The 228193-nt window shown below is 29.2% G+C and overlaps 12 protein-coding genes, 1 long non-coding RNA gene and 4 other non-coding genes across 25 annotated transcripts; 6 read left to right on the forward strand and 11 right to left on the reverse strand.

Moving 5' to 3' along the window:
* Positions 1-594: 594 nt before the first annotated feature.
* LOC109601869 (homeobox protein Mohawk-like) lies at positions 595-3038 on the forward strand. Of its 4 annotated transcripts, none has more exons than XM_020018159.2 (4): positions 595-763; positions 1133-1210; positions 1652-1811; positions 1862-3038. In XM_020018159.2, the coding sequence occupies exons 2-4, from the start codon at positions 1140-1142 to the stop codon at positions 2519-2521; spliced, it is 891 nt and encodes a 296-aa protein (XP_019873718.1). In that variant the 5' UTR covers positions 595-763; positions 1133-1139; the 3' UTR covers positions 2522-3038. The 4 variants fall into 4 exon arrangements, with proteins under 4 accessions (XP_019873718.1, XP_049822064.1, XP_049822062.1 ...); XM_049966107.1 differs by having other exon boundaries at positions 1655-1811; XM_049966105.1 differs by lacking the exon at positions 595-763 and having other exon boundaries at positions 772-1210.
* A 1031-nt stretch (positions 3039-4069) lies between these two features.
* On the reverse strand, positions 4070-5293 carry LOC109601870 (WD repeat domain-containing protein 83). Its single transcript, XM_020018161.2, has 3 exons — positions 5117-5293; positions 4485-5064; positions 4070-4425 (listed from the first exon to the last, which is right to left on the reverse strand). The coding sequence occupies exons 1-3, from the start codon at positions 5181-5183 to the stop codon at positions 4161-4163; spliced, it is 912 nt and encodes a 303-aa protein (XP_019873720.2). The 5' UTR covers positions 5184-5293; the 3' UTR covers positions 4070-4160.
* Positions 5294-5526: 233 nt separating this feature from the next.
* LOC109601876 (putative leucine-rich repeat-containing protein DDB_G0290503) lies at positions 5527-18523 on the reverse strand. Its single transcript, XM_049966738.1, has 34 exons — positions 17821-18523; positions 16054-16206; positions 15587-15804; positions 15487-15532; positions 15260-15309; positions 15101-15206; positions 14979-14996; positions 14745-14927; positions 13826-14356; positions 13466-13726; positions 12869-13153; positions 12374-12523; positions 12238-12318; positions 12125-12184; positions 11987-12073; positions 11848-11934; positions 11713-11799; positions 11562-11648; positions 11376-11471; positions 11242-11325; positions 11105-11152; positions 10754-10798; positions 10562-10702; positions 10420-10482; positions 10196-10363; positions 9727-9810; positions 9533-9673; positions 9314-9448; positions 8159-9262; positions 7217-8107; positions 6631-7167; positions 6165-6577; positions 5853-6006; positions 5527-5799 (listed from the first exon to the last, which is right to left on the reverse strand). The coding sequence occupies exons 1-34, from the start codon at positions 17998-18000 to the stop codon at positions 5653-5655; spliced, it is 6921 nt and encodes a 2306-aa protein (XP_049822695.1). The 5' UTR covers positions 18001-18523; the 3' UTR covers positions 5527-5652.
* LOC109601877 (uncharacterized) lies at positions 12795-13776 on the reverse strand. Of its 2 annotated transcripts, none has more exons than XM_049965931.1 (2): positions 13466-13776; positions 12795-13153 (listed from the first exon to the last, which is right to left on the reverse strand). In XM_049965931.1, exons 1-2 carry the CDS (start codon positions 13709-13711, stop codon positions 12854-12856), a joined length of 546 nt encoding a protein of 181 aa, XP_049821888.1. In that variant the 5' UTR covers positions 13712-13776; the 3' UTR covers positions 12795-12853. The 2 variants fall into 2 exon arrangements, with proteins under 2 accessions (XP_049821888.1, XP_019873732.2); XM_020018173.2 differs by lacking the exon at positions 13466-13776 and adding an exon at positions 13206-13459.
* A 1964-nt stretch (positions 18524-20487) lies between the features above and the next one.
* LOC109601879 (ras-related protein Rab-5B) lies at positions 20488-35955 on the reverse strand. 2 transcript variants are annotated; one of them, XM_020018174.2, is made up of 4 exons: positions 35777-35955; positions 26528-26781; positions 24263-24552; positions 20488-21994 (listed from the first exon to the last, which is right to left on the reverse strand). In XM_020018174.2, exons 2-4 carry the CDS (start codon positions 26770-26772, stop codon positions 21882-21884), a joined length of 648 nt encoding a protein of 215 aa, XP_019873733.1. In that variant the 5' UTR covers positions 26773-26781; positions 35777-35955; the 3' UTR covers positions 20488-21881. The 2 variants fall into 2 exon arrangements, with proteins under 2 accessions (XP_019873733.1, XP_019873734.1); XM_020018175.2 differs by lacking the exon at positions 35777-35955 and adding an exon at positions 35097-35490.
* Positions 35956-36064: 109 nt separating this feature from the next.
* LOC109601862 (EF-hand domain-containing family member B) lies at positions 36065-39343 on the forward strand. The gene is made up of 10 exons (XM_020018153.2): positions 36065-36287; positions 36341-36517; positions 37552-37732; positions 37783-37912; positions 37969-38148; positions 38199-38436; positions 38486-38681; positions 38733-38813; positions 38868-39040; positions 39097-39343. Exons 1-10 carry the CDS (start codon positions 36222-36224, stop codon positions 39292-39294), a joined length of 1620 nt encoding a protein of 539 aa, XP_019873712.2. The 5' UTR covers positions 36065-36221; the 3' UTR covers positions 39295-39343.
* Positions 39292-41996, reverse strand: LOC109601861 (pre-mRNA-splicing factor CWC22 homolog). Its single transcript, XM_020018152.2, has 3 exons — positions 40916-41996; positions 39734-40858; positions 39292-39676 (listed from the first exon to the last, which is right to left on the reverse strand). Exons 1-3 carry the CDS (start codon positions 41877-41879, stop codon positions 39354-39356), a joined length of 2412 nt encoding a protein of 803 aa, XP_019873711.2. The 5' UTR covers positions 41880-41996; the 3' UTR covers positions 39292-39353.
* A 1124-nt stretch (positions 41997-43120) lies between these two features.
* On the reverse strand, positions 43121-44228 carry LOC109601871 (uncharacterized). Its single transcript, XR_002191691.2, has 3 exons — positions 44070-44228; positions 43524-43600; positions 43121-43275 (listed from the first exon to the last, which is right to left on the reverse strand). It is a non-coding gene; the product is annotated as an uncharacterized LOC109601871 (long non-coding RNA).
* Positions 44229-44615: 387 nt separating this feature from the next.
* Positions 44616-46883, forward strand: LOC109601867 (cell division control protein 6 homolog). Its single transcript, XM_020018157.2, has 3 exons — positions 44616-45392; positions 45448-45614; positions 45912-46883. Exons 1-3 carry the CDS (start codon positions 44766-44768, stop codon positions 46786-46788), a joined length of 1671 nt encoding a protein of 556 aa, XP_019873716.1. The 5' UTR covers positions 44616-44765; the 3' UTR covers positions 46789-46883.
* A 679-nt stretch (positions 46884-47562) lies between these two features.
* On the reverse strand, positions 47563-127876 carry LOC109601872 (zinc finger protein 91). Of its 4 annotated transcripts, XM_049966213.1 has the most exons (6): positions 127798-127876; positions 105434-105455; positions 63508-64484; positions 58520-60210; positions 52841-53066; positions 47563-50283 (listed from the first exon to the last, which is right to left on the reverse strand). In XM_049966213.1, the coding sequence occupies exons 3-6, from the start codon at positions 64468-64470 to the stop codon at positions 47860-47862; spliced, it is 5304 nt and encodes a 1767-aa protein (XP_049822170.1). In that variant the 5' UTR covers positions 64471-64484; positions 105434-105455; positions 127798-127876; the 3' UTR covers positions 47563-47859. The 4 variants fall into 4 exon arrangements, with proteins under 4 accessions (XP_049822170.1, XP_019873724.1, XP_019873723.1 ...); XM_020018165.2 differs by lacking the exons at positions 105434-105455; positions 127798-127876 and adding an exon at positions 89411-90244 and having other exon boundaries at positions 52964-53066; XM_020018164.2 differs by lacking the exons at positions 105434-105455; positions 127798-127876 and adding an exon at positions 89411-90244 and having other exon boundaries at positions 52937-53066.
* A 3798-nt stretch (positions 127877-131674) lies between these two features.
* Positions 131675-132230, reverse strand: LOC109605999 (small nuclear ribonucleoprotein Sm D2). Its single transcript, XM_020022589.2, has one exon. The coding sequence runs from the start codon at positions 132131-132133 to the stop codon at positions 131783-131785; it is 351 nt and encodes a 116-aa protein (XP_019878148.1). The 5' UTR covers positions 132134-132230; the 3' UTR covers positions 131675-131782.
* Positions 132231-132415: 185 nt separating this feature from the next.
* Positions 132416-135120, forward strand: LOC109605998 (probable ATP-dependent RNA helicase DDX23). Its single transcript, XM_020022588.2, has 4 exons — positions 132416-132969; positions 133024-133395; positions 133449-134799; positions 134853-135120. The coding sequence occupies exons 1-4, from the start codon at positions 132556-132558 to the stop codon at positions 135068-135070; spliced, it is 2355 nt and encodes a 784-aa protein (XP_019878147.2). The 5' UTR covers positions 132416-132555; the 3' UTR covers positions 135071-135120.
* Positions 135121-135575: 455 nt separating this feature from the next.
* Positions 135576-137565, reverse strand: LOC126265303 (uncharacterized). Its single transcript, XM_049966278.1, has 7 exons — positions 137191-137565; positions 137002-137139; positions 136723-136949; positions 136607-136672; positions 136075-136552; positions 135994-136023; positions 135576-135943 (listed from the first exon to the last, which is right to left on the reverse strand). Exons 1-7 carry the CDS (start codon positions 137345-137347, stop codon positions 135825-135827), a joined length of 1215 nt encoding a protein of 404 aa, XP_049822235.1. The 5' UTR covers positions 137348-137565; the 3' UTR covers positions 135576-135824.
* Positions 137566-198941: 61376 nt separating this feature from the next.
* Trnat-agu (transfer RNA threonine (anticodon AGU)) lies at positions 198942-199015 on the forward strand. Its single transcript has one exon. It is a non-coding gene; the product is annotated as a tRNA-Thr (tRNA).
* A 484-nt stretch (positions 199016-199499) lies between these two features.
* On the forward strand, positions 199500-199573 carry Trnat-agu (transfer RNA threonine (anticodon AGU)). The gene has a single exon. It is a non-coding gene; the product is annotated as a tRNA-Thr (tRNA).
* Positions 199574-201136: 1563 nt separating this feature from the next.
* Trnat-agu (transfer RNA threonine (anticodon AGU)) lies at positions 201137-201210 on the reverse strand. Its single transcript has one exon. It is a non-coding gene; the product is annotated as a tRNA-Thr (tRNA).
* A 6401-nt stretch (positions 201211-207611) lies between these two features.
* Trnat-agu (transfer RNA threonine (anticodon AGU)) lies at positions 207612-207685 on the reverse strand. Its single transcript has one exon. It is a non-coding gene; the product is annotated as a tRNA-Thr (tRNA).
* Between the last annotated feature and the right edge of the window lie 20508 nt (positions 207686-228193).

Genomic DNA, 228193 nt, shown 5'->3' on the forward strand with positions numbered 1-228193 from the left:
TTAATCATTAAAAATCCCTTTCAAAATTAAAGTTGACACATTTATGTCTAGCTCAATCCAGAAAAATATATGTAACATTTTATAGAGTTATAAAATAGTAGTTTTTACAATACTGTATAAAACAACAAAAGTAAATTAATATTATTTAAACAGTTCAAATTATATCAAAGAGTTATGGCTAATGTGTTTAACATTTTAAAAAGTTGCTATAATAATAACCATTACTGGTGTAAATTGAAATTAATATCAATCTGATTCACACGTTCATTTAACCTTAGTTAATTATGATATATTATTATTGTTATTATTATTTAAATTAAAATAATTGTGATTTATTATACAATATAATACCTCATTATAACGGAGCCATTTTCTATTAGTAGGTAGTGAAAATATTCACCTTCACTATAATAAAGATGCCTCCCAAATAAGTGCGTTTTTTATCTGATCTTGTCCCAAATAACGTGGATTCACAAACAAAAAACAAAAGCAAATAAAGCGGTGCGCACCCGTTTAAAAATACACCGCATGTGCCGATTCATAAAAGCATTTAACACAAAATAGTTTCGTGTTTGACCGTATAATATGGAACAATTATAAAAAATACAACGCGGGAGACAAGATCTCAAAATAAAACAGCATTTCGATGTCCCCGGATTGTGTAAGACCTGTATTCAGTTTCCATCAAACATTTATAGTGTTTACATAGGTGCGTTTTTGTTGCAACTCTTGTGCACAGGTCGACCGGGACAAATTCAGGAAGGTATGGATAACAACAGTTGTTCACCAGATCGTTTCGTACGAACGTAATTGGCCTCGTGAACATTTTTTTAGAGAAACATTTGTGCGTGTTAGTCATGTTTTCGTGATTCACACACTGTTTTACGGTGAAATCACTCATAATCCACCGAAAAACCGGTCACATTCGATTTACCCCCTCATTACCGTGCCCGGTGGTCGGTATAGCCGAAAGGGTTCGGTCCTTTTTCCAATTTCTACCCCACAAAATCGAACTTACAAGCTATTAAACATGGCAGGCACCATTTTGTTTTTGAGTGTTATCCAACATGTATTCTATTTTTACACAAACTTTTCTAATGGTATACAGTGACATTCATGTATTTTTAATCAGAGAAAACATGGACACACGATTAGGGGAGAATATTAGGGAACGATCACGAAGGCCGATTAGAAATAAAAAGTACAACAGGTTAGAGATTTTTTTGGAAAACCTAGTCTGAAAATTGTGTTCCTTACTAACGAGTTTGCCACTAACGTGTAGTATTGAGAAACTAACACCAGGATGTTTCCTGGTATTTTATGAGTTCACATAAAATGCGAGATTTACTAAAAAATATGGAGTTGAGCCACTGTTTTCTTAGTTTATGAGACTTTTACGGCGGTTCGTGAGTGTTTAAGAGTGATGGCCAATAAATGGTGTGCTATTAGATGAAATGTGGACTTCAATTTAGTAAAACAATTAATTTTATGTTTGTTGTTTAACAGTAGCAGATCCATTAACAGCATTAAAAGACGATCAAATATTAATGCCCACTTATTGAACGTCCAATCGAATTGAATTAACTGTAAACTATTGAGTCGATTTTAATTTGTGAAGGATTGAGTTGTATTTATGACCCATTTTGCCTAGAAGAGTTTACGGTGAAGACAAGAGGCCGCCCAAGCGTCTGTTCACGCCGGAAATCAAGAGGTTCCTCAAAGACTGGCTGGTAAGGCGACGAGAAAACCCATACCCCAACAGAGATGAGAAGAAAATGCTGGCCGTGCAAACCGGCCTAACTTACATACAGGTAAACGATTCACCTGTTACCACCTCAACTTATCTATCGAATTTTTCTAGGTGTGCAACTGGTTCGCCAATTGGAGGCGAAAATTGAAAAACGCCGGGAAAGAACCGCAAAGGAAAACCTGGGGGGACCTCATAAAGACGTACAACAGTCAGGTGCAGGGCAACGTGGAACACTTCAGCATTTGTTCCGACGACAGTATATGGGAAGAACCGGAAGACGGATACGAAGACGAGTACCACAACGAAGGCTACTCCAACAGTTCGCCGCACTACAAGGAGATAGCCAACCCGGCCGACCACAGCTACACCTACCGTGATAACATATACAACAACAACAATCAGGAGCAACAAAACCAATGCTATTACGTCAGTTCGACAACTGAGCCCGAACTGGAAGCAGCCAATCCGTTTTCCCAGTCGACTAAGTATAAGAATCACATAATGGAGAAGTACCTGAGGGACTGTCAAAAGCCGGAGTTCACTGATGCTAACAAGACGGACGATAAACCGTCGATGATTTCGAAGTGGTTAGAGAGTGCGGCTAACTTTAAGCCCAGTGAGAACAGCTACCTAGACTGGACCTTTCAGCAGAAGCAAAAGAAGAAGCCGAAGAAGGTGGCGCAAGAGGTGAATACTTGGCAAGTGCACGGCAGGGAGGAACTGGATGCAGCTGAAGCGTTAACCACCTTGGCTAATTCTAGAAAACAGTAATAATTTTTGGAGATGATTTAAGACTTTATTGGTTATCGAGTTGTGTAACCATTCGAATAACGTTTTTCCATTTTGCTATAGCAATTTAATGTTAATTCGAATGGTTAACTTCTTTTAGAAATAATCATATTTGTACCCTAGTGATATACCATAGTTAGGAATTGTTTCAATACATTAAAATTATTATTAAGGTACAAATATAACTGCATTTATGAATAGCATATCATATTGTTTGAAAATTATATAATTAGGGGCAATTTTCTGTGGATTGAACTGTGCGAGTATTTATTAATGAGTAAGTTGCAAGAAATTATTGTTATTCCTATTGTTTGATTCCTATTTATACTTTGTAAATAATTCATTTCAATACTGTGATGATTGATTACACTAACAATCAATTTATACTTTAGAATGTTACAAGTTGATCTAACTGGGACGATTTTGTTATGTAGATTATAGACTGATTTAAAATTTGTTATTGCTTGATTTTTTGAAAATAAAGGGTTTAAAAGACAAATGTTTTCCTACCAAATTATTCAAAACTTAAAATAAATTAATAACTACACAAATTGACAATATTGCAAATAAATTAATTATTGGAGCCAATTCTTCTTGGTGTCCCCACATTTTAACAATCTGTACAAATGAAGTCAATAAAATGTCTTTCTTTGTATGTATACTCAAAAAATTTAGAATTGTTCCAGGATTACGGACAAACTTATTGATCAGTTTGGCACTAATCAAATCCCACCACCAAAGATCTCCAGTGATAGATCCGGAAATTATAAAATTATCTACACCTTCTGTGATAACGTACACAACAACAATCAGGAGCAACAAAACCAATGCTACTATGTCAGTTCGACAACTGAGCCCGAAGTGGAAGCAGCCAATCCGTTCTCCCAATCAAACAAGTACAAGAATCACATAATGGAGAAATACCAGAGGGACTGCCAGAAGCCGGAGCTTACCGATGCGGACAAGACGGATGACAATCCGTCCATGACTTCGAAATGGTTGGAGAGTGCGGCCAACTTTAAGCCCAGCGAGAACAGCTTCCTGGATTGGACCTTTCAGCAGAAGCAAAAGAAGAAGGTGGCGCAAGAGATGAACACTTGGCGGGTACATCGCAAGGAGGAACTGGAGGCAGCTGAAGCATTAGCCGCCTTGGCTAATTACAGAGAACAATAAGAATTTTTGGAGATGATTTAAGACTTTGTTATGGAGTTGCGTAACCATTCGAATAGCGTTTTTCCATTTTGTTATAGCAATTTAATGTTAATTCGAATGGTTAACTTCTTTTAGAACTCATAACATATTTATACTCTAATGATATAGTTAATAATTGTTTCAATTCATTACAATTATTATTAAAGTACAAATATAACTGCATTTATGAATATCATATCATATTGTTATTATCTGCGGATTAAACTGGAATGTTGATTATAGACTGATTTAAAATTTGTTACTTAATTTTTTGAAAATAAATGGTTTAAAAAAGAAATGTTTTCCTACCAAATTGTTCATACATAAAATAAATTAATATTCGATTTTGTTAGTTATATTTTTCATAATTTATTACATATAAAACTATAAAATTTTACAATTGATACTGACAGTATAACAAATAAAATAATTATTCTGTAGTTGAAGCCAAATCTTCTTGGTGTCCCCACACTTTAACAGTCTGTACAGATGAAGTCAATAAAATGTCTTTCTTTGGATGTATACTCAAGGAATTTAGAACTTTTCCAGGATTGTGGACGAACTTATTGACCACTTTAGCACTTATCAAATCCCAACACCAAAGATCTCCAGTGGCAGACCCGGAAAATATAAAATTATCGTTTGCAATAACACCACTTTCTATTTGCATTTCATTAGTTTTATGTCCCAAATACCTAAAAATCAAACATTAATTGAAAACAAATATTATATAATAGCCACTGTAAGTACTAACTCTCCCAACATCTCCCCAGTGTTTTTATCCAAAAGCCTAACAGTGTTATCTGAAGAACTGACCAAAGTACATTGTCCATCATGGGTAAAACTGACAGATGTGATGGCTGCTCCAACAAAATCAGCATGACAAGAAGCATTCCTCATATCATACCTCCTGACAGAGCAATCAACTGACCCAGTTAAAATTTCATGGTCAGTCACTTGTATTGAATTAATACAATCTTTGGCGTCATTCAAGGTTTGAATGGGGTTCTCACTTCTCGACCTGGCATCCCAACACATCACAGTGTTGTCCAAACTGCCCGATATTGCCATGGTTGACTCCTCGTTGTATTTAACACACGTAACCGTGGAAGCGTGCTTACGAAACCTCCTCAGTGGTTGCCCAGTTGGTACATCCCAGATAATTACAGATTTATCTGATGAGCAGGAGGCAATCTGGCTACTGTCGCAAGAGCCAGCGGCATCCAGTACTTCATTTCCGTGACCGCCATACGTCTTCAACAAGAGGCTTTTGAAGGGATTCCACAGTTTCAGTTTTCTGTCTGAGCCACAAGTTAAACAGTAGGAACCGTCCACTGAAAACGTTCATTAAATTATTTGTTACGTGAATGTTCAACGATGAATTACCGTTAAATCGGACAGCTCGGACTGCTCCTTGGTTGCAGTCTATCGTATTTAAACAGTCTAAATGCATTTTCTAGTGTTTTGTTTACATTTTTCGGTTTAAAAACTTAGGTTATGTTAGCCGATTGAACTACTAGTACTACTTGCCTGTAGATAAAATTTAACAGGGGCATTTTATAAACTGTGCCTCAAACAAAACTTAAAATGTACGATTGACTACAAAAGCTTTTACATAATGTAAAAACGAAAAAAACGCAATATAAAAATTTATTTAACTAAATCATAAAAAAAATTATTTAAGTTAATTCAAAAATCGAATTCTGGGGGGTTCCCCATTCTTATCCTAAATTTTTACCACCTATTTTAGAAACACCTTATATTTTTCTTAGTTATGTGAATAAAAATTGTATATATATATATGTATATGCTATAACAAACTTTATTAAAAATTAGTTTCGACAGTACTTTTATAAAAGTCATAAATATAATATATTATATATAATAAAATGTTATTTGTATATATGTTTCTTATTATTATATTATTTTTTATCGTCCTTTGAAACATCTCTATCTCCTGGAGGGCATCTTTTCATTTTATTTTGCCAAATAGTATTTGTTTGTCTGACTTGAGCTGCCAAAGTTTCAACTTTGGCGGCCCAATCCTCCTCAGAATCTTCAGATGTGTTCTACAACCGGAAAAATTAATATTTAAATAAAAAACGATGAGAAATAATTCAACCTGATAATTAGCGGCGAACCACTCCGACTCTTGAGTAGGACTACGTGCATCATCCTCATATCCTGAACAAGTTCCTTGCGATCCTAAACTCCACGGAGACTGAGGAGCTGGAGGACGCACTATCCTTTCAGGTCTTCTAACCATGGCTCCACACCTTGAAAAACGTATTGTGATAATTTAAAACAAACACCAACGGTCACACATGCAACAGTTCATTCTAAAAGTATAATAAACAACTTAAAGTTAATTGGTTAACTGCTAAAACCCCCGAACGTTAGTGGACGTGTTAGTCGACTCGAAACACTAACATACTCGTTCTCCTGCAACCTCTCGATGATTTCGCAGTAGTTTCTTTCCTTCCTATCCACGAACTCGTTGATTCTCTTCTGCTCCTCCAACCACGACTTAACGTACCCAATCACGTTCTTACTTTCGTAACAAATCTCGTCGCGGTTTGTTTTAAGCACGTCAATTTCTGCTTCCAAATTCTTAACGGAATCGCTCGCATACCTTTGCTGTCGCTTCAGCTGTCCGAAGGAATTTTGAATGGCGCGCAGCTCGGAGGCCAAATTCTTGTTCCTCTGCAATAGGTCATCTTTCTCCTGTTGCACGTTGGCCAACTCCTGTATGTACTGCTCCAGCTGCTTCTTGAGTATGTCGTTCTTTTCTTGGATGTCAGCAATTGTGGCGGTTAAACGGGTTGTGTGACAAATTAGTTTTTCGTTCTGGAAATGAAATTGTTTAAAGTTTTAAGACTTGAATGGTTTATGCGTGGAACCTCAGCATTGAGTTGATTGTGCCTCTTCATCAGTCTGGAGACTTCGTTCTTGAGTAGCAGTATTTCGTCTTGGGCGCAAGAGAGTTGAATGCACTTGGAACTGGTCATATCTTTAACGTTTTTCTTCAGCTCATTTAATTTCGTTGTTTTAGCTTCGAGTTCTTTTTTTAACTGTAACAGCTCGCACTCCAGTTTACAAGACTGTTCCTTGTACTTTTCTTCCTGCAGCTGACACTTTTGAAGTTTTTCTGTAAGTTTGTTCTTTAAGTCGTTCATTTCCTTGTCTTTTTTAATACACGTTTCTTTGAGCTCTTCTATTTTTAAATCCTTTTGTTTCGCAATTGCCTCCACAGCTTTGTACTTAACTTGGGCTTCGTTTAGCCTCGATTTCAATTCCACTACATGGGTGCCAAGTGTTTCCACGACGTTCTTGTAAAATTCGACTTCACAGGGGCAAGGTATTTCACTGGTGTTGCACTCATTACAGGAGGCATTCTCCGTTTGCGTCAGACCTACACTTTTATTAATTTCATCAATCTAAAACAGTACAATTACTATCGTATCATAATTATTAAAAATAATTTACCGCAGTTCGGATTTCCTTAATCACTCTTTGGCACCTCATCATTTCGTGTTCCTTCTTCAACAAACTATCCATCTGGACTTTGCTGTTTTTGATTTCCAGCGCCATTTTCTTATTGCAATCAGCGTAATTTTTAATCTCTGTGGTTAATCTTTTAATTGTCTCTTGCAGTTCTAAAATCTCTTCGTCTTTGAACTTCACCACGTCCGCTTTCTGTTTGAGCTCGCCCATAATTTTCTGCATGCTTGATATGAGGTCTTCTTTCGCCCTCACTTCGTCCAATTTGCACTGTAGTTCTTTAATGATTTGCTGCTGTTCTTCCATTTCGTCTTGCTTTTTCAACCAACTCTCCGATTCCTTTTCTAGAGTGTCGATGGTCTTTTGTTTATTTACCATCTCACATTTGGCCTTATCCAGCTCGTTCACCATGTCTATTAATTTGTTATTTAATGTGTCCAATGAAGATGTCAAAACACAGATTTCCGATTCTTTGTTCTTTATTATCTCCTTCAATTCCTTTTCCTTTCGACAGTTACAAACCGAATGCTTTAGTCGTTCCAACTCACATTTGGTGTTAGCATGATTGGCTCTTTCCTGTTCCAAGCAAGCTTTCAGTTCTTTGCAACCTTCCTTACGAGGTTCGTCAAATTGCTGTGTAACTTGACAACCTCTACTTTCAGTTGTTCTGCTGGTTATTATTGAAAGTTTTGAATTGACGGTCCCAAGCAATTGACGCAAATTGTTGATCTCTTCGTCCTTGATCTCTAACATTTGTTTCATTTTCTTTAAATGTTCATCACAGCATGCTGTAGGTGCATCTTTCATCTCCAACATTTGTGTTACCTTCTTTGAACCTTCGTCACAGCATGGGGTAGGTGTGTCGTAGGGGAGTTGCTAGAACAAATTAATTAAATTCTAGTTAATAATTGTTTGATTAACACTTACTTCTATGCAATCCGCGGAACTGTTATTTTCAAAATTGTCATCCACCTCTCGCATCGTTGCTTTATCCGAGGACTTCTTGATTTCATTCTGGAGCTGCTCTAGCTGTTCCTGCATCCTCGCCACCTCCAAATCCTTTTGCTGAAGGGCGCGTCTCAACTTGTCCAGGTCTTGCTGATAACAAGTATTTGACGGTATTTGCTTGTTGGATATAGTATAATCCAATTCCTTGTACAACCCTTTCAAACATTCCTGGAGGTTGCTTATCTGGCTATCCTTGGCCTCCAGCGCCAGCCTCAGCTCGTTCATGCTCTCCTCGCAAGACAAATTCTGACACTCGTCATTGCTGACGCCCTTTTCCTCGAAGCATTTCGGCTCCGTTCTGGACTCAATCATTAAAATTTCGTACTTTTGTAGCAGCTCGTTAAAATTGCCTTGCAAAAATTCGAGTTCTTGTTGTTTCACGTATAAATCATCGTGCGACTTCTGTATCTCGTATATGGCGTCTTGATGGTTCTCGTAGAACTTCTCGAGATTTTCGTGGGCACTACGCAGACCTCTTTCTTTCTCCCGCACTTCCACGTTCGCCTTCTCCAAATCGGCCAACGCGTTCTGATGGTTGCGGTACAGAAGCTGGAATTGTTGTTCCAGTTGTTTAATTTTGCAGTTCTTGTTGCAAATTATCGTTTTCAGTTCGGTCAGATTCTTGGACCAACGCATCACCTTTTCGCCGCACTTCCTTGTGGCCTTTTTGTGTTCTTCGTTTGCCATTTCGGTCTTTTTGGCCGTCACTGACAGTTCGGCGATGTTCTTGTTTAGATCTTTGATGGTGTTTTTTAAGTCGGTGTTTTGTTGGATCATCTCTTTTAAGTTACACTTGATTTCCGAAACAATTTCTTGGTAGTGTTTTTTGCACGTCTCTTGTTTGGTTATGAGTTTCTGGAGGTCTTGGATTCTGGACTCATTGATTTGATTCATTTGATTTTCCAGTTTCATTTGTTGCTCTAGAGCTAACAATTTACAACTTAATTGTTTATTGGTTTCGTTTACTTCGTTTAACGTTTCGTTCAGCTGCTTATTGTTTAGATCTGCAGTTTCTTCTTTGTCCTTAAAACACATAGTTATTTCCCCCAAGATTCTTGTGACTTAGTAACTTACTAGAAGCTTCTGTAGATTTAATAATTGCTCAGAGGTGTTCGCCATTTCAATCCTGAAATACTCAATGACTTTTTCATAGTGATCTCTTTGTTTGCACAAGTTGTTCAGCAGTTTGCTGTTCTCTGAATTTTCTCCCTGAAAGGCTCGTTTGTAACTGAGACTTAACAATTTAAATCAACAAGCAAAAGCATAAAGGTAAGAAAGCAGTACAAGTTTTACCTCTCTAATCTTTAATAATGATTGATACTTATATAGTTGACCTTCAAGCTCCTCTATGTTCTGTAACGTTTCGCAATGCTCTAACTCTAATTCCAGATTTAGCTCTTGCAGACTTTTATAACTGTGTGTAATTGCTGCGTGCTAAAATTAATTTACACGTTTATTTAATCATTTCAGGAGTTGTTCAGGATTACCTCCTTCGTAATTGTATCTCTTTTCTCTTCGGCATCTAATAAAAATGCGTATAAAATATTGAAGATACCTTTCTGTTCGTGGATCTAAAATAACTGTAATTATCTTCTGGGAGTCTTAGTTTTTTTAAACTTACATTCCTGACTAAGCCAAATCAAACAGCTTCATGCTGGGGATGGGTAAAATAATTGTGGTTATGTGTGTGTGTAAAAAATTTATTATTTATTTAAAAATAAACTGGTATTTTGTCACTGGGAACGTATAAATAAATAAAATAAATAAATTCATTTAGGAGACATGCCACAGGTTAATATCCCTTAATTCTAACACTAAAATATACTGTTAGTGTTGTTTTAGCAACCTAATCTAAAGGGCAAGGTTTAGTTTTACATCTAAATACAAAATACAAAAAATTGTAAACCGTTAAGTAGCAAGGCAAGACGAGTTTTGTACCAAAAGTAAACATCAAACATCATGCACAGATTTATTTGGTGGTTTTGGTTCGGAACCTCCAAACCAACGAGCTGCCCATCCTACACTTACAGTTTCTTCGGATTTATGTTTTAGCTCATCCAGGTCGTGTTTGGTCGCAATTAATGCCTCTTGGAGGTTGGAAATTGTAATTTTTTGTTGGTCAATCTGCAAAATTAACTTTTATCAGTGTTAATCCGCGGAAAATTGTGTTCAGTACTCACCTCAATTTTGTGTTTTTCTTCGGTGGCCTCAAGAACGTTTATGGTGTTTAAGTACAGGTCCACCTAGTTGCATTAAGAACAGGAAAAACAAGCATAGGGGGCGAAGCAAGAATAAGAATATAAAATTATGAAGAAAACTTACGGCTGTTTCCAAATTTTTGGCTCGTTGTTTGGCATCTTCCAAAGCAGCTTCCAGTTGACAGATTTTGTCTTTGTAGTCGACAGATTCTTTTCGTCTGGCCTCCTTTTCCGCATTTAACTTCTCCTCCATCTCTTTAATATCCTGCAATAGTTCTCAATAATCTCCACTTCAAGCATCTCCAACGTTACTTACTGTCGCAAGTTGCTCTGCTGGGGAGTCGTCTGCGTTTGAGGGTGACTGAAAACATACGTCGTTAATTAATTTTAAACTATGCCGAGAGCCAGGCACGTCGTGAGGAATATGATATCTATTTTAAGATCGTATGCCGTTTGGCATTCAAAATAAACCGGGAAGAAATCATTGCAATGTATAATCGGTACGAATTATTTAGTTAAAATGACTCCCTTTTCTAATTTAGATCTATTTTGGGACATGCTTGTTTTTGTTTTGGTTTCTATTTTTTACGGTCGAGAGTTATTTTTAACTAGAGCATCCGGTATAGACAGGAGAAGTAATAATTGTCTTGTGAATAAATCGACTTACGCATTCGGGATCGCAAAATGATACTCTACGCTTTCTTTTTCTTCTTTTCTAAAAATAATTTATTGTTTTGAATGTTTGGTTTTGATATAAGATTAACAGAACACGGGTTCTCGATAGAAGCTTTGAAAGATGCTTACGTTGTAGTTGGTGTGGCAAGAGGTAAGTTTCTCCTTCAAGTCTCCGATTATGCTGTTTAGGTGATCTATGTCCTTTTGGTACGCCTGAAAAGTACTTAAATAATACAACATCACAGCATTTAACCAAAACTTACTTTATCTTTTTCCTCTTGAATCTCCAAGGCTCTCTTCAGGTTGTTTCTTATTTCAATAACCGTGGCATTCAACTCGTTGACTTCGTCATTGTTTACCTGTGAAACAAATTAAAAAATATTAATATTTAAATGAACAATTTTTCTGTATGGTAGGACAAGATAAAATGGGGAAGGGTGGGAACTTACTTCTTTTGGACTACCCTTTGCTTGCTGACAATTATATAACTGTTCTTCCAATGATTTAACAATGCATTGATACCTATCTTCCAGAATCTAGATAAGAGGTTGTTAAAGTAATTTTAAACCGTTTATAAATTGCAATAATCGATGAACTCACATCCCTTTGAGTATTCGAATAGAGCTGTGATTTGGCCAACTCTATTTCCAACTCTTTGATTTTGCACAAGTAAGGTTCGGCGGAAATCTGAGAGCAAAATTAAAATACAACTCATTACACCTATAAAAACCTTACAGGCACTTGACCAGGTGAAGAAATCACTTGTTTTAGATTCAGCTCATATTCCAGCTGCGCCACTTTTTCAATGTAGCTCTCATGTATCTACAAACGATTTAAGATGAAGACGCAACAGTTGAACGAAACCTGGAGTTACTTGTAACAATTTGGCCTCGTTCTGCCTGGCCAGCTTCAACTCGTTCTCGAGTCCGGTAACTTTACATGAAACTTTGTCTTCCTGGTTCTGAAACGGAGGCCTTAAGAAAAAATATCGGGCTTAATTGTTGCAGCTTACGCAAAGTATCTGCCTTATTCTGCACTTCAGACAGTCCTTTATTTTGGCAAGCTGATCAACCTATAATTTACTTTGATGATTGAATTTTGTAACAAGGAGATGTGGATGAATACCTCGCGTCTTAGCACGTTTATCTCGCAGGCCTTTCGTCTGTTGTCGCAAAGTATTTCGCACAGTTTTTTCTTGCATTCATCCTGAAATATCGTCAGTGGTACTCGAGCAATCGATTGAATCTGGATTCGATCTTACTCTTTCCTCATCCAGCTTCCTGTTGCGTCCTTTGAGAATGTCTCTGACTTTGCAGAAGTCCTGAAACTTTTTCTCGAGTGTCTCCAATTCCGATTGGACTTGCTCGTAATTTCTTTCATTTCTCTCTTTTTCTAATTTTAGTTTTGCTGCCTGTAATTTGTGGTAATAGGTTGAGGTGTTGAGTGTCATTAGTGTTGAAAATTGTAGTGGTTACCTCTGAATTATAATTATCTCGTTCAGATATAAGAGAATTAATCTAAAATTGTTCTGAATGAAACTTTTACCTCTAAATATCTAAATCCTGACAAACCTTGATGTTTAATTCTGCACAAATACAATCTCTGTCCTAAATTAATGTAAAAATGGTTAATGAAGAAACAAATTAAAGAGAACCGATGATCTCAATTAGGCAACAAACGAGTACGCTCACAATCGATTTATTTTATAACCACGTACGCAAATTTTAATAGTTACATCGTATTAATTGTGAGTCACAATAGTGTCCATGCTCTCCTTCAAATATTTCATTTTGACTCTCATGTCGCCCATTTCCCCCAACATTTTTTTAATGATGTCCATCAACAGCCATAACTGCTCGTCCCGCACCGACAAGCCTTGTTTCAAGACGTCCACCTCGTACACCAGAACCTTCCAATAATCCAGACTGTTGTTCGGGATCTTAGGCTTCTGCTCCAGGTCGTGCATTTGCTTGTACGAGTAGGATTTCATCGTGTTGATGGAGTCTTTCAGTTTCCTCGTTATTTCGTTAACCCCTTTATCCTGCAACACGATGGGTTCAAAACTCTGAAGAAGGATTTCAACAGAAGCCTACAAGTTTTGCTTCAGTTGCAGAACACACCGCCTCAATTATCCCGATTGTTTTTTTCATGTATAATTTTTTACATATTATTAAGACGATAAGCTCAGACAAATTTTGTAGATACGCATTCTTAATTAGATATCTGTTTTCCAACTTGGTCAAAGTGGCGTCTGATTTATCGTCACACTCCTCGCACATGGTAATTTTTAAAGACCGTTTAACAAAAACTGACACGGAAACTGACAACTGTTGTCAATAATCATAAAACTCACGTAGTCTGCAATAATTTTATCGGCAAAGTTTAGAAGAAGCTTCACGCATTTGGTCATGGAATACACTTTGGTCGTAACCTTCGAGAAAACCTCCAACCCGTCATGCGTGTGATCGTTCAGCTCTTTAATCTTCTTCCTCATCCGGACTATTTCGTCGGTCTCGTAGCATTTGCACGTCTCGTCGTGAGCACCGATCAGCTTGCATCTGCAAACGTTTCGCCTGACCGGCGCAGCTTCTTCCTCCATTATAATAATTTGCCGCTGACTCAAAAAACAGTAAAAATCATAATAATATATTAAAACATCATAAAAACAATTGTATAATGAGTGTATAACGTGTAAAACAATCGGCAATTATGTTTTGTTCTCGAAATTGTTCACGTACGTCTTGACCGGCGTACGACTGGGTACGACCACACGTTCATCTTGCTCCAAAACATCGTCGTGAGTCGAAAAGTCGGCAAACGTGTAGTGCCTGCTCAAACCGCCAGCCGTGTACTTGGATTTCTCCCTGACGGGTTTCAGCAGGTGTCTGAAGCTGGAGAACTCGCTGAGGTCGCCCTCCGATTTGCACGAGTGCAACTTGTCGATGGATTTGTCCAGCTCCTTGCTCGTTAAGGGACACTTAACCGGCCCTTTTTGCAGGGTGCTGCAACGGCATTCGGTCCCTTTGACTTCCACACATTCCGTGGTTCTCCTGGAGGAGCGGCTCGACTCTTTGTGGATGTAAATCACCGTGGACTTGCCGGACTCCACCGTTCTTCTGTTGTGATTTATCGTGATCAAGGGCATTTCTTGGTCGCCCATCGCATAGGATTGTATTTCGGAAGGGTTTTTGGGAGCAAAGAATAGGTTTTGTTTTTGGATTCGGGTATCGCCAGCTTCGGGACTCTGGATAACACTGGCGTCATTATTTGAACTAAAACTTTCGAGAACAACATTGAACCAACCAAACTACAGAAACAAACGTTAAGTAATTGTGTTTTTATTATTGACGTGCACAACACAGGTTTAGTGAATAGAGCCATAGTGAAATTTAGAGACTTTTTTTGCGTTCGGCTTTCGTAATTTCTCGGCATCAGCGTTATCGGTAAACATTACTTTCTTCGGACAAAGCCTTTTTAGGCAACCACGCTTTCGGGTATGTAATTTAGGCTCTAACTTTGGGTGTTCTATCTCTTCCCAAATCTCCTGTAAAATCAATTCGATAAATAGCCGCCCCAGTTTACTTCTTTGATTGGTTCAATGTCTTTCGACGCCTTAGTTCTGCCCACATTACCTGTTGCTTAAGCTGCTTTATTTCCTTCCTCAGTTCCTTGATGATGTCATCCTTGAAAGCAGTCTGTTTGTCGGCCTGAAGACATCTCTCCTCCAACTGTTGGATGTCTCGTTTCAGCAGGATGATCATGTCGTGTTTAGCTGCCACCTCTTCAGTTAAAGCCCTTCTCATCTCCTCCATTTGCTAAAAACCAAACAGGTTAAGTTAATGGAATTATGAAACATCAACCATTACCTGTGGAAAATTTAAACGCTAAAGCGAATGTTATTATAATTAAGCACTAATAAAAGCTATTATCGCGACAATGCCTAATTAGAGATCATCAAGTTTTGAGTATTAGTAAAATTTGAACGTACCCGTTTTACGTTCTCGTAATCAATACGTAAACACTCCAACTCCTCCTTTAAAGACTTGTCTTTGTTTGGTTCCAACTGAATCTTTAGTTCTAGATTCTTCACATTTCTGAAAAGTGAAAATAGTGAATAGAATTAAAAGTGGACTAGATGGAAACTTACTTGTCGGATTCTTCTAGTTCAATCTCTTTCTTGGTCAGTTTATCTTGAATCTGTAAAAGTGGATGAAAATGGAAGTAATTGTTTTGATCTTTATTCAAAGTTAACCTTATATTAAACTTAATACGTACATAGAACAACAGTAAAAGTCATAAATATATGGAAACGTGTATTTGTCAACAAGCACATGAATGGGAATCTTTTTTAATGGAACGTTTCGGTCGTTTTACCTGTTTACATTTAGTTTCTTCGGTCCTGTCAGTTTCTGCCTCAGCCCTAAAATCCCAAAACACTTAAATAACATAGATGGCAACTCAAGACTCTTCTTACTTTAGCTCTGCAAACTTATCAATGGCCCTGCTATCGAAAATATCTTTCTTTTCGATGGTGAAAAACCTCAGACCTTTCAAATTCCAATTGTTCGTTTGGATGCCTCTGTTCAACAGTTCGATCAGACTCTTTTGATCGTTCTCGAGCTGAAAAATCCGCTGCAAAGGTTCCGATAATAAGTCGTTGGTCACGTCGTGTTCCCGATATTTTTTCATCACCTGCAGGAAAATCTCGTTTAAAATCACAATTTTAACTCGGCCAATTAACTTACACGCATCACAATCAGGACGGGATATTCACTGGATTAGTTTTTTTAGGGTTTTTTTGGGATTTCACTGGAGGCGAGGAAAATCGTTTCGTTTCGGGATTTACGCGTTTTTTTAATAGGTAAATTAGTTACGGATTTTGGCGGTTTATATTATATAATATAACACATATAAATAGATGTTAATTTTCGGTAAATTTACCTCGCAAATGCATTTTGCACTCTGCTTCAATTTTTCTTCAAGATTCTGCACTCTTTCGGACGCTTCATACTCCAATTCTTGGACGGCGGATATGAGCAACTCGTTTTGCTCCTGCAAGTCGTCTATCCATTCTCTCTGAAGTTTCATCTTTTCCTGAAATATGATGTCTAATTGAACATTTATGGACAGTGGGAAGCAACTTTTAAAGAATTAATTATTTAGAAGAAAAATTATAATTATTAAATTGCGAATTACAATTCAATTCGATAAATGAAATTGATGAAACCAAAACCAACACAAAAAAGATTTTGATAGTAAATTACTAATATAGAGAAATCTAATTTTATTTAGCAATTGCTAAATTACGAATTATAGTATTTGTAAGTCTTGATAGATTTTTGTAGTCCAGCTTCAATTCGATAAATGATATTAAACAAAAACCAACACATAAAAAAGATTTCGATGGTAAATTACTGATAAAGGGAAATCTAATTTTATTTAGCAATTGCTAAATTACCAATTACAATATTTGTAAATCTTTATAGATCTTTGAAGTCCAGCTTCAATTCGATAAATGATATTAAACAAAAATCAACACATAAAAAAGATTCTGGTGGTTAATTGCTTATAAAGGAAAATCTAATTTTATTTAGCAATTGCTAAATTACGAATTAAAACATTTGTAGGTCTTTAAAGATCTTTGTGGAACAGCTTCAATTCTAAAAAATGATATTAAACAAAAACCAACACAAAAAAGATTCTGACGATTAATTACTGATAAAGGAAAATCTAATTTTATTTAGCAATTGCTAAATTATGAATTATAATATTTGTAGGTCTTTAAAAAACTTTGTAGTCCAGCTTCAATTCGATAAATAATATTAAAAAAAAAAACAACACAAAAAAGATTCTGACGGTTAATTACTGATAAAGGAAAATCTAATTTTTTAGCAATTGCTAAATTACGAATTACAATATTTATAGGTCTTTAAAGAACTTTGTAGTCCAGCTTCAATTCGAAAAATGATATTAAACATAAACCAACACATAAAAAAGATTCTAATGGTTAATTATTGATAAACGAAAATCTAATTTTATTTAGCAATTGCTAAATTACGAGTTACAATATTTGTAGGTCTTTATAGATCTTTGTAGTCCAGCTTCAATTCGATAAATGATATTAAACAAAAACAAATACATAAAAAAGATTCTGATGGTTAATTACTGATAAAGGAAAATCTAATTTTATTTAGCAATTTCTAAATTATAAATTATAATATTTGTAGGTCTTTATAGAATTTTGTATTCCAGCTTCAATTCGATAAATGATATTTTTAATTATTTTATATTATTATATAATATTTAATATTTTGATAGTTTATTCAAGAAAAAAGAAAAATTTAATTTTATTTAACAATTGTTAAAATTTGCAGTCTTTGTTAAATTTTCTTGTACAATTTCCATAATTTGAACAGTTAAAAAAAATTATAATTCACTATAATGAAGAAATGTATTATACATCTATAAAAATTATTAAATTAAATAGTAATATACTAATATTTCATTATTCTTCTAAAATGTAAATTATCAAATGAATATCAACAAGTTACACGTAAATTAAGATAATTTTGTGATGTGGATTTGAAGTTGGCGGTACCGCGCTCCATCGGTAAATGACGTGAGTTCGTGTACAAAGCCACACCCACCCGATCATTTATTTATTTTTTTCTGCTGCGAATTTCGCGTAGGGTCGTCCGTGTGAATTACCTGAACCGCTTCGGGTCTCTGGTCCGCCTCGATGATCCTCATCTTCTCCTCGTAGCATCTCTTGAACTGTTTGGCGATGTCCAGCGTGTCGGTCTCGGCGCACGGCTCGCCCTTCTCCATCACCTGGCATCCTTCGGGCCTGAAGCCCTTGTGTTTGCATTCCGGCCCCTTCGTGCACATCGTGGTTCGTCGTTGTTCTAACAAAAACACGGTCCGGACGTGAAATTTCAACGTGTTGTATAATAATATGTCTAGTGTGTTTGGAACGTCATATTTTTTTGACGTTGCTAACCATCAGCCTTCTACAATTTTCCCCACTTAACACGAATTCGTAAAACTCGGCCAAGTTTGTTCTGTTTACCTCGCCAAAAATAAACTCCTGCTGCACCCAAAAACCCTTCCCTGCTCGGACATGTGCGTATCCGCACGTTTCGATTTGATGCTGTTTGGCCGTGGCAGACACCGTGGAGAACGCGGTCTTGTTTGTACTGATATGGTGTCCTAATTGAAATTTTCTCAACTATTTAATTAGCCATATCTATGGTCGTGACTAGGTTCTAATGTATATTTGTTGTACCCATGTTATTTATTAATAATCAAGGTCTACGTATGATTCCTAATCAAATTAGATGCACGCATTCTAAATGTAGACTTACGTAGAAATTTATTATTTGATTTTGTTACTTTATTTTAAAAAAGCATCATCATAATTACCTATATTTACTCTATAAATCTCCAGTAAGGTTCATGATGTAAAGATTAAAGAAATAAAACACTAAATAATAATAATAAATACTGATAAACACATTATAAACAAGAATTAAATAAAATAATAACTTCAATAATTAATATATTCAAATATAATATGATCCTAATATATATATATATATATATATATATATATATATATTAATTAATTTATGTTTGTAAAATGTATTTACAAGTTCAAATTGGCGTCCTAATAACACTGCGCATGTCTAAAAATCAAATTGGCATACTGATAATAAACACTGCGCATGTGCAACTGGATCTCTCCTCAGTACAACCACATTTCTTTAGATAAAATTACTTATTAAGGTTTCTTGAATTGATAACCCAGTTAAGCACTACAAATTTCAAATACAATACGATTACATTTATTAATATGATTGTAAAATATTTATTTCAAAGACCAAATTGGCATCCTGATAATAAACACAGCGCATGTGCCACTGTAACTGTACTCGGTACAACTACATTTCTTTAGATAAAAGTAGTCCAGAGAAGTATTACAAAATATTTCACTAAATACAGGGCCAGTCAAATAGCACAAAATTTAAAATTAAAAATTTTTTAGTATTTGTTTTAAAGATTTTAGTTCAAATTTTGTCCAGTCAGAATAAAAAAAATTGGTAGTTATAGAGACCGCCGATAGAAGTCGTAATGTTTGAATTATGTCTATAGATACATACATATTGCTATAAGTACGTCGGTGACGCGAACGAGGAGATTTCACCCATTCAAAAAGTGTCTAAGGCGCACACTGCGCATGCGCCTGCCATGAGCATGTCGCTGATGCGAACCATAAGATTTTCCCCTACCAAAAAGTGCCTAACGCGTCTAAAGAAGTTGAGCTTCTCGATTGGCCATAGTCCAGATCCAAATCCAATTGAAAACTTATGGAACGACATGAATAAAACACCAAAAACCATTAAATTTAGATGAATTGTTGTTAGTAATTGAAGAATCTGTTATTTCTGCACATTGAACATTTATTTTGTTTATTTTGGCGAAGAATCAATTCAATAGAATAGGATTAGATTGCAAACAATACGCTAGTGATCCCCCAGACAAAAGATTGGACTCTAGATATACTACAAAAACTTTGAAACACAGTGGAAGAAACGTTATGGTTAGGGGTCCTTTTCTTGGCATGATATAGGACCATTACAGAAAATTATAAGTAAAATGAACCGTTCCTGTATAGTGATATCATGAGAGATGTAATGGAATCATTTACCAACAATCAATTACAAGTTATATGAATTTTAATACATGATAATGATCCGAAGCATGAGTCAAAGTTGTTTAAAAGATAATCATTTTGAGATTCTCGATTGGCCAGCACAAAGTCCAGATCTAAATTCAACTGAAAATATGCGAAACGACTTAAAGTCTTGATTAAAACATCAAAAAATCAAATTTAAATGAATTCTAGTTATTAATGGAAGAGTCATGGCATTAAATTTTAAATTATTTTGATTTAGGTACAAAATGAATAATTTTAGAAAGAATATAGTGTAATAATTTATATAAAATATTTTGATTGTGTTTAGATGTGTACATTTCCTAATTAACATTACATGGTAACATGATGCTTTTCTACCAGAAAAGGACCTGAATGTCCAAAAAATCTTGCACACTTATTTTTAAAGAATGATTTATATCTAATTTTCTTAATACTTTATTCAAACAGATTTTTTTTATCTGACCACTTATTTTTAAAAGGTTCTAGTATTTCTTTTCTTATGTAATAATTTTATACAAATCATCTATAGTAACCGGTTTATAATTTAAAATCGTAATGGACAGATTCTAGATGCAATTACTGTAATACATACAATAGTGTACTCTAATAAAATCTTCAATAACATTCATGACATAAGGATGAAAGAAATAAAAAAACAATTAAGTTTAAATTTAATAACTTTATTGGTATGGTTCCTGTACAATCCTATTCTGTGCATACAGAATACTGATAACCATATTATAAGCAAGAAGCAAATAAAATAATAATAAATTTAATAATAATTATATTCAAATATAATACATGATTTCATTCTTATGATGTTAGTATCCTCAATTAAAATTCTGTACAACCACCTTACTACATTGTACATCTATTAAATAATATATACGATTGTAAAATGTATTACATAGACCAATTTGGCACCCTGATAATAAACACTGCACGTGCCCAATTGGAACCGAACTGAGTATTAGCATTCCCTTATATAAAAATTACTTAGTAAGCTTACTTGATTTGATAGCCTAGTTAAAAAGTCTCTAAACCATAAACTTTCAATCAATATGTCCAAAAATTAATATAATACAATAATTAATCAAAGATGCCAAATCAGTCTTGCGCACACTTTATATTTTAAAAATATTTTATGGTTCTGTGTGTGAGAACAGCACTTAAATTACATTACACTTCAGACAACTATCGATAGTTGCATTGAATTGGGACCAGCAAAAGACACTAAGTTGTTGTCGTAAGTATATATAAATTTAAGTAGATGCATGACAATTGATCAATCAATGAGCATATCAATTCAATATAAAAAGAAACGTGTTCTTTCTAAAAATTATACATCAGTCATGCACCTGTTTTGATAAAAGTAAGTTTCAAAACAGAATGAAACAGGACTATCTTCTATATGTATATATATTATTAAAATAACTTAATATAGTTTTTTTGTTATGAAACATACCTTTCCTGGAAACGACACTAATAAAATACACATATATTTTCCTTTCAATTTACACTTTTGGTAGAATTTTTTTTGGATAAGTATACATTGAAAGTGCTACATTTTAAGATTGATGACGTTCATACAAAATAGTGGACTAAATAACAATAATTGCACTTTAAAGTGAATAAAAGATTGAAAATTAAAAACGTATAGTGCACTATCATCAATCCAAATGTGTTTATTACTTTACCCACACTGTCAGTTGTGAACGAAGGCTAATTTAAAAATAGGTACATTTATCACAAATTTCCATACGGATAAAAACAAAATAAAATCATCGGGAGGGGGACGAAGGAGTTTATTTTTTTTTGTTTTGTTTTCGGGACAGCGTTTACTAATGCAATAATAACCGCTGGTGCCTCGCTGGAGGAGGGATGGTGGCAAACGTATTATACTAACGTACCAAAACGCGTGACAGTGTTTCTTTAGTTATTAAATGGTTAGGTAAAGAGAGATGGCTCTTATTACACGTAGATATCACTAGAGTGTCATAGCACAGTCCAATTCATTGTTAATATTAACACCGGCCCAGATACTTGTGGGCCATCACTTGCAACAGTTACCCGCGGCTTTGGCGCCCGTGTCGCCCTCCGCCAGCCGTCTGCCCTGGCCGCTGTTGCCCTGGCCCGTGGTTTGTTCGTTTTTCGGTAGTTTGTTTGCTGAAAACATATTTTAATTAATTATTATATACCACATTACAATTTTTAATATTACAAAATTTGGGCAAACATTTTTATGACACTTTTTATATAACTTTTATAAGTTCACACTGAGTCCGACAATGAGAAAACCTTTTTGTTCCCACGTATTGCATTATAAATAAGTGGTACTTGAAGAACAATTGTTTATATTCACGTTGCGTTACATTTTCTTCCAGGTTTACTTCTTTTAAATCGACTGAACCTCAAATGTAATGTGTTTAAATTAAATATTATAAATCAGATATAAAAATTTCAGGAAATGAATAAAGGATAACAAAGAGTTCTTCTAGATTTACACTTTTGAAATCGACTGATTTTAATAAAAATATTCAAATTAAATAATATTACAAAACATTATAATAATATTATAGAACAAGGCACTGAACAACGTATTAAATAAATGATACTTAAAAGATAATTATTTAAATTCAACCTGCCCAACAGGTTTTTCTAGTTTTACTTCTTTAAAATCGACTGAACTTCGATTTTAATAAAAATATTCCAGCTAAATATTATTATAAAACTGATATAAAAAGACAAGAAACTGAATGATGTTATAAATAAATGGTACTTAAAGGATAATTCTTTAAATTTAAGCTGCCCAATAAGTTCTTTTAGTTTTACTTTTTTGAAATCGACTGAACTTCAATTTTACTAAAATATTCAAACTAAATATTATCATAAAACTGATATAGAAAGACAATGAGCTGAATGATGTTATAAATAAATGGTACTTCAAGGATAATTATTTAAATTCAAGCTGTCTAACAAGTTCTTCCAGTTTTACTTCTTTAAAATCATCTGAACTTCGATTTTAACAAAAACATTCAAGTTAAATAATATTGTAAAACTGAAAAAAAAGGCCAAGGAACTGAATGATGTTATAAGTAAATGGTACTTCAAGGATAATTATTTAAATTCAAGTTGTCCAACAAATTCTTCTAGTTTTACTTTTTTAAAATCGTCTGAACTTCGATTTTAATAAATACATTCAAGTTAAATAAAATTGTAAATCTGATATAAAATGACAAGGAACTGAATGATGTTATAAATAAATGGTACTTCAAGGATATTTATTTAAATTTAAGTTGTTCAACAAGTTCTTCTGGTTTTACTTTTTTAAAATCGTCTGGACTTCGATTTTAACAAAAATATTTAAGTTAAATAATATTGTAAAATTGATATAAGTTAAATAATATTGTAAAACTGATATAAAATAACAAGGAACTGAATGATGTTATAAATAAATGGTACTTCAAGGATAATTATTTAAATTCAAGTTGTCCAACAAGTTCTTCTAGTTTTACTTCTTTAAAATCGTCTGGAATTCGATTTTAACAAAAATATTCAAGTTAAATAATATTGTAAAATTGATATATAAAATGACATGAAACTGAATGATGTTATAAATAATGGTGCTTAAAGGATAATTATTTAAATTCAAGTTGCTCAACAAGTTCTTCTAGTTTTGCTTCTTTAAATCAACTGGAATTCGATGGTAATAAAAATTGTCAAGATAAGTAATATTATAAAACAGATATAACATAAGTACATCGTATTTAATGATATAATAATTCAAATTACACATTTTTTATAGTTTTACTTGTCTATAATCAATTGTTATAATATGCAAGATATAAATATCTAAAAAACAAGGAAAAACCTCTAAAATTTGTATAAAAAAATAATATTATCTCGAGCCGTCTACTCCTCGCGATAAACAGAGATCGCCAGTGTCAAACAAACACCAGTACAGTACTAATCAATTGATCTTGACCCATTCTAACAAATCATTACTTGACTTTGTCAAAGTGATCACAATGTATTTTCGTTAAATGCACTAGACAGTTTTCAGTCGTGCGTTTCTTATTGCATTATAAACTACGTAAATTGTATAATCTTGTTACTATCTAAAAATACACTGTCGTCTTTTGACGTAAATTCTTACGAATCATTTCTTATTTTTGAGTCAATATAAAAGGGTCGGAAAACTTCTTTGTTTGACAACATTTAGATAAAGATACTTGTCTGAATGCATAAAATAAACACTAATAAAACGCATTCAAGTAGAGAAAAATATACGTTTCACTCGTTAAAATGAAATTTCTCGCAGGTCAATAGCTGCGACTCATTTGCGCCTCCGCCCAAGTGGAATCTTTATGCAAAAAACACCCTTCAATTAAATTAATTCAATTCTAACGTGGGAGCTTCTCCGACGAAACTCACCTATCGCCTGGAAAATGTCGTTGACGTTCATCGCCGTTTTGGCGGACGTCTCCATGAACAACAGTCCGTTTTCTTCGGCGTAGGTCTGAGCCTCCTCGTACTCGACCATCCGCTTGTTCGCCAGGTCCTGCTTGTTGCCAGCCAAGGCGATGACGATCGCCGGGCTCGCCTGACGCTGCAGCTCCTTCACCCACGACTTCGCTCTGCCGAACGTGTCCTGGTTCGTGATGTCGTAGACGACGATGGCCGCCTGGGCGCCGCGGTAGTACATCGGCGCCAAACTATGATACCTGGACACACCAATTCAAAATTACAATTCACGAAATTGCAACGTTCAACAAACGGAACAATGAACAATTAAATTATTGGCGGGTCAAAAACTGACCGATGCGATATTGCGGGATTTATGGGTTTGTTGAATCTTTGGCCGCCGTATCGGTCTTCGACAAAACAAAGCTTGTTTATTCGTGTGGAATATTTCGTGAAGGTTTTTTTCTCTGTGACAGTTTATGGATTATTTACAGTTCCTTAAACGAGACAGAAATAGGAAGTAACGTTTGGAACCAGGAAATGGACAATGACAAATGACATTGGGGACACTATTTTGTTCGTCTTAATAGTTGGTTAAAAAAATGATCGAGACAGTGATAAACAAGCTACTATCAACTAGTTAAGTAATATTCAAAAACAGAAAAATGTTTTGTAGTTAATTATGTTAAAAAAATAAAATATTCAATATTTATAAAAAGAATGTGTTAATTATCAAAAAAGTATCTAAAATAATTATCAATTTTAAAGACAATCAAAACAAGTTCACTCATTTTATAGAAATATTAAAGAATTAATTAAGTTATAAGATAAAAAATAATTATGAAAATAACTTTTAAAATTCCTTTTTACAGATTATATATCAGTTCCATCAATAAAACTTATTCAAAAGATAAAAAAGCGATATAATAAATTTTGAACTGGATTTAGTTAAAAATTAGGATCTAAAAAATTCGATATTTATAACAAATAAGGGTATTTATAAAAAGAATGGGATATTTATCAATAATTCTTAATTGTCCAGATAATTTCATTAAATTTTTAATATATTCGACCGTATTTTATAATAATTTATGGATACTTTTAGACAAATTTGGGAGGAATCCAAACCCTCCTTTTTCAATTTTGATTTAATTATCAATTGAAAATAAACAAAGTATACAAATTATAACAATTAATTTTAAAATAAATATAGGTTAATTATCAATAATTGTTAATGTCCAGATAATTTTCAATTTTTTATTACATTCAGGACTATTTTATAAGAATCTATGAACATTTTAGGCAAATTTGGGAGGAATCTAAACCTTCCTTTTTCAATTTTGATATAATTATCAGTTAACAAAATATAAAAATTATGACAATTATCAGTGATTTTAATCAACAAATTCTGGTCCAAAATAGAAAATAATATTTTTTAAAATAAATATGGTTAATTATCAATTTGTTAATTAATTTTAAATATTTTATTATATTCAGGACTATTTTACAAGAATCTATGAGCATTTTAGACAAATTTGGGAGAAATCCAAACCTTCCTTTTTCAATTTTGTATTAACTATCAATTGATAATTAACAAAGTATAAAAATTATGACAATTATCAGTTAAAAATATAGGTTAATTATCAATAATTGTTAATTGTCCAGATAATTTTCAATTTTTTAATATATTCAAGGACCATTTTATAAAAGTATAAATATTATTAATCCCAGTTGAAAATAGAAAACATCAATTCTTTTAATATATATATATATATTATCAATAATTTTTAATTGTCCATATAATGTCCAATGTTTAATATATTCAAAACTATTTTTTAACAAATATGTGGAATTTTCTAACAATCTCAAGTTCTTGAGCAATTTTGATATAATTATCAATTGGTAGGTATCAAAGTATAAATATGACGATAATTATTAGTGATTATATTCACTGTTTGAAAGTAGCAAACAACAATTTTTTTTAATAATACTCTTGAAATATCCTTAAGTTTGGCTATTTCTGTGTGTCCAGAAATAATAACGCAATAAAGATAAGCACCAGACAGTAAGTTTTTGTAAAAGCAACCGAATCCATAGAGTCCTTACGAAACTTCGCAAATAAAAACCATAACTGAAATAGACAACAAAGCCACACATTCCCATTACCATAAAAACGCCAAACCACAACCGACCAATACAAACAGGGGAGATTTAAAGTGGAAGACATATATGTACCTTTCTTGTCCCGCGGTGTCCCATATCTCGAACTTGACCGTCGTGTCGTCCAAACAGATGGTCTGTGTGAGGAAGGCGGCGCCGATCGTGCTCTCCTGGTATTCGTGGAACTGGCCCTTGACGAAACGCAGCACAAGACTCGACTTGCCGACGGCGCTCTCGCCCAACAATACCAGCTTGAACTGGCAAATCTTGCCCTGGGTCGAACCGTTAGGTCTCTGCGCTTGGCCAGCTCGGTTTGCCATTTTCTCTTACTGCAACCAAACAAAATTACATCTCTTCCCAATTTACTTTACGTTTGTGACAATAATTTTAAAATTCACCGGCAATTTACGTACGTTTCCAACGAAATTCCTGCGTCCGAAACGAATGTTTGTCGAGTAAATTTGCAATACTGATATGCAGTATTGGGTTACGATCAATTTATGAGACATGGGAACACTGATACAAACGGAACGATAACCCCTACACAAAACGAAACATCCATGTTTACTATTCGCAACTAAAATAATAAACTGGGTACATGGCAACCGTCGAATTTGCAATGTGACTCATATAAGTTTCGTGCAGGTATTAAACAACAATTTATCGGTTCATTCATCATTAACCCAGGCCAGACATTCCTGCATAAATTACTCCCTTTGTAAATATCAATCACTGTTTAATTACGTCACGGTTGTTGTTCGATTCAATATTGCATTCGGAGATTTACGGTCAGATGTAGCGCATTGAAAGGGCCTTTTTATTCGTACGAACCAATATCAATTATGAAGAACGGACCGATGTCGTGCCTTTTATCGATTGCCCTCTTATATGATCCGCTGGTAAATATTTACTTTTGCCGATTTAATCTGCGGGCGTGCGTAATGCAATAATAACTTTGTGTACCGAGAGCGTAAAAAGGAAAAGACTGGGCCAATTTTCCAATGAAAAAAGTCGGACGGGTCACCGTTTCAAAGTGGACGGTTTAATTCTAAAATTATTTTGATTGTTTTAGAGATTTGGCCTAATTGGAATAGATAAAAGATAAAGAATAATTTAAATAACATTAAAATGGCCTTTGTTATAAATTATAATCTGTATCACTAATAAATTGAGACGTAAAATATAACATATTTAGAATGAATACGGTTTTTTAATTATCAAAAATAAATAATTATCCAAATAATTATAATAAATTCAAAACTGTTTTGTTTATTTTAGAAAGATACTATATAGTTAAAGATATTATAAGATAAAAAATATATTTATATTATTTTCTTATTGACAATTAGAATCTAAATTAATTACCTAACTAGGTTAAATTATAATTACTTAGATCAGTATCAATTTTAAAAATATTCAAAAATATTTTGCTTCAAGATATTGAATAGTTAAAGATGTTATAAAATAAAAAAATATATTAAATGATTCCTAAATTTTCTTTATTTTATAATCATTCTTTTTAATAAAATTTATTTAAATATAAAATTGAAATAATTAATTTTGTAGATGATTTTGAAATTTTTAAAAAATCAACAGAAAAGATATAATTAATTTTGTACCCGACGTTAATTGAAAATTAAGATCTGATATTTATCAAAAATATCAGTTAATTATGAATAAATGGTAATTATTCAGATAATTATCAATTTTAAAGATATGCAAAAGTAATTTGTTTACTTTAAAGAGATAATAATAATTAAATGTTATAAAATAATAAAAAATAAATAATTCTTAAATTTTCTATATATTATTATTATTTATATTACAAATTATAATCAGTGTTATTAATGAAATTTACTTTAAAAAATCAACAGAAAAGATTTTTATATTATTTTAATCAGTTATTAAGATAATTATCAGTTTTAAAGATATTCAAATGTATTTTGCTTATTTTAAAGAGATATTAAATAATTAAATGTTATAAAATGAAAAATAATTTAAATAATTCTTAAATTTTCTTTATTATAAACTATAATAAGTGTTATTAATGAAATTTATTTAAAAAATCAACAGAAAAATCTTGAATTGAAAATTAACATATAGAAAATCTGATATTTATTAAAAATATCAGTTAATTATTAATATATGATAATTAGCAAGATAATTATCAATTTTAAAGATATTCAAAAGTATTTTCGTCATTTTAAAAAGATACAGTATTGTTAAATATCTTAAAATAAAATAAAAAATAATTTAAATAATTCTTAAATTTCCTTTATTACAAATTACTATCAGTGCTATTAATGAAATTTAATTTAAAAAATCAATAGAAAAGATATAATTAATTTTGTACATGACATTAATTGTAAATTAGAATCTAAAATATCTGATATTTATCAAAAATATCAGTTAATTATTAATAAAAGATAATTATTCAGATGATTATCAATTTTAGAGATATACAAAAGTAATGTGTTTATTTTAAAGAGATAATGTATAATTAAAAGTTATAAAATAAAAAATAATTTTAATAATTCTTAATTGTTTTTATTACAAATTATAATCAGTCTTATTAATGAAATTTATTTCAAAAAATCAACAGAAACGAAACAATTAATTTTGTACATCCTAATTAAAACTTAAGACGTAAAAAATTTGATATTTACTAAAATTATCACTTGATTATCAATAAATGATAATTATCCAGATAATTACCAATTTTAAAGATTTTCAAAAAGTACTTTGCTTATTTTAAAGAGATATTGAATAGTTAAATAAAAATAAAAAAAAATTAAAATAAAATTATAAATTAAAAAGATAATTTAAATAATTTTTATTATAAATTATAATTAAGTCTTATTAATGAAATTTATTTAAAAAATAACAAATTATATAATCAATTTTGTATAGGACTTTAATTGAAAATTAAGATGCAGAAAATCTGATATTTATTAAAAATATCGATAAATAAATGATAATTATCAAGATAATCATTAATTCAAGACATTCAAAAGTATTTTGCTTATTTTAGAGAGATGTTGCTTAATTAAATATAATTTATAAGATAATTAATTGTCTTCTATATACAAGTTAGACAACTTAAATTTTCATCACAAATCATATTTACTCTATATGTCTATAAATACAATTAACTTCATGATTATTATCAAATAATCCTGATCGAAAATAACAAAGATAAATTATTGTACTATTTCCTTTGAAATATCCATAACAACAGCTATTTTGTGTGTCCAAAAATAATAATACAATAAAGATAAGCACCACACAGCAAGTTTTAGTTAAAGCACTCGAAACCATAACGACCTAACAAAACTTCCCCAATAAAAAACTAAAGGGAAATATAAATCCGCATATTCTAATCCATCTCAAAATCAGGCAGGGTCATCGTTCCAAAGCGGTCGGCGGGTCTTAATTAATTCCGAACGGCACGGCGAAACGCATTTAGAAAGTCGCCTTTCGAAACTCATCGGCCTCGTGTAACTTCCTCGAGTTGCGGGACTTCCCGGAACACCAGCAAGTGCCCCGTCTTTCGTTATCTTATCGTTGGAGTGTGGAAAAAATCGATGCGAATTCGAACTCGCTATATATTTACAAACCACTCGACGAGGACCAACATAAATAATTATATTATTAATAAAGTGGTGCATCCGATTACGGCGGCAATGAACCTGTTAGAGAAATTAAAAACGTTCGTGCTAAAAATTTCAATAACGTCGCCGTTGGTAAACATTAATTAGCCTAATAGAATAATTTTGCCAGCGGTAAAGTCCAAGCGTTTATTTGTTGGCGGTGCTGTCACTTGAACTTGATATTAATTATGGAATGATGTTAAAATATCACTACGTAACGGTGGCAAATTATCGGAAACGGAAATGATCGCACGGATTCGGAGAAGAATTGTGAACCGCTGTACATATATCAGTAGTATGTGGTATGTTAATAATTCCACTGATTATATCACAAGTGGATTTGATTACGCAAAATATTTACCACAAAACCATAATTTTCAATTTCGCGAATATTGGATTTGTGAATGTAGTCTAAGTACTATGAATATGTATTACAAAATTTATAATTATATTTATAATACTAATTTTTAATTTATTTATTATTTTTTAATAAAAGGTTTGAGATAAGATAAATAAATCATGTGACTAAATCAAGAGATATTTACTACTGTAATTTTAAACAAATGTTTTAGAAAATTTATAAATTATTTAATTGCCAAAAGTTGCCCCCTTGGGTATGAATATTTTCAACTGTGTTAGTATTAGTTTGTAAATAATTTATATTTATATATGGCATAATAAATATATATTTATTATGTTTTTAATTTATGTAATATTCACATATCACAGATTTAGGAAAAATCAAATCAATAAATCATGAAAGTAGAGCTTAAATATATATTTTAATTATATAAAAACTTTACACCACAGATTCATAATTATTAATTATGTTAATAATGGTTTGCCAATAATTAACTAGAATTTTATTTTTAGTTTTACATTGTTTTAGAAAATGGCAAAAATTTATTGTACTTTTAATTTATGAATTATTCCCATGTCAAAAAATTGTCATTGTTCATTTGATAAACACATAATATGTCACATAAATAAATTAGATTGATATACTTTGATCATAAAAAACCTTTAACATAAATTTATAATTTTCAATTCTGTCAATTTTAATTTGTGAATAATTTAAGTTGATTTAGTTACTGTAATTTTATAAAAATGTTCAATAATATGGTAAAACCTTGCTAAGCTTATAATTTATGAGTTATTCACATGTCATTATTGAAAAATCAAATCTATAAATTATAAAAATTGATTTAAATTATATATTTTGGTTATAGAAAATCTCTACCACTGATTAATAATTTTCAATTCTATTAATAATGATTTGCTAATAATTTACAAGATTTTTATTCCTGTAAATTTATAAATATTTTAGAAAATAAAAAAAATTAATTTACGAATTATTCCCTTATCAAAAATTGTGGTTGATTAACAAAGCTTTAAGATAAGTCACATAAATAAGTCAGAAAAATTAACTTTCATTATATATTTTGATTATAAAAGACCTTAAACATGAATTCATAATAATTTTGTTACTGTATTTTTATAAAAATGTTCAAAAATATGGTAAAAACTTATTAAGCTTATAATTTATGAGTTATTCACTTATCATTGTTGAAAAATCAAATCAAAAAGTAATAAAAATTTTGATTATAGAAAATCTCTACAACTGATTCATAAGTTTCTATCCTATTAATAATGATTTGTTAATAATTTACAAGATTTTTATTCCTGTAATTTTATAAATATTTTAGAAAATGACAAAAATTAATTTAGGAATTATTCCCTTGTCAAAAATTGTCGTTGTTTAACAAAGCTTTAAGGTAAGTCATATAAATAAATTAACTTTCATTATATATTTTGATCATAAAAAAAACCTTAAAGATGAATTTATAATTAATAATGTTTTAGAGAATGGCAAAGGTCTATTATGCTTTTAATTTATTAATTTTTCCTTTGTCACAAGTTGTCGTTGTTTAAGATAAATCACATAAACAGATAGAAGAAAATTAACTTTCATTACATATTTTGATCATAAAAAACTGTTAATCTGTTAACATTAATTTGTGATTAATTTACGATGTTTCTGTTATAGTAAGTTTTTAATAAATGAATTATTTATTTGTGATCGCCATCATAGATTTAAGAACAATTACATCAATAAATCATAAAAATTGAGTTTAATTATATGTTTTGATAATAGAAAATATTTACCATAATTTTCAATTCTCTTAATAGTGATTTGTCAATACTTTACTGGATTTTTATTTCAGTACTTTTATATTTTAGAGAATGCCAAAAATATATTATGAATTATTTTATCTCTTGTCAAAAAAATTGTCGTTGTTGAGCAAAGGTTTAAGATAAGTCACATAAATAAATCAGAAAAAATCACTTTAATTATATAATTTGATTACAAAAAATCTTTATCAAAAATTCATAATTTTCAACCTGTAATTAATTTGGATAATATGGTACAACTGTATTAAGCTTTTAATTAAATTACGTAATTAAATCATAATTTTCAATTCTGTTAATAATGATTCTTTTACGAGGTTTTATTCTTCCAATACTATAAAATTGATTAAAAATATTATAATTTACTATGTTTTTAATTTTTAAATGAATTACTTTTCATAATATGTGTCATTTTTTGTTAGCTCTAAGATAAGTTACATAAATAAATGATAAAAATTCTCTTACCACAAAATTCCCTCAATCCTGTTTAATTAATTGTTAATTTGTGAATGGTTGAATAAATTTTTAACTTTTATAACTTTATAAAAATGTGTTTGAAAATGACATAAATTATGTGGCTGCAATTTTTGAATTACCCACTTGCCAAAAAATTGTCGTTTATCAACGGTTTAAGATAAACTACATAAATAAATCTTTAAAAAATAGGCTATATTTATTTTTTTATTGTTTATAGTATGCGATAAAAATAAATCATAAAAAATGGAATTTAATTATCTTCTAATCTATATCTACATCTTATTTCATACATGGATAAAAAATATAATTTTCAAATTTCATTTATGGCTTACTGGCAAAGAAATGTAAAGACATACAATAATAAGCCAAGTCAAGGATTTTACAAACAACTATGTATTTAGAAACAATTAATCAAATATAACATGTAAGCAAATAGAAAACCAAAATTAACATTCAGACCTTTACTGAACATAAATATTTATTAAAAAAATGTTACAAACAACTATGTGTTTAGAAACAATTAGTCAAATATAACATGTAAGCAAATAGAAAACCAAAATTAACATTTCGACCTTTACTGAACTTAAAAATTTATTCAAAAAATGTTGTAAAACGTAAAATGAAGAAAGTATAACACAATTTTAATAATTTTACAAAGACATAATGAAATAAGTCAATTACAAATATATTAATTAGTTTTATTCAGTAATTACAAAAGTACAGTGAGCTTAATTTACATAAAATAATTCAAAAAATGTAAAATCAACAAAACTGATGAATTGTAAGTCTATTTTGTAGTACTCATAAATCTATTCAAACGTTTTACAGTAGATAGAACTACGAATGAACATATTTTTTAATCTGAGGAAATACTAATAACATATCTAACATATGACTCAATTTACTAATGTATGAGCCTAATGAAACAGCAACGACTTCGTAGCAACATTTTTTTAACGTGTCCGTAGACATAAGCCGTGATTATTGATTTTATGGCAAATGGCAACAATTTAAATGTCGTTATTTAAGAAAAAATTCATTTTTATTATTCCTTTTTCATTACACCAATTCATAATTTTCAGTTTGTGACTAATTTATCCAGTTTATATTGCAATAATTTCATAAAAATGTTTAGAATATGGTAAAATTTTATTAAAAATTTAACATAAATGACATAATTAAATGATAATTTTCAATTCTGTTCATAATGGTCAGTTTAGGAGGTTGTTAATGCTGCGATTGTAAAAATTTGTTGCAGAAAATGGCATAATTTATTACATTTTTAATTTTTATATTAATTACTTGTCAAAAAGTATGTAATTATATGTTGAATTTAAGATAAGTTAATTAAATAAATAATAAAAATTGAACTTAATTACAGATTTTAATTCCACAAAGACTTTAACCACAAACTCATGACTCCTAATTATGTTAACATTAATTCCTTTAATTTTATAGAAATGTTTTAGAAAGTGGCATTGTTTATTTAGTGTGGTTTTAATTTTTGAATAACTCACTTCATTTTCAAAAAGTAGGCTAATTTTTTTATTACACAATATCATTCCAATTCAAATATTAATATTATTCATTTGGTTATTGTTTACAGTAAACGATAAAAATAAATCATAAAAATTGGAATTCAATTATATCTTCTAATCTATAAATGTCAAAGAGTTATTTTATACATGCATAAAATATATAATTTTCAAATTTTATTTATGGCTCACTAACAAAGAAATTTAAAAACATACAATAATAAGCAAAGTCAAGGATTTTACAAACAATCATGTATTTAGATACAATTAAAACAGATACTTGTTTAACCATTGTTACGTCATTTATAACAAGTAAGCAAATAGAAAACCCAAATTAACATTCCGACCTTTACTGAACTTAAATATTTGTCAAAAAAATGTTGTAAAACGTAAAATAAAGAAAATATTACCCAAATTTAATAAATTTACAAAAACATAATGAAATAAACCATATATAAATTAGTTTAATTCAGTGATTTCAAAAGTACTGAGTTTAATTCACATGACAGACATAAAATAATTCAAAAAATGGAAAATCAATAAAACTGGTGAATTGTAGGTACATTTTCTAGTACCCATAACTTTTTAAAACCTATTCAAATGTTGCACAGTAGATAGGTATATGAATGAACAGTTTTTTAATCTGAGGAAATACTAACAACATATCTAACACATGACTCAATTTGACGAATCTATTAACTCCATAAAACATCGTAGCAACATTTTTTTAAAGTTTCCGTACACATAAGCCGTGATTATTGATTTTATAAAACGATTAAACAACCGTGTTACCTCAATAAATATTGTTAACCATGAAACCACGACTGTATCGCGGCTGTATTAATAACTGCACAACAGTGCACCCGTATCGGGCTGCATTGGACCCCGAAATCAATTAAAATTCTTTCACACACACCGTCTCCTTGTCGTCGCTCTTTTTTTGTTTAATTCACGCGTACGTGCTGTAGGAACACTCGCTGCATTGATTGTCGCACATAAAAAGCACAATTTTACTGCCGCCCGGTCCGTAAATAAACACCTATCATTGTCCGTAATTCGAAGTTAAACAACACCAGACCATCATTATTTACAAGTCGTCGAGGAGTCGCGCATTATCGCGGATCAACATTTCTTTATCAACGGACGGGGGGGAGACTGCGGCCGCGGCACCGATTGCGTTGAGTGCGCGGGGCGGAATAGAGAAATCGCCCAGACTAATCGTCGTGTCCCAATAACAAAGAAAAAGGGGGGCGTAAAAACGCGAATACTCCGGTGCCCGTCCGTCCAAGGACGGGGACGAACGTTAAAAATCAGCTGACCGAATAAATCGCACCGTTTTCCTCCCGTACGATTGATTTCGATCAACAGGTTCGGTGGGATTTTTTCGCTCGCTCATAAAACATGAAAATTGTATTGTGGGAATTGTGACGCATTTGTGGCGATAAAAAAAACACCGAAACCGTCTAACCTACCTTGTTATGCTTGTATTCTAACTCCTAGTTACGAGATCAACTTTCACAAATATGATTTTCACGTTCTTTCGACATAAAAACACCTTAATAACTTATTGTTTTTCTGACGATAGCACCAATTTAACAATGAATAAAATTAACGGGGACAAAATGACAGCTACACAATCAGACGCTGCCAACCTCAGTGAGCGAAACTCACCAGCTAGATTGGCCACATCACGATTTATTTTCGGCCTAAATGCGAATCGAACTACCTGTTTCAATATGCTTACCTGCTTATAAATATATCGAAAACATCGTTATGCAACTGCATTAATTTATAATAGCCTTTTAATGTGTCTGGAAATTGGTCCGTCATCCAACACGTCAAAGCGGGAAACTTAAAATTTGTCTTGTCAAATCACACCAATTTGTTTTTCTACTTGTACATTTATTTATATCCGTAATGGAAGGCATCAAAACGAACGTTTACGAAGGAAGATTCATCGATCGATCTCCGTACATTTGCCCCGTAATTTTTCCTATGTAATTCAGAGGTCTGGAAGTAATTTGGTGATTTTTAAGGCGGGCAAGGTCTTCGGAGATGCGAACGAATCGATGGCCAATTGCTTGAGGGAATACAAAGTCGATGATAAAGTAACTGCGTTACAGCACGATGCAAAAATTTGGCGAGAGGACGAGTTCAAACCTGCCAAAGAGTTGCCACCATTCTTGAATAAAGCCTATTTGGGGACTGATCAGGTAGTACTTCCGGAAATTGGAGGAGTGTTTGCCAAATATAAACAAATTTATCTACTACATGTGGTTACACAACAATGTTGATAGTTGTAATTTCCAAATTATTCACAACTTCAAGAGTACACAATTATTTAATATTTTTTCCTTGTGTATATTACTATATTAGGTAGTTCCTCCTGAAAAAAAAATTCAAAAATTGTTTTTTTGGTCCAATGTTCTTTAAACTTAGTGTGTATTACGCCAAAATACATATAATTCAATGGAATAATTTTTACATAATGATGGAGTAGATTCTGGGGGTTCCCCCTTTTTCTGATCCTATTTTCTAAGCCACTGAATATTGGGCTATTCATATTATCTGATTTAGAATTAAAAACAAAACAATAAAATATTTAATTTAAATTGAGTTAAAAGAAATAATTTTGTTTAATTTAAAATTAAAAAAGTATATATTAACTCTCGGCGAATGTCTAATTACAAAACCATTCCCCATTTTTGTCCACAATGTCGTCAGTGACTCTCCTAAAATTTTTCAAATCAATGGTTTACCGGTGGGAATGATATTCCTATAAATTGGCCTCCAAGGTCACCAGATCTTAATCCATTAGATTTTACAGTGTGGAGTTAAATGAAAGAGTGGATCTATGCCTTATCAGTCAATAACATACAATAATTACATCAAAGAATTTGATGAAATTGGTGAAGAGCAGAGACTGGACCGAATGCTCATCAAAATTTATATATATTAAACTAATAAAAAGATTTGGTATATGTATTTTATTCCCTAAATTTCAAATCTTTTTTCCTTTAAATTCAGTGGCATGGAAAGCAGGGGAACCCCAGATTCTGCACTTCTATATCGTTGCTTGCTTCCAAATTTAGACCACCTCTTTTAGAAGCATTATTTACAACTTTAAATAGAAAAATAAGTAATTTGAGATTTTTGTGATTTATCTGTGCCGATCTCTTAATTTAGGTCGTTAGTGGTTAATTTAAAATTTCCTTAATAATTAAAACTGGTACTACTAAAATTTCAGATAAAACCCATATTATTTCCTGGTGTGAAAACCAGATTCCAGACCGTAATAAATGACTTAAGAGAAACGATTTACAAATCATACTGGCAAAAGCCTCTAGGCAAACCTAGAGATCCAGTTCCAAATCTGCCCAAAGGGCTAAATCCCGAAGAGTTCACATTCGGAATGCCGAACCACAGAAGTAACAATTACATGTTAAACAAATTTCGTATCTAAAAAGAAACTTTTTAGTAACGACCGCCAAAGATCTGGTGAACCCACCGAAAACGGTTTACGAAGTACAATACGACAGTCAGGTCGGGCACGATTGGTACAGGAAAACGCACAACAATTTCAACCCGAGCGAACAGTTCACCAGAAAGTACCATTTAAATCTGTAAGATTAACTAAATGCGAGCTAACACAACATTTTCGTAGGTACGAGCAACCTTACGACAGAAACAAAAGATACGGCAAACGCTACAACTACGATCCCCGCGGCGTAGGGATGCAGTGTTGCACCCAGTGGTTCATGGAGGAACCCACGACTTACTGCAGCAAAATCAGGGCGGATTACGTGAACAAATGGCGTCCCCCATTCGGAAAACCTTTGGCTCCGTTGGTAGTACGCGGGTAGTAAACCACAAAATTATGGTTTAAATTTTCAGCTACCAAAATATTAAGTCCGTGCCGGAGGGACTGGCGTTCGGCAATCCCACGAAGTGGGACAGATATTCAGTTCCGGATTTGATGAAGGATAGGAACGTGGAACCCAGCGAGTTCAAGCGACAGTTCTTGATTTGGTTCCAGGAGCTGACCAAACTGAGGGATTCTGCCGAAAAACAAGTTTCGGTGTATGACCTTAATATGAGGGAGTTTTTGAAGCTGATCATATTCAACGACAAAGTATGCCGATTGAATTTGTCTTAACGATTATTCGAACTAAATATTTTAGGAGAAAAAGGGTATCTTGCCATTTGATACAGTACATAATATCTGTATGACAAGTCGACTAAATTTCAACAAGACATATATTAGGAAGCTTTGCAAGTTCCTGAACATATTGGACAAAAATGACATGTTAGATTATACCAGATTTGTCGATATGATCGACCCGAAACAACCCTTGATAGAAATTCAGAAAATTCAAGGTACTTCTAGAAGAAGCAACTAAGAAAAATATTAAAGAGTGCCAATTTTAGATATACCGGAGGATCACTTGTATTTTACCACGTCATATCAACAAGCTATTTACTGTGATCGACACATGATTGATCACTCGGGTATAACAATATCACCAAATTTTGTAATTCATATTACATGACAATAATTTAAAGCAATGCCTCCGGCTGGAATTCCTTCAGTTCGTCACGATATTCCGTTGCCACAAAAAGTGGAAGGGCAATGTGCAGCAGATATTGACAGTTTAGGTCCTTACACAACAGTCAAAGCTGTGGTAAATCCAAATGTTTGGACCAATTACGGCCTAAACTTCCGGGACTTTTTTGCGGTAGAAAATCAAAAATTGTGAGTCGAATCAAGACACAAAAATAGTTTTGATTTCAGCCTCGGACTGCCGACTTCATGCGTAAACTGTTCGAAAAAGTGGGCTACGAATTTCCGGAAAATTCATTTGAGGAAATCTGGAAGCAAGGCTTGGAGATTGACAAAACTGGATTGGTGTGCATAGATACATTCAAAACGCTCCTGGAACAGTACCTCCCGTACCCCGCAGTAAAGCAAGAAGAAGAGGCGCCGAAATAAATAAAAAAACTTATATTTCATATATTACAATATACACCACATTATTTTATAGGTATGTTTTATTTTCTGCTTCTGTGACCCTCCCGATCTCTCTTATGTTTGGGTTCATCACGACTCCTTCCTTCCCTGTGCTTTTCCCTGGAGTGTGACCTCCTCCGCCTCTCCTCGCGATCACCTCTGTGTCTCCTTTCTTCATTTTTATTCTTGTCGTGGTCGTAATCCCGCCTTCTTTTTTCCTTCCGATCTTCCCTGTCACCTTTTGATCCATTTTTACTTTTACCTTTGACTTTTTCAACATCCTGCTTCGACTTTCTCTTCGTTTTGGCCTTTTCTTTCTTCTTCTTTTTCTTTGACTTTTCATCCTCAGAAGAGGACGATGAATCTGTTATCAGAAAAACAATTTAAAACTCTGAATAAAATATAAAAATGAATGGTTTACCTGAACTACTGTCATCTGAACTGCTGGAATCACTGCTAGAACTGCTGCTGCTACTGCTACTACTACTGCTGGAGCTACTGGAGTCTTTTTTGATGGCTGCAACTTCCAAATTCTTTGGTACGTTCTTCAAATGCTCTCGCAACTCGTCCGTCAGCCCTCCCAAACCTATTGAAGTGAAGAAGTTGATGGCAAATCTGGTGTTTTTGGGATTGTCTCTTGGAAACAGTCCCGCAAAATGCTCGCTAAGGCTTTCATCCTTCAGCCTTTTGTTTAATTTGCCCAGACCCATGTACTCAGCTAGTTCTTGAAACAAGATTTTAATAAATATCCTGCTGGAACTGTTGGTGTCCTCTTCATTTAATTTCATGATTTCTAATACCTCCCAACCTATGGCGTCGGTAAAAAGTAAATGGGCAAAAAATTTGCTGACATTCCTCAGTCTGTTTGCGTCTAATCTGTGGGTTGTGGCGTAAGTATCCTTGAAAATTTGTTGGAAAGGTTCCACATACGTCTTGTTAATTTGACAAAACCTTTGCGACAGCAGACCATAAAACTTTTCGTAAGTACGTTGTTCAGCACAACAATCTAAAAACATATGGCACAATTCGATTTCTTGACCAGGTTTCAGCTCCATTTTCAATAGTTTGTGTGCACATTCTTCAAAGTCTAAACTAGACTGGATTGTTAGATAAATAGTCCTCCTCAAAGTAATTAAATTGGTTTCTGTGTTGTCAATAATAGTTTGATCCTTGGTTTCATCTTCTTCCTCCTCCTCATCATCTGAGTCCTCTTCTGACCCTTCTGAACCTGATTCTGAGTCACTGTCAGTCTGGAGGATTTCTTTGCTGAGGGTCTTGTATTTGCCCTCGTTTTCTTCATATTTGTCGTCGAATTTGAACACGTTTAAAATATCCTCGGCGTTGACCTGTTTCACATCTTCCAGTGTGATTAGATGTGTGAACTGATCCTCTTCTTCAACTATATCTAGTTCTTCTATCACAGCAGCATGATCCTTAAAACCGTCTTTTCTTATTTGAAACATGACTTCTATCATGTACTGGATTCTTTTCTCCAACTGGCCTTCATGTAAAATGTTCCTTAACATTTCGAATATGGCGTTTATACCTGAAAACAAAAATCTTACTCAACTTATGTAACAATTATTAACAATTGTGTTTTTACCTTTGCTGGATACCTCAGTTAATTTTTGTCCACTTTCCTTCAAAAAAGAAATGGCTACCTCCACTGAGTCATCAGTGGGTGACTCGACTAGCAATGTAAGTATTTCCAGAGCCAAAATTTCATGTGCCACTCTCTGATTAACCAAATGTGCAATGAAAGTTGCCGCAGATATACATATGTTTTTGTTATTTTGTTTAAAGCCTCTCTTAAACTGAAGTACTAATCTTTTTAAAAGTAGCTCACCAATATTTGGAAATTTTGAGTTGATAACAGCCACCAAAGCAGCATAGACATTAGTGAATGTGGGGGAGGCAGCCTGGGCTTGAATTATTGACTTGCACAACAAACCTCTACCCCTCACTATGTTCTCATGTAATAATTCTCTTGCTATGATACCAATGTTGGATGTGTTAATTTTGTTTATGTATCCATGAATGGATTTTTTTAATGCTTCCCAGGCTATTCGTTGGTAGGCTGCTGAGGACTTGTCTGTGATTTCAGCCTGCATCATCCTCAGCTTGGCTGGAGGAATGTAAGCACCTCCAGTTTTGGATGTTAGCAGGTCCACTGTTTTTCTTTCTCTGGGTGTGATCACCGATTTATCCTTATTCTCCTCCTTCTCCTCTTTCTCCTTGCGATCCTCCCTAACAGGATCATAGTATCTGCTCCCCACAACATGTTCATCCCTCTTTGGGTACTTATTCCAGTACCTATCACTGTTCTGTTTGTTGCTCTCCCCATAATATCTAGGGTACTCTTCTGTGGGCGCATCCAAATCGTGGTAACGCCGCTTGCCCCCGTGTCTGTCGCGTTTCTCGTCCCTGTCCCGTGATCTTCGCGACCGCTTCCTGCGATCGCGATCGTCTCTGGAGTCCGACTTGGACTTTTTGTGAGTCGGAGACCTGGAAGCACTTTTTCGACGCTTTCGCGCCTCCGGTGAACTTTTTTCCGTGTCTGTGGTCATTTTATATAGCACGCACACTCACAACACGACACAATTTAATCAATTAATTAAAAAAAAATTGGAAAACGTTACAAGGTAATGCGCTAGTTAAAAACTGTTTATTTGCACAGGTTATTTTGGGGGTTAAGTTAATTGTTTGGTTTGTATGACTGGTTCACAAACAATCCGGCTTCAGTCGTACCAATTCATAGAAATTTAATGTCTCCAAAGGAAGAAATTGTGTTATAAAAATGTATCAATTATCCTCCAGAATTTAGAATTTATTTTTTTTATTTATATATGATTATATTAACATTAAGTAGTAATGTGTGCTATTTTTCTGTACACCACTGTAAGTGTGGAGTATTATTATTAAAATAAACAAGTCTTGTTCATTCAGTCATATCTAAAATATAAGAAATAATTTCCCTTCCCGATTCTTCTAATTTATTCCTTTTTGATAAGCATTAGGTCCAGTCCCTTAGTCTTGGTCAATATTTGAACCTTGTTTTTTCATGTTAATTATTGTTTCCATCTTCTCTACAGTGCAATATTTTTCTTTCCACTGAAAGTGAGTTATTCAATAAAATAATATAGTACTAATTTTTCATACTTACATACTTTCTTACTATTCAGAATATTTTTAAATAGTGCTAGAAAACGTAAATTTTTGGCCAACTAAATTAGATTAATGTGTGTTTAAAGTAAAAAAGCTAAAGAACATATAGAATATATAAATGTATTTAATATACTGATTGACAAAATTTGAATTAAAAACTATTGTTGTCTTACAAAATGTTTCATTTTAAATTTTATGCTATTTTTCAGGCCACAGTGTATATCTGAAGACGATTTTTAATCATTGAAACGCAAAGTAAAAGAAATGAAACTTTACTAAAACAAATTATGAACAAAAAGTGATACGTAATTATTTTTTAATCATTCAAATGATGTTACATGAATTATTTACTGGATACTACTGCTTAGTAATCTTATTTTAATGGAGCATGTTACTAAATCAAAATTAGTTTACATAATTAATTATGTAGATAATATATTTAATTATAATGGTCAAATAAACTACATGGTTAAGTGTTGACTTATCAAAGTTTATTAGAATTTCAATAAAATTACTGCACTCAAGTAGTAAAAATAAGAAGCAAAGCAATTATATAATTATCCACGTTTTCTTATAAATAAAAAATTATGAAATACATAACATCTAAGATAAATGTATAAAGTAGGTTCAATAAAACACAGCATTTTGTAGGATTTTATATATTTTTTTGGAATTCCCATGAACAACCATTAGACAAAAAGTAAATGCAGCTCATTGGACATTTTTCTGCTTTTTTATTAAACAAGAATTTACACAACTAGGCTGGTCTCCAATGGAAAGTCGTCAAGAGTGAAATTCCTGTAAACAGAAAACCTTTATTAGCATACCACGTTTTCGTCAAAAAACTACAGGCACAGCCACATTTTCTTAATTTAATAATAGATTTGTTTTGCGGTCTTAGACTGTCACCCCCACTAAATAGAAGGCGCAGGTGGAAACGCAATTTAATATACCCCCATTTTACAAATCACTGTGCAAGAATGGAGTGCACAACATTTATAAAACAGGGGAGAGGCAAGTGCAAATTTAATTGTTGTAAAACTTACTTTGTGGCAGTCTACTTGGACCTCGCACGCATCTTCCTGCGCTTACGCTTTAGCCTACGCATACGCTTCTTACGCCACTGAAAATTAATTAAAAGAAATATTAATAAAGTTAACTTAACACTTATAATCATTTAAAACAACCAAGTGATGTAACAGCAGAAGTTTTTAATCAATTGCTGAGTTCATAGAATTATTGGAAAGTTATCAAAACGCTGAGTTTCAAATGCCTTGCACATTTACACTTCATTTAAATTATAGAACTTAACCATCAAATTGTTGACATGCTGCCGCCAACAAGTTGAGGTTAGGGTACTTTGCCAAAAAATATTCGAAGTTAAAAATTAAACCCAAGCAAAAAATTAATATCCATAATATAAAAAAATGCGAATTAACATCGCAATTCCTTTATATAACAACAGCAAAGACTCAATTACTTCAAGTTTACATCACTACATGCACTTGGTATAAACACAAAGTCGTCAAGAACATTTTGCAAAATTACGGAAAAAATACAAATAGAAGGAAAAAAATATTATAAACACTCACCTTCGCTCTCATTTTCGAGCTGTTTCGAAGATCTCTAGTTGCAAATAACTAGAGGATTCTTGTGATAACAGCCGATTCCGTGCTTCCACGTACCGATATGAGAACAGAATGAAAGAGGAAAAGCAGCCAATTCGACAAGACGGTTCTAGAATGTTTTCCAGAAATGGCGCTGGGGGCGCCACCAATATCCCACCGCGAAATTTAAAATTATATATTAATTTATGATAATTTTAGCTTAACAGCTATAAAAAATTTAACAACTAAAAAAAAATTTAATTTAAATAATGTACAAAATGTTTTAATTTTGGCTTTAATATTAATTAATGTATTTACTATTAATTGTGTATGGATTTTTGAAATAAGAATGTGTGTTCCGCAAATATGCAATGTGTTGTATGAAATACAAAACTTGGTTATAACAATAAATAAACTATTTTACTACATTAACAATTAACTTATTCTCCCACGTACTCTATAATGTTAATATTTATTTTATGTAATAAAAATAGTATATTTTTTCAATGTTGTGGAACCTGCTCTAGGAAAAGGCGCGAAAGTGCATCTACCTGTCCAAATGTAATTTTGATGGCTCAACGGTTTTCCTATTAACAATAGACTAAGTAATTTATACCATTGTCGTCTTACAAACCGTCGGTCCTAGTGCAGTGCTGTGATATAATCGTTTTCATTCATTTTATGAACAAATCTCACGTTTCCGAAAACATGACACGAATTCAGACCAGAGCATCGAGGAGATTATCGAATTTGCCCCCGGAAGAGACTGAATTACCGAAAACCAGACCAAAGAGGCAGAAATCGAGGCCCATAATCGTGCTCAGCGACGACAGCGATGAAGAAACGTTCACCACCATCAACCCCAGGACCCCCAAAAAGGAGAAGTCCCGCATTTCCGACGTGGACTTGCACGAACTCAGTCCCGTCACACCGCCGAAGCAAAAACGCGTAGTCAAAAACATAATAAACAACGAAAATGTGCCTCAAACCCCTTCGTCGTTGCTCAAAAACCTCACTCTGACCAGCCCCACATTCAAAAACAACTTGAAGCAATCAGCTGAGAAGGACAAGGCGAACAGACGGAGTTTGTTCCCGGAAAATGAAGAGCCCAGCGTTTACCAGAGTGCCAGAAAGGCTTTGCACAGCACATTCCCAACAAAAATGCCCGGTCGAGAGAAGGAACATGAGGAGCTCAGGGACTTTATCACCACACATTTGAGGGATAAAACTTCTGGGTCTTTGTATGTCAGTGGCCCACCAGGAACTGGAAAGACTGCATCTTTAAATTTAATTTTAGAGGAGGATAATGTAGGTATAGGTTTTTAACAATAAATCATTTTTATTAAATATAATTTTATTACAGATTGCCTCTAAGTTTAAAGAAGTTTATGTTAACTGCACAGCTATTAAATCAGCCACTGCCATTTATGCTAGGATTAATAAAGAATTGGGTGTAAAAACCTCAGGAAAGACTGAAAAAGAAAATCTTGCAGCCATTGAAAATTATTTGAAAAAGGATCATAAAATGATGTAAGTTTTATGTTTTGTATTTCATAAACCTTAACTGAAAATTTACATAATTTGATAAGTACATATTTCAATTTCAAAAACATGTTTTCCTACTTTGTTGTTGTTATTCTGAAGTTTCAAGATAAAGTTGTTAATTGCTCATTAACTGTAGTTAAATTAACATAAACTAAAAAAGTTATTGAATATGCAATTGATACATATGTAAGGTTTTTTTTTCATCTTACATATATCTTCCCTTGAAACCCTCACCCCAACAACCATAGAAGTTTTACATAACATTACATTTATTTTTTACAGATTGCTAGTCCTTGATGAGATTGACCAGCTGGAAAGCAAAAATCAGTCGATTCTCTACACAATATTTGAGTGGCCCTCAAAGCCAGACTCAAAATTAATTTTGATAGGAATCGCCAACGCTTTAGATTTGACTGATAGAACATTACCTCGACTACAAGCTCGCTGCGAATTAAAACCGAGACTGATGCACTTTGCTCCCTACACCAAACAACAGATAGTTGAAATATTCACCACTCGATTGAAGGAGGCCGGCGTTTTGGAGGTGTTTTCGCCCATCGCCCTGCACATGCTGGCTGGCAAAGTGGCTGCAGTATCCGGTGATGTTAGGAGGGCTTTGGACATTGGCAGGAGGGTCATAGAACTTGTAGACAACAACAAAGATGGTTCTGTATTGAAACCCTTAGAGAATTTGGCTAATGAATTGGTGGATAATGAAAAGATTACCCCTGAGGAAGTCAAACCAAAGGCTGTGGACCTCAAAGAGGTTGTGAACGTTTTAAACAACGTATATGGCACATCTCAGAATTTGACCGAAGACCAAGACGATTCGTTCCCGCTACAACAGAAAATTATTGTTTGTTCTCTGCTTCTGATTCTAAAGAAGGCAAAGAACAAGGATGTGACAGTTGGGAAGCTTCATGAAGTCTACAGAAGAGTTTGCACCAAGAGGAACTTACTGGCTGTTGATCAGGCAGAGTTTGTGGGTCTCTGTTCACTTATTGAAACAAGAGGTATTATTAAAGTGTCGGGACGAAAGGAGCCAAGATTGCATAAGGTCAACCTTGAGTGGGATGAAGAGGAAGTCGGCAATGCACTGAAGGATAAACACTTAATTTCTACTATTTTACAAGACGCGACTTGTTTAGGCAAGCTTTAATGTTTTTATTTTGATTAATATTATATGATAAATATTTATTTATACAAGATGTAAATGCTATAATTTTAGTATTAGAATAAATTTGTTTTATTTTATTCTTGTTTTATGTTTTGAATTATGTTACTATCATGTACAACTGATTCTGGTAAAATTTAAAAAAATATATCATTTTTTGGAAGACTTATTAGTCTATGAATACACTAAAATAAGTGATCAAAACTTGGGAAAAGTAGAACACATCTAATAATGAAGGAAGTCTAAAATTCTTTTCTCCTCTTAAATCATCAAACAATTTTTCTTATATTTCTGTAACCTTTGGTCTAAATATGTTTAAATTTGGTACGTATTATTCTGAAATATCTACCTACAATTCAATGTAAAAATCTTTTTCCATACTGATGCAGTAGTGCAGGTTCCGAGGCTCTCTTTTCTGCACCTCTTAATACTTTTTTCATATTCTTTGGACTGTTTAGAAGAGAGGTACTCTTGATTAATTTTGATTATCTTGGTCGATTTTAATATATTCCTGTTTTAATGAAACAATGAATAAAAAATTTTTTTTTAGACTTTCCTCATTTTATTCTAACAAAATTTTATATTTTATTATTAACATATATTGTAATTTTTGAAGGATCAATTTTAACATGTTTTGAATATATGAATTAAAACAAAAATAGTAATCCAAGAATTGTCTACAAAATTGTCTTATTTTATTTGTTTCTTAAAAACTGGGACACATGAAATAAAACAAGTGCACATTAAAATAAAACAATGTTCAATTATGATAATATATTTCTCCTCTGTAAACAATAAAAATACAACAATATGGCAAATTTTGGCATTAAATGCTTTGGCATTATGAATGAAAACCCCATGAAGTAAGTATTACATAATATTTCTAGAACAAAATATGTACAAATGTGGTATGAAATGATCATAATACTAAGATTATTTAATATTTGCTATTTTTATGTGAAAATACTTTGTAAAAATACTCTATGACTAAGGCAAACATTGTTAATTTATGTATAAATTTATAAGTGTTTTAGTTTAGATAAATAAGGTAAATTATCAATTATCACTAGAAGTTTGACTAATTACTTCCATGTCACGAACCTCCTCTTGGTTTGTAGAAGAACGTGTATCACTAATATTTTTTCTATTCACTAATTCGCCTGTCTGCATGTTAACTAGCTGTTTCTCGCCCTCGTTATTGTTAAACCTTTCGGCGACGTCTCCACTAAGTGGAGGCAAGAACTGCTTGTCAGTTGATTTGGACCCTTGTTCTTCGAAAATGACGCTCCTTTCAGGAGACTTGCCCTCGGCTCTGGCCGTAGTCAGTTTCATATTATCACAAATCATAAAGCCATCAACCTGATTTATCTTGTTTGGCATGAAGTGTACTTTCTCGTGCTCCCTCAAATTGTGTGTCTGTGGCACAGAAAAATCACAGTGTTCACACGTGTAAGTACTTTTGATCCCGGACACGCTGACGTGCTTGTTGCGGTGGTTCTCGAAAGCGTCCGGCTGGTTGCTGGCGTATGGACACAGGGTGCACGTGTTCATGACACACTCGGTCGCATCCTCTCCGGGATTTTGACTAGATTGACGTTGCTGCTTAATGGCTTTATTGTCAGGCACACACAATTCAAGGGGCTGCTGTTGACCGTCTTGGTCGACGTCCATCGGTTCGCCGGCCACTTCCTCGATTTCCTCGTCCTCGTCCGCCAGACGGGCGGCGGCCTGGGCGTCGGCCTGGGCCGCGTGCTTCTTGGTGTGCTGCGAGTAGTTGGCGTAGTAGTTGACCGCGTAGTCGCAGTGCTCGCAGCTGTACCGCTGGTTGGAGCCGTGCAGGCTCATGTGTACTTTGAATTGTTCCCGTTTGTCGAAGGCGCTGGGGCATTTGGGGCATTTGTAACGTTTCTCCTTGATCTTGCCGTTTTTCATCGAGGTGGGGTAGATGATGTCGGGGTTGCCTTGCATCATTAATTCAGAGTCGGTGCTGGGACTGGCTGGCTCCTCTTTGATTAGCTGGGCCAAGGCGGCGGCCTGCTTTTGTTCCTCCTCGTTCTTTTGCTGGAACAGCTCGGTTCCCGACAGGGGGACGTTCTGAGAAGATCTGGGTGGCTTGTTAAGTAATCTGCTTAAGGTGTCCAAGCTTGGCTCCGGTTTCTCAGCTTTAATCACTATCCATATCAATTCGTCGTTGGCGTTCTTATTTACGAACGTCTGCGGTTGGGGGTACTCGACGCTGGTACGGTGTAGTTGCTGTAATACTAAAGTGCGGTCTTGATACTGCTTGTGGTGGATTTGCTGATGCTGGGTTATGTAATCGCCTTGCTCCGTCGAATACGTGCAGTACTCGCACTTGAACAGACCCTTGCTGCCGTGGAACTGCTTGTGGATGGCGAATTCGTTTTCCTTCAGGAAACGAGCCGGACACTCTTGACAAAAGAACAAAGTGGTCAACGTGTTGTTCGGCACCTCTTCCACGTCCGTTTCGATCATTTCCATGGCATCGTAGGAATTGGAGTCGGCATAACCGAGCGACTTCTTCAGCTCGCGCAGCTGTTCCTCGTCGCTCTTGGTGAAGTCGACGATTCGATGGATGACACCGTACAATCCCTGGTGCACCTTGGAATGCGACGACAAAACGCCCGCGTTGTTGCATATGTAGTTACATTCCGTGCACTTGTGCTCGGTGTCGTTCAAACGCGACGTGTTGGCATTCTTCTCGCGTATGCCGTGCATCTTTTCGTGCTCCTGTATGTTGACCTTGCGTAAATTGACGTGCGGGCAGTACCGGCACTTGAACATCTTGGAGAACTTCTGGTTCTTCGACACCCAGACCAGCGGTATGTCGCTCAGGTTCTGCGTATCGAAGTTGTGAGCGTACGAAGGCACTTCCTCAATCTCGTCGGATATGTCGTCCAGATCCATGGACTCGCCGTTCTGGCGGTGCGGCGTGATGTTGATGCCGTGCACCTTCAAGTGTTGGTGCAGCAGATGGCGCTTGCTAACGTTGTAGTTGCACTGGGTGCAAGTGTACTGGCCACCTCTGGGCTTGTGGAACTGCTTGTGGTACGTGTACTGCGACTTGGAGTTCGTGACGTACGGACAGAGGGTGCATTTGTACCTCTTGACCAGGCCGCCTTCGTTCGTGCAGCGTTCGGTGGTCTTGTACAGGAAGTCCTCCGGGTCGCATATACCGTGCAGGCGCAGATGCTCCAACAGATCGTCCCTTTCGGTGACGCCGTACTTGCAGTACTGGCATTTGTAGGGGTTGTTGGTCCGCTGATTGTGGCCGGACAAGTGTTCGTTCAGTTCCGACTCCTCCTCGGTGGAATAGGGACAGGTGACACACTTGAAGGCGCCGGTTTGTGGTACGTCCACGTGGTCCGGCTCGTCAGTCTGTTCCTCCACCTCGATTTTTTCTTGGCCATTTTTGTTGCTAACGACTCGTATGTCGCCGCTGTGCTTCAAACGGCAGTGGCGCTGGAAATGAAGTTGCACGTTAGCAATTTGTTGGGTTTGATTGTTGGGAAGTAGTAGCGGGGTAGCCATCAGTAACTACAATGCGATAAATCAAAATAATACTAATAATGGGCAAGTGTAACAAAAACAAATTGTTGACATCACAAGCTTGATAGCTTTGTCTTTGTTACTGGGGGTTACAAATCAAATACTACAATCAATATAAATAACACCATCATCAAACTCTGACCAGTCCAAAGATATTGTTTTATGCAATAATTTGGCATATAACTGAAGGAGCATGAGTCATACACTCAAATAAAGCGTTAAATATATCATCTGATTAGTAACAAAATAACAATGCACCTACTGAAATGTTAAATGATGCACCGGAGAAACCTGTTATTAACGATCTCGTTAAGATGTGAATTATGAGACACAGCCAAATTATCTAAAGGATGAATGACAAATTAGTGATTCAATGACATCTATGATTATAATTGTCTGGTGGCAACAAAAATTGTGTTGAATTATTGAAAAACGTTGTCGTGCTAAAAGGTTTTTTTACGAAGAACCATTATTTCTTGTATACATTTATCGTTCATTATTGAACACAAGCAGCTAATTAGCGATGTTTCAATAATAAATTAACATTAGCAAGAGGTCACTTTGTTTTAATAAAAATTTTAGCATGCACAACGAATTTATATTTTTTCCTTAAGTTCTGGAGTGTTTATTGTTATGCATGCCATATTGCAAAACATGTATGTCAATCATTTTATTATCAAAGGTGTTTTAAATTAGTTGTTGAGAGTGTTATCTTCGAATGTGTTATATTGCTTTTAAGCTGTCGATAATGTTATAATTAGTAATGACACAATTGCACACAACAATTAATGGAATTACCTCTTATCTGGATTTATAGATTTAAGAGATACTAGTGTTAAAATTAAAGTGCGAGAAACGTTTCTAAGAATTAGAAAGATAAGATAAAGGGTTGCTTATCATCCACCAAATAAAAATTAGCAATAGGAATACAATATGGACAGCTTTGTTTGATTTGCATTTAAAACAGTTTAGAAAAGGAAAAATTTGATTTAAACCTGAATTTTAAAATCAAACAGACCTGTTTTGTGATGTTAGGGTTCAAGGTAAAATACTATTCAAAATGAACATCAAAAATGTAATGCTCATTGTGACTTCGAGTATTTTAAATTGAATAAGATATGACAATATAAAACTACTGCTATCTATCTAATTAAGAGCCGTCAAATTATTAGTGCTGATTAATTATGAATACCCCCAAGTCTGGATCAATCGTAAGCATCATGGAACGACTTAAGGAATTTTAATTTAACAAAAAATGGAGGCACGTGCTGGCAATTTAACGACGATTGGAATGGTGCTACTTTATTTGATTTAACAATTTAGCTTTGGTTCTTATCACCGGTTATTTGCGACCAAGGCCGCAATACGGATATAACGATTTTCCAGATTACTGAAACAGACTGTTACATAAGTACTAAAATTGTTTATAGTTTTCAGTCAACGACGTCCATTCGCTGATATTTGTAAATTTATTCTTTAGTTTTGGTCTTCGTCGCCGTAAAAGCAAAACAATGTTGTTTAAAAAAGGTGAACTGCAAGCGAGCACTTTATGAGTTAGAACCTCGCCAGGCTTCAATGACCTACATCGTTCTTTGAATGTTATGATAACAAGAATATGCCAAGCCAGATAACCATATTGGTTTTCCTTCGCCGTAAGTAAGTTATAAGGATTCTCCTTTGATGAATTCCAAGCAACGTGTAAGAACATTGATGTTCTTATACGTAAAATCACCTGCTGCTGGCGGTATCTAAGTGGGTCAATGGAAATTGTGTAGATAAACCGAAAGGTTTTGTTGGAAGTAGCGTATCTTGGCCAGGCTTATCAAACATAACCTGGTTTATTAATACAGTTTGATCAGAATTCATACGGAACAATTAAATTGACTCTTTGCATATTGATTTCCATTCAAAATCCGACCCGATTTGAATTTTTCACAAAACGAACAAACACCTCGTGTTAATCAATGCAAAAATTACACTTATCGTGCACAATGCCACCGTTGTGCCTCAAATGTCAGCGAGATATTGTTTATTTATTCTTCGAACGGCTTCCAAATCGAAAACAAGCCCGATAAAATACCTTGTCTGCCATTTGAATAAATACTTATAGTATAACGTCTGGACAGTGTTTGTTAGCGGATTGTGCAATTCATGCAGAAAAATTCCAGACCGAAATAGACGCGGTGTTATAATAATAATAATAATTTGACGTGTGTTATTAGGTTAACTTACTCCTTTCCTTCGTTTAGCTAACACCGCTTTACGTTTGCCCATATTAGTCTTGTTAGTAAATCAAATGAGGGATGCAGTTATCGATAGAAAAGCTGGAGTACACTTACGGTTGCGTTTCTTCTAGGTCGTACCGGCATGACTAGCTTCAAACAAACGAGTTTGACATATTAACAAATTGGAAACCAGGCAACCGTCAATGTACTCCGGGAAAATGTTAGTAGGCGGGGGGTTAGTATACCTGTATGACATGCTTCCAGTTAGAGGTCTGATTACAATGGCCACAGCGGAAGGGCATTTGTCCCCCCTTGCTCGCTGTGGTGCTATTTACACTTGCCTCATCGTCAGGACTCGTACCCCTTACACTATGATCCGGTAAATCCGACGACAGCGTCACCACATTGGACTGCGCCATCGCCATGTAGTGGCCTTTGACGTGATCCAGCAGCACATCTCTGGACGAGTCGCTGAAAAATTAATGTCACTGATTAAGATTGTAAATTATAATTGGGAGGGGGCTCACAGCAGAACTGGACCGAGTCCTTACTGTCTGTGTTAACTTCTTAATGGGGTAGGAACTGCTTTTAGTCTTGGGCTTGACTGAAAACAACAGGGGGACACTGAGTGACCCTTTAACTTTTGCATTTGCAAATAGATTTAATAAAAAAGTTCCAATAAAAAATTTCATAAAAGGATTTAATTCAAATTTTGTACAGTCAATGTAAAAAATATATTTCAATGTTCTATGTATTTTTTTCTTCCTTGTCACACATCTTGAAAACGACGATATTAACAATTTTCCTTAAGTAATGGATAAATTATTTAATATCGAAAACTGTTTGATACGTCTGTATATTGAGAGAAAGAGATCATGCATGACAAAGACAGGAAAAGTTTCTTATTACGTGGCCACCACTATACATATAGAAAAGCGTTTGATATGTATAGTGGTGTCCACGTAGTGGGAGACTTTTCCTGTCTCTGTCGTGCATGATATCTTTCTCAATATTCAGATGGAACAAATGCTTTATGGTATGTAATATTTTAAATGCATTTATTTTTTTAATTTAATTTAAGTAGAAATTATTTTAATTTAAATTATTTTAAATAAAATCTAATATATTTATTTGTATTTAATCTGAGGTGTTCACTTATTAATTAACAATAAATATTAGTCTCATCCTACTGAAGTCTATGAAAAAATGGACAATGGCTTCAATATTAGGTATTCGAAAAAGTTTAATAAAATTTTATATTTTTACTATCCAAACAAGTTATTTACTTTTTCTTTCAGTTTAGAAATGTTGTGTTCTGGTGCTATAACTAGTGCAGGGTTAAAAACACCATTTTTATTTTTTCTGAAGGATATAAAAGTGTCAAAAATATCTCAGACCATGAAATGACTTAACACATTAAGATTAAAATTTTTGGACCCGTTCCACTGTTAATTACTGATAAAAGAAAACAGTAAATAAATGTTGAATAACAATGCGAAAACAGTTCGCCGAATAACCTGATACAAATATCTTATCCTCTATAAATACCTCAACCGTTTCAGTGTTGATAAAACTATTATTAAATTACTTAATCCTTGACTCGATCTTAAAAATACACGTTTTAAAATAGGCTTTACTCTTCAATCAGATTTATTATTTGTGTTGTTTTGATGGAATGCCGAGTCCGCGTCCAATATCGACCACTGAATCAACAATTAATATTTATCGTCGATTAATTATGTATTCCACCTGTTGATGCCAGCCGACTTATGTCATGATTTTCTTGTGCTTCAGCACTTCTCGGAAGCCACGGTTTTATTCTTGTCGATTCGTCGTGTTTTATAACACCACGGTGAAACACTACGCCGAAACCAGGTTACTGAGTTGCAAGAAAATTAGTCTATGCAGTGTTATTTGAAAAAGTCATCCTTTAAATTCACATGACTAACGCCCAATTAAGGACAACACATTTTCGTGTGAGTCACAGTCTCACCTATTGCTTTTGTTACTTGGTAACGTTGCGTAGAAAAATTGTTTCCTTGAAAACACCGAAACGGTCGGTGATGAAATTATGTACGGTGTGATTAAGTTCTTATCTGAAATTACGTCACGAACCAATTGCAATTCTTACACGCCGAAAAATCGACAGGTAAACCATAAAGCAGTCGGAACAATGCAAGGACTTTGTCACATATCTGGTTATCTATTATTGGAAATAAGATAAGAGGTTTTAGTTACTTTCTTTATGTATTGTTTACAATCACACAGACCTTATCAGGAAAAAAAAACCTGAAGGTTGTTGAATAATTCGATTAATACCATGATAGATGAATTAGGTTGTTCGTCCTATTATTTCCAATTGAAATTATTCGGAGCGAAGGCCAATTATTATTGATAATGATTGCATAGAATAACACTTTCAAAAGTATGTTAATTTTTAATGCGAACAGGTTACTTAAGACCCTAATTGAGTATCACGAGCCATCACAATTAGTTGACGTCGCCTCCATCTGGGCGACCGGTAAAGACACGTAAAAAACCATCAATAATTAATGCGTTAAAAGCTCCCAGTCGTATAATTTCAGTTACGTTGCTCTTTCCATTTCCAGTCCATCTGTTGTGTTACTACTTTAACCTATCGATTGCCACAACACTTGACCCATTTTCAAGTCACATTATTAAACAGTCATGATTTTCTGTTTAGCATTAGCATAAATAGGTACACTTTTATTAATATTTACTCAAACACTCTTTGAAGAACCTTGGCGGGCAAATATTGTTATTTTGTAATGCGCCTGAGTGTTAATTTTCAATTCTAACACACACGTGATAATCCGATAACAATTATGTACTTGGCTCCCATTATTATTCTGTGCAACCGTTTCGACAGCGTTTCAGGCGTCGGGGGGAATTTGCAAGTGGGATCAAAAATAAAACGTACTTCGCGGGTGTTACCGTTTGGACATTGTTAAAATAAACGATTCTATAATTAATTTTCTCTTGTGGAAATAGCCGGTTGCGGTCACGCAACATCGGCAGAGACGTTCCAAAAAATGTTTTTGCGTCAGGCCTCGCGAAGACGCGGTGCTTTTTTCGATTGGGACGCACGGATAAAAATAACACTTGGCGCTGGCCGGACCAGAGAAAGAACCGGCCAACATTTTTCGACGAGCATATACAGGGTTATTTCTTATATCTTTCTTTAACCCCTTTAAATAAGATTAAAAAATATTTTCAATATGTTTACTTATTGTATACAGACATAAATATAAAACATTCCGTTTCTTGTACAATTTTTATTTCCAAAATATTGTGGATTCGAACACATTTTTGTGGTTCCTCTAATAGTATTCCATTTGTTCAAGAATATGGATCAGATTTCGTTTTTGTAACAGACAATGCCCACCTAACTTTGCGAGACTTATAAATTTGGTGCTGATAAATTATGATATTACTTGGATGCAATGGCCCCCACGTTCACCAGGCAACAATCCAATTGAACATGTATGGGAGCGTCTTTACAGCAAATTTACACTCAAATCTTCAAAGTTTGGAAGATCTTGCTAGTACTCTTAGGGAAGAATGGCCAGTTGAAGATCAAGAATTCAGTCGTTCACTAATTTTGAGCACACCAAAGGGGGTAGAAGATATTTCTGGAGCAAGGGGGAACTCACAGGTACTGACTGGAAAAATGTAGAGGTTAATATTTTGTTATTTATATTTTAATTCATTGATTTCCTAAGGAATTAAGTGATATTAGTTTAATAACCGTTCTGAAAGTTTTGTTGTTGATACAATTTTGTTTAATTTATGCAGGAGATTACATTGTTTGTTAAACCTTATTTTGATAATACGTTGGTTGGTTGCTAATAATGCCATTGGTATTCTGAGTTTTCACATAATTCAAATTATCCACTTCAAAAGATTGTATTGTGTTTATTTTATTATATTAATAACAATCACTTTAAAATATTAAAAACATTTGTGTAACTTTTGATTTATACAGTGTTGCCAACTTATAAAAAAAGTTTGTTTACAAAAACACACAGGTTGCATATACTGAAATACCCAACCTAAAAAATAAAAATGTTGGCGGCACTGATGAACTATTATTAGTAGTCCCAACGCACCAGTGGCTGTCAATAAATTTGCCAACAAATAACAAAGGGGGTGAAAAAGTTGAAATTCCACAAAACTGTTATAAAGGTGACACAATTTTCGAACCAGATAAACAAATACCTGGAAGCTATCATTTTTTTTTGTGCAGTCACAATGCGCAATGAATAATCTTAATGTTTCCACGAATCGTGAGAAAAGCAACGTTTTAGCGTCGTCCCTGAAACAATTCGACGATAAGATTTCCTCGTGCCGTGGAAATCGGCGGATTCGCGACGGCACATTAGCAGCGAGTTCCTTTCGAACATAAATAATAAACAACGCCTGTCGAATGGCCGTACAAAATGCGCACTGCCCGCGGAATTAATGAAGAACCGGGCGACCGAAGATCTTTTACGACCGTGCTATAATTAGTGGGAAATCTCTAATTAAAAACTTGGCATTAGCTAACAGAAGAGACGAAAAAAACAACGACAACACTAAAACAATCCGAATGTGCTTTTTTCGACATTATTATCCAGATTAATTCCGGTTAAAATTAGCATAACGCCGTGTCATGTGAGCGTTTGTCATATATTTTCTCTTTCACAAAACAATTATATGGGAATTAGTTAATTAATTGCCCGTAATGATAAACCGGAATGCAATTACGGGCCGATTTTGTAGAAGAATGCATCTTACGTAACCCAATTACTATGTACGACGAAGATACACATGCTAACCGCTTATTTCGAAGACTTGTAACGCTCATTAACATAAATTAGATGTATTTTTTAAATCAGCTACCGTACGATACGGCACGTTTTAAAGGTTACAAATCAAGAAATGTGTAATTTAAGCCTCGTTTCCCGACCACTTATGTCCCACAGTTGCCCAGTTGCATAACATGTAAAGTATAATTGAATTTTTTTTAACTAATATGCGCCAACCTTGAACCTTAACATTGGATTCAGTTTTACGTGTGCAATAAATAAGGTTCCAGCAGAATTACCTTCATAATTGTTAATTAATATATTATTGAAAGAGATAATTGGACATAAAAACTGGTCGCCAACAGTAATTATTGTCATTATTGTGCGTGAACGCGTGTACAAGGGAAGATGGTCAATTAGAATTGGGTTTGTGGCATTAATTAATAAAAAAATCAGCAGCAGGACTGATTCAAGTTAACACGTTTAAGTGTATTAATTTACATTATTTATGGGTTCCATAAAAGCTGGTCATATCTTAAAGCACTTAATTGCATTTGGAAATATACCTGAATCTTTAACACAGTTATAAATTTGGCAATGTATTTATCAATGGCTTATTGACTTATTTGATAAAATATCTGCAGGAATTATTAAATCTGTTTACTTATGTCAAACAGTGAATTCCCCATAACTTGGATCATTTTACGAATGTCACGTCGAAGTAAGTTGAAATCAATATTGTAAGATACATAAAGGGAAATGGCTTTTAAATGGCAGAAGATCAACGCACAAGAGAACGGGGAATAATACCTAAAAATGTGGTTTAAAATCGAGACAAAAAACAATATTTGCTGAAAAAATATTTAAGTAAGCCTGATAAGGCACCAAAAAATATTTATGTTGTTTAAGTTTGCAAAATTTGTTTCTGGTTGTTTGGACAATCTAATTAAACTCAAACAGTGGAAGAGACAAGGGTCTTCTTCAATACTTCGGCAGCAATTGGATCAATTTAGCCTTATCTTGAAACTAAGTGCATGAAATTCTAGACTTACGTGTCGACTTATCTATCCAATTATCAACAGAGCTAATTCCAAAGCCAACACCATAATGACTCACCGGAAATTGCATCTTTTGCACTTGAACATGGTCCTCCTGCCCTCCACGTTGCCCTTCTTCTGTCCGCTGGTGGGCTTGAGGGGCGGCGGCGGCCTCAGAGGCTTTTGCACGTCGACGACCGTGCCGGCCCGGCTCAGCTTCGCCAGATCCTTGCTGGTGGACGGCGACGAGTTCCTGTCGTGGTTCCTGGGCCTGGTGCCCGAACCGCCGCTCGTCTCCTGCGTCTGGTCGCCGCTGACCGGGATCTCGGTCAGGTACTTGTTGTACTTGGTGTAGTTCCTGCGTCCTGTCTCGTCGGTCATCAGCACCTTGGCCGATTCGTGGGCGCGGTCCCTCACCGACTTCAGCTTGATGTGCTTGGTGATGTCCCATCGCCAGTTCGAGCGGTACGCGCACAACGAACACTCGAAGGGCTTCTTGTTCAGGTGGCCGACGATGTGCACGTGGAACCTGGAGGCGGTCGACGCCCAGAACGTGCAGTGCGGACACTTGAACACCCTCTTGTGTTGGGCTATCGATATGTCGGTGCCGTGGGTGGGTATCTTTTCGGTGGCGACCGGCGAGTGGTGGACGCTGCTGCTGTTGCTGACCGGCAGGAAATCCTGGCTGATCTGGTAACTGTGCTCGCTGCTGTCGTTTTCCGGTGACAGCGTATCGGTGCGGTACCTTATCGAGGCGTTCTCGATGGTGTCGTCCACGTACACGTACTTCGAGTCGTTCGCCTTAATGTTCATGGGGGTTTCGATGTTGTTCCACACGAACACCTTGTTCTCGCCCACATCTTCGTCGATGTGTAGCTCGCCCGGTTCCGAGGTGTCGTCTATGTCGTCGGCGGGGGTCGTGAGGGACTTGATGTACTCGGTGCAGCTGAACAGGTGGTTGTACAGGTCGGTGCTGGACTTGCATCTCTGTCTGCAGAATTGACAACGTGTAGAACTAATGTTATGTACTGGCACTATGTTTGGTATTTTTTTCAGTTCCTTTCCGCACGACTTCTGGTGTTTGACGTGTTCGGTGAGGCAACTGCTCTCGTGTCCGCACGCGTTACAAACTAAGTTAGAGTCACTGGTACTTAACAGGTCGTGGAAATAACTCAGGTCCTTCTTAGCACTATCGTTAATTTTTTTGGGTGTTGACGAATACACACTTGTAGGAATTAGATCAGGTACTTGTGAAGTCACTTTCTGTTCCTTGAACATCTCTTCGGAACTGAACAAAGACGCGAAGTCTTTAAGCGAACTGTTCCCGGACTTAGCACATATATCGTTGATGACCCTCTCGCTAATCTCCGGCTCCTTCAGTTCCGGAATCTCCGCCACCTGGAGGGGCGGCTGACTGTGGCGCAGAACCTGCTTGTTGAAGGCGTTCTGCTGAGGTAAAGGTATGAGGTTGGGTATGGGCCTGGGCACCTTCTTCACCGGTTTGCCGTGATCGTCGTGGTCGATGCCGTGCACCCGCTTCTCGTGCTTGATCATTTCACCGTCCCACGCCGTCTTGTAGTTGCACAAACGACACTTGGACTTGATGTAAACATTACCGTTGGTGTGGGTCACTATGTCGTCGGGATGCAGGAAATCCGAGCCGAACTTCTTCGCGTCCACGTTGCCGCCCAGCTTCGACTTCTTGTTGGACTTTTGCGTTTTCTTCGTGTCGCCGTCGGTCGCGCCCGTTCTAGTCTCCTTCTTACCGACCTGCAACACAAGCACAAGGCGCTGTGATCAAGTGACGTAACTCGACGGCAAATTAAACAAACAATTAAGTGCGGAGTGTGTGTGTGTGTGTGTGTGGGGCCCGGAGATGTTTGCGATGCGTCCGCGTTTTCGGTGTTACGTGGGCCGCGCCACCATCGAAACTACTCGACAACCTAAAGCCAAGATCGCAACACGGTGGCGTTATCAATCAGCGCGCTCCGATGCAATACAATGTGTACGGTGTACGCGGGCACCGATAACAGTGATAGCAGCGTACAGGTAAAACGCCAGGCGCACCCACTCCCGACCCGCGAGACGTCTCCGACACGTCGCACGTCGCGCTGCTCCTTCGCTTGACGGTTGTTGTTGTTTTTTCCCCTTGCCGCAATTGGGCGGCCTTCGCCAAATTGGGACGACGTACGAGCGACACCCAAATCAAACGGACTGAGAGCTGGTAAAGCTGGACGAATTCATGACGGCTGGGTAAAGAAGAAGGGACTTGACACGCCAACACTTTTCATCACTTTGGTTTATCGATTTCTGTTTAATTCTTTATTATCGTTTCTCCAAAACGATTACATGAAATCAGATGTGAAAAGATTGAAACGGGGTTCCCACGAATATATATCGTGATATTTATATAAAATTAGATATCAAAATTCGTGTGTGTGTGAATTAACAATTTTACAAGTGTATATAGAAATTTTGAAAATAATTAATTAACAGAATTAAATTGCCCAAATATTTGGAATGGATCAAAACTGTTTCAAAAAAGCTTTAAATTTAGTTTGTGTTTGATAAATATGTCAAAACAATATTGGTAAACTTATAGGAAATCTGCAATATTGTCTATTCTAAGCAGATTTATCTATACTTTAATAGTCATTTTCTTAAATTAAAACATAAAGTACTGAAAGATAAAGGAAAGAGTAACAACTCTGTTTCAATAAAGCCTTAAATATAAATTAAGTTTTAGAATCCTGTGAAAACAACAGTGGTAAACAAAATTTGTAAAGTACCTACTTTAAAAAGAGTAACAACAATTTTATAGTTATTTTATTGGATTAGGAATAGAAATGAATAGCTGAGAGATAAAAATCCGGTGAGAGTCAAGAGTGTTCCAATAAAACTTTAAACTTAAATTAAGTTTGAGAGTCATGAGGGAACAACAGTGGTAAATTCATAGAAAATTTTCAAAATTATCTACTTTAAAAAGGTTAATAATAATTTTATAGTTGTTTTATTAAATTTGGAATAGAAATAAAATGCTGAGATTCAAAATTCCAATGAGTATCAAGAGAGTTTCAATAAAACTTTAAATTTAAATTAAGTTTGAGAATCATGTGAGACCAACAGTGGTAAATTCATAGAAAATTTGTAAAATTATCTTCTTTAAAAATGTTAATAATAATTTTATACTTGTTTTATTAAATTTGAAATAGAAATAAAATACTGAGAGACAAAAATCCAATGAGTATCAAGACAATTTCAACAAAGTTTTAAACTTAAATTAAGTTTGAGAATCATGTGAGAACAACAGTGGTAAAATTTCTAAAGTTACCTACTTTAAAAAGTTTAATAATAATTTTATAATTGTTTTATTAAATTAGGAACAGAGATAAAACGCGGAGAGACAAAAATCCGGTGAGTATCAAGACTGTTCCAATAAAGCTTTAAATTTAAATTAAGTTTGAGAATCTTTTGAGAACAATAGTTATAAATTTATAGAAAATTTGTAAAGTTACCTACTTAAAAAAGATTAATAACAATTTTATAGTTGTTTTACTAAATTAGGAACAGAAATAAAATGCTGAGATACAAAAATTCGGTGAGTAACAAGTTTATTACTCATATGAGAACAACAGTAGTAAACTCACAGGAAATTTGTAAATTTACCTGCTTTAAAAATATTTACTCATAATTTAAAAAAGTAAAATGATGAAAACAATTATTTGCTTGTATTTCATTATTCATTTATTGAAATAAATAATTGTATCTCTTCTTTACCAAGTATATCCATAAAAATTTAAAAAATTAAAATTATATTATGAAGTTTGAAATTTAGGGCGTATTTTAGTTTTAAACCAATGTCATTAACAAACTACTTTCAATATATAAGTTAATTATACGTTTTTTCAATAACTTTTTTTTCTCTTCTTCTGATTTTTCTAAAATTTCTTGTGACCCCAATAAAAATTACGACTCCCATAAAAAAAAAACCCAGTCCAAACCTTAAAGATAACGTTCGGCTGACGTGTCCAGAATTTTGCAACAAATCCTTATAGACTTGATCCAAATCTCCACAGTCGCGATCTAATTTTACATATTTATTTTCAGATAAACTCTTCCGAAATTAAACACACACACACACACACACACACACACACACAAACACACAAGGAAGTAAACATTACGTAACGCCGCAAACTCTCCGTTAATGGAACGTTTTATTATTGAGCGTTGCGTGTGCATGTCGAGATCATTCTCACATGTTCGACGGGACCAAGTGGGAGGACGGATATTTTCGGCCGAGATGGCGAATCAGTCCCGCACGGTCGAAGAAACGGTGGCCGTCGATTGTTTCTGCAAATTCCGTCTTGGGGCGGCAGCACGCGTGCGCACCGCCTCCAAATCCACTTGTAAACACCCGGTTTATTAATATTTTTTGGAAGAATGTCAATGGGCAAGGGACGCGGCAATTATGTAAGGAATAAGTGCAATCGAAGCACCAAGAAGCACATTGATGCGCTGCCGCCGGTAATCAATATGCAAAATGATTATTTATGAATATAATGAGCAGTTGTTGTTAATTTTCATTGCATCATGGAGATTGAAAAAGAGCGAGTAAAAATTTTATGGTTGTCTTTATTGCAAACTGTTTGGTCATTGCATAACAAGATGTTTTTATGACTCTGTAAACATCCACTGACAAGAGCATAAAACGAAAATGAAGACATAAAAATGGGGATTACCTTAAGAAGTCTTGTCGTGTTTGCAATAAAAATATAATAAAGTAATTTCGTGACGAAAACATTCCTTAAATTGGTTCTTAGATTCAGGGACGGTTGAATTTTGTGTCATTGAGCAATTTAAAAGACTAGAAAACGTGAACGGTGCGCGTTGGTACCGGCGCATCCTCCAACAAGTTGGACCGTTGCCTAATTGGTAGGATGTCGCCCACTTGTGCAGCGCCGAATTGGTCGCTTAAGGCGTCAAAACTGTACGGACAAAGCTTTCTAAAAAAACGTTACGTAAAAACGTTGCGAGCGGCAGTGTGAGCAGAACACGGTACGGTACCTGGTTGGCGACGTTTGCGGACTGCAACTGTTGGGCGGCCTCTTCGGCGGCGGTGGCGTCGCTGGCGCCGACCTTGTTGCGTCGCCGTCCGACGCCCAGACCGACCGCCTGACCGACGGGCGGCACATGGTGGTTCATCTCGTGCACCGTCAGACTCTGCTTGATGTCGGCGGTGAAGTTGCAGGCGGAACACTTGAACGGCCCGCGTCCGTTGTGGTTCTTGCAGTGCCTGTCCAGGTTCCACTTGTACGGCGTGCGGAAGTCGCACATGCCGCACTTGATCATTGGCATCGAATGGTACTTGACATGTTTGGTGTAACGGGCCTTGATGTGCGTCACATAGTTGCACTTGTTGCACCGGAAAAACTTCGTTTTGATGTGTTCCTCGCGCTCGTGCCGCGACAACTGCGACTGCACTTTGCTGGTGAACGCGCACATCGAACACTTGAACGCGGCCGCCCGCTCGTACTCTTCGTCGTCGTGGTCGTCGGGGGCGGCGTCCGCCGCCACCGTCTCCTCGTCGTCGGCGGCCGTGGAGGCGGGCCGCTTGCGCGACTGCCGCGAGCCGTCGCCCGCCGGCTCGACGGACGTTTCGGACGCGTTGCCGTGCACCATTTTCTGGTGTCTCAACAGTTTCTGGTAGTGTTTGGACGCGTACAGACAACTCGGACACTCGTATATCTTCACCTTTTCATTGTGATCGTCGCGCAGATGTGTCAGGTAGAGGCGCGGGTTCTGCGTGAAAAAGCTGCAGCGGCCGCACGGATAGTTCCTCTTCACTTTGCAGTCGGGCAATTCCTTGCCCGCGTCGTCAACACTGTTCGACTCCCCGACGCTCGTGTAGTTCACGTCGTCTTCGGCGGCGGTGACGGCGTCGGCCGAACCGAACAGAGCGTCGCCACTAACGACGCTGCGCACTATCAAAGAGTTCCCTGATCGATGTACCATCGAAGGCACGGACATACTAGCCCGCACACCTGCAACACAAAATTCAACTTATTAGGACTGCAGAAGTTCGCGGCCACATGCGGTCGCAGCCGCACACGTGGTGGACTCTCTCCACCTCTCTCAGTCACACACACACACACGCTCAGACTTCTTCTCCCACACCACACCATCCTCCGGACCGTTTCCACGACTAGTTTCAAGGATGGTCGCGGAGAATCTCCACATGTGTCGCAGTCGGCCAAACCTCCTGATCAATTTTTGCTGACTGCACCACATGTTGGTTGTCTCAAAGAACTATTACATATTACATCTTCGCAACTAGCCCCATTAATTGGGTCGTTTGATGATAATGTGTAACACATGTAATGAAACAAACAATTAAATACGGTATTTATAGAACACACTCATAGTAAGCCATCTCTATCCACAGAGTGGCGAATTCCAACCAACGAAAACAGGTCGGGACCTCCACAAACAAATCCGTTCGCGGGCCCTCTTGTAACACACGAATTGATTGTTCGAAAATATTTAACAAGTTTAAAGTGAAGTCCCTGGCCCGGCGCCAGGATTGTTCTGCGAAATCAGGTCTTGTAATAAACATTAAGTTCCAACATCTAATACGTTTCAGTCGAAATGGGGCAATAAGTATTCGGGTTTCCTCGAACAACAAAACTCGCAATAATAATAAGAGACGCGCAAGGCCTCTCAATACCATTACGGAAGTGGATTGCTTTCGGGGAGAGGCGGCGTAAAAATAAACGCCTCATTCTTAAACTGAAAATTTTAAAATTGGCAGACGCACACACAAGAGAGGATGTATATTTAGAAAAATAAGGGAAATGAAAGTCAAATATTTATAAATATTAGTCTTCGGTCTAATAATAATTTACGTGACGTTCGACGGTAATTTGCAACAACGGGTCCATCCAGCAACTAAGACACGGCAACACATCGGAGGATGTTTAAACGACAGTTTTATCGTCGCCTTCGAGAATCGCTCATTAATGCGACTGCACACACACTTTTCCTGAAATCCAATAACAATGGTTACATAAAACTGGTTCTTTGTTGGTTCAATACAATCGCAGGCATTAAATTCGATTGTTAAACTGCGATTATTTATAAATTCATCCTTCAGAATTTTCCAAACAGCCAACGGTTTTACGAGCCAGGAGAATGGCGCAACGGCGGTCGTTTCCTTTTATGCACTTTTGGCCCGTTTGTTTTGGAAATTGTTGCGAGTCATGTAAATAATAAGGTTCATTTCAAGTTCATCCTGTCAAATATAACTTTGAGATGGCGTCAAACGAAAAAAATTTATCGGTTCTAGGTTTTTATGCCAGTTGTGTACGGATTATTTTTACACTTTACTTGAGGATGGCTTCAATGTTTGAGGAATAATGTTCATTTACTGTTAATTGTAAACTTAATAAATAGTAAGGTTTACTTCCCATTTGTTCTTTCAATTGTAACTTTGTGATAGCGTCAAGGAAAAAATGTCTAATGTACGTTTTAGTGTTTATAATTGTTTGTAGAAAGTTTGCTTGAGAATTATTTCAAGGAAGGCTTGATGTATAATTTTAATTTACTGTTAATTGGTAACTTCATAAATAATAAGGTTTACTTACAATTTATCCTTTGAGATATAACTTTGAGACAGTGTCAACGAAGAGAATGACTAATATATGTTTTTATGGCAATTTGGGTAACTATAATTTACTGTACAGAGTTTTGCGAGAAAATTATTTCAAAGCAATATTTGAGTTATAATATAAATTTACTGTTAAATGTTAACTTCATAAATAATAAGGTTTACTTGCAATTTGTCCTTTGAGATGTAACTTTGAGACAGTGTCAACGAAGAAAATGACTAATGTACATTTTTATGCCAATTTGAGTGTCTATAACTTGCTGTACAAAGTTTTGCTAGAGAATTATTTCAAAGGAATGTTTGAGGTATAATATTAATTTACTGTTAAATGTTAACTTCATAAATAATAAAGTTTACTTGCAATTTGTCCTTTGAGATGTAACTTTGAGACAGTGTCAACGAAGAAAATGACTAATGTACTTTTTTATGCCAATTTGGGTGTCTATAACTTGCTGTACAGAGTTTTGCTAGAGAATTATTTCAAAGGAATGTTTGAGGTATAATATTAACTTAGTGTTGAACGTTAACTTCATAAATAATAAGGTTTATTTGCAATTTATCCTTTGAAATATAAGTTTGAGACAGTGTCAACGAAGAGAATGACTAATGTACGTTTTTATGCCAATTTAAGTGAGTATAACTTGCTGTACAGAGTTTTGCTAGAGAATTATTTCAAAGGAATGTTTGAGGTATAATATTAATTAACTGTTAAATGTTAACATCATAAATAATAAGGTTTATTTGCAATTTATCCTTTGAGATGTAACTTTGAGATAGTGTCAAGGAAGAAATAACTGGGTACTTTTTATGCCAGTTTTATTGTTTATTGCTGTGAATTATTTTAAGGAATAATACAGTATAATGTTAATTTATCATTAATTTTAAACTTAATCGAATAAAAGTAATATTTTGGTAAATGTAAACGTAGTTGCATATTACAGTAGAGCACAACGAAATGAAGATTATTTAAAAGCATTTTTATACAGATATTATTGTAATATAAAGAGCATACAAGTTTTTGAAAACTAATGTGTGGCTGTTTTTAGTTTAGTTTTGTTGTGCACGTTTAGAAATTGCTATAAAATTAAGTACACATGTGAAATTACTAAAAAAACGCCATAATTAACCATATAATAAGCTTCGAATTAATAATTCTTTGCTGTTGACGCCACGTGTCTGCAATTTTTAAGCTTTATCGTAAAATTGCGTGATGCCAGCAATAAATGTCGTTATCAAACCGTCTAAACATTTAATTTGCGGCCCGCAAAGTAAAAATGAAGAGACAACCTTATTGGATATTCGGCCTCTCCGCGACAAAACAAAGACCGACTGAAACCTCGCGTCGCACCTTTCGCAACGCCAAAAAGATTTATGTCGGGTTAATGGAGGCAGTGATATTACTTTGCAATTCTTTGGCCCGCATCCCGGCCCGACATCTCTTTGGGTTGCCAAAGCCGGGGGACCGGGGGCACGTATCGGCGATGTGGCCGACATCGAATTGTGCAACCCACACGTACCGGGGCCGGGCACCGTGTGGTGGTGCACCAGAGCGCAGGTGCCGTCGCCTCCGACGTGCGGCGTCCACCTCGTGCTAACAGGAGCGGCCTCGTCCTAATTATGTCCGTGACGACGACTCGGATGACGACGCTCCTTGTTTACGGCTTGCACCACCGGAGAACATTGTTGCAATGTCATCCGATCGCGGCAGAAAATCCACCACGTAGTTTACGTACGCGGCGAACGGTTCCGTTGCGGCGCATCGATTCGACGATGACGACTGGAGATGGCCGCAGTCATCGGGGAGTTGACATGGTAACAGGAGACTGGCACACCTGGTATATTTCTTCGTTGTCGCAGGTAACCAGGGCCGACGGCGGAATCGATATTATGGGACGGTGGCGGAGCTCGGCTCCCTCGGCTTTCTCCCCTCGGGTCTTTCCAACAAAGGACGTCCCATCACGGAATTCTACCACCCCGTTTTGTTCCCGTTCGCGACCAATTATTTATTTAAGTTTGTTCCCGTGCACTTTGTCGGTTAATTTTAGACTAATTGTCGGAACTTGTTCCAACAACAATCCACCAACAATAATCGATATTTTATGCATTATGGAAAATGTTGAGTTTTGCGCATCTGTTGCAGCTTTTTGTGCACATATGCACGGAATTACTCACGGTATTGCGACATATTTGTGCCCAGCCGGTGAAATTGCGAAACATTTTATTACTAATTTGTAATATGCCTCAAAATCAATTAGTCCACTTTTGTTGTCATTTTTATTTAAATGCCTCCAATGGCGTTTTATCCCTTGTTATTGCTTTATCCATCCAGTTTAATAATATTTTCAGTTAATTTATACAACTGCAGTATAAAATTTATGGAAATTCTCTGAATTATTTTTCTATACAACCCTTTCAAGATACACGCTCCAGAACGGGCCAATAATATGCTGGTACTGAGCTGATTTAACGAGTTTTAACAGCTGGTGGAACGAAATCTCCTCGACTTCGAGGCAACTACTTCGTTGTACAAATTTAAAAACGTACGATGGCATGAAAATTCTGGAGACTATTTGTTTAGTTTGAATTAAAGATACTTTTGGAAGACTCTAGAACTAGTTTCGGGTACGACTTTGAGGTACTGAACTAATTCCTAACTAATTTTCAGAAATCAGTGGTACTATTCTGAGTTGAAAGCTTGAAATTTTTATTCACCTCATTTTAAAGTCATTTGAAGACATTTCCAGACAATTTCATAGAAGTTAATCTTAATATTCTCCATAAAACCCTTTGAACATACAAATTAGGAAAGACAGAGTTAAATGGAATCTCTTTTGATAGTACTGTATTAATTTCAAGAGAATGGACATCTGGTGGAATCAGATTTTTTGAGGAACAAATTTTGAGTCATTGACGTGGTCGTTTCACACTTATTAGGTCAAGATTACATATAAATTTTGAACCAATTTCGTTTCGTTTGTCCCAAAGATACAGTCAAAAATCTGTGGTACTACTCTGAGCTGATTAGAACTAGTTAGCTTGAAATTTTTATTCACCTAACTCTCATTTATTATTTTATACCCATTTTTAAAGACTTTTCCAGACAATTTCATAGAAGTAATTGTATAAAAGTATCATATGACAGAGAAGAAGGATAAAATTGATGAAATTATCTTAACAGTCTGCATAAAATTCGTTGAACATTTAAAATAAATAGAATCTCTTTTGATGATACTGTATTAATTTTTAGAGAATGGACATTTGGTGGAATCAGATTTTTTGAGGTACGACTTCGAGTCATTGACGTGGCTGTTTCACACTTATCAGGTCAAGATTACATACAAATTTTGAACTAATTTCGTTTTGTTTGTCCCAAAAATACTGTCAGAAATCTGTGGTACTACTCTGAGCTGATTAGAACTAGTTAGCTTGAAATTTTTATTCACCTAACTCTCATTTGTTATTTTATACCCATTTAAACACATTTTCAGACACTTTCATAGAAGTAATTGTATAAAAGTATCAGATGACAGAGAAGAAGGTTAAAATTGATGAAATTATCTTAACATTTCTGCATAAAAACTCTTTGAACATACAAATTAAGAAGAGGAAGTTAAACGAATTCTCTTTTGATGGTACTGTATTAATTTCAAGAGAATGGACATCTGGTGGAATCATATTTTTGAGGTACGACTTCGAGTCATTGACGTGGCTGTTTCACACTTATCAGGTCAAGATTACATACAAATTTTGAACTAATTTCGTTTTGTTTGTCCCAAAGATACTGGTTGAACCATATCTTTTTGGGTACGACTTCAAGTCATTGACGTAATTGTTTCACACTTATAAGGTCAAGTTTACATACAAAATTTGGTTTCCTTTGACCCAAAGGTACTATTCTGAATTGATTACATTTAATTAGTTTGAAACTTTTACCAATCTAATTCTGATTTGTTTTTTATAAGCATTTAAAGACACTTTCACATAATTACATAACGGCGATTAAAGAAATTTCATGTGGGTGAATTGGTCAAATTCCATTTAACATTTTACATGACTAACATACAAATTTAGATATGGGGGAGTAAAATGATGTTGCTCTTGCAGGTACTACAGCGATTTCAAGACTACGAACAGCTGGTGGAACCAAGTCTCCTTGGTTACGACTCCGAGGCATCGACGTAGTTGTTCCAAATTTATCGGCGCACCGTGGCACGAAAACTTGGAACAATATTTGTTTAGTTTGACCTAGATATTTTCCAAAGATTACAGTACCATCTTTACTGTGTGTGTGTGTGGATCTAATCGGTTTGAAAAGCTAGTGTTACAGTTTGTAAACAGTACTATGACCAAGTTGTCGACTATTATTGTAAACAAGGCACTCATCCTGAGTCACCGCAACTCACTCACAAATCCATCAACAAAGCACGACCGATTGTCCGCCTTCCAACAACATTTCAAAGACATTTTACAATCGATAAACCACCGAACAGTGAACGCGACGTTCGCGGCAGCGTGCGTCCCCGCAACCGGCGTCAGAGCCCGAACACCGTCGACCCGGTCATGTTCTCCTAATAACCGGAGTAACATCGGACGGCTCTTTGTGAGAGGCGCCCCGAGATCGTCTTCAAGAACGGACGTGGAAAAAAAAGGCACCACATGCCGGGCCCGGGCATTATCAGCCTCCGCGGCGTGTCGTCACCGACGGCAGCGGCGTCTTCGACAGCTGCGTCCCGTATAAATAAATAATTTAAATTATATATAAACGTTATAAATACTTTGCGTCGGCTTCACGTGTCGCCGTTTCGTTTTTTTCTAAAGGCGTCTGGTTTCTTCTGCGAGAGCCGATCGAGGGGGATCAAATGTCAAGTGTCACGGCACTCGAGAACGAGGTCGTGGTGGATGGCTCTCCGAGGAGGACGTGGCTCGGGACGGTCGGGTTTTCAGCTCGGGTTTAAATATAACTGTGCCAACTGGAAGAACGTCCTTCACGTTTCGCAGCCCGTGTTACTTACAGCCCGTACAGTTATGTAATCAAGTGACATTCTTCGTTTAGAGGTCGTCGGGCTAATGTGACGACGACGCGATGATCGTCGGAACGAGAGAGAACGTCATTCACAAATAGCTTAATGAAAACTTATTGAGGACGGCGGACGGAGAGTGAAACGGAAAAAAAAAATAAATAAATAAAGGCGGACCATTACGCGAACAGGATTCCGACGAAAGTGAAAATATGTGTAACGGGGCCCGCGGGCCGAACGTGGCCGTACTTTTGATTTTTTCGGTTAACTGGTTTCTCTCTCACTTTGGCCGCGGACACATCTGACTTTGTCGTCGCTGCGTTTTGCGGACTCGCGATCCGTCGCGCTGTTATAATTACCATAAAAATAAAATGTTAAACGGTCGTAACAACAGTGACACATGCATACCCTTGGCAATGTCAATGGTACTGCACATGCACCAGGTCTTGGGTCCCCCGTCAAGAACCTCACGGTGAAAATACAAGAAACAATTCGACACCCACGAATAAATAAAACAGTTGAATGCAAAAAAAAGGTGGGACAAATCTGTTAATTAGGTTTGCTGATGGTCAGGCATGCACAGAACAAACATCTAAATTATTGTCAATCGTCGCAAATATCAAAAGAGAGTCCAAGGTCGGTAAAAACTGCACTGTGAAATAACAAAGTCCAAAATTCGATCCGGCACTCTTTGGTAATGGCTGTTTATTTCAGTTTTATTAATTCGAATCATCAAGAGTATCAGTTTTATTGTAATATTCTTGTTGATGTAGAATTCTTTTGTACTTTATTTATGGTTGTAAATATTTATTAAATTACTGAAAGCTTTTTTTTTTGTTCGTCGTTCCCCTACGAAAGTGTTAAAATTGTTAGTACTTTGTTGTTTGTGTTAAATTTTAATAATTATGACAGAGGTATTTATTTTTTTCGACACAAATAACGACGAATGCTGAAGGTTAAAAATGGCACTAAAAATGTGAACAATAACCATTTGTTTATTTTCAACCTCATTAATTAACTGAGAGTAAATGTTAATTACTGAAATATTTGGTACTCACTGAATTAAAAAAAAATTGGCTTATATTTTGATTAATCAATTTTATTACAGTAATTCATTGTTTCGAAAATTTTTTTACCCAAAAATTAATTTTAAAAGTTTTCTGAATATTTATTATACCATTACTAATAATATTTAAAAGAGTTTTTTTCTTCATAAAACCATAAATTTCTATTAATAATGGTATTTTAAATGTTAGTGCCTATTAAAATACAATTGATATTTTTTATTACTCATTATATTTAACTCATAATTAGATATTTAAATATTTTTTATGAATTTATTAAGATAAATTAAGTTTTTATGTTACAAAACCTAATTAGTTTTAAAGTTTTATATCGATAAAAGTTCTTATTATTTTTATTTATACTTAATTTTTAATTTCTTTTACAAATTATTACTACTTGTTTTACTTCTTTTCCAATAAACTATTAATTTAATGTTAATTTAAATTTAGATATTTAAATATTTTTAAAAATTTATCGAAAATAAATTATATTTTTATGTCACAATATTTTCATTAATATCAATATTATACAAGTTTATTTATAAATTGTTAATGGAATACTCATTTTCTATTAAAATATTAATTAACGATAAATTTTAATTACTCAAATATTTTATATACATAATTTTTTTAAATTTTAAAAAAGGTTAATTTTTTATTTTTGAATAAATTATTATTAACACAAATTGGTATTACAATATAGTTTTGTGTTTTTTTATATATTTTCAATATTTTGATATAAAATAAACCTTTTAGGATACACTTTAGAAAATACATTTTTATTTTAATTTTTTTCAGTACATTTATTATAAAATGTCTAATAATATAACATAAAACCATAAAATTCTATTCATAATAGAATAATTATATCACAATCTTAATGTTTAAAATTTTTTTTATGAGTTTATTTAAGATAACTTATATTTTTATACTACAAAACCTAATTCGTTATAAAGGTTTATATTAATAAAACTTTTTAGAATATATTTTCATTTATACGAATATTTCATTAATTATTTTATAAATTATTAATACAACAAGCTTTTATTAATTTTCTATTAAAGCCATTAATTAACGATAAATATTAATTACTCAAATATTTTGTATCCCTAAATCTTATTAAAATTTAGAAAAGGGGTTATTTTTAAATGAATTATTAATTTTGTGGTTTTTAAATATTTTCAACATTTTGATACATGAATAATAATATAACATAAAACCATAAAATTCTATTCATAATAGAATAATAATCTCATAATTTAAATATTTATATATTTTTTATGAATTTATTAAAGATAAATTACATTTTTATACTACAAAACATAATTAGTTTTATAATTTTATATTAATAAAACTTTTTATTGAAGAATGTATTTTCATTTATACCAATATTTCACTATTTTTTATAAATTATTAATGCAACAAGCTTTTAAACATTTTCTATCAAAACCATTAATCAATAAATATTAATTAATTAAATTTCAAAAATTTATTCTCTATTTTTTGAAATAATTATTGTTTACACAAATATTATTATGGTAAATTGTTACAATTCAATTTAACTTTTTTTTTTAAATATTGTCCAATGTTTTGATATAAATTGAGCCTTCTAAGATACTGTTTGAAAAATATATTTTGAATAATTTTTATTAAATATGAATTTTAATTTTTTCAGTATATTTATTATAAAATTTTTGATAATATAACATAAAACGATAAAATTCTATTAATAATATAATATTTAACTTATATTTAAAATAATTTTTAAGAATTTATTAAAGAAATTTTATATCACAAAACCTAATTTGTTTAAAAGTTGATCCATTAAATTATTTAACTATAAATAATAATTACTCAAGTATTTCGTGTTCATAATTTTATTAAAATTTTATTTTTGAATTAATTATTGTTTACACAAATTTTATTAAAGTATGTTTATGGAATATGTTTTTAAAATCTTTAAATTTTAATATGAAATGGGTCTTTCAGGAATTTATTTTTCAGGAAAACCTTAGCTTTAAATTTTTTACAAAACAAGAATTTTAGAATTTGTCAGTAAATTTATTATATAATGTGTAATAATATTTAAAATATAAAACCATAAAATTATACTAATAATAGAATAAGAAATTTAAGTGTCCATTAAAATACAATTGATATTTATTAGTTATTATATTTAACTCATAATTTGGATATTTAAAGTTTTATATTAACAACATTTCTTATTAAACAAGTAAATTCCTAATTTATTTATCGAAATTATTGTTTAATATTTTAATAGAATAAATTGTTGTAATATACTTTTTATGTATTTAATATGTTTTCAACATTTTAACATTAAGTAGACGTTTGAGAACTTTCACTACAAAAATATGAATTTTAAAAGCTCTCAAAATATTTATTATAACATTTATATTAATACTACTTTTTCATAAAACCATAAAATTTCACTGAAGAAACTTATATTTTTTTAATTTAAGTGTTAGTGCTTGTTAAAATAAAATAAAAATTTTTTATAACTCATTAAAGTTTATATCAATAAAACTTATTAAACAATATATTTTTTTCATACTTATTGTCAGTTTTTATTTCTTTTTCCCATCAACCATTAATTGGCGTTGAACATTAATTACTGTTCTGTCTACATATAATTTTATTGAAATTTTTTGCTTTTTATTTTTGAATTAATTATTGTTTACACAAATTTTATTATAGTAATTTGTTGCAATTTAACATATATAATTCATTTTTTTAAGTTTTAAATGTTAATTTTTAAATTTTTCATTTTTTATTACAAAATAAGTTTCTTCTTAATTCGTTTTTAAGGATATTTTTAATATTCTTCATAAGATTATACTAAAAATTAATATAATATAATTTTATTATATAATTCATAAAATTTATTGTTGGACATTATTTTCTGTCCATTCTATATTTATAAAGTTTTATTTATTCAAAAGTATTATTTATTCTAATTTTATTAACAATTAAAGTTGCACACTAACTATAGATTAACTATAATAGTTTTTGTTCCATATAAAAAACTAATTTATTCTATTAAAAGTGAAGCTCGTGTTTAAGTATGTGTTTTTAACATTATACAAGTTATTATTACAAGTTAAAATTGCCTATTAATTACAACAGTGTATAGAATGAATGCCACCAACAATAATAGTAAAAATACAGTGAATGGACACGTATTATAGTACTTTCATCAACGTTTCAACAAAGGTGAGTAAATCCCTGGACGTCCCGCTTTTTCAACCCTGACAAATATACGTTTTACCCGCGTCAACGTCGACTCATCCACCGGAGCACCACGAAAAACACAATCCCCATCGCGACCGGGGCATCCAAATTAAATAAACGGACAGGAAATGAGCCGGGAATGTCCATCACACTGGAACCTGAGCATCGTCATCGGGTTTGCACGTTCACGAGCAAGTGGTACCCCGTGACGTGGCCGACGATGACGGAGAGGAAATGGGTCAAACAACAAGCGAATTGCGACGTGTGGAAGCGTGAATCACGATCTCGAAGTCTTGTTTTTTCCCGCTCGCCTCGAGGATTAGAACAGGGGAAGTGCATCGGTCGAATTGCGTGGGTGGCCTTGCGACTTTTCTCAAGATTTTTACGGTTTTCGTCGCCGAAAGGTGCGTCGGTATGGATGGTATTCGACACGCAGTGGTCGAACCAAGCATTTTATCTTATCAAGGTGAAAGTCCGTTTTTTCTTTTTCGTAATTGCCTTTGTGCATTTCAGATGTTACATAAACGAGTTAAATATGCAACGTCCTTTTAGCCACACACACACACACGTCTTTTATCTAATTGATGGGTTGCCCTTGAGTTGACTTACCCAGTCTCCGTCTGTGGATTCTTTTATTTATTAAACGGACGTAACAAATATCAATAAACAAACAGTTGGGTTTTTTTTTGTATCTTTTAAGTGTGTTTTGTACAAGGCAATACCCAACTGAAATTCTAAGACAAATATTTGCTTAGTCTTTATCGGGCTTATCGCCAGTAAGTCAAGAACATGAAATGGCACATTTTTATTTCGTATTGTACATTTAAATTGCTTCGCTGCAGTTTTATCCTGCGTTGACACATACAAATATTCGTTTTGTGTGTTGAACGTGAAACAGCCAATAGTCAATTTATTGAACCGTGTTGTTTGTAAATACTTATCATTTAATCTTTTATCAAAAATTGCACAATTTGTGAGTCAATAGAACAATAAAACGGACCCTTTTTATTTTTGAATACTGAACAACAGGACGATTATTTTGTGACCAACAGGTACAATATGAAAGACAAATTCATATCTCGTATTTGTGCAGCTCAAGGTCGTTGAGAAGATACCATTATTGATCAATAATTTAATTATTCTATTATTTGACTTACATAATGGTCCATAACTCAATAATATTTACTCAAAATGACAATTCGAAGCCAAAAGGAACCATCTGGTGCAACAACGAACGAAGTGAATGGTAACAATAAAGGAAGTGGGATAATTATGGGTTTTGTGTTGTTAACTGGCCATAAACGATAAATAATAAAGTAAGATTATACGGAACTAATCATGCTGTTCAACCAAAAAAAAAAAAAAAAAAATCGGTATTGTCATTTAAATGATTTCTTATCGATGTATTGTGTGATTTACAACTTTTGTGTTTTTACCAACGTGAATTGTATTCATTGTTTGAAACTTAGGGGATCAGTTTTCTGTTCTTATCGGGCCCCGATGGGCGATTAGCAGTTGCACAAAGCAACTTGAAACATGTTGTGATAAAGTTTTGAAATATTAGAAGAATTATCGTGCCAAGCAAAAATGTATTGATGAAACATCAAACGAGCGTATAAGAATTTCTTATATATATAATTATACATATAATTATATCAAATCTTTATATATTCAAAACTATTGTTTTTATTATTTTCAAAAGATTTTTTCATTACTTACTTTGGCATAGCATGAATTATCCAGATAATTATCATTTTTTATATATTTAAATGCATTATTTTTCTTATTTAAAAGATTTATTTATTACATAAAAAATATCAATTTTTGATATATTCAAAACCATTATCTTTGTTATATTCGAAAGATCTTTTGCATAGTAAAGGACTTATCCAGATAATTGTCAATTTTTTTATATACTCAAAATCATTATTTTTCTTATTTTAAAAAGAGTTTGTATGCTAAAATAATTTTACAAAAAAAAATATCAAATTTTGATATACCTAAAACTATCGTTTTTAATAGTTTCAAAAGATTTGTTTGCATAGTAAAAGAGTTATCCAGATAATTATCATATTTTTATATATTCAAAAGTATTATTTTTTATTCAAGTGTTCTTGCATACAAAATTTTCCAAAAAATATCAAATTTTGATATCTTCGAAACTATTATTTTTATTAGTTTCAAAAGATTTTTTGCATAGTAAAAGAGTTACCCAGATAATTATCATTTCTTTATATATTCAAATCTATTATTTTTTATTTAAGAATTCTTGCATAGAAAATTTTACAAAAAATATCAATATTTGATATATTCAAAACCACTAATTTTGTTATTTTTTTAAAGATCTTTTGCTTAGTAAAAGAGGTATTCTGATAATTATCATATTTTTATATATTCAAAAGTTTTATTTTTTTAAGAGTTCTTGCATACAGAATTTTAGAAAAAATGTCAAATTTTGATATCTTCAAAACTATTATTTTTATTAGTTTTAAAAGATTTTTTGCATAGTAAAAGAATTATCCAGATAATTATCATATTTTTACATATTAAAAAGTATTATTTTTTATTCAAGAGTTCTTGCATAGAGAATTTTCCAAAAAATACCATTTTTGATATATTCAAAACCATTATTTTTATTAGTTTCAAAAGATTTTTTGCATAGTAAAAGAGTTATTCATATAATTATCAATTCTTTATATGTTCAAATGTATTATTTTTTATTTAAGAGTTCTTGCATACAGAGTTTTCCAAAAAATATCAATTTTTGATATATTCAAAACCATTAATTTTGTTATTTTTTAAAAATCTTTTACACAGTAAAAGAGGTATTCCGATAATTATCATATTTTTACATATTTAAAAGTATTATTTTTTATTCAAGAGTTCCTGCATACAGAATTTTCCAAAAAATATCAATTTTTTACGTATTCAAAAGCATTATTTTTCTTATTTTAAAAAGATTGTGTGATTGTGCTTAAAGAATTTTACAAAAAAAATATCAAATTTCGATATATTCAAAAGATCTTTTGCATGGTAAAAGAGTTATTCAGATAATTATCATTTTTTTATATATTCAAAACCATTATTATGAATTATGATTAATTATGAATTTTTTTTATATATTCAAAAAATATACAAAATATTAATTTTTAATATACTTAATAAAGTAAAATGATCAATGAATAATGACCCTGAAATTCTTTATTTGTGTGACGATATCTGTTGATGGTGGTCGGGTCGAATTAATATTCATCTTTCGACCGACAAACAAAAACATCTTTGAATCATTTATATCAATGAGTTTGTCACTTTTTTTGTCTAATTTATTTTTGCAAGGGATTATTCGTCACCCCAATTCGGGCGATTTCGAAAAGTGCACACAAAACATTCTTTCGCAGTGAACAAGCTTTTGAGATATGGCAAGTAATTTACATGCTAATTTCATTACAGAGGATGCCTGTAATTAATGGGCGTGTCCGAACACACGAAGAATTAGTGTAAACACGATTCAAGGTGGAAATGTTATTTTGTTATGGATAAATCACATCATCGGGAGCATAACATTAACTCTTCGAACCATTCGAACAACTTAATTAATACGAATTAAACGACATCATCTTCAAAAACTCATTTCACAAGTGCCTTTGTGTTTCCACATCGGCATGGCGGCTGCATTATAATTTGGAGCTTTTAATAATGTGTCATTATTTCGCAATTGTGCGATCATGATCAAAGTCAAGTGGTTAGGAAAAAAAAAAAAGATAACAACGTATTGTCACAGAGTAATGTAATGTAATTATGATAAGCAGAAGACTATTATTTTCTTAAGTTGTTTGTTGTTCGTCAAATCGTTATGTAAGAAACCAAATTTATTGTTATTACGTTCGCAAAGCATATATGTATTAATTAATTCTTTCATTATCTTTCCCAAAGGATATTGTCAAGGCCTTGTCGTCGTCGTGTTATTCGTAGGAAATCGACGATTTTGAAATGCACGTCTGTTCCCCAAGTTCTTTTCAGCAATTTACATAGTACCGTGCACGTTAACGGTACGTTGTGTATATTTTTACATAATATGTATTAATCATTATCAAATCGGGTCAAAATAGTAATTTAAAATCCTGAACCCGACGAGGCGGCGGTGCCGGGAGGAGGAACCATTTCGTTGGCCGCGTGTGTCTTCGGCCCGTTTCTTTCATTTTGACATGTCGCATGCATAAAAAATCAGTTCGGGAACTAATGACCTCATGAGGCACGCACCAGAATGAGCATTGTTTCGCATTGGATGGAAACGTTACGAAACGGAACGGAGCGACCTCATTAAAAGGTCGAACTTCTGTCGCATGACCACAAGAATTTCTTTTCTTTATCCGCCAAACATTCCTGCGTAATCGCTGCTGCAGTTTTTTTTGGCAAAGTTGGATGGTTGCGATATAAGCTGGTTAATTATCGTAGCAGTGGTGCTTTGATAATTATCAATTATCAACTGTTTTGAATATATAATTTATATTAAAGTTTGATATGTTTAAAAACTTTCTTTTATTTGAGACCATGCTTTGTGAAGAATTATGCAGTGAATTAACAATTTTTCATACATATTCAATTTAGCCTATTGAATAGTTAAGGTCTATCGAGATAATTATCAGTTTCTAATAAATTCTATTTTGCTTACTTTAAAAATAAATTGCATAATGTAAAAATTATCTAGACAATTATCAATTATTGATAAACAACTATTCAATTATGATTATTTTTGCATAATTAGATAATTATTAATTTTTGATATATTTAATTTAAATTCAAATCTTCCATACTTAAAAAACTCTTTATTTTAAAGATAAACATTTCTTGTCTAATGATAGAATAATTTAGAGATATTAGAACATATTCAGAATCTTTTTTATTTTCTTATTTTAAAGAAATAGTTAAAGTAATATCTATTAATAGTTTCTTGATACATTCAGGCCTATTATATTCAATTTGACCTAATTTAAAATTATCCGTATAGTTAAAGAATTATTATTCAATTAAAAGTTTTTAAAACATTTATTTTTTCCTATTTTAAACGGTCAAAGAATTATCCATATAATTAATAATTTCTGTTACATTCAATTTAACCTATTTTAAAAATATCTTGCAAATAAAAAAATTATTATTCAGACATTTAACAGTTTTTATTATAATTAACTTTCCTTATTTTAAAGATAATTTGAATATTTAATGGATTATCCAGTTAATTAATAATTTCTGTTACACTCAACTTATCCTATTTTAAAAATATTTTGAATAGTTAAAAAATTCTTATCCAGGCAATTGTTGTCTTTTAATACATTTTATTTTCCTTAATTTAAAGATATCTTGAATAATTACAAAATTATCCAGATAATTAATAATTTCTGTTACCTTAAAATTGACCTATTTTAAAAATGTCTTGTATTGTTAAAAAAATATTATCCAGGCAATTAATAATTTTTAATTTAATTAATGTTCTTTATTTTAAAGATATCTTGAATAATTAAAGAATTAACCAAATAATTAATAATTTCTGTTACATTCAATTTGACCTAGTTTAAAAATATCTTTCATAGTTAAAAGAGTTACTATCCAGACAATTATTAACTTTTAATATATTTAATTTTTCTTAATTTAAAGATGTCTTGAATAGTTACAGAATTAAACAGGTAAGTAATAATTTCTGTTACATTAAAATTGGTCTATTTTAAAAATATCTTGACTAGATAAACAATTATTATCCAAACAATCAATTGTTTTTAGTATATTTAACTTTCTTTATTTTAAAGATATTCCATATAATTAATAATTTCTGTTACATTCAATTTGACCTATTTTAAAAATATCTTGCATAGTTAAAAAATTATTATCCAGGCAATTGTAGCTTTTAATATATTTAATTTTCATTAATTTAAAGATATCTTGAATAATTACAAAATTATCCAGATAATTAATAATTTCTGTTACATTAAAATTGATTTATTTTAAAAATGCTTTGTATAGTTAAAAAATCCAGACAATTAATAATTTTTAATATATTCAATTTTCTTTATTTTAAAGATATTTTGAATATTTAAGGAACTATCCATATAATTAATAGTCTTTATTACATTTAATTTGACCTATTTTAAAAATAACTTATATAGTTAAAGAATTATTATTCAGACAATTAATATCTTTATTATATTTAATTTCCTTAATTTAAAGATACCTTGAATAATTAAAGAATTACCCAAATAATTAATAATTTCTGTTACATTCAATTTGACCTAGTTTAAAAATATCTTACATAGTTAAAAGAATTATTATCCAGGCAATTATTATCTTTTAATATATTTAATTTTCGTTAATTTAAAGATATCTTAAATAGCTACAGAATTATCCAGTTAAATAATAATTATTGTTACATTACAATTGACCTATTTTATAATGATCTTCTATATCCAGGCAATTAATAGTTTTTATTACATTTAATTTGACCTATTTTAAAAATATCTTGCATAGTTTAATAAATATTTCAATTTCCTATTGCCCTATTTTAATATTATCCTGCATAGTTCAAGATTTATTATTCAGACAATTAATAGTTTTAATATAATTAATTTTCCTTAATTTAAAGATATTTTGAATAGTTAAAGAACTATTCAGATAATTAAGAGTTTCTGTTATATTTGATTTGACCTATTTAGAAGAAATCTTAAATAGTTATCAGATAAATATCAGTGTGTTACATTAAATTTGGCCTATTTTAAAAATATCTCTCATATTTATAATAATATCCGTATATCATAAACCCAAACTTGTTGATAACCAAACCGAAGATGTTTTTGTTTGTCGATTTAAACACGAATATTATTAATTCGCCTCAACCACCATCACAAACACGAAACTCGTCGCACAGATAGATAAAGAATTCCAAGGCCGTTCTTCATTGATCATCATTGAATTCAAACGCATTAATCACTTAATTCTTCTCGGAAAACCATCGCATTTGCTCCTTATACAATTAATGAAATACACACGCGCGACTTTATATTGTTTGTATTAGCAAATTGCCTACACATCGTGCATAAATAACGACGTGGACGCGCTCTCACCGGCATACAAAGGACAAAAAAAATAAATGTTACAAACAGGAACGGCCGTCGCAGTCTGCACTTCTTGTCGCGGCGAAGGGGTCCATTGTCCGCACGGGGGTGACTCAACCCTTGGTTTCGCCGCTGAATCACGTGACTCGGGGTGCACGTGCCGAAACGTTGTGCAACGATGGAGGTACACAATGTTGCGTCGTACAGTTTGTTGGTCCGAAACAATTTCGATTGGTTCGTTGTCAGTTTGATTGGCTTTAATTAAGTCGTGGCGAGGGTTTGAAATGTTTTCGCGATTATTTCCGGCAAATAGACATATACGCGCTAATCAACGGACTGTTTGGGCCGTTATCGCGGTTTTTGTTTTGCTGATACGCCGGCGAGGAAACTGATAAGGGAGTTGGTGTGGTTAAGAAATTTTAATGACTGGCTGGTTTTTTCGTTCATGGTTAATTAGTTTATGGGCCGTGAGCAAGGGTCGCGGCACATTAGCGAACGATATTTGTTGGGTAACCCAAAGGTAGTTGTTGGCAAAACAAATTAAAGGCTAATTTGGAAACAACAAAACAAATTAAAAGGTCTATTCTGTCATCCTAATTAGTTGACATTTTGTTGAATAAGCATTAAAGATACAGCAAAAACAGATTTTAAAAGTAATCCTGCCAGATTAAGGGGCGCTCGTCATACTGAATAAGCATCAGAGTCCTAAGTCTCTCCCGCCCTAATTCTCTCAGTTTTTTGCCCTTAATTTTAAAAGTCTTCTTTGTTCCATGGATAGAATTTTCTAAATATAAGGCAAAATTGAAGGAGTTTATTCACATTGTTATTTTGACAATTTTTTGTCCTTTGTTTAATTTTAAAAGACCTCTTTATTCCATGGATAACCGACAATGTTTTCCAACATTTTTATTATAAACTACAAAAATTATAAATAATATTTTCTAAATGTAGGGCAAAATGAAGAAAGAAGGTTATTGCATTGTTATTTTAACAATTTTTTGTCTTTTGATTGATTTTTAAAAACCTCTTTGTTCCATGGATAAAGGTGACAATGTTTTCAACATTCTTATTAAATACTACAAGAATTGTAAATAGTATTTTCTAAATATAGGGGACAAATGAAGAAGGCTATTCAGTTTGTTGTTTTAACAATGTTTTGTCCTTTGATTAATTATGAAAAACCTCTTTGTTCCATGGATAGAGGTGACAATGTTTTCCAACATTCTTATTAAAAACTACAAGAATTGTAAATAGTATTTTCTAAATATAGGGGACAAATGAAGAAGGCTATTCAGTTTGTTGTTTTAACAATGTTTTGTTCTTTGATTAATTTTGAAAAACCTCTTTGTTCCATGGATAAAGAGGACAATCTTTTCCAACATTCTTATTAAAAACTACAAGAATTGTAAATAGTATTTTCTAAATATAGGGAACAAATGAAGAAGGCTATTCAGTTTGTTGTTTTAACAATGTTTTGTTCTTTGATTAATTTTGAAAAACCTCTTTGTTCCATGGATAAAGAAGACAATCTTCTCCAACATTCTTATTAAAAACTACAAGAATTGTAAATAATATTTTCCAAATATAGGGCACAAATGAAGAAGGCTATTCAGTTTGTTGTTTTAACAATTTTTTGTCCTTTGATTAATTTTGAAAAACCTCTTTGTTTCATGGATAGAGGTGACAATGTTTTCCAACATTCTTATTAAAAACTACAAGAATTGTAAATAATATTTTCCAAATATAGGGCACAAATGAAGAAGGCTATTGAGTTTGTTGTTTTAACAATGTTTTGTTCTTTGATTAATTTTGAAAAACCTCTTTGTTCCATGGATAAAGAAGACAATCTTTTCCAACATTCTTATTAAAAACTACAAGAATTGTAAATAATATTTTCCAAATATAGGGCACAAATGAAGAAGGCTATTCAGTTTGTTGTTTTAACAATGTTTTGTTCTTTGATTAATTTTGAAAAACCTCTTTGTTCCATGGATAAAGAAGACAATCTTTTCCAACATTCTTATTAAAAACTACAAGAATTGTAAATAATATTTTCCAAATATAGGGCACAAATGAAGAAGGCTATTCAGTTTGTTGTTTTAACAATTTTTTGTCCTTTGATTAATTTTGAAAAACCTCTTTGTTTCATGGATAGAGGTGACAATGTTTTCCAACATTCTTATTAAAAACTACAAGAATTGTAAATAATATTTTCTAAATATAGGGTACAAATGAAGAAGGCTATTCAGTTTGTTGTTTTAACAATGTTTTGTCCTTTGATTGATTTTGAAAAATCTCTTTGTTCCATGGATAAAGAGGACAATCTTTTCCAACATTCTTATTAAAAACTACAAGAATTGTAAATAATATTTTCCAAATATAGGGCACAAATGAAGAAGGCTATTGAGTTTGTTGTTTTAACAATGTTTTGTTCTTTGATTAATTTTGAAAAACCTCTTTGTTCCATGGATAAAGAAGACAATCTTTTCCAACATTCTTATTAAAAACTACAAGAATTGTAAATAATATTTTCCAAATATAGGGCACAAATGAAGAAGGCTATTCAGTTTGTTGTTTTAACAATTTTTTGTTCTTTGATTAATTTTGAAAAACCTCTTTGTTTCATGGATAGAGGTGACAATGTCTTCCAACATTCTTATTAAAAACTACAAGAATTGTAAATAGTATTCTATAAATATAGGTCACAAATGAAGAAGGCTATTCAGTTTGTTGTTTTAACAATGTTTAGTCCTTTGATTAATTTTGAAAAACCTCTTTGTTTCATGGATAGAGGTGACAATGTCTTCCAACATTCTTATTAAAAACTACAAGAATTGTAAATAGTATTCTATAAATATAGGTCACAAATGAAGAAGGCTATTCAGTTTGTTGTTTTAACAATGTTTAGTCCTTTGATTAATTTTGAAAAACCTCTTTGTTTCATGGATAGAGGTGACAATGTTTTTCAACATTCTTATTAAAAACTACAAGAATTGTAAATAGTATTTTCTAAATATAGGGAACAAATGAAGAAGGCTATTCAGTTTGTTGTTTTAACAATTTTTTGTCCTTTGATTAATTTTGAAAAACCTCTTTGTTCCATGGATAAAGGCGACAATGTTTTCCAACATTCTTATTAAAAACTACAAGAATTGTACACATTAAAAAAATCTTAACGGATTAAATGTTAATGATATCATTTTAATAATAATAATCTTTATTGCCCAACAGATGCTAAATCCAGTAATAGCACAAAACACACTTCTCCGTATAATTGTTACGTTAAAAAAAGATTCCATTTAAACAAAGTTTGGATAATCCGGAAATCCAAACATCCGACAAAACCGTATTAAATTACGATCAATCAACACGTCCAATGTATCGGCCCGTAAACGATAAGGGCATATTTCATTTAACGACGATGCCCCAAATATTCGTAAACACGTTCCAGTTTCGAAACGCCACACATTAAATGCCGACCACCGATTCATAATCTCGTTTTAAATGCGCGAGAATTAGCAAAAGAACGACGAAAGGATTTATTTTCGCCGTGCTGTTTGTTTTTACAATTTTCGCCAGCGCTCTGGGGATCAGCCTTCGTCGACACTAATTGTTAATATTAAGTGGCATCAAAGACCGACATTATCATCAAGGTTAAGACGACAAAACCAAAGAACAACAATAGGCGATTAAATCACCCATATTTGATGTAAACACGCGGCACGAAAACGATACTTAGTACTACGTGTTTGTCTGTTGGGGAATTGAATTAGTTCACGTAATTGAGGCGGGAGATTTAAACGGTATGTGCCGGAGGTGGCGTATGACTCTGATGCTGAATCAGTGTGACGAACGCTCCTTAAACTGGCAGCATTACTTGCTTGATTTAAAAACTGTTTTTGCTGAATCTATAATGCTTATTCAACAAATTGTTTACTAATTAGGATGGTTCAGAACACATCTTGTAATTTGTTTTGTTGTTTTCTAAATTTGCCTTTAATTGTAGTTTAAATTTTGGAAAACATTATCGTCTTTATCCACGAATCATACAGGTTTTTCAACCTTAATCAAAAAATCACAAAAAAATGTGAATTTTAAGAATTTCTTGTTCTTTGATTAATTTTGAAAAACCTTTTTGTTCCACAGATAAAGGTAATGTGTTCTAAAAATTTTTATTAAGAACTATAAGTATTGCAAATAGTATTTTATAAGCAAAAATGATTGTTACTTTAATAATTTTTTGTTTTTTGATGAATTTTGAAATTCTCTGTTTCATAAATAAAAGCGATAATAAAAAAAATTATAAAAAAGAAACTTTCTTCCATAGATAAAGGCATCAATGTTTTCCAAAATTTTTAATAAAAAATTTCAAGTACTGCAAATTAGTATTTTTTAAATACATAGAAAAAATATAGAAGGTTTGACAAAGCAATTTTTTGACCTTTGATGAATTTTGTAAATCTTTTTCTTCAATAAATAAAGGCGAAAATGTTTTACAATAATTTTTATCAAAAACTACAAGTACCGAAAATAGTATTTTCTAAAAATAGGGCAAAAATGTAAAAGTTTACTCATTTGTCCTTTTATTAATTAAAAAAAAAAATTCTTCCATAGATAAAGGCATCAATGTATTCCAAAAATTTTTATCAAAAACTTCAAATATTGCAAATAGTATTTTCTAAATACAGAGAAAAAATATAGAAGGTTAATTGTTATTTTAACAATTTTTTGTCCTTTGATGCATTTTGTAAATATCTCTCCCATAGATAAAGGCGAAAATGTTTTCCAAAAATTTTTATCAAAAACTACAAGTACTGAAAATAGCGTTTTCTAAATATAGGGCAAAAATGTAAAAGTTTACTCATTTGTCCTTTTATTAATTAAAAAAAAAATTCTTCCATAGATAAAGGCATCAATGTATCCCAAAAATTTTTATCAAAAACTTCAAATATTGCAAATAGTATTTTCTAAATATAGAGCAAAAATATAGAAGGTTAATTGTTATTTTAATAATTTTTTCGTCCTTTGATGCATTTTGTAAATATCTGTCTCCCATAAATAAAGGCGAAAATGTTTTCCAAAAATTTTGATCAAAAACCACAAGTACTGAAAATAGTATTTTCTAAATATAGGGCAAAAATGTAAAAGTTTACCCATTAATTAAAAAAATTCTTTCTTCCATAGAAGGTTAATTGTCATTTTAACAATATTTTGTCTTTTGATGAATTTTGAAAATATCTTTCTTCCATAGATAAAGGCGATAATGTTTTCCAAAAATTTTGATCAAAAACCACAAGCACTGAAAATAGTATTTTCTAAATATAGGGCAAAAATGTAAAAGTTTACCCATTAATTAAAAAAAATCTTTCTTCCATAGAAGGTTATTTGTCATTTTAACAATTTTTTGTCCTTTGATGAATTTTGAAAATATCTTTCTTCCATAGATAAAGGCGATAATGTTTTCCAAAAATTTTTATCAAAAACTACAAGTACTGAAAATAGTATTTTCTAAATACAGGTTAAAAATTTTATTTTATTACAAACTATAAAAACTGTATATAGTGATTTACAAAATTGGGACAAAATGGGTAGTAGTAGTATTTATTTTGTTACCGTAAGAATTTTTGAAAAACTACTTTGTTTTCCATGGAAATATTGTCTAGAAAATTAATTTCTAAAAATAATGCAAAAATGTATTTTGCTTTTCATAAAAAAATGATTTTCCTGAAATTTTGTCAAATAATTAGGAAACACCCTGTATACATATATTATATTTTAAATATAATAATTAAAGATTATTGTTCAACATATCTAAAATCAACCATTTGACATACTGCAAACACATTTTTTGATATTTTAATCAATATTTAGAAACCACCCAGTATATACATACTTTTTAGTTTTAAATATAATAATTAAAATTATTGTTAAACATATGTAAGATCAACCATTAGACATCCTGCAGACACATTTTTTGAATTTTTAATCAATATTTAGGAAGCACCCAGTATATACATATATTTTATTTTAAATATAATAATTAAAGATTAGAATTCAACATATGTAAAATTAAACATTATACATCCTGCAGACTTTCTGAATTTTCAATCTATATTTAGGAACCACCCTGTATATAATATTTCTTTCGCATCCTACAAGATTTTCTACAAACGCCAAACATTTGCACAATTGTATGCAACCAATTGTTGTTGTTAAATATGAGCTAAAATCACACAACGCCTTATCAATTAATCACAATCTTAATTAAAAACAATTGATATCAACCTAATTAAATGCACACACGAGCTTTCCGGCGGTGAATATTCAAAACGAAAGCGGGACCTTGCACATGACTTTCAAAAAATGCGAAAGCACGACGTCGTAGGTAAATGTGCAAACGAAGTAAAAAAAGAAAGAAATAAAATAAAATAAAAATGCACGAACGTAAACATGCACCAGGAAAACGACACACTATATACGTAACACAGTGCGAGTGTGTGTGTGTGTGCACACAGATTGAATTAGTTCACGTGGTGGGCGCGAAATTCGAACCTGGCACGTCGAGGTCCGAGACGAGTGACGAGTGTGCAATTGACATTTGGCGCGTTAAAAGTTAATCCGGTGGCATTGCGAGTGCAGGTAGAAGACGGGACGGCGTAACCTTTACGCGACCTTTGCGAACGGAAAGATCCGCGGTCTAAAACCGTACGGCGGCGGCGGCGGCTACGCGGTGGGCGTGATGGCATCCAACGCCGAAGAGGGCCGGCGACGGCCCGGTGGCCGGAGCTGCCGCAACCCGGCCACGAAGACGAGACAACAGCAGGACAACAAGCGCACACAAAACCAAATCAAATAAATGTTAAATAAGTGTACCTTGTCGATGGTGACGACGTCGCAAGAGTGAGCCTTTGGCAAGGAGACGTGAAATGCGCGGCTGGTCTGGCGCACACCGCACACATCCGAGTGACGGACGGAGACCGAGGAGGAACGTACGATCGGAAAACACGTGCAATCGTACCACCGAGCTAGGGAAGACTGCAGAACTTTGCCGGCCAAACCGTCAACTCCGTTCCATCTTCGACCGTCTGCGTCATCCACACTCTCAGTAGGGACCCTCCAATGTGATCGGCGTGGCCGCACCCTACGTACAGACACACACACACACGTACGCTCTTCGACGACGCGCCGTTGCCAACGGGAGAGCCGCACGGGGACCTGGGCACGGGCCGACTCTAATCGATGGGCCTTCCTCCGTCAGCGATGGGAGACGACGAACTGGATGGCGGGATCTCCGCCACCGTCGCCTGGCCCGCTGCCTTTGTACGGCTTCGGCTTGGGTGATCGATAACTCGGCGCCCCGGCGAAGACGTTTACCATTTCAATGGGGAGACGGGCCCCTCTTCCACCCTGTACAATGTCCAGATGTTCGGGATCTTGCCGTTGAGGAAGTGGCACACAATCGCCCTTCTTTTGGTCAATACGGGACTGGTACATTATTTAATGCGGATCCACCGGCCGCCGAGGATTTATGGACCTTAAATTGAATCCTTTATGACACTTTCCCGTTCCTAACGTACCGATAAAATCGTTGGAAATTGCATCCGAAAAAAATCTTAAAAATAATTACGTGGTGTATTTGTCTTCAGTACATGCTTAGCTTAAATCAACGCCTTGGGCGTTTCCAGTTAATAAAAATTAAACTTTATGATCTATTGTGCATCAATATTATTACCCACTTTTACGTTGCACTAATGCGTGTTTACAACTTTAAATATTAAATTAAAAATTATGTATAACTTTAGAATCTTACTTTTCTTTCAGCGCTTCACAAAAATTAATTCCGCTAATGAGCTTTCTTGTAGCTTAAGGTGCTTGTTTACTTCGTCTTTCAGCATTCTGCTCAAAGAAGAGTTTTTAGTATTCTAAATCAATCTCTTACTGTAACATTTTAATTAAAATATCATTTTTTGTTTCTATTAACAAAATTTTAATTATGCCACTATGGAAAATGATGAAAGAAGTTTCAAGAGCATTCAAATAAACTTAATTTTACTGGTTGGAAATTACTTTAATATAAAATATTGATATTATTTAAGATTCCAAAATAAAGGCAAAAAGATTATTGTGGAGAAATAATCAAGTTTATAAAAAAGGTAAGTATTTCATAGTTTATATTATTTCTAAATCAATTATTTAACATAAAATTTCAATAAAAATGACATAATTTGCGTTTCTAGTCATAAAATTTAAATTTTACCACTATGACAGTTGGAGATTTTGAAAAAACTCAAATAAAATTTATTTTATTTTTAACAATTTATCTAAATACCAAAAAATATGTTAATATTTCAAAAATAGGTAATTAACAGATATATTTCGAATTAATTTTAGGCAAAGTACAGAAAATGAAAAGAAAAAACTTATTTTCCCTCACATTTTTTTTTAGTTAATCAAATTTGTAAAAAAAGTAAGTAAATTATAGTTTATATTATTTTAAATCAATTTTTAAGATAAAATTTCAATAAAAATGACATAATTTGTGATACCACTCATAAAATTTTAATTTTACCACTATGGCAGTTGAAGATTTTGAAAAAAACTCAAATCAAAATTTATTTTATTCTTAACAATTTGCCTGAATACCAAAAAATATGTCAATTAATTTTGGACAAAGAACAGAAAATGAAAGGCAAAAACTCATTTTCCCTCAAAATTTTTGAGTTAACCAAATTTATAACAAACGTATTGCATAGTGTGCATCATTCTAAATCAATTTTTTAACATAAAATTTCAATAAAAATGACAATTTGTGTTTCTAGTCATAAAATTTTAATTTTACCAATTGAAAATTTTGAAAAAAACTCAAATAAAATTTATTTTATTCTTAACAATTTGCCTGAATATCAAAAAATATGTTAATATTTAAAAAAAATAAGTGATTAATAAATATATTTCGAATTAATTTTGGACAAAGAACTGAAAAGGAAAAGCAAAAACTTATTTTCCCTCAAAATTTTTGAATTAATCAAATTATATTATAGAAGTATTTCATAGTTTGGATCATTATAATCAATTTTTTAACATAAAATTTCAATAAAAATTACATAATTTGTGTTTCTAGTAATAAAATTTTAATATTACAGTTGAAGATTTTGAAAGAAACTTAAATAAAATTTATTTTATTCTTAACAATTTACCTAAATATTAAAAAAATATATTAATATGTAAAAAAACAAGTGATTAATAAATATATTTTGAATTAATTTTAAACAAATTACAGAAAATGAAAAGAAAAAACTTATTTTCCCTCAAAATTTTTGAGTTAATCAAATTTATAAAAGATGTATTTCAAAGTTTGCATCATTCCAAATTAATTTGTTAACATAATTTAAATAAAAATTACATAATTTGAGTTTTTAGACATAGAATTTCAATTTTACCACTATGACAGTTGAAAATTTTGAAAAAAACTCAAATAAAATTTATTTTATTCTTAACAATTAGCTTAAATGCCAAAAATATATATTAATATTTAAAAAAAAATAAGTGATTAATAAATATATTTCGAATTAATTTTGGACAAAGAACAGAAAATGAAAAGCAAAAACTTATTTTCCCTCAATCTTTTGGTGTTAATCAAATTTATAAAAGATATATTTCAAAGTTTGGATCATTCTAAATCAATTTTTAACATAAAATTTCAATAAAAATGACATAATTTTTATTTCTAGTCATAAAATTTTAATTTTACCACTGTGACAGTTAAAGATTTTGGAAAAAAACTCTAATAAAATTTATTTTATTTTTATCAATTTGCCTAAATACCAAAAAATATGTTAATATTTAAAAAAATAAGTGATTAATAAATATATTTGAAATTAATTTTATAAAAATTGCAGAAAATGAAAAACCAAAACTTATTTTTCCTCAAAATTTTTGAGTTAACCAAATTTATGAAAGATGTATTTTATATTTTTGATCATTCTAAATCAATTTTTTAATATGAAATTTCAATGAAAATGACATAATTTGTATATCTAATCATAAAATTTTAATATTACCATTATGACAGTTAAATATTTAAAGATCTCAAATTTTATTCTTAACAATTTGTTTAAATACCAAAAAATATGTTAATGTTTAAAAAAATAAGTGATTATTACATATATCTCAAATTAATTTTATACAAAGTACAGAAAATGAAATGCAAATACTTATTCTTCCTCAAAATTTTTAAGTTAACCGAATTTATAAAAGATGTATTTTTTTAGTTTGCATCATTCTAAATCAATTTTTTGACATAAAATTTTAATAAGAATTTGTGTTTCTTATCATAAAATTTTAATTTTACCACCATGAAGTTGAAGAATTTGAAAAGAATATATTTTCACTCAAAATTTTGGAGATAACCAAATTTATAAATATAAAATAAAAATAACAATTTATGTTTCTAGTCATAAAAATTAAATTTTATACCATGATTTTTAATCTTTAATTGATCAAGTAAAATTAATATTTAATTAATTAAATCTAATTAATAGTACAAAAAATGAAAGTACCAAAATTTGGGGATACGGATGAGGAAGTTGTTGAAGTGTTTTATTAAAATTTTTTGTAGTTAAGCCACATCTTTAAAAGTAACACTTCAAATCTGAAAATAAATTTAATGACATGACATTTTGAGTGTAAGTTGTTACAAATTAGCAATTAGAAAACTAATCTTAAATCAGTTGAAAAATTTATAAAGCATGTCGTTCAGAATTGTTCTGTTGCGGAATTTATTACTTCGACTTTGCCAAGAGCTAAAAATGATTATTTTATGAACTCATCGTAATGAATTGAAATGAATGGAATAATTTAAAATGGAAGTTACAGAAAAGGGTACGGTATCGCTTTGTCCTCATACAAATAGACAGAGAAACTAAACAACGGAATTAATATTGTTTAGTCAGTAAATCGGGGGGGATGAAATAAAATAAATACTTTGAATCATTAAATTTCAAATTTTATTATGAAAGGCTGCTTTTTGGACGTTTTTTTGTCCTTTAGAATCAACAGGGGGTTGATAATGTGTCTTTGTTGTTTGGAATGTTTTATTCACTTTTAGGCCGGATCCACTGTTTTCTTAATTTCACCAAACAAACCCGTCAAACGATCGGACAAAATTACGGCGCAACCAAACCCAGCACGCTGACATTATTAGCCGTTAACACCCTTAAACTAGTTAACCCCTCGAAACCAATTACCGCGTCCATCCAATTCATCAGCGAACGCAAACTGCAGACCACCGAGCATCTTCTTTGGAGTCGTGCAGGGCGCAATCGATTGTGTGCTTTCGAATAAAAAAAAAGTCCAATGACAAAAACGGTGGTAAGGCCGCCATCGAGTTCGCAGCCCCCATCGATCTCGGGGTGGAAGCCAAAGCGGAGCGGGCCGGTGTTTTCCCGTTAGCAACACTCCGAAGCGAAGAGGCTTTCGAACGGGGCGCGGCGCAAGACGGACGCCTCCATTTTTCCCCCGTGTACCAGTTTTTTGTTTTCGTGACGCCCGTCGTGAGTCACAAGACACGATCATCGTGTTTGTTTGATTTATCAGATTGCCGAGAGGATGGGTTTTATCTGGAGCTGTGTCACACCGGACTTACTAATGCCGGATGGTTCGGTGACCAAGAGAGCGTTGCACGAATCGATACAGATGACGGGGCTTCAAAAGAAAAAAAAATAGACGTTGGCCACCCTCGGCCCTGTTTACACGCACACCGGCGTTTCCTCGGTTGATCCGGGACGCTGGATAAATGGACGGCAAAAACCCGATGTCTAATGAGATATGTCAAAAAATTCATCCGGCCGGACGGCAACGTGCCAGACCGACCGTTCTTTCGCTGCTTCTGGGTAAATTGTTCCCACATTTCTGGCCCTCTGAGCAATTTATTTAATTTATTTTGGGACGCGTTGCGTGGTCTTTTGCGGTATCTTGGATTTAACAGTTGATGAAAATGATGGTTTAATTTGGTGTTACGTTATTGTTATAACATCAGTTTGTGGTTCCATATTACTTTCTATATATCAAAGGTTATGCATATTTATGAGACCCTAAAGAAATTTGTTATGACCAAGTAAGATAATTTTTGTTGCAAAACAGAAACTTTCTTCATAATTCTAAAGGAAATTTCCATTTTCTTTAAAAATATTATCTTCTTTCTTTTTAGAATGAAGAATGCACAAGAATATTTTATATAAAAATATATAGAGTAAAAAATCACCTTAAAATTTTTCTTTTTTTTTCTGAAAGAAATCTAGAATCTTAAATTTTGAAATATTTCTTTAAAAATTTTATCTTTTTTCTTTTCAGAATGAAGAAAGAAGTACAAGAATATTTTATCTAAAAATATATAGAGTAGAAAATCTTCTTAAAACTTTTCTTTTTTTTCCTGAAAAAAATTTAGAATCTCTGAATTTTGAAATATTTTCTATGATCCGTTTTTACAGATGAAAAGTTAGAAAAAAACATCGTTTTAATTTTTCTTTTAACATTTCTGAAAGACCACAACTTTTTTAAATTTATTATATTTTTGAAAATTGATGTAAAATTCCTGAATTTTTTAATAATTTCTTTGTTCATTTAAATTCAAAAGTATACGGAGAAAAAATATTAAATTTTCATTTTTTTTATATTTCTGAAATGTTAAACTCTTACAGTGCAAAATTAATTTGAAGTTCTGTGTTTTGAAATATTTCCTTTGATTTTTTTACAAATAAAGATTTACAAAAAAAATCGTCTTGAAGTTTTTATTTTTCTTTGAACATTTTTGAAAGACCTTAACTTTTTCAAATTTATTATATTTTTGAAAATTGATGTAAAATATCTGAACTTCTTTATTTATTTTAATTTAATAATATCTGGAGAAAAAATATTAAAATTTTATCTTTTTTTATATTTCTGAAATGATTTGTCTCTTACAGTTCAAAATTAATTTGGAACTCCTTTTTTGACATATGAAGAATTAGAAAATAAATCGTCTTGAAGTTTTTTTAACATTTTTGACCTTAATTTATTGTTAACTTGAAAATTAATCTAAATAATTTAATAAAATTAATTTAGAATTTATGTATTTTGTAATATTTCTAATGATTATTCTTTACAGGTGAACAACTAGATAATCGTTTTGAAGTTTTAACTTCTCTTTTAACATTTCTAAAGAACTTAACTTTTTCAAATTTATTATTTTTTTGAAAATTAATATAAAATTCCTGAATTTTGTAATAATTTCTATGTTTATTTTAATGAAAAAATACCTGAAAAAAAAATAAATAAATTTTTTTTATTATTTCTGAAAAAAATTAAACCCTTATACTTCAACATTAATTAGGAAATTTGAAATATTAATGTTCCTTCTTTACTGATGAACAATTAGATAAAAAATCATTGTTTTGAAGCTTTAACTTTTCATTTTACATTCCTGAAAGAACTTAACTTTTTTAAAATATATTATTTTTTTGAAAATTAATTTAAAATTCTTGAATTTCTTAATAATTTCTGTATTCATTTTAATAAAAGATACCTGAAGAAAAAAAATATTAAAATTTTATTTTTTTTATATTTCTGAAAAAATTAAACAATTACATTTCAACATTAATTTGAAACTTCTGAATTTTGAAATATTTCTTATTATCCTTTTTTTCTAGATGAACAAATAGATAAAAAAATCGTTTCAAAGTTTTAACTTTTAATTTTACATTTCTGAAAGAACTTTTAAAATTTATTATTTTTTGAAAATTAATTTAAAATTCATGAATTTTTAAATAATTCATTTCATTTTAATAATAAAATACCTGTAGAAAAAAATATTAAAATTTTATCTTTATTTATATATTTCTGAAAAAGTTACTGTTACACTTCAACATTAATTTGGAACTTCTGAATTTTTTGCAGATGAACAAATATAAAAAATATCGTTTTGAAGTTAAACTTTTCATTTTACTTTTGTGAAAGAATTTCATTTTTATAATTCAGTATTTTTTTTTTTGAAAATTAAATTAAAATTCTTGAAATCTTAAATAATGTCTGTATTCATTTTAGTTAAAAAAGTACCTGAAGAAAAAAATATTAAAATTTTATTATTTCTAAAAATAAAATTCTTACACTTATTACAGATGAAGAAATGGATAAAAATATAATAATATAAATATTTATCTTTTTTATATTTATAAAAAAATCATCCTTTTGAAGTTTTAACTTTTCATTTTACATTTCTGAAAGAACTTTTTCAAATTTACTATTTTTTTTTAAAATGAATTTAAAATTCCTGAATTTTTTAATAATTTCTGCGTTTATCTTAATTAAAAAGAAATACCTGAAGAATAAAATATTAAAATTTTATCTTTTTTTAACTTTTCATTTTATGTTTCTGAAAGAATTTAACTGTTTGAAATTTATTATTTTTTTGAAAATTACTATAAAATTTTTGAATTTTTTAATAATTTATGTGTCATTTTAATAAAACAATACCTGAAGAAAAAGATATTACAATTTTATTTTAATACATTAATTTGAAACAAATTTTGAATTATTTTTATGGAGAAATTTTATATTCCCGAAACAATTTTTGAATTTTTCCTATGATCCATTTTGCAAATGATTTTTTTTCATCATATTTCTGAAACAATTTTTGTTTAAAATATTAACTTTTCTTATTACATTTCTGAAAGAATTTAAATTTTTGTGTATTTCGAAATTAATCTACAATTTCTTTCAACCTTTTTATGAAGAGACATTTATTCAAAAAAATTGTTTAATTCCTTTTATATTTTTGAAGGAATTTAACTTATTGGAGTTCATTATCTTCCTACAAAAATAATTTAGAACTTCTTAATTCTGAAACATTCTCTTTGTTCATTTTATGGAAAATATCAGGACAAAAAATCCTGTTAATACTTCCCTTCCTATATTTGACAAGGGTTTTTATTCTTTTCGCACTCCGGGTGAATTTATTATTTACTCCAAACTTAATCAGGAATTTCTGAAACATTTCCTGCTTTCCTTTTATATAAACCACCAATTAAACGTAGCCACAGCATTTTTCTTGCGTCCAAGCTCAGCAGAAACCGCATTTTTATTAAAAAATCACAGAAAACACCGGCGTAAATAAATGCACTCAAAATTAATCATTTCCTGTTGTCAATAGAGGTAATGATATGTGTCTATGGGACTATTTTGAGATTTAATCGCGGTAATGGTCGTGATTTTTGTCCAAGAACGGCGACTCATTGAAAATTTTCCGTGTGCATAACGCAACGTACTTGAAACGTTATGTAAGGTAAAGATGCAATTTAAATCGTTTAGTAATAAAGTTAATTAATTAATTCGACTTCCAGAAACGAAATTATGAAAACCCCTCCACAAACAACCACCGGACAAGATACATAAAGTGATTAAGTTTAAACGGAACTCGTTCCTCAGCACTGTTCCAAAACTTGATTCTATTTACCCAATTCGATTCGAAGATTTGTATGGAGCAACCTTTTAAGGAAATTCGTCGGAGTTTCGCCGCCGATGGAGTAACGCCGGTGGAAAACTGCTTTCCACCTAAGCCGTTCACTTAAAACTTGAATAATGAAGTTTGTCGAAGTTAATTCGGTACGATTTTGGGCAAAAAGTTAACGGGGGGAGCCATTAAGGGACGGATCATGCATTCGGTTGCATCTCGACGTAAAACGTTCGTAAACAATTAATCCACCTCGTTTGTTGCACATCAAAACAAGTTTATTTTTACTGACAATCCGTGCCGTGCCAATTTGCCAAATCCGGACCATATTCTGTTTTAAATAGACACAGTGGTTTTATATGAAATGTTTCCTGAATGATGGTAACACGTTGATTGATGGAACGATTGTATTTTTTTTTTTTTTGTTCCCAGACTATAAATTTCTTATGGTTAACAATGAAGCAAAATGTGAAAATATTCGCGAGTTAAAAATAAAGACGGTGTCGAAGAAGCCGGGGCTCTTATGTAAACCAGCACGTGTTGCAGCATCGTGGGAGATAAAATAACTTTGGGTTTGTTTGAAGAAAAAAATTGTGGATATACCAAGGTTTTTCCTTGAATTTGGGATTATGGGTGGTGATCACGAGGTGCGATAAAAGATCTGTTATCGATTGTATGTAAGAATTTTATTTGCAGTATTTTGTTAATTGATCGTACTGGATACTGTGATAAGATTAATTAATTGTTATAAGTGATATTGATTATTTTGAGTTTATAAAAATATGGTTATAAATGGAATTTAATAATCAGTTTGACGTGATGATAAATTTTTTTATGTTATTATGTATCGACCTTAAAATTTATAATTTCTGCTAACTGCAACTAAAATCTATAAATTTTTAAACCTGAATGATAATGTTACAATTGATAATTTTCTATTCATTCATATTGTTTCACTGATAAAAATTAGTAGTGAATATAAGTTTATGATAATCATCATAAAAACATATTATAGTATTATTATTATTATTATTATTATTATTATTATATCACTTTATTAATTTTCAAAAATTAATCAAAAATTTTGAATTAGTTTTACAATTATTAGAGACAGCAAATCTTAAAAATGACTATAATTTCTTTTTAAATAGTTAAATAATAATTTTTAAAATTTTTGTTTACAGATTTTTGAAGTTTTTAAGTGAGATTTATGACAATTTCCAAAAACTTTTAACAAAGATTTCTTTCAAATTTTATTATCATATAACAATTAAATTTCAAAATTAAATCAAAAATTTTTATTTAATAAATTTACATAATAATAATGTAATAACGATTTAAAGTTTTGAATATTTTTAAGAAATTTTCATTCCATTTTATTTAATTTTGATTTGAAACTATTGTTGACTTTCGATCAATTCAATTATAACTTATATAAAAAAATCTAAATAATAATTTATTTTTAAAAATTTATCTTAAATTTTGTTATGTTATTTAATATAAGATATAAGTTTATAATTTTTAGATTTTTTTGATTTTGATTTTTCTATAAAGGTATTTTAAAAACTAAAATAAAATATTTAAAAATTTTTCAATTTTTGAAGAATTTTTTATTTTAATTTTTTTTTTGTTTGGAAATTTTAATAATAAAAAAAGGAATATTTAATTATACATTTTTAGAAACTTTCAAAATTTTTAATTTTTTTTATATTTTTTGAAATATTTAAATAATTTGAAAATTTAAGAATTTTATGAATTTTTGAAGATTTGCCATATTTTTATTTTTTAAAAATATTTTTTAATATTATTAAGAATATTTTGATAATTGAGACTGCTTAAGTGCATATTACATATTTAGAAAATTTTTGAGATTTTTTTTTGTGGAAGGAAGGAAATGTAATACTAATTAATTAATTTTTAAAAATTTGTCACAAAATTTTCACAACCAAAATATTTATATATTTGTAGAAATTTACCTTAATTAAAATTATTTTAAAAAATACAATTCAACGCTTTTATAATTTATAATTTTATTTTTTTGTAAATTTTTGAACATTTTTAAGAGATTTTGAATTTTAAACTTTTCTAACAAACTTTGAAAATTTTCAAAACAAATTTTGACGAACTATATAAAGAAATATTAATAATAATAATAATTTAATTAGTTAAAAAATATTAATAACCAAAAATTTTTAGAATTTTATTTTTATTTTATATTAATATAATGTTCATTCGATAATATTTATATAAATTCCTACAATTTTATTATATTTTTATGATTAAAAATATATATAATTTGTAAGCACATAAATTCTTCAAGACATGTTAATACAATACTAAATTTATGAATTTTATTTAAAAATAGGTAGTTCAGAAAAAAAGAATGTATCTAGTTTTTGAGAGTTATAAGAATAATTAGAATATTATCAATTTAGAATTTAAGAATATTAATTTAATTTATAAATTTTATTTAAAAATATATAGTTTAGAAAAAAAGAATGTATATAGTTTTTGAGAGTTTCAAGGATTTTTAAAATTGTTTTATCGAATTTTTAAGAATAATTAGAACATTATCAATTTAACATTTAAGAATATTAATTTAATTTATAAATATTACATTTAGTAATTTGAGGTTTTTCTACAAATTCACAATCATTATTTATATATATTTTTATGAATTCCTAGGATTTTTAGTAAATTTTTATAATTTTGTAAATTAAAAATTTGTAAGAATTTAGTTAGTTTTATCGAATTTTTAAAAATAATTGGAATATTTTCTATTTAAGAATTAAGAATATTAATTTAATTTATAAATATATAGTAATTTTTTACAAATTCACAATAATTGTTTAATTTAATCTAGTCTAATCTAATAAAAAATGATGAGTTATTCTACGGCTCTGATGAAGTAATGATTATAAAGATAATAATTGTCTTAAAATATTTGTTGGATCACATTCTAGAAAAAAAATTAAACGTTTTATTTTCATGGGAACAAAAGGATAATCAAACATATTTCAATATTCTTAAAACACGATTAACGACCTGTTAATTATAAAGCGTAAAAATAATTGATAAATTATTGGACACAAGCCGTCTTTCAGTTCGATATTTAGGTTAAATTTTGTTGAACGAGGCACGATTACATGTCTGGAGTTCTTGTATATTGAACTAGTGATAAGATAAGGATTTCGTATAAGTTATTAACAAACACATGTATGTATCTTTAGCAATGTTGGTTTTTTACGTGCTGCACAAACTAAATCCTAGATAACCAGTTCTAATATTAACCGGAGCTATTTTCTTTGTCACGGTTTTAATTGATTATATCTTATCTGAATTGAACATTAATCTATTTGTTGTTTAATTGAATTTCGAGTCGTTTACAATTTTTTTTCTTTTATGGCAAGCATTTAAATTGCTTCGGATTTTTATCTTCAACAACGGCCTGATAAAAATTTTAGGTTTGATATTATTATAATTGCCGGTGAACAAAGTACGAATTCGTTTATCTTTAAAGGTAATAACAAAATTGTTTTAAACATCTGACTGCAAATGGATGTGTCATCGTAATAAGTCTATTATTAAAACTTAAATATCCAATAGATAAGTCATCATCAATCTCTTTGTTCTGTCACGTATAAACTGGAGAAATTTGTCTGTTGTCTTTAATTGTTTATACTGTAATATATCGTTATTTAATTGAACAATTTACAAGATTTTTTTAATTTATTAGGTTTATACTGATAATTAAAAGAAGAATATTTAAATATATTAAGAAATATTAAAAGATTTTAAAGAATTTTGAAGGTTTGCCACAATATTAACATTTTTTAAAATATACAATTCATTTAGAAATTTTCAAAATTTTCGCAATTTATAAAATGTATAATTTAGATTTTTTAAATTGTTAAATTAAAAAAAAAATGTGAATATTCAAGTTCATATTTTTGAAACCCTTGAATTTTCAAAAAATTTTAAAAATAATTAGAATTTTGAATAATTTCATAAATTTTTGAATGTTTACTGATAATTTTTACATTTTTTTATTTTAATATCTTGAATTTAACGTATTTTCAATATTCTCAGGACTATTTAGAATTTTTCCAATTTTCAGGAATTTGAGAAGATTTAAAAATTTGAACCTTTTAAGATTCCTTCAAAATTGTAAAAAATATTTTTAAAAATGGGAATATTCAAGTACAGAATTTTAGAATTTTTTGAGTTCTTTTTATAAAATTATTATAATTTTTAGTATCTTCATGAATTTTTGACAATTTGCCGATGTTTTTTATATTAAAAATATATATTTTGAAAATATTTAAGATAATTTCAATATTCTTTGAAAGAACTTTTTCAATTTTCGGGAATTTGAGTATATTTAAAAATTTCTAAAATCGTTAGAAATATTAAAAAAATTGAATATTTATGCACATAATTTTTGACACGTTTTTTTTTTAAATAATTATAAATTTTAATATCTTTGTAAATTTTCAAGAACTATTTGATATTTTTTACATTTTTTAAAAAATTATTTAAGATATTTTAAATATTCTCAGAAGTATTTAGAATTTTTTCAATTATCCGGAAATTAAGATATTTAAAAATGTAGACCATTCAAAAATTTTGAAAATATTTAATAAAATGGAAATATTTATAATTTTCAACTTTTTTTTAAATACATTAGAAATTGTAAGAATTTCATAAATTTTTGAGATTTGTTGAAATCTTAATCTTATAAGATATTCTGAATATTCTCTAAAATAGATATTATTTTTTCAATTATCAGGTAATTCAAAATATTTAAAAATTAGACCTCCCAAAAATTTTAAAAAATGAAAATATTTAAAATTTTAAACATTTTTTAAATATAAGAAATATACAAATTTTAAGAATTTTTGAATATATTTTAAAATTTTTTAAACTATATATTTTTTTAATTTTGAGAATATAATTTTTTTTAAAATAGTTAGGAATAATTTAATAATTAAAAACAAAGAAAGTTCAAATATATATTTTTAGATTTTTTGAATTTTCAGGTTTTTTTTAAATAATTCGAATTTTTAAGATTTTGATAAATTTTTGAAAATTTGCTATTTTTACATTTTTTTATATATTTTATATAGTTTTTTTTAAGATATTTAAATATTGTAAAAAATATTTTAAAAATTCCCTTTTTTAAAATATTAAAAATAAAATTTTTTTGAAATATTGAAAATAAAATTTTTTTGAAATTTTTACATTTTCATGTTTTTTTTTTTTAATTATTATAATTTTTAATAATTTCATTAATTTTTGAAACTTTGCTGATATTTTATACATTTTTTTTTAATATTTTGTATATTCTCAGAAATATTTAGAATTTTCTCGTTTATCAAAAAATTCAGAATATTTAAAAACGTAGACCTTTAAAAAATTTTGAAAATATTGAAAAAATATATTATACATTTATAATTTTCAAAAAATTTTAAATATAATGAGAATTTTTAAAAAATTCATAAATTTTTGAGAATTTGTTGAAATATTTAATGTATTTTGAGCATTCTCGGAAATATTTAAAATTTTTTCAATTATCAGGAAATTCAAAATATTTTTTAAAAAATTAAAAAATATAAAAATAGTTACTAATACAACATTTCTTAAATATAATTAGAAATTTTAAGAATTTTTGAGAATACGTTGAAGTCTTTTTTTTTAATTAAACATATTTTTGGAATTTTCAAATTTATTTAAAAATTTTTCTGTTTTCAGAGTTTTATAATTAAAAAAATGGCAATATTTAAGTAAATATTTTTAAATACTTTACGAATTTTAATTTTTTTTGAGAATTTTCTGATGTTTTTTATATTTCTTAAGAATATTTTGAAAATATTTAAGATATTTATTAATATTTTCAAAAAAAAAAAAAAAATAATAATATAATATCAATATATTGATATAGTTTTATAATTACATAAATGGCAATATTTAAGTAGATATTTTAAAAATTATTGGAATATAATTCAATGAATTTATAAGCATTTGTCACAATTTTTTACGTTCTTTAAAAATATTACCTCAACTTAAATCTAGACAATTTAAAAAAATATTTATCCTGTTTAGTGGTTAAGGAATGTGTGCAGACGAACATTAATTTAAAAGTTCCCTGTCAAAAAATTCGTGTAGATACGTTAATGACAAGCTAAATTAGCCTCATGAAAAATTGTTTTAAAACAACCCGATAATGGCGGAGCAAAAGGGAATAATGAAACTCTTTTAGTCTCCAGCTCCTTTTAAAAACGTCCATTACCACTAATGGTAATAATACGTTGATATTACCCTCCTGCTACCAGAAAACAACAGTCGCACACCAATCGAACGGCAATATTAATAACAATTCCAATATATTTATACGTCTTTAACGAGCATTCCCCTCTTAAACCAACCATCTTCTGCCAATAAATTCTTGCAATTTATTACCGCCGAGATAATTAAATTATATAACCAGTCATATAATCACTTTAGTGGCTCTTCGTCGTGTTAATCGTGATAATAACGAATCAATCAGTTTGAAGAATAATTACGACATGTGTCATCAGCCACATTTAACATATTACAAGGTCAACTGTAATTAGAGTTTATTACATGCGATTTGTGGGCTATTTATACAGGTTGTACGGTTCATCGGTTTGTGACCCAATTGACTGAAAGCAAAGCAGGACTTAGAAAATCGAAGCTGGCTGATGTGTGGTATTTCTTCGGTTTTGTCCTTATCAAAGCCTTAGCTTAAATTAAATTGTGCAGCTGTTGAAACGATTGTAGATTTATAATTTGGTGTTGGTGTTGGTGAAACCTTATCGATCCGCAAACAAGGCACAGAAAGATGGCCACGAGTATAGTCTAAGATTGAAACTGGGTCTTGAGCAACCTTCGACAACAGTTCAGTCATTTTTCCCAAACAATTATCGTGTGTGTTTTTCAGTTAAAATTAAAGAAACCTTCGCACACGTCTCGGTAATTACCAAACGTCGTAGCGACGTTTGAAAGACGTAAACAGTCCCTATCTAATTGTATGACAAAATGCTCTTAAAACCGGCCATAATTTAGTTAGTTTGCCGAAAGTCTTTCCGTTTTTATTGGTCTTAAATATTTGTTTGAGCGCGTCACGCGGGAAAATTACTGCTAATATTAAGAACGACGTAACACGCCGTTGCATATCATTAAAGAATGTTTAACTAGTGTACTCATACGATAAGAATATTGTCTTTGGTGTTTATTACATTCGCAGAAATGTGCCCATACATAATCGTGGCTTTTCCGTTTTTAAACATTTTACACAACCATTTTATTGTGCGGCGTCGTTTTCGATGGGTGTTTTCGAAATTGTTGTAATAAATCAGTGCGAACTGTTTTGGAAAATGGACAACACTTACCTGGTTAATTGGTTGTAGAAACCTGCAACAGAAGAGGCAATTAAATTATGTTGCATTCCTTGTTGTTGAAAAATAACTTAACGTTGTAAGCGCTGGGCTTTAAAAATAGTCTTGTCAAAGAGTGCAAAACATTAAAATGTAAATATTTTAGAGAAATTTGTTTGAATTAAGTGACGCAGATTGCACAACTGAGAGAAAGAAAATATTTGTCTTGTGCTGAAATGAAATTTTATTTTTAGTAGGTATTTGTTGTATACGTTATTTAATTATATGAACTGGTAAACAAATACACTTGGTTTGTGATAAACAAGCACATGTTAAAACTTAACAAGTAATTCATTAAAAATTGCCATTAAAAACATTTCAATATACTCTAAAAAGTTTTCAGGAATTTTACAATATCTAAATATATTTCAAATTTTTAAAGTGCAAGAAATATTTTGATAATAAAAAAAAAAATAAAAAAATTTTGAATTTTCTAAGTTTTATTAAAAGTTTTTATATTTTCATGAATTTTTGGGAATATGCTATATTTATATTTTTTTTTTAAATATTTAAGAAATTTTCAATATTTGCATATTTTCAATTTTCAGGAATTATTTAAAAATGTGCTTTTCAAGATTTTTTAATATTGTAAAAAATATTTTAAAATATCGAAATATTCACTATATATTTTTATAAATTTTTGAATTTTCAATATCTTATAAAAATTATTTGAATTCTTAAATTTTCATAAATTTTTTAGAATTTACTGATATTTTTTATATTTTTTAAAAAAATATTTAGATTTTTTTTCAAGAATATTTAAAATTGGTATAAATAATTCAAGAACAATTTTTAGAAAATTTTAAGATTTTTTAAATATGATTGAAAAATTATATTAAAATTATTTTTTATTTTTGATGTGTCTTGTTTAGAATATTTTAATGACATAAAAAATAATTTAAAACATTTTGAAGAGAAAATTCAAGAATACATTTTTAGAAGATTTTAAATTTTTAAGATGTTTTTACATTTAATTTCATAAATTTTTCAGATTTTTTTTTTTTAGGAATTTTGTTGTTTTAATAAATATTAAGAATTTTTCAAATTTTTTATTTTACTTGTTTTTTTTTGGAATATTTTAATAATAAGAAAATACTTAATGATTTTATGAATTTTTAAAAATTTTTAATTTTTTTATATTTTTGCAAATTATATTTATATTTATATTTTTGTAATTTTTTGATAATTAAAAAAAAATAAATATTTCAGTACATATTTTTGGATTAATTTTAATTTTAAGGTGTTTAAAAAATAATATGGAAAATAATATGGAATATGGAATATTTAACAATTTTTGATATTTTTGGAGATTCCCCAAATTTTTATTTTTAAAAAATATTTTTGAAACAATTAAAACAATTATATATTTTCAGTATCTTTTGAAATTATTTCAATTTTCAAGAATTTTTCAGTCTTAAAAAAAGCATAATTTTTAAATATTGTTAAGATTATTTTTAAGATTTTTCAAAATTTTTAACAATTTTATTATAAATATTAAAAATATTTATAGAATATTTCCAATTTACAGGAAATATTTAAAAATATATAATCATATATTTTTAAATCTACAAGAATTTATATTTTTGGAATATTTTGATAATTTAACAATATTTCAATACATATGAATAATTTAATTTTCAGGGTGTTTAATAATAATAATTATTAGAATATATAAGAATTTTAGGAATTTCTGAGAATTTACTAAATTTTTATTTTTAAAACAGTTAAATTCATTATTTTTTGAAATTATTCCAATATTAGTAGTTTTTAAATTTTTAAAATTTAGTCTTTTAAATATTGTTAATATTTTTCAAAATCAAAACATTTTTTATATTTTTTAAAAATATTTCTAAATATTTAAGACACTTTCTGAAATATTTAGAATATTTCTAATTTTCAGGAAATATATCTTCTAATAATTTAAAAATTTAAATATTTAAAAATATTTTATCGTTTAAAAAATAAATGGAAAATTTAAGAATTTTAGGAATGTTTGAGGATTTACCAAATTTTTATTTTTAAAAAATATTTTTGAAACAATTAACAAGAATTTTCAGTATTTTTTTTATATTATTCCAATTTTCAAAAATTTTTAAATATTGTGGATTACTTTTAGGATTTTTTAAAATTTCATGAATTTAAGAATTTGCTGTATTTTGTTTCAGTATTTTTTAGAGCTTTTTAAAGTTTCCAGTTGAATTTTCAAAATCTTTTTTTCATTTTCAAAATATAAAAACTTTACACATTTTAAAAATTTTAAATTTCAATTTTCGAGGCTTTTTATGAACTATTTAGAATTCAAAAGTAAAAAAACAAAAACATTAACAGAAATCTTTAATATTTATTAGTTATTACACTTTGTAAATTATTTTCATTTAACATAAATATATAAAAACGTTTAGATTATTATTATTAATAAATTATAAAATTTAATGTGCATAAAGTAAACCAACCTACATACTAAAACATGAAAAATTCACCGGCAAATATGTATGCCAATAAACTATCGAATTTTACGAAGGATTGCCGATGCATCACCGTCGAAATTGTATTATAAATATTTATCGCCGACGCAGCACCTAAATTCAATTTTGTTCGGCTTCTTGTTGCCGTCTTATGAATTTATTTGGAATAAATCGCTAAGAAAATTGATTCCTGAATTGTTCAATCAATTTTGCGTTCGATTAGCATCGATTCCCGTTGGAACTAACTGTAAAAATTGTTTAAACTTTCAACCCAGTCTTTTGTCTCTTGCCGTGTGTACTTAACATTATTAAATTTAACACCGACGAACCCCTTAATAAGACGGAAAACGTTCGAACGTCGATTTGTATGGAAATCGCCGTGCCCGAGTCCAAATTTACAACGTGTTGCCGCGGAGACGATTTCTTGGCATAAAACGGCGTCTCTTTGCATATTCATAGGAGTTGGGGAACGGAAGGCTGAAAACGCGTCCACACTTTGCCAATTTCACGTGCACTTGGCTCTGGCCGGCCCGAAAATTAAGAGATGACGTGCGAAGTCGCCTCCGTTGACCAGCCTCCGGAACGGCGTTATTTGGCACGTACCGAAAAATCGTGCATAATTAAAATTGGGTCGCCATCGGGCGGATGGCTGGCCGTTTCTTCTGCGGCCGTCCACGTGCCAACACCAATTTGGCGTTTCAATTACGGCAAACAAAAAGGTTTTTACGCAACTGGCTGTGCGGTCAACAAAGAAACAATTAGCACCAATTACCTATCACATGATCCGTGAGCCATTTCATTGCAAGCTCGTGTTAAACGCTGTAGTTGCATAAATAAAAATGACCGGGACATTCCACGCGGTCCGCCTCGTCTTTGAAACCGGACGTTGGATGTGAGGTTATTTTTGACAAGGATTGGCAAAAGAGGACTCCTTAATGTGCACGCGTTAAAGACACATTAAAAATCTACGGTCACCACTACGGAATTCGTTCTTACTTACCACTAATTGGCATCCCAATAATTTTTTGGGATTGTCTTCGCCCTCTAAAGGGTTTTATCGTGCCCAGTACAAAGAATGGTAAAACGTACGTCAACTACAATAACAATTGTCATGATCAACACGTAACTAAAGAAACAACACTGTTCGCACAATTCTAGCAGGCTTTGTTCTTCACAATTAAGTATTAAGAGCTGAAGAAAAGATCTATTGGTGACTCTTGAATCGCTGTTTTGAAGCACGGACTACCTGAAGAGGTAATAAATGTGTTTTTAGGATTATTGAACGAGAAGAGGATGGATGTGCTTTGAAATAACTCTTCCTTATTCTTGTCAAAAATTTTGATAACCAGTTATTGAGAGGGAACAAACATTAATCTATTGTTGTTTCTTAGGTCTTAACAACGTCATTTAATCATTCTGAAAGGTGATAAATGTAGCTCCATTAATAACTATACTGAAACTTAATGGTAGAGAAGCAACATACTCAAAGAAAATAGTTGAAATTAGAAGATTAAAAGCAAGTTTTCCATAGGCACTTATTATTTTTTAGTTTTTTCTTTTAGATATAGAAGAAGATAAGGATAACTTGAAGAAACATCAAAGGTGTTTGTAAAAACTATTGAAGAAGAAGGTCAAATACTTTAAATATGTTCTTTTTCTGATTTTTCTAAAAAATTATGAAAGGAGACAATGCACGTTACACATATTGGTCATAAAAGGAAGATTTTTTGTTGTCTGTTGTTAAATTTTAATAACCACAGGAGAGGTGATAAATAATAATAATGGTAAAGAGTTAACAGAAATAGAAACAATAGTTACAATAAGAAGTTTCATAGCAGACGTTTATAAATTCAATTGGAGTTAGTTGAAAACATTCTTTTAGTTAAGTAACGACTTTGATATCTTTTGGTATGTAAAATATGTGGTCTTTAACAACAGTGTTTACAAATATCTCAATAGTAAATGTTTGTAGGTTCATAATGAATTTCTAAAGACTCTTAAATCGTCATTTTGAAGCACAGACTATCCAAAGAAGTAATAAAGATGTTTCTAAATTGAAGAAGGACAAAGTTCTTCCAACTACTTTCAAAAAACTGTTCTTTTTCTAATTCTTCTAATAAATTTAAAAATCAAGTATTAAGAACAAATGTATATTACAAAATATTAATCATAAAAAGATTTTGTATTGTAGATTCTTAGCTCTTAACAACCTCAGAAGTGGTAATAAAAGTGACCCCATAAATAAGATAATTAATGGTAAAGAGGCTACAGAAATAAAAAAAATATTTGCATTGAGAAAATTAAAACCGTTTTTTCATGGTCACTTATTTTAGTTGTCGATATAACTATTTTTATATTTTTCCTTCATTTTGACTTTGAAAGTAGTCAGTAATGCAAAATGTATGGACGTTAACTTAACTTACAACAGTGTTACAAATATTTTAACAATAAATGTTTGTAGGTTCTCAATGAAATACTGAAAAGTAACTCTTAAACCATCATTTTGAAGAAGAGGATCAAAGTACTTCCAAATAATGCTTCAAAAACTGTTCATTCTCTAATTATTCTCAAAAAATTTAATATTAAGAGGCAAGAAATATTACAAACTATTAGTCATAGAAAGAATATTTTTTATTGTTGCCTCTTACATCTTAAAAATCTTAGAAGAACTATTAAATGTGACCCCATAAATAAGGTGATACAGATCCTTAATGGTAAAGAGGTAACAGAAATAGAAAAAATGTTTGTAATAAGAGGATTAAAAGCAGGTTATCCACGGTCACTTGTGAGTTGTCAATATATCTATTTTTATCTTTCCTTCATTTTGATTTTGAAAGTATCCAGAGACCACTTGGATATCTTTCTGTACGTAAAATGTGTGGACGTTAAACTTAACTTACAGAAGTGTCTACAAATCTTTTAATAGTAAATGTTTGTAGGTTCCAAATGAAACACTGAAAAGTTTATTCTGAAGGAGAGGATCAAAGTACTTCAAAATAATACTTCAAAAACTGTTTATTCCCGAATTATTTTCAAAAAATTTGATAATCACTTATTAAGAGCCAAGAAATATTACAAAATATTAGTCATAGAAAGAAGATTTCCAATTGTTGGCTCTTACATCTTAAAAAGCTTAGAAGAAGTTATAAATGTGACTCCATAAATAAGGTAATACAGATAATTAATGGTAAAAAGGCAACAGAAATACAAAAATGTTTGCAATGATAAGATTAAAAGCAGGTTATCCATGGTCACTTGTTAGTTAGTCAATTTATTTATTTTTATATTTTTCCTTCCTTTTTGAAAGTCTTGGGTACCTTTCAGTACGTAAAAAGTGTGTTAAACTTAACTTACAGAAATATCTACAAATTTGTTAACAGTAAATATCTGTAGGTTCCCAGTGAAATACTGAAAAGTAACTGGTGACTCTTAAACCATCATTTTGAAGAAGAGGATCAAATAATACTTCAAAAAGTGTCCTTTCTCTGACTCTCCTCAAAAAATGTTGATAATCAGTTATTAAGAGAAAACAAATATTACAAAATATTAGTCATACATAGAAGTTTTTCTATTGTTGGTTCTTAGATCCTAAAAAGCTTAGAATAGGCGATAAATAAGGTAACAGAGATAATTAATGGTAAAGAGGCAACAGAAATAGAAAAAATATTTTCAATGAGAAGATTAAAAACAGGTTATCCATGGTCACTTGTTAGTTGAAGTTCTTACTTCATTTTGACTTTGAAAGCGTTCTTAAATCTCGAAACCACTTTCAGAATGTAAAAAGTGTTAAATTTAACTTGCCTAACAGTGTTTCCAAATATCTTAATAACAATATAAATATTTCTAAATGCAGAATGAAATATAGAAGAGTAACTGGTTACTCTTCATCATTATTTTGAAGTACAAACGAATTGAAGGGATATCAAAGGTGTTTTAAAAAATAACTGACAACTAAAATTAATGTGTTTCAAAATTACACTTTAAAAACCATTCTTCTTTTTATTTCTTTCAAAATTCGTTTGTTGGGAGGTCATATAAAGAAGATTTAGAATCATGACCCCATAAATAAGTTAATATTGAAGTTTTTTCCTTCATTTTGACTTCAAAAGCAATCTTAGGAGTCAATTTATGGTGTTCAAGCTTAGCCTACACTAGTTTCAAGTCACCATCTTGAAGGTGTTTCTAAAAACTATTGAAGGAAAAAGTCACAGGCTTCTAAATACCTTAATCTTAAAAGGAATATCTATTCTTGACTTTTAGTTATTAACAACGTTGAAGATGAGGTGAAAAATGAAGTACTATTGAAAATTATTCGTAAAAAAAGAAAGAAATAGTTGAATTGAGAAGATTCTCAGCAGATAGTCACTTGTTAGTTGTTCTCCCACTTTAACTTGCAAAGCAATCTTAAGTCAAGAAACGACTTCGAAATATTTCGGTATGTAAAACATGTGGCCGTTAAACTTAACACACCACGATGTTTACAAGTGTCTTAATAATACATGTTTGCAGGAGTAAAGAGATTAAATTGTCATGGAATCTCCTCGGTGTCAAGAGCTCCGATGTCATAAATAAAGAATAGCTTTGTAAATGGACATGTTTACCTGAACAGTGCATTCAATAATGGCATATAATTTAACCGAGCGATATGTATAAATAATGGATTGTTATGATTTTTCTAATTGAACCATTAAATTAAATCTCCATCCAGCACATAAACCACTAAATAACTTGGAAGATGCATTTTAATGTTCGTAGGCCAAGGGCTTTTCTGTGACCTTACGGTTATTGTGTGTAAATAGTTGAGTCGAGGTAAATTCAGAAGAATAAATTTCATTGAAACTATGTTAATTACCCACTTAACAGGCACAAGAAAGGAAATGTGTGTAGATTGACGAAAATAATTTTCATATTTTCAACTTATGTTAAGAATGAACCGGGAACGGCGGTTAATAATTTAGTCCGGATAACGTGGTACAAAACCAAATTGTTTAGGAAGCCTTATAATGTGGCAAATAAAATTAAATTAGCATTTAATTCGACGGTCGGAGTTGCCCCGAACACTTGAGATCAACAAGTTGCTAATAATGTTCCCATTTTGCTGGCGAGCGAATAAAACTTCCCATCTTACATCCAGCCCAGACGATGTATTTACTAAATATATATCAATTTAATGAATACAAAGAGCACGTGGGAATAACGAGGCAAAACGGCACGGACAGTATATCCTCGTTTCCCCCCCAAGACTTACGAGCCGAGTTGGGACGTATCGAAAGTTCTCCTGGTCGGACGTTAGGAAAAATAATATTTCACAAGCAATTACCAAAAGTAACAAGAAGCGGAGGGAACGTCGCGAACAAAGAGGTGAGGCGAACCACCCTCGGGAACGCGAGGCCACAGGCAGTGCCGGGCCAGACGGAGGGCGTCAATGCCCACCAGCCAGTGTTACCGTTTGGGGGAGCACGACTTGGGACAGAAACAAGGCCGCGGCAGTCTCCGGTATTGATCCGCGCCACAAAATGTGTGTAGGTCTTCGGCTGATGGCTCTCTCCCGCTCTCTGCTTCGTCGCCGGCCGTCATATCTGGGCTGGGGCATCTGCGTCATCTCGCAACAGACGGTTCTTGAGGAGGATGCCGCGTCCCGCTTCCACCTCAAATATTCATGGGACCGGATGAATTCTTTACGGGGACAAAAGATGGATTCGTCGGTCGCTGGACGGTTGCCATTGTTGGCGTGCTTAAATGTGTCTTTTCATGGGGAAATTGTATGAATTCTTTATCGATTTGTGTCTTAGTACGGATGCCATTTTAAATCGGGGCTGACTGGGGCGAAATACATAACAATAAACAACTAGTTGAAGGGATAAAAGCTGTTATATTTTGGTTAATGATGAACTCATCCCAATAGGTACTCCAAAATGCAAATTACCAAACTAGTCGAATTAATTTGCATCGACAAACATGTGTGCTAATTAGAACAAAACATTAATTAGCAAAGTAACAAACATAAATACGTATCAAAGAGAAAACACACATTTTAAACAAAATGGGGGAGCTGATTAACTGATTATTATTTGTTATTGATTACAAGAAATTAGACCAAATCAACCCTCAAATAAGGTTTCCAATGGAATACAGAAAAATAAACTGTGAAACTTAATTGACAATTTTGAAGCACTGATTACCTGAGGAAGTAATAGAGGTGTTTTTAAAAATTATTGAAAAATATTAGTAATAAATTGAAAAATTTCTATTATTGGTTCTTAGTCCTTAGTAAATTATGATAAAAAGGTAACAGACACAGAAAAAAGAGTTGTATTGAGAAGACCAAAAAACAGGTTTCTCATTACCATTTGTTAGTTGTCAATGTATATATTTTTATAAGATTTTCCTTCATTTTGATTTTGAAAGTAACTCAAGACACGTCTTCATTATCTTTCAGTATGTATGGACTTAACAATAAAAGTTTGCAGGTTCCCAATGAAATACTGAAGAGTAACTGGTGACTCTTAAATCATCATTTTGAAGCACAGACTACCTGAACAAATAATGTAAGTATTTTTATAAATTCTTGAAGAAGAGAGTAAACATACTTCCAAATAATATTTTAAAAACTATTATTTCTATGATCCTTCAAGATTAAGTAGGAAAAAACAAATAGAAATATATTTTTGATACTCCTATGTTCCCAATAGAATGCTGAAGAATAAAGAGTGAGCCTTAAATTTTAATTTGAAAGCCCTGGTTACCTGAGGAACGAATAAAGGTGTTTACAAATGCCTCAACAATAAAAGTTTGTAGGTTCCCAATGAAATACTGAAGAGTAACTGGTGACTTTTAAATCATCACTTTGAAGCAGATACTTCCTGAACATATAACAAAGGTATTTTTATAAATTATTGAAGAAGAGAGTAAACGTACTTTCAAATAATATTTTAATAACTATTCTTTTTATGATCCTTCAAGATTAATTAGCAAAAAAAAAATAGAAATATATTTTTGATACTTCTATGTTCCCAATGGAATGCTGAAGAATACACAGTGAATCTTAAATTATAATTTTAAAGCCCTGGTTACCTGAGGAACGAATTAAGGTGTTTACAAATGTCTCAACAATAAAAGTTTGTAGGTTCCTAATGAAATACTGAAGAGTAAACTAGTGACTTTTAAATCATCATTTTGATACTTTCTGAACATGTAATAAAGGTAAGGGTAAACATATTATCAAATAATATTGTTCTTTCTCTAATTCTTCAACATTAATTAGCAAATAAACAATAACACATTACCTGAGAAAGTATTAGAGATTTTTTTAAAAATTATTGGAGAAGAGAGTAAACCATGTTTTCAAATAATACTTTAAATCTGTTTCTTCCTCGATTATTATAAAAATACGTGATATCCAGTTATTAGGAGACAATGAACTTTATAAAATATGAGTCGTAAATAGTAGATTATCTATTATTAATTTTTAACTCTTAGTAACCTTAGAAGAGCTAACGAATGCGACCCCACAAATAAGGTAAAGTAGATAAATTATGGTAAAGAGGCAACACACACAGAAAAATAGTTACATTGAGAAGATTTAAAGAAGGCTTGTCATGGCCATTTGTTAGTTGTCAATATATCTATTTTTATCAGATTTTCCTTCAATTTGATTTTGAAAGAAATCTTAAGTGAAGAAATCTCTTCAATGTCTTTCAGAATGTAAATTATGTGCTCGCTACGCATAAGTTACAACAGTTTTCACAAATGTCTTAACTTAACCTGAACAAGTAATAAAGGTGTTTTTAAGAGATATTGAAGAAGGTGGTAAAAGCACTTTCAAATAACTGTTCTTTCTCTCATTATTCAACATCAATCAATAAAGTAACAAACAGAAATTCGTGTCAAAGACAAAGCACACAAACTGTTAAATAAAATGATGGAGTTGATTAACTGATTATTACTTATTATTGATCACAAGAAACTGGAGCAAACCAACCCCTAGGCAATTATTTTAAATCAAGTAGGTATATAAATCTAAGGTACATTCTATTAATAATACATTTTTGATACCCCTAGATACTTCCCTATTGATTTTATCATTATAAAGAAGTGAATGTCATTGGCCATAAAAATGAGGTTGGTGTAAGCCAATTTAATGTTGGCTAAAAGCACATTACATGTTATACCAAAAAAAAATTGCTACTCCAAAGGAGATTTTGATTGCATCACTTGCCAAGCAAATCTGAAATTAAAACTAGACTTTTTCTTGTGTACTTGAGTTTCGATCAAACAATAGCCATCTGCATATTCATGTGTTTAAAGGGAAATTCCAGCGAATCAATTTAAATACCGGATAATTACGAATTAATCAGTTATAGTTGCAGATGTTTTGCATAAATTTATACATAATTCGTGGCGAATTTCTGCCAAATCCACCGTTGCCAAGTAATAAACGAATTGCCTCCATTCCATCACCACATAGCAACATCGAGTTGGCGGCGGCGGGGGGGAGATCCACGAATCTGGCTCAAACACACTGATGATATTTCGAGTGGTCTCTATCGCAGGCCCGATCCGCCTAATTGATTGGGCAAATGAAATTGAATCGTGGCAAACAGGAGAAAAAGGTTTGTGCACATGGCCGGGGCCAAGACAAGAAGAACGGGGCACGAAAGACGATAACGAGGCGACTTGTCTAAGTTTAACGCTTCTTTGTGTACGTTGTTTGCCGGATCGGACGGGCCTGGAAATGGGGCCTCCCAATCGGGGGAGGTCGCCACACTTTTCGTTGCAGGATTCGGTATACACCTGCGAAAACGCTGATCGACTAGTGGACACGTCGACATTCCATATACGCAGCAAAACCGATTCCTCTTCTTCATATCCGAGCCTGGTATGTAGTATAATGGGTAAAAACGAAAGATTTTATTAACCCTCACAAGCATATATATCAATATATGTGTATCTATTATCTCAGAACATATTTAAGGTTATAATTCAAAAGTAGGTCTTACTGGGATTCCTCCAAGTCTAAAAATTGAGTAGCAACAATAATCTACACGACTTAATAAGCCAGAAGAGCAAGATTTGTAGTGTAATAGGTAGAAACTAAAGTTTTGATTAACCCTCACAAGCATATAAGTAAATATATGAGTATCTATCATCTCAGAACATATTTAAGGTTATAATTCAAAAGTAGGTCTTACTGGGATTCCCCCAAGTTTAAAAATTTAGTAGCAACAATAATCTACACGACTTAATAAGCCAGAAGAGCAAGAATTGTAGTGTAATGGGTAGAAACAGAAGATTTTATTAACCCTCACAAGCATATAAGTCAATATATGTGTATCTATTATCTCAGAACATATTTAAGGTTATAATTCAAAAGTAGGTCTTACTGGGATTCCTCCAAGTCTAAAAATTGAGTAGCAACAATAATCTACAGGACTTAATACTCCAGAAGAGCAAGAATTGGAGTGGAATGGGTAGAAACCGAAGATTTTATTAACTATCACAAGGATATAAGTCAATATATGTGGATATATTATCTCAGAACATATTTAACATTATAATTCAAAAGTAGGTCTTACTGGGATTCTCCAAGTCTAAAAATTAAATAGCAACAATAATCTAAACGACTTAATACGCCAGAAGAGCAAAAATTATGGTGTAATTGGTAGAAACTGAAGATTTTATTAACCCTCACAAGCATATAAGTCAATATATGTGTATCTATTATCTCAGAATATATTTAAGGTTATAATTTAAAAGTAGGTCTTACTGAGATTCCCCCAAGTCTAAAAATTAAGTAACAACAATAATCTACACGACTTAATAAGCCAGAAGAGCAAGAATTTTAGTGTAATGGGTAGAAACTGAAGATTTTATTAACCCCCACAAGCATCTAAGTCAATATATGTGTATCTATTATCTCAGAACATATTTAAGGTTATAATTCAAAAGTAGGTCTTACTGGGATTCCTCCAAGTCTAAAAATTGAGTAGCAACAATAATCTACAGGACTTAATACTCCAGAAGAGCAAGAATTGGAGTGGAATGGATAGAAACCGAAGATTTTATTAATTATCACAAGGATATAAGTCAATATATGTGGATCTATTATCTCAGAACATATTTAACGTTATAATTCAAAAGTATGTCTTACTGGGATTCCCCCAAGTCTAAAAATTAAGTAGCAACAATAATCTAAACGACTTAATACGCCAAAAGAGCAAGAATTATGGTGTAATTGGTAGAAACTGAAGATTTTGTTAACCCTCACAAGCATATAAGTCAATATATGTGTATCTATTATCTCAGGACATATTTAAGGTTATAATTTAAAAGTAGGTCTTACTGGGATTCCTCCAAGTCTAAAAATTGAGTAGCAACAATAATGTACAGGACTTAATACGCCAGAAGAGCAAGAATTGGAGTGGAATGGATAGAAACCGAAGATTTTATTAATTATCACAAGGATATAAGTCAATATATGTGGATCTATTATCTCAGAACATATTTAACGTTATAATTCAAAAGTATGTCTTACTGGGATTCCCCCAAGTCTAAAAATTAAGTAGCAACAATAATCTAAACGACTTAATACGCCAAAAGAGCAAGAATTATGGTGTAATTGGTAGAAACTGAAGATTTTGTTAACCCTCACAAGCATATAAGTCAATATATGTGTATCTATTATCTCAGACCATATTTAAGGTTATAATTTAAAAGTAGGTCTTACTGGGATTCCTCCAAGTCTAAAAATTGAGTAGCAACAATAATGTACAGGACTTAATACGCCAGAAGAGCAAGAATTGGAGTGGAATGGATAGAAACCGAAGATTTTATTAATTATCACAAGGATATAAGTCAATATATGTGGATCTATTATCTCAGGACATATTTAAGGTTATAATTCAAAAGTAGGTCTTACTGGCATTCCCCTAAGACTAAAAATTGAGTAGCAACAAGAATCTACACGACTTAATACGCCAGAATTGGAGATATATCAATCAATATTTGTGTATCTATTATCTCAGGACATATTTAAGGTTATAATTCAAAAGTAGGTCTTACTGGCATTCCCCTAAGACTAAAAATTGAGTAGCAACAAGAATCTCCACGACTTAATACGCCAGAATTGGAGATATATCAATCAATATTTGTGTATCTATTATCTCAGGACATATTTAAGGTTATAATTCAAAAGTAGGTCTTACTGGCATTCCCCTAAGACTAAAAATTGAGTAGCAACAAGAATCTACACGACTTAATACGCCAGAATTGGAGATATATCAATCAATATTTGTGTATCTATTATCTCAGGACATATTTAAGGTTATAATTCTAAAGTAGGTCTTACTGGGATTCTCCTAAGACTAAAAATTGAGCAACAACGATAATCTATATTACTTAATACGTCATAAGAGCAAAAATTGTAGTGCCCATTGGCAGGCCCGATCCGCCTGATTGTTTGGGCAAGTGAGTGAAATTGAAAATTCAGACAAAATGGGAGAAAAAAGTTCGTGTATATGACCGCGGCCAAGACAAAGGATAGGGCCCCCCAATCGAGGAGGAAGTTCGCGACTCAGTAGCACACTTTACGTTGCAGGATTCGGAAGACACCTGCGAAAACGCTGACCAAATTGGTATTCCTGCGACGGCACGTCGACATTCCATATACGCAGCAAAACCGATTCCTCTTCTTCACAGCCGAGCCCGGTGAAAACAAATTTTATCTTATCTACCAATGCAAACGAAGTCCATATTTGAACGTTCGAAGGTTATTAATGCGAAAGACATTTTACGAATGCAAAAACCTTTAATTCCCAACGCGGCGAAATATTTTCCATTGTTGTTTTTTTTTCGCAAGTACTTCGTTGCCACACAAAAACATGTGTTATCGCGAAAAATTTGAGTTCTGTCTAATTGCGGTCGTGTTTGTGTTTACGTCTAGGTGGTGTTTATCTTCTTGCATAGGAAAAAATATTTTTCACTCGGCGATAGAGTCCACACTGGGCGACTGGTGCAAGAAACTTGTCGTAATTACATGTTATAAGAATCATATTATAGTTTCTAACATTTTATCGGGCTTCCTACTTAGATAAACACTAATTTATGTATTTGTGTGCGACTGGAAATTCAATCCGCACATCATACAGCTTTATTAAGTACAGAAACAGGAAGTGGAACGGCGACAAACCGATTTTTTTCCGTCATACCACCGCTGGTGGTCAAATGGAATGTGACATCTGGTTTTAGCAACGGCAAGAAACGAAACGTGCAGGAAAAAGTATTGTTATTTCGTTTATAACACAACAATAAAAGTGTCGGCGTGCACAGGCAATAATTAGAAACGAGCCATAAACTATGATAAAGTGACATTGCGATAAACCGCAAATTACAATGCAGATAACTTTTTACAAATTGAATTTCGCATTTAACTTCTAAGCCAAGAACCGATTCGAGTGTGGGGGTAATATGAACGGGAGGACATTCGATACCCGTACGCCCATCATAGTGCGCCACCGCCAGCTGGTATCGTTCGCCGTTCAAAAACGAGACGATTTTATCATCACGAAATGCTAAAGCGACTAATGACTTACTCATTACACATTAGATGACGTTGCAGCGTATTAAAGTGGGATGTTTCTCTGGCCGAACCTTAAAACTGCAGGCCACGCCAGCAGAAGACCGACGAGCAGCCAACCGTCGAAACTAGCGTGGTTAATGACTAATAAAACATTTTTAATAGTGGCTAATTATTGTAATTTAGTACAATCTTATCGTGATGGCAACACGTGGCCGTAATCTTGTTAAAGACTGTAAGATAAATATCGAAGAAGTGTGAGGAGAATCTTGAGAATATTCTTATCTGCCAATATATAAATAATTTAATATGCAACATTAACTTACACATCTTAATACGTTGGAAAAACAAGAAATGTGGTGTAATAGGATACCATTAACTCTCACAAGCATATAAGTCAATACATGTGTATCTATTCGTGTTATATCAGTACATTTTTAAGATTCTAATTCAATAGTACGTCTTATTGGGATTAACCCTAAATTAAGTCTAAAAATTGAGTATCAACTTGAGTATTAACAATAATCTACATGTCTTAAAATGCCTGAAGAACAATAATGGGTAGAAACTGAAGATTTTATTAACCGTCACAAGAATATAAGTCTATATATGTGTATCTATTACCTCACAACATATTTAATGTTATAATTCAAAAGTAGGTCTTACTGGGATTCCTCCAAGTCTAAAAATTGAATAGTTACAATAATTGACACGATTTAATACGCCATAAGAGCAAGAATTGTAGTGTAATGGGTAGAAACTGAAGATTTTATTAACCCTCACAAGCATAGAAGTCAATATATGTGTATCTATTATCTCAGAACATATTTAAGGTTATAATAATTAAAAAGTGGGTTTTACTGGGATTCTCCCAAGTCTAAAAATTAAGTAGCAACAATAATCTACACAACTTAATAAACCAGAAGAGCAAGAATTGTAGTGTAAGAGCAAGAATTGTAGTGTAATGGGTAGAAACTGAAAATTTTATTAACCCTCACAAACATATAAGTCAAAATATGTGTATCTATTATCTCAGAACATATTTAAGGTTATAATTCAAAAAGTAGGTCTTACTGGGTTCCCCTAAGTCTAAAAATTGAGTAGCAACAATAATCTACACAACTGAATACACCAGAAGAGCAAGAATTGTAGTGTAATTGGTGGAAACTGAAGATTTTATTAACCCCCACAAGCATCTAAGTCAATATATGTGTATCTATTATCTCAGAACATATTTAAGGGTATAATTCAAAAGTAGGTCTTACTGGGATTCCCCTAAGTCTAAAAATTAAGTACCAACAATAATCTACACAGCTTAACAAACCAGAAGAGCAAGAATTGTAGTGTAATGGGTAGAAACTGAAGATTTTATTAACCCTCACAAACAGATAAGTCAAAATATGTGTATCTATTATCTCAGAACATATTTAAGGTTATAATTCAAAAGTAGGTCTTACTGGGAGTCCCCCAAATGTAAAAATTGAGTAGCAACAATAATCTACACGACTTAATAAGTCAGAAGAGCAAGAATTGTAGTGTAATGGGTAGAAACTGAAAATTTTATTAACCCCCACAAGCATATAAATCAATATAAGTGTATCTATTATCTCAGAACATATTTAAGGTTATAATTCAAAAGTAGGTCTTACTGGGATTCCCCTAAGTCTAAAAATTAAGTAGCGACAATAATCTACACGACTTAATACATCAGAAGAGCAAATTGTAGTGTAATGGGTAGAAATTGAAGATTTTATTAACCCTCATAAGAATATAAGTCTATATATGTATATCTATTACCTCACAACATATTTAATATTATAATTCAAAAGTAGGTCTTACTGGAAGTCCCCCAAGTGTAAAAATTGAGTATCAACAATGATCTACACGACTTAATAAGTCAGAAGAGCAAGAATTGTAGTGTAATGGGTAGAAACTGAAAATTTTATTAACCCTCACAAGCATATAAGTCAATATATGTGTATCTATTATCTGAGAACATATTTAAGCATACAATTCAAAAGTACGTCTCACTGGGATTCCCTCAGGTCTAAAAATTGAGTAGCAACAATAATCTATACGATTTAATACGTTATAAAAGTAATAAATATAGTATATTAACTAAGAAACATTGGGAAGTTTTGTTCTCAGGCCTTCCTTCCATCCGCCAGCATTTAAATAATTTAACACGTCCTCACATGTGCAAATTAGCATCTCACCATTTTCTTGTATGACCAAGGAATTAATGAATAACAAGACTTCGCACTGGTGCGTCACTAAAGTGGCCTGCAATGAATAACTAGTTTTTTTTTTCATACATAATTAGATACAATATCGTCGCCTATGTATAATTTATTGTTTACCAACACGTATCGTCAACACGGTACGCCGTCATTATTACATCAACGTCTCGTTAAAGAGTTTCGTGGGCCGACTCTCACTTTCCAAAGACCTGTTGTTTACATAAAAGTCGAACATAAAACTATGAATGAGCACGGTTACATCTTCTTCGGCCGGACATTAGCATAATGTCAAGGAGGAAAGTTTTTTTTTTATTATTTCTCTCAACTGGAAGACCCGTAGCCGCGTTTTGCCTTATTAGTCAAGGCCATTCTTGAGCAAACAAGCAACTGTATATTATGTTGTCCGGGCGAACCGTTTTGATGTTGAGGTGTAACTGGTCGGGCAGGTATACAATAAATTGTGCCATCGTCGATTGGATAATTGATTCAATGTTTGGGGTATTCCTTTGACGGAGTGTTTAGATGTAAAATTGCTTAACCGGAATAACAGGATGTGCACGACGTGATTTATGGGGAAGTGGAATTGGGTCATGTCTTGTGTTTACTAATTGTGTCACTTGTAAATATGTAAACCACGTTGGTATCCGGCGTTTTTATCCAATTTTTCTGCGTTAGTTAGTAATGGTGAAGTATGGGTGAAATTTTCATGTGAATAAAACTAATTTGCCGAGACATATTGAGGACGGGGAAGCTAAATTGTACCATTCCGGACCTGTCTAAAACTTCTGGAACAATACGTTGTCGAAGCACATTTGTCTTGTGTGCTCTATTAAGTTTTTTCGTCGCGGAAACAGTTTTGCAATACATCTCAGTTTACTTTACTTCGCCATTGATGTTCTTCCCATGCTTAATCATCAACAAATATAGATTCGTCTGTCGAATAATCAGATAAGGGCACTTGATGTGTTCATTTTCCAGGAAAACCGCTCTCAATTGAAACATTCAGTCGTAGAACCATCTATCTCCATGGAATAACATAATAGATACATGACATCATGGCATTGTTCCCATTCTTGTTGTTAAATTGTTAGTTAACGACTACGCTGGAGGATACATTTTTACAATAATTTCTATAATGACGCCGTTTCTTCGGTCAACAAGTTTAAACGCCTGCTCCCAGAGTGTTGGCTGATAAACTGGCGGATGTGTGGTCACCGTTGAGGCCTTCCTTCTTATGCTTCCGCCAATTTCCAAGCGCATTTCGTGCATTAAAACGTTATTTAACAACGCGCCGCATAAAAAACCATGGGATGCTCCCACGAGATAACTGCCATTATCCGATGCTCGTAAACACATGCCATAAAATTAGTAAATAAAATCCAATAATATGCGAACGACTGATTAAAAATGCAAACGCCGCGATAAAAGTACGGCCCGATTGACGTAACGTAAACAAAAACGTTCTAAAATTAACTAGGGTCAAGAATAGATGAATGAGGCTGACGGCGGTCCTGCTGCGAAGGAATTTTCGCAGGGTACCACCACAAACGAACGACCAAAAGGTCGTGCAGCCACTCGGCGTCCTCTTTAGTCCGACCCGACCTTGGTACCGAAGCGTTTGCAAAGACGTTAGACGCGGTACGGCCCTGCGCGTCGCCCGTACGCACGGGACCGTCGCAGATGCGCGAGGAGAGGGCCCCCAAGGCACCGTCCGTCGCCTAAAGGACGGAACGGACGGGCCGAGTGGCCTATATCCGCCACGTCGACGGAGAGCTCCGCGCCAGCCGTGCCCCGGACCGGCCGGTGTTCGCCGTTGAAGAGAGATGCACTGGGCGCGACGTCACGTCGCTCTGCCCCCGCGGAACGTGGCCGAGGTCCGAGCGTACCGGGAGACGGTCGAAAGTTCATGGGCGAATGCGGTAATTTCATTCTTGGTTGGCATTTTGCTTGGTAATAAGGAAACTTTTTTTTATCTGAAGTCGATACGTCAGTTACATATGTATCTTCAAACATATTTTAGATTGCAATTCAAAAGCACATCTTGCTGAGACCTCTCCCACTCTAAAAATTGCGTAACAAATATAATATACACGACTTAAAACGTCAAAAGAGCAAGAAATGTAGTATAGTGGGTAGAAACTGAAGATATTATTAACCCGCATAAGCATTTAAGTCAATAATATGTGCATCTATTCTCTGAGAATATATTTAGGGTTTTTATTCAGAACTATGTCAATTAGTCACTATATGTGTATCTATTATCTCAGAACATATTTAAGGTTATAATTTAATAAGTCTTACTGGGATTTCCCCATGTCTAAAAATTGAGTAGCAACAATAATCTACACGACTTAATACGCCAGAAGAGCAAGAATTGTTGTGTAATGGGTAGAAACTGAAGATTTTATTAACTTTCACAAGCATATAAGTCAGTATATGTGTATCTATCATCTCAGAACACATTTAAGGTTATAATTTAAAAGTAGGTCTTACTGGGATTCCCCCAAATGTAAAAATTGAGTAGCAACAATAATCTACACGACTTAATATGCCAGAAGAGCAAGAATTGTTGTGTAATGGGTAGAAACTGAAGATTTTATTAACCCTCACAAGTATATTAGTCAATACATGTGTATCTATTATCTCAGAACCTATTTAAGGTTATAATTCAAAAGTAGGTCTTTCTGGGATTTCCCCAAATCGAAAAATTGAGTAGCAACAATAATTTACACGATATAATACACCAGAAAAGCAAGATTTGTAGTTTAATGTGTAGAAACTGAAGATTTTATTGACCCTCACAAGCACATAAGTCAATATATGTGTATCTATTACCTCAGAACATATTTATGGTTATAATTTAAAAGTAGATCTTACTGGGATACCTCCAAGTCTAAAAATTGAGTAGCAACTATAATCTACATGACATAATACGCCAGAAGAGTAACAATTGTAGTGTAATGGGTAGAAACTGAAGGTTTTATTAACTCCCATAAGCATATGAGTCAATATATGTGTATCTATTATCTCAGAACATATTGTTTAAGGTTATAATTCAAAAGTAGGTCTTTCTGGGATTTCCCCAAATCTAAAAATTGAGTAGCAACAATAATCTACACGATATAATACACCAGAAGAGCAAGAATTGTAGTGGAATGTGTAGAAACTAAAGATTTTATTGACCCTCACAAGCACATAAGTCAATATATGTGTATCTATTATCTCAGAACATATTTAAGGTTATAATTTAAAAGTAGGTCTAACTGGGATTTCCCCAAATCTAAAAATTGAGTGGCAACAATAATTTACACGACTTAATACGCTAAAAGAGCAAGAATTGTTGTGCAATGGGTAGAAACTGAAGATTTAATTAACCGTTACAAGTATATTAGTCAATATATGTGTATCTATTATCTCAGAACATATTTAAGGTTATAATTCAAAAGTAGGTCTTACAGGGATTCCCCCAAAACTAAAAATTGAGTAGCAACAATAATCTACGCGATATAATATACCAGAAGAGCAAGAATTGTAGTGTAATGTGTAGAAACTGAAGATATAATTCAAAAGTAGGTCTTACTGGAATTCCTCCAAGTCTAAAAATTGAGTAGCAACAATAATTTACATGACAAAATACGCCAGAAGGGTAAGAATTGTAGTGTAATGGGTAGAAACTGAAGGTTTTATTAACTCCCACAAGCATATGAGTCAATATATGTGTATCTATTATCTCAGAACATATTTAAGGTTATAATTCAAAAGCAGGTCTTTCTGGGTTTCACCCAAATCTAAAAATTGAGTAGCAACAATAATCTACACGATATAATACACCAGAAGAGCAAGAATTGTAGTGTAATGTGTAGAAACTGAAGGTTTTATTAACTCCCACAAGCATATGAGTCAATATATGTGTATCTATTATCTCAGATCATATTTAAGGTTGTAATTCAAAAGCAGGTCTTTCTGGGAATCATCCAAATCTAAAAATTGAGTAGCAACAATAATCTACACGATATAATACATCAGAAGAGCAAGAATTGTAGTGTAATGTGTAGAAACTGAAGGTTTTATTAACTCCCACAAGCATATGAGTCAATATATGTATATCTATTATCTCATATCATATTTAAGGTTGTAATTCAAAAGTACGACTTACTGGGATTCCCCCAAGTTCAAAAAATTGAGTAGCAATATTAATTACAAATTAACTAGTCGACAAGAGCGGAAAATGTAGTACAATAGGGCCCTATTAACGATCGTAATCACGTAAATCATGTTCCACAGCAAACAGAAATATTGATTGAATCAATTAACACGAACGGACATGTGTGAAGCCATTATAAGTTAATCAAATGGTTTTGCGCTCAGCCCCGTTGTACGGTCGGCGTGTCCCTAATTATAAAGTTTCCTGTTTTCGGTTCCCGCTGTATCAAGGCAACACAAAAAGTCGCACAACATTCGCTATTTCCGGCCGTCCGCGTATACCACGCTGGCCTATATCCAATCGGCCAACGCACAGAGACGAGCCAACGATGGACGGTGTGGGACCACGTCGCCGTTAGAGACGCAGGACGGGGCCGGAACGCCATACGTCGATTCCATGGCTGAGCACGCAACCCGGCCCAACTGTATGCAATTTCAAGAACGAAAAACCCGAGGACGAGGCACATTACTCACTACATCGAAACATCTCTCAAACGTAACAGGCCCCCCTCCCGGTCCCGCACGCCCCGCCGCCGCCACGATATACCAACAAACACGCGTTGATAACGGCGGCTTATCTTCCGCGACAAGGCTACGTTCAAGAAGTACTTCGCCACAAAGAGTGGATTCATTTTTTTTTTTGACGAAACGAAACCCCACGTGATGACCACAATTGCGCATTACACCGTAACCCCCTGTGCGAGGGGGGGCGGGAGCGTCCGATCAATCGATACCCGTCATCTGCAAGTCTTCGCCGATAACGCGATTAACACCTTAATAACAACAATAAACGGCGTGACGCCAGCAGCGGGCAACAAGCAACAAGAATCCACTCACCGTAACGCCCGTCGTCCCCAAAACTCTTGCCAATTGATCGTATCCAGACGCCGGGTGATGCAGACACGGACACTTCGCTTCCACATCCATCCAGTCCTCGAGTGCACTAAGTTACTCAGCCGACAATTGTCACTGTCTCCCACCAGCCAAAGGTTTCCAACGAGTCTTGCGTCACGTCAGCTGGCTCGACGGTCTGCCCTGATCCTGGATGGCCCTGCCAGGGGCCGTTCAGGAACGCGTTCGGGAATTGTTTATTATTATTATTAATTTATCATGGGTTTCGGCCGGGCGAGGAGTTTACGGACGCAACGATCGATGGCGCGTGTGGTTTTTATTAATCGAAGAACGAACAGGATGGCACTTGTGATAACAATAGCAACCATTGCACCTACTCGAGCATTTGTTGACCTCATTATTATTACGTTACGCATGTTTAGATATAATTCCGCGGTGTTTGTTGTTAATGCTCCTTCACGATAACGTGGCCAAGGATGCCCGTTCATCTGGTCCAACTGATGAGGCGGACTTTGGCGTGCGTGGATGGCTAAGTTTTGAAAGCAACGTCCAAAAATACCTTCAAACAATAACAGCCCCGAAAATAAGTTTCGTGGAACATGTACCCAACCGACTCAAACATTAAATTTGACTCGGAGGACGTCAACATTAAATAAGGTATTAGTGTACAAGTTGATTAAAATCCTCCAGATTACAGGTGGTGATAACTCATCTTATTTCCCCGAATCACCTCGTACAAATCGATCCATCTTACTTGTTTTTGCGATAGCCCAGCAATATTTTTAATAACGGTAACAAGCGTAAGGTAATTTTTATCTGTTGTTTTTTGATAAACAACCACTAAGCAAATAGCTCCATGAACTGTTTACTTTCTTTGTACGTTTGTACGTTTCTCCGTTTGTTTCGTCTGTACGACTTAAATTGTAATCTCGTTCAAACAACACCAGCGGCTGAAATGGAACGACGATCAAACGGATGGACGGAGAAGAAGGGAGAAAAAAAAAACGCATTCATAGCAACAGTTCTTGGCGATATTTATTGGTTCTTCTTGTTAAATTCCGCCAACTTGTTTAAATTTGCATAAAACTCAAGGATGCAGCTTGTCTAAATTGATGCCGTCATTATCTAAACAATCTTGTCGCAACACATGAAAATACAATGAAACAATTTTGTTATTACTTAAATATTAAATTAAACTCTGTAAATTGTTCCCTCCTTGCGTTATGTGTGTGTGTCGTGGGAATGGTTGAAAGTTTTGGATGAAGACGAACTTTGGAATTTTGCCCGAGCCCATCCAATTAACTTTGACGTTTGACTCGATATTCAAAAGAGGCTTGAACGCATGGTAAATGTTTAATTACAGTGCCTGGACTATTAACATCAATTGTATATACTTCCCAGTAATTTTCTTAATATTTACAAGAGTTTTATGAAAATGACTCTTTGTATGCATAAGTTAGTGTCATTAAAGCAACTAGTTGCCATTACATGGTAGTTAAATAATTTTCAATTTATACATTTTGTCATTTTACTGGCGACTATTTCGGGTGTCTGTTAAAAGTTATGTAAACTTGCAATCGATGCTTAGCCTTGAGGGGAACGCATTACGTAACGGCGATAATTAACGCTGCATTTCTTCAACTAGGATCTACAATAATTTCGGAGCGTGGCGACGGAATCGTTTAGATAATGACACCACCAACTAGAGACATCCTTGAATAAATTTTTATGCAAATTGGAAAACATTTTTACTGTAGTTTTGCAAAATCATTTCTAGCGTTAACAATTAATTTTTACTTGTCTCAAACACTTGCGGTGCTTTACTTGGAAATACAAAGATTATTTGATCCTCTTTCTATCGGAATATCGATGGAGAAATTCCGAGAACGGTGTTACAATAAGTTGTTCCGATGGTTTTTAAATCTATTTGAATATTGATAAGGTGCGCACGTCAAACACGGTTTAAATGGTTCTTTGAAGATGCCCAACCTTAGCAAAACAAAGCTGGTGGACTATTTTAAACTGATTACGGGATTGGGGCCACGAAAGTGTTACGAATGGGACTGATCGGAAGATTATCCCTTCGATAAATGTTGATCAATACACCAGTATTAACGTTTGATTATTTTATTTGATTACTGACCTATTTGTACTAACGGCGTCTCTTTAATGGAACATTCGGTTACGCAGATATTTTTATTTTTATGTGGTGTATCTAAGAATTTAGTCTAACCTAATTTGTCAGTAGGTGGCCAAGGTTACACTTGTAAGTAATCTGGGTTGCCGATATTTCATAAGAAGTTTAATTTTTTGTGTCACAGCACATTCTTACTAAGACTTATTTGAATCAAAATAAATTGTTATTTTTATTTTTGCAAAGTCATTAGTAACTAAATTTTATTGTATATTATAAGAACGTCAGAATTATTACTCAGATTACAGACAGTCCGTTTACAGATAATATATGATTATAGCAACCTGTTACTGGATGTCGGTCTATAATGTTCATTGGCTTTTTGTTATTGATGTTTCCATTATGCTGCTGGTCAGAATAAAATGAAATATTCTTTTAAAAAATATTAGGAATTATAACAACTTTGTATTTTATAGTATTTCATTGCTCGAAGATTTTTTTGTTATTGTACAGAGGCCAGAAATTATATCACAGGTTACAGATAGCCAGTGATATAATTCTCGGATAATTTGTGATTATAGTAACTTGTCATTTATGTATCCACTATACTGCTGGTCAGAATAAAATGATATATTCTTTCAAACATTCTGTACGTTTTTTATTTCATGTTAGTTAGAATTATAACAACTTTGTTCTCTATGGTATTTCATTGCTCGAAGTTTTTTGTATACTGTACAGAGTCCAGAATTATATCACAGGTTACAGATAGCCAGTGATTACAGATAACTTGTGATTATAGTAACTTGTCATTTTTATATCCATTATGCTTCTGATCAGAATAAAATGATTTATTTTTTTTTTTAAACTTACAGATAATTTGTGATCATAGGAATTTGATAAAATATAATATAAGATTCTGTTGATATAATATAATGTGATTCTTGAATCTCCTATGCTGCTAGTCAGAATAAAATGAAATAGTCTTCTGGACAGATTTTTACTTTTTACTTTAGAGTATTTAAGTGTTTTTTGTGCATTTCAGCAGTTGCTTTGCTTTTTATAATTGTTTAATAGTGGACTTTAGTGAAATTATGTTACTCATTTAGACAATAATTTTTTTTTTTTTTTTTGGGTAGGGACTTTTAATATAATATTACTTTTTTATTTAGATTGGGTTACCTTAATGGCTTCAGCCTCTTCCTTACAATTATGCTTCTGTTTTAACTCCTTCACCTTCTGTCTGTCTGTGATCCTGTGATAATCTCTGTCATCCTATCTCAACTCCTCTACATTTTTTCCACGTTACATTGCTTTGTTTGTCATTCAACTTTTTCTTGACTATGTTTTAGGGATTCTGCAACTCTTTGTTATTTTATCAAAACACAGGCTAAAACAATATAATAAAATAGGAAAAATTATACAACAATTTGATTTTATATATATAGATAATGCCAATACAAAATTTGTTTCAACATAATGATCTTATATTGATTGCACCTTTAGAAAAATATATATTCAACATTTTATGAAGTAAGAAGCTACAACATAAAACATTAGTAAATTAATATTATTTTGACAGTTCACATGGAATAAATAAATGGTAATACAATACTGAGCATTTCAAAGTGTTACTTAAATACTCAAAACAATTAACTTAAAATTAAGTGATGTCTAATAATAAATAATTTGTTAAAAATAAAAGGCAATCTGCCATAAATAAAAACCATACATTTTTTTCAATTATATTTATTATCTTAGTAAAAAGATACAAATTAGTTTTATTATAGCTTATAATCTAGATAAATTACGTCAATTTAATTATTCTAAACTTATGAGCTAGAGTCCTGAGAGTGGGTTCCTTACAATAACAATAACAGCATCACCCCTGATGAACATCTTCGAGATGAATCTGTCTTTGTTCACCGGCTTGGACTTCTTCTTGCCCTTGCCGGGTCTGGGCAACTCCGTCCACATTTCCTTCACGTTTTCCAACACCATGTTGCAGTGTCTGTCAAACGCTTTCACACGTCCGAGCAGTTTTTTGTTGTTCCTGCAATTGATCAACACTTGTGTGTTGTTTTTTACCGATTGGGTTAGGACGGATAGTGGGCCGGTGTTGAATTCCTCCTCCTCGCGCGATTGGAGCTCTTCGGCGCTCATTTCGGACTTCGGTTTTGCTAAGGCCATGATTTTTGTGGGTTTTGTACTACTTGTAAGAAATTGAACTTTTGTAGTTATGTGATTGAGGTTAGCGGCACAGAACGTTCGAAAACGCTTTTCTTTTGTTGGCAGTACTGAGGAAGATATAAAAAACCCTAGTTTTTTAAAATAACTTTCGGTTAGGTTGATATAACAAAAATAAATATTTTGTCTCGTAGTTTTATTAAAGCCTTATCATATTACTACTCATTTTACTTTTAATTATTTAAATTCAATAAAGGATAAATATTTTTCTAGATTTAATGCGGCGACCTCTATGCAAGTATTTTCATTTACAAAACGTCAGTAAACGTTAGTGAGGTTAAGTTCATAAAATATCAACAAACGTGATTTTATTTATTTTTAAAAGTGTACGTTGAGAGACAAATAACAATTACTTAAACCAAACAATGGCGGGTGATAAAAAACGTAGGTCAAGAAGCAGGGAGAGAAGTGATAGGACTGATAAGGACAGGGACAAGCGATTGAAGAGATCAAGATCCAGAAGTAAAGACAGAGGACACAAAAGACATAGGTCACGTTCCAGGGAAAAGGACAAGGCGGAGATCAGTAAATACAGGTCCGAACGTGATAAACCAGTGAAGTCAGATAGAGATAAGAAAGATGAGAGACCAGAGAGGAAGGACGAAAAGGATAAGAGACCCAATAAAGATGTTAAGAAGAAGTCACCCACTCCTGAGCCTACAGAGAACAAGGTGAAAGTTGAGGTGAAGCCAGAAGTTAAGGCGGAGCCCAAAAAAGAGCCTCTGTCTCTAGAAGAATTGCTTGCTAAAAAGAAGGCGGAGGAAGCAGCCAAAAGCAAGGTAAAAAATCACTATTAGTTTATAAAAATGTTTTTATTTTTGTTGTTGTTTTAGCCTGTGTTTTTGACAAAAGAGCAAAGAGCCGCAGAAGCCCTAAAACGTCGCCAAGAAGAGGTTGAGAAGCAAAGGAAGCAACGTGATGTGGAGAAAAAAATTGTAGAATCCATGCACAAAGAAAGAGTTGAGGAGATGAGAAAAGATGACAGGGATTATCGCAGGACCAGAGACAGGGAGAAGGAGGAGGAACTAAAACAGAAGGACAAGGATAAAGAAAAAGAAACTGATGCCATTAAGGAAAGATATTTAGGTTTGATCAAAAAGAAGAGGAGGGTCAGAAGATTGAATGACAGAAAGTTTGTGTTTGACTGGGATGCTGGTGAAGACACATCCTTAGATTACAATCCACTGTATAAAGAAAAGCACCAGGTAATATTTTATTAGCCTCACATTTACTTAAATCTCATTATTTTACTTATCAGGTTCAATTCTTTGGACGTGGCAACTTGGCGGGCATAGACATAAAGGCGCAGAAACGGGACCAAAGCAAATTTTACGGTGAACTCTTGGAAAAGCGACGAACTGACGCCGAAAAAGCGCAAGAAAAGGTCAGGCTGAAGAAGGTTAGAAGGAAAGAGGAGAAACAACTGTGGGACGACAGACATTGGTCCGAAAAAGACGTTCCCGAGATGACCGAGAGGGATTGGCGTATCTTCAGGGAGGACTACAATATCACCATCAAGGGCGGTAAAATACCCAACCCGATCAGAAGCTGGAAGGAGTCCGGCATTCAAAAGGAGCTGTTGGAAATTGTGGAGAAAGTAGGCTACAAAGAACCCACACCTATTCAAAGGCAGGCCATTCCAATAGGTATGCAGAACAGAGACATTATCGGCGTCGCCGAGACTGGTTCCGGTAAAACTCTGGCGTTCTTGTTTCCGTTGTTGTCATGGATTCAATCTTTGCCCAAAATTGAGAGGACTGAAGACGCTGATCAGGGTCCATACGCCATTATTTTGGCGCCAACGCGTGAGTTGGCGCAGCAAATCGAGGAAGAAACCGTCAAGTTTGGTCAGCCTTTGGGTATAAGGACTGTGGTCGTTGTGGGAGGTCTGAGCAGGGAGGAGCAAGGTTTTAGATTGAGAATGGGTTGCGAGATTGTAATCGCTACACCCGGTCGTCTTATTGACGTGCTGGAAAACAGATACTTGGTATTGAATCAGTGTACCTACATCGTATTGGACGAAGCTGATCGTATGATAGATTTGGGTTTTGAGCCTGACGTGCAAAAGATTTTGGAGTACATGCCTGTGACCAATTTGAAGCCGGACACCGAAGAAGCCGAGGACAGTACTTTGTTGTTGGCGAATTATAACAGTAAGAAGAAGTACAGGCAAACTGTGATGTTTACAGCTACTATGCCTCCGGCTGTTGAAAGACTCGCTCGGACGTACTTGCGACGTCCAGCGGTTGTTTACATCGGTTCCATCGGTAAACCCACGGAAAGGGTGGAACAAATCGTTCATATTATGGGCGAGAACGACAAGAGAAAGAAGCTCATGGAGTATTTGTCCAAAGGCTTGGAGCCACCAGTCATTATTTTCGTCAACCAAAAGAAAGGTGCAGACGTACTGGCTAAAGGTCTGGAGAAACTTGGATACAATGCGTGCACGTTGCACGGTGGTAAAGGGCAAGAACAGAGAGAATACGCCTTGGCCAGCCTTAAATCGGGTGCCAAGGATATTTTGGTTGCCACCGACGTCGCTGGAAGAGGTATCGACATCAAAGACGTCTCAATGGTCATCAATTACGACATGGCCAAAACTATTGAAGGTGCGTTCAGTTGTTTGTGTATTTGTTTATATTTTACAATCATTTGTTTCCAGATTACACTCATCGTATTGGTAGGACTGGTCGTGCGGGTAAAACTGGTATCGCTGTTAGTTTCTGCACAAACGAGGATTCAGCACTTTTCTATGATTTGAAACAGATGCTTTTGTCTTCGCCCGTATCCACTTGTCCTCCGGAATTAATGAACCATCCGGAATGCCAGAACAAGCCAAGCCAGCCCAAGAGACGCAGAGATGAAATGATTTTTGCTTAGATTAGTTTATAAAAAAATCTTTAACCTGATTAAAAAAATATAATTGATAAGGTATTTTATTTTAATTACTGAAAAAATTAGTAAAATCATATAGAAAATTAATCCAAATAATCAGTATTATATTGTAATAGATATATTATTAAAATAACTTTTAATAAACAATTTCTATTAGTCATTTTCCGGTGTTAAATAATGAACCAAATAAAATGTGTTCAAATACACAATAAGTGTTTTTTAGATGTAAAAATTTATTTAGTTGTTCAATATTTAAAAAGTAAAATATTTTGAAAATATTTTTAATTTAGAAAATTCAAATTATCCTCGTCAAAAAACACGCAGTGCAGTTGTTATTAGAGAATACTTAGATATCACAAAATGTGAAACTATTGGTAATTAATTAATTCACTAGATGTCGCCAGAATACACATTGCTGCAGTAAAAACACATTTTATATCTAATAAAAGTTTACTCTCTTATTGATATTAAAAAACTAAATTACAAAATACATGTTTTAAAACTAGTTTATTTTAAAACAATACAACTTTAGAAGACAATACATATTTATTATATCATTTTGGTTACAGTCACTGAATTTCTGATTGCTGTTCTTTGCCTTTGATTAAAACTCCCGTCTGAGGGTATTTCTCCAACATTTTCGTACGAGCTGTCTTTCTATCTTTAAAATATTCCGAATTATTATTAAAATCTGAGTATTTCTACATTACATCGAAAATAAATATAAAAGTTAAATTTACTATTTACACAATGCAACTTTAGGGCATAATACACAATATTCATGATCATCATCATCAGAATCACTGAATTCATCATCGTTGACTATATCGACAATCTCTGCGTACTGCTGGTCTATTACTAAAAACATTAATCAAATACTACGAATTGCTGAAATTTAAATTTGCTACCTTTATGAGATTCGAGTTCTATTCCTGTTGCTAAAAATCATGATGACATTAATTTTATATTTATAGAAAATGATTACTTACCCTCATCTGCTGATGGTCGTTCTCCTATTTTCCCAAGTCTACATTTCAAATAAAACACTGTGAAAATAAGTGTTCCAAAAAATGAAATTAGTCCTACACCTCCAATAATCCAAGAAACTATTGTTATTATAAAAGAATAATTATGAAATTGTATATGTTGGACGCCACACTGAATATTTAAATTTATTGTGCTTATATAAAAACTATCTTTAAAACATTTGTTGTTGCCATCATTTACGTTTCTTGTTAATTTTGCACACAGAATTTTTTCGAAACTAAAAGACGTTTCAGGTGTTTTAGGAACTGCAGAATTCGTTTTGACGTTGCTATTGGACTTGTATAGTATCATGTCAGTTAATGTCCAGAATTTAAAATTGAATAGTGCCTTGTTTTTAAAAATGGTGTTTATTATTAATCTGGAATTTTCATTGAATGGTTCTTTACTGCAAATATCCACGCGCCTCCACGTTTCATGAATCTGAAACATTTTAAATGATTAATTATGAAATAGTACCTTTCAGTTCGTACTCACGTTGTATCTGTATGTTGAAGGCATTAAAATACGATTAACGCAATTGTTAATATTAATTGTGTTGACCTAAAAATACTTATTTAACTTCCAGTCGTTGATATTGTAATACTTATTACGTCAATACTTAGTTTGTGTTCGTGAATTTCAACGTGAAAGCGGCAATTCTGACAAAAGGAAATGTAAAACTGGAGACAGTTATATTCTTCGGTGTTATTTGTAAAGTCATATTTAAACATTTTAGCTTCATTGATCAAATAATATGATTGCAATTCTGACAAAATGGACATTTTAAATTTGTTTTTTCCTAGTCTATTTTCAGTTAATTCACATTCCTCATTTAAGCCTGTAACCATCAAATTATTCTCAGTGTAATTTATAGACCACAGTGTAACTACCCATAAACTCCAAAAAGCTATGTTGCACTTCGTACAGTTCATCATATTTAAATAAAACGGTCGGATTGATGATGGATGAATTTTCAATATAAACTGCCCTTGTCATATTTAGTTGAACATATTTAAAGTTTACAGAGCCTAAAATATAAAAACATACGAATTTGCTAACAAGACTATAAAGGTACTTACGTTCTTGTCCTCCCAGAAGATGATGTGCAATGTCTCTCCAATTGGCAAGTGAATTTAAGTCCTTGATGTAACCAACACACTGCGTTTCTTTATTTTCCATTAATAAATAAGTTTTACTTCGCACCAAAGACAAATAAAACAGCAGAATTAAAAGCATCCTTAGGCTAGATGGATGCGATTAGTACTTATTTATTTTCATTATATTTATTACATTTGTATTAATACCAGTGGTTATTTTGTAAGCTTGTTGTAAATTGAAAGCTATATTTAATTCAACCACGAAGATAAGCAATTTCCTTTCCGCTTAAATAATCTACGTAAAATATTTTTTTTTCAGGAAAAAATTGTTTAATTAATTTACATCGGATGCGGTAAACAAAATTTTTACCGGATAACGAGCAAAACCGAAAATCGAGTTCATGATCGTACAAATATTATTCGTGACAGTTTATATTTTTCGGAAATAAATAAAAATAAATTGGTAGACTAATTAAAAACATACTAAAAATACAAATGGACAATTAATAAAATATTTTGAGAGTACATTACATATATAAATAATATTACGAATTATTAGCATCAACAATGATTTTTCTAGCTATTTATAAAATTGTTGTCCAAAATCCAACGAGGCCGTATTTTTAGGATGAAATTGACTATTTATAACGAAATTTCATACTAAGTACTATTATTGGCGGGACAGATATAATTTTTAATCCAGCAATTTGAATATCATATTTATGGAAACGAAAACACCTCAATGTTTTTATACAATTTAATTTCGGCTTTGATCATATCACGGACGGAGTATCGTAAAATTCTGCACTCCTGTGTTGGAAAGTGGGATAAACAATTCTGTATAATTGGCAAGTGATAAAAAGCTCATGACCAACTTTAATAATCACACTAATAAATAAAATCTGTTTTTTCTTCAATTAAGTAGCTAAATAACTTTAATTACTGTCCTACGCTAACTTAAAATGTGTTTTACATGTTTTGTTACTCATAAAAATAATTACTGGACTCTAAAAATACTCATTACTTAAGTGTACTCTTCTGATCAGTATGCAAAAGGCTTCAGATTCTACAAATAATTTAATTAATTGTTTTGTGCAACTGCTAAATATACTCAGTGACATAGAACATGTAGATCCATTTGTTACATTTCATCATTATTTACTCATTGTAAAATTAAAATTATACAATTAGAATTAATAAAATTTTAATTTATAATTAAAAAATTAGGTTTAGAAACTTAAAAATTTCTAAATAAATAAAAAAAGTTAAAAAAATTGAAATAATTGTTTTAAATTAAAAATGTATTTATAAAATATAAAGAATTAAAATTAAAAATAATCAAGTTATTAATTTAATTTCATAAAAATTATATCAATTAAGCATAAATTAAAATTATGATCGAAATGAAAAATGAAAAATGAAAAATAAAAAATGAATAATAAAAAATGAAAAATGAAAAATTTGAAATTTGAATTTTAATCGTATGGAAAATGATCGTATGGATTTTATCGTATGGATTTTGATCGTATGGATTTTGATCGTATGGATTTTGATCATATGGAAAATGATCGTATGGAAAATGATCGTATGGAAATTGATCGTATGGATTTTAATCGTATGGATTTTGATTGTATGGATTTAATTGTATGGAAATTGATCGTATTGAATATTTTAAAAATTTAAGATTTTTTTTTCAGCATTTTACACTAATATAGCAGAGTATATTACTATTGACCAAACAATCATATTCATATTCAAATAGTGGTAATAGTAAAACTCGAATCATTATTACAAAATTGCAATAGAACCTGATAAAATTAAAGCAGTGATTCATTTAAGTGTCAGTATGCTATTTGAAATTTTAAATTTCTTGGATGTATTGCTGGGTCACATTATACATTTTGAACATTAACTTTGAACCAAGCTTATCAATATATTCTTTTAAAAAAATTGTGGATTTTGCTTCTTCGCCATTTAATCATCATATTGGCCAAACAACATCCTGACTCATCATTGATGACCATACCTCAAAGCTGTCTTTCTCTGCGTCACTCTAATCTCTCACGAGAGAGTGAGTTGCAACACACTCGAGACAAAATTTTACAATATAGAATGATGTTTGCTCGAGCGGTTGAGACATTCAAGGTGCATCCTTCTAAAAATACAGTAATATCATCGGAAATTCCCTGGAGTCTCCGGAAACATAGAGAGGAATCATCCACGTTGTGTCACGGACGATTCCAATAAAAAGTAAAACGGCCAATAAATCAGGACACGCACGGGGATCCGCTTGGACTTTGACCCTGCAGCTGGGTCAATGCTACGGAAAGGCATCAATTCAGGGGAGGGCGCAGCACACACACTTTTACTGGTGCTGGTGGTTTTCCACCATAAAAGAGGAACCGAGGCAAATTGACACGTCGGGCTCGATTAGCTGACACTTAACGCACCAGACTCGATCGTTAATGTGTTTTCATGGCTTTCAGGCCGACATCCACTGAATATATTATCCGTTTCGAAAGTTTCCATCGTGAATTTACTCACCGAGCCGGAGCCGCAGCCAGACCTATCTGGAAACATGAAGGAACAATTTTCCTTCGTTGCATAACCAAATTTACTGAATACAATGAAAATTCTCTTTCTATCTTTTACACCAATTTAATGAGTTAATTATGGCTCACAAATAAAACAACCCCTAATGTTTTAAGGTCGTACAGTCCGCGACCCTGACGTCACGTTAAAGCAAAACACACAACAATTAAAAATGCATCAAATCCTTCGGATGTCAAGGATCAACGGAACAGCCTCGCTTTTAATTGTCGTAAATTAAAAGAAAAGGTGGAGGACAATTACGGTGACCTATATTTATTAAAATCAACCCCCGCTTCGAGCGTGGTGAATCCGCCCACGTTGGCTTAGGTAAATGTTTTATGAACTATCGTGCATGTTCAACGAATCAGTTATTCAGTATTGACGTACCACACAGATGATGACGAATGATGGTTTAATAATTCTGTTCGACTAGTTGGACTAAGGATTATTGAATTTTATTGGTTAATGGCCCTCAATAGTTTTTATTTGGTGGGAATGAAGAGTGATCGTTTTTATTTATTGACAGATTGTCAGTTATTTTAAGCTTGTTACAAAAATAAATATGATATACATATTTGTTCTTATTTTTGTTTTATTAATCAAAATTCAATATACGTATTAAATATTTTAATATATTTATTGTTAAATATTTTTGACTTGTTACCAATTAAATAAATAAAAATTAAAAAAAAAAATTAAACTAAAAAATTAAAGAATATAAAGTAAATTAAAAAAGTAAAATAATTAATTTAAATTTACAAAATTAAAAAAAAAAATATTAATATATATTTAAAAAAATTAAACTTAGAAACTTAAAATTTTCTAAAAAAGTATTCTTAAAAAGTATTTATACAATTTTTGAGAATTAAAATAAAAAATAATCAATTAAATAAAAAATCCTAATTCATTTAAAATATTTTCTATACATAGATGAAATTATAAAATTTGTTCATTGTGAATTATAGATTTTTTTTATTTTTAAAAAATGTGTTTTTTTTATTTCGTACATTTTACAAAATGTGTTAATTTAAAAAAATTTCATTTAATTGTTTTTTTAAACATTCAATTTGTTTAGACTTATTTTAGATTTTTTTTTTAATTTCCTTCATTTATTTTATAATTTCTTTAAAAAACTATTTCAACTTTTCATTATTTTTTTAAAATTTGCAAATTATTTAGTTTTATCACAGTATTTTTCATTTTCTATTTAATATTTTAAATTTTTGCACATTTCGTCATTTTTTTAATTTTTGAATTTCATTTTTTCAGTTTTCCTTACTTTCTGTTATCATTTTTTTTACATTTTACTATATTTACAATCATTTAAGATTATTAATTAAAGAAATTTTTTGTTCAATGTTTTAAAAATATTTTAATATTTTTGAAACATTATTTTTTCGATTATTTGGTAATTTTTACTTATTTTAATTGACAAAGTAATGTTTTTTTTACTATTTATTATTTTCTATTTTATATTTTAAATTTTTGGATATTGCGACATTTTATATTTTTTAAATTTCTTCTTATTTTTTCAATTTCTATTGGAACAAAAAATTTTTTCAGATTAGAAGATTTCTTTGACTATTATATCTCAAATATTTTTTTAATATTTTTAGGAATATTAAAATTATATTTTATTTGTCATATTTTTACGTCTTTGAATATGTTTAGATTTTTAATTACTTGAAGATTTTGCCTTATTTTGTTCGACAAGAGAAATTTTTATTTATTTTTCAGAATGTCAAAATAAATAAAATATTGAAAATTTGCTAATTCATTCTAGACAATCAAAATTGCAATCAAATTTAAAAATAATTTTGTAAATCATCATTTGAATTTAGTTTAACTTTTTCTTATCCATTAATGGATAATTTTGGACTTTTGTTTAACAATATAAATTTTTATTTTATACTTAATACATTTATTTCATTTTGAATATTTTAATTGATTTAAAAATATTTCATATCTCTTATTTTTAATATTATATCAAATTGTTACTTATTTTATCACTTATTATAACCAATTTTCTTTCAAATTATATATGATTTAATGTTAATCAAAGAACGTTTTTCTTTATGTTTCAAAAAATATTTAAATTTTTAATTATTTTTGAAAAATTTTAAATTGTTAAGATTCATCATTATATTTTCAAAGATTGGGTAAATTTGAATTATTTTTATAATTAATTCATCATTAATTTTGTAAATTATTTATTCACTATAATTTTTATATTTTTAGAAGGTTTCTTTCACTATTACAATATACCAAACATTTTTTTAATATTTTTAGGAATATTAAAATTTCTAAAATTTCTTCTTATTATTTTTTACCATTTTAAATTTGTTTAGATTTTTAATATTTTCTATTAATTGATGTTCCTGACTTATTTTGTTTGACATCTATTTTATTCAATTTTTCTTGCTTTTAATATTATTATAAAATTTTTACTATTTTACAAGTTTAATTTTATATACTGAAAGCCAATTTTACACATTATTTAAGATTTAATGGTAATCATTAAAATTTTTAATTATTTTGATTGTTTGAGAATATAATTTTTATTTACCATTTTTCATTTTATATATTTTTATGCATCTTTGAAAATTTTAGTATTTTATATAACTTTTCTCCCAATTTTATATTTTCATTAATTTTAAAAATTAATAAACTATAATTTTTTGTACATTTGAAAGATATTTTTCATACTTAATATCTCAAACATTTTTTTAAAAATATTTATATTTTTAGAAATATTGAAATTTTCTTATTAATATTTTTTCACCATTTGAGTTATTTTGTTTGACAATAGAATTTTTAATTACTACTTTTCAGATTAATTAATTTTGATTTCAAAATATATCAAAATATTTATATATAATATTTAATATATTATAATATTATATAATATTTAAGGTTTTAATATTTTCGATTATTTGATAATTTTGAGTGTTTAACAATATAAAATTTAAGTATATTTTTAAAGCAAATATCAAAATAAATAAATGAAAATTGTCTATAGGATATTAAAACTAATAAAATGGATAAAATCCAATTTGATTTGATTTGTGTACAATAATGCTTGTATTTGTTTACTGAGAGTTTAGAAAGACTTTAAAATTGATAATTTAAACAGCTTCACTTCTTGGGAATTGAAAATTATTTTAAAACCTATTCAATTGAAGTTAAATATAACTTTTACTTGATAAGATATACGTGTATGTGTAAAAATCTAAAGACGCATATAAATATCTGTTTTGTGTGCCGATGCAGGTTAAACCAATAGTTTCACATAAACATCGACACCGATACAGCTTCCGACTGAATGGGAGCTGAAATAATGCGAAGCCGCGTCGGAAACGTAAACAATGAACAATGTTTGTTTAGTTGAAGGCAGGTACGACGATTTTTATTTGTTTGTAGCGCGTTTTTACGGACCGTAATAATAAAATAAATATTTTCGGTACGTGTAACGCGCATTTACTGACTAGCACGTGGACTTGTTGAAATTAAGTTAAACGACATCAAATATTTGCGCCACAGATATATACCATTTACAGTCAACCCTTCCAAGGACACTACGCAGTACTGTGCCGGGTTATTTTCGTCCTTTTAAAGTCGCATTAAAGGAACGAAACGGAAAATTGTGTAAGCCTTTGTCGCACGCAATACAAATAAACATGTTTGACATGTAACAAGGACCTATTTGCGTAATTTAAACAACCCTGTCAGGGAACGTTGATGGCACGTTAAATTGCACGACTGCATTATGTCTTCTTTTAACAATCGTTCCGAGGATTACAGCTTAAAAGTTGCAGGATATCCTTGAAATCGTATGATGAGATGAATCTTTGTTAATACGCAATTACTTGCTCAGAAAATCTTGTTGTTGTTTCAAAATATTTTTTTACAGTGTTTACTATTATTATAAATTCAGTTTTTGTATTGGAAGCATTTTTTTCTTTCTATCAAATAAAATATAACTTTAAAACAGTTTTTTTTTTTTATCAGTGAATATTAAATATTAAACATTTATATTTGTTTAGGTTTATCATAATATTGGAGTTATTTACCAATTTTGACTTGTTTAGATTAACAACTTTACAATTTTGTATTCATTTTAATTTTATATTTAATAAAATAATAAATTTCTGGACATTTTAATTTATCATATAATTAAATTGCAATTTTTAATTACACTATAGCTTTAGTTTTTTATTTTTAAGCAATATTTTCTTCATATCATTAAAGATTTAATGCAGTTTTTTTCAATATATTTAAAGGTATTTAAATATTCAGTTTGTTTAGCTTTATTATAACAATTTTCATTACTTGGTAATTTTAATTGACAATTTATTCACTATTTTTTATTAAATATTCAATATATCAAATTTTTGAAAATATCAACATTTTATTTTTTATATTTTTCAAAATTATTTTTGATAATTTAATTTTTTCTTGTTTTTATTTTATAAATTTTAGTTATTTTACAAATCCAGTTTTTTATATTGGTATTTTTTTCAATGTTTTTAAAAATATTATGTATTCAGTCATTATTTCAAAAATTTTAGTTTGTTTAGTTTTCTCATAATATTTTCAATTTAATAATTTTGACTTATTTTGATTGGCAATGTACATTTTCATTTACTATTATATATTCAATATCTTAAATTTTTGGAAATTTAGACTTTTTATTGTTAAATATTAATTATGAAAATTATTTTATTTAATTTTCCCATATTTTTACTTTTATAATTTTTACATATTTTACATCTCTAGATTTTACATTGGGAATGTTTTTTCTTTAAATTATTAAAATTTAATGTTAAACAAAGCAGTTTAAAAATATTTAAATATTAATTTTTGAAAAATTTCAGTTCGTTTAGTTTTCTTATAATATTTTCAATTTAAAAATTGTGACTTATTTTGATTGCTATTTTTTATTAAATATTTAATGTCCTAAATTTTCGAATTTTTTAGTTTTTATATTTTTCAAAATTATTTTATTTAATTTTTCTATATTTTTATTTTTATAATTTTTCCAGTTTTTAAATATTGTGAATTTTTTTCTTCATAACAATTAAAATTTAATGTTAATCAAAACATTTTTCAATGTTTTTAAAAATGTTTAAATATTTAATTATTATTTAAAAATTTTCAGTTTGTTTAGTTTTTTCATAATATTTTCAATTAATAATTTTGACTTATTTTAACTTATAATATATATTTTTATTTACTATTTATTAAAATATTTAAATATTTAATTGAAAAATTTCAATTTTTTAGTTTTACAATATTTACTTATTTTTTACAGCTCCAGTTTTTCATATTAGGAACAATTTTTTCTTCATTTCAATTAAAATTTAATGTTAATCAAAACAATGTATTTTAAAAATATTTAAATATGTATATTTAAAAAATGTCAGTTTGTTTATTTTTCTCATAATATTTTTAATTAATAATTTTGACTACTATTTTTTATTAAATATTCAATACCTTAAATTTTTGGAAATTTAAACTTTTTATTTTATATATTTTCAAATTTATTTTATTTAATTTTTCCATATTTTTACTTTTATAATTTTTACGTATTTTTATTTTATTTTATATTAATTTTTTTTCTTCATATCAATTAAAATTTATTGTTAGTCAAATTAGTCTTTTTTAATGTTTTTAAAAATATTTATATATTTAATTAGTAGTTGAAAAAACTCAGTTCGTTTAGTATTCTCATAATATTTTCAATTAATAAATTTGACTTGTTTTGATTGTTATTTTTCCTTAAATATTTAAATGAATTTTTGGACTTTTTAATTTTCAAATTTATTTTATTTAATTTCTCCAATTTTTACTTTTATAATTTTTACATTTCAATTTTTTATATTGTGAATTTTTTTTCTTTATATCAATTAAAATTTAATATTAATTAAAGCAGTTTTTTCTAATATTTTTAAAAACAAATTTAAACATTTAATTATTATTTGAAAAAAAAAAAATAATATTTTTGTCTTATTTTGATTGACTGCTAATTTTTAACAAATATTCAATAGGTTACAATTTTGGAAAATTGATATTATATTTTTTTCTATTCACAAATTGTTTAGATATTTTATTTTTTTAGTCACTTAATAATTAAAAAATCAATTAAAATTAAAAACAATCGTTTTTTAATGAAATAATTAAGTTGTTTGTTGCTCTACATATGAACTATAGTGTATATACCAACTTTCTAAAATTTTGAGTAAAATGCACAATGAGATATGTATATAAGTTTGACCTTAAAGAAGCTTTACGCTTTGCAAGAAATTTTATTAAGTCTATTAATTTGGTTTAGTTTAGTGTAGTAGGTTTTTAATTCTTATAATGTATTTTCTTTAGTACTATTTTCTCTATTAATGATTATATTATTATTAAACATTATTTTGTTGAATAAAATATATTTAAAGAAAAATTTTGATATACCTAATATGTTAATCTTTCGATTAGCACAAAAACTAGCGGGTGCAAGTCCGAAACGGACGAAAGGACCGTGTGCACTGGTCTATTTAAAATATCAACCAAAAGCAAACAAACAAATTTGCCGAATAATCCCATGAATGAGTCTATAATTAGACCAGTTCGCTGCCCAAATGCGTCGTCTTAATGAAAGACACCAGCGAGCTGACATTGTTTATTGTTAATATAAACACCAAGGCCGAAATATGGCGTTTACAACCGGAATCCTTTCGCAACTGGGTAAAAATCGACACCGTAAATTTTATTCACGATTAAACATGACGGTTATATAAAGTCGCACTAATTTATATATAGGAAGGAATGTGTGGATTTATTTTGTAATAAAACTAATTTCGCATCTGTGACGTGGTTGCTCATTAAAATCCGCGAAGGTTTAAGATCATCCAGATGCACTTGAAATAGTTCGAGACACATGAGAAGCGGCATTGCGAAACCACCTCATACAAATCGCATCGCTAATTTAATTAAGGGGCACATTTAATTGCATTAGTGGTTTCACAACTTGGCAATTATAAAGCAATTATTGTGGTTATAATTAAGTTATGGTGGTGCAGTCGTAAGCCCGCAATGTAATTCGTTATAAAACACATTTTCTCACTCCCAATCACGTGTGCACGAAGATTTGCCCCACCATACGACCACTGTAAAGATATCCTGAAATTTACAGGAGATAATCCTTTTGAACAACTGTTATATGGGGACTTAACGCAATTAAATTAACTTAACAGTTATCCTGTAAGTTATAACTATAAACTAACAAATAAAAATATGGAAATATTGATTAAGAAATTCGAAAAATATAAAAATAAAATGTCTAAACAAATTAGAATTTGTGCTTCCAACATTTTGGAGATTCCTTTGAATCATGTAGACTTACATTGTGATGAAGAGGTGGAATGCCTTTTCTATGGATTAAAGAAATTCCTTTAAGTAACTTTTTCAAGAAACTAGTCAATTTACACGTTCTGTTTTGCATTGTTTGACCTTCTGAGGGATAGCCAATATGTAAAATTCTAGATGCAATCTACCACACCTTTATTGGGTTAAGACTTTTGTTAAGTTTTGTACTTTGAGGTTCGCCAGCTTCAACTCAATGTCCACATCAGCGACAATTGTTCTAATTAATAAAAAGAATATATGGATTATCTGGTTCATCTCGTTTAACATTTTGGAGATTCCTTTGAATCATGTAGAGTTACATTGTGATGAAGAGGTGGAATGCCTTTTCTTTGAATTAAAGAAATTCCTTTGAGTAACTTTTTCAAGAAACTAGTTAATTTACTTGTACTGTCTTGCATTCTTTGACCTTCTGATAGAAAGTCAATATGTAAAATTCTAGATGCAATCTACCATACCTTTCTTGGGTTAAGACTTTTGTTAAGTTTTGAACTTTGAAGTTCGCCAGCTTCAACTCACTGTTCACATCAGCGACAATTGTTCCAATCGACAAAAAGGATATCTGGACCATCTGGTTCTTTTTGTTTAACATTTTGGAAATTCCTTTGAATCATGTAGACTTACATTGTGATGAAGAGGTGGAATGCCTTTTCTATGGATTGAAGAAATTCCTTTAACTAACTTTGTCAAAAAAACTAGTCAATTTACATGTACTGTTTTGCATTGTTTGACCTTCTGAGGGATAGTCAATATGTAAAATTCTAGATGCAATCTACCACACCTTTATTGGGTTAAGACTCTTGTTAAGTTTTGTACTTTGAGGTTCGCCAGCTTCAACTCAATGTCCACATCAGCGACAATTGTTCTAATCAACAAAAAGAATATCTGGACCATCTGGTTCTTCTCGTTTAACATTTTGAAGATTCCTTTGAATCATGTAGACTTACATAGTGATGAAGAGGTGGAATGCCTTTTCTATGGATTAAAGAAATTCCTTTGAGTAACTTTTTCAAGAAATTGGTCAATTTACATGTACTGTTTTGCATCGTTTGACCTTTTGATAAATAGTCAATATGTAAAATTCTAGATACAATATACCATACCTTTCTTGGGTTAAGACTTTTGTTAAGTACTGTTCTTTTAGATTCACCAGCTTCAACTCAATGTCCACACCAGCGACAATTGTTCTAATCAACCCATTTTTGCCAAATACTTAATTTTGTCATATTCTTGTGGTGCATCAACCCATAAATGTTCTAAGTACATTCTAAAAAAATGTATCATAATTAGAAGGAGTATAAAAAAGCCTTCAAATAACGAATACAGTGTAAAAAATAAATTTAATTCTAATTATCATGTACTAAAATAGTAAATTCCTCTTTTCCGATTCTTAATATTATTTTTAACTGAGGAATTTCAAGGCCCTCTTCCAAGATTTTCTGATTGAAGTTTCCGCCTCCATACAAAAAAAAAAGATTCGTTAATTGGTTTCGTAAATATTTTCTTTAAAACATTTCGGGTTTGTTGCTTTAAAACGTGCACCTGGTGTTTTGGTGTGAATTTCTGCGCAAATTATGTAATGTAAAATTATCCGCCGGTATCTCGGTGCCCGTGTTGCGGATGATGCCAAGTACTTGATTTGCAAAACCACGGAAATACCTTTCGCTGTTAGTCACGGTTTTCAAGAAAAAAGTTTGAAAATTTAGAGTTTATTTATACGTGCGCAACCTGTTATTACCCAATGCAAATAGGCAGCTCATCCATTTTTAGCGATTTCCAATGTAAATATAACGAGCCCATTAATAATTACGACTCTAAGGTTAAAGCCTACGAGTACGCCAGTTCCGACAATTATTTTCGTGTAACTCATCATTACCGGACAAATGTGGGGTATTAATCACGACACGTTTATTATGATGGCCAAATCCCCAACGTTGTAAGCATAAAAAATCGAAAATTTTAGTTAGCGGAAAAAGTAATTTACGTTTTCGATGTTTAACTTAAAATAACTTTTATTTAACAAAATCACCATTATAGTCTACAATTTTTGTGTTTCCACTTGAACAGATCATTTTTACGCCAAAAAATGTACGAAAAAAATAAATAGGCTAGAAAGAATAACATAAAAAAGCTTTCACACAATATATACGGAGCCTATGCCGTTTCGATGAAAATTGATGATAGTAAAGATGTTCCGCTTGATTTACAAACTCAGAGTTATTATATTCAACTTCACATTAGATAAAACTTCTACACATCAGGCAATGTCACTTCACTTGACTTGACTTGACATTTCAGGTTATGTTTATGTGTTCAGTATGTAGCCATAACTTTTATTTTTTGTAGATTGTTAAAACAATATCAAATTTACTATTGTTGTATCAATTTTAAATCTGTGATTTAATTATTCAATTTAACATTAACATTTGTATAATATCTCTCTGATTTATAATTTTGGTCCATCTTCATGGCATAAGGTAGACTCGACTATTTTCTGAATATACGACAAGTCTATATTCTTTCAAGATTCTTGAATTTTGTAAAAATTTTATGACGAATTTATCTATAAATCTATTATAACTTGGTGTTTTAACTAATCTGACATAATTTTGGATTTGTGTTTGCGATAGTTTTCTTGTTGAAACACATTTATTAAGAACATCATTTCTTAAATATTTGGAAACAAATGGCAGAAGAATTGGAGCATCTCTACATCATAATTGAACATTACCATATTTCACTGTGGTAAACTTTTTGTGTTATTTGTCCCTGTAGGCCGTTTAACATAAACATAACCATCATTTTTTTATTATATTATTTATATTTGTGACTATTCGTCAGAAAAGGGATTTTCTGTGGTTTCTGTGGTTTAATATCAACACTTTGCATAATATTCATTATTTTTAATAACTTTTAAACACCTTTGTTCATTCAATTCAGTAGTTTTTCAGTACAATCATTCGTTAATTCCATTCACTGATTTTGAACGTCTTCGTAGAATTCATTCAAATTTTAATTTTTCAAATGTTTCAAATGTTTCAAATTTTTCAAATTTTTCAAATTTTTCAAATTTTTCAAATTTTTCAAATTTTTCAAATTTTTCAAATTTTTCAAATTTTTCAAATTTTTCAAATTTTTCAAATTTTTCAAATTTTTCAAATTTTTCAAATTTTTCAAATTTTTCAAATTTTTCAAATTTTTCAAATTTTTCAAATTTTTCAAATTATTCAAAATTTTCAAATTATTTTTCAAATTATTCAAATTTTTCAAATTTTTCAAATTTTTCAAATTTTTCAAATTTTTCAAATTTTTCAAATTTTTCAAATTTTTCAAATTATTTTTCAAATTTTTCAAATTTTTCAAATTATTTTTCAAATTATTCAAATTTTTCAAATTTTTCAAATTTTTCAAATTATTCAAATTTTTCAAATTTTTCTAATTTTTCTAATTTTTCTAATTTTTCTAATTTTTCTAATTTTTCTAATTGTCCTAATTTTTCTAATTTTTCTAATTTTTCTAATTTTTCTAATTGTTCTAATTTTTCTAATTTTTCTAATTTTTCTAATTTTTCTAATTTTTCTAATTTTTCTAATTTTTCTAATTTTTCTAATTTTTCTAATTTTTCTAATTTTTCTAATTTTTCTAATTTTTCTAATTTTTATAATTTTTATAATTTTTATAATTTTTATAATTTTTATAATTTTTATAATTTTTATAATTTTTATAATTTTTATAATTTTTATAATTTTTATAATTTTTATAATTTTTATAATTTTTATAATTTTTATAATTTTTATAATTTTTATAATTTTTATAATTTTTATAATTTTTATAATTTTTATAATTTTTATAATATTTATAATTTTTATAATTTTTATAATTTTTATAATTTTTATAATTTTTATAATTTTTATAATTTTTATAATTTTTATAATTTTTATAATTTTTATAATTTTTATAATTTTTATAATTTTTATAATTTTTATAATTTTTATAATTTTTATAATATTTATAATTTTTATAATTTTTATAATTTTTATAATTTTTATAATTTTTATAATTTTTATAATTTTTATAATTTTTATAATTTTTATAATTTTTATAATTTTTATAATTTTTATAATTTTTATAATTTTTATAATTTTTATAATTTTTATAATTTTTATAATTTTTATAATTTTTATAATTTTTATAATTTTTATAAATTTTAATTTTTCTAATCTTTCAAATTAATTTATCAAATGTTTCAAACTTTTATAATTTTTGTAAATTTTATAATTTTTGCAATTTTTACTATTTATATAATTATTAATTTTTATAATTTTTCTAATATTTTTAATTTTTCTTTTTTTTTCAAATTTTTCTAATTGTTTTCCAAGTGTTACCGATAAACGAAACGATCCTGCTTGAAATAAAAAGTTATATAAAAACTATGTAAATAAAGATATCCCTATATAAAGGGAGATAAGAAATGCTTAGAGTACAAAATTAATTGAAATTAATTAATTAATAATGCTTAAGTTTTTCAGTTTGTTGCTCTACGTATAAGCGATAGAGTATGTATATGAAAAACTTGCACATACTCTATAAATTTCATAAAACAAAGTCGAATTGCACATTATCTGGGCAAATAAATAAAACAGACACTTCCAGAAATCGTGTTTAAAAGTGGATAATGTCAAACAATCCGATAAAACGATTAGATTAAAATGCGCCGGCCAATTAATAAAATCCAAAAATTATGTCACGCCACACCTGGCGTTCTCTTCTTGCCCGTCGCCGCTTACACACAACCCAAGTGGTATACGAAAAATCTCAACCTCGTCGGTTGCCAAAACGTCGATTCGAAAATGCGGAAGCGGTTTATTAGTTTTCCGAATAGGTTTTCCTGCCCGGCGATTCCATTTAATGCGGTTTTCTTGTAAACGTGTCCGTGATATTAATTGTGAGACATCGGTTGACTTGCATTTATTATTAATTTTGACAAAAAATATAAATTTTATGCTGTATGCTTATGACAAGTCTCAGGTGTTTGTTCGTATACGAAACCAAAAATGGTCTCTAAATTTGAATTTTTTATTTGCCTCTGCAAAAGTGAAAGAGAACGGCATACATGTTTATGAGTTGGAGAAGGACAATAGATGAGCCGATTATTAAGTGAGCCATGAGAATTTGTGTAGTCCGTGTTTTCAATTGTTATTTCTTAAAATTGCAGTTTTAAAGAGGAGAAGGGAAACATTTGCGATTTTTGATGTTTGAGAAGCATTTCAATAAGATTTGCAGTGACAATTTTTCTAATTTTTCTAATTATAATTTAACCATTATGAATTTTTTTTAAATCATTTTATATTCAATTATGTATTTCGAATATTTGTTTTATTTATACTAATTAATGTACTTAAATGTAATTTATTATTTTAAAATAAATAAAATTAAATAGTTTTAACTTTTATGGATTTACTTGACTGATATTTTAGTAGCAAATATGTCTAAACATCTTATGATACTAGACATAGTAAAAAGTATATAATTATAATAAATAAAATAGAAATTATAACTTTTATACAGATTTATAACAAATATATGTAAAATTGTAATCTGTTCCAAACTTTTATATGACTAATTTATGTGATTTCAACAAAACTTTTATGACAATAAAATAAAATTTTCTACCCATATTTAAATGTAATTTCATATTTTAAATTATAATATTTACTAATTCAAATAAGTTAAGTATGCCCCAGGTGCATGTATCGTTTCCAGCAATCGTAAGAACTGGTTTATTCAGCCTGCATTTCTGTTGGTCGACGGTGAACAAACGAATTTTTGCAGTTTAAACGGTTTTTGATTTTGGTAAGAATAAGACGTGTCCTCCTTATTTACCCGGTTTTCCTATATTTTCTTGAGTATTTTTATTGTGCTGAATAAGTAAATGTGTCCTGTGATATTCAATGTTTCTTTTTATTAAATTGTGTGATTTTAGTGGAAGAATTTGTGAAAACTAGAAAAAATATTGGATATGATTATTTAATACATATTTAGGTAAGTGTAGGAATTAATTTCATTTTGAAATACATCTATATAATTGTAATTGTTCCAAATATCTTTTTTTATTATTTAAATATATTTAAATATGATTCTAATATATAAAATATTATAAGAAATATTTTTTATATTTATGCAAAAAAGACATTTTACTACTTACAGTTTTTACATTTAAAAATATATATTTTCCACTTTATAATAACTCTCAAATATTTGTTCATGTACTTTGAATCAAAATTTGAATTTTGCGCTTGTCATGGTAAGAGTGAAAAAGAAAGAAATACATGTTTATGAGGGTGTAAGAGGGACGAAAGTAGCAATCGGTGGATGCGCCGACTTAGTAAGCTGTGCATATTTGTGTGGCCGACACTTTCAATTGTTATTCCCTAGAATTGCAGTTTTGGAGAGGAGGGGAAAAATATCGATTTTTGTTATTTGCGAAGCATTTGAGTAAGGTTTGCAGTGACAATTAATATTATTATCATATGTTCAAGTATGTATTTCTTATATTTATGCCATTATAACTAATAATAATTAATTAATTTAAACTAATGTGCTTAAATGTAACTTAAAATATGTTTTTTTTTAATATAATTCAAACTACATGTGAATAAATTATAAAGTATTAAATCATTTAATATCTATGTCGTATTTTTAAAATTTTCGAAAATGTTTGCGAGTACATTTATTGAATTAATTTTGATGAATCGCCAGATTTTATAAAAGTTTGAAGAAACTTGGTATATGTTACATAGATATTATTTATTAATTTATTATTATGAATTAATTTAATTTCGAATTACATATTATTGTACCAAGTAACAGTAATTTTTCTATAAACATATTATTTAAAAGTAACTCATATTTGTAGTTGCAATTCAAATTAAATTCAAATAAGTTAAGTGTGTCCCAGGAGCTTGTATCGTTTGCAGGAATTGCAAGAACTGGTTTATTCAGCCTGCATTTCTATTGGTCGACGGTCCGTCTTATTTACTTGGTTTTCCTATATTTTCTCGAGTGTTTTTATTGTGCTAACTTTGTACATGTGTCCCGTGATATTACATGTTTAGTTTTACTAAATTGTGTATGTTTAGTGAGGGAATTTATGAAAAATTGAAGAAATTTTGGATATGATTATTTAATACAAATTTAGGTAAGTTAATTTCATTTTGAAAAACATTTGTATAATTGTAATTGTTCCAAATACCTTTTTTTATTATTTAAATATATTTAAATATGATTTTAATATATAAAATATTATAAGAAATATTTTTTTATATATATGCAAAAAAGACTTTTTACATTTATGATTATATATTTTCCTCTTTATGACTCTCAAATATTTGTTCATATACGAGTTTATTTAAATCAAAATTTGTATTGCACCGCAAGAGTGAAAGAAAAAGAAATACATGTTCATGAGTGTGCAAGAAGGACAAAAGTAGCGATTGGTGGATGCGCCGACTTAGTAAGCTGTGCATATTAGTGTGACCGGCACTTTCAATTGTTATTTCCTAGAATTGCAGTTTTGTAGAAAAGGGGAAAAATATCGATTTTTGTTGTTTACGAAACATTTTAATAAGATTCACAGTGACAGTAACACATATTTATCATATATTCAAGTATGTATTTCTTATATTTGTGTTATTATAATTAATATTAACATATTTAAACAGTTAATTAATTAATTTAGACTAATTAATATGCTTAAATGAAATTTGATATTTTAAGATGTAGTTTTTATTAATATTTATGTTTGATTAATATAATTCATACCACATGTGAATAAATTACAATTCAAATCAAATTATTTTTTTAATTTAATATTATATTTTCATATTTATTTAAAAAAAATAAATAAATAATTTGTAGTTTTTTATATTTATAATTGAATGTTTTAAATTTTTATATATTTATGACATGTCTGGAGATAGCAAAAAGTATATAATTAAAATAAATAAAATAGAAATTGCAGCTTTTGTACAGACTTCACTAATAAATTTATGTAAAATTATATTTAAGCACTGAACTCTGTTCCAAACTTATATTTGACTAATTTGTGTGATTTTAACAAAAAATTTATGGCAATTTGTAAAAATTTTGTGAAAGTTTTATTGAAATAATTTATTAGATTAGTTTAGGGAATAATTTCATTTTGTTTCATTGATATTAGTAATATTATATTAAGTTATTATTTAATTAATAAAACTGATTATCTAAATATAACTTTAATAAATAAAATAAAAATTTCTACCCATTTTTAAGTGTAACTTCACATTTTAAATTATAATGTTTACTGATATAGTTCAAATTAAATTCAAATAAGTTAAGTACACCCCAGGTGCATGTATCGTTTCCAGAAATCGCAAGAACTGGTTTATTCAGTCTGCATTTCTATTGGTTGACGGTGAACAAACGAATTTTTGCAGTTTAAACGGTTTTTGATTTTGGCGAAAGTAAGACGAGTCCTGTTTATTTACTCGGCTTTCCTATATTTTCTTGAGTGTTTTTATTGTGTTAAATTAGTAAATGTGTCCTGTTATATTCTATGTTTCCTTCTATTAACTTGTGTGATTTTAGATAGAATTTATGAAAACGAAGAAGACAATTTGGATATGTTTTATTAATACATTTTTAGGAAAGTATAGAAATTAATTTCATTTTTAAGCACATCTGCATAAATATAATAATAATATATATAAATAAAATATTATAAAAAATATTTTTTTATATTTATGTAAAAAGTCATTTTACTACTTATGGTTTTTACATTTATAATTATATATTTTCCACTTTATGACAACTCTCAAATATTTGCTCATGTACGATTTTATTTGAATCAAAATTTGAATTTTGTACTTGTAACCATAAGTGTGAAAGAGAAAGAAATACACGTTCATAAGTGTGCGGGAAGGATAGCGATCGGTGGATGCGCCAACTTAGTAAGCTGTGCGTATTTGTGTGGTCGGCGCTTTCAATTGTTATTTCCTACAATTGTAGTTTTGTATAAGAGAAGGGGAAATTTTGCGATTTTTGATGTTTGCGAAGCATTTGAATAAGATTTGCAGTGACAATTAATATTATTATCATATGTTCAAGTATGTATTCCTTATATTTGTGTTTTTATAATTAATAATAATCAAATAATTTAAACTAACTACCGTGCTTAAATGTAACTTAAAATACATTTTTTTAATATAATTCAAACTAAAATTGATTAAATTATAAATTATTAAATCATTTAACTTCTATGTCATATTAATTTTGATGAATTTCCAGATTTTATAAAAATTTGAAGCATCTTTGGATATGTTACACTGATATTATTTATTAATTTATTATTAAGAATTAATTTAATTTCGATTTACATATTATTGTAGCAAGTAACAGTAATTTTTTATAAACAGATTATTTGTAACTAACTCATATTCGTAGTTGTGCAAATTTAAATGTAATTCAAATAAGTTAAGTGTGTCCCAGGTGCATGTAACGTTTCCAGGAATCGTAAGAACTGGTTTATGCCGCCTGCAATTCTATTGGTTGACGGTGAACAAACGAATTTTTGCAGTTTAAACGGTTTTTCAGTTTGGTGAGAGTAAAGCGAGTCCTGTGTATTTACTTGGTTTTCCTATATTTTATTGAGTGTTTTTGTTGTACTAAATTAGTAAATGTGTCCTGTTATATTCTATGTTTCCTTTTATTAACTTGTGTGATTTTAGTGGAAGAATTTATGAAAACAAGAAGAAATTTTGGATATGATTATTTAATACAAATTTAGGTAACTTTATTTACATAAATATGTAAAAAGACTTTTTACTACTTATGGTTTTTACATTTATAAATATATAATTTCAACTTTATAATAACTCTCAAATATTTGTTCACGAACTTCGAATCAAAATTTGAATTTTGCGCTTGTCACCGTAAGAGTGAAAGAGAAAGAAATACATGTTTATTAGTGTGCAAGAGGGACGAAATTAGCGATCGGTGGATGCTCCGACTTAGTAAGCTGTGCATATTTGTGTGACCGGCACTTTCAATTGTTATTTCCTAGAATTGCAGTTTTTTGAGAGAAGTGAAAAAAAATCGTTTTTTGTTGTTTACGAAGCATTTTAGTAAGATTCGCAGTGACAGTTATTAATTATTATGCTTAAATGAAATTTGATATTTTAAAATGTAGTTTTTATTAATATATAGGTTTGATTAATATAACTCATATTACATGTGAATAAATTACAAATCAAATCAAATTATTTATTTGTATATTTATTTAAAAAAAAATTTAAATAATTTGTCGTTTTTATATATTTATAATTTTTATATATTTATGACAGGTCTAAACATAGTAAAAAGTATGTAATTAAAATAAATAAAATAGAAATTGTAGTTTTGTACAGACTTCACTAATAAATTTATGTAAAATTATATTTAAGTACTGAACTCTGTTCCAAACTTTTATTTGACTAATTTGTGTGATTTTAACAAAAAATTTATGGCAATTTGTAAAAATTTTGTGAAAGTTTTATTGAAATAATTTATTAGATTAGTTTAGGAAATAATTTCATTTTGAGACACATTGATATTTGTATTATTATATTAAGTTATTTTTTAATTAATAAAACTGATTATCTAAATATAACCTTAATAAATAAAATAAAAATTTCTACCCATTTTTAAGTGTAATTTCATATTTTAAATTATAATGTTTACTGATATAGTTCAAATTAAATTCAAATAATTTAAGTGTGCCTCAGGTGCACATATCGTTTCCAGGAATCGCAAGAACTCGTTTACTGCGCCTGCATTACCATTGGTCGACGGTGAACAAACGAATTTTTGCAGTTTAAACGGATTTTGATTTTTGTGAGAGTATGACGAGTCCTGTTTATTTACTCTGTTTTCCTATATTTTCTTGAGTTATTTTATTGTGCTAAATTAGTATTTGTGATTTTAGTGGAAGAATTTATGAAAACAAGAAGAAATTTTGGATATGTTTTATTAATACATTTCTAGGTAAGTGTAGGAATTAATTTCATTTTGAAGTACATCTGTATAATTGTAATTGTTCTAAATATTTTTTTTATTATTTAAACATATTTAAATATGATTTGAATAAATAAAATATTATAAAAAATATTTTTTTATATTTATGTAAAAAGTCTTTTTACTACTTATGGTTTTTATATTTATAATTATATATTTTCCACTTTATGACAACTCTCAAATATTTGTTCATGTACGATTTTATTTGAATCAAAATTTGAATTTTGTACTTGTAACCATAAGTGTGAAAGAGAAAGAAAAACACGTTCATAAGTGTGCGGGAAGGATAGCGATCGGTGGATGCGCCAACTTAGTAAGCTGTGCGTATTTGTGTGGTCGGCGCTTTCAATTGTTATTTCCTACAATTGTAGTTTTGTATAAGAGAAGGGGAAATTTTGCGATTTTTGATGTTTGCGAAGCATTTGAATAAGATTTGCAGTGACAATTAATATTATTATCATATGTTCAAGTATGTATTCCTTATATTTGTGTTTTTATAACTAATAATAATTAATTAATTTAAACTAACTACTGCGCTTAAATGTAACTTATAATATATATATATATATATATATATATATATATATATATATATATATATATATATATATATGTGTGTGTATATATATATATATATATATTCAATCTACATGTGAATATATTGCAAATGATTAAATCATTTAAAATCTATGTCATATTTTTAAAATTTTCGAAAATTTTTACGAGCACTTTTATTGAATTAATTTCCATGAATCGCCAGGTTTTATAAAAATTTTATATTAAGTAACAGTAATTTTTTTATGTTGTTTAAAACTAACTCATATTTGTAATTGTCCGTTTAAATGTAATTGAAATTAAATTTAAATAAGTTAAGTGTGTCCCAGGTGCATGTATCGTTTCCAGGAATTGCAAGAACTGGTTTATTCCGCCTGCAATTCTATTGGTTGACGGTGAACAAACGAATTTTTGCAGTTTAAACGGCTTTTGATTTTGTAAAGAGTAACACGAGTTCATTTTATTTATTTGGTTTTCCAATATTTTCTCGAGTGTTTTTATTGTACTAACTTTGTGTATGTATTGCATGTCTAGTTTTACTAAATTGTGTAATTTTAGTGAAAGAATTTATGAAAAATTGAAGAAATATGTTTTATTAATACATTTTGGGTAAGTTTGGGAATTAATTTCATTTTGAAGCACATCTAAATAATTGTAATTGTTCCAAATACCTTTTTATTATTTAAATATATTTAAATGAGATTTCAATAAATAAAATATAAAAAATATTTTTTTATATTTATGTAAAAAGACTTTTTACTACTTACGGTTTTTACATTTATAAATATAATTTTGATGAATCGCCAGATTTTATAAAAATTTGAACTTTGGAATTTAATTTATAATTACATATTATTGTACCAATATATAGGTCTGATTAATATAATTCAAATTACTGAGCCTCTTTTTCTCAATTTTTTAACAATTTTTAATATATTATATTGAATTAATTTTGATAAACATATAGTTCAAATTACATGTGAATAAGTTATAAATTATCAAATTATTTAACATCTGTGAGTCATTTTTTTTTCGATTTTTCGACAATTTTTAGAAATATTTTTATTAAATTAATTTTGAAGAATATGTGTCTTGTGGAGTTCTAGATTTTCTTTAATTTAATTGTCTTATTTTGTATGTTACATTGAGATTGTTTATTAAATTTGTTTAGCAATTAATTTATTTGGAAGCACATCGATATTACCATTGTACTAAATAACAATTATTTTTTATAAACATATATATTAAGTAAACCCAATAAATAAAGTAAAATTGTTAATTTAAAATCATATACTTTTATATTTATTTAAAAAATATTTAAGAAATTTATATTTTTTTATATTTATAATTGAATATTTTTAATTTTTTAATATGACAGGTCTCACGCGTTTTGTTCGTGTACGAAGATTGAATTGGCTTGATTCTATTTAAATCAAAATTTGAATTTTCCGTTTATGTCCGTAAGGGTGAAAGAGAAAGAAATACATGTCCATGATTGTGCGAGAGGGATGAAAGTAGCGATGAGTGGATGCGCCAGCTTAGTGAGCTGTGAATATTTTTGTGGTAAGCACGTTCAATTGTTTTTTCTAAGAATTGTAGATTTAGAGGAGAAAATTTGCGATTTTTGATGTCTGAAAAGCATTTGAATAAGGTTTCCAGTAACAGTTAATATTTTTATAATATATTCAAGTATGGATTTCATATATTTGTGTCATTAAACTAATAAGGTAAAGTTGCAGAATCCGCTACTCTAAGGAATATTTTCTAGCGCATGCGTCGTGAGGTACTGGTTTCGCGCTTCTTGAACAATTTGCAGCGCAGTGTTGTCGCTTTGCAACTGTCAAAATATTCGAATTATTCTTTGTGGTTATTATTATTATTGTTAATATTGTGTATTTACTTTTTTGGTAAGTATATTATTTTTAATTTGATGATTATTGCTCATTAATTAAAATATTATACTTTACAGATTATATTTTCGTGACGTTTTTAAAAACAAATATTATCCCTATTCTTCTGGTAATTACATTCTTAATATATTTTACTTTATAGATCATTCTCATTTTTAAAATATTATACTTTTATTCCTTTAGTAAGCTCATTTTTAATTTGTTGGTAGTCATTTTTTAAGTCTTACTTTATAGATTATTTATGTGCTGTATTTATTATTTTTTTTTTTTTGGTACAATCTTAATTAATTAATATGGGTCATTAATTAATTAATATATTTTACTATATAGATAATTGTATTGTATTTAATTATAAATGTTTTTAATTTTTATTATTTTTTAACATATTCCCAATTTATTAATAATTTTATACTATATTTGCATTGTGCAATTTTTTTCGAGTTTCATAGACCATGAAAACATAATAAATTACATATAGATTTTTCTAATAACAATTTTCTCTACATATTTTGTTAAAAATGAAATCTGGCATCTATGCTGTCTAAAATCTCCGAAACAGATGGATTTAAAACTAGTTGATGCATGCGCATGCGCATTCGGTTTAATAAATATATTTACTTGAATGTAATTTTATATTTTAACATAGATATAATTTTTTCTGATATAGTTGAAATTCAATATAAATAAGCTAAATAAGAACCAGGTGCATGTACTGTTTCCAGGAATCACAAGAACCGGTTTATTCTGCTCGTGTATTTCTATTGGTCGACGGTGAACAAACAAATTTTTGCAGTTTAAACGGTTTTTGATTTTGGTAAGAGTAAGACCGAGTCCTTCTTATTTACTGGTTTTCCTGTATTTTATCGAGTATTTTTTATTGTGCTAAATTAGTAAATATGTCTTGTAATGTTCCATGTTTCCTTTAACTAATTTAGTTTTAAATTTTAGTGGAAGAATTTATCAGAGCTTGAAGAAATTTTGTTATTTTGCGTTGTTGATGTTTAATTAATATATTTTTTGGTAAGTTTATGAATTAATTTCATTTTGGAGTACATCTGTGTAATTATAATTGTTCCAAATACCTTTTCTATTATTTAAATATATTTAAATATGATTTCAACAAATAAAATATTTTTTTTATATTTATGTAAAATGTTTTTTACTACTTACGGTTTTTACATTTATAATTATATATTTACCACTCTCAAGTATTTGTTTATGTACGATTTTATTTGAATTAAAATTTGAATTTTGTACTTGACGCAGTAAGGGTGAAAGAGAAAGATATACATGTTCATGAGTGCAATAGGGACGAAAGAAGAGATCGGTGGATGCGCCGACTTAGTAAGCTGAGCATATTTGTGTGGCCGATATTTTCAATTGTTATTTCCTAGAATTGCAGTTTTGGAGAGAAGGGGAAAAATACCGATTTTTGTTGTTTACGAAGCATTTTAATAAGAGTTACAGTGACAATTTATATTTTTATCATATATTCAAGTATGTATTTCTTATATTTGTGTTATTATAATATTAATATTAACATATTTAAACAGTTAATTAATTAATTTAGTCTAATTAATATGCTTAAATTAAATTTGATATTTTAAAATGTAGTTTTTATTAATATATAGGTCTGACTAATATATATCAAATTACATATGAATAAGTTACAAATTATCAAATTATTAACATTTGTGTGTCATTTTTTGTCGATTATTCAAAAAAGTTTAAGATATTAATTTTGATAAACATATGTCTTGTGGTGTTTTAAGTTTCCTTTTATTAACTGTGTCATTTTAACGCCGGAGTTTATGAAAATTTGATGAAATTTTGGGTATGTTATATTGAGATTATGTATTAAATTTGTTTAGGAATTAACATATTGTCTAAAAACTAAACCCAATACATAAATTATAAATTGTTAAATTGAAATCATATATTTTTATATTTATTTAAAAACTTCTTTAAGTAATTTATAGTTTTTTATATTTATATATAAGCATATTTCAAATTTTTTAAAATATATTTATAACAGATCTCAAGCGTTTTGTTCGTGTACGAAGACTTAATTGGCTTGATTTTATTTGTATCAAATTTCTAATTTTGCATTTGTCCCTGCAAGAGTAAGAGAGAAAGAAATACATATTCATGAGAGTGCGAGAGGGACGAAAGTAGCAATCGGCGAATACGCCGACATAGTGAGCTGTGAATTTTTGAGTGGCACGTGTTTTCAATTGTGATTTCTAAGAATTGCAACTTTGTAGAGGAGAAGGAGAAGATTTGAGATTTTTGATATTTGAGAAGCATTTGAATAATATTCAAGTAACATAGTGACAATTAATTTTTTTCTTGATTAATTCCATTAAATATTCAAGTAAGTAAATCAAATATTTGTCATTATAACTAATATAATATTAAAACAAAAATGAATTGGTTGAATTATTTCGTTTAAATGTATTTTGATTTTTTGAAATACAATATTTATTTATAACTATATTTAATTGATATGGTTCAAATGTAAATAAATTACAAATTATTAGATATTAGATCCAGTCCATTTTATTAGTTAATGTTATTAATGGCAGATTTTCTAAAAGAAAAATTTTGAGTTTATTTATTAGGTTTGTTAAGTAATTAATTTCATTTTGACATATATCGATATTATTTCTTATATAAACAGATTATTTAAAAGTAAACCCAATAAATAAAAACAAAATTGCCATTTTTATCCGTATATACATGTTTGGAATTGTGTATGAAATTGTTATGGATGTAACTGAGAAAGAAAAGTGATATTTTATTTAATGACAAAATTTTTAAACAAAAAAATTTGAATTAAATTGGAATATAATATTTACTAATATTATTCAAATTAAATGTAAACAAGCTAATATAATAGATGAATGTATTGTTTTCAGGCATCGCAAGAATTGGGTTATTCTGCATTTTAGTGTTGGTCGAGGTTTAACGAACGAAATTTTGCAGTTTAAACGGTTTTTGATTTTGATAAGAGTAAGACGAGTCCTCCGATTTTACTCAATAGTCCGATATTTTTCACAAATTGTTTGTAACTTTGTAAATGTGCCCTGTGATATTCTATGTTTCCTTTTACTAAATTGTGTTATTTTAGAAGAAGAATTTTTAAAATTTTGAAGAAATTTTGGATATATTTTATTGAGACATGTATGGGTAAGTTTGGGAATTAATTTAATTTTGAAATATATCTGTATTAATTATAATTGTTTCAAACTGATACTTCATGATGCTAATTTTTTTAAAAATCGTTATATTCTTATTAGAGTTTTTATATTTACAATTATATATTTGCCATTTTATACTAAATCTTAAAGCGTTTGTTCGTTACGATTTTATATGAATCAAAAATTGAATTTTGCACTTAGCCCCGTAAGAGTGAAAGAGAAAAAAGTACATGTTCATGAGTGTGCGAGAGAGACGAAAGTAGCGATTGGTGGATGCGCCGACTTAGTAAGCTGTGCATATTTGTGTGGCAAGCGTGTTCAATTGTTATTTTTGAGAACTGCAGTTTTGTAGAGAAGAAGGGGAAAAATATCGATTTTTGTTGTTTGTGAAGCATTTGAATAAGATTCGCAGTGACAATTAATTTTTCTTGTTTAATTCCATTATATATCCAAGTATGTATGTAATTTAAATTATTATTGTTCTTAAATGAAATTCAATTTGACATTTTAATATAAAATATGTATAATATTTGTAATTGTCCATAAAATTTGATACGGGGACAATTGAGAAAGTCAAAAATAACAATTTATTTAACAATAAAATATTTAGACAGAAATTTTAAATTATAATAATTTGGTCAAATTAATGAATTTACCTAAATTTAATTTTATATTTTTTACTAATACACTTCAAATTAAATGCAAACAAATAAACAACGGTTTTTACGCATTTTTTCTGTATTTTTCAAGTGTTTTTATTATGTTAACCTTGTCAATGTATACTCTGGTCTTTTGTTTGCTTTTACTTATTTGTGTGAATTTAACGTAGGACTTTTTAAATATTTGGAAAAATTTTGGATATGTTTTATTAAGATTTTTTTAAGTTAGTGTATGAATTAATTTAATTTTGTCACGCATCGATATAATTAAAATTTTTCTAAATATCTCTTTGTTTTTATCATTTAAAGATATCTAAAATTGACTCTAATAAACAAAATAAAAATATTTATATTATTACTATGTTATATCTATTAGTTACAATAGAGAGTATATAATTAACATTAAAAAATTAGAAAATGTATCTTTTTATGTAGATTGTCAATAAATAATATAATATTAATATAATATTTAAATATTCAACTCTGTTGCATGCTTCCATGTTAACGAAGATTTTTTGGGGTACACAATTTTTATTTTTAGAATTTTTTATGTGATATGTGATTTTATTTGTTTCATTTTAAATTTGAATTTTACATTTGTCGTCATAACAAACATAAATTTTGTATTTTTGATGTTTATGAAGCATTTCAATGATGTTTGTAGTGAAAGAAAGTTAATTGGGTTATACAAATATTAATATAATTAATACACGAATTAGGTAAAATAATGAAAATTGGAAAAAATATATAGAAGGTAAATTTTAAAATATATTTTAATCAAATAATAAATATATTTTTAATAATATATTTATTAATAATAATAAATATATTTATTTTATAATACAATCATTAAATCCTATTTTTAAACCAAAGAAATATTATTTGATTATATATTTAATGGAAAAAAAATACAAAATTAGAGAAAATTATAATAAATTAACCAAAATTTTGATATTATATTTATGTAAAAGTTAATAATATTTATATATAAAAAATAGATAAAATAATAAGAAATTTAAAATATATATTTGATAATAAAAATCTAAAATACATAATTTATATAAAAAAATTAAATTTTGATATTCTATTTATGTAAAAATTTTATGTATAAATTTTAAAATAAAAATAAAATAAATAATTCTTATAATAATTTCTATAAAATAAATAGATATAATAATATAAAATATATATTTGAAAATAACAGATAATATCATATTGAATATATAATAATAATAATATAATATTATTTTTTATATTTATTTAATAAAATAGAAAATATAATTTTGTGAAATAGAAGTATGAAAAATTGAAAAAAATGTATATAGAAGTCAAAATTTTAAAATATATTTTAATTCAACAATAATCATATTTTTATTTTTGTTTATTTGTTTGAAAGTCAATAATAAAAATAAAATAAATATTTAATAAAATATTGTAAAATAAAATATTTATAATAAAAATGTAAAAAATTGTCACATAAAAAATATAAATTATTATTTCAATAATATATTTAAGCAAAAATATAATACAACCTAACCTAAGATAACCTAACTTAATCTAACTTCACCTAAGCTGACAGAACCTAACCTAACCTAAGCTAAAATTATTTCAGATTAATTAATATGCTTAAATGTAATTTCAAATTTTAAAATACAGTTTTATTGATACAGTATTAATGATGATAAATCCATATTGTACAGCTTCAATAATTTTTTAGACAATTTTCATCATTCTTTATTTCCATTATGAAATATTGTGTAAATTAAATAAGTATCCACCAATGATGAAAATACTTTTATTAAGTTGCTCTAACGTTTTGTTTGTGTAAAGAAGTATCATGAACCCGTTTTTTTGTCCGGCTAATTTACGACACATTAAAATCAATCCGTATAACACGACAGAGTTAATTTTCTTTAATTTCAATTAGTTTAAAATACGACTGCGTGAAACTGTCAGGAGCACACCGTTTTTTATCTATAACATAATGTTCCCCCGGCTAATTATTTTTAGATTAGACATTGTCGACTACGATGTCAACGCACTTGTCGAAATTGTTTTCGCACGCGTCCGCCGCAGATGCGACGAAAAAGTCGACTCTCGACGCGGTCCGGACCGTCCGTCTCGGGTTTTTGCACCGGCCACGATTGTCGAAACGTCCCGAACGCGGTGGCGATTTATCGGATAAATAGGGCGGTCGTTTTGCGAAATAATAAAATAAGTGTCAGATTGAAATTTACCGTATTATTAAAATCGCTTAGCACTCTAATTCGGTTTGAAAACAATAACGGATGCCAAAAGTAATGTGCGTCAGACGAAATTAGCGTCGTTCTTTATGAATGGAATAGGCATGTTGAGAAACAGATAAAATGTATTTTTTATTATTAAAATAGTAATGCAGAAACATTGACAATCGCCGTTTTTATATTATTTCGCACAAACAACTAAATATAATTTTTTGCTAATGTTGGATCAATATAATGTTTAAGTAATTTTGAGGCAAGGCTTAGAAATATAAATAAAATATAATTTTGTCAAATAAAAATGCCACAAAATTTAATTCTGACAACTAAAAAAATGAGACTTTTATATTTCTTCATTTTTACATTTTTCAATGAAAATCAAATTTTTTATATAATAAAAAATCAGATCACTTTTGTAATTTTGTAAGTAGTTATAATAACAAAATAAAATAAATATTGTAAAACATAATTTGAAACAAAATTAATAATATAATTTAAGAATTTTAAACATAGGTAAAATAGTAAATACATATAAAATTACATAAATAAAATTTAAATTTTTAATTTTTATTTAATTTGACAACAAAAATTACAATTTTAATATTATATTTATATGAATAAGAGTCAAATAAATATTTAATGAAATATTAAAAATTATTTATTTATTATTATTATAATTCTTTAAAAGTTATAATAACCAAAACAAAATATAAAATATTGTAAATTATATATTTATAATAAAAATGTAAAATTTTATTAACCATTTTTATAGAATAAATATATGAAAATCGAATAAAATTTGAAATATTATTGTATTATAATATAATATAAAAAAAGAAATAAAAAATGGAAAATACTTAATTTAAAGATTTAAAAAATTAATTCAATAAATATCCTATTAATAATATTTATATGATTAATTATTAAAATTTGTATAAAATATTATAAACTACAATTTTATGAAACATAAATATAAAAATCTTGTACATCTAATAAAGTATTGTGATATTTCGATGTATGTGTTGTTAATTTTTATAATAAAAATGTAAAAATAAGTACAATTTTACTAATCTTGTTATATGTACAAAAAAAATTATATTTGATAATTTTTAAAGGATAAATATTTATACAAAATTTGAAAAATAAATATTATTGTATTATAATTAAGAAAAAAGTAACAATTAAAAAATAGATGAAAATATAAAATGGAAAATACTTAATTTAAAGGTTTAAAAGTGTTTAATATTTTTTTGACATGTTAATCTTATACAGCTAAAAATATTAATAAAAAAATAATATTTAATATCAACTTGTAATATGAATAAAAAGAATGAATAAAAAATAAAATTAAATAATTTAAATACAGTGAAAATTGAATTAGTAAAATATGAAAAATTTAGAGTACTGTATTATACCTAAAAAAGACACACAGAGATACGAATTAGAAAACACAAATAAATATAAAATATAAAAGATTTTGAATATAAAATGTTAATTTAATAAAAATCATATTATTAATATTTATATGATTAATTATTAAAATTTGCATAAAAAAAATTATTATTTAATATAAGAGTAAAATTAAGATACGAGATAAAATTAGTTCAACATATCATTTAATATCATATTTATTTGAAAGTTATGTAAATTGTAAATTTTATAATAAAAATGTGAAAAAAAAATTATTAATTGGAAAAAACTAAATAAATAATAAATTTAAGTTGAGCAAAAAATTAAAAAAAAGAAAATAATATAAAATGTAAAACTATATTTGATAAATAGACATAAAAAATCAAATGCAATGGCAAAATTTTAAAAATTAATATTACTGAATTATAATTAATAAAAAGACAAAAAAATAATAAGTAAATAATAAGTTTGATTATTATTTTTAATAATTATATAATTAATTATTCAAATTTTTGTGAAATATTATTTTATAAAATAGTTATATATTATTATTATATTAGTTAATTATATAATTATTTTATAATAAGTTTAAAAGGTAGAGTTAAGATATTAAGTAATTCAACAAAAATCACATTTTTAGTAACATTTGTTTGGACGTTATAATATTGTAAAATGTAATATTTATAATAAAAATGTAAAAAAATGTCAATTTGTAATATGTATAAGAAAATAATAAATTTGATAATTTTCAAAATTTTAAATATAAAAAAATAATTCAACCAAAATCACATTTTTAATAAAAAAGATACAAAAGAATTAAAATAAATAAATAAATATGAAATCTGAAAATAATATTTTTTGAGTCTATTTTAAGTTAATAAAATTTATATAAAATAATGTAAACTATAATTTTATGGAATGTAAATATAGTCACAAAAAATGCTTAAAAAATTTGTGCGTGTCAAAAAACTTAAACAAAATAATTAAAAAAACTGTAAATGAAGATGAAATAAAAAATAATTATGTAAATAATTAAATATAAATAAATTTAATAAATTATAAATAACTTCTTTCTTTTCAGTTATTTATAACGTATTAATTTTATATACATAATTAATTAAAGAAAATGTCAAAATTCGTAATATTTAATGAATAATTTAACTTGAAAGTAATAAAAAATCGAACTAACTAAACATTTAAAAAATGTCAAATTATGAAAGAGTGTTATAAAATACGTTAAAAGTCATGAGAAAGTATTAAAATGAATTAAATTAATTAAAAGTATAATTAATAGGAAATTATACAAGTTTTAAAACAAAAATGATTAATTTTCAGAAACAATAAACTGCAGTGTAATTTGTAAAACGTGACGTAAAATACCTTGCACAACAAATAACATATTAAATGCAATTATTACCAGTTCAATAAATCCTAATAAAAATTATATTTGAAAACTCCAATTAATGAATCGCATAACATTAATAACCAATTTATTTCCGACTTACATAAATACGTTTATAACTTAATTGGATTTATAATTATACCGAACTGGCGTTCTCATTCTCTCATTCGCCTTTGTGAATAATTGAAAAGCATTCATGTAACAAACAACAGGAACTAGTTTATATAATTAATTAGTTAAACATCGAACGCAAACAAAAGACACCAATTTGCGAATGCACACAAATATGAATGATCGAAATTCCAAAACGGTTGTTGCTTGCCAGTGTCACTAATCAAGATTAAAATACTTGAAATTCATTCATCCGAATCCGCTCTGAAATAACCACCGTCAGATTAAGGTCCGACCGAAATGATTCTCTTAGATCTTGATTAGTAGTGTCAGTTGAAATTCCGTATCGCGAGCGTCCATGAAAATATTAAAAAAAAAAAAGATTTGCGCGTCCGAACAGCTGGGCCGCCGTTTGAAGTCGTCCGTTGATTAATTCGGAACAAATTGTTTGAGCGTTGTGTGGATATATGCCAATTAATTATGCAATTATCCCACCGGAAAAATAAAATTATTGATGCCTCGCACATTTCCGGATCTCAAACACAATTTTAATAATTTAATATATAGATAAATATTAATAATAATATATTGTTTTATTGCATAATAATAATCAAATATAATTATTTATATTTTAGTTACACATGTAAGATTTTATAAATTTGTATTATAGTATTGTTATAAATAAATATAATATTAAAATATAAATTTGGTTGAATTAAATTTGTCTAATATTTATTATATTTATTCTATTATTTTTTTTTCCATAAAATTTTAATAATTTTAATTTTAATAAAAATAGAACATTTTAAATTAATTTTATATATTTTAATTCTATTATTTATGTTTAAAATTCTTATCTTTTTGCTCCATTCTTTTTTTTTTAATTACAGTGTTTTTAGAAATTTAATTGCTTTTATTTTATTTATTGAAAAATTATTAATTTTTGATATTTGATTCATAAAATTATAGTTTTTAGTATTGCAAATCTAATAAAAATAAAACATTAAATTAATTATATGTATTTTAATTCTCTTATTTATTTTTAAAATTGTTTCTCCATTCTTTTAACAATTAGATTGTTTTTGGAAATTTAGAATTTTAATTTGTTTTTTCTATATATTGTAAAATTATTAATTTTTGTATTTTTGTTTCATAAAATTATTATTAATATTTTTGTTGAATTAACTATATCTAATATTTATTATATTTAACCTGTTAATTTTTTTATAAAATTATAGATTTTAATATCGCAAATTTTAATAAATTTAACTTTAATAAAAATAGAACATTTATCAAATTAATTTTATATATTTAATTCTCTTACTTACTCTTACTATATTTAAAATTCTTACATTGTTACTCCACTCTTATTAATTATAGTGTTTTTGAAAATTTAATTTATCTTTATTTTATTTATTGTAAAATTATTAATTTTTGTATTTCTGTTATATAAAATTATATTGTATAAATATTTTTGTTGAATTAATTTTATCTAATATTTATTATATTTAATCTATTAATTTTTTTTATAAAATTATAGTTTTTAATATTGCAAATTTTAATAATTGTAAAAATTGACAAATTAATTTTATATATTTTATTCTCTTACTTATACTTAAACTTCTTCTTTTTTCACCATTCTTTTATTAATTACAGTATTTTTGTACTTTTGGAAATTCAATTTCTTTTATTTTATTTACTGCAAAGTTATTAATTTTTGTACTGATGTTTCATAATTATCTTTTGTTAATATTTTTATAACTCCGTCAAATAAATATACAAAAATGAATTTTTATCGAATTTTATGTTAAATATATTACTATTTTGCTTTCAAATTTTTGCAAATCCAATTTTATTACATAAAAATGATCAAACATTATTTTATTTCTATTATTGATACATTTCTAGATCATAAAATTTTGTAATATCTTATTCATATTGTTAGTTAAATAAAAAATATTTTAATTGATTTTATGTATTTTAAATTATTTACTTCTACTTAATTATATTTAAAATTCTTATCATTTTTACCTGTTTCTATTAAATTCCTTATTCTTTATTTAAAATTTTGGAATTATAGAAAAATATCATATATTATTATTTTATTTCTTTTATTATATTCATTGCAAGATTATTTTTTGTATTTCTTGCTCATAAAATTGTATTTTATATTTCATTTAAATTTTTACAACTTTATCAAATAAATACTAAAAATATTTGTTGGATTAATTTTATATAGGTATTTTAATTTTTTTTTTAAATATACACTTGTTTAGTTCTTATTTTTTATTTATCTAATTTCTTAAAAATACAGTACTATTTTTGTTGTATAAAAATTATCAAAAATTATTTTTTATAACTTAATTAATAAAATATTAAAATATGTGATTTTTATTGAATTTTATTTTAAATCTTTTACTTTATAAAGATATTTTTAAATTCTTAATATTTTGATTTTTCCATTAATTACAATTTTACAGATCTACAAAAAATTTTCTAAATTCAATTTTTATTATGTTTATTCTATAAAAATTATCAAATATTATTATTTATTTCTATTATTTAAATATAAAAATCTCATTCATGAAATTATATTTCATTTTCACATTTTGTTTATATTATTATAAATTAGTCAAATAAGTATTAAAATATAATTTTTAGTTAATTAATTTTATATTTTTTACATATAATTAAATATAATTAATTTTTTTATCATTTTAACCTGTTTTTTATTAAATAAATTATTTTTTTTTTCAATTTCAGAAATTCAATGTTTATCTCAAATGTATAAAATAAATAAAAATTATCAAATATTATTATTTTATATCTATTAGTTATATATTTTTAATTTATGGAAATAAATTTTATAAGATAATATTTGATTCATATTTTAGTTAGTTAAACAAATAAAAGTTAAAAGTATAATTTTTATTTAATTAATTTTATATATTTTAAATCTTTTATTTTATTATCATTTCTCTCTATTTTCTCTGCATTTATTTACATTTTTATATAAAATTGTGTTTTATAACATAGTAGTCACATTATTTGGTATTTGTTTTACCAAGAACAAATTGTAATTAATAAATATAACGTCGATGTGTCAAAAATAAATCATTTTCGTAAAACTTCAAAAGCATACTTTATAAAGTCCGGAGATTATTAGAATTCTGAGATAATATTAGTTTCATAATCTTAAAAATAAAATGGAATTTTAATTGATCGTTTTCAGAATTAATATTTCATCGAACATGGGCATACGTTTTATATTGGCAGGCAGATCAGTGGTTTTGCACGCGACAAAATCTTGCACCTATAAATACATCGACACAATTTGATTTATTTTACATACGTGATTAGCACGTGAATCGGTATTTTCAAGTTCACGTAAATGGGTAACCGCAGCTTTACGTCAGTAATTAATTAAAACCTTTTTGGTATTATGGGAATCGAAAATGTGCATGTGTATTAGAATTGTCGCCAATTGTCGTTGTTACTAGGTTCTTTTGTTGTTCACTTTTCATGATAAATATATTTTAGTTAAACATTATTTTACTTAATTTAAACATATATTCAGTATTTGCTATTTGTATAATGACCACACATCATTTACTGTCTGGGATATATCTCAGAAATATCTCAATAGTCAGTAACATTCAGTAACATCATAGACATTCCATCATAAAATGTATAATTTTTGAGATATATCTGAAATGTCTCTGATGTTTCAGGCTTTATCATCTAGGATCACCATTTAAAAATTTTGTCCTTTTTTATTACATATGTTATTTCAATTATGTTTTTAATTAACATAACCTAGTGAATTATTTTTTTACACAATGTCCACACAACATTTAATTTAATTTAATGTGTCGAATATATTTCAGGAATGTCTCAAATTGATCACAATGTGTCAAACATTCAGTACCATCTCTGTGGTATCTCAGAGACATTCTATCAGAAAATGTATAATTTTTGAGATACATCTAAGATGTTTCTTATGTTTCAAGCTTTATCATCCAGGGTCACCTTTTTGTAAATTTTATTCTTTTCTATTACATATGTATTTCAGTTATGTTTTTTAATTAACAATCCTAGTGATTTATTTTTTTACACAATGCCCACACAACATTTAATGTCTTGAGTATATTTCAGGAACATCTTAAATTGGTCACAATGCCTCAAACATTCAGTAACATCTCTGTGATATCTCAGAGACATTCTATCAGAAAATCTATATTTTTTATAATACATCTAAGATGTCTCTTATGTTTCAGGTTTTATCATCCAGGATCACCTTTTTATAAATTTTATCCTTTTTTACTACATATGTAATTCAGTTATGTTTTTTAATTAACAATCCTAGTGATTTATTTTTTTACACAATGCCCACACAACATTTATTGTCTTGAGTATATTTCAGGAACATCTTAAATTGGTTCACAATGCCTCAAACATTCAGTAACATCTCTGTGATATCTCAGAGACATTCTATCAGAAAATATATAATTTTTGTGATACATCTAAGATGTCTCTTATGTTTCAGGTTTCATCATCCAGGATCACCTTTTTATAAATTTTATCCTTTTTTACTACATATGTAATTCAGTTATGTTTTTTAATTAACAATCCTAGTGATTTATTTTTTTACACAATGCCCACACCACATTTAATGTCTTGAGTATATTTCAGGAACATCTTAAATTGGTCACAATACCTCAAACATTCAGTAACATCTCTGTGATATCTCAGAGACATTCTATCAGAAAATGTATAATTTTTGTGATACATCTAAGATGTCTCTTATGTTTCAGGTTTTATCATCCAGGATCACCTTTTTATAAATTTTATCCTTTTTTACTACATATGTAATTCAGTTATGTTTTTTAATTAACAATCCTAGTGATTTATTTTTTTACACAATGCCCACACAACATTTAATGTCTTGAGTATATTTCAGGAACATCTTAAATTGGTTCACAATGCCTCAAACATTCAGTAACATCTCTGTGATATCTCAGAGACATTCTATCAGAAAATGTATAATTTTTGTGATACATCTAAGATGTCTCTTATGTTTCAGGTTTTATCATCCAGGATCACCTTTTTATAAATTTTATCCTTTTTTACTACATATGTAATTCAGTTATGTTTTTTAATTAACAATCCTAGTGATTTATTTTTTTACACAATGCCCACACAACATTTAATGTCTTGAGTATATTTCAGGAACATCTTAAATTGGTTCACAATGCCTCAAACATTCAGTAACATCTCTGTGATATCTCAGAGACATTCTATCAGAAAATGTATAATTTTAGAGATACATCTAAGATGTCTCTTATGTTTCAGGTTTTATTATCCAGGATCACCTTTTTATAAATATTATCCTTTTTTATTACATATGTATTTCGGTTATGTTTTTCAATTAACATATCCTAGTAATTTACACAACATTTAATATCTCAGGACTTAAACATTCAGTAACATCTTTGTAATATTTCAGAGACATTCCATCAGAAAATGTAAAATTTTTGATATATGTATCTGAAATGTCTTTTTTATTTCAGGTTTTATCATCTAGGATCACCATTTTATAAATTTTATCCTTTTTTAATATATTTCAATTGTGTTTTTAATTAGTATATTTTGGTGAGTTAATATTTTATACAATATTTAATATGTCGAATTTATCTCAGAAATCTCTTAAATTGGTCACAATCTCTTGAATATCCAGTAACATCTCTATAAAGTTTTCAAAATATCTATTTAGAAAATTTTAAATTTTTGAGATATTTTGAGATATCTCTTATTTTTAAGTCAGTATGGTCCAGCATCACTTCTAATTAATATGTATTTGAGATGTATGTAATGTATGTAATTTGGGTTTTCTGTGACTAGATACTATATCCTCTAATGAGAATTTTTTGATATATCTTGGAGAGCCTTCATAGCACTGACACTTCCTAATTATTTAAAGGCTTACTGTACTGTATATAAACCCTTTTCAAAATATAACGAATCCAACCTTTTTCAATACAAATTATGGCTGGATTACAACACTCTATTATTGTACGGAGGAATTTTGTGTATTCCCATCGGAAATTTAGCAGGTCCGACGTTTGCGAACCGTAATTGTTTGCAATAAGCTCGAAAATAGCTGATAAAAAGCTCCGTTGTCAGATTTCCTGTTTAAACAGCGGCTGGCTTGTAATAATACACACGTTTCGACATGCATTCATCTCCAAGTCAATCAGCTTTCAGCAGGGCAAGCGATTGTGCGATGAGGCACGCGTGTTATTGTCGTAACGTGATCTCCCTACTTTGCGTAACGAGCAGAAAAGAGAAAAACTTAGCCCGCCGACTGTTTTCGGTGGCTTTTGTGAATTTGTGTTTTCGTTCAAATTTAAGTTTGTTCGGCGGTTGTCGATTATGTACACGTGAACGAATTTTCACGTGCCATAATCCAAAACTCTCGTGCAATTGAACAATTTGACCTACAAATCCGCCACCAAAATAAATATTAATTAAAGAAATTGCCGAGTGTTTTCATTGTGGCATGTCTATAAAAACCACATAAAAGACATATTTTCTTGCGCGTTCTAATTTAGTAAATAACATTGATATAAAACCAATATCAGGTTTTTTTTTACTTTTTTAGAGGGCAAATATTATTATTCTTATACTTTCTATAACTTGGATTTTTTACTATTCATTTTTTTTAATTCAATTTTCTGAACTTTTTTAATTTTATATTTCACATGAATAAGGGCAATTTTAATTTATTTTTAATTTCTTTTTATATTATTTACAATTATAACTCCTTTTTTATAATTTATATAATAGTAAATAAATTATTTGAAATTATTATTTTTGAAATTATTGTCTGTTTTACATACTTGTGGTTCTCCAGAAACAGATATCTCTGTGAAACACTAATGTAATACTTAATTTTAGATTTTAGAATACTTTTTCGAAAAGTTTAGATTATTAGATTATTTTTTATTTTGATTAACCTTAGATTTTTTTATTGATCATTGCCATTTGTTTACTCTATTTTATAATTTTAGTATGATTCCTTTTTGTTTTTTATATTTAATTTATTTAAAAATTTAATAAACAATTGATTCAATGTTATCCAATTATTTATTTATTATTATATTTATTAATAATAATTTTCCATAATTATTTCAATTGTTCATACTTAATTAATTTATATAAATATATAATTTAATATATTTTAAAATCTTTTAATTTTATATTTTTAGGATATCGATTCAATTATCTTTATTTGTTAATTTATTTTATCAATTTTGCTATGTCAGTTTATACATAATTTATTTAAAAATGAAATAGATTTATAAATTTTGTTTAATAACACTTTAATTTTGTTTTTTAAGGTTCAGTTTTTCTTCTTCTTTAATTTATTGTATAATTTTTTATTTTTAATTTAAATAAAAATTTATTTTAATTTTGCTTTTTCTAAGGTTAAAATTAATATTTATTTTTTTAATTTGATCAATTTTTTATTTTAAATATTTTTTAAATTTATGTTATAATTTATGTATTTAAAAATTTAATTGATTTTCACAATTTAAATATAATAATAAATTTTGTTTTTTCTATGCGTAAATTAAATTTAACAAATTCTTTCAATTTTGATGAATTTTAGATTTTTTTATTAATAACTTTTAAAATTATTTAAATTTTTTATACTTTTAAAAATTTCTACTACGTCACATTCTTGTTTTTAATATTTAATTTAATTAAAATTTAATAGATTTTTAAAATATATATTGTTCTAGAGTTAAATTAAGTTTAACAAATGGTTTGAGTATTGAACACTTTTAAATTTATTTATCAATAATTTTTTATTTTTTTTATTTTTGTTTGATTTATTTTTAATTTTATATTTTCTAGGGTTATGTTTAACATAACAACATTAATTTTGGTCAGTTTTAGATTTTTCATATCTCTTATACATTTTAAAATTTCTGTCACTTTCTTGTTTTTAATATTTAATTTATTTCAAAATTTAATATATTTGTAAATTATGTTTTTTACTAGAGTTAAATTAAGTTAAACAAATTGTTTGAATATTGAACAATTTGAAATTTATTTATTAATGATTTTTTATTTTTGATTATTTTTAATATTTAATTTATTTAGAAATTTAATAGATTTTTAAATATTGTTTTCTTTTTTATAGAGTTAAATTAATTTAGATTTTTTATATTTCTTTAATTTATTTTATAATTTCTTCTGTCACTTTTTTTTTGTTTTTAATATTAAATTTATTCAAAAATTTAATAGATTTTTAAATTTTGTTTTCTTTTTTCTAAAGTTAAATTAAAGTTAACAATTTTTTTCAATTTTGATGAATTTTAGATTTTTTATTAATAATTCTTTATAACTATAAATTATGGTATAATTTTTTATACCATTAAAAATTTTATAAATTTTGAAATTTTTGTTTGATTATTTTTTAATTTTGTATTTTCTAGAGTTAAGTTTAATATATATTTTTTAATATTCAATCAGTTTTAGATTTTTCATATTTATTTCAAATATTTTACATTTTTTTTTTCAATTTTGATGAATGTTAATTTTTTTTATTAATATTTTTTAATTTTATATTTTATTTTTTATTGTTTTTATAATGTTAATCAATTTTAGATTTTTTATATTTCTTTATAATTATAATTTATTTTATAATTTCTACTATGCAACTCCTCTGTTATTTATAATTATTTAAAACTTTAATAGATTTTTTAAATTTTGTTTTTTTTTTTTAGACTTAAATTAAGTTTAATTAATAATTAATTTTTTCAATTTTGATGAATTTTAGATTTTTTATTAATATTTCTTTATAATTATTTTAATTTTTTATATTTTTGAAAATTTTTAATTTTTGTTTGATTAATTTTTAATTTTCCTTCGGTTAAGTTAATATTTAATTTACTTTATAATTTTTACTATATCACATTTTTTCATATTCACAGATTTGAATATTTGTGACACAATAAATAATCTCATTTAGCATAATTATTTAAAAAATGTTAGAAGGTACGAAAATTTTTAAAATTATTATCAATAAAATTTTATTATTATTATTAAATCTTAAAAAAGCACATATTAAAAAAGGTAAAATTTGCTAAAATAATTCCAAAAGCCAAGAAAATTTAAAAAAAAAAAAATAAAAATAAAAATAATAACAGATATCACAAAAATTTTTGTAGCTTTGATATATAGATAGATAGATGTGAAATCGATAAATAAACGGGGCAGTTATTTTGACTTTATTTTAAGAACACAATTAAAATCCAATTAGACTTTCTTAATTATTGTTTATTTTAATATTAAAACTCATATTGAAATTTTATGATAAACTCAGTAAAGTAAAATGTATAAACATGCTTTTAACTTAACGACTTATTTACAAGCTCCATTTTCCCCTGTTTTAAAATGTCGATTAAGGATAAAAGGTCAAAGTTGCTTATTAAAGTTTCAGTATTTATATAGCCGGTATCTGTGTTACTGTGCCAAAACGACACTGGATAAAACGATGGGCAATAAAACGAATGTGCCAGTTCGTGTGTAATACTCCAAAGATTCTCGCACGTGAACAAAACGATAAGGTAAAAAAAATCCGGAACAAGAGGCAAAGTGCAGCTAATTTACCTGAGTTCCCGGCAATCGTACAAATGTGCCTCAATTTCATCTGATTGAATAACCGGCTGACGCAATACCTTACTTTGGTTTAGAGAAAATCTTTACACGTGTAGCTCGAGATCTCTCGCCAATTTCTGTCAGGCGAAAATGTTTAAAACCAATACGAATTCCTTCGTGTCTGCCGCAAATTGCACTTCGTTCGGAAACTGACTTCGACACGGGCAAAAGTTTTTTTAAAAAATGATAAATTTAGAACGTCTCAGTCAAAAACAGTGGAACATTCGAAAATGGAGGTGGATCTGTTCGGGACAACTGGGCCGATACGTAGACGGGTTTCTTGGTTAATTAAAGTGTGGCAGAAAATACACATGTCTGTCTTGGACACGTCGCATCATCCACTAGATTCTGGAACTGATTACATAATCATTTATCCAAACGAGCGTCAAATAGTTCGATTGCGTCAAAAACATTTACGAAAAAGGGATTATTGATTAAAGTTGATGTATTAAATTTTATTGTGTCACAAATATTCAAATCTGTGAATATGAAAAAACGTGAATACTTCTACATATGTAAAAAATAAAAATAAATCTAAGGAATAAAAATAAAATCTGAATTAAGGCAATTAATTATTATTAAGGCTTAGAAATTTAAACAAAAATTTTTTTTTAAATAAATTAAATATTAAAAACAAAAAAGTGATACAGTAAATATTAATAAATTTTTCTAATTTTTCAAATATTTAAATTTTTTTCAGTTTTCATATTTTTCAATTTTTTCAAATTCATCAAATTTCTTTTTTAAAATTTATATATTCGCTTATAAATTATCAGATTTTTTTCAGATAAAAAGATTTTCTGGACTGTAATCTTATGAATTTTTTATCAAAGATATTTTCAAATTTTATAAAATATTTGTTTATCCCAATCTTGATAAATTTATTTTTTATCAATATTTTTATCTCACATTTTTACATATGAACATTTGACATATTAAAATTAAATATGATAAAATTATTTTTAAATTTATCTTTGGTTCATTTATACATTCATTTACATTTGTCTTTTTAATTTGATCTGCATTTTTCTAATTTTAAAGAGTTATAATTAAATTTATATCTATATTAATTTCATGTTGTAATTTTTTACAAATATATAATATCTGTGTCTGAAATATAACATAGAATCTGTGAGATAATCAATGGATTATTAATGTTTTAGTTTGAAATTTTCCACTAATTGACCTAAATATTCGCAGAAAATGGAGCATATAAACAGTTACCACTCATGTTTTTGCAATGAATTGCGAATAATAAGTGAAAGCTTAAATTAGAAATCAGATATCACTATGAATATGAAACAGAGCTTTTTACTAGAAACAATTAAATCGTCAATTAATGCCCCGCAATAATACTATTACAGTTTATACAGTCTAGTAAGCAAAGTTATTTAAAGAACCATTTAGAGGTTATCACGTAATTTTCTGCAAGTTTGTAATGTCTGGATATGCACCATTCGGATGATTATTCGATTGGACGTAAATTTTATGCACGTTAATCAACACTAATAATGTAACAGATTAACGGATAATAAAACAACTTAATTGGGTCGATGGTTCGGAAATTTTTCCAACCAATTATGCTAAAAGTGTCGCATAAAATTTTTAATATGGGGAGACTTTTTAACGACGCGGCCATTCAAATACACTGCTCCAAGAAATTAACCACACAGAATTTTGTAAATAATTTTTTTTATTTAAGTATATAGTACCTTGATTATATTAACAGAACTGAACAAATGAAAGATATGCTCACTTTAATTGGTGATCGTTCAATTATGGTGTTGTTTAACAGTACTTACCGACTTGGTGGTCATAAATAATGGGAACCTTGATGCTGAGCCTTACATTTTGGACATTAACGCTATAACCTGGCCAGCTCGTAGTCCAGACCTTAACTCAATAGGACATATCTGGAACTTTGTTAGGAGACGTTTAAGGAACCGTCCTAAGCGTCCGAATAACTTAGAGGATGTGAAACGTCTTCTACTCGAATTTTGGGAGAATTTGAGCCAGAATGAAATCTAATCCAGACTTAGAGTATGAAGAGAAACCTATCTCTATATTAAGTAATATTCTAATTATTGTAATTAATTTTTCACACTCTTCAAATTTTTATAATTTTTATAATTTAAATAATTTTTATAATCTTTATAATTTTTATAATTTTGATAATTTTTATAATTTTTATAATCTTTATAATTTTTATAATTTTTATAATTTTTATAATTTTTATAATTTTTATAATTTTTATAATTTTTATAATTTTTATAATTTTTATAATTTTTATAATTTTTATAATTTTTATAATTTTTATAATTTTTATAATTTTTATAATTTTTATAATTTTTATAATTTTTATAATTTTTATAATTTTTATAATTTTTATAATTTTTATAATTTTTATAATTTTTATAATTTTTATAATTTATATAATTTTTATAATTTTTATAATTTTTATAATTTTTATAATTTTTATAATTTTTATAATTTTTATAATCTTTATAATTTTTATAATTTTTATAATTTTTATAATTTTTATAATTTTTATAATTTTTATAATTTTTATAATTTTTATAATTTTTATAATTTTTATAATTTTTATAATTTTTATAATTTTTATAATTTTTGTAATTTTTATAATTTTTATAATTTTTATAATTTTTATAATTTTTATAATTTTTATAATTTTTATAATTTTTATAATTTTTATAATTTTTATAATTTTTATAATTTTTATAATTTTTATAATTTTTATAATTTTTATAATTTTTATAATTTTTATAATTTTTATAATTTTTATAATTTTTATAATATTTTTATAATTTTTATAATAATTTTTATAATTTTTATAATTTTTATAATTTTTATAATTTTTATAATTTTTATAATTTTTATAATTTTTATAATTTTTATAATTTTTATAATTTTTATAATTTTTATAATTTTTATAATTTTTATAATTTTTATAATTTTTATAATTTTTATAATTTTTATAATTTTTAAAATTTTTATAATTTTTATAATTTTTATAATTTTTATAATTTTTATAATTTTTATAATTTTTATAATTTTTATAATTTTTATAATTTTTATAATTTTTATAATTTTTATAATTTTTATAATTTTTATAATTTTTATAATTTTTATAATTTTTATAATTTTTATAATTTTTATAATTTTTATAATTTTTATAATTTTTATAATTTTTATAATTTTTATAATTTTTATAATTTTTGTAATTTTTATAATTTTTATAATTTTTATAATTTTTATAATTTTTATAATTTTTATAATTTTTATAATTTTTATAATTTTTATAATTTTTATAATTTTTATATTTTTTATAATTTTTATAATTTTTATAATTTTTAGAATTTTTACAATTTTTACAATTTTTACAATTTTTACAATGTTTACAATTTTTAAAATTTTTACAATTTTTACAATTTTTACAATTTTTACAATTTTTACAATTTTTACAATTTTTACAATTTTTACAATTTTTACAATTTTTACAATGTTTACAATTTTTACAATTTTTACAATTTTTACAATTTTTACAATTTTTACAATTTTTACAATTTTTACAATTTTTACAATTTTTACAATTTCTACAATTTTTACAATTTTTACAATTTTTATGATAAAAAGGTTACGAATAGCATTTTTACTTTCTTGTCCATGGTTCCAATAATCTTGCGTTTTCTAACACTTTTGGGAACTCTGCTTTTGTTAAAATTGTAAATCGTCCTCGAAATGATCCATTTGTTTAAATTTAAATCGATTGCAATTTTACACTTTTTCGTCATTGTACAATTTGTTTAATTTGTTTAACTTTGGTGGCATGGTGTCAGAGTAACAACCCCCAGCTAAATGTAAAAAAATGTTTTATTGTAAGCTACACCAAACGTAAATTGCCAGTCATATTTTACAACGAATTATCTTTTGTGCCTCAAATAATGGAAGTTTTTCGTTAATTTCTCAAACTATATTATAGACTCTCTTTTCTGCACTAGTAAGAAGCAAATTGGAGTATTGCAGTATTGTCTGGAATTTCATTTATACTTGCCATCAAATTAGCCTGGAATCTAAATACTTAAGATTTCGTAACAACAATGTATACCCTGTTGATAACACCGATCACAATCTATGGCTGGAAGAATGTTCTATGGACACACTGCTAGTAAGAAGAAAAAAAACGTCAGCAAAGTTTCTAGTCTGATTGTTATTATATACTAGACAACATTGGATTTAACGTGCCAAGACTTAATTCAAGAAGCAGTATTTGTCTCACCGTACTAAGACATAGAAGCAATGTTTTACCAAAAAGCTCAGTTTTCTAAATGTGCAGGAGTGCTAACAAATATTGTGATGATATTTTTAATTAAAATGTGTTATTTTATAAATATGTACATATTTATTTGTTGTTGGGTCTATGTAAAGTTAATTTTGTTGAACATAAAATTTATTATCATTATTATTATGATAACCGTCCTCGCAATCCTAGGTTTATTGTCCCGGAGTTGCGGTAGTTTATGTACTGAACCTTGAGACAGGGCAACTTCAAAAACAATCAACAAAACGAATTCGACTGGCCAACAACAGATCGATTATTCGCACGTGCTACAAAACTACCCGGTAAAATTGGCACTCGCCGCACTATCATGTCGTCCGCATAAATTTGACGTGTTTGTGTCTCGCGGGATGCGTTGACGGTTTTTATTAAAGTTTATTTTGGATGCGCACATCGTAAGTTATTCGGTGCGGCGTGGACTTTGTGCTGGAATCACCGGTTCGGAATTATTTTCGGTACCGTTTTAATCAACAGGCGCATCCGCCACAATTGTAACCGCATCGGTGACTTACATAAATGGAGTCCGCCGACAAGAATTCTCACACGTCACAGAAATAGTCGCGGAGTTATCTAAAAAATTCGTACGTGGGAACCCGAAATAAAAAATTAACGGTCATAAATAATATTTGAAATTATGTCTCGTCCATTTTTCACGGGTCTATATTGGCGAATTAGGCGCCAGATTTCCGGTTCACGTAATCTAAATGACACCGTTGATTTACAATTTGTGACAACTCAATTTCGATGTACTAAAAGATTTACAAGTTTCCCGACACCGATATGCGTTCACTCGCCTCTGCAGATAGTCGTCTAATTCTATTAATAGTACGGAATATTCAAAAAAAGATCCACAGTCAAAATAAAAAAATGTATGTATAGAGGTTGGAAATAATGTTAAATTGACGTGCCACTAAAAAATAAGTGGCGCCAAGTAAGTGCAGGGTGTCCTAAAATTTATTAATTTTAGCTTTTAGACCAGATAGAAAAAATGTGACTTAAGTCTCGACGACTCATTTTTTCTAAACATTGAGTACCGTAAACTGATTTTTAATATCTTTGACAGATTATAAAATGTTTACGAAAACTGCCATTTGACAGATTTAACTTTTTTAGACAAATTATACAAACTTTTTTATGGAGTATATAATAATTAACTCAGAAAATGTAAACATATTCAATTTTACATATAGTATAAGTTAGTTAACTCATAAAATAGGAATCATGATTTAATTTGCCTTTCTGAAGTATCTACAAAAACTTATATGTGGCACATTATTTATTTATTTATATCTTAACAAACAGAAAAAATATTTTACTGGTATAAGCTAATTACCTCAAATAATAGAAATCATGATTGAATTTGTCTTTAAAGCTTCATTATTGATGAAATTAGTCTACTAATCATTAACTTATTAATCGGTTTTTAAAATAACCTGAATAATTATGTTAAGTATTCGACTAACGACTAATCTCTGACATATTGTGAAATGTCTACAAAACTGAGATGTGGCACATTCTTAATTTTCAATAAACATTAAATATGTTCCACTGACACTTTTATATATAGTATAAGCTAGTAAACTCATAAAATAGAAATCATGACTGAAATTGCTTTTAAAGCTTCATTATTGATAAAATTAGTCAACTGATTGTCAACCTATTAATCAGTTTTTAAGATAATCTGTATAATTATGTTAATTAATTCGACTACTAATTAATCTCTGACAGTTTCTGAAGTATCTACAAAAATTCATATGTGGCACATTATTTATTTATTTTTATCTTAACAGACAGAAAAAATATTCTACTAGCTCTCTTGTATATTATAAGCAGTTAACTCAAATAATAGAAATCATGATTGAATCTGTCTTTAAAGCTTCATTATTGATGAAATTAGTCGACTAATCATTAACCTATTTGTCGGTTTTTAAAATAACCTGAATAATTATGTTAAGTATTCGACTAACGACTAATCTCTGACATATTGTGAAATGTCTACAAAAACTGAGATGTGGCACATTCTTAATTTTCAATAAACATTAAATATGTTCCACTGACACTTTTATATATAGTATAAGCTAGTAAACTCATAAAATAGAAATCATGATTGAAATTGCTTTTAAAGCTTCATTATTGATAAAATTAGTCAACTGATTATCAACCTATTAATCAGTTTTTAAGATAATCTGTATAATTATGTTAATTAATTCGACTACTAATTAATCTCTGACAGTTTCTGAAGTATCTACAAAAATTCATATGTGGCACATTATTTATTTATTTTTATCTTAACAGACAGAAAAAATATTCTACTAGCTCTCTTGTATATTATAAGCAGTTAACTCAAATAATAGAAATCATGATTGAATCTGTCTTTAAAGCTTCATTATTGATGAAATTAGTCGACTAATCATTAACCTATTTGTCGGTTTTTAAAATAACCTGAATAATTATGTTAAGTATTCGACTAACGACTAATCTCTGACATATTGTGAAATGTCTACAAAAACTGAGATGTGGCACATTCTTAATTTTCAATAAACATTAAATATGTTCCACTGACACTTTTATATATAGTATAAGCTAGTAAACTCATAAAATAGAAATCATGATTGAAATTGCTTTTAAAGCTTCATTATTGATAAAATTAGTCAACTGATTATCAACCTATTAATCAGTTTTTAAGATAATCTGTATAATTATGTTAATTAATTCGACTACTAATTAATCTCTGACAGTTTCTGAAGTATCTACAAAAATTCATATGTGGCACATTATTTATTTATTTTTATCTTAACAGACAGAAAAAATATTCTACTAGCTCTCTTGTATATTATAAGCAGTTAACTCAAATAATAGAAATCATGATTGAATCTGTCTTTAAAGCTTCATTATTGATGAAATTAGTCGACTAATCATTAACCTATTTGTCGGCTTTTAAAATAACCTGAATAATTATGTTAAGTAATCCAACTAAAGACTAATCTCTGTCATATTCTGAAATATCTACAGAAACTGAGATGTGACACATCCATTATTTTTTTTAACAAACATTAAATATGTTCGACTGACACTTTTATATATAGTATAAGCTAGTAAACTCATAAAATAGAAATCATGATTCAAATTGCTTTTAAAGCTTCATTACTGATAAAATTAGTCGACTGATTATCACCCTATTAGTTGGCTTTTCAAATAATCTGAATAATTAGGTTAAGTAATACGACTACTAATTAAACCCTGACAGTTTCTGAAGTATCTACAAAAACTCATATGTGGCACATTTTTTATTTATTTTTTTTCTTAACAAACAAAAAATATTCTACTGGTTATCTTTTATAGTATAAGCTAGTTACCTCAAATAATAGAAATCATGATTGAATTTGTCTTTAAAGCTTCATTATTGATGAAATTAGTCAATTAATCATTAACCTATTAGTCGGTTTTTAAAATAACCTGAATAATTATGTCATTCAACTAACGACTAATCTTTGACATATTCTGAAATGTCTAGAAAAACTGAGAGGTGGCACATTCTTTATTTTTTTAACAAATATTAAAAATGTTCTACTGACACTTTTATATATAAATTTATAATAAAGCTTCATTATTGATAAAATTAGTCAACTGATTATCAATCTATTAGTTGGTTTTTTAGATAATCTGAATAATTAGGTTAAGTAATAGGACTACTAATTAATCTCTCACAGTTTCTGAAATATGTACAAAAACTCATATGTGGCACATTATTTATTTATTTATTTATTTATTTTTTTATTAACAAACAGTAAAAATATTCTACTGGCTCTCTTGCGGTATAAGCTAGTTAACTCAAATAATAGAAACCATTATTTCATTTCTCTTTAAAGCTTTATTATTGTTAAAAATAGTGGATTAATCATTAAAAAATGACCTCAATTATTATGTTACTAAGTAATACGACTCACGACTAATCTCTGACAGATTCGGATATGTCTACAGAAACTGAGCTAGGACACATTATTAATTTATTTTTTTCTTAACAAACAGTAAAAATATTCTAATTGCACTTTTTTATATAATACAAACTTCTTGGGTGTTACTGTGGGTGGTGATTTATCTTGAAATGCAACTTTCTAAAACTTTGAACAAAGTACACGATGCTTTGAGAATTTTTAAAAGGACACGTAGATAGGCACGTCCTCAAAACAATCTGTTATGCTAGCTTTCATTTCATTTTAAGCACGAAATTATATTTTGGGGCCCAACTAATAGACCATTCGAAAGGAAAATTCAAAGACAAACAATAATGTCCTTATAGATCTATAAAGTGAGCTGTATTTAGAGAATCAAGTATATTAATAGTTGTTGGCTTTAACATGAACTGATTTTCTACCGACGTTTTCAAAATTTTAATGGATGTCAGATCTAAACATTTTCTACATCACAGGTTACCATTATATGAAAAGGGCTACTTTTTTTCCTGCCTATAATTTTGTATTGCATTTTAATTCTAAACTAATGTGTATTATTTGATACTATTTTCCATATTACTGATTATTTGTTTCTTTATCAGGTATTTGAAAAACATGAAAACAAAGATTATTATCATTATCTATGATTAATATCTTCGAGACAATCCCCCAAAAACTACCGATAAAAGTATTTATGAAATTATAATCTGGCACAAAAATATCGCTTTGAGGCACTCATATCCTATCAAACGCCGGCGAAATTTAATAAAACCTCTCTAATTGCACTCCAGCTCACTCTAATTACGTCACCGAACAGGTTATTAAATCATTGACCTTATTTCGCAATACCAACAAGTGCTAATTATTAAGTTTGTAGGGGCGTCTGTGTTGTTAAATTGAACGTGCTCCGTCAATTTACCTATTTAGAGTCTGTGTTTAATTTACGATCTAAATTTAGTGTGAAACCGCACGACGATGGATTAGATGATGCAACTGGATGCGAAACGACGATCATAAGTGTGATAGTGGTTATTTTTTTGTATCGCACGAAGTAAATATACAAAACGTTAACATGTCTCGGTCTCCCATTGAAGTTAATAGAACAATATTTATTAAATAATGCGAACCGGTCATATTCTATAAATATCCAGTATTGATGCACATATTAATTTTATTACACCATCTAAGAGTTTCACTATGTTATTGTTTACAATTCCTGAGAGTTACTCACGTTTGTGTGTATGCAATTTAGCATGCACTTTGGAATTCGTTTTGAGGTTTTAGGAGCACGAGATGAAAAAGTGTTTGCTAAACAATTAAACGGTTTCTTTTAAGTTTTTTTCAGCTCAATCAAATGTTAAGGTCGAATTTGTATGTACACACTCCTTGAAATTGTAATAATATATTCTCAGAAAGCTTGATTTTTTTTTCGATATTTTAATATAAATTTAAATATGGCGTAATTTAAAGTAAAAATTGTACACTATCGTTCATATGTAGATCAACAAATTAAAAAACATAAACATTTTATTAAAAGAACGATCATTAAGGGTTTAAATATTTTTTACCCCTCTTTATATACGAATATCTTTCTTTACATAGTTTTTATTTCGAGCAGAATTCATAAGTAAAACAAACAAACCGTATATTCGATACTGTTGATTTTATAATTTATTTATGTCTTACATCTTCTTAAAGATAAAAATGTCTAAAAAATTTCGGCATGGTAAAAGACATAGTAAAATTGCAGTCGATTTCCAGTTTAAACAGAAGGAATATACTGGAAGGAGTTCCCAAAGGAACGTAACCTTCTATCAGAAAAATTAGAATAATTTGAAAAATTTTAAAAATTAGAAAATTTAGATAAACTATAGAAATTAGAAAAATTGCAAAAATTGTAAAAGGTGTAAAAATTAGCATTTGAAAAATTTTAAAAATTAGAAAAACTATAAAAAATTAAATAAACTATAAAATTTAAAAGAATGTAAAAATTGTAAAAATTGTAAAAATTGTAAAAATTGTAAAAATTGTAAAAATTGCAAAAATTATGAAAATTATGAAAATTATGAAAATTATGAAAATTATGAAAATTATGAAAATTATGAAAATTATGAAAATTATGAAAATTATGAAAATTATGAAAATTATGAAAATTATGAAAATTATGAAAATTATGAAAATTATGAAAATTATGAAAATTATGAAAATTATGAAAATTATGAAAATTATGAAAATTATGAAAATTATGAAAATTATGAAAATTATGAAAATTATGAAAATTTTGAAAATTATGAAAATTATGAAAATTATGAAAATTATGAAAATTATGAAAATTATGAAAATTATGAAAATTATGAAAATTATGAAAATTATGAAAATTATGAAAATTATGAAAATTATGAAAATTATGAAAATTATGAAAATTATGAAAATTATGAAAATTATGAAAATTATGAAAATTTTGAAAATTATGAAAATTATGAAAATTATGAAAATTATGAAAATTATGAAAATTATGAAAATTATGAAAATTATGAAAATTATGAAAATTATGAAAATTATATGAAAATTTGAAAAATTTGAAGAATTTGAAAAATTTAAAAAATTTGAAAAATTTGAAAAATTTGAGAAATTTTAAGATTTCAAAATTATAAAAATTTCAGTAACTATAACGATTATCAAAATTAGAAAAATTACAAAAATTATTTGTCGAAGTTATCCTGTCCCCTAGGGCCAACAATTTAAGACGGCGGTTTTGTGGCTCTGTGGCAGCTAGGGTCTTCCGGAACCTCTTGTTCTTACCTCTTCTGTCCTCAGTTCATGACTGCCAACAATCACAATACTCACTTTTTTGTTCAAATTAAACACGAAATTCCTGCTTCAGACAGGCCCATCAAACTCGTTTAATTGGCTAAAATTATTTCTTCTTCATAATCTAAGCACGTTAAACGTTTAATATAAATTACTGAGTAAAAAACATTGTAACGAAAACTAAGTACACTTCAAATTTCTTATTTCAATAGGTACCTTCTCGTATATCAAATTTTATAAACATATCCTAATACGTTGTGGGTTTTGCGTCGTCTGCATGTGTCTTTGAATCTAATACCAGCCCAATTTCTGCTCTTTTCTATATTAGTAACCTACAAAGCTTTTCTAAGGCGTATATTTTTTGTTGAGTCGGTGGGCTGCAGATTATTGATTTTGCCATTTCATTTCAGTGTCAGCTATAAGCTCCAGAATAGTATGTGAAGGCAGCTCTTACATTGCAATGCCCACATCTATTTCCATAAATTTCACACTATTTTATAATCTTTTGAAAGCACAGCTTTTTGCGGGGCAAAGCCGCCGAGATGTGTTTAACGGGAGGCGTGGGCTACTCGGAAAACAATTAGTTTTCTCGCGATCTTTAATCAAATCAGGAAAAATCATTATGGCTATTTATAGCACCTTTTACGTAATACTGCGTTATACGTTGAATGTTTTTCTTTTTGCGTAAAAAACGTTACTAGAGTATCCCTTACATTCTTACATAAAGTACCAATATTCAATGGTTTTAAATTACCTTTTATGTAATAAAATTAATCTGGTTTTGACCGATAAATAAAGGTTATATAAAATTATTAACGGTACGATTGATTGGTTTCGAGCATCTTCGTTTTATTACAGATACGAGAATGAAAAAGGAAAAAATGATTAATTCCGACGTTAAATTGTTCGATTAAACGCCACAACCCACGTATTTCAGTCCTTCATCCCGATGTATCCTTGACCAACCCCAAAAACGGTCGATTTGATTTCAGGGTTTAACAGATTAAATACAGCGGATCATTTGACCTGATTTTCTGGCTTGTGCCACTTTTTAAAATGATATTACTGTTCGTAACATATAATTTAATATGAAATTATTGAATTCACGGAAATCGAATTTGTCAATGCATTTTTCGTATTGATTCAGCTAATTAAGCACAGGATTTAGTTAGTTAGAATTAATTAGTGGTTTTCAGCAACTATTTAATTCAATTAATGAACATAATAAAGTTAATAAATTTTAATTTAATAGGAAACGTTTTCGTAAATATTTAATGTTATGCACAAATTAGATTTTGTATGTTTCATTGTAAATTTTGAATAACAGGAAGTTTATTAAAACAATAAATTATATATTTATAATCCTTCATCCATTCAATAAATAAACAATTTTGAAAACAACTTGAAAAGTTTGTCTGTTTTCTATAAAAATGTATCTGTTAAAATATTCAAACATATTTGTATTACTAACTATGAAAATTATATTATAGTTATATAAAAAACTGATAATTCTCAAATTTGAGAAATTATAAAAATATGTAAAAATATTTATATTTTAACAAATAGGAAAATGCCATTATAAAAAAGGGAAAAGTGATAAAAAAATTAAAAAATAAGAAAAACAAATGAAATAAATTAAAAATTGTCAACATATTTAACAAATTATTATTAAATTAAATTATATTAAATAAAAATTTAAATAAATATATATAATTTTAAAACATATATATATATATATATATATATATATATATATATATATATATATATATATATACAGTACGAAAAATGCTCTTCGTGTCTGGATGTTGTAAGAGATGGATGCACGACAAAGAGAGTAAAGTTTTGCCCGGTAGTAAGAATCCCTACTCTCAGAGACAATGCGCCGTGCTGGTGCGCGCCGGCGCACAATGTAAATTTATCTTTGCGAATGCATTTAGTAACTCTCCGTATGCGCAGGGATGTAGTTCGAGTTCTTCGGATGCTCCATTTAAATTCCGTAACTTTGTATAATTTTCAATCTGTAAAATGAAATATTTTTTGAGGGTATATCAAAAACAAAAATAAGTATTTTAAAAATAAACTACTTTTTTCAAAATAAAAATGTATTTCAAAAGTTAAATAAAATATACTAGAAACAACGTCTGCGGAGACGAACCGCATGCTAAACGCAGCAAAACCAAATGATCCCCTCCAGTCAGTTCGGCCCGCCCACATAATTGCATGTATATCTTTCCTTTTTGTTTACAAAGGGGTATTGATGTTCCGTCTCAATATGCGAGTAGACACGTTCATCATTTTTGATACGGTATATATATATATATATATATATATATATATATATATATATATATATATATATATATCATTTGGTTTTGCTGCGTTTAGCATGCGGTTCGTCTTCGCAGACGTTGTTTTTAGTATATTTTATTTAATTTTTGGGATACATTTTTATTTTGAAAAAAGTAGTTTATTTTTAGAATACTTATTTTTGTTTTTGATATACCCTCAAAAAATATTTCATTTTACAGATTGAAAATTATACAAAGTTACAGAATTTAAATGGAGCATCCGAAGAACTCGAACTACATCCCTACGCATACGGAGAGTTACTAAATGCATTCGCAAAGATTAATTTACATTGTGCGCCGGCGCGCACCAGCACGGCGGCATTGTCTCTGAGAGTAGGGATTCTTACTACCGGGCAAAACTTTACTCTCTTTGTCGTGCATCCATCTCTTACAACATCCAGACACGAAGAGCATTTTTCGTACTGTATATAAATTTATTGTGAAATATACAGAAAATAATTACAAATAGTTTTACAGTGTTATTTAAAAATGTCAAAAAAGAAAATAATATATATTTTAATTAGTTTAATAAGTTACTGAAGTAGACATTTTTAAATATTAATTTTAAAATTTTTGAGTTCCAATTTAACATATAGTTAAAAATAATATTTAATTTAAAATTAAAAAAAAAACAAAATTTTTGTTGAAATTTATTGTAAATTATTTAATAAATAAAGGAATAATAAAAATTATAATCTAAAATAAGAGAAATATAAAGTTTTGTATAATATAAAATTATTTTATTTTGTTCCTATTTAAAACATCGTTGAAAATTAATAATTCTTAAATTTTTCAAATATGTGACAAACAAAAAAATAATAAATAATAAGATTAAAAAGAAAATTAAATAAAAACTACATTTTAAATATAATAAATATTTATAGTTTATTAATTAATAATTAGATTAACAAAATAAAAAAAAATCTATTAAAATTTATTTTTTATAATAAATTGTAGTAAAATATATAATTAACATATTTAAAAAAATTAAAAAATGTTAAAATATACTAAATAATATTAAAAAATATAAAAAACTATAAAAATTTAAAAAAAAAATAAAATATATTAAAAATATTAAAAAATATTAAAGAATATTAAAAAATATTGAAAAATATTAAAAAATATTAAAAAATATTAAAAAATATTAAAGAATATTAAAAAATATTAAAAAATATTAAAAAATATTAAAAAATATTAAAAAATATTAAAAAATATTAAAAAATATTAAAAAATATTAAAAAATATTAAAAAATATTAAAAAATATTAAAAAATATTAAAAAATATTAAAAAATATTAAAAAATATTAAAAAATATTAAAAAATATTAAAAAATATTAAAAAATATTAAAAAATATTAAAAAATATTAAAAAATATTAAAAAATATTAAAAAATATTAAAAAATATTAAAAAATATTAAAAAATATTAAAAAATATTAAAAAATATTAAAAAATATTAAAAAATATTAAAAAATATTAAAAAATATTAAAAAATATTAAAAAATATTAAAAAATATTAAAAAATATTAAAAAATATTAAAAAATATTAAAAAATATTAAAAAATATTAAAAAATATTAAAAAATATTAAAAAATATTAAAAAATATTAAAAAATATTAAAAAATATTAAAAAATATTAAAAAATATTAAAAAATATTAAAAAATATTAAAAAATATTAAAAAATATTAAAAAATATTAAAAAATATTAAAAAATATGAAAAAATATTAAAAAATATGAAAAAATATTAAAAAATATTAAAATACATTATATGTATATATTCAAAAATATTAAGTATTCAAAAATGTTAAAAAATGTTAAAACTTTCTGTTAAACATTTCTAAAAAAATGGGGAACCGATAAAAAAATTTAAAAAGCTAAAAAAGTCAAGAATAAAGTGATTAAATGTTTCATAATATGTAATTTTAAAATAATAATAATTTTATTGAAAAATAACATAAATTAAAAAAAATACATTAAAATTTATTATAAAATACCCAATTTCAAAAATAATAACAAAGAAAAAATAAATTATAAAATAAATTAATAATTGTACTGCATCCATTTTTTAACAATACTTAAATTTTGCAAACATGTGACAAAAAATACAAATTTTAAAAATTAAAACTACATTTTAAATTAAATAATTTATAAGTAAATAAAATATGTGTTAAAATGTAAATATTAGAAAATAATGAAAAATTTTAAGAAACAGAAAAAGTAGAAACAAATTAATAAGTGCGCACAAGCGTAAAAGAAAATTTACCTAAAAACCCCACGTAACATGATCCATTTTGCCGTTGACAAGCAGTTTACTGACCTACATAAAAAAGCATTAGCAAATCGTCTCAGGTTTGACACAACACAACTCTAATACCGCAACGTCCCTTTTTTCTATAGAAAACACGTCGAAGACGAGCCCCTAAGCATTGTTTACGTACCATCCACTCAATCTAGATTAAATCCCGTGTCATTTCGTCCTGCGATGCGTAGAATCGGACGGCCTTGCTGCAAAAAACATCAAAGGTTATTGACAACGAATTTTGATTTTATTCTGGGGGAAAAGCGGTTCGGCCTTGTGTCCGAATTACTATTTGATTGGCCGAAAATGCGGTTTTTAGTTTGGTATATGGTTTCCTATGGATTCAATTAAATTGGCAGTAAAATGTTTAATGTACGAGTTGTGGAATTCTATAATGCAGTTTACGAGTTGTTGAAACGTTCTATCCTTGACCCTTTTATTGCGCGCTATAAAACGATTTAATAAGTGATGTATAAAATATATTTTATTGCGTCTATCAAATTACTACGAATATCGTACACACACAGGGCGATTTAAATTGATTGATTTTGGCTGTTTCCTTTCCACTATGATTAATTTTTAAAATTACAATTTTTATTTATCATTAATAATATTTTTTCAATTTAATTAGTTGATCGTAATTTGTTAAGTTTAATTTTTTAAAATTTTACACACTCAAATCATTAACCTTATTTATTTAATTTTTTAATTATAGTTTTATAATTTTATTTTGTAAATTTAATTAATTAATTTTAATTTGTTTATTAAATTATATTAATTTTAATTAAAAATTTTGTTTTTTAAATTATTATGCATAAATTACAATATAATAGTTATTATTATTATTATTATTATTATTATTATTATTATTATTATTATTATTATTATTTTAATTTTTTTTATTCTTTAAATTGTATAAATTTAAATTATCGGTTATATATATATATATATATATATATATATATATATATATATATATATATATATATATATATATTTTTTAAATTTATTATGTTAATTTTAATTCTATATGTTTAATTTTATTAAATTTAAATTAAAAATTTTATTATTAAGTTTTATAAATTTAAATCATAAATTTTATTTTATTTATTAACTTAATTTAAACTTTTTAACTAATTAATTTTAATTATTTATGTTTAATTTTTTTTATTTAATTTGTTAATTTTAGATAATTTTTATTTTATTTATTAATTTAATTAATTATTATTTATAATTTATTTTAATTAATTTCAGTTACTTAAGCTTAATTTATTAAATTCTATTATTGCTTAATTTAATTTTTTGATGTTTTATTTTTTAAATTTTATAAATAATTCTATAATTTTATATTTATTTATTTTTGTTTAATCTTTTATATTTTAATTTTGTAAATTTTATTGATTCTAACTTTTTTTTTCTTAATTTAATTAGTTAATTTTAATTTTTTAAGTTCAATATTTTAAATTTTATAAGTTTAATAGTTTTTTAATTTAAGTTGTTAATTTTAAATTTTTAAGCTTAATTTTTAAATTTTATAGACATAAATTACAAATTTTATATTATTTTTTATTTTAATTTGTAAATTTGAAGTTTCTAAATTTGATATTATTTAATTTAAATCAATAATTTTAATAATTATTTTTTTCTAATTTTATTAAAAAATTTGATAAATTTAATCTTGTTAATTTAGTTAATTTTAATAGTTATATTTTTTTTATTTAATTTTTAAGTATAATTTTTTAAATTTTGTAAATTTAAATTACATATTTTATTTATTTATTTGTTTATTTATTTAATTTAATTTGGTAATTTCAATATTTTTAGATTAGTTTATCAGATTTTATTAATGATTATTTTAATTAATTTCTTTTTATTTATTTAGGAAAATTTATTTTTAATTAAAAATTTTATTTTCATTTAAATTTTATAAATTTACATTACAAATTTTATTTTATTTATTATTTTAATTTGTAAATTTGAAGTTTCTAAATTTGTTATTATTTAATTTAAATCAATAATTTTAATAATTATTTTTTTTTTTAATTTTATTAGAAAATTTGATAAATTTAATCTTGTTAATTTAGTCAATTTTAATAGTTTTATTTTATTATTTAATTTTTAAGCATAATTTTTTAAATTCTATAAATTTAACATATTACATATTTTATTTATTTATTTATTTTTAATTTAATTTGATAATTTTAATATTTTTAGATTAGTTGTTCCGATTTTATTAATGATTATTTTAATTAATTTCTTTTTATTTATTTAGGTAAATTTATTTTTTATTAAAAATTTTATTTTTTAATTTTAATTTTTTAAGCATACTTTTTAAATTTTATAAATATAAATTACAAATTTTATTATATTTATTAATTTAATTAATTATTTTTAATTTTTATGTTTAATTAGTTAATTTTAATTCATTATGCTTAATTAATTAACTCATAAATATAAATTACAAATATTTTTTTATTTATTTTTGTTATTTTTTTAAACTTAGTTTTTAAATTCCATAAATTTAACTACTTTCGTACTTTTTTCTTTATTATATAGCTTAAGTTCCGCCAATCAGCGTTTAAAACAAAAATAAACTCTTGGACAAAAAAAATCAATCAATTTGGAACACCACGTAAAAAACTTGTCCGATGGCTATTTCGAATCGTCGAAAATTATTTGTGGCGTTGACCTTGGATAGGCGAATTAATTTGCTAAAAATTTATCGAGTGTAAAATATTGTCCCGGCGTTTAAACTACCGCCTTGGCTCACTTCGAATGGATCCCCCTCGATATATTAATGTCGTCCGAACTAAATCCGAAATAAACAAGTTACTCATTATTATTAAGCTTGTGCTTTCGTGGAACTGTTTTCGAAGAGGCGGATGTCTTTTGATTATTATTAGATTGTTAAGGTTGCATTGTTATTTTTACTAGTGGATTTTTGTGCATTTATTTGGGCACGCATTTTTCTGGGTTGACGGTGACGAACGTTATTTTAATGCTGCGATTCACCCATTTATTTTAGAACTGTGGTAATGAATGAATTCATTACTAAAAATTAATATGCGTAGAAATATGAATGTATAATTACTCGTTATTGTGTGTTGTTATTTTCTATTTTAATTTTAATGATTATCTTATCTCTGAATGTACAAGTTGTGACGTAATTAATAATAATTATATGAATTTTGAACAAATATTTGTTCGGATCAAATCTGTAATTCTTATTTTGAGAAATGTCTTCTTTAACTGTTAACAATAAATAATGTTTAATATGTTATTAAAGTAAATGTGTACAAACGTCTGATAAATATATAAAGACAAAATTATGATATTTGTACATATGATCCATATTTAATTGAAAAACAATTTTTTTGAAAAATATTTCAATTTTCAAAAATGTGAAGAATGACTTAAATTGCATAAAATGAGGAGAAATATGCTTTAAATATATATTTTTTTGTTTCAAAACTCGTTGATATTGTAAATTTTCAAAAATTCTAAAATAATATAATTTTATTAATAATAATTTCTCTTAATTATGTAACTTTATAAAATAAGGGTCAAACTGAAAAAATTTAAAAAATAAATTAAAATTTTTTCAAGAAAATCTAATTAAATTTTTCAAAAATAATTATTTTCTAAAATTATTCAACTGCGCCGTGGCTTAGTTGGTTAAAGCGCCTGTCTAGTAAACAGGAGATCGTGAGTTCGAATCTCGCCGGGGCCTACCTTAAATTTTTTCTCACTTCAATTAAAAAATAAAAATTGATTTCAAAAGTACTCAAAAATTTGAAAGTATCTTAAAATGAGAAATATTGTAAACCAGTTTTTCTTATATATATATTTCTTGTTATTATTATTTCAATAAAATATAATTTTGTTAATATTATTTTATTATTTTCTTTTTATTATTTAAAAAGGATACTATTAAAAAATAAATTACAAAATTTTTCATTAAAATCTAATTAGATTTTTTAGTGTCTAATTTGAAACATTGAAAAAAATTTTCGAAAAATCAATTCCAAAAGTTTTCACAAATCAGAAAATATTTTAAAATTAAAAATATTGTAAACCATTTATTCTTATATAACATATTTTTTTGTAATTGAAATTATATCAATAAAATGAAAGAGTATAAAATTTTAAAATAATTTTTTATTGTAATCTAGCTAGATTTTTTCGAAATTTTTTTTTCTCAAAAATTCTTCATCGGCGCCGTGGCTTAGTTGGTTAAAGCGCCTGTCTAGTAAACAGGAGATCGTGAGTTCGAATCTCGCCGGGGCCTATCTTTTGTTTAACCACACAACGAAAAAAGTCAAACAAAATTTCAAATTTATTTTGCCCGTATAACAAAATGCTACATCTGGAATGCGCACTCATTAAAACAACTAAATTTAAGATGACCGAAATAATCTCAAAAATCTTCCATCATCCTTGTTGGTTGACACGAATACGTCAGATTCGGGAGATTCCTGACACACAAACAAACAGAAATGTGGGTGAGACGCATCAATGTACGTTATTTCATCCGTAGCTCGCCCTAAATTGTGTAAATTTCATGTGGCGTCCTTCGAGAAAACAATATTTACTCCACATTAATTAATATCGTAAAAATTACGCACACACGAACTAGTTACGCGGAACTCCTTACGGCATGTCGTGGGAGTCGGGCTCGTGGCTTATTAAATTACTATGATATAATACACAATTATTTGTCCGGAGGTTAAATGGCAACTGGATGAAACAGTACTTGACCAGATCTTTGAACTGTTTACGTTTTATTTTCGAACGGACAGTGAGTCACGCGTGGCAACAAACTCTTGGTAAATTGACCGAAACTAATATTTTATAAACTAGCATATAAACGCCTTTGAAACGTCCACGTTAACGGTGGCATATGGAATCAAGGTGCGAACTAATTATTGACTTAATTGATTGTATGCCAAGATTTCCATGAGGTCGGCCGCTAGACAGGTATTTTGTATACAAAACATTTGTTGATTGTGTGAACCGAAACTACAACTACAGACGGGCTTTGTGATAAATTCTGGTTATTTGTTTGTGTCAATTTGATGTCTGCTATTTATAAGTCGTTAGCGTTCAATTATTATGTTTTGGGAAGATGGCAATGGTGTTCAAGGAACAACCTTTTGCAAATATATAATGAGGCAGGTTTGAAGGTTTTGGTGATAAAAATGATGATTTATAATATTTGTTTGGTTTTATAATCGACTTCGATCGGCATTTAATGAGGGGATCTTAACAAATTTAAATTTAGAATCAAAATTTGTGTTCCAAAATATATAGATTACAATATTTCTCACAAATTATTTTGCTTAGACACAAATTATAGTTAATTAATTTAAACGTTCTCTTAATTAGAAACTTTTTCACTAAATTTATAAAAAAGGAAATTAAGATTATATTATAATAATTACCAAAAATTATTAATATATTATTATAATATATTTTAAGTTTCAAATTGAACACTGAAAAATCTAATTAAAAACTTTTATAATTTATTTTTTAAATTAAATCTTTCTATTTTGTGAAGAAAAAAATAATAAAAGAATATAAATATAATTATATTATTTTAGAATTTTTGAAAATTTTGTAATTTATTTTTTTAATATTGACCTTTATTTTATAATGTTAAGAAGAAAATAATGATGATTAATAAAATGGTATTATTTTACAATTTTAAACTCTTATAATTTATTGAAATAATTAAAAAAACAATACCAAAAAAAAAAGAAAAACTGGTTTATAATTTTTCTCCTTTCAAGATATTTTCAAATTTTTGAAATTGATTTTTATTTTTTAATTGAAATCAGAAAAAAATTGAGGTAGGCCCCGGCGAGATTCGAACTCACGATCTCCTGTTTACTAGACAGGCGCTTTAACCAACTAAGCCACGGCGCCAATGAAGAATATTTTGAAAAAATATTTTTCGAAAAAATCTAACTAGATTTTACTGAAAAAAAAAACGTATAATTTTAGAATTTTAATAACGATTGCAGAAAATATATATACATATAAGTAAAAATGGTTTACAATATTTTTAATTTTAAGATATTTCCAGATTTTTGAAAACTTTTGAAATCGATTTTTCGAAAATTATTATAGTTTGAATGCTCCAAATTGGATTCTAAAAATCTAATTAGATTTTATTGAAAAATTTTGTTATTTATATTTCAAATTTGACTCTTATTTTATAAAGTTAAATAATTCAGTGTAAATACTAAAATAATATTAATAAAATAAAATTATTTTAAAATTTTTTGCTCTTATATTTTAGAAATAATTTCAATAATAACAAAAGAAACTATATTTAAGAAAAACTGATTAAATTATTTCGCATCTTAAGATATTTCCAGATTTTTGAAAACTTTTGAAATCGATTTTTAATTTTTAATTAAAATTAGAAAAAATTAAAGGTAGGCCCCGGCGAGATTCGAACTCACGATCTCCTGTTTACTAGACAAAACTAAAACTAAAACTAAAATATATTTTATTTGTCTTTTTGTTAAAATACACATCATTGGCTCGTACAGCTCGAGACTCCTGTGGGCACTATATATAGTAGGCTCCGTTCTTGTGGGGGTGGGTTACCGAATGGAGTCCGGGGTTGTCCACCTTCTTGGAGATTGGCACGGCCAATTGCCGGTGTCGTGGCATCTCCGAGCGTCAGCAACGATGTTGAAAGCAAAATGGGTCCAAGACCCCCCTCACATGGTCGTTGCATTTCTGGGGGCATTTTGTCTCAATATGATTTAGATAATGGAACCTGTAGATGAAATTAGCGGAAACTGTTGCTGGATGGCCAGCTTTGCAATTTAGTGCGCTCGGGAAAAACTTAGTCAAAAAAACCCGTTGAAGCATTTTTGGGGGAGGTTTCGCGTTGTTCGGATAATGTTTTATGGTTTAGTGGGCGTCTTTACGTTTTGCGTTTTAAGTGGAAAGTTTTGAGTGCGCGGCAGACATTATGGTGGGAGTTTGTGAAAAATTGGAAGTTTATGGTAGAGGGGTTTGTGTCTGTGATTAGGGTCAATGTTGTGGATTCTGACGTCAGCCATGTGTTTTGTGAGTATCGAGTGGTGTATTTGTTTTTCGTAGAATTTATTAGCCTCTTGGATGATGTAATCCTGTACATATGGCACTCCAGTTGTGTCGTGTATGTGTCGGGTTCTGCTTCTCTGGGGTGCGCTGATTGCCATTCTCAGTATTTTGTTTTGCAGTCGTTGTAGTATGTTAATGGCGGTTATTGAGGCTCCACACCAGATGGGGCATGCGTATGTCATGATGGGTCGGAGGATTGTGGTGTATAAGTTAATTTTGTTATCTCTACTCATGGGGCTGTTTGCAGAGATTAGGGGATATAGTGGCTTGATTGCACCAAATATCTTTGGTCTAATTTTGTCTATATGAGGTCTAAAGGTCAGCCGATTGTCCAGATAGGTGCCTAAGTATTTCACGACTTTTTTGCATGGAATGATGGTTCCGTCTATAGTGGGTGGAGATACTATCCTTGTGTTAGTGTATTTTTTTTGTAAAGTTGATCAATTCTGTTTTTTCAGGATTTATTTTAATTTTCCATCTCTCAAAAAACGCAGTGAGCATGCCCAGATGGATTTTAATCTGTTGGGTGGCGACCTGTGAGCTAAAGGACGAGCTGTAGATGGCAGTGTCATCAGCGTATAATGCCAAGTTAGTGTGGGAAAACTTAGGGATGTCGGAGGTATAGAAGTTGTAGAGTTTTGGTGCGAGCACCGTTCCCTGTGGTACTCCTGCCGAAGTGTTTCGTGTTTCGGATAATTCCCCGCTGATTTTTACCTGGAAGGTCCTTCCTCGCAGATACGAGTCGATTAGTTTGACCAGACATTTAGGCAGTTTTAGCTGGTCCAGTTTATACACTAGTCCATCCAACCATACGGTATCGAAGGCTTTCTGCATATCTAAAAAGAGTGCAACTGTGTTTCTCCCGAAGTTCCAGTGCTTCTTAGTGTGTTCAGCAATTCGCGCCACCTGCAGAACTGTGCCATGTTTGGGGCGGAATCCGAACTGCTCGTGTGGTGTTATGTGTAGGTGTGAGTCGGCTGTTTCCAGGCGTCGCAGTATAACTCTTTCGGCTACCTTGGAAATAGAGCTTAGTAGCGATATTGGCCTGTATGAGTTGGGGTTATGTGGCGGTTTACCGGGCTTTAGTACGGGGATAACCACAGCGTGTTTCCATTGTTCTGGGAAGTATTGCAGCCTAATAATACCATTGATAATATAGGTTAGATGGACCAGTGTCTTCCTTGGTATGTTTTTTAAAAGGATGTATTGGATACCGTCTGGTCCTGGAGCTTTGTTATTTGGCAGTTTTCGCAGAATTTGCTGCACTTCACTCGGCCTTGTGAGTAGTTTAGCAAGTTCATTGTTTTGAATTACCTCTGGTTGAGCTTTGTGTATATTCTGAGCCATTTGCTGTATGTAGTTTTGTTCCGGTGTGAGGTTTGTCGTATCAGTTTTATGAATTTCTGCAAAGTGTGTGGAGATGGCTGTAGCTTTAGATTTGTTGGACATGTGCTCGATGTTGTTGTAGAGGATGGTCGGGTATATAGGACGTTCCCCTTTTAGTTTCTTTACGTATCTCCATAAGGAGCAATCCGTGGCTTGGAGCCTGCCCAGAAGGTCCCGCCACACGTTATTTCTGTGTTGCCCGATTTTATATGTAATTTCGTTTTTGAGCCGGTTCATTATTTGTTTGTCATTGTCGAGTTTGTATTTGTGCCAACGTTTTTTGTGGTAGTTTTTTGTTTTGATAGCTTCTGTTATATCATCTGGAAGATCATCTGCTGGTGGTTTGGTTTTTGTTACCTTAGTAGTTTTGTTCCTGGCTATTTTTAGATTGAGTGTGAATGAATCCACTTCTCTCTTTAGTGATTCCAAATCCGTGATGTGACCTCTTAGGACCGTCAGAGTGTTTAGCTCGTGCCTGTACATGTCCCAGTTCGTTTCTCGGAAACAGAATTTGGTTTGTTGGAGGACTTTTGTTCTTTTTTGTTGGATATTAATTAGCACTGGGGCATGGTCGGAGTCTAGTTCATGGAGTACAGTTGGTTCAGTCACTCTGCGTACTCCATTGCTTATGACTAGGTCTATTGTTGATGGAGTGCCCCCGTTATTGGGATAGTGCGTGGCTTCTTCAGGGAAAAGGAGGTCAACGTCCGAGTTGAGTATATAATTGTACAGGGTGGCTCCGTTGGTATTATTTCTGTGGCAGTTCCAGGCTGTGTGGCGAGAGTTAAGGTCCCCTAAGATTATGGTTTTGTTATACTTTTTGCAGAGTTGGTCTATTTGTGGTGTAGAAAAATTGTTGGATGGAGGGTTGTATGCGCACATTATTACGGTTCCGTCGGCTAGTTTGATTGATATATTCTCTATATGACTAGGTATACTATCTATATTGGAGTGTGGGATGGAGTTTTTAACAAGGATTGCAACTCCTCCGTGTGTGTGGCGGGTGTGACCCGGGTTGTATTGCCTGTCTTCTCTGTAAGTTAGATAGTTTTTAATTTTGAAATTATGTCTGCTGGACAGTTTTGTTTCTGTTATGCAGATTATGTCTATTTTGTGTGTGTGCAGAAAATTAATTAAACATGGTATTTTGTTATTAACACTGTTAGCGTTCCAAGTGCAGATCTTCAGCCTAGATGTCATAGTTGTTTACGTCAAAGATGCAGAATTGTAGGAAAGCCTGGAATCTTTCCTGCTTGGTGCCAGCGTTGGACATTCTTGCGGTTAGGTCGCGGAGAGCTTGCACCATCTCCTTCATGTTAACTGCGTTCTGCAAGTCCCTGGCCACCGAGAACAGAGCTCCCATGTCCTCAGCGCCATCAGTGTCATCCTGTTGGTGCCCAGTTGCTCGTTGGGCGTTGTGTGCGGAGCTGGTAGCTATACTTTTTTGGGCCCTCTGTATCCAAATGTTGCTAGCTGGTGCTGATAGCTTCGGTTTTGGGTTGTTTACTTCGATTGTTGTCCGTTCCAGGGGTGGGTATTCTTGTAGGTTGGTTGGGTTAATTACTCCATTGGTTCCCCTGTTATCGCGTCTGGGCAGGTCAGTTAATGTTTTTGGGCCGGTTAATCGTTGAGCTTTTGGGTTGAATTTGTTGTGTTTACGGCGCTCCTCTAATTGTTGTAGTTTGTATATATATACAGGGCATTTGACACTGTTTGCGGTATGTGCCTCCTGGCAGTTAGCGCATTTGGGGGGTTCTTCCCTCGGCTTGGCACAGGTCTTCGTCTCATGTTGGTTGCCGCACTTCAGACACTTAGGATCCCTATTGCAGTTACTAGTGGCATGGCCCCACAGTTGGCATCGATGACACTGTATAATTTGCTTTTCATTTTTCCTTCTCTCCCAGAAAACTCTGGTGTGAAGGATATATCTGCAAGTTGTGTTCAGCCAATCGCAGGTAACTGTAGAATCTGTGACGACCATGAAAAGTGGTCTTTTCGTGGACCTGAGACGATATACCTGGTGTACTATGATGTCGTGGTTTGTTTTTATGTCATTTACTATGGTGTCTGTGTCTGGCTCACCATCCAGCCCCCTTACTACGAACGCGTGTGTTTTTTCGTTGGTATGGGTGTAAGTGTGGAATGCGACTTTCTCTTTTTGTATTTCGTGTAAGTATAATTTGTATTCGAGGTAGTCGTTGATGTATATGTGGGTATTGTTTTTGGTATATTTGATATTATATCCCTTCTTAATAAAGTCATTCAGTTGTGTTTGTAGTGCTTCGTGTTTTGAGGGTTTCCCATCAAGAACTATTGGCGGCGGGGTGGACTTCTTAGATGATTTTCTTGTGTTTGTCTTAGTTTTGTGGGTTTGCGGGTTGTTCTCAGTTGCACTGTCTTCTGTGTCAGTATAATCGGAGTTTCTATTTTTGTGTTTTTTGGTTATGTCGTGCAAAAGTGGAGACAGTCTTTTTCTTTTGTTGAGTAGTACTCCCGTTTCAATTTCGGGTTTGTTCAGTGATTCTAGTTTCTCAAAACGATTATTCAGCATCAGTTTCTCTTCTATGGCGATGCGCTTTGTCATAATCGTTTTTAATGACGTTGTTTTTCTCGGTTTGAGGAATTTATCATTGATGGTGTTTTCTCTAATTTCAGTTTGCGACGGTTCTAGTGGCTTTGTTTGGGTGGTTTCTACTGTTTCAATTGTATCGTAGTCCATAGTAACAGGTGTTTTACTTTTTTGTTCCCCATCGTATTTTGATTTTTGCTTTGGTGGAATTGTTGTGTTGTCATTTATTACTTGTATTTTGTTATTGTTTACATTGTTGATGCGGGATTCCCTAGTTTCTAGTGATCCGTAATTGTTGTGTGTGTTGTTATCGGGGCTGGGACTCGACCTGGTTGCAGGGCGGTGTACCAGAGCCTCAACCTGCATTAGGCACTGGGGTGTGGGTGGTGACATTTGTTTGCTGTTGGAATCCAGACTTGGTTGTACAGATGTGTCAACAGCCTCGGTGTTTACTAGACAGGCGCTTTAACCAACTAAGCCACGGCGCCGTTGAAGAATTTTAGAAAACACATTTTTTCGAAAATTTTCAAATTGGATCCTAAATAATCCAACTAGATTTTATTGAAAAAAATTGTGTTTATTTTTAAATGTCGACCCTTCATATTTTGTTAAGCTACTTACAGAATTGTATATATTGTAATTTTTTGAAAATTTATTAAAATGTATGAGAAAAGGTTTAAACCATATTTTACAATCACAATACAAAATATATTAAATAAAATAATTTCAACATAAAATAAAGACATAACAACATAACATTTAAGGAAAACTAAACTACAATATTTTTATTGATGTTTCCATTTTTTAGTAAAACATATATTCGAAATATATTTTCATTTATCAAATTTAATCTGAAAAATGTTTTCGAATTTTTTTTAATGTTTCAAATGGGCACCAAAAAATCTAACTAGATTTTGTTGAAAGAAGTTGTGATTTTTAACAAAATTTTATTTTTTTGTTTTTTTATTTTATTAAGCCACGTATCAGAAAATGTGTTATTTTTTTAATTTGTTGAAATTTACAAAGTGGCTATACCCTCTCAATACAAACTACATATTGTGTGTAATAATTTACAATTTTTTATTTTTACATGTTTTTAAATAATTTCAATAATTATTAGAAAACTATAGACAACTTTTTGTGCTTTTTTTTAACATACCTATAAGAAACTACAAATTTTTTTTATTTTTATGTTTTCATCTTTTTATCGATTTTTAGTTTATAATTGAAATTTGAAAAAATAGAATATAGGCCCCGGCGAGATTCGAACTCGCGATCTCCTGTTTACTAGACAGGCGCTTTAACCAACTAAGCCACGGCGCCGTTGAATAAATTTAAAATAAAACTATTTTTCAGTTAAGTTTGTAAATTGAAATTGACTTGGCAAATACAATACATAAATACAAAATAAAATAAGATAAGTAAAATAGTTTTTTCATTAAATTAATTAACTCAATTTAGTAATTATATTGTGAATTTTCAGAATTTTAACAAACAAAAAATATTTTAAATGAACTTAATAAATAATATGTTATATAGTATTATATTGTAATTATTATTAGATATGAAACAGACTGATAATAATCTTATTGCGATTTAGATAATATTGAAATAGAATATATATTACAGGTGATAAAGAAAAGTAAACACAGTAATTAAAATGATTAATTTAATTAAGTCAATATTCCATTAAAAACTGTATTGAAACTTTCTAAAAAGAATTTGTAAACTGAAATTGTATTAGACTGAGAATTGAGACATAAGTTGACTTATAAAAATAAAGTAAGATACGCGTAAATAAACTTTTATATATTTTTATTTTTGTATTGTGATTTTAATTAATTAATTAATTAATTAAAATCACAATACATCGTTATTATTATTTTTTTTATATAAACAATAGTCAGATAATAATATAGTTGCAATATAGTTAAAATTTTCCTTATTTATCATAAACTAAAATAAAAACAAACATTGTAACATTTAATGATTAAAATAATTAATTCAATTTATGCAGTCCTCCATTGAAAATTTAATTGTAACTCCCTAAAAATATCACCCTATAAATATAAATTGAACATATTTAAACATTTAGAAGTGTAGAAAACTAATAGAATCCATCCATTACTTAAAAAAAGAAAACAAAAGTTTGTCCCAGATTTAATTACGTTTTGGTTGTGTATATTTAGCACGTAATAAATTTTAAAATTATTTTACGATTTACAGGACCACCATAAATCAAGTTTACATACAAATTAATATCGGTGAAATGCGAATATTACGCTTATAAATAGTTGACCGATGAGATATCTCAAGGGGGATTATCGGACTTACTTTGGTAACAATCACCGAGGAGAATAAATGGCATTTGGCTTTTGTACAACATTCTTCGGTTATTAAATTTTGCGTAAATAGGTCAAATAGTGGGCTCGAGGTATTATTTTCGACATTTTCTGTCGGTCTATTTGTGACCGGCCACTTTTTTTTCTAATTTAACCATTTTAAAGAAATCAACACCTTTTCATAACGGGCCGTCCGAAAATAATGCCAATAAGAAACCAAAAATATTGAGTTTGGACAATGTTTACAATTATCTAACCACTTTACGATACAGCATTTATTCCAATTAACCATACATAATATATTCGTGGTTATTTTTCATAACGTTTCGAAAACCTCCATTATTTATTGTTGCTAATTTACCACGAACCTGTACCACAATAAATTCACGAAATAATGTTATTAATGGGCTCGTGGTCGGTTTGCCAACAGTGTTGTCCGTCGTTGCGACATCCTAAATGCCGATCTGTATTTTGCACATAACCGTACGTTCGTAATGACACATTAAATGTACCAAAAAGATGCTCAAATATTGCACCGGATACGAAGATTTATGCGTCGGGAATTATAACTGAAATGGGTCAGATATTATACATTTTTAACGTGCAACTTTAAACTAAAACATATTTTTTAAGTAACGTTTATTCAAAAAATAATCAACATTTTTTGGCAAATGTTCTACAAGCAAATTCAATGCACGGGAAAAAATCTGGGTTATCAATTAAAGGAAAGATCAGTCTCAATTTTCAGCTCAACTTGAGAATAAAACTGTTTATTACTTCAAAAATTGGAAAACCACCACAAAATAGTTCAAAAATAAATACATTTCAAGAAAGACTTTAAAATGGAAACGAAAGTTTATTTTTTAATTTAGCGGATTATTTTAATTTTTTAAGCTTGATTTTTAAAATTTTATAAATTTAAATTATTAATTTTATTTGTTTTTAACAAATCTTGAAATTTTAAGAAATTTTAATTTAACAAGAATAAATTGTACATTATTTTAATTAAATTTAAAAAAATTATACTTTTTATTTTATAAATTTAATTAATTTAATTAATTTTTACACATTTATAAATTTTAAATTTTTAAGCTTAATTTTTTAAATTAAAATTGAATATAAATTAATATTTTTTTTTTGTTTATTTGGTTTCTTTTAATTTTATAAATTTAAAATAATATTTTCATATCTTTTAAATTAATAGTTTGATTTTAAATTTTTTAACAAATCATAAAATTTTAGTATAACAATAATAAATTATACTTTTAATTTTTTAAATTTAAATAAATAATTTTTTTTAAACTAAATTTGTAAATTTTAATTTTGTAAGCATAATCTTTAAAATTTTATAAATTTAGATTATTAATTTTAATTTTTTTAACAAATATTGTTCATTTATTTTATTTATTTAAATTTTAAAAAAATATATACTTTCTTTTATTATATAAATTTGAATGCATAATTTTAATTTGTTTTATTAAATTTGTTTTTTTTTTTTAAATTTTTTTTATCTTATAAATTTAAATTAATAATTTTATTTTCATTTTTTAATTTAATTAGCTCATTTCAAATTTTTAAGCTTATAATTTATATTTCAACAAATTTAAGTTTCTAATTTTATTTTTTTTAACAAATCTTGAAATTACAACGTTTTAATATAATAAAAATATATTGTACCTTTTATTTTTTAAATTTTAATTAATAATTTAATTTTTTACGAACAAACCTTAAATTTTATTTTTTAAATTTGTTTGGTTTATTTCAATTTTTTAATATTATTATTTTGTTAAGTTTAGAAATTTAAATTAATAATTTCTTATATTCAATAAATTAATTTTAATTTTTGAATCTTGATTTTTAAATTTAAATAAATAATTTAATTTTTTTAAGTTAAATTTATAATTCTTATTTTTTTTTTTAATTAATAATTATATAATTTAATTGGTTTATTTTAAATTTTTAAGCTTAATATTTAAAATTTAATGCATTTAAATATATAATAATATTTTCATGTTTTAAGATAATAGAAATATAAAAATTAATAATTTAATATTACAAAAAAATATAGAACACAAAATCTCTTCTGAGGGAGGAGTACACTCAACTTCTTCTGCTTTTTGAAGTTCTAAATTTTATGAATATAAATTAATATTTTTTTTAGTTTATTTGGTTTATTTTAGTTTATAAATTTAAATTAATATTTTCATGTCTTTTAAATTAATTGATTCATTTTAATTTTTTCATAAAATGTTAATATAACAAGAATAAATTTTACTTTTAATTTTTTAAATTTAAATAAATAATTTTAATTGTTTTTGAAATTAAATTTGTAAATTTTATTTTTTTAAATTTTAAATGGTAAAATTTAAATTTAAATGATTTAAAGATAATAAAAATATATTGCCTTTTATTTTTTAAATATAAATTAATAATTTTTTAAGCTTGTTTTTAAAAATTTACTTAAATTAATAATTTTATTTTTTTATCATACTTATAATTTTAATTTCGGAAGAATAAATTGTAATTTTTATTTTTTTAAATATAAATAAATAATTAATTTTTTTATTTAATTGTTTAATATTTTTAAATATTTTAAATTTAATTGGTTCATTTAATATTTTTCTATTTAAAATGTGATAAATTTTAATTGTTAATTTTATTTTTTTTAACAGATCTTGAAATTTTGTTTTAGATAATAAAATATATTGTACCTTTTATTTTTAAAATTTAAATTAATATTAAATAATTTTAATATTATAATTTTAATTTAACCTATATATTAAATATATATTTTGTAAACAAATATTTAAATTTTAAGAAATTTTAATATAACGAGAATACCTTTTATTTTTTAAATTTAAATAAATAATTTTATTTTTTTTAATAAATTTTTAAATTTTAATTTATTAAGATTTTTAAATTCTTGTATATTATTTGTATTGTAATTTCATTTATTTTTTTTTTAAGAAATCTTGAAATGTTAAGGAATTTATAACAATGCAACAAGAATAGATTATACTTTTTATTAATTAAATTTAAATACATAATTTTATTTACTTTTTTAATTAATATTGTAAATTTTAATTTTTTAAATTTTGTAAATTTAAATTAATAATTTTATTTTTTAATTTATTTCGATCATTTTAAATTATTAAGAAAAGGTCATTTAAATGTTAAAATGACCTTTTCTCCGATATTCTTACTTCGTATAAGTCATTTGCAGGAATAACATAAGAGTACACTATTTTTTTACTCAAAAAAAATTTAGAAATAAAATGGAGGAATACAATAAATACCCTAATTAGAAAAAGCATAAGAAAGCATTCCATAAGATATACAAAAATTGTATGAAATATAAATTTATCCAAATAAACCATGAACCAAAAATCTAAATTATATTTTCCGGATACCCAATGTCAAGGATTTCGTTACTGCGTCGCAGACTCAAGTGGAAGTAAAAAAGCAACATAAACATTTGCAGTTGTGGATTAATTGCTTTTTCTTTGAACCACTTACTGGATAAGTGTCTTGATTGATTATTGTTTTCATCAATGGCGCTGTACCGGTTAGCACCGTCTTAATAGACTGAAACTGACACTTATTTTTTAACGTTTAAGTCGGTCACAATCAATAGCAGTTGTTTATTGATAGTCACCGCTTCTGCCGTTGACGGTGACTATTTTTAAATTTTTTTCTTGCATGTGACAATGCTCAAAATGCATAATAAGAATTTGTATGAAGACCTATCCAAATTGTGTCCCTGAACACATAATAGGGCTGTTGAAATAAGTGTAAACAAAATTACAATTATACACAATTATTAGTTGTAAACATTTCAAGTGCAAAATAAACAATTCATAAAGTATAAAACCTCCAAATTAGATAAATTGCTAAATAAATCCAGTAAGTAACTCAAGGAATGATGGTAATCATAAAAATATAATCACTGCGCACATTCCAAATTAAAACCTTAAATACGTTCCATATTTATATATTTGACGCAAGTAGCTAAATCAAAAGTAAATGAAAACAAATCGTCGATTGACTATTTTGGCGACAATGGTACGTAACCACTTGTGTGTTGCATTCGGAGTCGGAGTCACCGGATGTAACATCTCGGCGACTCCATTATAAATAGACATCGAAATATTTTGCGTTAATATTAGCCGAAAAACACCGGGAATCACTCCAATTTCGATCCGACAACAGAGAACCGAAATTCGTCAGTTCGGTTCGAGGTAAACGATTAAAAAATGACTGTGATTCAGCAATTATTTATTTGAAATTATTGGTTTTTGTGGAACTGGTTCATTATTTTTTTCTTTTTTTGACAAAATCGAATATGACGAATTTTATAAATGTTTGACTTGTGGGTGGGTTTTGTTGATATTTCGAGAATTTCCAGAGCAGAAAAACTGACTGTACTGTACTGAAAGCTCATATTTTTTTTTAAACGTTGATGCATGTCGCATTTTGCTATATCTGTGAAATATTTATAAAAACTGACTGACATTTGGCAGAAATTAAATTTTATATTTACATACTCAGAAAAAAATTGTTACATAATTGCAAATTTACATATAAATTATCAATTGATAAGTTATGTTAAATGTATTTAACAGCTTTAAAATATTATTTTCCATAACAGAAATAAACATTAAAGTATATCTTGAAATTTCATATTCATAAACATATTCTAAATCATATATATTTTTTAGAAAGCTTGGTTTATTTCTAATTAAAATAAATTCAATAATAGCTTCCACTTGAAATAGTTGGACAATTAATTGTTGTATTTGTAGTGTTTTTATTATTTTTGTTATTAAAATTCTACAAATTTAAATTAATAATATTGTTTTTTTTTAATTTAATAAAATTTGTTAATTTTAATCTTTTGAGCTTATTTTTTAATGATTTTTCAGAAAATTAGTATTAGTAAAAAAATAAAAATCCTATAGATTTTGATCGTATGGAATTTGATCCTATGGAAAATGATCATATGGATTTTAATTGTATGTATTTTGATCCTATGGAAAATGATCGTACGGATTTTAATCGTATGGAAAATGATCGTACGGAATTTAATCGTATGGAATTTGATCATATGGTCACATTACGTTTTTAGTAATTTCTCACGTTTTTAACGAATTTTTGAGATTTCAATAGGTTTTTATATTTTCAGTAAATTTTTACGTTTTTCGTAACATCATTATATTTATATATATATATATATATATATATATATATATATATATATATATATATATATATATATATATATACTTATGTATTATATTTCTTTAAGGCTACCACTCGGAATTGTAGCAATTAATCCACCCAAGAAATTTCGAAAGTATGGCTTATTAGTATTTACTACTCACACGGGAAATTTTCTTCAAAACTAAATTGCTCGAGGGGACCGAAATTTCTTCCAATTTTGCTTTCACAAGAAATTTATTTCATAATAATTTTCACATGAAATTGTAAACTTGTAAAATATAATTTGTTAATTTTAATTTTTGAGCTTAATTTTTTAAATTTTATAAACTTAAATTAACACATGTTTTTAATTTTAATTTATTTATTTTAATTTTTAAAATTGTAAGAATTTAAATAACCCATTTTTTATTATCATTTTTTAATTTAATTAACTCATTTTAATTTTTAAGCTTAGCTTTTTAAATTTTATAAATTTAAATTAATAATTTTATTTTATTAATTAATTTTTTTTTAATTTATAATTTAAAAATTTTTTAAGGTTCATATTTAAAATTTAATAAAGTTAATTCATTAATATTGTTATTTTTTAACAAACATTAAAATTTTGAAGGGTTTTAATGTTTGTATACCTTTAAGTTATTTTTTTTATCTCACTTGTTAATTGTAATTTTTTAATCCATATTTTTTTTTCTTTTAAGCAAATCTGGAAATTTTAAGAAATTTTAATACAATAATCAATTATATTTATATACAAATTATAATTTTAATTTTTCAATTAATTTGTTAATTTTACTTTTTTTTAAATTTAAATTATTTAATATTTTTTAATTCAATTGATAAATTAATTACCAAGCAGAAAATAATTTTTTAAATTATAAATTTGAATCAATATTTTAAATTTTTTTATTTAATTTAACCGGTTATTTTTGCTTAATTTTCTAAATTTTATAAATTCAGATAGTTTTTTTTTTACATTTAATTGCTATAAATTAAAATGTTATAAATTTAAATTAATAATTGTATTTTTATTTATAATTAAACTATTAAAAAATAAATTTTAACCCTAATTTTTCCAATTTTATAAATTCATGTTAATAATAATTAAATTTAATTGGTTATTTTTTTATTAATTTAATTTTTTAAGCTTAAAATTTAAAATTTTATAACTTACTATATGTCAATAATTGTAAACTATTAATTTTGTTTTATTTTTTTTATGTTAACATTAGTTTTTTAAGACAATAAAAATAAATTTTAGTTTCAGAGACGACAATATTCTAAATTATGTATTAGCAAAGGTATTTTCGACATTTTACAATTAATTTCAATAATCGTTTCCGTTTAAAATAAAAAAGTTAAATTATCTTGAAATTTTCATCGTCATCATCATTTATTATCGAAGAGGTTAAAGTTGGTTGTGGTTTCTATTTGAGAAAATATTATGTGCCTGTAGAAGAATCTACTGTTTCAACGTCTTAAAAAAAAGGTCTGGTTTTGAAAACACTCGTAACAGCCAAAAACAACCAATTTGTATATTCTGTCAGTCAATGGTTACGACTGTCATCAATTGCGTCACGGATTCCCACGTCGAAGTTTGACGTAAAAACCCTCTATCAAGTTCACCAATTCCGTCCATTGAATACGTACTCAATCGTAATCCGTATTTATTAAGTAATTGTTCGTTTTGTCAAAGCTTGAGCTTCTTACCATAAAAAGTACGTTACGTTAATTAATATTTGTATGGTTGTAACTGGGTTTGTTTATTTGACGTGTTATATATATATCTTATATAAATGTAAAATTTCACGGTGGGAGTTCATGGTCGTTGTCTGGAAGTCTCTGTTATTGAAAGGACACTCCGAACGCTGAACTTCACGAGTTCCATAATAGGACTGAAAATTTATATATATTATATTCGTACGGACAAAACATTTGTAAACAAACAACGGTGAACGTTTGAAAAATATTTCTACTCAACTTTGAGCCGATTTAAAAGCCCTTTTATCTCAAATATTTTATATCTCCTGCGAAAAAAACAAAGATGAAAAGAACGTTAAGACGAATCATCGAAACAGCATCACAATTAGTAAAACCGTTATTGAGTGTTGTGTAAATTCCTGAAAAACAATAATTTCATATTAATAGCCGTTTGATTTATAATGCGGCAGCGTTTTTAGACCCGCTGAAGCTCGCATTCTTGCGTTTTATTTATAAAAGAAAATTATCCAATGTGTGAATCAAAAATTGCAGTTAACCAGTTCCAGAAAATTGAAATGCATATTTACGATATGGCAGAGGCGAAAATAATTGAAATAAATCAGCGTAACGTGGCTGTACGTTATTTCTAACCAACAATAAATTTCTTTGGTTTATTTAATTTTAACTAATGATTTCTTTTCAGTTAATTTATAAATAATGTTTTGTTTATTTATCTACGCTATAACATCAGCGCGATGAGCAACTTAATAAATTTCAGGACCTGAAACATTCCAATCAATTACGGTTATTAAAAGTCGCAGTAAAAGTGGCACACGTGTTTTACCTGCAGTTAAAAATAGTTCAGCAAATATAAATTTTCCTAAATAAGAAGTCGTTAAGGAAACCAGGTCTTGGATACCTAAAATAAAAGCAACTAGCGGTCATTAGGAGCTTAATATTTAATTGCATTACGTAGCTGAAAAGGTTATCAACTTACCCAATCGAAGAGTTACACACCTACAATTCAACATAACGTCTCATTGTAAACGACGAATACTTTCCTCCTGACATTGTTAGAGCTATTACACAAGTCCTGTAACGCCAAAACTCCCGACCGTTATGTATCAGTCTGACCTTTCCATCCAACTCCATAACAACAGATCTTTTTCATCTCCCGCCTGATGTAACTCGCCGCCTCACTCTTCAACATTATTCAATTTGTGTTTATCATAATTACCGTCCGTTGCAGTTTAGCAGGAATTGGGCCAACTTACACCTTTATGAATTTATGTAATGGTCTCTGTTTTACAAACTAAAATTACCACTAATAGTGTATTTATAAATCCATTTTAAAAAAATCAATTAAATGTTTATGGTATCGATATTTCTGTATTATAAGGTATTTGGAAGTAAACTTAAAAACCAGTTGTTACTGCTTTCTTTTATAACACTTTAATTTTTTATGTAATATTATTTTTCCAGAAGTTCAAATATATGTAACCGTATAAACTATCGATTAAAAAATTTGAATTTATTTGTTGTTCCTTATATAACATGTTCCTGCTGAACTTTATTTTTAAAATCCCAATTCTTGTCACCTTCTTAAAATTATTTTAATACACTCATAAAATAGAAAATTTGTATATTTATCCATAACTTTTGATTTTCCTGCAGAACTTTTTAAGCTCTCTATCCTCTCCTATATAATCTTTCAATTTATGCACATAAAATAGTAAATTTGTGTTTTTGTCGAGGTCAAAAACTTTTAATCAGTACACAACTTTTCTGCGGACCTTTATTTTTAATATATCAATCTTAGCCACCTTCTTAAAAATCTTTTAATACACACATAAAATAGAAAATTTGTATATTTGTCCATGTCAAAAAATTTAGATTTAACTTTATTTTTAAGTTCTCTATTCGAATCTTCTATAAAATCTATAAATTTATACATATAAAATAGTAAATTTGTGTAAATTGTAATTTTTTTTGTCTAGGTCAAAAACTTTTAATCAGTTCACAATTTTCCTGCTGAACTTTATTTTTAATATATCACTTTCTTAAAATTATTTTCATACACACATAAAATTAAATAAAATTTGCATGTTTCCTGTAGAACTTTTTTAAATTAGCCACACAAGCCTCCTTTAAAATTTTTTGCAGAACTTTTTTAAATTCTCTATTCTCTATGTTTTTCAAAATTTTTTAATTTATACATATAAAATAATAAATTTGTGTTTTTTGCAAGTCAAAAACTTTTAATTAGTAGAAACTTTCCTGCTGAAACTGAAAATTTTCAATTTATTCATTCTTGCCATATTTTTTAAAATCTTTTAACACATTCATAAAATAGAAAATTTGTGTATTTATCCATGTTAAAAACTTTTGACATTCCCGCAGAACTTTTTTTAAACCCTTTACTCTTGTTCCCTTCAATTTTTTTAAATTTATACATATAAAATAATAAATTTGTGTTTTTTCCAAGTCAAAAACATTTAAGTAGTACAATTTTCCCGCTGAGCATTATTTTTAATATATTCATTCTTGCCACTTTTTTAAAAATCTTTTAATACACTCATAAAAAAGAAAATTTGTGTATTTTTTCTTGTCTAAAACTTGTTATTTTCCTGAAATTACAATTTATACACATAAAATAGTAAATTTCTGCTTTAGGCTAGGTCAAAAACTTTTAATCAGTGCACAATTTTCCTGCTGATGTATTCATCCTTATCACATTTCAAAATTTATTCATATATTCATAAAATAGAAAATTTATATATTTCTTGATATCAAAAACTTATGATTTTTTTACAGAACATTTTTAAGTTCTCTATTCTAGTGTCCTTCAAAATGTTTCAATTTATACATGTCAATTAATAAATTTGTTTTTCCAAGTCAAAAAATTTTAATTACTAAAAAGTTTCGTTCTGAATTTTATTTTTAATGTATTCTTGCCACTTTTTTAAAAATATTTTCATACACTCATAAAATAGAAAATTTGTGTATTTATTCATGTCAAAAACTTTTGACTTTCCTGCATAACTTTTTTTAATTTCTTTATTTTAGTTTCCTTAAAAAGTTTTTAATTTATACATATAAAATAATAAATTTGTGTTTTTTCCAAGTCAAAAACTTTTAATTAGTACAATTTTCCTGCTAAGCATTATTTTTAAGACATTCATTCTTGTCGCTTTCTTAAAAATCTTTTAAAAACTAATAAAACAGAAAATTTGTGTATTTTTTCTTGTCTAAAACTTATTTTCCTGAAATTTTAATTTATACACATAAAACAGTGTATATATCTGTTTTTGGCTAGTTCAAAAACTTTTAATCAGTACACAATTTTCCTGTTGAACTTTATTTTTAAAGTATTCATTCTTATCACTCTTCAAAATTTATTAATACATTCACGAAATAGAAAATTTGTATATTTGTGTATGTCAAAAACTTTTGATTTTCCTGTAGAACTATAATACATAATAATAATACATACATAATAATAAATTTGTTGTTTTCTAAGTCAAAAACTTTTAATTAGTACAAAATTTTCCTGCTGAACTTTATTTTTGATATATTCATTCTTATCACTTTTTTAAAAATCTTTTAACACACTCATAAAATAGAAAACTTGTGTATTTGTTCATGTCTGCATATAAAGTGTTTTTGACTGCCTGCAGAAACTTTTTAATGTTTTCAATTTAATATACTACTTGTTGCCAGAAAAAATTATTGAAATGACAAAAATGGCTTAATGTGGTCAAAAATTGTAAGAAATTTCAATTTTCAACAAAAAACTGTGGAAATTTATCTCATATACACCTTAGCATAATTTTTAAAATATTTCAAGAATAATAGAATAAAAATCACTTTTATTTTGAGAGTTAACCACATCCATGAATAATTTGCAGGAAATCAATAAAACGTCAGATTTGACGAGCTGATTAACTTGACCTAATGAAAAGTTTCGCATGTAGGTGTACATTTCAATTAGATTAAACCCACGGAGACGTTTCAGCATTCTAAATTATTATCGAAATCCAAATTACTGGATTAAATAGTTTGTAAACTTTAACGAGAGAAGTATGGAATATTGTGGGTATTAGCCTGAATAAAACTATCGCTAAACTCATAATTAAAATTCCTTATCCTACCCACCGACATTAAAATCAAAAATTGATCAAAATGTAATGAGGAAAACTACCTTCAATAAAAACGAATTACTTCCACATTATCATAGTTAGACACAAACATGTTGTGCTTTTTATAGATAAAAAGATAACTACCACTATTTATATATTGACTAAATTGACGTCAAAATCATGATTAACATGCGAGAACACACATTTCGCACGTGATTTAAAATTGATAAATTTTCCAACACGCACGAAAATTCGCAAAATGTGTCCGATTGTTTCAAACATTCGAATTGCGGCACAATGTATGGGCAATTGAATACAACGTACGGACGTCCGCAAAACACACGTGAAAGAGATTTATCTCCAATAGAGGAAAACCACTGAAAGCAATGGCATGTGCGGATACTTATCCCCATTTATCCCGTGCAGTAATGAATATAAGCGAGTTAATCTGGAACCCGTGCTCTATGTGTGAGGAACTCTTGGTTTGGCGCACGTTGCCAACGTGAATAATTCGCCGCTGATTAACCGCATCTCGGTTCGCTGAAAACAAGATTAACTCATGAAATTTTTCACGTTTTTACTCGATGTTGTTGTGTTTCGTATTTTTAGACGTGCAACTCGGATTAATCATTAGTACTTTTCAATATGTTGTAAATATTAAATTCCGGTTTATTTTCGAAAATAGACTTCCACAATGCAGTAAATCATAATCAATTTACATTCCATTGGAAAAAGGGATTTGCGTTTTGCGTTTTATTCACGACATGTGAGTTTGGACCGGGTTATTAAAATGTCACAGTCCATTACGATTAAAATTCGTTAATAAGTGTCCACTGGGTTCCGGTTTAACGCAATTTTTCCTAGAAGTTTATTTATAATAGCACAAAAAAACACTAATTCGGGTCACCTCTTTTAAAATATTACAATTTGTATTCATAAAATAGTGTTTTTGTTATTGTCGAGGTCAAAAACTTTTAATCAGCACATAATTTTCCTGCTGAAATTAAATTAAAAAAGAAATTAACCAAAAACATTTAATCGATACACAATTTTCCTGCAAAACATTTATTATCTTTATTTGAGTCATCTTCTATAAAATATATTAATTTGTACTCATAAAATAGTAAAGTTCAAAAACTTTTGATAAATTTACGAATTTTCTGCTGGAGTTTATTTTTAATGTACCTATATTGGGCACTTTCTTAAAAATCATTTTACAATCACAAAGAAGGAATTTTTTGTTTTTCTAAATCAAAATCATTTGATCACTGCACAATTTTCCTGAAAAAGATAAGTTTTAATATCCCTATGTGTGGTATCTTCTTTAAATTATACCAATTTGATCTCATAAAGTAGTAAATTTGTAAATTTGTCTATATAGTTTTTAAAACTTTTTATAAATTTACGAACTTCCTGCTTGAGTTTATTTTTAATGTCCCTCTATTGGGTACTTTCTTAAAAATCATTTTACATTAACAAAAAAGGAATTTTTTGTTTTTCTAGATCAAAATCATTTGATCACTGTACAATTTTCCTGCAAAAGATAAGTTTTAATATCCCTATTTGTGTCATCTTCTTTAAATTATATCAATTTAATCTCATAAAGTAGGAAATTTGCGAATTCGTCTATATAGTTCAAAAACTTTTGATGAGTATACGAATTTCCTGCTGGAGTTTATTTTTAATGTCCCTATATTGGACACTTTCTTAAAAATCAATTTACAATCACAAAGAACGAATTCTTTGTTTTTTCTAGATCAAAATCATTTGATCAGTGCACACTTTTCCTGTAGAAGATAACTTTTACTATACCTGTTTGTATCATCTTCTTTAAATTATATCAATTTGATCTCATAAAGTAGTAAATTGGTGAATTTGTCTATATAGTTCAAAAACTTTTAATAAATTTACGAATTTCCTGCTGGAATTTATTTTTAATGTCCCTATATTGAGCACTTTCTTAAAAATCATTTTACAATCACAAAGAATGAATTTTTTGATCTAAATCATTTGATCAATGCACAATTTTCCTGCAAAAGATAACTTTTAATATCCCTATTTTTGACATCTTCTATAAATTATATTAATTTGATCTCATAAAGTAGTAAATTTGTGAATTTGTCTATATAGTTGAAAAACTTCTGATAAGTTGACCTTATATTGGTTATTATTCAATTTACAACCACAAAAGAAGAATTTTTTTTTTTTCTAGGTCAGAATCATTTGATCATGCTCAAGTTTCCTGCAGAAGATAACTTTCAATATTTCTATTTAACTCATTCTCTATAAAATATATCAATATCATAAAATAATAAGTCTGTATAGGTCAAAGATTTTTTTATCTGTTTTTATGACTTAACTTATTCACCTTATTAAAAATCTTTACTTTCAAACTAAGAAATTTGTATTGTTTCCTGTGTTATAAAATCTTTTGAGCAATACATAATTTCATGCAGAAATATATTTTTAATAGCTCTATCAAAACATTTCAATTTGTTCTCATAAAAAAGAATATTTGTGAAGTTGTCTAGGACACAATTTTCCTGCTGGTTTTAAAATATGTGTGTTTATACTCATAAAATTAGAATTTTGTGTTTTTGATTAGGCCAAAATCTTTAGACAATCACATAAATTCGCAGAAAATTTATCGTTAATGTCCTCTATTCGGGTCACTCTTTTTAAAATCTTTCAATTTACACTCGTAAGATAGATAATTTGTGATTTTGTCTAGGTCGAAAATTGTTTTGATCATTACGAGCTTCCTGAGGCGCCACCGGATATTTTATTAGCATTTATTCTCGGGTACAAATTCCGCAGCATTTTACGACGAATACAACGAAAAATACACAGTTTGCATTTTTGTCCACATTATTAATAGACCCGTTCCTAAAACACAAATGAACGGGAAAAAAGAAGTTAGTTTAATTACGAAAATAGTGAGTACACTGACCTTAAGTGACTCATTTTGGAGTATTTTCTAAAGTAATTGTAATAAACAAAAAAGAAATGGACGAAATACATATATAATTTATTTAATTGTCCACGTTGTGGTCTAGAAGCGTCCCGTGTGCATTGTAAATTATTCCCCGTATTTATGAATGACATTCCGCTGAATAAAACTCAGCACTTTTATTGTTTAAATACGCTTTCGTTTGTATGCTAATTAATCATTAGTTTTAATTGTCAGTCGGTGCTTCGTGCAGTTTCCATGTTTCTGGTGAGTGGCCTTTTTTTCGCTCTCGAGAGTCACATAACGTTAAAAATAAAATAATAAAAAAAAAATGTCGGAACATTTAACCCGCGTTACGAATGATTTAATCTGGATTACACAGTAGACAGAACTTGAAAAACCGTACGAACACGACGTTTCGTGTTGGTTTTGGCCTGCGCCATTGGCATTCATTTTTCGGCGTAAAGGGAAACGACGAAAATAATCGAACTAGTTCATCGTACTTTGGCGTGTTTATTTTTTAATACGTGCGGTTCTTTTCATTCGTACGTCTGAAAAGAAATCGGAAGTTATAATAAACTTGGGTGGTTTCTTGAAACAGCAATTCCTGCTTGCGAACGACACCGGCGATATTAATGTTTATTCGACGGGCCAGCAAAACAATGTGGAATTCCGAGAGTTCCTCCCGAACGTTGGGATTCCTGGAGTATGTTTTGGTTATCAATGGTTATTATTAATTTCGATTTTCTAACGCTCCGAGGAATCGAAATCAAAATATTAGATACTTACGTTTTTAACGTTTCACTTTAAAATAACTTTCATTCATCAAAATAATCACTAATATAATTTGCCACAGTTCTACAAGCAGTTCTACAGTTATTGGAATTTGAGAAAAGATCAACTTGTGATTGACGCATGTGGTGGTTATAATTATAGCAACTTTTTCAAAATATATTAAAAATGTGAGATATACTACTTAAATTGAAAATCAGTACCTATAATGTTTATTGTTTTTTCTGTTATTGTTGTGTCTACTGAGCAAATGGTCAATATAATTCTTTAAAAAAATTAAAACTGTCAGTTATAGAGACTGCCGAAAGAAGTAAAAACTTAGAACTTCTAGTATTAAAATTTGAAATTTCATAATGTTTGAATTAAAATTATCAACATCAATCTGGTTTTCACATCTATTGACACTCAAAGCAACAATTATATGCATGTTTATGTGGTTTTTTATTATTCAAATATATTACGGGCTGTACAAGATTATGACAAAGTATAAACACAATTCAATTGTAATAACAATTAATATACAATCTTATTATTTATGGATAGTATTTGTTTTTACTTAAATTTCAATATGCGCCATGTCATGAACATGTCGGTGACGCGAACCCACAGGATTTTCACCTACCAAAAAGTGCCCAACGCGGCTAAAGAAGATTTGACTTCAAAAATTGACTAATTTTTTAATGAACAAAATTATACCACCTTTTTACTTTATGGTCTTTCATTGTCCTCTGTGAATTTTAATGGATTAATTACTAACTGATTTTTGCTTATTATAATTATTTATCAAAAAAAAATTATAATTTAGAGTTACCAAGACCGTGAGAAACAAGAAGAGATGGCTAAGAATTTACTACTAAATAAGTCAATCGTTTCCTGTATTATTAAAGAATTTAAAGAAACTGATACAGTGGTAGCTAAGAAAAAATTGTCTCTGTTAGAAAAACTTGAGAGGAAATTGATAACTGTATAGTTCGAATGTCCAGTCCAATTTTACCCTCAACCTGGAGGAAATGGGACTTACTGAAATTAGTTCAAGGACTGTGAGAAGATGATTAGTGGATGGGGGTTCGTTTGACCCCGGATCTACAGGTTTCTATTAAACACGTGAGAGTCCAATTTTGGCTTGCCTAAAATCACATTTAATGGTCCACTAACCAGTGGGGTTGAGTGGTTTTTAGTGACGAGCCTAAATTTAATTTTTAAAAAAATTATGGTTTTGCTTATATTAAACATCCTACAGGGACAAAACTGTACAAAAAGTTTGTTATACCCACAGTGGTGGATGAACTAGGTGGTAGTTCAATTATGCCATGGATATGCTTCAATTCTTCTGCCGAAGGCTCCTTTAGACTAATTTATGTACAGGGATATATTAACAATAATAATAATAATAATAAATTTTATTTATGTTCAACAAACTTAACTTTAAATAGACACATCAACGTCTTAATCACATTAACATCTAAATTAAAAATATCATCGCAATATTTTTCAATTATGTATTCCTGCATATTTGGTAAACTGGGCTTTTTAGTAGAACATTGGTTCTATGTCTTGGTACGGTGAGAGAAACGCTGGTTCTTGAATTAAGTCTTGGCACGTTAAATCCAATGTTGACTAGTATAAAAAGCAATCAATTTTACCATGTAATATATTGACAAGAAACTTTGCTGACGGTTTTTCTCTTTTTACTAGCAGTGTTTTCATAGAATGTTCTTGCAGCAATAGATTGTGATCGGTGTCACGAGCAGGGTATACATTGTTCTTACTAAAGCTCAAGTACTTAAGGTATCGTCGTTGAATAGATTCCAGGCTAATTTGATAGCAAGAGAAAATGGGACTTCAGACAATACTGCACTACTCCAATTTGCTTCGTACTAGTGCAGAAAACAGAGTCTGTAATGCAATTTGAGAATTTAGTGATTAGCAGTTTCGTAAGACAAATCCCAATATCTTGGAAGCTGATGTAGAAACTTTCATTATTTGAGGCACAAAAGATAATTCGTTGTCAAATAAAACACCCAGGTTTTGACAGAAATCCTTCCTCACCAACACTCATCCATTTATGTTGTATGAAAACTTGACTGTCAATTTACATTTGGTGTAACTTACAATAAAGCATTCTTTTACATTTAGCTGGAGGTTGTTACTTTGACACCATGCCACCAAAGTGTCAATATCACTTTGTAGACTAAGCGCTTGTACAATACTGTCGACTTGATAAAATAGCTTCAGATCATCAGCATAGGTTAGACTACAGCATAAAAACAAACTCAACAAGTCATTGATGAATAAAAGGAATAATAGGGGCCCCAAGTTAGACCCCTGCGCCACGCCAGAGGCTGCACATAACTCTCAATTAAATTAATAAGACTATCACTAAGACCAAAAGTAGCAAGTTTGTTCAACAGCATAGCTTGGTCAATGGTATCGAATGCACGTGAAAAGTCTGTATAAATGACGTCTATCTGACTAACGATAAATGGATGAACTTATATTATGAGTCAAACATATCAAATTAGTGGTGGTTGACCTGTCCAACATAAAACCGTGCTGATTAGGAGAAATTTTATAACGAACTCTTTAATAAGAATTACTTAATATAGAGATAGGTCTGTAATTATTAAAATTAGGCTCATCACCTTTTTTGAATACTGGGGTAATTTTGGCAGTTTTCGAAAGGTATTAGTTTTCAGGGACAAATTGAAAATAATTTTTAATGGCTTCAAAACTGTAAATTAACAATCCTTGATCAAAAATGTAGTGTGTCAACATGAAAACCATTCCAAACACAGATCCAAAATTGTGATGTTAAAAGACCAAAGCATCGATGTTTAGTCTAAAAAACATGGGTTTATAACTAAATTCAACAAAAAAATTTTACAAATTTAAATAAATATTACATTACAACATTATTTTCAATAAGCTTGAAGGAATATGGAGATGAGCCAAAATTATAAAACAAAAAGGGTATTATAAAAAGTGTTCATTCCTCTCAGAACTACTCTCATTCGACCTAGACATGGACATCCGTAATCTACAATTTGTAAGACGACTTTCCCTATCTTGTTCAGATTCATTTTCACGTCATAATCTTTGGCTTTTGGCCTTTCTCATGTTTTTAGAGAGATTTGACTTTCCTTCAGGCATAACTAAATATTAGAAAAAAACAATTATCTACGTTACTAACTAAATAAAATAACCTATAAATAATTTATCAATTTCAATGTAAATTTGAATATTGAACACAAATGTACTTAATTTATAATTATTTATAATTATTACTTAAAGGTAAAAAAGGAAAGCAGTAAAAATGTAACAAAATATTTTGAATTAAGATAAGATAAGAAGAACGGATCGGTGGAATTATAAAAGATACCTATCAATAGACCTATAGACATTGCAGCATTACTTTATTTTTCTAAAATAAAAGTAGCCTAAGTTACTCATTATCACATCAGCTACCTGCAATAAAAGTCCCGTCAAACAGACAGAGGGACAAAAATTATAAAAAATGTTAGTTTGTTGTATGTACCGTATTTATATTCATATGCATGTAGTAAAAAACGGATATTTCAATATATTTCAGACACTCCAATTTTATTTATATGTATAGTTTAAATAATACAGATTTAATCATTAAAAATTACTGTCACAATTAAAGTTGCCATATTTATGTTCATCTCAATTCAGAAAAATATATGCAACATTCTATAGAATAAGAATAAAATAGATTTTATAATACTGTGTAGTACAACAGTAAATAAATATTAATTTCATAGTTCATATTAAATAGTTCCTTTATTTATGACCACTACTGTACATATATAACAACATTTATTTAAATAAATAATTACACACAAATAAAACATACTTTCCTCTGTACCTAATAGACAAGAAATCTACTGGGACAAATTTTAGTTAGTAATAGAATTAAAAAAAAAATGAAATGGTCAAAAAATAAATTTGTTATTTTTAGCACTGCACGAATACAAATCATGCAGGCGCCCGATTTAATTTAACGAATTAAATAAAACAGACTTTTATACGTGTTTTCGCAACATAAATCACAATTCGAAGACGTTTAGAACGAATTAAGTTTCTGGTCAAGTGAACAAAGGCGAACTCTTAAAATTATTAACAACAAGGAATGCGCATGTTATATAATATATTACAACTTATAAAATGTTTGTAAAGGCCGTAAATTCCTTTCAGATTGAGGCACTGCCAAACTGATTGGATTCTGTGAAAGACAATTTCTGTCTTTATGACACCTGCCAAACATTCGTTATTAATTTTTATAGATACAAATCGCAAAATCATAAAATGACTCAAAGAAAATAAAAATGTTGATTTAAGGTGAGCAAGGAAAGAAATACCAAAGCTTTCAGTCACGTGGCTACCAAATTGTTCAGTTCTTTGAAAGGCAATTAAAATTTTTGTCTTTAACTTCTGTGCCAAACGTTTTATAATAATATATACTCAACCACGTGAAAAATAAAATGAGTCAATTTTTAAATAATAAAACACAAATATTGGTTGAGGCTACAGCTGAGTGTCTCAAAGCTCAAACGCCGAGTTTTATATTCTATAATATCTTTAAAGTGTTTGGATTTTTATTTATGCTGAAATCGTAAAGTTACATTGATTTTAAAGGTTGTCTATATAAAAATATTAGATGAGGTTACAA

This window comes from Aethina tumida, chromosome 4 (assembly GCF_024364675.1).
Source record: "Aethina tumida isolate Nest 87 chromosome 4, icAetTumi1.1, whole genome shotgun sequence".
NCBI classification, from domain to species: domain Eukaryota; kingdom Metazoa; phylum Arthropoda; class Insecta; order Coleoptera; family Nitidulidae; genus Aethina; species Aethina tumida.

Excerpts from the sequence above, each read along its gene's own strand:
- LOC109601861 (XM_020018152.2), bottom strand. The coding sequence starts at position 41,879 with ATGACCACAGACACGGAAAAAAGTTCACCGGAGGCGCGAAAGCGTCGA. Across the intron at positions 40,859-40,915 it reads AACTGAGGTATCCAGCAAAG|GTATAAACGCCATATTCGAA; the intron begins GTAAAAACACAA and ends TTTTGTTTTCAG. Across the intron at positions 39,677-39,733 it reads TTCAGATGACAGTAGTTCAG|ATTCATCGTCCTCTTCTGAG; the intron begins GTAAACCATTCA and ends TTCTGATAACAG.
- LOC109605999 (XM_020022589.2), bottom strand. The coding sequence starts at position 132,133 with ATGGCCTTAGCAAAACCGAAGTCCGAAATGAGCGCCGAAGAGCTCCAA.
- LOC109605998 (XM_020022588.2), top strand. The coding sequence starts at position 132,556 with ATGGCGGGTGATAAAAAACGTAGGTCAAGAAGCAGGGAGAGAAGTGAT. Across the intron at positions 132,970-133,023 it reads AGGAAGCAGCCAAAAGCAAG|CCTGTGTTTTTGACAAAAGA; the intron begins GTAAAAAATCAC and ends TTGTTGTTTTAG. Across the intron at positions 134,800-134,852 it reads CATGGCCAAAACTATTGAAG|ATTACACTCATCGTATTGGT; the intron begins GTGCGTTCAGTT and ends ATTTGTTTCCAG.
- LOC109601879 (XM_020018174.2), bottom strand. The coding sequence starts at position 26,772 with ATGGCAAACCGAGCTGGCCAAGCGCAGAGACCTAACGGTTCGACCCAG. Across the intron at positions 24,553-26,527 it reads GACACCGCGGGACAAGAAAG|GTATCATAGTTTGGCGCCGA; the intron begins GTACATATATGT and ends TGGTGTGTCCAG. Across the intron at positions 21,995-24,262 it reads CGACATTTTCCAGGCGATAG|CAAACAAACTACCGAAAAAC; the intron begins GTGAGTTTCGTC and ends ATATGTTTTCAG.
- LOC126265303 (XM_049966278.1), bottom strand. The coding sequence starts at position 137,347 with ATGCTTTTAATTCTGCTGTTTTATTTGTCTTTGGTGCGAAGTAAAACT. Across the intron at positions 137,140-137,190 it reads TCTTCTGGGAGGACAAGAAC|GCTCTGTAAACTTTAAATAT; the intron begins GTAAGTACCTTT and ends TTTATATTTTAG. Across the intron at positions 136,553-136,606 it reads CTTCAACATACAGATACAAC|ATTCATGAAACGTGGAGGCG; the intron begins GTGAGTACGAAC and ends AAAATGTTTCAG.
- LOC109601862 (XM_020018153.2), top strand. The coding sequence starts at position 36,222 with ATGGAAGGCATCAAAACGAACGTTTACGAAGGAAGATTCATCGATCGA. Across the intron at positions 36,518-37,551 it reads CCTATTTGGGGACTGATCAG|ATAAAACCCATATTATTTCC; the intron begins GTAGTACTTCCG and ends CTAAAATTTCAG. Across the intron at positions 37,913-37,968 it reads AGCGAACAGTTCACCAGAAA|GTACGAGCAACCTTACGACA; the intron begins GTACCATTTAAA and ends ACATTTTCGTAG.
- LOC109601867 (XM_020018157.2), top strand. The coding sequence starts at position 44,766 with ATGAACAAATCTCACGTTTCCGAAAACATGACACGAATTCAGACCAGA. Across the intron at positions 45,393-45,447 it reads TAATTTTAGAGGAGGATAAT|ATTGCCTCTAAGTTTAAAGA; the intron begins GTAGGTATAGGT and ends ATTTTATTACAG. Across the intron at positions 45,615-45,911 it reads AAAAAGGATCATAAAATGAT|ATTGCTAGTCCTTGATGAGA; the intron begins GTAAGTTTTATG and ends TATTTTTTACAG.
- LOC109601872 (XM_049966213.1), bottom strand. The coding sequence starts at position 64,470 with ATGTCCGTGCCTTCGATGGTACATCGATCAGGGAACTCTTTGATAGTG. Across the intron at positions 53,067-58,519 it reads TGCAAAAGATGCAATTTCCG|CGACTCGTCCAGAGATGTGC; the intron begins GTGAGTCATTAT and ends TTAATTTTTCAG. Across the intron at positions 50,284-52,840 it reads ACTGGAAGCATGTCATACAG|CGCCACTGCCGTTTGAAGCA; the intron begins GTATACTAACCC and ends CTTCATTTCCAG.
- LOC109601869 (XM_049966105.1), top strand. The coding sequence starts at position 1,068 with ATGTATTCTATTTTTACACAAACTTTTCTAATGGTATACAGTGACATT. Across the intron at positions 1,211-1,651 it reads AGAAATAAAAAGTACAACAG|AAGAGTTTACGGTGAAGACA; the intron begins GTTAGAGATTTT and ends CATTTTGCCTAG. Across the intron at positions 1,812-1,861 it reads CCGGCCTAACTTACATACAG|GTGTGCAACTGGTTCGCCAA; the intron begins GTAAACGATTCA and ends GAATTTTTCTAG.
- LOC109601870 (XM_020018161.2), bottom strand. The coding sequence starts at position 5,183 with ATGCATTTAGACTGTTTAAATACGATAGACTGCAACCAAGGAGCAGTC. Across the intron at positions 5,065-5,116 it reads CCGAGCTGTCCGATTTAACG|TGGACGGTTCCTACTGTTTA; the intron begins GTAATTCATCGT and ends GAACGTTTTCAG. Across the intron at positions 4,426-4,484 it reads ACTGGGGAGATGTTGGGAGA|GTATTTGGGACATAAAACTA; the intron begins GTTAGTACTTAC and ends TTTGATTTTTAG.
- LOC109601877 (XM_049965931.1), bottom strand. The coding sequence starts at position 13,711 with ATGGAGGAAGAAGCTGCGCCGGTCAGGCGAAACGTTTGCAGATGCAAG. Across the intron at positions 13,154-13,465 it reads ATAAAATTATTGCAGACTAC|GATAAAGGGGTTAACGAAAT; the intron begins GTGAGTTTTATG and ends ATCGTGTTGCAG.
- LOC109601876 (XM_049966738.1), bottom strand. The coding sequence starts at position 18,000 with ATGTGCACGAAGGGGCCGGAATGCAAACACAAGGGCTTCAGGCCCGAA. Across the intron at positions 12,185-12,237 it reads TAAACGTGCTAAGACGCGAG|GTTGATCAGCTTGCCAAAAT; the intron begins GTATTCATCCAC and ends AGTAAATTATAG. Across the intron at positions 5,800-5,852 it reads GGTTCGCCGCTAATTATCAG|AACACATCTGAAGATTCTGA; the intron begins GTTGAATTATTT and ends TTCCGGTTGTAG.